The sequence below is a fragment of the Eretmochelys imbricata genome, chromosome 13 (genome assembly GCF_965152235.1).
Source record: "Eretmochelys imbricata isolate rEreImb1 chromosome 13, rEreImb1.hap1, whole genome shotgun sequence".
In the NCBI taxonomy this organism is placed as follows: domain Eukaryota; kingdom Metazoa; phylum Chordata; order Testudines; family Cheloniidae; genus Eretmochelys; species Eretmochelys imbricata.
The window spans coordinates 30836397-31059689 of record NC_135584.1 but is presented as its reverse complement, the minus strand read 5'-3'; the positions used below and the strand labels follow the sequence as shown (position 1 = coordinate 31059689).

The 223293-nt window shown below is 43.1% G+C and overlaps 1 protein-coding gene and 1 pseudogene across 5 annotated transcripts; both read left to right on the top strand.

Moving 5' to 3' along the window:
- The first annotated feature begins 29412 nt into the window (after positions 1-29412).
- PHF20 (PHD finger protein 20) lies at positions 29413-214234 on the top strand. Of its 5 annotated transcripts, XM_077831635.1 has the most exons (19): positions 29413-29526; positions 60032-60146; positions 75305-75476; positions 75920-76004; positions 77914-77993; positions 90627-91014; positions 91585-91692; positions 101538-101717; positions 103001-103177; positions 115142-115417; positions 130481-130669; positions 156093-156182; positions 171020-171184; positions 177759-177934; positions 187582-187681; positions 190820-191015; positions 200738-201137; positions 207471-207654; positions 211410-214234. In XM_077831635.1, the coding sequence occupies exons 2-19, from the start codon at positions 60064-60066 to the stop codon at positions 211550-211552; spliced, it is 3192 nt and encodes a 1063-aa protein (XP_077687761.1). In that variant the 5' UTR covers positions 29413-29526; positions 60032-60063; the 3' UTR covers positions 211553-214234. The 5 variants fall into 5 exon arrangements, with proteins under 5 accessions (XP_077687761.1, XP_077687763.1, XP_077687762.1 ...); XM_077831637.1 differs by lacking the exon at positions 115142-115417; XM_077831636.1 differs by lacking the exon at positions 171020-171184.
- On the top strand, positions 43899-44526 carry LOC144273813 (RNA-binding protein 12-like; annotated as a pseudogene).
- Positions 214235-223293: the final 9059 nt, after the last annotated feature.

The following is a 223293-nucleotide window of genomic DNA, read 5'->3' as shown; positions in this document are numbered from 1 at the left end:
CACCAACAGGGGCAAGGCTCTAAACGTACTGACTTGGCCTCACTAGCATCCCGGTCGGTCCCACTGGCACCTCACAGACAGATTCAGTGGGGAGAGAGGACACCCTGGGTGATGTCAAATGTTGACACTCAAAGATTTTGGAGACAAGCAGAGAAAGCAAGAGCTCCTCACAGAGAAGGAGGATGGAGCCTGAGGTAAGCACCTCACTGTTTGCAAATCATTTGTTTCCAAGGGAGGTGTATGGTGGGTTCTTTAACCTGAAGCCCAGTCTTCCACACCACCACTTAGTAGGTTTCAGAGTAGCAGCCGTGTTAGTCTGTATTTGCAAAAAGAAAAGGAGTACTTGTGGCACCTTAGAGACTAACAAATTTATTTGAGCATAAGCTTTCGTGAGCTACAGCTCACTTCATCGGATGCATTCAGTGGAAAATACAGTGGGGAGATTTTATATACACAGAGAACATGAAACAATGGGTGTTACCATACACACTGTAACCAGAGTGATCACTTAAGGTGAGCTGTTACCAGCAGGGGGACGGGGGGGGGACGGGGCACCTTTCATACTGATAATCAAGGTGGGCCATTTCCAGCAGTTGACAAGAATGTCTGAGGAACAGCGGGGGAGAGGGGGCGGAGAATAAACAAGGGGAAATAGTTTTAATTTGTGTCATGACCCATCAACTCCCAGTCTTTATTCAAGGCTAAGTTAATTGTATCCAGTTTGAAAATTAATTCCAATTCAGCAGTCTCTCCTTGGAGTCTGTTTTTGAAGTTTTTTTGTTGAAGAATTGCAACTTTTAGGTCTGTAATTGAGTGACCAAAGAGATTGAAGTGTTCTCCAACTGGTTTTTGAATGTTATAATTCTTGACGTCTGATTTGTGTCCATTGATTCTTTTACGTAGAGACTGTCCAGTTTGACCAATGTACATGGCAGGGGGGCATTGCTGGCACATGATGACATATATCACATTGGTAGATGTGCAGGTGAACGAGCCTCTGATAGTGTGGCTGATGTGTGAATCTTAGAATCATAGAATATCCGGGTTGGAAGGGGCCTCGGGAGGTCACCTAGTCCAACCCCCTGCTCAAAGCAGGGCCAATCCCCAATTTTTTCCCCAGATCCCTAAATGGTCCCCTCAAGGATTGAACTCACAACCCTGGGTTTAGCAGGCCAATGCTCAAACCACTGAGCTATCCCTATTAGGCCCTAGGATGGTGTCCCCTGAATAGATATATGGACACAGTTGGCAACGGGCTTTGTTGCAAGGACAGGTACCTGGGTTAGTGGTTCTGTTGTGTGGTGTGCAGTTGCTGGTGAGTATTTGCTTCAGGTTGGGGGGCTGTCTGTAAGCAAGGACTGGCCTGTCTCCCAAGATCTGTGAGAGTGATGGGTCGTCCTTCAGGATAGGTTGTAGATCCTTGATGATGCGTTGGAGAGGTTTTAGTAGGTGTCTCCCTCCGTCTGAGGTGTCCAGTATCCTGGACACACTGAGCTCACTGCTGAGTGGATACCAAGTGGGCATGAGCTCTGACAGGCCCTGTTTGTGACATACAAGCACATTCTCTGTTGCTTGTTGTTTCAGCGTGAACCTCCTGCCCCACCTGAGCAGCCTTTGTTTGGATCAACAAACAGGAACAAACCCCAGCGACAGAGCTGAAACCTGAGCCGTTTAAGAAGGCTGATGAGTTGCAGTGTTCGCTGGGAGAGGCTGCCACGCTGTGGTCAACCTAAGCTACTTAAATGCTTTTGACATGCATATGAAATTAAGTTAACCCTAACCCTGACTCTGAATGCTAAATCCTAACACAAAAGTTAAAACACAGTGGAAAATGTGGTATGATTCTTTGAAATTTCCCCCCTAATTACTGAAACTGAAAAATCTTCAATTTTTAATTTTAAAATGTGCGTTTTTCCTTTTGTGGTCTCAGAAATAGTAATATCTAGAAACACTATTTTCACAGAGAAGATGAGAATTTGGAGCATATAGTCTCATGGAAAATGAGGAATCAGATAATGTTCTGATTTTTTTTCATTGAAAAGAATTCTCCAGTGAAACTTACTGCAGTTAAAAACATACATTTTATAAATCAACTTTAAAAATACCACAATGAAATGTTCAGAGAAATAAAAAAAAATTAATCTACAAAAATCTAAGATTATATCTAAAGTTTTGGGTGAGTTTTAGCTGTTTCTACTAGGGCAGTTAACTCACACGATTAGCTCAAAAAATTAATTGCCATTAATCACAGTTTTAATCACACTCAAACAATAGAATACCAATTGAAATTTATTAAATATTTTTGGATGTTTTTCTACATTTTCAAATATATTGATTTCAATTACAACACAGAATACAAAGTGTACAGTGCTCACTTTATATTACTTTTTATTACAAATATTTGCACTGTAAAAATGATAAACAAAAGAAATAGTAGTTTTCAATTCACCTCATACAAGTACTGTAGTGCAAACTCTATATTGTGAAAGTGCAACTTACAAATGTAGATTTTTGTTACATAATTGATCCAAAACTTTAGCACCTACAAAAACAGAACAATATAAAACTTTAGAGCCTACAAGTCCACTCAGTCCTACTTCCTATTCAGCCACTCGCTGAGAGAAACAAATTTGTTTACATTTATAGGAGGTAATGCTGTCTGCTTCTTATTTACAATATCACCTGAAAGTGAGAACAGGCGTTCACATGGCACTTTTGTAGCTGGCATTGCAAGGTATTTACATGCCAGATATGCTAAACATTCGTATGCTCCTTCATGCTTCGGCCAACATTCCAGAGGACATGCTTCCATGCTGATGATGCTCATTAAAAAAATAATGTGTTAATTACTTAGTGACTGAACTCCTTGTGGGAGAATTGTACGTCTCCTGCTCTGTTTTACCCGCATTCTGCCATATATTTCATGTTATAGCAGTCTTGGATGATGACCCAGCACATGTTGTTCGTTTTAAGAAACTTTCACCGCAGATTTGACAAAATGCAAAGAAGGTACCAATGTGAGATTTCTAAAGATAGCTACAGCACTCGACCCAAGGTTTAAGAATCTAAAGTGCCTTCCAAAATCTGACAGTCCCTGCTGTAATTCAGCCAGCTCTAGGGCCTGTCTAAATTACAGCTACATGCCCCTCACCCCCCACCCCCCAACCTGAGCCCCCACCCCTTGTACAATGCCTGCAATATGGCTTGCAAGGGGTTCCACAGAGGGCAGCCTTGTAGCTGTGTCCCTCAATTGTTGCCCTGACATAATCCTCCTCAGCCAGAACTATTTTATGTTTGTAGCTCACTTTTGGACCCTACCATGGAAAAACTTAACCAAGGAAATACAACGGTTTGCCCTCCATCACAAGGATCGGACTGTAACATAGTTGGCACCCGTTGCAGGTTCCTATGATACACAGGGCACATCAGCCAGGCCAGGCTTGGATGTTTATGATTTTTTTTTAGTGTTTGGAGGTTCCTGTTTTTAACCTGCCCACATCTGGACCCACATGCCTTTGTGATTTTTTTTTTTTCAGTGACTCGTTAAAATGTTAACTTTTCCACTTTTGGACACTGAAATGGAAAGGAGGGGTTCACCCAGAAACCACACCTGGTTGCCTTCCATCACACAAAACAGGCCAGCACCCGCCTTACCCCATGGCAGAGGTGCCGACTCCCTGGGTGCTCTGGGGCTGGGGCACCCACCAGGAAAAAATGGTGGGTGCTGAGCACCCACTGGTAGCCCCTTATCATCTCCCCCTCCCCCAGAGCCTCCCACCCTTTCCATCAGCCCATCTGTGGATCAGGCTTTACTTTCAATAGTGCCCAAAGCTGCTGGGACACGAAATGAGTTCCTTGGTCAATGAGGACGTCTGAGGGAAGGCTGCTCAGGAAAATATCTGGATTAGTTCCTGCACAAGTGTGGAAGCTGTGGTGTCCCATGGGAGAATAGCCTTGGGGTACTGGGTGGCATAGGTTCATCCTGGGGCTGGTGGACTGTGTCCTAAGGTGCTTTTTTCTAGGGGTTGATTTTACCAAATCTCACTGTCTCAAAGGGAGTTGTAGTCGGGGTGGGGAATTAAAGCGGCTTGACCCGTACCTTTTGGAGTGACCTTTTGGCAGCCAGAACATTAGAGGCAGAAGTCTGCTACCACATCATCCATCCCCAGCCAGAAACACTGGGGCAATGTTTCTTGGATTTCAACTTTACCATGATATAACATGGGCCTGCTGTAGGAGCTCCCACTGAGCGAGTTTAGGCACCAGGAGCTAGTATTGGAGATCCTTGGTTGAGAATCTCTCTCCACCCAGCACAGCAACCCATTGCACAACTCAAACCAGGGGATACTATGTGCTGTGCAGTCTTTTGTGAACACTCCTCTCACAGCCACCCTGTAGGTAAGACCCTCCCAAATGGTCTGGTCCTCGTGCTGGGCTGCCATGATGTTAAAAGCATCACTTGGGACACTAATCTAGATCATGAGCTTGGTCTGCTGTGCCCCTTCCCTGCAGGTAAGGGGGTCTGGCCTGTTCAGAGGATCCTGCCTCCTCCAAAGGATGGTGCTATTCTTCAAAGGCTGCTTTGATGGCCAGCAGTTCTTTGTTCAGGATGTCATAATTCATTTCAGTGGAAGTGAGGTTTTGTGAGTAAAAAGCGCATGGGTGAAACTGATCTTTGAGAGGAGCAGGTTGGGAAAGGACTGCCCTAGCATGAGGTTTGAAGCTTTCGCCTTCACCATAAATGGTCTGGGTGGATCAAGTTGTGAGCTGTGACACATCTCTGTTTCAAATTATCAAAGGGAGCCTGTGCTTCTGGGGACCATGAAAACTGGACTCCCTTTCGCAGCAAGGGGAGGACTGTTAGAGGACTGGCCACAGCAGAGAATCCTGGGATAAATATTCTATAAAAATAAGCAAAACCCAAGAACCATTGGATTCTTCAGACATCCTTCAGTGCCACCCAATCCATGATGGCTGTCACCTTGCAGGAGTCTGTTGCCAGTCCCATGGGTGAGATAATATATCCAGGAAATTCAAGGATGTCTCAGTACAATGCATATTTCTTTGGCTTGGCATATAGATAACCTGGTGTAGTCTTTCAAGAATGTTATGCATGAGCTGGTTGTGAAGAGCTGCGTCTTCAGAGAAAATTATATTGTCAAGGTATATAATGACAAAGTGGTCTAGCATATCTCAGAATATATTGTTCATAAAGAGTTGAAAACTTGCTGGAGCATTGCATAGGCCAAATAGCATGACTAGACATCCATAGTGGCTGTATTGAGCGTGAAAGGTGGTCTTCCACTTGTCTCCCTCTTGCGCGTGCACCAAGTTATAGGCCCACACAGATCTAACTTCATGAAAATGTCAGACCTGTGTAGCTGGTCTAGGAGCTTGTTGTTAAGGGGGAGTGGTTTCATATGGTCAGCTTGCCTGGGGCCTGATAGTCAATACATACCTACAAAGAGACATCCTTCTTCTTGACAAAACTGATCAGAACACCCCCTGAGCACATAGATGGGTGGATGAAACTCTTCTGAAGTTTCTCCTACAAGTACATGCGAGAACCCAAAGTTCAGGTTCAGAGAGTGCATATACCTAATCAAATGGGACCTCTGCTTCGGATTGGAGAGTGATCTGGCAATCATAAGTCCAAAGTGGGCCAAGATGTCTGCCTTCTCCTTTTCAAAAACATCAGCAAAGTCACAGGATTTGTGGGGGATCTTGGCCATGGCAGGTGCAGCTCCAGGGGACACTGAGGGCACTGGTGGTCTTGCTGCCTGAGGGTTGGGGTCTTCCAGAAGGTAATGTGAACCTCAGGGCATATCAGTCTGGCTCTTGAATGCTGGGAACTAGAGTGTAGAGTACTGTGATGGGGTGTACCAATGCTGCACTGGTGAGGAGAGGGTTAAAGAGCTGCTTGGGCCCAACAGGACACACCCCCTCGCCTCTGTTGGGCATGCTGCTAGGGGGAGAGAGCATTTAAAAGGGAGTGACTAAACTCAGTCTGGGCTGACAGTGGAGGAGAGCAGTTGGGTGCTGCAGCCTGCTGCTGGGAAGTCACCAGGGATCCACACTGCCAGGACCAAGCCTCATAGCCAAGCTGCTGGAAGCCCGTCAATCATGGGAGCTGAAGCTGATGACTCCCCATTGACAGCGGAGGAGACTCAAGAGACAGATCAGCAGGAAACATAGGAGAGACCCCAAGATGCCGCCAGAGGAACTGGAACAATGGTAGGAAGTGACCCAGGGGGTGTGTTCAGGGGTATCAGGCCCTAGGCCCTGTATATGGGCTACTGGCTCGAAGGGCCCTGGATCAGAACCCAATGGAGTAGGGTGGGCCTGGGTTCCCCTAACTCGCCAGTGAGCAACACTACCCTGAGTTGTCACTGCTAGGCAAGGAAGACTTTGGTTTCTCACCAGTGGGCAACACTACCCTGAGCTATTCTTGCTAGGCAAGGTGGCCTCTGGACTCTCACCAGTGAGTGACACTACCCTGAGCCATAACTGCTGGGGAAACTGACATTTGGACACTCATCAATAGGTGATGCTGGCCTGGAGCACACAGCCAACCCCTCCCCCCCACCCTGCATCAGTTCCCCTTCTGCCAACAAATGTGGGGGTCATGAGTGTAAGAAAGGGCATTACTTGGATTAATCTGGGGCTCCCATCATCCTAATTAGAGGGTTTCCTGATTCCCCCAGGGGGTGATAACCATTACTGGCAAGGTCCTGTGGGTTATTGGTCCTGAAGAGAGAGGACCAATCAGTAGTCTTGACTACAACTGGAGAGTCCTTGCATATGGTGGGAACCACATGGACCTTAGCTAAGTTCAAGACAATAAAGTTACCTGAGGCCACCACGTTGATTAGAGCCTCTATGTGAATTTCAGAGCTTCCTGGTAGTTGAATCAATAGAAATATTTGGAGTTACAATAGAAACTGAAATGAGGGTCCTGCTGTGCCGATTGTGGCCTGTGGGTGCTAGGAAATGCAGGAAGGGGTAGAAGACCAGCTCTGCCCAGACCTGCTCCTTAGCACTGGGGACATGGTGTTTCCCAGCCCCAGTTCCACGCAAGTCTTTGCTGGATATGTCAAGGCAAGATGGCTGGGTTCCCCACAACACAAGCACAAGCCTAACGTAAAGTGTCAGTTCTTCTCCAAGTCGGAGAGATGTAAGTGAACCTGGCTGGCTTGCAAGAGCTCTTCTGCCAGGGAAGACCTGTGTGTTTGGTGTGTCATGGGCAGGGTGGCTAGTGACCTTCAGAGAATTCTGGTACTCTCGCGATGAAGCTTCATGAAGCAATCGTTGATTCTAATGTACAAGTCAATCAGAATGTTCCGACTGGGTGGAGGCTCCATCTTGTCCTTTTTAGCCTTGTTTAACGCCGGGGGAAATGGTAGCACTGTCTTGCCTTATTCCACCCAGTGTCAGAAGCCAAACAACAAAATTCAGCCGTATATGTGGCAATGGGCTGGTGTCCCTGCTGTAGGGCCTGAAGGGTTGTCTCAGTGGTTCACATATGGTTGGGGTTGGGACGACGGATTCTTCCTAAACATGCGGGGGCCACGAGGTCCTTTCCCCTACATGGCCCTGCCCCTGCCTGTCCTATTCCCCCTAAGGCCCTGCACCCCAGCCAAGCCAGAAGCTGTAGCAAAGCCAGGGAACCTGGACCCCACATCTGCTTGGGGTCGGGAGGCCGCTGAGAGCAGCCCCCAGCACGTGTCCCCACCTTCCCAGACCCTCTGCCCAGGGCAGGGGGAGGGTCTGTGGCTCCCCACAGCTGCCCACACGTCGCTTACCCCAACCCGGCTCCAGCTTCCTGCCTGGCTGGAGGGGGGCCTCGGGGGCTGAAGAGCCACAACTGGGCAGCTCTGGGAAGCTGCAGACCCTTCATCTGCCCTGGGCGGGGCTGACATGGGCTGGGGGCTGCTCTCAGGCCTTCACACACCCAGGGTAGGTGGAGGGTCTCTGGCTTTCCACAGCTGCCTGGGTGGCTCTTACCTGGGCTGGGCTCCAGCTTTCAGCCTGGCCGGGGTGGCGGGGCCTTGGGGGAAGAGGAGGGGCAGAGAACTGGGCCTATGGTGAAAAGTGGGAGGGCCGTTTGGTTCCCCCTGGTCCGGTGTCCCTGGTTGGGGTCATCAAAGATAATGAACATAGCTTGAATGAATTCCTCTAACACAGGAGCAATCATTGTGGTGGACATGAGCACTGAGCAGTCAGTGAGCTGCTGCTGCTGGCTTAAGAGCTGGCCTGCTGGTCCCTTCAGGCAATCAACTGGTGTGGCCAACCAGGCAGCATGCTGCAGGCCAGCTGTAGTGATGAGGCTGCCTGGAGACTGGGTCTGCTGTAAACCCTGATTGCTGACAATCTTGGAGCTTTGATCAGTGCCTTGCTCAAGGCCATGAGGCTCTAACCCTGGGAGCTTTAATCACCCCAGGTGTTTGATGTCTGAGTGGTTAATCGCTCCCTGGTGGTGAGGGGCTGAGATGAGCTAAGTATGGCAGACTTGGTTAAAAAAAGAAAAAAAAGTTCCTTGCAAGGTGAATTCGAGAGCTGTGAACAGAGGCAGCTAAACAGGAGAGTTTCAGAGGGAGTTGAGAGAGAGAGGGAGTGAGTGAGAGTGGCTTTCCTTCCAGGTTCAATACTATGTATGATATCCAGATGCCCAGCGATAGAACAGTAGTGGTGACCTGCAACAGATGTGCCATGTTCTCTTTCCTGCCTGAAGCCAGAAACATTTCCTGTGCATGAAGTGCAAATTGGTGGCTGTGCTGAAAGAAGATTCTTGGACTGGAGGGGCATGTAGAGATGCTACTGAGAATCACAGAAGCTGAAGAGTTCCTAGACAGCCAGGTTTGGGAAACACCAGTACCCTAGGTTCAAAGAAGAATTAGGAGAAGCAGGCAACTGCCACCAGATGGAAGAGGACAGGGAAGAATTCCACACAGCTAGAAGTTTCAAATCGATACCATGTCCTCAGTGTGGAAACCATGGAAGATACCTCTCCAGAACCAGCAGGTCCAAGAAAATGGAGGGATATACACAGAGGTGAAAGTAAGCCAGTATGCCCTGGTACGGCATACCGGCAAGAGCCGGTGCATCATACTGGGGCAGCCCAGCTTCCCCAGGGGGCAATTTAAAGGGCCTGGGGCTCCCAGCAGTGGCTGAAGCCCCAAGCCCTTTAAATTGTCTCCAGAGCCCTGCTGCTGTAGCCCTGGGGTAGTGGCTGCAGGGCTCCGGCTGCTGTTTAAAGGGCCCGGGACTCCCCTGCTTCTACCACCCCGGCCTTTTAAATAGCCGCCGGAGCCCCACCGCTGCTACTCCAGGGCTCCAGGGGCTATTTAAAGGACCAGGGAGGTAGAAGCAGGGCAGCCGCAGGCCCTTTAAATAGCCCCCAGAGGCCTGGGGTAGAGGGGGCTCCAGGGGCTATTTAAAGGGCCGGGGCTCCAGGTGCCTCTGATGCCCTGGTCCTTTAAATAGCCACTGGAACCCCGCTGTTTCCCCAGGGCTCCAGCAGCTAATGAAAGGACCGGGGCAGTAGAAGCAAGGAAGCCCCGGGCCCTTTAAATAGCCCCCAGAGCCCCAGGCTGCTGCTGCTACCCCAGTTGGGAGGGGGGGAGGACGAAAAGGGGGGGCACTTACCTTACAGGGTGGGCTGGGGCTGGCCCCGCCCCTTCCACCCTAGGCCCTGCCCCTTCCGGGGGCCAGAGCTGGCCCCAGCGTACCGGTAAGTCACTCGACTTACTATCACCCCTGGATATACAGGACACACACATGGATGGAAGCTCAGCCCAACCTGTAAGAAAAAATCAGCAAAGAGTTCTCCTACCATCCAAGGAATTCTTGTTGGAGATTCAATACTCAGAAGAGTTGAAAGAACATTCGGCAAGGGGCAGGCAGACAACAGAACATAAGAATGGTCATACTGGGTGTGACATTCTGTACATCGTGGGAACACCCTACACCCCCATGTTCATCCTTATAATATGATTGTGTGGTATCCAATGCAAAGTTGTCATGTCAGGTGTCTTCGGAATGCTCATGATGCACTGAGCATTGTTGTTATAGTGATGCTATTTTAATTGTTGTTATAGTAATGTTATAGATTGTAATTTCATGTATATAGTTATGAGGCTGAAAATGTGTCTTCATGGCTTAAAATAAGCCCAGGCAAAAACTCTCCAAGAACAGAGGGGCAGTTGACACCTCATCAGGGCATGTATGGGACAAACTCAGCCCAGCCTCACAGGAACAAAGGACGCTGGCCTAGGCAGCAACAAAAGTATCTGTTGGATTCTCAAGTTACTCACCCCCCTTCCTTTGCTCAGTTTGGGACTGCGATGAGGTAATGATCACCTGACTTTGAAGGGGGAAGGGGACAAAGCCAAGAGGGAAGAAGGAACATGATAAAAGGGAGAGACGTTTGCCATGCTCTTCCTCTCTCTTCCACCTACATCTACAGACACCACACCAAGCGACTGAAGCACTGATCAAAGGGGAGAGCCTGGCTGAAAAGCAACCAGCCAGCCTGTGGTGAGACGCATCGAAGTTTGTAACAGCATTGAAAGTGTTAAGATCACCTTAGAATGCGTTTTGCTTTTATTTTATTTTATTTTTGACCAAATCTGACTTGTTATGCTTTGACTTATGATCACTTAAAATTTATCTTTGTAGTTAATAAATCTGTTTATTCTACCTAAAGCAGTGTGTTTGGTTTGAAGCATGTCAGAGACTCCCCTTGGGATAACAAGCCTGGTACATATCAATTTATTTGTTAAATTGACGAACTCATATAAGCTTGCAGCATCTAGCGGGCATAACTGGACATTGCAAGAAGGAGGTTCCTAGTATTGCATCTGGGACTGGAAATATTGGGTAGTGTCATTCGGTTGCACAATCCAAGGAGCAGCTTACATGCTAAAGGCTGTGCATGAATAGCTCAGGAGTGAGGGTTCTCACAGCAGAGCAGGTAAGGCTGACTCCCATAGTCAAGGATTGGAGTGACCTAGCAGATCACCGGTCCAGATAACACCAGGGGAACATCACACTGGGTCAGACCAAAGGTCCATCTATCCCAGTATCCTGTCTCCCAACAGTGGCCAATGCCAGGTGCCCCAGAGGGAATGAACAGAACAGGTAATCATCAAGTGAGCCACCCCCTGTCACCTATTCCCAGCTTCTGGCAAACAGAAGCTAGGGACGCTGTCCCTGCCCATCCTGGCTAATAGCCATTGATGGACCTATCCTCCAGGAACTAGTCTAGTTCTTTTTTAAACCTTGTTATAGTCTTGGCCTTCACAACATCCTCTGACAAAGAGTTCCACAGACTGACTGTGCATTGTGTGAATAAATAATTCCTTTTGTTTGTTTTAAACCTGATGCCTATTAATTTCATTTGGTGACCCCTAGTTTGTGTGTTATGAGAAGAAGTAAATAACACTTCCTTATTTACTTTCTCCACACCAGTCATGATTTTATAGACCTCAATCATATTCCCCCTTAGTTGTCTCTTTTCCAAGCTGAAAAGTCCCAGTCTAATTAATCTCTCCTCATATGGCAGCCATTCCATACCCCTAATAATTTTTGTTGCTTTTTTCTGAACCTTTTCCAATATATCTTTTTTGAGATGGGGCAATCATATCTACATGGAGTATTCAAAATGTGGGCATGCCATGGTTTTATATAGAGGCAATATGATATTTTCTGTCTTATTATCTATCCCTTTCTTAATTATTCCCAACATTCTGTTCCCTTTTTTGACTGCCACTGCACACTGAGTGGATGTTTTCAGAGAACTAGCCACAATGACTCCAAGATCTTTCTTGAGTGGTAACAGCTAATTTAGACCCAGGACAAGTGTACTGGCTTCCCAGAGGCAAGACACAAGATGTTACTCTAAGACTGGATGGGCTTCTGAAAAAGATCCACGGGTGATGTTTCATATTAGCACTAATGGCAGTGCATCACCGCATATCTTGCAGATCGTAGATGAGGTCAGGGAACTTTGAAAGACAGAAGATTCTGGAAGTGAACCATTGGCTAGGTAAAAAAAAAAACCAAGGAGTACTTGTGGCACCTTAGAGACTAACACATTTATTTGGGCATAAGCTTTCGTGGGCTAAAACCCACTTCATCGGATGCATACAATGGAAAATACAGTAGGAAAATATATATACACAGAGAACATGAAAAAATGGGTGTCGCCATACCAACTGTAACGAGACTAAATAGCCCACCTTAATTGATTAGTCTCGTTACAGTTGGTATGGCAACACCCATTTTTTCATGTTCTCTGTGTATATATATCTTCCTCCCTTATTTTCCACCGCATGCATCCGATGAAGTGGGTTTTAGCCCATGGAAGCTTATGCCCAAATAAATATGTTAGTCTCTAAGGTGCCACAAGTATTCCTGGGGTTTTTTTTGCTGATACAGACTAACAGGGCTACCACTCTGAAACCTGTCACCTGGCTAGGTAAGTGGAGTATGGTTGAGTGTTTGGGTTCTCCAACCTTCAATGGAGAAAGAGGGCTGTGTAGTTTGGATGGCCTCCACCTCAGTAGAATAGGGACCAATCTTCTCAGGGACAGGATGGCAAAAGTAGTCAGGAGGGGGTTAAACTAATAACAAACGAGGGAAGATATGAGCACAAAATCAACATGTGGAAAACAAAATCAAGGAACCAAAGGACATGAAGAGAAGAAATTCTTGAATTGCGGCTGCACCAATATTAGGAGCCTGAGTAACGAACAAGAGGAACTGGATTTGCTCATTTATGAGCATAAATATGATCTAGTTGATATTACTGAAAACTAGTTCGATGATTTGCACTATTGGAATGTTAAAATCAATGGTTATAAGCTATTTAGGAAGGATTGAGTGAGCAAAAGGGTAGGGGAGTGGTGGCCCCCCATGTTAAAAATGGCATTACCTATTTCCAAGTCATTGATAATTTTCTTCCAATTTATCTTGAATGCTTATGGATCAAAGTCCTAACAGATAAAGCACAAGATGGGGTATTAGTTGGTGTCTGCTACAGACCTGAAATCACACTGGGGAACAGAATGATTGGTCCTTATATACCTGTCTGCAATGTGTAGGGAAAAAAGCTGTGTGATCATGGGGAACTTCAATCTGAGTGATGTATGCTGGAGGTCTCAGGCTATCAGTACTAAAACATCCTTGGAATATCTTAACGTTAGAGATGACAATTTCCTAATTCAAAAAGTATTGCAGCAAACAAGGGGGAATTCTTTATTACACCTTGTCCTAATAGACAGAGGAACTGCTTGCAGATCTAAAAATCAATTGTAGCTTACGCATAAATGCTTATTACTTGATAACATTTATAAAGTGCAAGCAGAATAAAGTCCAGACCTGTGATATATATACTTGGTGCTTTAATAGGACCAATTTCACAAAGCTGAAAAGAATTACAAGACAAATCAACTGGGGGAAATAATTTGATCAGAAATGTATCATAATAGGGAACCATTTAAGAACACCTTACTAGAAGTTCAAAAAGCCACAATTGAGGAAGAAGGCTGTGACGGTTTAAAAAAAAAAAAGACTTGGTTTAGAAAAGTGAAGGCAGCTATAAAAAAAAAGGAAGAAAAAAAATCTAACACAAATGGAAGAAAGGGGAAGTTGATAGTAATGGATATAAATCAGTGTGACAGTTGGGTTCCAGACACCCCAAGGAGAAAACAGGGGGTCTGAATCCCCAAAGAATAAACAATCAACTGCTTGTATATAATGTTACTGTGTATAAAAATATGTCAGGCAAGGTCTTTTATGAAAGCTTGTAATATTCTAAGCTTGATGGTCATTCTGAGATATTTATACAGACTGTGGTTATGAATTTATGTATTTGTATCGATACAAAAATGTGCTCATCCTTTGTGCTGAAACAATCAGCTGCACCTCACAACAAGGCAGTGGTCAGACAGGAAGGGGTTGCCTCCCCAAACAGTCAAGACTAGCTCCAGCCACCTATATTGCCCAACCCAGGAGAAGACAAGTGATGGGCCATTAAAGTTAACAAGAAAACAATGAAACTGAAGAGAAAATCTCAGTCTTCGAAAACTAAGAACGAAAGGAATTTTTGACAGAATGCTACTGCTCCTCCATTTTTGCCCACTCAATCCTTCCCAAATAGGTTATAACTATTGATTTTAACATTCCAATCACAGGAATCATCTCTTCAAGACCAGGGTGTGGATGATCATGCCTAGTGGTCACAGTACTGGGCGGTCCATCCTCGTGGTCAGAGCCAGCATCAGAGGCCAGGACCAGCTCTGAGTGTCAGAGCTAGAAACCAGGAGTCAGAGTCAGGAACCAGGAGTCAGAGCCAAGGGTCAGCCATGGGTCGTGGGTGGCCTTTGGCCATGGAGTGCTCAGTATTGGGGCCAAAGGTCAGAGATCAATCTGGGGCCAGGCCAGGTCAAAATCTCAAAATCAGAGTCCATTACCAAATAGAGCTTGAGGTGAGAATTGGTGTCAGTCTAGGCCAGAGTCTTTCATCTGGGTCAGCAATAGTCTTACACCAAAGCCAGTAAACCAGAATCAGGGTTGGGAGCTGAGCATAAGTCAAAAGTTGGGAGTCTGGGATCAAGGTGAGTTGCAGTGAGCAGGGTTTAAGGCAGAAGGACACCAAAGGCCTGTATTGCTCAGAGAACTCCCAGAAATGGCATCCTAGTTTATATGAGGAGTGCCAGGTAATCAATCACAAAAGGCTATCCTTTATGCCCCTGTCAAAGTTTGACTCACAATTTATCAGACCACTCTGTTTTATTAGCAAAGCTGCTCTGCTAATACATTTAGAAGTGAGCCCCCCGAGTGGGGCTTGTGTCTCTTAATTTATACAGTTTTTGGAGAACAAGTTACAGAGAAGTTACAGACAAAAGAAGAAAAAAGATTTTAGTCACCACCCTTCGAGATCCCTGAGACCAGTCACGTATCTTCAATTACCTGCCACCCTTAACAATCTCCTTTAACAGCTTCCAGTTAACTTAACTAATTGCCCTTCACACCTTCCATTCTGATGCCTGCTTCTTAGACGTGCTGGCTCTATCTTAATTGCTTCTCCATTCAAAAGCTAACTGTCCCTACAGTGTGCTCCCTCAGATACTTTGTAACATGTTTTGGCCCTCTCATATACAATGTATCCAGCATGTCCCCTTATACAACACTATACTTATACAATGTTATACTTCCAAACCCCTTAGAGAGGGATTTCCTTCAGAGCTTAGCCTTTCATTTGCTCTTGGTGGCAATGAGGAAGCAGCACCTCCCTCACATCCTGGTTCTAGGCCCCTGGGTTCTTACACCAAGGGCCAGGGCCAAGGGCAGGAGCAAGGAGGGGAACAAGGCAGGTACAGGAGCAATCGCAGCTGCGGGTGTAAGTGTTCGGCAGCTGGCAACCTGCTAATGCTGCTGGGCTTAAGAGCACATCTGCGGGCTCCCTTCAACCAACCAGGCAGGTCAGCCAGTCAGGCAGTTTTGCTATAGCCCATTTGGGCTCATTAGTCTGCTTGGAGACTAAACCAGCTGGTCCAGGTGCTCATCCCTGACAATTTCCACCAGGTTTCAGCAACACCAACTAAAACAAATTTATGTTAATACAGGAGCAATTCAGTTCCTCTTGTTTGTTATCCAAGCTCCTAGCACTGGTGTACAAGCAATTCAAGAATTTCTTCTGTTCATGTCCTCTGGTTCCTCTTCCCCCAGAGGCCCTGGCCCTGGCCAAGCAGGCACAGGGCTGGGGAACCTGCCCCCCCCCCCCGCCCAGGGGCCAAAAGCAGTCCACTGCCAGTGTCCCAGGTGGAGGGACCCAGGCTCCCCACAGCTGCTCACACAGCACCGCTCTCACCCCTACCTGGCTCCGTCCAGGGGACAGTGCCTCAGAGCTGCAGCTCAGCCATGGTAAGAGCCGCGCAGGCAGTTGTAGGGAGCTGTGGCAGGGACCCTCCATCTGCCCTGGGTGAGGAGTCCAGGAGGCTGGCTGGGGTCATGGGGGGGAAAGAGGAGGGGAGGGGGTGGGGTTGCCATGGCAAAAAATGGATGGGCCATGGCCCTCTGGCTTCCCTGTTCCGGTGCCACTGCACTAGACAGTCCCCACTCAAGTCCAGCTCCTGGTTTTCAGGGCTGGCGTCCTTGCTTTTCCCCAGGTGTGACAAAAAGTCCATGTTAGTGTAACCCACACGCTTTCTGGGTGTGGTGGTCTGTCCCATCTAGTGGCACCGAGACCACTTAGAGAGAGATTAATGAGTCTTCTGTACAGACTTAGCTAATAGCCATATGGCTTTTAGCTCATATAGTAGAGGCTCATGCATTTAGCTCCAGAGGTCCCGGGTTCGATCACACCCAACGCCGACTGGGGTCTGTTGGTGTGACATTAGCATTGGCCTTACCCGCTCGGTGTCTGAGGGTGAATGTGGGTGGTTGGAGACTGAGGTACCACCGCATCAAGTTGGGATTGGTGTTCTTCATAGTGTTCAGCTATTTTAAGAGGGCATGGGGGCACCGAGGAGATAGTACCTGAGGCATCCACCGCCCATTTGGCAGCGAGGGCGTCTTTCTCAATGACGGAATAGTTCCACTCTCTCTGGAACAGCTTCCTACTGATGTATACGACAGGTGCTCGTCCCTTTCTACCACCTGTGAAAGGATGGCCACGAGTCCCACCTCTGAAGCATCCATCTGGACAATAAATTCCTGGTTGAAGTCAGGGCTGAAGAGTACCAGTTCCCAGCACAGTTGCTCCTTCTGGGTCTGGAAGGTGTTTTCACATTCTGCTGACCAGCATACTCAGTGGGGACTGTCCTTAGGAGCTTGGTCAAGGGGGTAGAAATCGCCTATAACATCTGGCCAGCCCCAGGAACTGTCGCACCTGCTGCTTTGTGGTCAGGGCCTTCCCTATGAGAAGGCATATCTGAGCTTGCCCCAGGGTGTATCCCAGGTATGTGGTTTCTTGCCACCCAATCAGGCATTTCTTCGGGTTCGCTGTCAACCCAGTGACTCACAGTGCCCGAAGGACAGTTGCTTCCTCCCAGCTCCGGCTGTACACCACCATATCATCTAAGTAGCGTGCGACATACATAGTGTGGGGCTGCAGGAGGTGGTCCATTAACCACAAGCAGGTTGCCAGAGCTCCATGTAGGCTGAAGGGCATTTGTGTAAAATGATAGAGCCCAATCAGGATGGCAAATGCCATCTTCTCCCTCGAGCTCAGGTCCAGGTGGATTTGCCAATATCCCTTCATGAGGTCAAGGGTCATAAAGTATTGGGCCTCCCCGAGCCAGTCAAGGAGTTTGTTAATCCGGGGCATTGGGTAGACATTGAACTTAGAGATTGCATTCACCTTTCGGAAGTCATAGAATATCAGGGTTAGAAGGGACCTCAGGAGGTCATCTAGTCCAACCCCCTGCTCAAAGCAGGACCAATCCCCAATTTTTTGCCGCAGATCCCTAAATGGCCCCCTTAAGGATTGAACTCACAACCCTGGCTTTAGCAGGCCAATGCTCAAACCACTGAGCTATCCCTCCCCCTGTCAATGGTGGCCTTCACCTGTCCATAGTCCTGGGCTTCGTAGTCTGGTAGCCCTTGGTAAGCAGTTCACCCTGACTCATAAGATATGGGGCCAGGAGGGTGGCCCACTGTCCAGGTGGCCACTCAGCCGCTGAGGCGACCGCTCAAAGATCATGAGGAAGGCATCTTTGACTGCCGTACTGGTACTGTGGGGATAGAGGTGGTCATAGTCTCTGCCTGGTGGGGCCCGCCAGAACTGGACAGCAGGGCTTCCAGCTGCTGCAGGCACGACTGCTGCTCTTCAGGATGTTGGGCTTCCAACTCCCAGAGGAGCTGCTGCTTATAAGTCCCTAGCTGTTGCACCAGCTGCTGCTGGTGGCTCTTAGCCAAGTACTTGATGAGCTTTGTGGCAAGGCACCTCCTTTGTCTTGTCAGACCAAGCACCTCCCCCTCTGATGGTGGTGGGCGTGGGGTAAATCAGCCCACTCTGGGCAGCGTTTGTCCTACCCCCTTCTGTGCTCCTTTGGCCGTATTTCCTGGGTAGGCCTACGGGGTGATCCTCCACCAAATAAAAGGGGAATAGTCTCATAAACACAAAAACAAAGGGTGATACCTTCCCCTGCCTTCTCCCTGGCGCTGGGTGTCACCCTGTAGTCTGCCCCTGGATGTCTGTCCTTCCCCTAGCAGGCACTCAGGCTTGTCTGCTTCCCGTATGGGGAAGCTTACTTCCCTGCTGCCACTAGCTTTGTAGCGGCTTGTCTCTCTCTCTCTCTCCCTCTCCCTCCTGGTTTTAAAAGGTCTTAGGCAGCCCTTAACTGGATCCAGGTATTCCTAATTGACCTGAGGTAACCCCTTCTCAGCTTATAGGGAAGAGGACCTTTAACATTCTAGGGCTAACATATTTGCCTTTCTACACCCTCTTGTAGCCATCCGGCCTGACTTTGTCACATATCCCCCCTCCCTGCTCAACACCATGGGGTTGGTCTACTTGGGTCAAAAAACAGTGTACCCATGATAGGCCATCAGCATTGCCATGCCTGACCCCTGACCTGTGCTGCACCCTGAAATGGAAGGGTTGTAACGACAGGAACCATCTTGTTACCCTTGCATTTCTTCCTTTGTTCCGATGCATCCATTTCAGGGGGAACATGGTCAGTGACAAGGGTAAACCTCCATCCGAGTAAGTAATATCAGAGGGTTTCCATGGCCCATTTTACAGCAAGGCATTCCTTCTCCACTACAGCATACTTTTGTTCTCTGGGCAGGAGGTTCCTACTAAGGAATGTGATTGGGTGTCCTTCCTCTCTTACCATTTGCGAAAGTACAGTTCCCAACCCAACCTTGGAGGCGACTATTTGCAGCAAGAACTCCTTCTCAAAGTCCAGGGCTACTAGCACCGGGTTACTACAGGGGGAGGTTCTCAGATCTGCAAAAGCTTCTTCAGCTGCGCTGGTCCATTTCCCTATGTCTGGGCCTCTGGCTTTTATCAAATACGTCAATGGGTATGCTCTGGTAGCAAAGTGGGGAATGAATCATCTGTAGTACCCAACTATCCCCAGGAATGCTCAGACCTGTTTCTTCCAGATTGGTCGAGGCCAACATTGTATTGCCTCTAATTTGTTCAGTTGGGCTTGACTACGCCCCTTCTCATGATGTACCCAAAGTACTTGGCTTCTGCTGGCCCTAATGCACATTTGCAGGGATTTGCAGTGAGACCCGCCTTCCTTAGGGTGTCCAATACCGCTTCCACCTTTCCTAGGTGCGTCTCCCAGTCTGGGCTATGTGAGCTGTAGCTCACGAAAGCTTATGCTCAAATAAATTGGTTAGTCTCTAAGGTGCCACAGGTACTCCTTTTCTTATCGTCAAGGTAAGCGGCTGTATAATTGCCATGTGGATATAACAGCTTATCCGTGAGCAGCTGGAAGGTTGCAGGAGCACCATATAGCCCAAAAGGGAGGACAGTGTATTGGTACAATCCCTCCAGTGTCAAAAAGGCAGTCTTCTCTTTGGCCTCCTTGGCCAGAGAGATTTGCCAATAACCTTTGATTAAGTCAAGGGTGGACAAGAATTGTGCTTTTCCAGTTGGTCGATTAGCTCATCTATCTGAGGCATGGGGTAGGCATCAAACTGGGACACCTCGTTTAATTTCGGAAGTCATTGCAGAATCTCCTGCTGCCATCTGGCTTAGGTACCAGGACAATTGGACTGGACCATTGACTATGGGACTCCTCAATGACTCCTAGCTCCAACATTTTCCTAACTTGGGTCTTAATCTCCTCTCTTTTTGCCTCGGGGATCAGATATGGCTTAACATTCACCTTTATTCCAGGATCCGTGATGATCTGATGGTGAACTTCTGTGGTCCTGCCTGGCCTTTCTGAGAACACGTTGTGGTTTCGTTCAATCATACTGATGACTTTGGCTTGTTCAGGGGTTTGGGGGGTGGTCATCCCGCCATGCCTCGAAGGGCTTAAAACAGCCCTAAGAGAGGGCTGTAGCTGGAGGAAAGCTAGGCTGATTGGGGGAAGTAGCCACAGGTGGGGCCACACCCCAATCAGGCCACAGCTGGTCCTATAAGAGGGCTGGTAGCTAGGAGCTAAGAGAGACACTCTCTCTAGCTACATGGAGAGAGGAGGACCTGGCTGCCTGGGAAGCTGAGGAGGGTACCTAGGGCAGAGCAGTGCTGAGGAAGGGCAGAGGGAGCTGGGGAGCTCCAGCCTAGCAGAGCCCCAGGCTGCAGGCCGAGGTAAAGGCCCACAAAGGGGTACTAAGGCTGCAGAAGAGCAGCCCAGACCTAGACAGAGGCAGCTGGTCCGACCACCCCTTGTCGATGATGAGTGGTACAGACTGCAGTCTGCCCCAGGGAGCGGGGGCTAGACAATGACTGACGGTAGCCACAGAGGCACGGGAGGGATAGGGGGTTGGGGGTTCCACTGGGAGGGGAGACCCAGACTGAGGGGGTACTGCCAGGGGGCAGAACCCTAATCTAGAAGGGCACCAGTGTCCGAGAAGGGCATGGGGCCAGTGACAGTCGAGACACCAACTGGCAGAGGGCACTCCTGGCTGAAAAGAGCTAATTCCTTGGACAACTAGCAGGAGGCACTGCAGCTGTGAGACGTTGCCCCACGACAAGGTGTCAATTCAGGGGATATTCTCACCTGCCCCTGCGGTTTGCTTCCTTGGGGTGGTGTCTCTAGAGTGACCAGATTAACCTCTCTGTTTTGCCATGGTTTCAACAGGTTGATATGGTAGATCTGTTCCGGTTTCTGATGATCAGGCTGTCAAACTTTATAGTCAACCTCCCCAATGGCTTCTATCACTTCATATAGCCCCTGCCATCTGGTCAGGAGTTTGTTCTCTGCTGTGGGCACCAGCACCATTATCCGATCTCCCACTTGGAATTTCCGGGCCATCACTTGGGGAGGGCGGGGGAGGGATAGCTTAGTGGTTTGAGCATTGGCCTGCTAAACCCAGGGTTGTGAGTTCTTGAGGGGGCCATTTAGGGATCTGGGGCAAAAATTGGGGATTGGTCCTGCTTTGAGAAGGGGGTTAGACTAGATGATCTCCTGAGTTCCCTTCCAACCCTGATATTCGATGATTCTATGATTGTAATAGATCTGTTGGGCCTCTTGTGCCTTCTCCATGTGTTCCCGCACTATGGGGGTGACTTGGGCTATCCTGTATCAGAGGGGTAGCTGTGTTAGTCTGGATCTGTAAAAGCAGCAAAGAGTCCTGTGGCACTTTATAGACTAACATGATGTATTGGAGCATAAGCTTTCTTGGGTGAATACCCACTTTGTCAGATGCATGTAAATGGACACAAATCAGATATTAGGAATGGCAATATACAAAAACCTGTAGGAGAAGGCTTCAACCTCCCTGGATGCACAATAGCAGATTTAAAGGTAGCCATCCTGCAGCAAGAAAACATCAGGACCAGACTTCAAAGAGAAACTGCTGAGCTTCAGTTCATTTGCAAATTTGACACCATCAGCTCAGGATTAAACAAAGACTGTGACTGGCTCGCCAACTACAAAAGCAGTTTCTCCTCCCTTAGTGTTCACACCTCTACTGCTAGAAGAGGGCCTCATCCTCCCTGATTGAACTAACCTCATTATCCATAGCCTGATTCTTGCTTGCAGATTTATACCTGCCTCTGGAAATTTCTACTACATGCATCCGACAAAGTGGGTATTCACCCACGAAAGCTTATACTCCAATACATCTGTTAGTCTATAAGGTGCCACAGGACTTTTTGGGCTATCCTGTCCTTCATTTGCAGCACATGCCCAATGATGCTTTTTTCCTGGTTAGGCTGTTCTTCCCAGCCTTCCTTGGAAATGTCCAGTATGCCGCGGGAGTGGCAACCGTATAATAGTTCAAAAGGGGAAAACCCAGCTGACGTTTGGGGGACCTCCCTTATAGCAAACATCAGGTAAGGTAGTAAGATATCCCAATTTTTCTCATCCTGACTCACCACTTTCCGTATCATGGTCTTCAGTGTCCTATTAAAGCGTTTGACGAGGCCATCAGTCTGTGGATGGTAGACTGACTTTCTTAGGGCCTGTATGTGGAGCATTGCACACAAGCCTTTCATCAGCTTGGACATGAAGGGGGTCCCTTGCTCTGTCAAGATTTCCTTGGGTTTCCCCACCCTAGAGAAAATTTGGATTAAATTTCCTTAGCTATCGTCTTGGTCATTGTGTTTCGTAAGGGTATGGCTTCTGGGTATCAGGTGGCATAATCCAGTATATCGAGCACACTGTGATGGCCCTGGGGTGACTTCTCCAGTGGACCTATCAGGTACATGGCTATCTTCTCGAATGGGACTTCTATAATTTGCAGAGGCACTAAAAGGGCCCTTAAGTGTGGTCAGGGGCCATGTAATTGGCATTCTGGACAGGAAGTGTAATATTGTCGGACCTCCATATAAACTTCTGGTCAAAAGAACCTCCGACGGATTCGGCTGAGGATTTCATCCACTCCTAAATGTCCTCCGAACAAATGACTGTGAGGTCCAAAACTGCCCTCTGGTGTCTTCGAGCTACCAAGAGCTGCTCTACTTCTCGCTCTTGCATTTGGACTACCCTGTATAGTCCCTTTTTATCATGAAGTATGGCCCTGGGCCTTTGGTTTTCCCCTCCACCGGGACCCCATTCACCTCAACTACCTCTTTCCTAACGTTATCATATAGCGGATCATTGGCCTGATCCTGTCCAAAATTCTCAAAGGAGGGTCCAATATACCCAAACTCAAGGAGACCTATTTCTGTTTCCTTCCTGGGGGGAGCCTCCATGGAATTGGGTCCAGCTTCCGACTCGTCAGTCATTTGCGTTGCCCCCACTGTCAGGTGGACCAGACTTCTTCCCTACAAGCGCAGCCTTTCGGTTCTGGGTCAAGATTCTGGTTCCCAACCTTTTATCTGCCCTCCTTTCTCGCCTAGTCTTCCGGGGCTTCCCACCTGTAGAGTATAGATCCTGGGCAAATTCATGGAAGACTGGGGGAGGGTTAGCTACTGGGGCCATCATATTGATCCCAGGGTCACTACCCTCCTCTGACTCATCAATGAGGAGTAGGCCTCCAAACCCTGGGAAGTCTAGTCCTATGAGGACCATGTATGGGAGCTTCAGGACCACCCCTGCCATCATTCTTGTGGTATTCCCCTGGACCTCAATTTGTACAGGGATGGTCGGATAATGCATAGTGTGCATAGGTTATTCCTGTGCGCTTAGCCCAAGACAGCTGGTCCTGGTCCAATAATTTCCCTGAGAAAAGTGTGACAGCACTCCCAGAGTCCACTAAGGCAATGGTCTCTATGCCATTCATCTTAACTGGCTGCATGTACCTATGGGGGGCCATCACAACTCCCATGAGGTTTATCAAGCCACATGGATCTTCAGGATCCCTTAGATTACATTGCATGGTCTCTTCCACATTAGGACACTGGCTGCTATATGTCCTACTTCCCCACATGCATAACACCTATATCCTGCTTGGGGTATTCCCCTATTCTTTGGGCTATTGGGCCTTACCCCACGACCCTCTCTCCCCAGTTCCCCAAGTCTCTTCGCAGCCTCTGGCCGCTCTTTAGCATCCTTCCTTCCCATCATAGTTCTGCCTGGTGCTTTGGAAGCCAGGGCACTTAGGGCGGGGACTGGCCTCTTGACCTGGCGCATCTCTTCCCTGATAGTCAAAGAAAGTTCTTTGGCCATTAAGCGTCTCTCTACAAGGGCGACTAACCCATTATAGGAGGAGGGGTCATTTTGGCTGACCCATCCCTGTAGGTCAGGCGGTAGTCCCCTCATGAACTTGTCCAACACTATGATTTCCATAATTTTCTCTGGACCGTGGGTCTCAGGGCACAGCCACTTCCACATTAGATGGATCAGGTCGAATAACTGGGACCTCGGTGCTTTGCCGTCCCAGTACTGCCACTCTTGGAATTTCTGGGCCCTTATAGCTATTGTCACCCTGGATCTCCGCAGGACCCCCGCCTTCAACTGGGGGTTATCTGTAGCTGCTTCCACTGCCATGTTGTAATAGGCCTTCTGGGCCTCCCCACACAAAAAGGGGGTGAGGATGCTGACCGACTGGTCTTGGGGCCAAGCCTCACATAGGCTGTTCTCTCGAAGGTAAGGAGGTGTGCCTCGACATCATCTTTCTTTTGTAGGTGACTACTGGCCCGAAGAGACCAGGTCCCATCGTGGCCATGCATCAGAGTGGTCAGGGCCTTCAGCTGGTTCATGACCTCCTGCAGAGTGGCTCGGTCCTGGGCTGCCTGGGTCATCAGCAGTTGATTCGTTTTACTGCTGTAGCCGCACCAATTCCTGTTGTGCAGACATCTGGACCATGGTAGCCTCTTGTAGGGCTGTCATGGCCTATACCAGAGCCCTTATTACATCATCCATTGGGTGTGTGTGTGTGATTTACCTTCCCCTGGGACGGTTCCATCAAAGTCAGATCCTACCTCATGTGTGGCAAGACACCTCCTTCGTCTCAGTGGACCAAGCACTTCCCCCTCTAGTGATGGCAGGCCTGGATTAAATTAGCCCCACCTCCCTCTGGGCAGTGTTCGTCCTATCCCCTTCTGTGATCCTTCGGCCGTATTTCCAGGGTAAGCCTATGGGATGATTCTCTACCAAACAAAAGGGGAATAAGTCCCATAAACACAAAAACAAAGGGTGATATCTTCCCCTGCCTCCTTGCTGGGGCTGGGTGTCACCCTGTAGTCTGCCCCCGGGTGTCTGTCCTTCCCCTAGCAGGCACTCAGGCTAGTCTGCTTCCCCTATGGAGAAGCTTACTTCCCTGCTGCCACTAGCCTGGTAGTGGCTTGTCTCTCTCTCCCTCTCCCTCCTGGTTTTAAAAGGTCTCAGGCAGCCCTTAACTGGATCCAGAGGTTCCTAATTGACCTGAGGTAACTCCTCCTCATCTTATAGGGAAGAGGACCTTTAACATTGTAGGGTTAACGTATCTGCCTTCCCACATCCTCTTGCAGCTGTCTGGCTTGACTTTGTCACAGTTTGTCCAGCTCTATGGTAACAGCAAGGATGTGTGGGGTGTGACTTGCTCTGGACCCCTTATTACAGGGGCCGGGCCAATGCCCGCATTCTTCACCAAGTGTAGTGGGTTAGCAATGGTCCCTCCCCGTCCAGCTCAGTGGGAGGCCACTGTGCCTGACTATGTCTCTGGTGTGAGCCCCTTCTCAGGAATTAGAGCTCCAGCTCTTAGGCAAGGCAGGGCCATGAAACAGTGTGGTTCTCAAATTTTTTTTTCCCAGACCACTTGAAAATTGCTGAGGGTCTTGACGGACGACTCAATGATCTTTCCAAATGATGTTTGTACCGTTAGCTAACTAGTGTAAAGTGCTTTGGATAAAAGCACTATATTAAAAAAAAACATTAATAATAATTAACATTTTTTGTTCTACAAATAAAAGCACACAACTCATATTTTAATATCAGTAGTCTCACCTTTCTAATGCAATGGATGTACCCTTTCTCCCCCAGCACAGCAGCCCCTGAGCTGAGGCTGGGAAGGAGGGCTGTCTCTCCCCAGCAGCTGCAGCCCTGGAGCTGGGGAAAGTCACCTCTTTCTCTCGCCGCCGCAGCCCTGCACATCCCAAATTCCCCCTACCCCTCTTCTCACCACATTGCCCCCTCCCACTAACCCCTTATTCCCTGCAAGGCCACCACCTCACCTTGTATATGTGTTTTCTCCAGGGTCCAGGCATCTAATTAATGGAGCCATGCCTGTGCAGCTTCACTGATTAGGTAGGTGGCCCTTCATACTCTTGTGTGCAGCCACTCAGGCACGCACCATAGAGGGAACTATCCGCGGACCACCTGAATGGAGCTCGCAGACCACTGGTGGTCCACAGACCACAGTTTGAGAACCTTTGCTCTAAGCGCTTCAACCAAAACCAGAGTGTTTTAGGTAAAATATAAAACAGATTTATTAACTACAGAAAGATAGATTTTAAATGATTATAAGTAGCAGGCATAGAGATCAAAGTTGGTTACATAAGAAATAAAAAATAAACTTTCAGTCTGAATTCTACAGACTAAGTAAGGTTTGAATCAGTCTCTCACCCCAATGAATGTTTCAGGCAGTTTACAGTTTTTATTACACAGACTGAATTCCCTTTCAGCATGGGACTAATCTCCCCAGTTCAAAGTCTTTGTCTTCCACAAGTTGAGATGGGAGAGTAGAGAGGCCATCTGGTGATGTCGCTGTCCCTTTTTTAGACTTTCCTCCAGCTGCTAGAAAGATCCTTGCTATGTCACATGAGTTAGGTCACCTCCACAGTATACGTGCCCTCTGAGATGGGCATTGGGAGTCTCTGGGGTGGACCATCAACATATATCTGGGTGGTCCTGATGTAAATCTGTTTCATTAGGTGCTCCTTTGTTGCCACTGAAAGACTGGCTGTGGGCGCCTCTCAACCTCATGACATATTTCAATAACACACACAGCAATAATTCACAACTTCAGATACAATGGTAACATACAATTCAACAGGGTAGTAATGTTCAATAGATCATGACTTCTCAAATGATACCTCACAGGCATACTTTGTACAAAACATATCATAATCATATCAAAGTGGTGAATATGAGGGTTTCAGGGTGCTATTTTGAGGTACAGAATGTCACAGTAGCCCCTCAGAAGTTCCAACTAGTGCCAGGGCTCAGTGATGCAGAATCAAGGACCCTCACCCGACTCCCTGATGGCACCCTGCACCATATCCAAGCAAGGGAGAAGCAAATCTTGAAAGTATCTGGAAGAAGTCCTGCAACGATGCTGGACTCGACTAGATTTATTTTGTTCTCCTTCAGTTCTGTCATTTTTTTAACCAAGGAAGTCCACCTCTTCACTATAATTGAACCCCACACCTACAATCCCAGTCAGCAATTTGACACCTTTGTCTCCCTCCTTAAACCATCTCCCTCCCCTCTCCCACTTCTCTCACTGCTTAGGAATTTGATGACTTTTGCACAAGATCTGACATGAGCTCTCCACAGGAGTGTTGGAACAATTTGTCTAGTGGGGGTACTGAGAGCCATTGAACCAAACTGTAAACCCTATATATACTGGAAACCAGTTCAAGCTGGGGGGTGCAGCAGCACCCCTAGTTCCCTCACCCATGACTCTCCATTCCCTTACCTCTTAACACACTCTCCTCCTCCTTCCCGAACACTGACACCATTTCTCATTTTTTTCTCCTCCTCTAAGCCCTCCATCTACTCCTGTGTGACCCTATCCCAAGCGTACCTCCCCAGCCCCCATTCTCACACCTTTTTCTTCAGCACCTTGGATCCTTCCCTTTGTAATAGAAGCATGCTTCAGTCTTCCTCATCATGGAATAATTCACCTCTGACCACATCTGCCTCTGCAGCTATCACACCATCTCCCTTACACCTTCAGTCTTATTGAACATGCTTCTACAACCACTACCTTGAGTTCCTCTTCTCACACCTTTTCCCTCTCAATCCAGTTTCTGCCCCCTGAACTCCACTGAAATGGATCCCAATATAATCTCAACTGACCTCTTCTTGGCCAAACCCCAGGGTTTCTGCTCCATTCTCATTCTCTTTGACTGCTCAGTGACCAGTGACACCATCGATGACTCCCTACTTTAAAAGTTCCATCTGTTGCCATTTGAGGCATTGTTCTCTGATTGTTCTCTTCTTTCTTCTCTGATCAGATCTTCAGTATCTTGTTTGGTAGGTTCTCCTCCTGCCGCCTTATTTTAGCACTGGACATCCCCAAGGCTCTTTCTTTAGTCCCCTGCCTTCTTTCTCCACACCCTATCTCTAGGTGCTTTCATCTACAACCATGGGTTTTGAATGCCATCTTCATGCTGAAAACTCATAAATCTACCTTTCCACTAAAAAAACCTGTCTTCAACCATCTGATTCTGCATCTTAGCTTATCTTTCTGATGTTTCCTTGTGGATGTCCAGCTTAAACTCAACATGGCCCAAACTGAGCTTCTGATCTTCTCCCACCCAAATGTTCTCTGTCATCATGAGTAACACCACTATTCTCCTAATCACTGAAGCCTGCAATATGAGCATTATATTAAACTTGACCCTTTCTCTTGATGCACACATCTAGGCCATGTCCAGTTCTTGTTGTTTCTTTCTACATAACATTTCTAAAATTCTGCCTTTTCTGTTTGTTCAGCCAACCAAAGCTCTTATTCAGGCCTCATTATCTAATGTCTTGATTATTGTAATCTCTTCCTGGCTGAAGACTATTCAAAAAACTGCTGATGGGATTATGTTCCTTTCTCCATGCGCCGACCATATCATCCCCCTCTTAATGTGTTCCACTGGCTTTGCCTCCTCCACTACTTCAAACTTAAGCACCTTGTCTTTACCTTTAAGGCCTTTCACCATTTAGTGTGGCCCTATCTCACAGATCAACTAACTTATTGAGCCATTGCCCCTTTGCTCTGCTAATTAGAGCCTTAGCAATATTTCTTGCTCATTTTCCCCTCAAGTACCTTTGTCTCTAATGCCGCAACCTTAATACATGGGGGAAACGCCCTGTCAACCTCTATAAAATGAACACCTTTAAATCCTCCTCAAACCTACCTGTGCTGTGATTCCTACACATCATCACCATCTGGCATTAGCTAGACAAGTGGCAAGCTGTGACTTCTGCTTTTCTGCTAAACCTTGTTTGTTGTAGCTGTCTTCGTCCAACCTACCCTCACTTTGTCCATTTGCTGTGCCCTAACACCTAGATTGTGAAATAATAAGTTTATGAGTGGGAATTTATCTACAACAGGAAAAGCCCAAAGGACGGTGGATGGAAGCAGTCTTTTGGGTCAGTGCCTTTATGGTGCAGGTGGGGACGCTGGGGCCTGTGTCTCATGCAGTTAGAAGTCCCAGGGGCTGTGGGGCTTGTGTCTTCAGGGAACGTGGGGTGCTGGTGTGTTGGGCCCATGTGTTTGGGGTACAAGGTAGCTCTTGGGCCGATCTCTTTGGAGTGACAAGCAAGGGAAACAGGACTGTCAGGCTTGTGGCATCAGCAGGTGGGAGTCTTTTGGGCTGCTGATGCTGGTACTGGCTGGGACCACGCCAGCTGCCTCTCTGGCTGCACCAGTACCTCTGGGAGCAGCAGGAACCCCACAGAAGGGCAGGACCGTGCCTGACACGTGCCCGAAAGGGAGGGAAAGGGAAAGGGTGTGAGAGTTCTGCCCCGCCCCTTCCCGCCCGCAACGCAGGCCCCGCCCCTTCACCTGCTCCTCCCCAAGTCCCCGCCCCTTTCTCGGGACCACTCTCTCTACCCCGCCCCATCCCTTTGCCTACTGGCTCCTCCCCCTCCCCTGAGATCCCGCGCCAGCCCCCTCCTCCCTCGCGGCGGCGCGTCAGCCGCGGCGGCCATTTTGTGGCGCTGCTCGGTCGGTGGCGCTGGGCTCGCGCGGGGAGCGGGGCCCGGGCGGCGATTAGCTCCTTTCTAACCCTTTTTCCGTACAGATTCCTCGGTAAGAAATCGGCAGCGTCGGGGCCAGCTCCGCCCCTCAGCCGTCCCCTCCCCGCGCGGCAGGGCCCTGTCTCGGTGGGAGGCCGGGTCCGGCCCGGAACGTGTCCTCCCAGCCGCACAAAGGGGGGAGGGGCAGGGACTGGGCGGGGGAGGCCCCGAGGTCTGGGCGGCTCCTGCCCCTGCCCGGGGCGCGGGCCCCAGCGTGCCCGTGTCTCCGCCCGCGCTCGCAGGGCTCCGTTGTCGCCCGGGGCCCTAGGGGCAGAGCCTGGCCGCTGAGCTGCGCGGCTCGGAGCGGCCCATGCGGGTTGCGCGGCCCCTGCGCGGCGTAGGTGAATATTGGCGGCGCCCGCAGCGCAGGCGCTGGCCGGGCCCGGGCGGGTCTCCGGGGCGCCCCCGGCTTAGCCTGCGGAGACGTCCAGCGCCGCTGGTGCGGCAGCCGCAATCCGCCAGACCTTGTGGCCGCCGCGGGCCCAGGCGGCGCGCTCGGGCGGGCGTGGAGTGCCCTGGCCGCGGAGCCGTGTTTTCTTCTCGCAGACAGCCAGGCGGCTTCCGCCCGTCTGTGCGCTGGGCTGTTGAGCGTGAGCCCCGTCCCGGCGCGGGGCTTTGGCTCCAGGGGCCTCGGAGCGGAGGATGGGAAACAGGAGTGAGCTGGATACTGACTCGCCTTTAGCGTGCCCGCGTCTCGGGGCGCTCGTGGGTGATGGCTCCCTCAGTGCGTGCAAGGAGTGCTGTGCCGTGACCGTGACAACAAATTGACGTGAAGCTTGTATGCCTTTGGGAAGGGGCAGAAATAAAAGCAATGGCACTATTAGGTTGTGATGGTGATGTTTGTACCCTCATAGGCCAGCTGGATACAAGGTGTAAGCACAACACTTCTTATTTGTTAGGTTTCAGAGTAACAGCCGTGTTAGTCTGTATTTGCAAAAAGAAAAGGAGTACTTGTGGCACCTTAGAGACTAACCAGTTATTTGAGCATAAGCTTTCCTGAGCTAAAGCTCACTTCAAATAAATTGGTTAGTTTCTAAGGTGCCACAAGTACTCCTTTTTTTTTTTTTTTTTACTTCTTGGTGAGCTGACTATGCATTTGTGGCAATCGAATTCTGCTTTTCTGTGGTTCACATTGTTTCACTGGTTGGTGTGTGTCAGAGGATCCTGGCATGCCTTAGCTCTAATTCATTCTGTTTTGAATAGACCCACTTCTCAATAATAGCAAATACAGTGAACAGTCTCTTTTAGACTGGGAGTACTTGTGGCACCTTAGAGACTAACCAATTTATTTGAGCATGAGCTTTCGTGAGCTACAGCTCACTTCATCGGATGAAGTGAGCTGTAGCTCACGAAAGCTTATGCTCAGATAAATTGGTTAGTCTCTAAGGTGCCACAAGTATTCCTTTTCTTTTTGCGAATACAGACTAACACGGTTGTTACTCTGAAACCTGTCTTTTAGACTGGTTACCCGAGATTGTTGGTGGATATGGAACAGTTGTGGGTATATTTCAGTGAGGAAGCCTGTAGGCTGTCTCTCTCTATTGTACTTTTCTTAGCATTGTTAGCTTTACATGAAACCTTTTGCTCTGTTCCACTTTGAGGTGAGACATCAAAGTGAGTGTGTGGTCTTGGTGAAACAGGAAGCTGTTCTGGAAAGGTTTATAAAATGCCTATATGTTCTTAAGGAGAAGGCGGCAAAAAAAGACTAATAGGAAATTTATTGTTTATCACAAAAATCAGGAATATGACTTTTTGAAAGATTTTTATAAAAATAAAAAAATAAAAATAAAGAAAATAGGCTTCAACATGAGTCCACAGAAAAATGCATTTAGTTATGTTTAAAGGGAGGAAAGCTCAGACATTTTTGTTGCACAGTATTATTTACTGTTCCTGGAATTGAGTATTACTCCACCTCCTACTTCAGACAAATAGGTAAAGTGCGTCTGTACAGAGTTCTCAGTGCTACAGAACCTGGGTTCAAATCATTGCTTATATCCCCACCAAAAAGAAGTTGGATTACAAACTTACTGGGACATCTGGCTGAAGTGAATCTGTTCAAGGAAGACTAGAAACACAGGTTGTTAGGTCAGAATTGAAGTTTATTGGTAATTCTGTATGGGAAAGCAATATGTTTGTTTTTTCTTCATTTCACTATGGGCAGTTAATTCCCTCACTTTTGAGAACCAGCTTGACCATGGAAAAATAGCTCTATGCCCCCAAATTGGAAGGTGCAGCATTAAATGTTATGCAGACCCTAAAATTTGTGTATAGAAATCACAACACTGATCCAAAGTAAAGGGATACATGAGACTGGGTAGATTCAAACAGGATCTTTGAAAAATCCGTATTCTAGATGGTTTGGGATGATATGTGAAGTTTTTCAGTCTCTGTCACGCCAGAGGTATTACCTCAAATATTTTTATTAGTCTGTTAGTTTCTAGATAATTGTATAGAAGTTCACAACTAGAAAGTTTTTGAGAAATGCTTTGGGTGACATGGGATTCTTTTAGTGAAATGTTGCTTGCGCACAAAAGATCTGTTCTAAATCTGCACTTAAATAGCTGTGTTTTGATGCAAAAGTGGTAAAGTTGTTGCATCTTTGTGTGTGTGTTGTACATAGCTGTTTGAAACTGGCTAGTTTGGAAGCACAGAGCAAAGTCGTCCTGATTTGGGGTTGTCGGGTGTTAAAAGAACTTTCATTTAAAAAAAAAACCCAAGTGTTTCTGTTCTGGAGATGGGTGTATTGGTCAATTTAATCCAAAATCTAATTTTTGGGAGTTCAGTTTACATTCCCTCTACCCTGCCGTCTTTTAAATTCTGTTGTTCATCATGCCCTGTTTCCTGAAGGGCCTTTTGACTGTCTTTATCTTAATCTTAGTCTGATAGTGTATTGTTCTGGATTATAAGCAATTGGTTTTCTTTATAAACCAGTTTGTGGATGAATGTAGACAGTATTTGTTCATAATAGGCACAGCCTGTGTTGAAACGTCATAAGAAATTAACAAACTCTTGTCACATGTTCACTTTTTTTCTTAACAAACCTTCTCCGAGAGAGACCATTTCTCACACTATACAGTACTTCGGGCTAGCAAATAAATAGTTGCTGATGAATAGTTACTTGGAGATCTTTAAGCCTAGATATTGACAAAAGTTCTGTCAAATCTTCCAGTTTTCTTGGTCACTTGTGATTCCTCCAGAATAGAACTTCAATAATCTTGAGTTTAAAGCAATATGACATGGACCTGAATTTTATATGGGATTGTAATTAGATTTGTAGGGCTGTAGCCTTCATTCTAGGAAATATGGGTTCACAAGAGATTGTTCCAGTTTTGTGTGGAAGCAAGCGTGTTGCAAAGTGATGAGTCTCTAGTGTGTGGGTTTATTTTTAACTTCAACTGTTCTTCGTGGCCCTTCTAAGGATGTTGATATATGTAATTTTTGAAGGGATTGCTCAGCAAAAGGTACTGTTTGCACTAAAGGTCATCATAAGAACTGTATACTATAAGCGAAAGGGTAATATTTTACAAGTAGAATTTGAGGAATTGAAACTTCCATTGAGAAAGTAATACCCGGCAAAGTAAAAGCAAATTGGATATGTTAAAGTCTGTGTAACATTAATTCTGCCCGTTAATCTGTATTCTTAGGGCATAATTATGACTTGAAGACTTAGTTGTTGATTGCTCTTGAAGGGATCACATTTTGCACACTTATGGATACTGTATGCTTCAGTGTAGTATATGGTCTCAGAATTGAGCTTTAATACATAGTTCATTGTAGACTGCTGCTGTTTGTATGGCATCCATTTATTTTTACCTCCTTTATTCCTCGTAATCTAAAAGTTTGTTTTGCTTGGTTGCCTGTAGGACTTCCGCTGCCTACTTGCAAAAAAAGATGTTTTTCTTTAAGAGATTTTGATTTGAAGATTTCATTATATCTGTCTACACATCAGTAGTTGTATTGCACACCTGTAAAATCATTTGAATGGTGTTGATAACTGCTCCACAAATAAAGGTTGTTTCAGGATTTTCCTTTTAATGGGAAACATGCAGTTTTCTAGTTCTGTTCTGATCCAAGACATTTTTAGGAACAATAAGTATGAATAATAAGACCAACACATGTCTTATAATACAAATGTGTGGGAACAAAATCAGAAGGACTAAGGCACAAAATGAGTTACACTTAGCAAGGGACATAAAAGGTAATAAGAAGAGGTTCTTTAAATACATTTGGAGCAAGAGGAAGAAGACAAAGTAGATAAAGGAAGGAATGAGAGCTAATAATGGATGACGTCAAGGAAGTTCTGAGGTGTTTAATGCCTATTTTGCTTAAGTTTTCGCTGAAAAGGTTAATAGTGACCAGATACTCAACATAATTAATAACAAGGGGGAAGGAACACAAGGCAAAATAGGGACATAACAGGTTAAAGAATATTTAGAAGTTAGATATATTCAAGTCAGCAGGGCCTGATGAAATTCATCCTAGGGTACTCAAGGAACTAGCTAAAGGAATCTTGGAGCTGTTAGTAATTTTCTTTGCGAACTCCTGAAGGACAGGTGAGGTCCCAGAAGACTAAAGAAGGGCAGATATAGTACCAATCTTTAAAAGGAACAAAGAAGACCTGTGGAATTATAGACAAGTCAGCCTAACTTTGATATCTGGAAAGATACTGGAACAAATTATTAAACAGTCAGTTTGTAAGCACCTGCAGGTTTGTAAGGAATAGCCAGCATGGATTTGTCAAGAAAAAAATCATGGCAAACCAAACTAGTTTCCATCTTTGATGGGTTACTGGCCTAGTGGACAAAGGAGAAAGCTGTAGATATGAGATCTTGATTTTAGTAAGGTATTTAACAGTCCTGCATGATATTCTCATTAGCAAACTAGGGAAATGTGGTCTAGATGAAATTACTATAAGGTGGATGCATAACTGATTGAAAGACTGTATTCAAAGAGTAGTTATCAATGATTTGCTGTCAAACTGGGAGGGCTTATCTAGTGGGGTCCTGCAGTGGTCAGTACTAGGTTTGGTACTATTCAGTATTTACATTAATGACTTGGATAATGGATTAGAGAATATGCTTTAAAAGCTTGTAGGTGACACCAAAGTGGGAAGGGTTGCAAGCACTTTGGAGGGTAGGATCAGAATTCAAAATGTCCTTGACAAATTTGAGAATGTGTAAAATCAACAAGATGAAATTCAATAAAGACAAGTGCAGAGTACTTCACTTAAGAAAATGCAAATACACAGCTACAAAATGGGGAATAACTTGCTAAGTGGTAGCACTGTAGAAAAGGATCTAGGAGTTATAGTGGATCACAAATTGAATATGAGTCAACGACTTGATGCGGTTGTGAAAAAGGCTAATATAATTCTGAAGTATATTAATAGGAGTGTCATATGTTAGACACAGGTGGTAATTGTCCCACTCTACTCGGTGCTGGTGAAGCCTTAGCTGTAGTACTGTGTCCAGTTGTGGGTGTCACATTTTAGGAAAGATATGGACAAATTGGAGGGAGTTTTGAGGAGAGCAAAAAAATTATAAAAGGTTTAGAAAACCTGACCTATGAGGAAAGGTGAAAAAACTGGCCATGTTTAGTCTTGAAAAAAGACTGAGGGGGGACCTGATAAATCTTCAGATATGTTACAGGCTATTACAAAGAGGATGGGGATCAGTTGTTCTCCATGTCTGCTGAAGGTAGGACAAGCAGTAGTAGGCTTAATCTGCAATAAGAGAAACTTAGTTTTTCCTAATATCTAACCTTTCTAACAATAAGGATAGTTAAGCTCTGGAATAGGCTTCCAAGGGAGGCTATGGAGTCCCCATCGTTGGATAAATATCTGTCAGGGATGAACTAGGTTTATTTGGTCCTGCCACAATGTGGGGGGCTGGACTTGATGGCTTTTCAAGGTCCCCTTCCAGCCCTCATTTCTATTATTTTTATCAGATATTTATAATCAATAAAAATTGCATCCGTGTGCAGTTTGTCTTGGTAAATCTAATTCCTATTGGTGGTGGTGGTTTCTGTGCCAATGTTGTCCTAGTGTGTAGTAATTTAGGATACTAAGTGTAAGTGACAGTGGCAGCTAATAGTCCTGCACGTCCTTAACAGCTACAGCTCTGAGTGTAATACGGCTGCTCCTGTGTGCATCCCTGTGTTCACAGGTTTGAAACATTTTGCTGGTGTTTGATGAGTCTGTACATGCACCATATATGCCTTTGCATCCCTCCCCACCTGAGGGCATATAGGGGTGTGCAGCCTCCCTACTACTGCTCTGTTTCTTTACCACTCATGGCAGTGAATTGGAATTCAGCAGCGTCTTTCCCTTCTCCTTGTAGCAAATTTACCTCACAGATTTCCCGCCCCCCCTTTTTAAAACACAAAACAAAACACTATCTCACTTTGTATTCCTTTAGCTAGTTTTTCTGTATATTTAAAAGAAAAAATATCTACCCTGTAGGTAGTTTTTCCTCTGTTGGTCATTTGATTGCTTGGTGAGCACCACAACTTGTTTTCTCACTTTGTGGCTGGTGTTAAAACCTTGGGCTGCAAACCCTGTTGCTCCTGCAATTGCAACACTCAGTTCTTGTTCCGCCAGAGAAGGGAATGTGCCTAATTGATATTCGCTCTGGTGGTCCTTCTGTAATAGGATCCTGTGGGCCAGGGACAGACGTATCAATGGTCAGCAAAGATGGCATCAAATTCCGAGCATCAGACCACTTCCCCTAAGGGGTCTTGCTTCTTTAGTGCTCCCGCAAGCCAGAACTCTACCTATTTGGTCCTGTGTCACTGGGATGGGTGTGGTGGGGTTAGTTCCATTTCTGATCTGCCCATGGTCCCTGAAGCCAAGCACATTAGTATCTGTGGACTCTGAACTGGCTCTCAGTGCCACATTGACCTTGGCACTGAGCTCTTTAGGCAGAACAGAAAGTTGCTCGGAAGGTGACTCAGTGCCAGTCATCTTCCTCTCTTCCAGGGAAGAAGAAAAAGGAGTTATGACTGTCCTTGGGCAGCACATCTCTGGACTGGATATAGAATTGGCTTATGCCATGGAGGCACGGGCTTCCCAGGCACCATTTGCCTCAGTGCCATCATCTCTTGCATTGGAGACATCACCAGGCTTTTACCTGTGTCATCTGTCTAGGTGCTGATACCCCTTATACCAGTACTGACCACATTGTTGCCTTTGGTGCTTAGAAGCTCTGCTCGTGCCACCCGAATGTTCCCTAATCTGGGGAGATCTGCATCACATTTGACTTCATTTATTCTTCCTCTGTGGCATTCTTGGAACCCCTGTACGTACAACCCCACTCAAGGGGTTGCGGTCATTCTTGCTGCCATCCAGAATTGACATTTGAAGCCCACTGTACAGTTCCCCCTTTTAGATAATCTGATGGTCCTCTCGACTCTTCCCAGGTCCTACAACCACACCAGGGGCATCCCCAGAGGATGGCACCGTGGCAATACCAGGCTATTTGTGCTCCACCTACCTTTCCTGAAAGGGTGCCTCACTATTAGGTCTCCTCAGAGATTACTTAGAGCTTCCTCCTGCGTCAGATCTACTAGTGGAGTGGCCAGAGTTTTCATTAGGAAGAGTGGAAGGACCTTAACCCAGATTCAGGGCCATCTTGCCTATCATTTCCTTATGAAACATTACTCCTAACTGGTGTCCTTGAAGTGATTACAGGGCATTCCAAGACTACACAGAATTACTGAACACCAGTTATTGAGCAGTCAGTGGAAGAAAAGATACAAACTACTTGAAATATTGCAGTTAAAGTAGCTAGGTAGGGTAGCTATGCTGATTGATGAGGATGTCCTTGAGCGCTTGCTAGGCTTCATCTGCACCCTTTCCAACATTCTCTGAAGTCAGTATTCCAGTCCTCAGTCCCATATGGACAAGGATCTCTTTGTTCTTTCCACCATCCTTTCCTCTATAAGGTGATGGATAAACCTGGAGACAGTCTGCAAAGGGGTGCCCTTTCACTTTCCTTTTTTTTTTTTCAGCGATACAGGTAACATCTGTTATCACATAAGGATGGGGATTACACTTTTATCATTTTGCGCACACAAGGTTCGGGGTCTCGAGTCAGCTCTTCACATAAATATATTAAAGCACAGGGCAGTCTTGCCTACAAATTTTTCTTTCCTTTACTGAAGTGTCAGTCTTCAGATACAATACATAGAATTTGATCTTCCCTCCCCTCTGTGTCAGAAACCAATCAAATTTTGAAGCTGATGGCATTATTTGATGCTAAACATGACAGCTCTTCACAGATGTAGGAGTGAGCAATAGCTTAGCACAGTGCTTCTCAAGCTATCTGATGTGGGGGACCAGCAATCTTTTTTTTTTCCAATGTGCACGCAGACCAGCAGCCGATGGCTCGCGGACCAGTGCGCCACTTTGAGTAGCACTGGCCTAGCAGATTACTGCATCAGGCAGTACAGAGCTCATCATGTGTGGTCCCTGGAGGATTCTCTGAATTCCTTTTCTGTGGATGAGGTTCTCTTTAGGTAGTCTTATTCTGTTTGGTGGCAAAATTCTGCCTCAGAGGAAGGGGGAAGAAACCTAGGTTCTCTCCCAAATGCCTTTCTTGGTCAGGTCTTGTGTGATTTCCCCACTGGCTCCTCTCATCCTTGGTTATCAGAAAGATGAGACAAATTGCAGCCACAGTGACTTTCACAGCTGCTTCTTCGGTGAGACAGTTCTGGGTCACTACATCTAGCTTGCTGTATGACCTGTCCCACTCATGTTCAGGTCTCAAAATCAGGGGAGGCTCCATCACCCCAGGTCCCTGTATCTGACCAATAGAAGTTGACTGGCTGAGCATAATACTGAGAAAAGGTGCTCTGCAGAAGTACAGAACGTTCTCCTACAAGTAGGAAACCACTTACTAGATCTCTCTCTAGGATGATGTGGAAAGATCTTCTATCTTGGCCAATTAACAAGGGCTTGATTCACTGAATTCTGGACTCTCAAATTTTCAGAAGTGACTAAGTGACTTATGCTCCTGAATATCTGTCACTTTTGAACATGGAACTTGGTGTAAAATTTTCAGAAGTGCCTATCTCCTACCCCTCAAACAAACGCACCTTTATTGTCAGGTCAGTGAGTCTGTCCAGCTGCCATATCTGTCTGTCATCAATTTGTAGAAGCCCAAACAGCGACACTGCAGATGTAATCTTTAATTGGTGATCGCTTTAGCAGATGAGATCTATGAGGCAGTGGGAGTGAAGTATGTGGGGACAAGGACTGAAATAGGGAGTTGCTGTAGGAAGGGAAAAGTAGAATTGCTTTAGGAAGAATTAACAGCTGTTGAACAAGTTCTCTTTACATGAACTGTAACACTAGAAGATTTAAACACCTATTTAGAATCCAGAGTATGTTAGAACAAATTAGATTAAAGGGGTATCAAACTCATTGTGGGGAAAGCCAAATTCCATACTTTTAAAATGGATTAGGGTATAAGTTTAAGACCCTACACTCCTGTTTAGTGCACAGCAGAATTTTAACTAGCAACAATGGGAGGGTTGCACAAAGATCAAGCAAGGGTGGAAGATAGGTATTCTGTAGTAATTAAGCTTTTAGTTAACTCTTCCCAAAGCTCTTCTGAGGTGGTTGGCTCACCAACTGAGAGGCCGTGTGGACAAAACAACTTTTGTTTAGTAAAGGATAAAGTAATTAGTGTAAGATTTCTGATATTTAAAGGCATACAAATAAAAAATAAATGTCTATACATAAGAATGGCCATACTGGGTCAGACTAAAGGTCCATCCAGCCCAATATCCTGTCTGCTGACAGTGGCCAATGCCAGGTGCCCCAGAGTGAACCTAACAGGTAATGATCAAGTGATCTCTCTCCTGCCATCCATCTCCACCCTCTTGACAAACAGAGGCTAGGGACACCCTTCCTTACACGTCCTGGCTAATAGCCATTAATGGACTTAACCTCCATGAATTTATCTAGTTCTCTTTTAAACCCTGTTATAGTCATAGCCTTCACAACCTCCTCAGGCAAGGAGTTCCATGAGTTGACTGTGCATGGTATGCCTTTTAACAAGGATTGCACTAAACAGTTACTAAGCCTCAATATTTACAGTGCTTTAACATTTAAAAGTTGGGAGTTTCTGAAGGTGTTAGCTGTATTATTTGGGGACCAAAAGTTACTCCTTTAGGTAATTGTTCTTCAGAACTTTAAAATACCTTTGTAGCACTGACATGACTTTTCCCCCCCCCCTCCCTGTAGTCATAGGTTAAACATTTGGAATGTTTTCAACTATATAAGCAGGTCTTTTCTAGGTGAGCAGTATAATCATATAAATTCAGCTCTTTTATAACAATTCAGTAGTACTGCTCTTCTTAAATTTCAGAATTATTATAAATACCTAGTTTGACTCTTTTTATAGTCTTCCCATAAAAGATCCATCAGTTAATATTTCTCCCAAATCAAACAAATAATGTTGGTATGCTTAAAACAAAGTATACATATGTTTCAGATGCAGATTTGCTTTTGTAGACATCATGGCAGTTTGAATAATACAGAAGTAGCAGTTAACTTATTCATAGCATGTTCTAATGCTTCTATTTAGAAAAAAAAATTCACCTAGCTCATATTATTCTGGTAAAATTGAACAAGCAAGCTTGACTTTAAGGATTTTTGCTTTGCATTTTTAATTCACATTCACATTGTGGGACTTCTAGAAAGTACTGACATAAAATTAGAGCAAGTATCTTTTAATTTAATCAATCATTTTAATATATCTCTGAAGAGATTTTAAAACAAAATTCCATAAATGGTGATGAGTACACCTTCCTTTTAAATCACTCTTCGCAATTCAAGGAGAGGAGGATTTCTTTTATTTTTGAATTCCTGTTGTTTGATGGATTATACCTCCTGTTGCTTAGTCTTCACTTCCAGATTGGTCCCAGTCCCTGCATTCATAGTTCGCAAGTGTCCTTCCCTCCCCCATCAGGGTAAGAGGCAGGGAGGGGAAGGAAGAGGCTGACTTCCCCACAAATATCCTGTAGTTTAGGGAAGGTGCACTGACCTGGGAGCCAGGGGACCATGAATTCTAGTCTCACCTGGTTTCTGTTCATATTTCTGGAAACTGGAGTCCTTTATTGAGCAGGTGCTCATACTTTGTTCTAGAAGGACTGGCCAGATACACAATCATTTTTCCTCATTACACAAGTAGGTTAACTGAGAGAGTTCACATTGTCTGTGTTAAACAGGCTAGTAAGCGGATTTCAAATACAATAGATCCAAATCTTACTAACTGAGACTCACTGCATCTCAGAATGAATGTGCCGAATCTATGGATTTAGCTATCCTGTCTATAACCACTAGATAACCTCTTCCTTCCAGATCCTGGAATAGATGCCCAGGATTAATGATATCAACATCCTGCTGCTGTTTAGCGAATAATTGTGCAACTCCCAGGCAAAGTATGTGGCATCCTGTTCTAGTGGCTAGTTCACATAGCAGATAACAGTAGATTAATGGTTTTTTAAAGCTGTTAGTGACTATTGTAAAAAGAAAAGGAGTACTTGTGGCACCTTAGAGACTAACCAATTTATTTGAGCATGAGCTTTCGTGAGCTACAGCTCACTTCATCAGATGCATACCGTGGAAACTGCAGCAGACTTTATATATACACAGAGAATATGAAACAATACCTCCTCCTACCCCACTGTCCTGCTGGTAATAGCTTATCTAAAGTAATCGTCAGGTTAGGCCATTTCCAGCACAAATCCAGGTTTTCTCACCCTCCACCCCCCCCCACAAATTCATTCTCCTGCTGGTGATAGCCCATCCAAAGTGACAACTCTTTACACAATGTGCATGATAATGAAGTTAGGCCATTTCCTGCACAAATCCAGGTTCTCTCACTCCCTCACCCCCCTCCAAAAACCACCCCCATACACACACAGACTCACTCTCCTGCTGGTAATAGCTCGTCCAAACTGACCACTCTCCAAGTTTAAATCCAAGTTAAACCAGAACATCTGGGGGGGGGGGGGGTAGGAAAAAACAAGAAGAAATAGGCTACCTTGCATAATGACTTAGCCACTCCCAGTCTCTATTTAAGCCTAAATTAATAGTATCCAATTTGCAAATGAATTCCAATTCAGCAGTTTCTCGCTGGAGTCTGGATTTGAAGTTTTTTTGTTTTAAGATAGCGACCTTCATGTCTGTGATTGCGTGACAGAGAGATTGAAGTGTTCTCCGACTGGTTTATGAATGTTATAATTCTTGACATCTGATTTGTCCATTTATTCTTTTACGTAGAGACTGTCCAGTTTGACCAATGTACATGGCAGAGGGGCATTGCTGGCACATGATGGCATAAATCACATTGGTGGATGTGCAGGTGAACGAGCCTCTGATAGTGTGGCTGATGTTATTAGGCCCTGTGATGGTGTCCCCTGAATAGATATGTGGGCACAATTGGCAACGGGCTTTGTTGCAAGGATAAGTTCCTGGGTTAGTGGTTCTGTTGTGTGGTATGTGGTTGTTGGTGAGTATTTGCTTCAGGTTGCGGGGCTGTCTGTAGGCAAGGACTGGCCTGTCTCCCAAGATTTGTGAGAGTGTTGGGTCATCCTTTAGGATAGGTTGTAGATCCTTAATAATGCGTTGGAGGGGTTTTAGTTGGGGGCTGAAGGTGACGGCTAGTGGCGTTCTGTTATTTTCTTTGTTAGGCCTGTCCTGTAGTAGGTAACTTCTGGGAACTCTTCTGGCTCTATCAATCTGTTTCTTTACTTCCGCAGGTGGGTATTGTAGTTGTAAGAAAGCTTGACAAAGATCTTGTAGGTGTTTGTCTCTGTCTGAGGGGTTGGAGCAAATGCGGTTGTATCGCAGAGCTTGGCTGTTGTGATCATCTAGTCTGACTTCTTGCGTAGGACAGGTGAGAAAATTTCACCAAGTTATTACTGCGTCAAGCCAATACTTCTGTTTGGACAGAGTTCATCTTTTTGAGATGAACTGATGGGGAGTCCATTGTATGCTTGGTAGTTTATTCGGATAGTTAATTATCCTTATTACTGATTTTGAGTTTTTCTTGTTACTGCTTTAGCTCAAGTGGTAGAGGTCTTGATTGTGGATCTGAAGATACAGGGTTCAAACCTCACTGATAACCGTATTCATTTTCTTCAAAAACAAAAACCCACTGGTTTAATAAATTGCATGGTGACAAAACATCCTTCAGTTTGTGGCACAGCGTGCATTAAGAGGTGTGCTTCATGCCGGCAGGGACAAGGTATACAGTTGGCAAAATCTCGCTGCTGGAGCACAGGCACACATCCAGCTGTTGCAGATACCCCTGGGTGTAGTGACAGGTCTCAGAGTAACAGCCGTGTTAGTCTGTATTCGGTTAGTCTCTAAGGTGCCACAAGTACTCCTTTTCTTCCTGGGTGTAGTGCGTTTCAAGAAGATCGCAAGAAGCTGTGGAGTATTTTGGGATGCGAGTGATATTGCAGACTTCCCGTACTGTGATTACCTACCACAATTCCTTCCATGGTGCCTTTCTTGAAGATTATTTCCATCTCTAAGCCTGATGTGACCAAAGTACATAAGTGTGTGCCTATTCATTTCTGACAAGAGTCAGCTTCTCTCCAGTAATACTTCAACACAATTGTTTGTCTTTTCCGTCCAGAAGATGAGATACTCAAGTCTTTGCTAGCACCACATCTCAGATGTCAGTTTTTCTCTTGTCAGCAGCATTAGTTTCCCAGGATTCACATCCATAAGTTGGTATGGAAAAAATTAAGATTTTCACCAGTCAAACGTTCATATGTTTTGAGATGCCACACTTTTGCAAGGGAGGCAATGGCTGAGTGAGCCATCCCTCGTCATCTTCTGATGCAACCTTAACTGTCACTAAATAAAGGTTTGGTTTTGTTAATAAACTGCTCTAGAGTTGCCAAGTGCATTTGGAGGCATAATATTAGATATACTTTAACATAACATTTTCACAAGCACCAATGTGATTTAGGAGCTTAAGTTCAGTTGGCTTTCAACAAGTGTCTAAATCACTCTTGATAATGGAACTAGGGAGCTTGTGTTACTTAGACCCATGTGAAAATTTTACACTTAATTGTCACGAGATCGTTAGGATTGTAAATATTAGGTGGTGTCGGTAAATACATTGTGTCATAAATCGTTGTCTGATATAGACATTGCCTTTTCTTATCTGCAGGTGTGTATTTCAGCACAGCATGGCTGTGGTTATCCATTTGCACAGTCTTCTGATTGTGGTGGGGGACCATGGACATTGACCCCTTCTCTGGATTGACCATTCCTGATGGGGGCTTGCATATTGTAGGGGGTGAATTGGGTGAGGCTTTCTTCATTTTTTGCCACTGAAGAAGGTGCAAGATGTGTTTATGATGGGTGCAGGGGGTACCATTAAAGAGTCAAAAGTAACTCTTGCTGAGCACTGTGGAAAATGCAAAACATGATAGAACTGCCAGTTCAGATATGCCTCCAGCAGGTCTGACCACCACCTAGTTCTGTGTTCAGTGCTAGGGTAAACTTACCTACTGTAGTATCAAATTCTAACAGTCCTTGGTGTAGCAACTACAGCTACTTTTGTACATGAAGGCAACCAAAACATAACCTATGTTCTCTATGGCCAGTATGGGAAATGCATTCTAAATCCCGGTGCTGCCTTTGCTAGCCCAGAATTTAACTCAACTATACTTAGTACAGTATCCTCAGTGAACACAGTACCACCTTCACCAGTGCTTGGTATGCCATCTTAGCCACTAATGCCTTCTATTCCCCATAACCTGTCCCATGGCCTGTACTTTCCCTGCTTCCTGTTCCTCCATTTCCCCTGGTGCCTTCTGTACCATCAGTAATACCAGGAATGTCTCCTGTGAAACCTCCAGCCATAGCACCTTTTACGTACTTGAATAAATGGGTCTGGAATATCAGTGAATATGAACAACCGTTTGAATCCAGTGATTGTGTATCAGTAATCCTATAAATCCTCAGATGAATTCTCAAAAGTAGTGTAAAAAGAAAAGGAGTACTTGTGGCACCTTAGAGACTAACCAGTTTATTTGAGCATAAGCTTTCGTGAGCTACAGCTCACTTCATTGGATGCAAGTAGTGTGAAACCCTTTCCTATTACCCCCTTTTTTTATGTCAGTGTCCATGGAATGCTCCTTTTCTGCAGTGAAATCTGATATGAAAAGATTCTTTTCATGGGCTCTGAGATGATGAGGTACATATGCAGATGCAGTACATAGACTGAAATAATGGAAATGGATCAGATGAAGGGCTTCTTAACACAAATCTTTAGTTTGTGGCAAACTGGGGTCTGACTACTCTGCACTAGCCTGCCTGCAGACTAACTGTACATGTGAACCCTACTCATGCACATTAGCAGCTAGTTCTAAGTACTTATTTGCAGACCAAATTGGAAGTAGTAGTTATCCTCATTCAGGTATTGGTCTTCCAGGGTTAGGAAGTGGTCCTAGTAGTCAGAGTGGAATGTGAAGTGTTGGAGGTGGATCTCAGAACTCTGGGAATGGCCTAGTTAAGTGACCTCCTTGCTTTGATAGTGGTCTTGAGCATTTAAGTGGGCCTCTGGGCTTTTGTGAAGCCAGGGTCAACTGTCATTAAAGTGCAAAGTATGCCATTTACTGTGTCAGCAGATGAAATTCTTGATTTCTTTTATGATTGCAAAATGACCCCGAGCTTGGTCTTTTTAAAATACCATGAAAAAAGCATGCCTGTGGGAATAGCAGTAGTTGCATTTGGGGCTTGTAATGAAGTAATGACAGCTGTTGTAAGTGAAGGGCCTATAGGCTTAAAAGTAAATCTTATTTTAGAGACGCTGTCCACGTAAAGTGTCATGTTGCTATTCATAGTGATGTGATTAATGCATTCAGATTGGTTTTTATTGTATTTCCAGGTTATAATCTGTGAATTTTTTAATTCATAAATGTTTGTTTTGATGACTGAGGCCACTGGTTGGGCTTAGGACAGAGCGATGCTTTTAGTGATAACCAAGAAGTAACCTGGATTGGGCCTTGCAAGTGAAGCAGGTCAAACCTTGGTTTTGCACACTCACTGGCTGGATCTTTGTGCTGCCTTGGGGCCTTTGTGTGAGGAGATAGTACCATGATTGCTCCCAGACTCAGTATGCACAAGGGAGCTGGAGCCATATCAGAGTACCACTTCCACCATCCCACCAGGTGTGTCCATGTTTGTCCTCCACATATGTTCCGCAGGGCCATGCACCAGAATATGGATTCCCCCAGTGGGCAGATTGGGGATGCTGTTCACCACCAAGAGCAGTCCAGAGATCTACTCAGTCTTCTGTTTGCTTAGTGCAGCTGAGGACAGTGACCAGCTTGGGGAATACTCTGTAGGCATTGACAGTGACCAGCAAGAGACATGGGGCTTCCTCCACGCTGAGGATGGGGGCAGTGAGTGGTTGGTGGCATGTTGCAAACGGGGCTTCTGCCTATATCATTGCACTGCATGTTGGGGGGCTGGGTGGGAGTGGCTCTCTTTTATATTAGTATAAAACTTTTCTTGAAATGCCCAAACCTGTTAAAGGGCAAAGAGTCCAGTGGCACCTTGTAGACTAACAGACATATTGGAGCATAAGCTTTCGTGGGTGAATACACACTTCGTCAGATGCGCCAAACCTGGTTGTGCGCCTGATGACTCTCTCATCTGAGGGACTCCAGGGAACACCACTCTTGTTAATTGCAGCCCTGTAAATTGCTGTAAATGTGTGTAGTTGTAATACGCATACATGGTTATTCAGATGTGCGGCTGCTCTGACACAGTAATTCCGAGCAACTGAAATGTAAACATGAAGTTAGGAATTTATAATAAAAGCATTTGAGGTTATTAAACCTTACAGACTCTGCATGCTAAATGTGTGCAGGTCTAAAATTCTAATGCAGGGCATTAAAGAGCTTTGGCTGCCTATAAGCACACTCACCTGAATTTTAAAATAGAGCAGTGTTTAGCTATACCAGATATTCTCATTGTAGATGTCTTTTACTGTTAACCCTCACAGCATAGTATAGCCTTTTGTGCATGGAGGAAAACGTCTGGCAATTGTTTGCTTAGTATTGCGTGACATAATAACAAATCCAGCAGTATTGGGGTAGTCTCTAAAAGGAAGTGATGAAACAACCATAGATAAGTTAATGCTGTATGTGGTATGTACTTATTAGGTTAGGTGGAATGGGAAATAGTACAGAAGGAAGATCATACAGGAACTCCTCACTTAACATTGTAGTTATGTTCCTGAAAAATGCGACTTTAAGTGAAACGATGTTAAGCGAATCCAATTTCCCCATAAGAATTAATGTAAATAAGGGGGATTAGGTTCCAGGGAAATTTTTTTTGCCAGACAAAAGGCATTTATACACATTTTAATCAAGCAGTTTAATACTGCTGTCATTGTCGAGTATGAAGCTTGGTTGAAGTGGAGGAGTCAGAGTGGAAGAGAGTGGATTGTCCGGTTGCTCCTCTTTCTGAACTTTCTGAACTCGAAAAAACACATCTAGAGATTGTTGTTTTGCTTTCCTTTTTTTTCCTTAGTAAATTTCTTTATAGCAAGTCATTAGATGATCAACTCCCCTAATCACTTTGGAGTGGCATTCCCTGTCAGGATCGTCATGACTCAGGGTTTGCAAGCCAGCTTCAATCATTTGGAACGCTTCAGAAAGACGTTTGGCAGTTACATTTCGATGGGTTGGTGGTTCTTCTACTTCTTGGCCCTCTTCTTCAATTGCTCTCGTCACCTGTAGTTGCATCAGATCTTCATTGGTTCGCTCTTCTCCGTGTGATTGCAGAAGTTGTGTAATGTTGGCTTCTTCCACCTCATCAAAACTTGCTGAGGCCGCCCACTCCACTCCTTCCCCCAAGCTCCCACCCGTGACTCACCTCTTCTCCTCCCCCCCACCTCATCCCCTTTTACTGTACTTCGCAGGCTGCTTACTCCCTCCTAGGAGGCAGGAGAGGGAGGGGGAGCCTGCGCGCTGAGTCCTCGTTCTTGCCTCCTAAACACAGCAAGCCAGCTGATTGCCGCAGGCAGGAGGTTGTGGGTGGGAAACACTCGGGGGAGCTCAGGGAGGCTGCCTGCTGTGGAGAAAGCAGGCAGCTAAGCAATGTAAGAGTAGAGCATTGCTCAACTTTAAACGAGCATGTTCCCTAATTGATCATCAAGGTAACAACAAAACAATGTTAACCAGGGTGACTTTAAGCGAGGAGCTCCTGTACTTTGGGCCTATCTATGAAATCTTGATATTTGCATTTGTTACTGTTACAAAGTGTAGGTTATAATCTAAACCAGGGGTCGGCAACCTTTCAGAAGTGGTGTGCTGAGTCTTCATTTATTCTCTCTAATTTAAGGTTTTGTGTGCTAGTAATACATTTTAACGTTTTTAGAAGGTCTCTTTGTATAAGTCTATAATATATAACTAAACTATTGTTGTATGTAAAGTAAATGAGGTTTTTTAAATGTTTCAGAAGCTTAATTTAAAATTAAAATGCAGAGCCCCCCTAGACCAGTGGCCAGGACCCAGGCAGTGTGAGTGCCACTGGAAATCAGCTTGTGTGCTCTCTTTGGCATGCGTGCCATAGGTTGCGTACCCCGATCTAAACCCATGTAAACTACTCTGTGATGTTTCTTGCACATATATCTCTCTTGGGAATGCTTTGTCCTATTTGATGGTGTTGGACTTTTTCTGGTGTGCTACTCTTTTTTTCTCCTGAGTAGAATCATAGGGTTAGAAGGGACTGCAAGGTTCGTCTAGTCTAACCGCCTGCCAAGGTGCAGGATGTGTTGCATCTAAAGACAGATCGCTATCCAGCCTCCTTTTGAAAACTTTCAATGAAAGAGCTTCTACAGCCTCCCTATGAAGTCCGTTGCATTGTCCTACTGTTCTTCTAGTTAGGAGATTTAATCTAACAAAATGGAAGTAAATGTTTTACAAGTTATTGAATTATACCTGAATATAAAAAAAATTAATCTCTTTCTGTAGGAGAGAGTTTAATCTCATTTGTATGTAATTTTTTTCCCCTCTGTCCTCCAACGCTGTAATAGCTACATGAAACTTTATAGACTTAAAGCCCTAATTGCTGAGCCACCTACCCACTATCAAGCCACTTTAAGTTGTCTGAAGTTAGGAACACAAAATCACCACTTTTGAATATGTAGACCCACACAGTAAAATTTCTTCTTTCTCTAGCCCTTTATTCCTAATAGTTGCCTATAGAGCACTGCCAGTCACTATTTACATAGGCAATATGCAGCTCAGCATCTTGATTGCTTTTTCTTCACAAGTTCGGCCAAGTCCTCTTTGAGGAATGATTGGCTAAGATGGCTGTCCGTTATAAACCTCAGTCTACCAGCTCATCCTAATTCCAGGATCAGTTCCAGTGTTCTTAAGAGTGATAGGTGTGGCAAATATCACCTCACAGAATGACAGGTGGCCTGGTTGCCCATTTCCTGCCTTGGACCTAGGAGGGGATAGGACTTTCTACTGCCTCCACCTCACTTCTGGAGCTCTTTAGTGCTATCACCACCATATTCCTATGCGAGTACCTACCTGGAAAGTAGGACAGAGGCAGGTAGCTATTAAGTTATTTGTATTCTGGTAGTGCTAGGGTCTGTTAGACTAGGCAATGTGTAGAATACAGCTCCTGGCTCAAAGAGCTTACAACCTAAAAGATAAAATGGACAAACCTATAGATATAGGTGTTACTAGGAGCTACTTACTTATTGTTATGGGACATTTAATCTGTGGAATTTTTTTTTTATTCTGTGGAATGTATTTTTATTTCTAGTCTTGTGCCTCTCTGGGCCTGGTGCTGTTGTCCTAGGTTAGGGTGGATTTGATTTAAATTATGATTCAAATTACTAGTCAGGAAGTCTTGATTTAATCAGGGATTTCTATGTAAAAGTGCATTCTTGTTGGTTGTTATAACCTTAATATGTATTCTTCACAACTCAGAGAGAGATGTAGGTTTCATTTTTAGACATACACACTATACATTTTTAAAGTTATTTATTTTGAAAACTTTTCAGATTAGTTTGACAGATATATCCGAAAATGAATGATTGGTTATTTCATTTAACTAAGATAATTGAAGCCAATATTTATGAAGTCATTGGGAGGTGAACTATCTCCAGTTCAACAGGTTAATCATTAATATTTGGAGGATTTTCTTGCCATGCTGTATTAGGAGGAGAACATCACCAGACAGACCAGAACATCATCAAAACAAACCAGTTTGTTTGTTTTTAACTAGAACAACAACATTATGTATTCTGGATTTTTTTCTTCAACAGCAACCATATAATATTTTAACAAAACAAGGATATGAATTTTTGAATTTAGTTAAAAATTCACGTTTTTAAAAATCAGGTTTGTTTTTGTTAAAATTGTTTTTAACTGAAATATTTAAATAGTCGATTTAAAATAGTTTTATTGTGATGTCAGCCAGCTCAACATGAGAAACTTAAAATATTGGCTTCTGCAGCTAACTCAGTCATCTTCACCTTCATTTTCCTGTTTGTTCATAATCTGGAAAAGAAAAACAAGCTTTCCTGCTTTTTCAGGTCCCAAATGATTTCTCAATTTGGAATTAATTAGTCCAAAGGAAGAAAATATTCTTTCTATACTGACAGAAGAAGCTACTGCTGTTAAGTGAGATGATCACTTCAACAGTCTCTGAATCCAAGTGCTTAAGTGACTTCCACCAGTTCATTGGTGTGACTTTCTTTAAAACATCAGCAAACATATATTTCTTGAGCGGTTCACCCTTCGCTCTGAAGTTTATTATAGTTGGCATTATGGAGGGGTGATTGCTGGATGTCCGTGTCCTAACCAACTTGTCTTCTTCAGCAGTTAAGGTTTGACCCTGGTACCGAGTATTGAGAATATTTGCAAGAAAATGAGCTGGAGATAGTGCTTGTCCCATTTGTTTTTTTAATGCTTGTAATTGAACTCTGTCATTGCATATTTCTCTTTTTAAGATCTCACTCAGTTCCTTCCTAATTTCAACAGTGTCAGCAATAAAACAGCTATTTCCCTGCATTTTGTTCAAGGCTACGGAAATAGGCTTCAGGGTACTCAGCATGTGTTCAACATTTCTCTTAAGCCCAATGCTGAGAACTTTGGCTGTGACAGTGCCATCTATTTTTTCACGATTTTGTTCACAAACTGTCATTCGATTAGGCCAGTTCTTGATACAGTGCTCAGAACAGTCCACTACTGAGTTCCATCGCACGCCTTGTGGGAGTGTTAGCTTTGTTCCTCCCACTTTTTTCAGAGCAGCTGCTGCAAAGTGGTGGTTACAGAAGTATTTTGCAATTTCAACAGCATTAGCCTTTTATTTCTGGAACACTGAAGTCTTTGACTAGGAGGTGCATCAGATGAGAACTGCAGTCGTATGTTGTTAGCTTGGGACTGTCTGCACTCTCTTCTAAATTTCTTCTCATTTTGGATACATTTGCAGCATAGCATTGTCTGTGACCAAGCTGCGTACAAGACATTTGAATTTTTTTTCAGTTTGTTATAGCTTTTACTGCTGCTACTTGTAAGTATTCTGCTTTGTGTGCATTTCCTGATGTATCAGTAGTTTCTGTAAGGAAGACATTCCCTTCTGTTGTCACACAAGCACATACAAGAGGATCATTGTGGACATTGCTCCACCCATCAAGACTCAGGTTAACAATTTTACCCTCTAGACCTTTTGCACACTGCTCAGTTTCTCTTTCATACACTTGATCCAGCAATTTGCCTGCGACATCTGCTCTGTTGGGTGGACTCTATCCTGATCTTAATGACTGAACCATGTTAATGAAGTGTGGGTTCTCAGTCATACAGAAAGGAGAGTTTGTTGCGTAAACAAACTGGGTAATTTTTTCATCAGTTACCTCTTTTTGTAATCTGCTGGTTCTTATCACAAATTTATCTCTGGTTGTTTCTGGAAGAGGGAGATTTTTTTTTTCTTTCTTTTTGCTACAGGTGGTATACATGATGTGACTGAAACGCTGTCATTGGCCGATAACTCTGAAACTATTCAAAATGATGGTGATCTTGAAGGTGGATAGTCTTCAGAATCCTGTATGTTGAGGATGGATTCTCCTAAACAAAATAAGTCAATGCAGTTATTTAATTATTATTGCCATACTGCTCATTTAATATTAGTCATTGCAGTCACTGACACTCCATGCTGCTTTAAAGTGAAATTGTGAAAGGAAGAACTGCCTATTTCAGCTATTTATTTTTCATCACAACTGCATCTAAAATGATAGTACCATAAAGTAACTATATTTTTGGCTCAAACATGACAATTCAAGAATAGTTCAGAAGGAAGACAGGCAGTCCTTAAGAAAGAAGTATGAAATAAAAAAGTTTACCAACCTGAAGATCCTGTATCTTCAGACACGTTCCTTTCATCATCTTCAACGTAGCTTCCTCCTGAGAAGGGATACTTCTCATGATGTTGTTTCATTTGGGCAACCAGGCCTTGTATTTCTTTGTTGCACTGTTTGCATTTTGCGCATATGCCTGTCTTACCCCCAAGTAGAGGAACTTCATTAAAATATTTCCAAACTGGGTCTCTTCTACGGCCTGCTTCCATTATAGGTTTTCCCTTCTAATGAGAGAATGGTATGGTAGATCTCAAATCAATGAAGGCTACACTCAGAAAGACCTCAAGACTTCTGGAATATGCTGCTCAAGCAGTTTCACTTTTGTTTCTACTGCTTGTCCCACTCGTCTCACATTTATTTCCAGACTCCTCCTTGTCCAGATTTATTCCACACCCAACAATCTTCTATTCATTGAACTTTTTGAGACTTTGCACTTTTAGAGAGAGGTAAGGGATATTGACCCTGTGTATGCAAATTTGCAGTGGGACAATAGAGTTGAGGTCTGTTATTTTTCCCCTTTATATATTTATTTTAAAACATTTTTGCTGTTAACAAACATGTTATCTCTGGAGACACAAATCCGCAGTTTGGGAACTGCAAAACTAAGCATCTCTGATGGTATCTTCTAGACTGATCACTGAGTCCCATTGGGTAGATAGAAAGATTAATCTAAATAATCTATACAGAAGCCCCTGGGACTCCATAAGAATGGGTCCCTAATCCATGAACTATTGGAACTCATTTACAAAATTTTTCTTAAACATTACATAAATATATTGTCTCATACTATAGAATGAGATATCTTTGAGCTATAATGTATCTTAGTTTTAACTATCTTTAGATAGGTTTTTTCCCTCAAAAAGCATTTTATCAAAAAAAAACAAACCTATTTAACAAATTTTTGTTTTTGTTTAAAAAAATCAATCATTTATTTTTATCCACCCTGGTTTTCCTCTAGTGCTTGGCAAAACAATGAAGATCAGGCGTTCGGTATGAAAGCACTATACAGATTCATAGCACAACATTATATATTTGGTTACATTCATAACTATAGGGTACTGGAAACCTTTTCATTTTTAGTGAAAGCTTAAAAATATTCCTGGCATTGAACTTAGACCTCTGGTCTCTCCATAGAAAGCCTCTTATTTGCTGCTGGCATTTGAATTGATCAAGTCTTGATGTAGAATTAAAAACTGAAAATAAAAATACTTGAATCTCAATCACCTCTTTACTTGTTAAATTCCAGGTTCTTTGTTACCTTAGTATGATTGATGACCTCAGACATCTAAAGCAGACAGATGGATTATATCTTTTGTCTGAATGTAGTGGGCTTAGGGGAGAGAAATCTGAGCTTTTAATTGTGGTCTTTGTGAATGAAGCTGGACACATCTGACATATTAGAATCCAAAAGATGAAGTATTAGCGATTATGAAACAAGCTTGAGGCTTCTGAATCAAAAATCATTATGTAGTTTGGATTCCTAATAATGGAAATTAGAGAGAGACCCTATTATCTAGTCCAGCCCTTTGTCAGTGCAGGATTGTTCCTTGCAGTATGTTCTTGATTATTCTTTTTTTGTATACGTCACTAGGTTGCATAGCAAAATTTCCGTTCTGATACATTTTATTTAAGTAGCAGTGGATGAAGAAGAATAAAATATAATAATCTTTTTTAAGTTCCAGTGGAATCATTTCATTGAAAAGGTGCCAAATGTAGAGAGACTGAGGTCTGTTACAATTAATGGCCACCTTGCATTTTTATTGAACAGACTTTTTGAAGATTTAAATTAAGAATCCTTGGACTGATATTTGTCATTGAATGTTAACTTTTCTCAGTCAGATTTTAGGAGATACTTTTATTGTCAGTCTTTAGTAAAATGCTAGTCTTTATTTTTTAGTCCTTTAAAAATTGTATACAGTAAACTTTTATACACTTCATGTATTAAAAACTCCCTCTTCATAGTCTGTCAAGCTTGTCTGGAAGGAGTAGTTGTAAGGCAGACGGCATTGGTTGCCCACACTGAGAGGAAATAAACTATTTAGAGGTCGGAGAGGTTAAAAACACAAGAGTTTAGGACAGCAGTTCGCAGACTTCCTCCATCCAGCACATCTACAGATTTCGTGTGTGTGTAAAACGATTCCATACATCTTTGGGATCATGACAAGAAAAAACTGTGGCTCTTTTTCTTAGTGCATGCTGTCTGCTGGGTGTACTTTCTCTTCCTGTTTGCACTGAGCTCCGCTTTAAGGAATTGCTTATCAGTTGGGTCCTACAATTCAAGGTCCATTTTGGTCAATTTCACGGTCATAGGGTTTTAACAACATAAATTTCATGATTTCAGTTATTTAAATCTGAAATTTCACGGTGTTGTAATTGTAGGGATCCTGACCCAAAAAGGAGTTGTGGTAGGGTCGCAAGGTTATTATGGGGTGTGTGTGTGTTGCGGTACTGCTACCCTCACATCTGTGCTGTTGGCTGTGCTGCCTTTAGAGCTTGACAGCTAGAGAGCAGTGGCTGCTGGCTGGAAACCTGGCTCTGAAGGCAGAGCAGTGCAAAAGTAAGGATGGCATGGTGTGGTATTGCTACTTTTACTTCTGTGCTGCTGCCTGCAGAGCTGGGCCCTCAGTCAGCAGCTGCCACTCTCCTGGGTCTCTTCCAATCTGCCCTGGAGGAAAATTCCTTCACAACCCCAAATATGGTGATCAGCTAACCCCTGAGCAAATGGGCAAGATTCACCAGCCGCATAACCAGGAAAGAATTCTCTGTAGTAACTCAGATCCCACCCCATCTAACATAAAGAGCTTCTGCTACAGAGTTAACTACTGAGGACAGCAAGGGGAGGCGGGAAAAGAAAACACCAATCTTTAGGAGAAAGGGGACCCAGCTCTGCCTTCAAGAAACCACCTTTCTCTGGATGAGTTGGGCCCTTTTTCTACTGCACCTTTGTCTTTTCTCTTTGCTCCTGTTGATCTCAGTGGGCTAGACTGCAGATTGAGCATGAAAGAGCCCCCAAACAGACCACCTCTCTTCTGCACTGTCATCCTTATCTCAGCAAAATTGTTAGGTCCCTAGATCATATATGCATGTCCCTCAGATTTTCTCTGGGCATCACCCCCCCAATCCCCCCCCCCCAAACCAAACCAACCACCACCAATCCAGAAACAAAAACCCCCCACGCTTTGGTGGAACATTTACATTTTACTTTTTTAGTAGTGATTTTTCTGCAAAGTTTTTTTTGGTATCAGGATTTTTATAGGCACTTTCTCTTTGTGCACAGCTCTTTCATAGACTTCTTGAAGGACACTTCATTAATATGAATAACTGTTAGCTGCAGTGTGCACATTTTCAGTCTTTTAATAATTTGACTACATTAGGAAAATACTATTGAATGTGGTATAGTTAATGCATTTATAATAGGAGCAAAAGGTTCACATTTTTGAAGAAAATCATTTCAGCTCATTGTCATCTCCATGTATTTGTGCTGTTCTGGGAATCCTGGTCGTATGATAGTCCTTGTCGTCTGCTTAGATGTGTTGAAATCTTATCTTCTTGCTGAGATTCTGGCATATTTAATGTGTTACTGGTAGCATTGCTACCTACTAGTTTTGAGAGAGAGAATTAAATATATGACCTTGGGTTTTGTGGGATGGAAAGTGTTTAATTTTTCTGCCCCAACATAGTCTAGAACTGGGACAGTGAAAACATTTCTCTATCTATGATGGGGTGAATGCTTTTGAGATCAACCAGTTGCAGACTCAGAAGAGGGAGGAGGGAAAAGAAAACACCAGTGAAGAGAACAAATAGATCCTGTCTGAGCTATTGATAATAGCAAGCCAGTGGCTTCAGATAAGTAACAGAGAATGTTCATCAGAATAGCGAAGTCAGTCCCCCAGCTCTAGCTCAGAACATATCTATTTTAAAAATAAAATAAAATCTATTCTTAAAAGCTTTTGACTTTAGCTTAAGTCAAAAGAGCTTGTAATCAGCACAGTGGCCATCATTCTGCACTGTCTCCTAGCATACTAGTTCCTGCTCCTGGTGTCCTGTTGTGCTAGGAGTAGGCGTATGATGTAGAAGTATGATGCTTCCCATGATTGTGTGTTGGGAAGGGACGGGCACTGCTCAGTGTTAATTAGCCAATTTTAAAGAGTTGTATTAATGGGATTGGAAAGGAGCCCCAATTAGCTTTTTTTGATTAGAAGGAGCAGTGGCCACAATATACCTGTAGTGCAGGACTTCTCAAACTGGGGGGTCAGGACCCCTTAGGGGATCATGAGGTTATTACATGGGGGGGTCACAAGCTGTGAGCCTCCACCCCGAACCCTGCTTTGCCTCCAGCATTTATAATGTTGTTAAATATACAAAAAAGTGTTTTTAATTTATAAGGGGGGGGTCGCACTCAGAGGCTTTCTGTGTGAAAGGGGTCACCGGTACAAAAGTTTGAGAACCACTGCTATAGTGGGATAAAATTAAGGGTTTATAGGGCTCAGACAGGGACAGATGATCTTGTTACATGGCCGTACCATTCGTCAGGAGGTCTTCATATGACCCAGCGTGTTGGGTGACGATGTTGTGGACCTCTTCGTTAGTGACGTGGTTGAAGTCTGAGATGCCCAGGATTTTACGGAAGTATCTCATCTCTACTACCTGTGTTTTCCATTCAAGTTCTGCTATAAGGGTCCATGTCTTGCACTCATACAGAAAAATGGAGGTGACCAGTGTGTGTAGCAGTTTGTCTGGATTCCAGAAAGATGTTCTTGGTCCTCCAAATTGGCTTTAGCTTTGCCACTGTTGCTGTTGTTTGCGCAGTTCTTGACAGAATGTCTGTCTTTGATCCTTAATCAGTGATTGCCCCAAATATATTAGTTGATGTTTTATGGAGAAAGCTGGCTTTCCACTGAGTCTTTGGTATAAGGAGTCGTTGACTAAAAAAGGACAAATGTCACATGGGGTGATAGAGTTGTAAATAGAATAAAACCATATGAACAGAAAATCAATAAAAAACAAAGCAAAAACCTAGGACAAATGCAGGTTGATTAGAGCTTAGATTATCACAAATTTATCTTATTAGGAACTTTGCAAATATAGTTGGAATGTTTCTAATTTTTTAACCCTTTGTTATACTTTTCAGGCTGAAACTAAGTATTCTGCTCTGCATGGACAGAGTTGATATGGTGTCATTGGGAGGGAGTTTCATTTGTTTTCATTGGCAATCACCTTGTACGGGAGTGCCTCCAAAACAGGGAAAAGACACCTTTGCTATGCCATTTGTTCACGAGTACTGGCATTTTGCCAGTATTTTTATTAGCTCCATTATGAAAAAAACTGAATGGAAATAATGAATGGCAAAAACAGCAACTGTAACTATACTGTGGCTCCTTTTAAAAACTGGCACTTCAAAGAACAAATATTGAAAGATTGTGCAGGTTCATTGAATCTATACCACATCCAGAAGAGGGGCCTTTCCTAGTCCTTGGATCTCAATTGTTCTTCTTTCCCTCTTGGTTCCTGATCCTACCCTCACCTGCTGGTTGACTTTCTTGTGCCATCTGGGCCCAGCACCAACTCTTGCCACTTATTTGACTCTTCTGCCCCTCTACTTCCTTAAGATTCTCATTCACTATGGGTCTGACCCAGTGGAAGTCTTTCTGTTGGCTTCACTACGAATTGGATCAAATACTACTTGCTGAGATTTGAGTCTGTCTATTGTTGTCATGCATGTTCCAAAGGATGCAAGCAATGGGCAGTGCATTTGGGAGGCTTTTTACTGTCATGTCTCAACAGACTCTAGTAAAGACAGCCAGGATGGCTGCTTGTACAGGTTTTTTCCTGGCGCTCTCTTCTGAATGAGGAGCCTGGCCACCATAGAAGTACCTGGAACTGAGGAAGAAAGCTAGCCAACACAAGATGACATGCCGGCTCTGTATAGAACACCAGCAAGTGTTTCATGGACCATAGTTTAAGAGCCACTGATCCAGTCCATGCCCTATGGAGGCCCTTGCTTGGGGCTTTCCCTGCAGTATATTTTCTAGTGTTTTCTTCTGGTTTGTTTTAAATGTCACAAACAGGGTGGCTTCCATCACTTCCCTAGGAGACTATTCAACAGTTTAACAGATTTCACAGTTAGGAAGAGTTTCCTAAACTGTTTTATTCCAGGCTACATTTTTTTCTTTTCGTAATTTCATTCTGTTATTTCTAGTTAGGGCTTGCAGTGAGCCACCCCAGAAAAGGGGCAGAGTGGGGAGGCGGGCAGAGAACCACAAGGGTCAATGGGAGGTATGGAGGCACAGCTGCCACCAAAGACAGGGCAATAGGGAGTGTGGTGAGGGAGTTATTAATAGACTTATACTCTTTTGTTCCCACTTTAACTTCTGGTTAAATACTTTTTTATTTTTGTCTAGTTTTAACTAGCTTTGCAGGTCTGGGACCTGATTGGCCTCACTTAATGTTACTTAGGAATAAATCCAGTAAATGGGGGAACATTGGTGTAAAACTGATGCAAGTGAGGAGAATAATTGGTATTTGCATAGTTAAGAACCTATTGGTGTTTCCATCATACATGTTTTTGAGGTTTAAATGGGTTTTGCTATGAAAAGTAACTTTGAGATTAAGTACTTGCTATATGGATTAGAGAAAATGTGGGTGAGGTGATATCTTTTATTGGACCAACTTCTGTTCGTGAGAGGATGGTGGCGTGTCTCACCAACGGAAGTTGGTCCATTAAAGATATTACCTCGCCTGCCTTGTGTCTCTAATATCCTGGGACCAATACAACTATGACAACACTGGATGCTATATGTATTGTCAGATGACAATTTTTCTGATTACTACTTTCCATGTGTTGGAGGACCGTGGTTTCTGTTTTTTGTGTTCTGGTAAAAACAGTCTTTTACTTTTTAAAATACCTTTTCCTCAAACTGTTAATTTGGGACTAGACTTTCAGAAGGGCTCAACTCTCGTTTAGGAACATAGCAGTTGTCGGAGTCGATCACACCACTTGTTCATCTCATCCAGCATCCTGTCTCGGACAGTGGCCAGAACCATATGTTTCAGAGGAAGAATCCCTATAGTAGGCAGTTATGGGATAATCTCCCCCCCCCCCCCCCCCCCCAGAGAAAGCTTCTTTGTAAGCCTCTGTAGTCTGTATCGAATTCTTAGGTTAAAATTCTGAGGTACAGATTTTGGGAAAAGTTGCTGTTGAACAGGACTTTGCAATTAAGTGGACCTTGAAATGAATGAGCTACTAAGGCAAGACTTCCTTAGTGTGTTTTAAGTAGTACTGGAGGCATTCACAACAATTGGCTATTTTTAAAAATAGTTTCCAATAAAATACAGAAGACTAAAAGAATAAATAGATGATAACACAGGAAAGGGAAATAACATACTAGGTGATATCATAGCTCTGAAGTGACAAATATAAATCATAACTGTAATAATTCTTAAATTCAGTCTTTATTGTATCATGATGATGTCATAGTAAAGTACGCTGCAGTGTGCAGAGAAAGGATGAGCTAATTCAGTGTTTTCAGGAAGCTCATTAAAATGGCAGTTTAGTTCTGTACATAATTAACTCTTGAAAAGATTCCTCACTAGTTTTACTGTTTGTTAGATCCTTTGGTCCTTTTTTGTTTTGTTTTTTCGGGTTCTGAAATTTAACATCGCAAGACTCAACACTTGGGCAATAGGGAAAGGCCATGTTTCACTACATTAAGTGTTCCATGTTCTTTCATTCCTTTGTATGTTCTTGAAAACTGTTCCTCTTCTGAAACTGATTTTTGTTTTACACCATATTTTCCATGAACACAGTAAAAGTGCACCATGGATAGATAACTTTTTAGCATTAAACTCCCCCGCCCCCCTCCACTCTAAAAGATATTAGCAGTCCACTGAGAATACCTCAAAAATTTGGTTGTAAAGAATTTAATATTGATTTGAATCTCAGAAAATCACTTTCACTAGATTATTCCTTGTAAATAGGAAACATTGAGCAATGAATTATTTAAGAATACTTTTAACATTTAGATGTTTTGGATTTACAGTGCATAGATTTATTTTTGTATGTGTCTTTATTAGTGATTGATATTCAATTGCATTTTTCAGGGGAATAAAAACAGCGGTGTTGATATTACAAAATGACAAAACATCCACCGAATAGAAGAGGGATCAACTTTGAGGTGGGAGCCCAGTTGGAAGCCCGTGACAGATTAAAAAACTGGTATTTTTTTTAAAACTTAATATTATATTAACTATCACAAAAAGTTTTAGAATGTTACAAAGACTTGGTGATATTACAGTTTTATTCTTATCACAAATGTTCATGGAACCTGTTCACTGGTTTGTGGAAAATTAGTTTATTTGTTTTTAACAGGCTTATCTGTGTACAATATACAAATTATAAAGTGGAGAGTCTTTTTCAGCCCAAAATATCCAACACAGAACCTCACCTTGCTCCCATCCAGCAGTATTTACTCTTCAGATAGATTATAAGACCTGCTGTCTTGTACTGATTTCTAAAGGTGGCCAAATACTGGATTGAAGGGCTGTCTGCCCTTTGGAGATGAACTGTGAGGAAGAATATTTGTTGACTATAAATTCTATGATGGTGCAGAGAGAGAGAGTGAGTATATTTTGGAGTATTTTTAGGCTTTGTAGATAATTCTCAGCATCTTGAATTGTACTTAAGTCAAGCTAGTTTAGAGCCCAGGTGTTCTCTACTGGGCCTGCTCATTAAGCAGGAGGCTGCATTCTGTTTGCACTATCTGAAGGTTCTGAGTGATCTTCAAGAGTAGTTCCAGATACCTGTGGTGCCCTCTGCTAGCGAAATTTGTAGGTGATAAGCATGGAGAGATCCATGTCAGAGAAGAGCCATCTGAAGATAGCATGAAATGCCTTTTACCATCACTGTCATATAGGAATCTAAGAATAGCAATAAGGGGTCAAATATTGCCCCTGAAATTGAAAATCACTGGAACCAGAGATTTACCTTCTGAATGTAAAGATCAGTCAGTATTCACTAGTGACTGTATTTTTTCCTTCTGGCTGCCTGCATCAACTCCATGTTATATGGATTGAGCCTTGCTTTCCTCCAAGAAGCAATCTTGGTTTGGCACAGGCAATTAAGGTTACTGTTTTAATTACAGAGATAGTACTCAGCTCTTTGCCTGTGTCAGCCTACAGATAGTACTGCAACCCAAATGTCTGTCCATCTCCCTCATCAGTCTTGCTTCTTCTGATTTGTCAGCAGGACGAAAACAAATTAGATTTTTCCCCTGAGGCCCCTCTAGGAGGATGAAGTGCTTATTGACACTCTTTACAGCACTTGTCCAAAAACAGGCTGTTGCATCTGAAATGTAACATTGTTAGTTAAAAGATAGAGGAAATTAAAGACATCAGATCTTAAATCCTGCTTGGCTGAGTTTGAGGTATGAAAAAATGTAGGTTGCCATGATAGTTTTACAGCTACAAATATTTAAGAGTATTTACGTCCTATCTTAACATGTTGGCTTTTGCTCAGATTAGGAGGACTGTTTTGATTATGGTTCTGTCCTGAATCTTTGTGCATCTGTGGTTTTTTTCCCTCTCTCTGGTTTTTTCTTCACTAGAGAAATTTGGCATCCTGACACTATGTAATTCCCAAGACTGCCTGTAACACACCTTGTGTATGTGAAGTACTCCCCAGATGTATACTCCATTACAGCTACTATAGGGTTTATATTTTATGTGGTCCTCCACCATGCCAGTCTTCAACATTCCAAAAATAGTCTTGAGAACATAAGAAAGGCATAATAGGCCAAACCAACGGTGCATCTAGCCAAGTAACCTGTCGTCTGACAGTGCCAGTGCCAGATGCTTCCGAGGGAATGAACAGAACAGTACAATTATCACGTGATCCAGTCCCGGCTTCTGGCAGTCAGGTTTAGGGACACTCAGAGAACGGGGTCGCATCCCTGACCATCTTGGCTGATAGCCCCTGATATACCCATCCTCCATGAACTTCTCATTTTTTTTCGAACCCAGTTATACTTCTGACCTTCACAACATCCCCTGGCAATGAAGTCCACAGACTAACTGTGCATTGTGTGAGGAAGTACTTCCTTAGGTTAGTTTTAAACTTGCTGCCTATTAATTTCATTGAGTGAACCCTAGTTATTGTGCTTCGTATGCTTGCTCATGTCGATTCCATTCTAGGTGTTCATGCGCCCACGTGTGCAGATGGAGATTTTTGCCTTAGTGGTATCTTTAGGGTCGATTGTGGTGCCCCTGTTAGTGCTGTGCTCATGTGTCAGTATATCAGGCACCATCAGCCCTATGCCTGATGGGATCCTGAAAATTGCCAAGACCTTCTGGTAAACCCTGTTTTCCATCCCTCCTACCACCAAAAGGGCTGAAAAGTAGTACTTTTGTCCCAGCCAGAGGGTTTGAGTACCTATATACCCAGCCATCTCTGGGATTGCCGGTCATCTCTGTGGTCAACTAGAGGGACAAGCAGGGGCACACCACTTCCAACTCTCAAAAACAAAGAGGCCAAATAATGGGACCTTTTCGTGAGGAAAACTTATTCGACAGCCAGCCTGCAATTCTGGGTGGTGAACCACCAGGCTCTCTTGGGTAGGTACAGTTTTAACTTCCTCTCTAAGTTCAAGGAGCCTCTCCCCCAAGATTTGGCCTAGGAATTCGGCACCCTGGTAGAGGAGGGTACCACGATGGCCAGGTGCTCTCTCCAAATGGTGTGGGATGTGGTGGACTTGGCGGCTAGGGTGGTCGCATCAGTGGTGGTCATGAGGTGCAGCTGCTGGCCTGTCCCAAGAAATGCAGACATCCATTCAGGACCTCCCATTCAAGGGGAATGGACTCTTAGGCTGCATGGGTTGAAGGACGCTCGGTGGGTATTCATACGCCGCAGTCTGCAAGGAAGCAGTTCTGGCCACCCCCACCACCAAGACCATGGCAGACTTGACGGGTCTGCAAGGAGAAGGTATTAGAGACATGAGCTTTAGTAGTCGTCGCCCCTCCTCCTCCTGCTCACCTATGCAGCCTGGCCTGGCAAAGTATCCTGGGGGCTAGAAGTACCTCATTTTGAAGGTGCGCTCGAGAGTGATGCCCCAGTCAACTCCCCGGATCCACCTTGTTCTTTCCTCGACAGTCTTCATCCCCACCGTTTGGCCTGGTTGCGTGTCACCTTGGACCGCTTGGTGCTAGAAATAACATCTTGGGGCTATACCCTGCAATTCTCAGCTGCCGCCCCTTTTTCCAACCCCCATTCTTCCCCATCCCTCTTCAGGGACCCTTCTCACAAGGAACTCCTCGTTCAAGAGGTCAAGAACTTTCTGCACCTGGGGGCAATAGATGAGGTCCCTCGGGACATGAAAGGAAAGGGGTTCTATTCCTGCTCCTTCCTAATCCCGAAAACAAAAGGGGGCCTCAGACCTATTCTGGACCTGCATTGCCTCAACAAGTCTCTCAGGAAGTTGAAGTTTCTCATGGTCTCCCTGGCCTCCATCACTCCCTTCGTGGATCTGGGAGACTGGTATACTGCCCTTGACTTGAAGGATGTGTATTTCCATATTCCAAGGTCACAGACATTTCTTCAGTTTCATAGTGGGCCAATGCCATTTTCAATTCACGGCGCTGCCCTTTGGCCTCTCATCAGCCTCAAGCGTGTTCACAAAATGTATGGCGTCAGTGGCTGCTTACCTGAGACGTTGAGGGGTCCAGGTTTTCCCATATCTTGACGACTGGCTCATCAAGGGCAGGTCTGTGGAATAAGTGCAGAGGAGCCTCGAAATGGTGTGTTCCACCTGCTGTGATCTGGGCCTGTTAATAAACGAGAAAAAATCTACCTTTAGGCCAGTCCAGCGAATAGAGTTCATTGGGATGATTTTCGACCTGGAAGTGTGTTTTTTAGGCCATGTCAGACCTGATCTCCCATGTGAAGAACGACCCACTCACCACGGCTCACACATGCCTGTGGTTCTTGGGCCACATGTACATTTGTGGTCAGTCATGCCCGGCTCCATCTCCGGCTTCTGTAAGCATGGCTGGCGTTGATCTACATCACCAAAAGGAACGACCCTAGGTTAGGTAGTCAGGGTACTGGATCGCATCTGTTCGTCCCTGGGTTGTTGTTGGAGGAAGTTCCTTCGCGGCCCTGTCACTGACCCTGGTCTCTGATGCTTCGGACCTGGGCGGGGGAGCCCATCTGGTTGCAGGATGATCTGGCCCTCCATTTCAATGTCAGGGAGCTCAGAGAAGTGTGTGTGGCCTGCCAGGCTTTCTTGCCCCATCTGAAGGGCAAGGTGGTGCAAGTCCTGACAGACGATACTGCTGCAATGTATTACATCAATAGGCAGGGCAGAGCCAGGTCATCGGTCCTCTGCCAAGAAGCTCTCTGCCTTTGGGGCTTTTGTGTGTGGCACACCATTCATATGGTAGCTGCGCCCCTGCCTGGGACCAGGAACATATTAGCAGATCATCTCAGCAGGACCTTCTCGTTTCACCATGAGTGGTCACTCCATCCAGAGGTGGTTAGTATAATCTTCCAGACGTGGGGGGCCTCTCCGGTTGTTCGTGTCCAGGCAGAACAGGAAGTGCCACGCGTTCTGTTTGATATGGGGGAGGACAGGGACTCTCTGTCAGACGTATTTCTCATCCCACGGTCAGGGGCTTGGATGTATGCCTCTCCACCAGTGCCATTGATTCACAGCGTCCTTGTGAAAATCAAGCAGGACAGCGTGAAGATTATCCTAATAGTCCATGCATGGCCTTGTCAGCACTGGTTCGGCACGCTGCTGAACCTTTCAGTACCTGCCCCGCTGCAACTGCTTCTCCTGGTTGGATCTTCTGTCCCAGAACCAAGGCAGCCTTCCGCACCTGAAGCGTGGCAGCACTACACTTGACAGTATGGCTACTGCATGGCTAAACATAGACAAACGGGAACGCTCAGCCCCGGTTCAGCAGGTCTCGTCGGGTAGCAGGAAACTCCACCAGAGCTGCTTACCTGGCCAATGGAAAAAGTTCACGTGCTGGTCCTCGGAACGGCCTATTCAGTCTTCGCTGCAGGAGATCCTGATTATCTTCTGCACCTCAAACTTCAAGGTTTGTCCCTGTCATCGGTCAGGGTCCACGTGGCTGCTATTTTGGCTCCACTCTCCATTCCAAGACAGGTCTGTCTTCGCTCACGATATGACGACCCGATTTTTGGAAGGTCTGGAGCATCTCTACCCCCATGTCTGGGATCCTGTCCCTTCCTAGGACCTGAACCTTGTGCTGTTGAGACTCATGGGACCCCCCCCTCCCCTTTTGCGCCCCTGGCTTCCTGCTTCTCTCCTGGAAGGTATCTTTCCTGGTTGTGATAACGTCAGCCCGCAGGGTGTCCGAGATCAGGGCACTTACTTCAGAACCAGCCTATACAGTATCTTTCAAGGATAAGGTTCAGCTGCGACCACACCCTGTGTTTCTGCCCAAGGTCGTTTCCCAGTTTCATACTGGCCAGGACATATACTTACCTGTCTTCATTCCAAAGCCTCATACATCAGATGAAGAACACAGGCTGCACGCTCTGGACGTCAGGAGAGCGCTGGCCTTCCACATAGACAGGACAAAGCCGTTCCGTAAGTCGACACAGCTGTTCGTTGTGGTGGCAGACAGAATGAAGGGTCGCCCAGTGTCTGCTCAGAGGACTTTGTCCTGGATCACTGCCTGCATCTGCTACTGCTATGAGCTGGCAAATGTGCCTCCGCCGGCAATCATCAGGGCACATCTACCAGGGCACAGGTGTCATTAGTGGCCTTCCTGGTGCAGGTTCCAATCCAAGAGACCTGTAGAGCCGCCTCCTGGTCTTCTGTGCACACATTCGTGTCTCATTATGCACTTAGCAAGCTCGAGACGATGCTAGTTGTGGCAGAGCAGTGCTGCAAGCTGCACAACTGTGAACTCCGAGCATACCTTCATGGACACTGCTTGTGAGCCACCTAGAAAGGAATCGACGTGAGTAAGCACTTGAAGAGGAAAAAGCGGTTACCCACCTTTTTGTAACTGTTGTTCTTTGAGCTGTGTTGCTCATGTCCATTCCATTACCCACCCTCCTGCCCCTCTGTCTGGAGTTGCCGGCAAGAAGGAACTGAGAGGGCGTAGCACTGGAGGTGCCTGATATAGTGACGCATGAGCGTGGCACTCAAGGGGGCACCACAGCTGACCCTACAGATACTGCTAAGGCAATAATCTCTGACGACCATGCTTGTGGGTGCACACACACCTAGAATGGAATGGACATGAGCACCACATCTCAAACAGTTACAAATAGGTGGATAACTGTTTTTTATGTGAATGGGTAAATATTTCCTTATTCACTTTCTCCACACGATTCATGATTTTATGGACATCTATCGTATCTCCCCTTAGTTGTCTCTTTTCCAAGATAAACAGTCTGTTTCCTCATGTGGAAACTGTACCATACCCCTAATTTTTTTCTCTCTCCCTTTTCTGTACCTTTTCCAGTTCTAATATATCTGTTTTGAGATAGGGCAACCAGAACTGCATGCAGTTTTCAAGATTTGGGCATACCATTGATTTATATTTTCATATTTTTGTTTTATCTGTCCTTTTCCTATTGGTTCCTAATATTCTGTTAGCTTTTTTGACTGCTGTTGCACATTGAGCAGATGTTTGCAGAGAACTATAAGAACGGCCATACTGAGTCAGACCAAAGGTTCATCTAGCTCAGTATCCTGTCTTCTTACAGTGGCCAATGTCATGTGCACCAGAGGGAATGAACAGAACAGGTAATCATCAAGTGATCCATTCCCCTGCCGCCCATTCCCAGCTTCTGGCAAAGACTTTCTGAAAGTCCAAGGACAATATATGGACTGGATCACTCTCGTCCATGTGCTTGTTGACTCCATCAAAGAATTCTAATAGATTGGTGAGGCACAATTTCCCTTTACAAAGGCCACATAGACTCTTCCCCACCGTATTGTGTTAATCTGTGTGTCTGATAATTCTCTTTATTATAGTTTCATCCGGTTTGCCTGGTACTGAAGTTAGGCTTACCAGCCTGTAATTGCCAGGATTTGCCTCTGGAGCCTTTTTTTTTTTTTAAATAGGCATTACATTAGCTACCCTCCACTCATCTGGTACAGAGGCTGGCTTAAGCAATAGGTTACATACCGCAGTTAGTAGTCCTGCAATTTCATATGAGTGCCTAGAGAACCCTTACGTGAATACCATCTGGTCCTAGTGACTTTCTACTGTTTAATTTATAGATTTGTTCCAAAAGCTACTCTATTGACACCTCAATCTGGGATAGTTCCTGAGATTTGTTACCTAAAATGAATGGTTTAGGTATGGGAGTCTCCCTCACATCATGTGCAGGGGAGACCAATGCAAAGAATTCATGTAGCTTCTCTGCAATGGACTTGTATTCCCTGCATGCTCCTTTAGCACCAGTGTCATCCAGTGATCCCACTGACTGGCAAGCTTCCTGCTTCTGATGGACCCAAAAAAAAAAAAAAAATGCTGTTAGGTTTTGTCTTTTGCTGGTTGCTCTTCAAATTATTTTTGTCCTGCCTAATTACACTTGACTTGCCAAAATTTATGCTCCTTTCTGTTTTCTTCAGTAACTGCTGTAACTGCTTCTGTTTGCTGCATGCCTCTTGGCTCAATTTTGCAATTCCACGTGGCATGTTCTCTGCTCAATACAGGTAGCTCTGGAATGTAATTCTGGAAGCTGAGATTCTTTCCCCCCTTTGGAATGAACCTCTGAAATGGAGCATGCAAGGTCTGTCTTCCATCATTTTGGGAGAGCAAAATATTTGTTTTATGTTGTATTTGAGTTTTGCTGTTGGTCTAGCTGGAGCTGCTCTACTCTGCTTCCTGTTCAGCTGACTCCAGGGTTCATCCCATCATGATGTTGTATGTTGAACAAAGTTGCCGTTGCATGGCTGGTGCATTGTGAACTGGACCTTTATGTTCCTCATTCTACTTTAAAAATACTTTCAAAGTGTAATTATTAGATCATATATTCAATAAAAAATATTGGACTTCGGAGGGATTGTGCTCAAGAACGCCGTGGGGCCTAAAGTCTGCATAATTTAAATGAGTGACTGGGGAACACTTTCCTCTTGGCTGCAGGATTGTCCAGGTATCCCTTTTGGGTGATATTCATTCTGGTTAGAGGAGTTCATGAAGCCAGTCCCAGGTCCTCTTTATTCCAGTGGGGAGTAGGTTACCAGTCTATTCCTAACTGATTTTATAGAGGCAGTTATAGAGAGATGCCTCCCTCAATTGCTCATTCCTGGAATTGGACAAAATTAATGATGCACTTGAAAGAATATCTATTTAATAGAGGTCCCATGTGATAATTAGAAAGAAATGTACTAATGCCTCTTGGATTTGTATATTGATTGTTACCCCCACCCTGCACATCAACCCATTCGTCTCCTATTTCTTTAAAAATCCTAGGATGCAATATTAAAAGTCCACATTAAAAGTTAAAATAGTCAGGAAATGTAAGTGCATTTCCAACAGCAATGTTAACATACATCCACCACAAAATATATTAAACGTGTCAACTTTATTGTCAGCTTTTCTGTGCAGATCATACTGTCTTCTACAAGAGTTGCAGATGCTTAGCACCAGTAAAGATTTGGCTTTGAGTTTTTTTTGTATATAATTACTCTTTCCTTCTAAGCTGTGTATTTTTAACAAAATTATCAGCATTCAATTGAAGGATTTACGAGGTTGTTTTTTTTCTATTGCACGTAGATACAGTAACTTTGTTAGTGTTTCACAAGCTTTTGCATTGTACATGTATGATTGACTGTTTTAAGTAGAAGTGTAACTGTTTTTTGTAATTCGTATTCATTTGAGCTATCCTCTAGGACCTTAAGAATCTTAAAATATGAGGTTTGCTGAGAACTGGATGTACTTGTGATTAGATTTGAATAAAATATCTCTAGAGTACATGCTTCGTGTTTATGTTTAGTAGTACCTTGTAGTCAGTTATGGCAGATTCATAATACTGTTAAATTTCTTTAATAAATGAGAATTTGTGTAGACACTTTTCACTTCTGTGCAACTGATTAGAAACTTTTCAACATAGTTCTGATTGGACAAGTACAGGTAAGTTGAACACTTTTTTTTGCATAAAACAAAAATCTGATTCAGAGGCAAAAGTCTTCGTATTAAGCTGTAAGTGTATTTAAAGTAAGAGATGTATTAATGAAACACCCACTTATAGTACTATAGCTATTGAAAGAGTTAATGTACAATTTCACTTAAGTGCTTATATATGCTACTGTATATGTTCATTGTGTAGCGTGTTTTATTGCATTTTTATTTCAATTGACTTTCATGATTCTAGATTGTCCGCTTATATAGAATAGTACACCTTACCGCAGGATGCTGTGTATCCATCTAAAGTTGTAGTGGAAAAATTGTTTGACATTATAATGTAGTATTTGAGAAGTATGTGGTCATGTAATTTAGACTGTTATAATGCTTGTGCACAAGGAGCAGAGTAAAGGTTGTGTTACCTTGAAATTTGTGGTGATTATAGCTTTGCTTGCCTAATCATGCAACCATAATAAAGGTAAGTAGTAAAGGTAGCTCAGTAGACTAAATTTCTTTTTGTTTAAACACCTTAACTTTTGTTGTTTTTAATGTGCAATTCATTTATCTGTGTGTCTGTCTTCAGCCAGCCTTTACTAGGCGGCCCTCTGATCCTGCTGCCTTGTGCAGGAAATACATGAGCTTATGTTTAATGGATGATACTGGTATGCCTGCCTCCTCAAAATGTCTGAGCTTTGTCGCTACGAGTACTAGTGCCAAATGGAAGAGAGTGGTAGAAAGAGCACCAAACAAGGCCACCCCTTTCTCCAAGCAAAGGCAGATGACTTAAGTATGTTGTAGTTATAGACACAGGTTTATTATACATTGTCGCCAACTATTTGATAGAAAATTTTGGTACAGAGTTAATTTTAAGAGCTATTCAACCTTACTGAAACACTTTTGGCATTCTCAGCTAGTAGGAAGGTCTCTTGTGTATATCTGGACACGACCGATGAAGGGATTGATTTTCAAATTCTTGTCAGAGGTCATTCCACCTTTCATGAGTCCTGCTTGATTGAGATGGAGGATGATAGGTAAAATATGATTGTTTCATAATGTATGTTGACTTTGAAGTCTGTCCTTTAAAAGAGTCTTCAGGCAGAGCAAGATAGGACATCTTTATTCTTTTTGGGGGGGGTAGGAGTAATTGTGTATCTCTAGAGTACACACCTTTTATGAATGTCTGTTGTGGTCTACTGCCAAATAGATCATAGTGATTGAGATCTTATAGAATTTAGAGGGAGCCATGCAGGCGGTATGATGGAGCTGTTGGCAGTGTTTTTAGATTGGGTTTCAGTACATCTTTCATGGATGCTCCCTGTAGGTGAGAGATCCTGGAGCACTGGGCCTGGCACATGACCTGAGGCCTGAACCAGAGGCTATGAACCAAAGTTAGGCCATGTATTAAAGTAGATGTTTGCAAGTTCACTGTTCAACATATGACTTTGGTAAAAGTATTGCTAGTGTTGCTAAAACATAGGCATTCCTAAAAAGTAACACTTACTGGGTGTATGTGAGAACACACTCCAAAAGATAGCCCAAGAACATCCTGACCTAACACCAAATAAGAGGATGTTTTGCCCGAGACACCTGGAGCATGATACAAGGGGAGTAACAAGCAGATGTCATGAAATGCATAAGGTGATAGGTAAGTTGTTTGTTCTATAAATGTTGGGGTATCTTGCTGTAACCTTTTGTGTGGCCAATGGGACAGTAGAGACTCCTGCTGTGGACTGAGCTCCTCCTTGCCTCAAGGCACTCGTATTGTGTACCTGTAACCATGGAGCCAGGGTGCTAGGACTGTGTCTTGAGGGAAATAAACCTGGCTGAGTGCCTTCGTTGCCAAACTTGAGTCTGTGGTCTTTCTGGGTAGTACTGTCGAGGTCTGCTGAACCAACTATCTGGGCTGGGGTGGGACAGCGCACGGAGAAAGCGCACTTGCACCTAACTGACCACACTTCCTAATCGAACATCTCTCTCTATTTGAGAAAATTGTAGAAGGTGAATGTCCTAAAGTGTTAGGTAGCATTGTGACTTCCATCTCTTTCTGCAGTGTATAATGGCTTGTAAAAAGTTTCCAATAATTTGAAGATATCTTCTGGTTCTTCTTTGAGTAGATGCAGATGTGTATTCCACTTAAGTGTATGCACGTGCCGGAGCCTTTTCCCTAGCAGTACCCGTAGGGGGTCGGCTCTTGCACCTCATGGCTGTGCCCCCTCCCCGGCTATATGAGGGTGCCACCCTGACCCCCCTCAGTTCCTTATCACCCATGGCGATGAGAGTCAGAGTTCTTTGTGGCTGTAGTCTCTCAAACTCTCATTTGGTCTTAGCCTAGTTTATTGTTGTATATCGTAAGTTACTTAGTGTTCCCTGGTGCTGCCCTTACCAGGGTTCAGACATCCTTGCACAAAAAGGCAAGATCCCCAAGAGTGACTCGCACACATGGTGCTTGCTTTATCTAAGCAAGGCCCACCTTAAGAAATGCTGTTTAATTTTAAAATTGTTTAAAAAGTGGAATCGGGTGGCGCAGGACCTTCACCTCAAGCAGCACCTGCTTGAACAAGCCATGGGGCCTTATCTGGTACAGAGGCCCTCCTTGGGCTGAAGATCGCCCTTGGGCTCGGAGAGCACTGCCAGCTCTTATTCTGTGTGTGTGGGGTGAGGGGGTTGTGGTACCTTATTTCTGCCCTGCTGCTGGCAGCAGAGCTGCCTGAGAGCTGGGCAGATGGAGAGCGGCAGCTGCTGGCTGGGAACCCAGCTCTGAAGGCACAGTCGCTGCCAGCAGCAGCACGGAAGTAAGGATGGCATGGTATGGGATTGTCACCCTTCTGTGTTGTAATTGAAATCAGTGTGTATTTTTTATTACAAATATTTGCACTGTAAAAATGATAAAAGATGGTATTTTTCAGTTCATCACATACAAGTATTGTAGTGAAATCTCTTTGTTGTGAAAGTGCAGCTTACAAATGTAGTGTTTTTTACATAACTGCACTCAAACAAAACAGCGCAAAACTTCAGAGCCTACAAGTCCACTCAATCCTCCTTCAGCCAATGGCTAAGACAAACAAGCTTGTTTACATTTACAGAAGATAATGTTGCCCTCTTTTTTTAATTACAGTATCACCAGAAAGTGAGAACAGGTATGTGCATGGCACTTTTGTAGCCAGCATTGCAAGGTATTTACGTACCACATATGCTAAACCAGTGGTTTTCAAACTTTTTTACTGGTGACACCTTTCACATAGTAAGCCACTGAGCGTTACCTTCCCCCCTTCATAAATTAACAACACTTTTAAATATATTTAACACCATTATAAATGCTGGAGGCAAAGCGGGGTTGGGGTGGAGGTTGACAGCTCACAACCCCCCATGTAATAACCTCGCTACCCCTTGAGGAGTCCCGACCCCCAGTTTGAGAATCCCTGTGCTAAACATTCGTATGCTCCTTCATGCTTCGGCCACCATTCCAGAGGCCGTGCTTCCATGCTGAAGTTGCTCATTTAAAAAAAATAAAAAATGCGTTAATTAAATTTGTGACTGAACTCCTTGGGGGAGAATTTTGTCCCCTGCTCTGTTTTACCTGCCTTCTGCCATATATTTCATGTTATTGTAGTCTTGGAGTATGACCCAGCACATGTTGTTCATTTTAAGAACACTTTCACTGCAGATTTGACAAAACGCAAAGAAGATTTTTTTGAGATTTCTAAAGATAGCTACAGCACTTGACCCAAGGTTTAAGAATCTTCCAAAATCTGAGAGGGATGAGGTGTGGAGCATGCTTTCAGAAGTCTGAAAAAAGCAACTACTCTGATGCAGAACCTGCAGAACCCAAACCACCAAAAAAGAAAATCAGCCTTCTGCAGGTGGCATCTGACTCAGATAATGAAAATTAACATGTGTTGGTTTGCATTGTTTTGGACTGTTACCGAGCAGAACCGGTCATCAAAATGGACATACGTCCTCTAGAATGGTGATTGAAGCAAGAAAGGACATGTGAACCTTTAGCGCATCTGGAACATAACTATCTTGCAACACTGGTCAGTGCCATGAGAACAGTGCCCTGAGAACACCTGTTCTCACATTCAGGTGACATTGTAAACAAGAAGCGGGCAGCATTATCTCCCTCAAATGTAAACAAACTTGTTTGTCTGAACAATTGGCTGAACAATTGGCTGAACAAGAAGTAGGACTGAATGGAGTTGCAGGCTCTAAAATTTTACACTGTTTTATTTTTGATGCAGGTTTTTTGTATATAATTCTACATTTGTAAGTTCAACTTTCATGATAAAGAGATTGCACTACAGTACTTGTATTAGATTGATTGAAAAATACTATTTCTTTTGTTTTTACATTGCAAATACTAGTAATCAAAAATAAATATAAAGTGAGCACTGTACATTTTGTTTGTGTTGTAATATCAATCTATTTGAAAATGTAGAAAAAAAATCCACAAATATTTAAATAATGGTATTTTATTATTGTCAGTGCGATTAATCACAATAAATTTTTTTAATCACGTGATTAATTGCGATTAATTTTTTTAATTGCTTGACAGCACTACTTAAATCCTAATAAACTGCAGTTTTTTAGATGACCATGCTTACTTCCATTACTCCTTGATCAGACAGAATCACTGAGTTCCTGTTTGATTTTATACCTTAAACTAGCTGGAGTAAAAAAGTTAAGTTGCCCATGTTGGGGGTTCTGAAGACCCTGTGTAACGGCTTTGGATGCTCCTGAAACTCTAATATGGTCTTGGAGAGATTTAAAACTGGAGTATCTTTTTAACTATGTCAATGAAATTTAGCCTTCAAAGATGTTGGTGTATAATCTCAGTGAGATTTTGGATGTGTTCTCTTGTTACTGGCATGTGGTCAAATATAGTTATTGGATAGAAAGGGTATTGTGGCAACCAGGGACCAGTTTGAGAAATTATGTATTTTATCCTTGGGTGGGAAAAATAGGAGTAGTGTCTATATCCATGAGGTTCCTGTCTGCACATGTGGCAGGCTGTTAAATGGTAGCTGCAGTGAAAGGTCTCCCTAAAGTTAATGTTTTACTGATAAGTCCTTGATAGGTTCAGTCACTACTAATAATTGTTGGGTGGTCCCACTTGCAGTCCACTATTTCTTCTATTTTCTGAAATAGATCCCTCAATTGATGAGGAGTTGTGTACTGAACCCAGAATGATACTTCACCACTTACGCTATCATTATTGGAGAACAGAGGCATGAGAGATATGGAGGTTGAGCAAAGTTATTGGGTTTAAACAATGCATAAACATTAAGGAGAACATAAAGCAATTTATAATGAAATGACATTGATAATATGCTGGTTATGACATCCATACTGGGCAAAGTAGTGGAACTGCTGATGGCAAACTTTATCAATAAAAATTTATTGTAATTGGAAATAGGTTCTTCTCAAAGTACAATATCAGATTGGTTGGCAAGATTACAGGTTTGAATGGTAAGGGTAACTTGTGTAATATACTTTTTCTGTTAGATAATTGATTTATTACTACATTATATCCTGACTTAAAAAAATGTACAAAATCAATATTCCCATTAAATGATAAATCTCAAAACTTGTTGAGGGTTTGAGTAAGGTGTATCTAGAGGGATGTATCAGAAGGATTAGCTCTTATCCCAGTGTTATTCAATATTGGTCAGTAACCTGAAAGGAAATATAAAATTATTGCTGGTTAACTAGGCAGATGACACAAATTGGTGGGTTGGTAAATGATGATGACAGGTCATATATACTGAGCAATCTGGATCACTAGGCACAATCAGATATGTATTTTAATACAGTTAAATCTTGTGTACTTACGAAGATAGATATTGCCATGCTAGATCAGATGCATGATCCACTTTAGTCCAGTATGCTGTCTCTGAGTACTAGCCCTGTTGATTGAAGAGGCATCCCAAAATTGTGTGTTTGTGTCTTGCTACCTTTGTTGGAAAGACAGTGAGATAAAACATAGAAGTTTATGTGGATAGAAGAGATGTTTTATTTTACTGTTTGTAGAAGCTATACATAAAACAAATAAAACAAAAATAGAGGAACTATGGGAAAAAGCTGTTCCCATATCTTCAGGTCTTGGTACCACTGTAGACTGCTTAAGCATCATTCTTTTCATTTTTGCTAGTGTCAGCAGAACCACTAGATATATGTATGGCCTTATTGTAATAATCCTACTAATTTTTGAGGCATCTCATTTTATTCTTCACCAGAGTTATTTTAGTGAACTCTTTATTTCCATAGGTATCCAGCTCATATTGAAGAAATTGACTATGAAGAAGGAAAAGTGCTTATCCATTTCAAACGCTGGAATCACCGATATGATGAATGGTTTTGTTGGGACAGTCCTTATCTGCGTCCCTTAGAGAAGATACAGCTACGGAAAGAGGGGTTACATGAGGAAGATGGATGTGGTGTAAGTTGAAAACAGTGTATTCAATGAATTCCCATTATTCAGCTAGTTATGTACAAAGTCTTCTATCCAAACCATTAAGGTCCCTGAATACGTGGTCAGATATAATTTGTGATTATTATTATAGCTGAGTGCTGACAATGTCATTGGTGTGGTACAGATGGAGGAAGAAACAGTCCCTGCCTGAAGGAGCTTACAGTCTCAATAGAATGGTGTGAACTTCTCTTTTTTACATATCTAACCCAAAGTAAATTCTTTCTTGTGCACAAGTGCTGCTGCAGTGGCTGCGTGTTGAAGGATATGGGGTGTTCTTTTCATTTTTGCTTTTTTACTTTTAACAAATAAATAGTTCTAGTGTTTTTATGAAGCAGTATATCTTAAATCTTCCTAATTTTGTTTCTCTAATTCAGGAAGTATAAATTGTTAGTTTTATTTTCTCTTTGTAGGGATTTCGTATAAACGATCAGGTATTGGCTTGCTGGTCTGATTGTCGTTTTTATCCCGCCAGAGTCACTTCTGTTAACAAGGATGGTAAGTCACAGCTATTCATTTTGTTGTACTTAATAACTGGGTAACTTCCATTGTGTTCAGAATTTCCTCATGCTTCCAGAGAACATGGCACATCTCTTGAAAGAAAAGTCATTACACTACAGTGTGTTAATTTTATGAAAAAGTTAGTTCTGTTCTATAACTTCTCATTAAATATGGTTGATACGTAAAGTGGGTATGTTGTGCGGTTATTTTTGTTTTGTTTTTTTTTTCCTCCAGTGGCTAGCATGAGCTACCAAATGACCTAACTTGGGGCGGGGGGAGGAGAAGCAATTACGTTTTTTTTTAAAGCTACTTCACATAATTGCTAAAGAAGTGCTGGCAGCAGAGAACAGGCACAACATAATCTTTTTGTCTTAAATGAGAGGATCCAGTTCGATGAAAGAAATTATTTCTCTAAGATTCACATTAATGCTTTCACCCTTAATGTATTTTTTCTATATTTGGAAGACACAGGCTAAATAAATAAAATACAAAGGTCTTTTTAAATATCTGGGACCATCTTATGTATTGCTGAATTCATCTTCCTTGAAATGCAGCGGTCTGAGGTTTATTTTCTTTTTCAGACGTGCACAAAGCATTCTTCTACCAAAACTATCTCTGTATTCTTGATGAGTGTGTCAGGCCCACTATTAAATACATAAAAGTGGGAAAGAGCGTAGACATGTATTTTCTGTTGAAACTTAAATTATTCTACATTTAAATCAGGTATGCTTTACTTTCAGCAGAATGCGTTATTTTCCTCATCATAGAAGTTGGAATTCAAATTTTTTACCTTTACAGTATGCTTTCTGGAAAATATACTGTAGGGAACGCTGCTTGGGAGTTGTAGGCTGGATCAGCTAATAGAATATGGTCCAGTATCAGTTTTAAAGAGTCAAACAATGAAGCTTGTGTCAGTTTCTTTTGGAGATTATTCCACAATTTAATACAGCTCTCTCAAGATTATTTGCTGTGGATATCACTAAGAGATTATAGAGAGTTACAGAATAATTTTCAGCCTAATGATTCTTAATATAGGTCACTAAAATATGAGAGAAATGGGTAGAAATGTGAAACACTTGAGTCTGACACACTGCTATGCAGGAGCAGAGTTTAGATGTATTTGGCATCATAATTTCTCAGCTCTTCTCTTGTTCAGCAGGATGTAAGGCATTTATAAATGTGTTTGCAACTTGGTCATTGCAACAAGGTCACATGGGGGTACATTTTTTTTTTTAATTTTAAATTTTTTTTAATCTATAGGAATATTTTCATAATTTAGGAGAGATGCAAAATAGTACAAAACATCTCAGTTGCAGAAAGCTTAAGCAAAATCAGTCAATCACCAATTGCAAAAACTCCAGGAACACCTACAAAATACACTTAATTATTGCAGAACCTACAGGTTAAACACACAGGGCCAGTTCCTACTTCCTGCACGCCCTGCCTTCATTGGCACTACCAGTGTGAGTACTGTAAACGGGAAGGAATTGCTCATGTTCTTTAATTTGACTTTGATTCCCTTCCGATCGGTTAGTCTCAAAATTAATTCTTTTGTTTTATTTTTTTAGTTGAAAGCATGGAGTCTAAGAAATAATTTCATCAGTCCCCACATGCATGCATTCGTGTGTACTGACAAATTGTTTTACTCATGATTTTTATTAATAAACTCATTCTTACATTAATAGACAAAACTAGAAGAAATAGACTGTATTCTCCCTTCATACATGTATATCCTTAAACTTTAGGTATCTTTAATGAAACATTTTCGTAACCCTAAAAAAGTGAATTTTTACTTAGAACCAGATGTGCATCTCTAGAACTGGAATGCTCAGTGTTTATTCTTTGAATAATTATCAAAATGCAAGTTAAATTACACTCTTAATCAGGATGTGTTCTCAAATTTTAGGTACTTACACTGTGAAATTTTATGATGGAGTAGTTCAGACTGTCAAAAATATTCACGTCAAAGCTTTTTCCAAAGATCAGGTGAGAAATGTTGTGTTTTCTCTAATTTAATTCTAAAAGACTAGCTATTGCTGAAATCTGACAATTCAATTGATTTGTTCATGTTGGTGTCAGTAAAAAATCCATCAAGTGAACACTTATCTGTCACTAAATATGATACCCACTGGGCAAAGAAAACCTAGTAAATGAAAAAAGACAATTTATGGTATGGCTCATGAATATTAAAGTTTGCTGCTGCTTGTTCTCAGAAGAAATAGGTCTTGAAACAAAGATGTTGTATGTATCTCTGGTTAAGGCTCCTTTCTTCGATTCATGGATGATTCAAAATGGACACATTCTAGGTTTATAGGGGGTCATTTCAAACGTAGCACAAGTGTCTTACTTATTTTAAAGAGTAATATATCAGTAGAAACAAAACTGCTAAAATTGCCCAATTTTTTTTTTAAAAAGGGTGGGTGGGTGTGGGCGTGTGTCAAGAATAATTCTTTTCCTATCCCATATAATACTTGCCCAGAATTCACCTAGTTATAGTCTGACTACCCTTCAGTGTCGACTACCCTTCAGGACCCCTCCATGAGGGAGGATTCAGGGCCTCCTACATTAAGTGGTGTAAGCTTTCACTTCATAGATGCATTAGGGAGATACATTTTTTTTTTTTCTCTTCACCCACATTCTTCTTCCATGGAGGATCTCTTCTGTCTGATAAGGCACGTTACTCCCCCTCGCCATTCACAGTGATATCCTTTAGCCAAGGGCAGAAACAAGAATTGGGTCACTTCTAAAGACCTCCCGCCCCCCCCTTTCACCCCCCGTATGATAGCAGAATGAAGCACTTCCTCTTTTCCTCATTGTAATTTGTAAATTTAAAGTAATAGGATGTGTAACTTTTTAGTGCAGGCTTATAGTAAAGGTTCTGTAATACTGTTTTTATCGAGACTCTTAACCAGTAAATGATTTTAAATAAATATTAGAAATTTATCACTACAGGATTGTGATTTAAGTTTGTATCATATCTGTCATGTATTGTCAATACTTTAATCAGCTCTGCCCTAATAATATCCTGTGATAACTTTTTTGTTTTTTAAACGTATACCCATCACACAGTTGTTCCTGACCACATTTATCGTTTTAAGAAGTGCGTGTGTGAGACTAGCTGATCACTGTCAAATAAAATGTCAGACTCCAGCTCTAGGTTGTAAACATAACCCACAGTCATGTCCTTAGGCAAAAGCTGTGCACCAAAACTTGAAGGCCAGTAGGCTGGGCATCTGTCAGACTTGTGGAGGAAGTGAATTCTAGATTTGATGGTTCTTCATTCAGATGTCATGCCAACAGAAATTGTCAGGCGAGAGTCTGTTGGCTAATCTCTTCTGTTGTCAATGCAGGAGGAGATCCTGGAAGAATCTTCATTGCAATGACAAGTGGATTTATTTTATTTAAAATGTGTATCTTATTTCACTGAATGATCTTTTTATGAAATGTTCTGCATAATTTTTTATTTGATTACATACGTCCATTCCTCTGAAGGCATGCATGTGTGTCTCGTGCACTGGTGCTGGAGATTTTTCCCTATCAGTAACCATGGGGGTGGCCTCTGATGCTGGATGATACCATTCTTTTGTAGTTGTAAGGGAGATGCTGTGCTGGACAAATTTTCTGGTTATGTTCTAGTGTATCATAATTAGGGAGAAAGGGTAAAATGTTCAGAAGAACCTGAATGACTTAGCTCAAGTCGCAGTAAAAGGGGAATTAGGTTCCTAAGTCATTTAAGTCCTTCTGCATATGTTAACTAACATCCCCAGTTGGAATTAAGTATGATTCCATTAAATTTACTTAATCCTCCAGTAAAGGAAAAGGCATTTGAATTACAATAACTAAAAGATTGATAAAGAGAAAATCAAGCAAACGTTTTGGATTGCTATTTTTTTCTACGTAGAGGAAAAATCCTGTTGCTAGTCATAGAATCATAGAATATCAGGGTTGGAAGGGACCTCAGGAGGTCATCTAGTCCAACCCCCTGCTCAAAGCAGGACCAATCCCCAATTTTGGCCCAGATCCCGAAATGGCCCCCTCAAGGATTGAACTCACAACCCTGGGTTTAGCAGGCCAATGCTCAAACCACTGAGCTATCCCTCCCCCAAAGTCTTTCAGGATTCAGACTTGGAGTGGCCATAAAGCATTTGTGTATTGGATTCTTCAGATTTTTCAAACTTCCGCTATACAAATACCTCCCACTGCTTTTTTGCTTGAAAAAAAATGATTGCAGAAGGGAACAAAATTGTGTAGATGTATGAAAGGGTTTTTCCTCTTATGACACTGCCTCGGCACATCCCTGTGGTAGGAATCAAATAACCTACAAAGTAAGCCAGGAGACCCTTTTCAGAGTTCACCCCATGTGTGGCAGTGATGGCACCTTTTTATCATCACAGCATGCAAGAATCTAGATATTGATAAACAGTCCAGTCACATTCAAAGCTCTTGAAATCACCTGTTTCCCATTCAGTGTCTCAGGGTTGAGTAATGTAGGGAAGTTGGTCTTGGAGTCCAAAGACCAAAAATACTCTTCTAATATTTTATTCACAGACAAAAGAACTGTGTGAAGATAGACTTAAGGTTAAACATATGTAACGGTAATTTAATACTACAGGGATGTTGTAATTAAGGAAAAACCAAGCATAAAAAACCCATGAAATTCTGTTAACGTTACACTTAAAAGAAATCCAAATATGTTAAGGTAAGAAATGTATAAATGTATAACCCAAACAATCTTAACTGTGCTCTCTAGTAATACCATGTAATAATCATATTATATTATTATTAAAAAGAAAAGGAGTACTTGTGGCACCTTAGAGACTAACCAGTTTATTTGAGCATGAGCTTTCTCAAATAAACTGGTTAGTCTCTAAGGTGCCACAAGTACTCCTTTTCTTTTTGCGAATACAGACTAACACGGCTGTTACTCTGAAACCTATTATTATTAAGGCATTTTAGTTTATGGTTGAACTGATTTTTAAAGGCAGATTTTTTTTGTAGATTTTTATCCTTGTGGCATTGCTACTGGGTAGAATTCATTTATTTGGGTGTATTTCTTATAAGTATAACCTTTACTCTGAATTTCCTGACTTCATAATGCTTGGTTTGGGATGATTACAACATCCTTGTAATATGTAATTTTTTTAACCCTTAAATTAGATACATAATCTCAATATTAACTGAATTTTAATGGAGTATTTTTGGTCTGGCAATTTCCTGAATTTTTAAAATTAGCAGATTTCATACACAAACCGGAAGTAGCAAACCGCAAAAGAATCTGCTATGCAGTGTTTCTGATGTTTTAAAGATATCAACCATAAATTTTTAAATTAAATTTTTTCTTACCATGTAAGAGCAGATTTGTTGGCACACCAAAGCAGCCATAGTTGCTGGCCAGTTAAGCTAGATTTATAGCTGTTTGCATTGCCAGAGCAGGGCACAACAGCCAGAGTTAAGTGGTTAATCTGACTGTTAATTTGTAATTGCCTTGTTGGTTTAGAGGGTTGTATTAGGGTGTCTGTGTGGGCGGGGGGGCAGAACCCTGGGTCCCAATGTCTGTGCTTTAAAGGCTTACTGTGCATTCCTCTGACTGTTCCCCCTGCCCTGTGCCATGCCATGAGGAGCCTTTCAAACACCAATGTCCAAGCTATCAGGAAGCCATGGAATCATTGAAGAGCAATGACAGTTGGGCCTAGTAATCTGCTGCTGAGAATTTTTGATGTGTTTAGTTTTCCTCATGCCAGGGTGATTACAGTCATGAGAATTGTTACATGCAAAGTAGTGGTAGCATAAGGGGTGCTGGTTAGTTTAGTTACTATGATGTCACAGTGTCATTAAAGAGTTAGTTGAGCTGTTACTTTGAGCCTCTCTGTAGCCTATATAATCATAGTCATCAGATACAACAATCAGTAATTTAGCTTAATTCCAACCTAATTTCTGCACATGTAGCTTGTGCACAAGATTACAATAAATGTTGTTGGTAGTCCATCGCTGAGTATGGCGATACTGTCGCAGTTCTCATCTATGGCTACACATATGACTCTGAAGTCAGAGTCTGTTACGCTAAGGGCATGCGAAGGCTGTATTTATATTTGATGATACAGCTCTGTGGCACCTTTCACTTGCAGCCTGAAGATGAATTTGTTAATCGTGCTCAAACCTGTTACATGCTAATGTTGTCAGACCACCAGTGAGTCCTGTTCTGAGCCATTTGCTCAGGTTCTTCGGGATTGATGCCAGCCCACTGGAGACTGCTCTTCAGATTATTTTTGAAGTGCTTATATGGACAACGCTTCTTTCTTTTGCCCTGACTCAGCTCCCCATATAAGATTTCTTTTGGGAGATGGTGGTCTGTTCTGATGACATGTTCCGTCCATCTAAGTTGTGCTTTCAGTAACGTTTCCTCAACACTGGTCTTGTTTGCTCTTTCAGGGACCTTAATATTGGTCACTCTGTCCTTCCAGAGAATGCTCATTATTGAGTGGAGGGAGCACGTGTGAAATTGCTCAAGCTGTTTAATTTGATGTCTATAAAGAGTCCACGTCTCAGATGCATACAGGAGAGACGTTAGAGCCACTGCACTAGAGATAGTCAATTTGTTGGAGAGACAAATGTTGTCTTGGTTAAGGACTTTTGTTCAGAGTCAGCCAAGGACCTGGTTGGCTTTATTAATTCTGGAGGAAATTTCCTCATCAGGGAAACTGTCAGTTGAGATGGTGCTGCCCATATACTTGAACTGATCCACATTTTTCAGCTGTGTGCCTTGGATGGAGATGGCTGGCACTGGGCCGTTGGAATGAGGTGCTGGTTAGAACAAGACCTCTGTCTTCCTGAGACTGATGGTGAGGTCAGAGAGCTGGGATGCTTCAGAAAATCTATCGATGACCTGAAGGTCATGTCTATGCGCCATCAAGGCACAGTCATCTGCAAAAAGTGCTTCGATGAGAAGTCTCTCCAGCATCTTGGTCTCGGCATTGAGGCTTTAAAGATCAAAGAGGGAGCCATTGAGTCGGTAGTGGATTTATATCCCCTGATCCAAATCCCTTGTGGCATGGCTGAGGACACAGGCAAACAACAAGTTGAACAGCACTGGAGCAAGTACGCAGGCTTGCCTTACTTTATTAGAGATTTCAAATGAGTGTGAAAAGTCACCACTGGTGAGCACTTGTACTGTCATGTGGTCATGGAACAGATGATGGTTTGTATGAACCTTCTTGGGCAGCCCAGTTTATGCAGAATAGCCCATGGGACCCCCCTCTATTGATAGTATCAAAAGCTTTGGTTAAATCAATGAAAACTGCATACAGGTCTATGTCCTGCTCTAAACATTTTTCCTGGACTTGCCTTAGGACAAAGATCATGTCCATAGTACTATGAGCTGATCTGAAACCACACTCTGCTTCTGGCAGATTCTCCTCAGATATGTTTGCAATAAATCTGTTCAATAGAATGCAAGCTAGCATTTTCCCTACTGTACAGAGTTGAGCAATGCCTCTGTAGTTTTCACAGTCCGCTTCGCTGCCTTTGTTTTTGAACAGTGTTACAATAATAGCATCTTTTAAGTTTTTGGCATTTTTTCTTCCTCCCAAATGCTACTCAAGATGTCATGGAATGCCTTGGGGCCTGCTACTTTATACAGTTCTGCTAGAATACCATCCTTTCCAGACTCTCCCCTCCCTCCCCCCCAGAGGCCAGCTGCAGGGCCCCCCTCCTTCCCAGGCCAGATGCTCACACCCTCTACCGCCCAGGGATCCAGAGGGAAAAACAGCCTGATGCTGGGTCCCAGGCTTCCACGGAGTTTCCGGCCCACTGTTGCCTCCTTCCTCCAGTGTGTGCTTGGAACTGCAGCTGCTGGGAACCCTCCAGTTCTCTTTCTCTCTTCCCCTACCCACCCCCTTGTCTTTTATTTGTAAGCTGAGCTCTGCCAGGTCCAGCGGCCCTTAGTGGCCACCAACAACTCTGCAGCCCATTTCGAGGAGTGGGGGGGAAGGAAGTTGTGCGTGCGCAACATGAATTTTTGCAAAATTCTGCATTATGCACTGGCGCAGAATTTCCCCAGGGGTAAAAGTGTGTGACCCATACTAGGCCTCCCACAGGTGCTGTTAAAGGGTCAAGATGGATAATCAGCTGAACATGCGCTCCGAATATGATGCTGTGACCAAAAAGCTAATGTGATCCTGGGATTCATAAGTAGGGGGATATTGTGCAGGCATAGAGAGGCTGTACCTTTGTTTGGCCCTGGAATATTGTGTCCAGTTCTGATGCCCACGGTTCAAGAGTGTGTTAATAAATTGGAGAGGATTCAGAGAAGAGTCAAGAGAATGATTAAAAGATTAGAAAACATGCCTTCTGTAGACTCTAAGAGCGCAATCTATTTAATTTAAGAGAAGATCGGGATGACTTGAGTACAGTGTATAAGTACCCACATAGGGAATAAATATTTAATAATGGGTTCTTCAGTCTAGCAGAGAAAGGTATAACATGATCCAGTGGTTGGAAGTTGAGGCTAGATAAATTCAGACTGGAAATAAGGATACGTTTTTAATGGTGAGAGTAATTAAGCATTGGAACAGTTGACGAAGCGTTGTGGTGGGTTCTTCATAAGTCACAATTTTTAAATGAAGATTGGATGTTTTTCTAAAATCTGTTCAGGGAATTGTTTTGGGGAAGTTTTCTGGTCTGTGTTATACAGATTAGACTGATCACATTAATCCTTCTGGCCTTGGAATCTTACTCCTGAGGGAATTCTGTGCCAAAAAATTAAATTCTGTGCACAATATTTTAAAATTCTGCACATTTTATTTGTCAAAATAACACAATATAATCACACTAGTTTCAATTATTTTGGTAATTTATTTCAAAATACTGTCAGCAAGTATGTCTGTAACAGTACTGACAAAAAGGTTCCCCAAGGAGTAGGGAGTTAGAAACCCCTACAACAGCCCAGTTCCTGTTTCTCTATTATGCTTTTGTTGCGTTTCTTGGTCTGGGTTTGTCACATGTGCCAGCTGGGCACATGTTGAGGGAAAACTCCACCCCTCCAGTTTGACACTTGACCCCCTACTCCCCAGAGCCCAGCTGCGGAGCGCCCCCCAGCCTAGACACCTGCGTCCCCTACCTCCCAGAGCCCAGGAATCCAGAGAGAGAGAGAAACCGCCTGATGGTGGGTTCTGATGGATGGTTCAGTTTCCTGCCCACTGCCTCCTTCCTTCATGACGTGCGGGGGACTGAAGCTGCCTGGAAGGCTCCAGCTCCCCCTCCTCCCAGTCATGTCCTGTATTGGAGAGCTGGGCTCTGCTGGATCCAACAGTACCTGGTAGCGGCCAGCAACTTTGTAGCAGCCATTCTGTGGGGGAAAATGAAATTCTGCGCAGAACATTAATTCTTTGCAAATTCTGCATTGTGCAGTGGCACAGAGCTCCCCCAGGAGTAATCTATGAACTGTATGGTTAAATCAGTTTTTATCAAGGGTTACTGGATTTGGTGGCAAGAAAGTCACATTCATCTGTTTCGTGAGACTGCAGACTCATTGTCTGCAAGGTTGGAAAAACAGTTTGACTCTGTTTTTGACCCTTCTCTGTATGTTCCTTTGGCTAGGGAACAGGCTGTGCAGATTCTCACACAGATCATTGGTTATTTGTTGCTGAAAGGGGAAGCTAGGATTCCAGATTTTCTTGTTATGTCATGAAGCAGTGTAGGCAGTGGGCATTCAGAACAAAGTAATTCCTTCAGCTCTATATCTGTAAAGCGTGAAACATGCCTTAGCAGGCTACATAAATAACAGATGTTTGAATCTGAAGGACTTGGTGTGTGGTGGTGAATCCTTTACATTTTTTTTTTTGGCCATCAGTCTGCTTTTGGAACAACTGAAAAGACCATGCAGTATCCAAAGATGGGGTTCCAAGTTCTTATCTTAGACTTAATGGGTTGGATTTTCTCTTATCCTTGATAGGTTTGGGATTACCAATAGTGCAAGTATATTTGCTATAACAGCTATTTCTGCTTACTGTATCCCCGTTTGGGGGGGGGAGGGGGAAGGGTTCAGGTTTTTTAATCTTTGAACAAGATTTCTCAAAGATGTGAATGTTTATCGTCCAACTTATTGATCAGTGAGATCATGAGACTGAAATTTGGTCCCTACTTTGGTAGCCTGTATTTATTGTGGAAAGTTTTTCCTAGTTGCTAAATGACATCAGCAGTTTCAAGGGTTGGAAGATATACATTATACAATTTCATTATGCAGTTTGAAATAGTTTTGACATGTCATCCATATTTGATTTTACAATTCCATTTATTGTTTTCAGTGTTTTTCTGAAGCATTACAGTCTTCCAAGTACAGCTTAGTTACATATCTTAGATATTAAAAGGGATATTGGCAGTTTGTATTCTTTCTGATAGGAAGGTAATAAAGTGAAAACACTCTGTCAGGCCAGTGGCTTTTGAACTGGATCAAATAGCATATTTAGACATGCTGTAGCCTAGCTGGGGTTGCTGTATCAGAAAGACTTGGAGACCATTATACTGGGGGTTGGTGAAGTTTACGTTTTAATGTGCTTGTACTTGCAACTTGTAAATCTGTTACTTGAAGCTCAGTTCATAGAATTGAATACCATGATGTAATCTTTGTGGCAGGTGACCATATCAAGTAGAAAATTAAAACACACTGATAGTACTAGTAGCATTTTTGCAGATGATTTGGTTTAAGTCTGGAATTATCCTTTAAAAAATATTTGAATAGTATTTGAGTTTTGATGTGTGGTAATGAATTATGCTGATAACCTATTGCTCAGTGAGTATCGGAATACAGTAAAACCTGCCTTAGTGACCACCTCTGAAGAGGGGCCACCTGTCATGAGCGACTACTTGCAGAGACCACGGAACATTTTCCCCTATAACAGTGTTTCTCAAACTGGGGTCTGCGGATCCCTGGGCATCCCTGAGGGTACTCAAGGCGGTCCACGGCCCCTGCTGATCAACTCCTCCCCCTCCCTCTATCTCCTGGAGGCTACTAAAGCTAAACCAGTAGATACTAGGTGCTAAAAGTCCAGTGGCACAATGGGGCTAAGGCACTCTCCTTTCCTAACCTGCTCCGTACGCTGCCCCTGCACTGAGTGCCAACTCATATTAAGGTCAGAAGGGACCATTATGATCGTCTGACCTCCTGTACAATGCAGGCCACAAATCTCCTGCAGTCAACCTCTCACCTATGTCAGAGCTATTGAAGTCCTCAAATCATGGTTTAAAGACTTCAAGGTGCAGAGAATCCTCCAGCAAGTGACCTGTGCCCCATCCGACAGAGGAAGGCGAAAAACCTGCAGGGCCTCTTCCAATCTGCCCTGGAGGAAAATTCCTTCCCGACCCCAAATATAGTGATAAGCTGAACCCTGAGCATGTGGGCAAGATTCACCAGCCAGATACCCAGGAAAGAATTCTCTGTAGTAACTCAGATCCCACCCCATCTAACATTCCATCACAGGCCATTGGGCCTATTTACCATGAATAGTTAAAGAACAATTAATTGCCAAAATCATGTTATCCCATCATACCATCTTCTCCATAAATTTATCGAGTTTAATCTTGAAGCCAGATACGTCTTTTGCCCCCACTGCTTCCCTTGGAAGGCTATTCCAGAACTTCACTCCTTTGAATGTTAGAAACCTTCATCTAATTTCAAGTCTAAACTTCCGATGGCCAGTTTATATCCATTTGTTCTTGTGACCACATTGGTACTGAGCTTAAGTAATTCCTCTCCCTCTCCGGTATTTATCCCTATGATATATTTATAGAGAGCAATCATAACTCCACAGATCCCGGGAATTGCGGGGGTGGTGCCTGTGGGCATGTAGCATGTGGAGGCCCCCTGGCGCCCCTGCCTAGGAACTGCTTCCAGAAAGATCTCGCCAGTCGCTTTCGGGAGCCCCCCGAGGTAAGCGCAGCCCAGCCAGAGCCTGCACTCCAAACATGCTGCCCCAGCCCAGAGCCCTCACCCTGCACCCAAAATTCCTCCCAGAGTCTGTACCTCTTCTTGCACCCCAACCCTCTGTCCCAGCCTAGTGAAAGTGAGTGACGGTCAGGAAGAGCAAGCAACAGAGAGAGGGTGGATGGAGGAGTGGGGCCTTGGGAGAAGGGGTGGAGTGGGGCACGGCCTGGGGCTCAGTGGGGTGGCTTGGGGGTCCCTGAAAAATGTAAATCAAAATGGGGGTCCTCGGCTCGCTAAAATTTGAAAACCACTGCCCTATAATTTAACTGTGAAGAGCAACGACCAGTCAGCTGCGACCAGTGATGACATTTTCTTACTCTCATTCATAAAAACAAACCTGTAGGAGAAACTGATCTTCGCTTATTAGTCTGTTTCTTTAAAGTTTCCAGCAAAAGATATTTTTTCTTTTTTACATTACCATTTCTGCAACATACGGCCTCATACTCGACATGAACCAGAAGTTGAACTTGAACAGACAGGAACTTTAAAGGAAGATATGAATGTGTACACTATTGTATGTTACAGTTTAAAGCTAAAAGAATTAGAAGAGAAAAGAGAAGAGGAAGAGAAAAAGAAAAAATGCAAATCCAAAGCGTTTCTTACACTGGAGCAACATGTTAAAGCGGTATCACAGCTAGAAGCTTGTACCAGTTGCCGTGAAATTGCCAAACAGTTTGGAGTTGGAAAAACACAAATCCAAAACCTACTACAATGGAAGGCACAAATTCTCACTGATTGTGTCAAATGCAAATTCTTCAATGAAAATTAAATGTGCTAAAACTGGAAACAAAAGTCAGTTTTCTCACTTACCAGTGGTTTAAATCCACTGTCACTCATCATGTAAATGTCTCTGGTTCAATGTTAAAGGCGCAAGACACGAAATTCGCAGCAGAGTTGGAAAACGGGAGTTTAAAGCCAGCAATGACTGACTTGAATCGTTTAAGAAGAGGCACAGCCTTGCCTTTGGTACAGCATGCAGTAAATGTGGAGACATTAACCAAGAGGTGGCTTCAGATTAGAAGCAAAAGATAGCTGAAGTTATACAGGATTATGAACCCTCTGAAATCTATAATATGGATGAAACTGGACTGTTTTTTAAAGACAGCAGCATTAGCAAAACCCTCCATGTCAAATGTTCAAATGGGAAACATTCAAAAGAAAGAATCACTGTTGAATTATGCATCAACATGAATGGAGATAAAGAAAAGCCTATACTGACTGGTAAATCCCAATGCCCACGGGGCTTTGGCAAGGTGAATATCAAGGAGTTGCCTGTGGAATATGAATTCAGCAAAAAAGCATGGATGAACTCAGAGCTTTTTGAAAAATGGTTACTAAGATTTGACTGCAGACTGCTACTACAGTGACATAAAATTCAGTTTGTGGAAAATGCCCCATGCCGCCTCCCTGTTCAACTCACAAACATTAAACTTTGTTTCTTTCCCCCCAAACACATCTATGTAACAGCCTATGGATGCTGGTGTTATTCAAAACTGAAATTTTGGAACAGGCAAATGCAATTTATTCTTCATCAAATGGAATCTGACGTAACTTCATCGGGTCCAGTGCATTTGAAAAGGGTTTCACTCTTGCGTGAATACACTGGGTTCATTGAGCATGGAGTGAGACTGAGCCAAGCACCATCAAAAAATGCTTTGCTAAATGCGGACTCGCCAAATGCAGATCATCATTTAGAAGATGAACACGAGCTTCCTCTTGCAGTAGTTAACATGTTGCAAAGTCTTTTTGGCGTGCTGATTGAGAGGATGTACCAGTTCGATGAGAACCTTGCAACAACTGATGAGGTCACTAACAGGTCAACGCCTGCTACAAACCTAAAAAATGTCAAACCATAGACTCATAGATATGTGACAACTCTCACAGTGACACAAAAACTGATGATGGAGGGGATAGCAACGGTGTCTCTGAACACCAGGAAGAATAATTTTTATGATTGAAGCCAAGAATATGATTAAAAACATGAAAGCAATTGCTATTCAAAACGGCAATAACCAACTTTTAGAGCTATTCAACGATGCAGAAAAAAATGGTAAACAAGTTCCTATTGCAGAGGCAGACAAGAATAAGTGACATTTTCAAATAAATACAAGCTACTGTAGACTGAAACCAAGACTTTTTGATAACACAGGTAATTGTAAAAATTGTCTCTTGCTTCAGTCTAGAAAATATGCACTTTAATTAGTGTACTGAATTTCCTCTTTTGATTAACATACTGTGCTACTGAATTAATAAACCCACCAAGAGATTTTAAATACAGTACTGTTTTGTATACTGTATCTAATGTTCATTTAATAGGTAATTAAAATTAAACACGAAACGTTGGTAACACTAGTAGCCTTTCTGTACCTTGTAAGAGTGCCCATTTTACAGCAAGCCTTTGAAGAGAGACCACCTCTTACAAACGACTACTTTTGCTAGCCCCCATGAGTGGTCACTCTTGGCAGGCTTTACTGTAGTTCTCTGCCTATAATCTTAAATTTTTAATTTATGGGTTATACTGACATGACACCTGGACCCCTGTTCCTTTGCTTATGTTTTGTTTTTTTAATTATGTTAAATGTACACAAATTTCAAAATGCAAAGAATCATGCATTTTTCACTTCCTGTTTTTTCTATTTTAGAATATTGTGGGTAATGCTAGGCCTAAAGAGAGAGGTAATGAAATCCCTTCATCTCCTGAAAAACGGGAGAAGTTTAAAGAACAGAGGAAAGCAACAGAGAATGCTAAGAAGGACAAGGATGAAAAGGTATTAAAGACAGAAAAAAGATCAAAACAACCTGATAAAGAAGGAAAAATAATAGTCATCTCAGAAAAAGGCAAAGTTTCTGAAAAAAATATACCTAAGAATGGGAAAGAAGACAAAGAGAATATATCAGAACATGATATGGAATATTCAGTAGATACTCAAATTGAGAAGAAATCTGAAAATGACAATGTGAAGAGTCCACCAGAAAACCTAAAGGAAACTAAAAGAAAACGTGGTAGACCACCTATAACACCCCCAACAGGTTAGTACTTAAAAGATTTGTATTTAGGCAGTATTGTATAAAATCTTGTAGGGAATGGGAGATGCTGAGCAGCTCAGTACTGCATTCTTTTCTGATTTGGCGTGTGGGGATCTTTGTACTAAGTAAATGGAAATAAATGGTGCTCTTACAGCACTTATTTTAGCTCATTCATTACAACCTCGGGTCATGACAACCAGCAACATATTTGGTTGTGTTTAAATAACATTGGTAGAGAGGTCTAAAAATTTAGTAATAGAGACATGGTTTTTAAGGAGAGAATTGCAGAACTGATGTGTCGACACTAACATGACAATACGTGATGTTATAAATGGGATTATATGGTAAAATGAATATGTTTACTAAAGAGTCAGTCATGATGTACCAAAATAGCTAATAAGAGGAAAGGAAATAAAGAAAATTGCAGAATTATGGAGAGATACTAATAGCTTTTTTATAAAGCTCTGAAAAAGTGAGTTTGTATTTTTTTAATATAAAAATTTGAGTATTTTAAGTAACTTTTATGTTATATTTAGTCAACTCTCATTCCTGTGGTTTTATGTAAATTTGTAGAGCAAAGTTCTCAAACATTGCAGCCAATAACATTGGAATTAAGAAGGCGGAAAATACCTAAAGGAGGGGAAGTCCCATCAAAACGCACCAGGGTTGAAAAAAACTTGTGTGAGTATTTTTAGTACTTCAACATTTGTAACTTAGGGCATTTTATAACATTGTTCTTTCTATAATATTGTCTTTGCATTTTAATTTTAGATGGTCTAAAGGCTATATGTGTTATATAGGGAATCTGTTGCAATGATTTACGTTGGGTATTAAAATGTAGCAATATTGTAAGTAGTCCCCACAAAAGTCTTGAAAGCAAGATTTCATAGATTTTTAAGGCTAGAAGGGATCATTGTGTCCAATTCTGACTTCCTTAAGTAGTCGAGGCCGTATAATTTCACCCAGTGATTCCTGAGTTAATCCCAATAAATTGTGGTTTAACTATAGGATATCTTTTCTAAAGACCTCCAGTGCTGATTTAAAGATGTCAAGTATGGAGTATCCATCACATCCCTTGCTAGATTGTTCGACTGGGTAATTTATCTTCACTATTAAAAAATATTTTCACCTTATTTCTAACTGTATTTATGTAGGTTCAACATCTAGCCCTTGGATCTTGTTATGCCTTTGAATACTAGATTAATGAGCCTTCTGCTAATACCTCGGTAATAATGTTCCCTCTGGACCTTAACATGCCTTACGAGATTTAAGGAGCTCAATTTCTTTTTAGCTTATTTGTATGATTGTCCATATGCACATTCCACTGATGATGGTACACATTTTCCTCATGTACTCAAGTTTGGAGTCTTTTGGTGAGCAGTATATGATGCACATGTGCTCCAAGAGTCCTCTTGTTCTGCATCAAGGGCATAGAAAGGTGGCGTGTACCAAATGCCACTTAGTTCTACTCACCAGCTCTTAGCTTCGAAGTGAAGCGGCTTGCTGACCCTGTGACTGTCAGCAACTTTTTGCTAGTCTTATGTTTAGTTGTTAGCTATATGTTAGCTTTAGATCAGGGGTGGGGAACCTATAGCTCGTGGGCTGAATCTGACCCGCTGCTTCATTTCATCTGGCCCATGGCAAGTCTCTGCACTGCGGGCTGGAAACCCCGAGGTGTGTGCTGATTCCCCCTCTCCCCCCCCAGGGCTGGAGCCGCAAGCTGGGCTTGCCAGATTGTTAAAATTCCAGTTGGGTCAGCGCAGTTTCTGGAAACAGGCATGTCCCTGCAGCCGCAAGGAGCAGAGGCGATCAGGGAAGCCCTGTGCACTGCCCCAGTGCCAGCTCCAGAGCTCCCATTGGCCAGAAACCATGGCCAGTGGGAGATGCAGGGGCGGTGCCTGCGGACACTGCACAGTCACCCGGCCTCTCCACCTAGGTGCTGGACATTGAGGCCGCTTCTGGCAGCAGCAGGTGCCACTGCCGGGAGCTGCCTAAGGTAAGCACTGCCTGGCCGGAGCCCAAGCCTCCTACCCCAGGTCAGAACCCCCTCCCGCACCCATACCGCAGCCCTGAGCCTCCATCGAACCCAAATTCCCCCAAATCTCCCGCACCCCTGCCCCAGCCCTGAGCCCACTACTGCACTCCAAATCTCTTGGCCCCAGTGCGAAGCCCCCTCCTGCACCCAAACCCCTCATCCCCAGCCCCACTCCAGAGCCTGCACCCCCAGACGGAGCCCTCACCCCCTCCCACATCCCAGCCCAGAGCCCCTTCCTGCAACCTGAACCCCTCATTTCTGGCCCCATCCTGGAGCCTAGGGGAAGCTCTGCGCCTCCCCTGCCTGCGGGGCTGAGTGTCACCCGCAACTGATATTTTTTTCTGTGGGTCAGTGGTCCCTGGTAGAAAAGGTTTCCCCACCCTTGCTTTAGATAATGTGCCCATTGGCACTTTTCTCTAATTTTAGTAGTTTTAAGTAATGTTAGCAGATAAGTATCCAAGTTACAGGGTGGCCTCATGAGGTCTCTTGGCTTTGTTCTGTCTAGCATACAATAAAGCAATGCCTATTTACGATGGTCACATTAAGTACCTTTATTCATAGATTCATAGATATTAAGGTCTGAAGGGACCATTATGATCATCTAGTCTGACGTCCTGCACAATGCAGGCCACAGAATCTTACCCACCCACTCCTGCAAAAAACCTCTCACCTATGTCTGAGCTATTGAAGTCCTCAAATCCTGGTTTAAAGACTTCAAGGAGCAGAGAATCCTCCAGTAAGTGACAGGTTTCAGAGTAACATCCGTGTTAGTCTGTATTCGCAAAAATAAAAGGAGTACTTGTGGCACCTTAGAGACTAACCAATTTATTTGAGCATAAGCTTTCGTGAGCTACAGCTCACTTCATCGGATGCATACTGTGGAAACTGCAGAAGACATTATATACACAGAGACCATGAAACAATACCTCCTCCCACCCCACTCTCCTGCTGGTTATAGCTTATCTAAAGTGATCACTCTCCTTACAATGTGTATGATAATCAAGTTGGGCCATTTCCAGCATAAATCCAAGTTTAGCCAGAACGTCTGGGGGAGGGAGGTAGGAAAAAACAAGGGGAAATAGGCTACCTTGCATAATGACTTAGCCACTCCCAATCTCTATTTAAGTCTAAATTAATAGTATCCAATTTGCAAATGAATTCCAATTCAGCAGTTTCTCGCTGGAGTCTGGATTTGAAGTTTTTTTTGTTGTAAGATAGCAACCTTCATGTCTGTAATTGCGTGACCAGAGAGATTGAAGTGTTCTCCGACTGGTTTATGAATGTTATAATTCTTGACACCTGATTTGTGTCCATTTATTCTTTTACGTAGAGACTGTCCAGTTTGACCAATGTACATGGCAGAGGAGCATTACTGGCACATGATGGCATATATCACATTGGTAGATGTGCAGGTGAACGAGCCTCTGATAGTGTGGCTGATGTTATTAGGCCCTGTGATGGTGTCCCCTGAATAGATATGTAGGCACAGTTGGCAACGGGCTTTGTTGCAAGGATAAGTTCCTGGGTTAGTGGTTCTGTTGTGTGGTATGTGGTTGTTGGTGAGTATTTGCTTCAGGTTGCGGGGCTGTCTGTAGGCAAGGACTGGCCTGTCTCCCAAGATTTGTGAGAGTGTTGGGTCATCCTTCAGGATAGGTTGTAGATCCCTAATAATGCGTTGGAGGGGTTTTAGTTGGGGGCTGAAGGTGACGGCTAGGGCATTCTGTTATTTTCTTTGTTGGGCCTGTCCTGTAGTAAGTGACTTCTGGGAACTCTTCTGGCTCTATCAGTCTGTTTCTTCACTTCCACAGGTGGGTATTGTAGTTGTAAGAATGCTTGATAGAGATCTTGTAGGTGTTTCTCTGTCTGAGGGGTTGGAGCAAATGCGGTTGTATTGCAGAGCTTGGCTGTAGACGATGGATCGTGTGGTGTGGTTTGGGTGAAAGCTGGAGGCATGTAGGTAGGAATAGCGGTCAGTAGGTTTCCGGTATAGGGTGGTGTTTATGTGACCATTGTTTGTTAGCACTGTAGTGTCCAGGAAGTGGATCTCTTGTGTGGACTGGACCAGGCTGAGGTTGATGGTGGGATGGAAATTGTTGAAATCATGGTGGAATTCCTCAAGGGCTTCTTTTCCATGGGTCCAGATGATGAAGATGTCATCAATATAGCGCAAGTAGAGTAGGGGCGTTAGGGGACGAGAGCTGAGGAAGCGTTGTTCTAAGTCAGCCATAAAAATGTTGGCATACTGTGGGGCCATGCGGGTACCCATAACAGTGCCACTGATCTGAAGGTATACATTGTCCCCAAATGTAAAATAGTTATGGGTAAGGACAAAGTCATAAAGTTCAGCCACTAGGTTAGCCATGACGTTATCAGGGATAGTGTTCTTGACGGCTTGTAGTCCATCTTTGTGTGGAATGTTGGTGTAGAGGGCTTCTGCATCCATAGTGGCCAGGATGGTGTTATCAGGAAGATCACCGATGGATTGAAGTTTCCTCAGGAAGTCAGTGGTGTCTCGAAGGTAGCTGGGAGTGCTGGTAGCGTAGGGCCTGAGGAGGGAGTCTACATAGCCAGACAATCCTGCTGTCAGGGTGCCAATGCCTGAGATGATGGGGCGCCCAGGATTTCCAGGTTTATGGATCTTAGGTAGTAGATAGATATCCCAGGTCGGGGTTCCAGGGGTGTGTCTGTGCGGATTTGATCTTGTGCTTTTTCAGGAAGTTTCTTGAGCAAATGCTGTAGTTTCTTTTGGTAACTCTCAGTGGGGTCAGAGAGTATTGGCTTGTAGAAAGTGGTGTTGGAGAGCTGCCGAGCAGCCTCTTGTTCACATTCCGACCTATTCATGATGACAACAGCACCTCCTTTGTCATCCTTTTTGATTATGATGTCAGAGTTGTTTCTGAGGCTGTGGATGGCATTATGTTCTGCACAGCTGAGGTTGTGGGGCAAGTGATGCTGCTTTTCCACAATTTCAGCCCGTGCACGTTGGCGGAAGCACTCTGTGTAGAAGTCCAGGCTGCTGTTTCGACCTTCAGGAGGAGTCCACCTAGAATCCTTCTTTTTGTAATGTTGGTAGGGAGGCCTCTGTGGATTAGTATGTTGTTCAGAGGTATTTTGGAAATATTCCTTGAGTCGGAGACGTCGAAAATAGGATCCTAGGTCACCACAGAACTGTATCGTGTTCGTGGGGGTGGAGGGGCAGAAGGAGAGGCCCCGGGATAGGACAGCTGCTTCTGCTGGGCTGAGAGTATAGTTGGATAGGTTAACAATATTGCTGGGTGGGTTGAGGGAACCATTGCTGTAGCCCCTTGTAGCATGTAGTAGTTTAGAAAGTTTAGTGTGCTTTTTCTTTTGTAGAGAAGCAAAGTGTGCGTTGTAAATGGCTTGTCTAGTTTTAGTAAATTCCAGCCACGAGGAAGTTTGTGTGGAAGGTTGGTTTTTTATGAGTATCCAGCTCTGAGAGCTCATTCTTAATCTTTCCCTGTTTACTGTAGAGGTTGTTGATCAGGTGATTCCGCAGTTTCTTTGAGAGCGTGTGGCACAAACTGTCAGCGTAGTCTGTGTGGTATGTAGATTGTAATGGATTTTTTACCTTCAGTCCTTTTGGTACGATGTCCATCTGTTTGCATTTGGAAAGGAAGATGATGTCTGTCTGTATCTGTACAAGTTTTTTCATGCAGTTGATAGATTTCCACTGCATACGGCTAAATGCAGTGCCTTGCATAATGACGGGTTTCAGAGTAACAGCCGTGTTAGTCTGTATTCTCAAAAAGAAAAGGAGTACTTGTGGCACCTTAGAGACTAACCAATTTATTTGAGCATAAGCTTTCGTGAGCTACAGCTCACTTCATCGGATGCATACTGTGGAAACTGCAGAAGACATTATATACACAGAGACCATGAAACAATACCTCCTCCCACCCCACTCTCCTGCTGGTTATAGCTTATCTAAAGTGATCACTCTCCTTACAATGTGAATGATAATCAAGTTGGGCCATTTCCAGCACAAATCCAGGTTTTCTCACCAGCAAGAGAGTGAGTTTGTGTGTGTGGTTTTTGGAAAAAAGTGGGGGGGGGGGTGAGACAACCTGGATTTGTGCTGGAAATGGCCCACCTTGATTATCAGACACATTGTAAAGAGAGTGGTCACTTTGGATGGGCTATTACCAGCAGGAGAGTGGGGTGGGAGGAGGTATTGTTTCATGGTCTCTGTGTATATAATGTCTTCTGCAGTTTCCACAGTATGCATCCGATGAAGTGAGCTGTAGCTCACGAAAGCGTATGCTCAAATAAATAGGTTAGTCTCTAAGGTGCAACAAGTACTCCTTTTTTCTCCAGGAAGTGATCCGTGCCCCATCCTACAGAGGAAGGCGAAAAACCTTCAGGGTCTCTTCCAATCTGCCCTGGAGGAAAATTCCTTCCTGACCCGAAATATGGCGATCAGGTAAACCTTGAGCATATGGGCAAGATTCACCAGCCAGATACCCAGGAAAGAATTCTCTGTAGTAACTCAGATCCCACCCCATCTAACATCCCATCAGGCCTATTTACCATGAATATTTAAAGATCAATTAATTGCCAAAATCATGTTATTCCTCATACCATTATTGCCTAAGAGAATTGCATATATCTGAGAAATTCTTGTTTTATAAGTCATTTAGTGTCTGGACAGAGAAAAGACAGAGAAATGTACTTGTATGACTAAGTCCCTGAGACCGGCTTCCAATCCTAGCTCTTGAGGTGCCCCTCACCCCTCTGTCAGAGCCAAAGACTAGGTGCCCCTCACCCCTCTGTCAGAGCCAAAGACTGAAAGTGCAGGCTCCTTATCCCTAGGGGGACCCTTTCTTCATCCAAATCCACCAAGAAATTGGCGGGCAAGACTCAGAGTGCGGGTAGCCCTACAGGGAGATCTCCCACTATTCTTACTCCCATCAGCACTATTCCCTCTCAGACTTCACCGTTCCGTGTAGTCCTTGTGTAAGCTCAGTTCCATATTGGTCCATAGGAACTGGTAGTGAGCTGACACTAAGCAAAATCAGAACCTCTGAAACCTCACTTCTCGAGAGACTCAGCACAGATAGCAATCCTTGACATGATTGTGGCATCATCAAAGACCTTTGCGTTGAAAGATGCCAGCCATGGCACCATGGTTAGTGTTTGTAACCCAGTGGCACTTCTGGCCACACCACTGCATCAGCTGGCACTGGAGTTTATGGCAGAGACTTGCTGATTGTGCAGGAGCCAGGGTCACCTCTTTTATCTGCTTTGCTGCCATTTGCTGCACTAAAACAATGTTGATAACTTCTCTCCTGCTACCCTGCTAGCCTTACGCTTTGCTCCATGAGCAATAGCTTTTTCCCATGGATGTGGAGTATTCTCATCAACCTCATGTGAGGCTTCAGGTGATAAGAGAGAATCTGGATGGGACCTAAACTCTTATTATAGGGGATTTGGACATTCCTCCAGGGAAGGATACTGGGAGACTCCACCACAAGGTACCTGGCTTCCCACACCATGGCCGCTGGGAGTGTGCAGACTCTGCAAATCCCCATGGAAGAAGTTCAGGAGCAGACCCACAAATTGGTGTATATACCCTGGTCCTTCACACCAGGAAAAATTGCCATTCTGGTGATTGTACCCAGTGAAAGTATTGTCAGAAACACCCATACACAGTAGCTCCTGCCTTTTGTAAAATGGACAAAAATATCAGGTTCCACCCAAAGGGCCTCAGTTCTCTCATGTACTTCCAATGCCACCTTCGTTGTTGGTATTGAAGGCCAATGAAAAATCCCATCAGTATAAATCAAGACCCAGAGACAAGGATCCAGAGAAACTAGATTTATTGAGTTGAAAAGTGTACTCATTGATGAGCCTTCAGTTGAGGGTTACCATTTACCAAGTCCTGCTGGCTTGCTGTAACTTCAGGAATTATGAAAGAATATAGTCCTTTGTGACAAACTTCTCTCAGACCTGAAAGGGAGAATTTGGGAAGAGTCTCAGAATATGATTTTGTGGCTAAGGTGAGCCTACAAGCAGCTCTGGATTCAGCAGATACTGCTACCATTTCAGTGGCAATGATCATGATGTATGCCTGTCTCCTAATTCCCATGGTCCCCAGAGTGCTCTGCAAGATCAAACAGGATTCAGCTAAGCTGATCCCTGTAGACCCAGGATGTATGTGGCAGCTTTGGTTCCTGGACATTCTGAACCTGTCAGCCTCCTAGCCCAAAACCTTACCTTTGTTTCCCGATCTTGATATCACAAAACAAGGGGGAAATCCTACATGTGGATCGGAGATATCTTTATCTCAGGGCATGGAGGTTGGCTGGTTGTTGACGGTAAAGTATGCCTGCTTCTGTTCAGTCAGGAACATCCTCATGTGGCAGTTTCTTGGGTGCCCAGGATTGTGGGTTCCTTGTCTCCAGTGTGAGGGAGTTCATCCTGTGTTAGCTTTTTGTCAGCTCATGTACACCGCCAGCCTTTCAACTACTCAAACACACTCCTCAAGACTCTGCCAGCTCAGTTTTGCTTCGCAGGTGTACCTCAGTCCCCAAACCCCCTTTGAAGAGTGTTCCTCGTAGCATCCAGACCCTGTCACTAAACCCTCTCAGTGATTACCAGGTAAGCTGTTCCCCAAGAGACAGTGTGTACACAGCTGGAAGGTTACAGCTCAGGATCAGGTCCTTTAATACAGCACTGTAATCTATTTATGGGGTCATCAAATGAAATTAATAGGCAGCAGGTTTAAAACAAACGAAAGGAGGTATTTTTTCACACAACACAACCTGTGGAACTCCTTGTCTCAGGATGTTGTGAAGGTCAAGACTAGAACAGCTTAAAAAAAAACTAGATAAGTTCATTGGCTAGGGGATAATTGGAATGGGCAGTGGGGATGGTGTCTCTAGCATCTGTTTTCCAGAAACTTGGAATGGGCAACGGGATGGATCACTTGATGATTAGTGGTTCTGTTCATTCCCTCTGGGGCACCTAGCATTGGCCGCTGTCAGAAGACAGGATACGGGGCTAGATGGACCTTTGGTCTGACCCAGTATGGCCACTCCTCCTATGTTCTTATGGTGAAAACAAATGTATAAAGTTCAGAGATACACAGATTCAAGTGAGTATAGAGTAAAAATAAAACTGTTATAAATAAAACTAAAGTAAAACCCCATTTCTTGAGACTAAAATGTCACATGCCCAACCCTTGTCTAAAGCAGTTTCTTGCCCTCAGTCTTTCTGCAGAGCTTGCTGGTTTTCAGTGAATCCAGGATTCATTCCTTCACAAGTCATCCCCCTCTGCCAAAGGTGTTCCTCAGTGAACTGAATAATGAAGTGTTGTCCTGGCACCCCCTGTTATAGTTCAGTAGACGTTTGGTTTGGTTTGGTTGGTTTGGTCGTTCGTTCGGTGTGCTGGCGCCATATTGAATTCACACACGCTTGCCAACCTCTGTTTCTGGTTGACTTGACATGCAGATGTAGCTCCCTTTGTTTTTGGCTTGCTGTGCTTAATTTACATTTGACAGAGAGACAACTCTGCCTGCCTGCTTGCCTGACTGGAAGAAACCTGTTTCTTCCTTTGGTTACAGACTTCAAAGTTTAATATTAGTAGGTATACATAATTTCTGTTGTAGTGTTAATACATACCCTTCACAATTATATTAATGATCAGTGTGTCAGCAGCTTTCATTTGATACCTTACATGACCTTTTTTTATAGATAAATACTATGACTACAATGTGGTCAGTGTTATGAGTTTGGCCTGACAGGAGTTGCTGGTAGAACATTGAACATTGGCTCTTAGGCTCATCCCTCATAAATAGCAGGAAGGGACATTATGAGGGAAACTTACCTGGAGAAATGGACCAGGTTTTCTCACTTGTGCCAGTGGAAGTCCATCACCCCTCATCACTGCTTGATATCTTGAATTCTGAATTACTCACAGGAGATAAAACAAAGTAATTTATCCTTGAATTCAGTCAAAGTACACTTGGTGGCGATCTCAGTCCATCATGCACCTACAGACAGCCGTACAACCTTCTCCTAACCACCTGTGATCAAGTTCCTCAAAAGCCTGATTAAAATGTTGTCAATCAAGGACCCTGTCACTCCGTTGGCTCTGAGTCTAGCTTTGAACAGTTACCGAAAGGTTCCCTCTTTCATATGTAAATGAAAACTGTTTCTAGTCACCATCACTTCATTGAGGAGAGTGCTGCAATCTTTATTCTCCAAAAGACTTCAGACTCCCACCTCCATTACATAAAATCACTGCTTAGGAGTCGCCAGCAGTGGATTATGCATATGGACAATCACTCAAAGGAGAATGGGAAGTTACTTACCTGTTTCATAATCAGAACTCCAGTTATTGGGGGTAGAGGCATAAGTGATCTACAGGTGTTAACCACATAGCCAGTAGTACCTCATTGTCGAACTTCAATGTTTTTCATGATTGACAGCCTATTTGCACAATGAAATTAAATTTTATTATGCTTTTTAGCTCAGGAAAAGTTGAAAAACTCTCCAGGCATCAATGAAAGAGACCAAATTAGGAGACGATCATCAAGGCTGTCATCCAATGGTAGTCCTGAGATAATAAATACAGATATTGTTACAACAACTTTTGCTGAAATTGGACCTTTGAAAGATCCAGCGTCTAGTCCAAAGGAACCAGAGGAATGTAAGTACTTTGTTGTAATGATATGCTCTTGGGTCATTATGAAGGAGAGTTGTTTAGTCGTGTTATAACTAATTACTAAGATGAAGTTTAAATGACTTTAACTTGTAAAGAAGATTGATAAAACTGATTTTATGTTTAGCTTTTATGTGCAGTTAATACATTAGAATCCACTTGAACTGGGGACAGATTGCCCAGATAATCCAGAGTAAAAGTTTCTCTAAGGTTTAAGGGATCCCTGTTGGAACTAGTTGAACCATATAGAATATCCATTCATTTATTCACTTCCTAATTAATTACTATTTCAGCCTAGGAGCCCCCCATCATAGACCAGCACCCCATTGTTAGGCACTGAACTAACCACAAATAAAATGACAGTACCTGCCTTATAGTGCTTACATCTGTTTGAATGGATGCTTTTTCTCCCTTTTACAACCTTTCTCCCCCCACACTAGAACAATCTCCAACTACTGTATTTCATTCTCTCCTTTGTAGAACCTCCACCAGGTACTTAAGATATCATGGTGTAGTGAGAACTGTACTGTTTAAATCAGGGCTATCAAGCCATTAAAAAAATTAATCATGATTAATCACACTGTTAAGCAACAAAAGAATACCATTTATTTTAAATATTTTTGGATGTTTACTACATTTTCAAATGTATTAATTTCAGAGTGTACAGAGCTCACTTTTTATTTATTTTTTATTACAAATATTTGCACTGTAAAAAACAAGAAATTGTATTTTTCAATTCACCTCATACAAGTACTGTAGTGCAATCTCTTTATCATGCAAGTTAAATGCGATTGACAGCCCTAGTTTAAATACCTTGATTGAGCCACTCCATTCTCTCCCCGACTTTCTCAGGAAATCCGATCTATTAAACCCAATCGGGCTGTGTGGTCTGTTGGAATCACTGGATTAGATGGGGGGCATGAAATGGCGTTAATGTCACGCTCCCCATCAGTACCTACCCTGGGCCGGGGAAGCTAATTATCCAACCAGTGGACCAAATTCAGTGATGAATACTGGTCATGTGCCACGTTGCGCATATGCTGAAAAGAAGACTGGATGTGATATTCAAACGCTAAGAGGGAAGGGAGTGGAGGTTTTGTTTCACACATTCCTGTTATCCACCTAAAACAGAATATGGTGAGACAAACACATCTGCTTTTGCCTTAAGTCTTCAGCATCTTGTGATGTAGAGCTGTATTTTCCAGTACTTTGGCTATCTGATGTTTTTGTGTATTTTGCTCCCACAAATTCCTTTTTTCTTTTTCTTCTAGTTCAGTTAGAAATTCCTGTTGAGTCTGACCAAAACTCCTGTGAACAAGCACATCAATCTTCTGGAGATGTATCACAGACCACACCGCTTGATGTGAACAGCAGTTTAAAGGAAGAAAAAGTTGATGACCGTGAGCTCTCCTTTAAATCTACTGAAACCCAGGAGCCTTCTGTTACAGGTTCAAATTTAGATTTAACAAATTTAAAATGTGATGCCTTTGTATTTTTGTGTATTTATGATAGAACACTGGCACTAGGCACCTTTTTTCTTTTCAAACATTTCTCTATTACATGATTATTTACAAATTAAAAAAGGGGGGGAGCATTTCTATGAATGCTGTATAAAGGAAAAATACATGCTTTGGGTTTTGATGCTCTGAGTTTTGCTATTATAGGTTAACTTTGGGGTTATTATGAACAATTTTTTGTAAACACAGTGGTAATTTTGCATTTCAAATTATTAGGTTTTAGCTATGTGAAAGGTAGAGTAACTCTACAGTCTCATATATGCAATAACCATACAATCATGATTAATATATTTGTGTTTTGTGGTCCAAAATAAGATTAAACTGATGTTTAAAGTGATATTAATTTCTTTAGTATATTTCCCCCCTTTTTATCATCACTGCAGGAGAGAGTTAAGGTTGTTGGGGTATCCTAACTGTGCATTTCCAAATTGTAACATGTATGGATTTCCTTAAATTAACCTTAACTTTGAATTTTCTGGAGTTATAATTCTTCTTTGTGGGGATGATTAACATCTCTTTAATGTTTCTTTACCCTAAACATCATAATACGTACTTTCGATCTTCACTCCATTTTAACATAGTTGTTGTGTGGGAGTTTTATGTATTTTATAATTAGAATTTTCATACAAAAACAACAAATTAGAAGCCCCAAGAGAGTGTCATGCTGTGAAAATTCCAGTTATTTGAAGATAAGAAGTTTTAAAAATTAACTTTTAAGGCTTGATTAATCAATTCTTGCTAGTGTATGCCATTCTGAACTAGTGCAAAGCAGCCAGAGCATCTTGAGCGGTTATACTGGATTTAAAGCTGCCTGACATTGTTAGAGTACTAGATTATACACACTTGATTTCTTCTACGTCCCTGTGTACACATACCTCACAGTCCCTTTCCCTCCATCTCCCATCTCTGTTAAGTAGATCTGATGCAAAAATAGATTTTTTTTTTTTTAAAAGAAATTTTGGGGATTAAGGGTCATCTTTTGCTGCTGTTCTTCATAACCAAAAGTTTCTTCAGGAATTTCTCTGAAGGAGATTTTGTGCCAAAGCTACTCCTGAAGTTCCCTCTTTCAAAATGACTGCCATTTTCCACTGTTCTCAGTGGGACTGAGATACAACCTACCCTCAGCTAGGATGGGCCCTGTTTCCCATTGTTCCCGGTGGCAATGAAGCCAAACAACCTTCAGGGAAGATGCCCCTAGGAACACTGTTAAGAACTGGTGAATTAGGTGGTGGCCATCTTTACTAAGGGTATCCTGTGGCCTCAGTTCTGTTCAAAACAATGGTTGATCATGACCATTTTGAAAGAGAAGAATTTTTGTGTATCCCCGAAGGAGATTACTAATCTTCAGCCTTTGACAAACTTTGTTATAAAAATAATGGAAGGGAAAAATCCTACCTGTCACATCAGCTCCACTCAATCTTTCCCTCTCTGCCAATGTCTGCTGATAGACAATACGTTAGAATTTGTAAATTCTGAATGATCTTCTTTGACACAGAGCATTCAGTTTCTTAAAGGACTCATTTTTAAATTAATTTTTATAAATTAGTTAATAGATTTACATGTAAATTCTTAGAACATTAATTCTGCAAGTGCTGTGATTTCAGTGGGTACAATATGCTCTATTCATACATAAAGTGGTTGAACTTCAAATGCAAACTCAGCCTTAACTATGGAGCTGCAGTTGATGCCTCCATATAATATGTTTTTGGATTATGACATTCTCATATTTATGGTACTTAATTTATATTCTATAATTTAATAGAACTAGTGACTATTGGAAAAGGGTTAAAGGCATGGTAATGTAATTCATGCAAATCAACTTAGGTTTATGAAAAACACATCCTATCACATTAACTGGATAGCTTTTTTTGATTGCAAGTTTGGTTGATAAAGGTAATGTTGATATTTGACTTGGTAACACCATGGCATTTTGATTAAAAAAACTGGTATTATATAAAATTAACATGGCACACTTTGGGTTAAAAACAGGCTAACGTATCGGTATCAAGATGTAATTATAAATAGGGAATTGTCATTGAGCAGGTGTGTTTGCAGTCCTGTTGGAATTGGTTCTTGGCCTTATGCTATTTAATTTTTTTTTAATCAATGACCTGGGAGAAAATATAAAATGATCACTGATAAAGGATGCAGATGACACACGTGTTGGGGGACTGGTAAAAAATGAACAGGGAAAGTCACTGATACAGAATAATCTGGGTCACTTGGTAAACTGTACTCAAGTAAATCACGTGTTTTAATATGGCAAAATTTAAATGTATATGCCAAGGAACAAATAAAGTAGGCCATACTTACAGGTTGGGGGACTCAATCTTGGGAAGCAGTGACTCTGAAAAAGATTTGGTGATTGTGGTGGATAATCGGCATAAGATTCCAGTGTGATGCTGTGGCCAAATAGAGCGAGTGTGATCCTGGGATGCATAAACAAGGGGATCTTGAGTAGGTGTAGAGAGCTTATTTTGCCTCTGTATTTGGCACAGGTGCAACCACTGCTGGAATATTGTATCCCTTTCTTGTGTCCATAGTTCAAGAAGGATGCTGATAAATTAGAGAGGGTTCAGAGAAGAGCCACGAGAATGATTCAAGGATTAGAAAACATGCCTTATCGCAGTAGATTCAAGGAGCTCAATCTCCTTAGTTTAATAAAGAGACAGTTACAGGGTGACTTGATTAGTCTATAAATATCTACATGGGGAACAAATATTTAACAGTGGACTCTTCAGTCTAGCAGAGAAAGGTAAAACATGATCCAGTGGTTGGAAGTTGAGGCTAGACAAATTCAGACTGGAAATGAGATGTTAATTTTTAACAGTGAGAGTAATTAATCATTGGAACAATTTATCCAGGTTTTGTGGTGGATTATCCATTATTGACCATTTTTAACCTAAGATTGGATGTTTTGGGGGAAGTTCTTTGCCCTGTGTTATACAGCAGGCCAGATTAGATGATCACAATGGTCCCATTTGGCGTTGGGAATCTATAACAGGGAAAGGTTGTAAAACATTTGGATTAACAGTTAACTTTAATAAAAAGCTAGAAAAGGGAAAGCTACCATGATACCTTTATATATTCATTTGGAATGCAAAGTTTTTAAGTAGTTTCAAAAATGTTTGATTCCAAATAATTATAAACTGAAATGCTGAAAGTAGCTGAAAATTGGTTTCTCCTTTAGTTACCTCTCAAGATCTGAATTCAGAGTTCTGTTTCCTTTACAAGAGTTGAAGGCATCACTAACTACAGCAGTATAAAGAATACTTTTTCTTGTAATATCAAATATTACAGTAGAAACAGACAACCCAGAGCAATCTTAACTCGGGTTCTGACACCTTTTAAAATGTATTTATTTGTGATCTGTACATCCACATGTTTTGTAATGATTTGGGATCTCAGACAGTATGTTCTATTAGTTTTAGAAAAAATTCAAGTAATCCTTTGAATTAAAAATTAAAACAATTGCAAATCTTTTCCTCCTTCACTTGCCTCCCAGGTCTTGAGTTCAGGATTCCACATGTTCCCTACAGTAGTCTGGATCCTGACGTCTTTTCCCTCTTAGAACCCTCTTCCTGCTGAGGTGAGAAGGTGTTTGAGCTGGGATTGTATGGGGCTGGAGGAGGAAAAGGACAAAACAGGAGCTTTAGTTGAATGTCTGTTGGAATTCCAAGAGGGAGTTTCTCAGGTTTCTAGTGCAGAGCTCTGTGAAGCATACCTGTGGCTGCTGTCAGATGGAAGCTCTGCTTACTACAGGGCACAGCAGAAGAGTATAATGCTGGTGTGCAATCAAATATTCATGAATTCAAGGAACACTAATCCCCCTCACTTGCCCTTTTTTTACATTCACAAACCTGTTTGGTCCCTTGCCTAGGAGAAGGGAAATCTGCAGGTAGCTCATGACCCTGGAGTGTGTGTAGTTTTGTTTTTGCCCATGTAGAGATGAGCTTTGACTGTGCATACATCTCTGAGAATTCTGTAGAAAACTGGCAGTGCCTTAATCGTTTCAAGAGTCGTAAGATAACTTGATTGACTTTGATTGCCAGACTGCAAATGGGAGAGCTTGCTCAGGCCATGGCTGTTCTAAAGAAACATAGAAGTTGATTTAGGGTATGAGACTGAATGAACTATTGAAACTCTAAAGGCACAATAAATACGGTATATAATGGTGCATGGTGTACTTGTCCCTACCTCAAAAATTCTGGTCTTTTCTTTGCGGTTTCTTTTCCTCTGACTCTGGTTCGGGGTCATTAAACGTAGGCTGCTGGAAATCAGAGGTGATTTTCTGGATTTGATATTTCATTTTCCACTTCTTCTAGTAAAATATACATAATATAAAAATGTCTATTTATATATGGACATACACAAGATATGCTGAATGTAACTACATTGAGTTTGTTTTGCTGACATTTCATTGGAAAGATTTTAAGAATAGGAATCATTCACTTATTTTTTCAAAGAGTAAGTGCTGTCAGAAAGTAAAAGTAAAACATTAATTTGATAGCATATTCAGTTATCATAGAAATGTAGGGCTGGAAGGGATCTCAAGTGGTAATGAAATCCAGCCCCCTGTGCTGAAGCAGGACTAATTAAACCTAGCCCATCCCTGACAGTTCACGAAAGCTTATGCTCAAATAAATTTGTTAGTCGCTAAGGTGCTACAAGTACTCCTTTTCCTTTTGCGAATACAGACTAACACGGCTGCTATTCTGAAACCTATCCAACCCATTGTTAACCATGGAAGCCTTTAAGTGGTTATACTTATCAGAGAGCCAGTCTCTGTTGATTTGACCAAAATAGATTTTCTGTGATTAAAAGTGTTAGTATTATTGATTACTATCAGTGAATGCAGCCATATCTGTAGCGTAACTGTCATGCATCCCATCACAGACTTGACTGCATGATCTTCTCAGGAGAAATTATCAATATATTCACTTTAAATGAGAAGCACATCAGCAGTAGGCAGTCATGGGAGATATCACTGAGATCCATCTTTTTCCCATCTATCCTGGGTGCCAGGGTGCACATCCATCCCCCGCAGACCATTGACCCCAAACTGTTATCTGATGAACAAAAAAAGTTCTATCATTCCATAAACATACAGGTAGCCTACGTTGGGATGCAGTAAAACTACGATTGTGACATTGGGGAGTGGCCAACTTACTTTGGTGTGTCTGCACTTGACTCTCCATGTCCCTTTTTATTTCCTTAGAAACTGACAACTTGGTAAACCAGTCTCAGAATAACTTTGTTCTTCTGCAGATTTAAGGCAGGCCTATTCTAGAAAGTTTTGGTAACGTAACTATGTTGGTGAGGGGTGTGATTTTTGCCAGCATTGCTGTGCTGCTAAAAGCTCTAGTTACTTGTTATAAAAGTGCTTATACCGATGTAGCTGATGCCAGTCAGGGATCTGAAATATGCTATATCAGTGTAAGCACTTGTATCAATATAAAACTGTTTCTTCACTAGGAACATTTGCTGCTTTAACCATATTGATATAATTAAACTGTCAGAACTATCTAGTGGAGACTAGTCCTTAGGAATCAGCTCCTTTTGCTTGTAAAACTTGCACTCCAGGTAGTAACCAGGTTCCACTCTAACTCTCCTCTTCATCCCTCATTTGTCTTTAAAAAGGTTAATGAAAACTCTTGGTTTTAAATATGCATTGTTCTAGCTGTATGCCTGGTTTATCTTGTGCTGACTCTGTGTCTGTGTATTCTTGTCTCTCAATGAGGGGTTGTATCTGTGGAGATGAAAGCAAAAAAAGGTGCTTTGTGTGGTTTTAAAGCTGAATTGATTCATTCCATGAATGAATTATCCAAATATCTTAAATGACCAAACAGGAAAGTTGCTTCAGCTATTTGTTTTTGAGAGTTCAGCTTGGATACCTTGTTGAGCAACCATATCCGCAGACTGCCTTTACTGTTGTGTGCATGCTCTTAAATTGGCAATGTAAGATCCTGGAAATCGGAGATGGAAATGACCTACCATCTCAGGAAAATGGAGCATTCTTCTCTAATATTTTCATCTGTTGTTTGTACAGCTTAGTTCTAATGTCACAAGGAATAGAATTTCCATCTCTTCCTTTTGGGAGAATATTCCAAAGTCAAGTAAAATGACTAGCCTTCATTTTTAATCCTTGGCTGTGTGTGGTATTGGTGCTGCATGTTTAGCTGTGAGATTGTTGTGTAATTTGCATGCAGCGCGCACACAATCTGTATGTGTGGGAACATTAACAATAACTTTTTAAACATAAAACTGCTTAAAAATTGGTGTCTTCTCTGTTACCTGCTGAGAGTTGAGTTCAGGGTTCGGTTTGTGCAGCCACATCCATCTCAAAACATGACACACTGCACTGTTTAGCATTGCTAACCAATTCAAAATGTGCATCTATTATACTTTTCATTGCTTGTTAGGCTTTTAATGTATACCTTCATGTATAGTATGTTTAACATGGGCAAAATATTGCTTTATGGAACTTAAATTTTAAATTTCCTGAAGTTTTGATATAATTTTCAACAATAGTGTTGCATGTGACTGATATACATACATTTTATAAAAAATATATATATTAAAATTAGTTAAAATTTTAAAGGATAACGGTCATATTCTGCTACTGTATTTGAATTGTTAAAAAATGATGAGGAAAAAAGATTACTGGTACAGTAGATTTCCATCTTGTGGATCTCCTGCTTCTGTGGGGTGACTGGTTGATGGGAATTAACTCAGTCAAGAGGCATTCCAACTAATAGGATGTGAGCCAGAGTGCTCATCAGCTGTTCTGACAGCTAGTACGAGTTTTCTCTTCTGTCTGCGAACAGGCTCAAAATCACTCCACAGATACTCTTGGTGCTAGGCTCTTCATGGGCATGCTTGATATTCAGAGGTTGGTTTCTGATTTTAAAAATGCCTCCTATGCTTTCCGTGATTCTGCTGAGAAGTTCCTAGTATTGTTTTCTAAGATTATGCTTGAAGTGTGTTAGTTTGGACATGCATCAAAGATTCAGTCTACATAGGACTTGTGACCTTTTTAGTCACAAACTTTTTAGTCATTTTGGCCTTGGTGTTCAGGTAAGGAGAAGCAGTCTAGTCCCTTCAAATGCAGAAAATGTTTGCCTCCAGTTGACAGGACTGTTGCATATCCTGCAGCAGCATGGGTCATGATTCCTCCCAAGGTACCATAAAAGTTATCAACTCAAGCCAGTGAATATGGGCAAGCGTCATGCCACCTGGCTGCTCTAGAAAAGAGTAGAGTCAAAGTTTTTGCCTCAGCCAGCGGCTCTGCACTGGAGACTGGCATTTTGACAAGTCATTAGATATAGGTTCAAGAGAACCATTTCAGTATCTTCAACGTTCCACTTTATCACACTGAATAAAGTTGAAGGGCTGAATCCACCTCTTGATCTGAAGGAGGAGGCTTTAAATTGTCTCATCTCCCCAGCTCTGAAGCATGTGCTGAAGTTTGCACTGGTTGTGCACTCTGTGCTTGCATGTCCAATCTTTCAGTGTGTTCTTTGTATTCCAGTTCCTCTATCCTTTTAACGCTGGCACAGGTGAAGCAAATGTTTGGGCTATGTGGCTCTGTTTAACCTCATAACTTCAGGTGTAATTGGTGTCTCATGTGCCGTTTGCAATGGGTCAAGTAATCTTGTACGCTGAAAGGCTGCTAATTGAGGACTTTGACTTTTTACTCTAGACAGCAACATTTTTAGTGCAGTGGGTTCTGGAAACATTCAAGGTGCTAGAAAGAGGTACAATACGTAAGTAATGCGATCAGAGTAGTTTTTCAAATCCTGGTTTCGCAGGCTTAATTTTTAATAAGGCCTTGTCTATGCTACACAGTTTTGTCAGTAAAAGGCAGGTTTTGCCAACGAAACAGTGGAGGTGTACACGCTACAAAGCTACTTTTGGTGGCAAAATAAAACCACCTTTCCGAGAGGCTTACAGCTTTTTGCAACAAAGCTAAAATGACAAAGCATCAGTGTAGATGCCACCATTCGTTATGTTGACATAACTGGTCTCCCCCCGTATTCCACAATGCCCATCATGACTGCTCTGCTCACTATTTTGAACTTGGCTTCCCTGCAGGCATGCACCCCTGCCCTTTCAAAGCCCTGGGAAGCTTTGACATTGCACAGTGTGAAGAGCTCTGTGAGCTGTACCTGCCCTCATGAGACATTTTCAAAGCCTTCCCAAAGCATCCTGCAGCCAGTTGTGCAGTGGGATAGCTACCCACAGTGCACTGCTTTGTGTCAATGGAAGAGCTGGTAGTGTGGATTTGGTCTGCGGACATAGTGTGGACATGCAACAGCGGTTTAATTGGCATAACTTTTGTTGACAAAACTCTAGTGTAGACATGGTCTTAGTTTCGAAAATGGGGAAGTTCCAGAGGAGTAGAAGAAAGCCGTGTTTTAAAAGAATAAACAGAAAACAGAATAACCCATGTAACTGAAGATTTTGTCCTCTGAAGATACATGAAGCAGTAGATTGAGTGGTCAGTGGGTAGGTGAGAGGTAGAGTTCAGAAGAGTTCCTATTTGTATGAAAAGCAATTTAAGGATAAGCAGTTACTGACTCTCAGAAAGTCTGCATGCTTTAGCTTGTGCCCTCTATTGGTTATTACCCAACAGCTTAGCTGAAAATTCTAAATCCAGATAGGATCCCTCACAAGCCAGAGGTTTAAGATATATATGATTTATGGATTGGTGATCTGTGGCAGAAGGCCAGAATTATGGTAAGTCATTTTCTCTTTCAGCATTCTAGGTTATAAGGACCCCAAAATAAATGGTGGGATACACAGAGGGCTCACACTGATCGACATCAATATTCACTGGAAATTGCTTGTTTGCAATATTGACTTCATTTCCCCCCGTCCCGTTCCCCCAGAAAAAGTGCTCCAGAAAGATGGAACCTCTGAAAGTTCATTGCTAGTATGTCCTCAGTAAAAAGTACCTTACTGTCCCCAAATTGGATAATTCCTGTTAATATCTAGTGCATGTGACCAAGAATCACAGTAATCAAGGTCCAGTTTTTCCTGGGCTGTTGTGGGAGAGGAGGAGCTTCCCCCTTCCACCTCTGCACACTTTTTCCTTTCCTACCGTCAATCTTGGGAGAGATTGTACTTCCTTGGGGTACAATTTTTTTCCCAAAGTCTCCCTGGGTAGAACAGTTGCACACCAACTTTATATTAATTCCCATGAGCAGAGAATTCCAGGTGGGCATTATTGTATGAAGGGGGGAAAAATGTCTGTATGTGGTGATAATCTGAACTTTGTAGTTCGAAATTCAGGCATGTCTGTGTATTTCGTATTGTTGCCATAGAGTTTGAATAGATTCCTTTGTGCCCATTGCAGTAAGTTCTCCCTTCCTTTCTCTCTCCTTCTTCCAGCCCATCCTCAATTCCTCTGTTGCCTCCTCTTCTCCAAACTTCAGTTTATCAGATCAGTTAGAAGCTATTCTCTGTACCTTTGCAACCTGTGGAAGAAAGATGCACCAAGCTTGGATACAGGACTCTCAACAGGGTCTAATCATGACAATTGTACAATAGTTTCCCATGTCATCTTTAGAATATTTCTTTTATTGAAGCCTGAGATCCTCTTGGTCCTCTTTGCTGCAATTGAGCAATATTTTCCCATCTTCATGTTACTTGTAAATTGAATCAGATTTCCTTCCACTTCCGTTATATGTTTCGTTCTTTATGAATGCAATATTTTAGGTTTTGATGTTGGCAAATTTTGCTAACCCACTTGCATGGCCCTGTTTAGGTTTGTTGAAATTAACAAAATAATTTGAAATCCCTCATTGTCAGGAAGTTCTTACTGATACCAGGCCTAAATTTTTTGCCTTTCTTAATTTTTTCTTCCCCCTTCTCCTTTATTTCCCCCGTGCACAACCCTAAAAAAAGTCTTTGTTCTCGTTGTTCGCTCACAGTAAATAACTGTAGATTGTTAAATCTCTCCATTTTTCTCTTCGGCAGCCTGCTGTGTGTGTATGAAGCTGTCCTACTTTCCCCAGGAGTCAGTCTGTCTTGCACTATTGAGTACTTCTGTTGCTTTTCTCTCTTTGAACTCTTCCAGGTTTGTCAGTTTCTTTCAGACAGTGTAGTACCCAAAACTGAATGCATTTCAGATGCAGTAGCTCCAGAACAATTTACTTTCCTGCTCCATGTTGCCTCTGTGTATTTAGCCCTAAATTGCATTGGCCATTTTTGTTATCTCGTATTACAGATATTTATCCAGATTGCTATTCACTCTTGTGCTTAGCTCATCTTGGCAGTACTGCTTCCCAGCTTCCTCCCTCCCAGTGACTGGCTATCCAGTTATTTTCTCCCACTCTTTTCTGACCATGTTTATCTTCTTTCATGGTCCCTTTGTATTAATTCTGTGTCCTTGTTGGTGTTTACAATTCCTCCCAATTTAGTGTGATTTTTTTCATTAAGAGACTGTTTACTTCCATTTCCAGTTCATTGAACTTGCTAGCTCTGAGTCCTTCTACTAGATACATTTCCCTCCCCCAACTTGAGATACCATGATTTAATATTATTCTTTTGTGGAGTTTTTTGTGGAGAGTATTTGTTTTATCCAAATGATTTACTAAAATCTAAATACACAACATGAACTGCAGTGCCTTTATTCACTAACTTTGCACTTCTGTTTAAAAAACAAAACAAAACCCCACAACATTGTCCATGGAAAAAATTTATTCTCTATAAACTCATGTTGTGTCATATTATTCCATTAGCTTCTAGATATTTAGTGATTTATCTTACTAATGATGTAAATTAGATTTATGTTATGGTTATTGCCGGGATCATTCTTTTCTTTTAAATTGTGCTATGTTGGGATTTCTCCAATTTCCTGGCACTCTTCCCATTTGGACACTTTTTTTAGGTATAGTTGTCAGCACCACAGAAAGTTCAGATTGTGTTTTTGTTAATCAAAATGTGTTTCTTTTAAGAATATAGTAATTCCCATCAAAAACATAAGTGAAAATGTTTGGAACCTTAGAAGAGATGGGAATAAATCTATTTAGTTCATCTTCTGGCCAATGTAGCAATGTTCTGTAGACTATATTCTCTAATCCTTATTCCAGGCCAGTTTGAAGATTTGAACAAAGTTTTTTCCAGCAGCTCTATTGAGAAACTAATATGTAGTCTAATAAATCTCTGAAGAAGAAATGTTTCTTGGAATTCATCCTAAGTTTGCCTTTCCTTAATGTCATGCCTTCGTATTTACTGTGTGCAATTTTAAAAAATTCTTTTGTTAATAAATCTGATTTACTTGAAGGACAGCTCTGACTTTTCTCTAGTAGCAGCACTCCACAGCTCTTAACTTTAACAGATATTTATAGTTGGATCTGACATCAGGAAATTCTGATGCCCAATCAGTTACGTTAGGAAGTAAAAAATGTTTCTCTTGACCAGTGCTGTAATATAAGATATTAATGTTTAAAAAAACTTGATAGAATGTGCCATTACTGTTTTAAGTGGAAAATGTAGCATTCATGCTGCTTCCATAGAGGGCAGCATCACTGGTACTACTGTTGTACTGCAGGCTTCAGTGATACGTACCATTGGCCCAAGTAAGCTCAGTTAAGCAAAGTCTCTCTAATATATTGTGTTCCCTATTACAATAGCAGTTGGTTAATGAACATTTTTATGGAGATTTCAGTAGTAGTTCATCAAAGGACAATAAGGAAAACAGTCTCAGGTTAGTCCCTATCTAGGCTGTTGATCTCAAAAGCAGGTAATAGCAACAATACTTTTTGTTCATAGCTAATATAGTATTTTATGTTTAAATACATGTTACTTTCTTAATTTTTTTAAGTTTAGAGAATCATTTGATAAATATAGCAAAAGCATGGGGGAATCTTATTTGTTTTGTCCTTACAGTAACAAAAACTTTTAAGAGAACAGATGATTTTATTGCTTCAAAAGCTGCGACTGTTGACCAAGATCACAAGTTTAGATGCAAGCTCTTGGACTGTTCAAAATCATTCCGCAAAGCGAAGTTGCTACATTATCATATGAAATATTTTCATGGAGTGGAGAAAGCACCAGAACCACAGCAGAGTCCAGTACAAAGAAATATTCAAACAAGAGGTTTTTTGGCTTCTGAAAAAGCCAAACGAAGTTTAAACAGAAGGCGGACTACGTCTGGTTCATTGTGTAAGTATGTTGGCTATATCTTCATTTCTAAGGAGCATTCTAGTATCTAGAATGGAAAGGAAAATTAGTGGAAAACATTTCAATTACATGATAGATATTAGGCAAAGAAGGGTCATAGAATATCAGGGTCCTTTGGGTTCATCTTCTTTTTCTTCTTTTAAATATCTACCTGAATTGAGAGACGTTATTTAGAAACATAAATACAAATGGTATAATGTAACAATATCATTTAGAGGTTAGAGAAGATGATGCCCTCCTCCAGAAAGTGGCCAAGTTACTTCATGAACTGATTTATCCTAGCAGCTTCTTTTCCTCCCCTTCAGCAATTTATTCCACTATTAAACCTTTGTGTGTTTAACTAAAAAAGAAAAAATACACCTGAAATACTGGAATCCTTTCATTTTATTTTTGCTTGGCAATGTCCTTCTTCCCCAAACAATACTCTCAGAAGAGGAAAGGACAAGAGAAGTTCTTTCATCAACCAATCTAAATATCTAACTCATTTCTTTCTCAATCTTTCACTCTCCTCATTCAGAAGAAGGGATAAAAGTAACTAAAAGTCCAGTCTCACTTGTGATTTCTGTGGTAATTACGGTTGCTTGCTTTTAAGCTGCTGGTGGAACTCTGACAAGAATCCTGTTCTGCATGACTACAGGTGTAGGAGTTGAGTTCTTGTGAAATAATTTTGTATAATTTACTTGAGTAGAAGAGGGGAAAAATCAGAAGGACATGGGAAAATGCAGGATTCTCATTAGGTGACACCCACCTGTACCCTTCAAAATGGAATCTTATTGGTTGTGTTCTGCTTTATATTTTTGTTTGCTGTGCTCAACACTGTGCTCACTAGAATTATGCATGATATTTCAGATAAACTCTGGGCTAGGTTTGTTGTTTTTTTTTGTATTGTAGTTCCATTTAAATAGGAGTTTTTATGGATTTTCTTCTGCTCTTAGCCCATATTTGTAAAATATTTTTTTTCGAAATATATCTTCTTGTGCCACATTATAGTGCATAGGGATAAAAACAAGACTACAGTGTTTACCTAAATTCTCAATTTCTGGGCTTTTCTTAGTTTAAAATCTCAAGCGTTAATGTTGCATTAACATTTTGTAAAATTAATTATTTTATACAATTAAATAATGTAACTTGCAAAATTTTTGTGTTTAATTAAAACGTAGCAGCTAGTTATTTTAAACCAGAATTAAATCAAGATGCATATAGCTTTAAACACACCCCCATCATGATCTTTAGTTTATCTTAATGTATATCCTTGCAAAGACAATGGTTCCTCATTTGAGAGGCTGCCTTTCCTGTTCATATACCACTTACATATCTGAAAGTAGTTTTTAGCATCCTACAAAACTAAAAATCCTACATTCCAAGTAGTTTTACAGTTTGCGCAAAAAAAAAGCAAAATTAAAAAAATTGGACTAAGTGTAGGCAGAATTTTTCTTAAATGAGTTAGAGGGGAATGCTTTTAATGGTAACTACCCTTTATAGTTTTACTATACATAACATTTAAAACAAGCTAAATAAGTAGTGGTGGAAAAAATACTGTGGAGAACTGCGAATGCTTAAGAGAATGATTGAGATGGGCTTCTTCTGCTTCCTGTCTCGTCTGTGTCTGTGATGGTTCCTACTTTATAGGATCTGATTCTGAGCTGCATTTCTAGTTCTTTTAATAATTTGATCTATAGAAATTCTAGTCTTTTTGTAATATCCTTTGGTTCCTCCTTGGTCATCTGAGCCTCTGAGAACTTGATGTCGTCTTGTGTTATTCTTGAGGGAGAGTAAAGGCCATGTCTTGTGTATGCAAATGCCTGAGGAATGAAGACTTCAGTGCTACCACATAGTTTGATCTGACTTAGAATTTATACCTCTGAGTAAAGGACCAATTTATTTTAACACAAGCTATTTTAAATCCTTCCCATGAAAGCTGTCTTGATACCAGAAGTAATATAAAAATGAAGTGTTGTTTTAAAGTAGGATACGTTCTGAGGTTTACTCATCTTGCGTTTCAGCTTCTCGTACTGCCATATTTTATGCTTCACATTACAAATTTTCATACTCCTCTTTCATTTCCTGTCTTAATTTGTCTGCTACTAAAGACTTTTTTCATGTTGAATATTATACAGTTTTGGAAAAAATCATTTGGACCAATTGTATTTTTAGCGATTATATTTTGAAGTTTCTGTATTGCAGTGCAGGAACTCATAGCCTTATGAGGGCTTCTGATAGTGCTTTATTGAATTAAGCTGGCAAAACAGACCATTTTTCATTCAGAGGTTTTGAATCTTTATTCAGTTCTGCTCACATGCTTTTCAGGCACAAAAGCCTGTTTAAAAAACAAAACAAAACAAAACTTCTTTAATTCCTCTATATTGGGAGAAGCAGGCCACAAAAAGACCATTTAGGGGAGCTCAATCTCTGCATGCTAGGGAGCAATACAGAGGCAGTTTTTGTGGGGTGTCTGTGGCCTGTGAGTTTACTCTATATAGATTCATGTCATCCTTGCATAGTATCTATGCTGGTGCAGCTGTGTCAGTGATCTGGCACTAGCTTCAGGTTGAAGTGGAGGGAAATTTCTTTCTGATTCTCCACTCTCTCAACTTTGCGGAGATGAAAGAAAATGTAGGCATAATATTGATTACTGTTTCTGTGGGGGACATTCTCTGGTGGAGAACCCTCTGTTAAGGATGAGTTCAAATAATAACCATGGCAGATATCTCTTTGGCAGCATGAAGCCAGGGGGATAGAAGGGAGGTACTGAAGCCCAAAAGTCCAAGGGGGTGTGGAGGTAAAACTGAAGTATATTCTTTCAACTTAGCCCTCTCCTGTGTATTTTACTGTACGTGGTGGAACGAGCCCTTGGTTTTTAAACATTGCACTGCTTGGGCTTAAAAAGGTCTCTACAGACTGTGATGCTAAGAAGCTTAGGATACCAGAATAACAAAAGAATCTGGAGGAGGAATGTTGTATCAGATCCTCAGATGAAGGTACTAATTATATAATACTGACTAATTTTTACATACAAAAAATTGTTAAAAGAAGACAGAATAAGAGGACCAGAAAAATACCACCATGCTAAATAACACAGTAAAAGAAGCAGTGAGAGGCAAAAAGTCATCCTTTAAAAAGCGGAAATTAAATCCTATTGAGGAAAATAGAAACAAGCGTAAACTCTGGCAAGTGAAGTATAAAAATATAATTAGGAAGGCCAAAAAAGAATTTGAAGGACAGCTAGTCAAAGACTCAAAAAGTAATAGCAATTTATTTTTAAAAGTACATCAGAAGCTGGAAGCCTGCTAAACAACCGGTGGGGCCACTGGATGATTGACATGCTAAAGGAGCACTCAAGGGGGATAAGGCCATTGTGGAGAAACTAAATGAATTCTCTGCATCAGTCTTCACTGCAGAGGATGTGAGGGAGATTCCCACACCTAAGCTAGTCTTTTTAGGTGACAAATCTGAGGAACTGTCCCAGATTGAGGTGTCAGTAGAGGAGGTATTTGAACAAATTGATAAGTTAAACAGTAATAAGTCACCAGGACCAGATGGTGTTCACCCAAGAGTTCTAAGGGAACTCAAATGTGAAATTGCAGAACTACTAACTGTGGCATGTAATCTGTCATTTTAAATCAGGTTCTGTACCAGATAACTGAAAGATAGCTAATGTGACACCAATTTTAAAAAAAGGCTCCAAAAGTGATCCTGGCATTTACAGGCTGGTAAGCCTAACTTCAGTACCAGACAAGTTGGTTGAAACTATAGTAAAGAATAGAATGATTAGGCGCATAGATGAACATTATTGGTTGGGGAAGAGTCAACATGGCTTTTGTAAGGAGAAATCATGCCTCACCAATCTATTAAAATTCTTTGAGGGGTCAACAGATATGTGGATAAGGGTGATCCAGTGGATATAGTGCACTTAAATTTTCAGAAAGCCTTTGACAAGGTCCCTCTTCAAAAGCTCTTAAGCCAAGTAAGCTGCCATGGGATCAGAGGGAAGGTCCTCTCATGGATCAGTAACTGGTTAAAAAGGCAGGAAACAAAGGATAGGAATAAATGGTCACTTTTCAGAATGGAGAGGTTAAATAGTGGTGTCCCCAAAAGGTCTGTACTGGGACCAGTACTGTTCAACATATTAATAAATGATCTGGGGAAAAGGGTAAATGGTGAGGTGGAAAAATTTGCAGATGATGCAAACTACTCAAGATATTTAAGTCCAAAGCAGACTGCGAAGAGTTACAAAAGGGTCTCTCAAAACAAGGTGACTGGGCAATATAAAGTAGCAGATGAAATTCATAGAATCATAGAATATCAGGGTTGGAAGGGACCTCAGGAGGTCATCTAGTTCAACCCCCTGCTCAAAGCAGGACCAATCCCCAACTAAATCATCCCAGCCAGGGCTTTGTCAAGCCTGACCTTAAAAATATCTAAGGAAGGAGATTCCACCACCTCCCTAGGTAACGCATTCCAGTGTTTCACCACCCTCCTAGTGAAAAAGTTTTTCCTAATATCCAACTTAAACCTCCCCCACTGCAACTTGAGACCATTACTCCTTGTTCTGTCATCTGCTACCACTGAGAACAGTCTAGAGCCATCCTCTTTGGAACCCCCTTTCAGGTAGTTGAAAGCAGCTATCAAATCCCCCCTCATCCTTCTCTTCTGTAGACTAAATAATCCCAGTTCCCTCAGCCTCTCCTCATAAGTTATGTGTTCCAGTCCCCTCATCATTTTTGTTGCCCTCTGCTGGACTCTTTCCTGCTCCATGATTTTTCCAGGGACTGAGGTGAGGCTGTCTGGTCTGCCGTTCCGGAATTCTCCTCCTTCCCTTTTTTAAAGATGGGCACTACATTAGCCTTTTTCCACTCGTCCAGGACTTCCCTGGATCGCCATGAGTTTTCAAAGATAATGGCCAATGGCTCTGCAATCACATCCGCCAACTTCTTTAGCAGTCTCGGATGCAACGCATCCAGCCCTGTGGACTTGTGTTCATCCAGCTTTTCTAAATAGTCCCGAACCACTTCTTTCTCTACAGAGGGCTGGTCACCACCTCCCCATACTGTGCTGCCCAGTGCAGTAGTCTGGGAGCTGACCTTGTTCGTGAAGACCGAGGCAAAGGAAAAACATTGAATAGATTAGCTTTTTCCACACCCTCTGTCACTAGGTTGCCTCCCTCATTAAGTAAGGGGCCCACGCTTTCCTTGACTTTCTTCTTATTGCTAACATACCTGAAGAAACCCTTCTTGTTACTCTTAACATCTCTTGCTAGCTGCAACTTCAGGTGTGATTTGGCCTTCCTCATTTCACTCCTGCATGCCCGAGCAATATTTTTATACTCATCCCTGGTCATTTGTCCAATCTTCCACTTTTTGTAAGCTGCTTTTTTGTGTTTAAGATCAGCAAGGATTTCACTGTTAAGCCAAGCTGGTCGCCTGCCATATTTACTATTCTTTCTACACATGGGGATAGTTTGTCCCTGTAACCTCAATAAGGATTCTTTAAAATTCAGTGTTGTCAAATGCAAAGTAATGCACATTGGAAAACATCCCCACTATACACATAAAATGATGGGGTCTAAATTAGCTGTTACCACTCAAGAAAGAGATCTTGGAATCACTGGGGATGGTTCTCTGAAAACATCCACTCAGTGTGCAGCGGCAGTCAAAAAAGATAACAATGTTGGGAATCATTACAAAAGGGATAGATCATAAGACAGAAAATATCATATTGCTGCTATATAAATCTATAGTATGCCCACATCTTGAATACTGCATACAGATATGGTCACCCCATCTCAAAAAAGATATATTGGAGTTAGAAAGGTACAGAAAAAGGCAACAAAAATTATTAGGGATACAGAATAGCTTCCATATGAGGAGAGATTAATAAGATTAGGACTTTCATCTTAGAAAAGAGATCACAAAGGGGATATGATAGACATCTACACAATCTGATGTGGAGAAAGTAGATAAGGAAGTATGTTATACTTGTTCACATAGCACTGGGCCTGATAGTGGATGCATATTTACCATCTTCCCAAAAGACACACTTTTGCAAGGTTATAGATACAGCCTTTACAAGGATTAGTCACTCACATTTTGGACTTGTTGATAATCTCTCCCATCTGTCGAAAGCTAGTTGAAAACTTTCTACTATGGTTAATGCTGCTAGAGAGGGAGATCTGCTTTTCACACCCTTATACTAAAATAATGATAGGCATGGATGCCTACAATCTGGGGGTTGGGACAACATATCTGGGAAATTTTCACTGTCTGTTATCTTTGGAGACCTCAGGAAAAGAGACTCGATGTAAACTAGCTAGAACTGAGGCTCATTAGGCTGGTTCTCACATTTCTTCTTTCACACATCAGAGGGCAGACAATGGAAATGTTCGGATAGTGTGTTTGCAATGTATTATCTGAACAAATAAGGGGAATTCGGTTACCTCTGTGTAACTGATAATCCATCTGTGGAAATGATGCATTATTAATAATGTAGGTAGGTGAGGTAATTTTTATTAAACCAACTTCTGTTGATAGAGACTTATACAGAGCTCTACTTCGGATCTGGGAAATGTATTTAGAGTACATTTCTAATATCGATGTCTCTCCAATATCCTGTGACCAACAGGGCTACAACAACATTGCATACAACTTGAGATGAGACTCAGCAATCCTTCTGATATTTGACTTTCTTTGCTACAAATCAGAAAGTGTTCAAGGTTCGGCTCAAAAATAGGATACAGAGGGAAAGAACTCCTTCATGCCTTTTCTTCATTTTCCTTCTTTCCAGAGTACTAACAAATATTCAGTAAGACAGAGAAGTGGTGATTCTAGTGGCACCAACCTGGTTGTGGGAGACCTGATTCTCAGACCTTCTAGCCCTGACAAAGATTGTCCAATCAGTCTTCCTTGAGTCAAGTCTTGTCACAGTAGAACACCAGGGTGGACCATCAAGGATGTCAGTCCCTGCACCTTTTACCATGGCTGCTAGGTTTCTAGAGCAGAGGGTTTTGTGCTTTTCTGTGGAGATCAAGGCAGGTCTGAGATAACTTTTGTGCTGCCAGATGGAACCAGTTTGAAATGCATGCTCAAGCCAGAGTCCTTGACTCAGGTTTTTTTTTGTGGTTCCTGCTGTCTTGGACTTCCTTTCTCATGTTTCTGATGTCTTCACAGATATCTCTGGCTACAGAATGTTCATTTACTGTTTGTTTAGCTACTATTTCTGTTGTCCATGTGAAGAGTCATGGAGTTTGTTCATCTCCTAGTGTAACAATTTTTAAAGACTTTAAACTTCTACCTCCTTCTCAGTGGCCTAATGATCCTTTAGAGTTGAGTTTATTATTAACCAAGCATATAGATGGTCCGTTTGTGCCATAGCGATTTTAGATCTCTGTGAAAGGTTATTCTTCTTGGCTGCCAACTTGTCCAGGAGGGTCTTGGTGTTGCAGGCTCTGCTGTCCAGCCTACTTGACACCACAGTCCAAAATTACCAGGTGGTACTTAGTCTGTCAGTATTTCTCCTGGTCTCTTTCCCAAAGCCCCAAAATAATACTAGGAGAAGAGCTGGTTATCTGTTAAACATGACTAAGTCATTCAGAAAATTAAGCAGACTATTTGTGGCATTTATAATTAAAACAAAAAACAGCTAGACAGCTAAAGGATGGCTAGTGGATAAGACTATGCATCATGTCATGTTATGAATTAGAGAGCTTTGAGATACTTAGGTATTATAAATGCAAACTCACCTAGGCGCACAGCAGCTTCAGTGGCATATATCTGCAATAAGAACATTGTAACAACTGCTATACTGGGTCTGACCACTAGCCTAGTATCCTGTCTTCGACAGTGGCCAATAGCAGAATTTCTGGGAGAGTGAACAGAGCAGGGCAATTTTCCTCTCCTGGCTTCTGGCAATGAGAAGTTTAGGGTCACTCCAAGCATGGGGTTGCATCCTTGACTGTCTTGGCTAAAGTTCATGGAGGATATCTTGTTCTCTTTTGAATACAGTACCTCTAGCCGTCACATCCCTGGCAATGAAATCCACAGGTTAATTGTGTTTAGTGTGGAAAAAATACTTCTTGTTTCTCTTAAATCTGCTGCCTATTAATTTCATCACATGACCCTTGGTTTTGCATTGTGGGAAAGAGTAAATAAAACTTCTCAAGCGGTGTCCCTATGGGCTCCCCACTTCAGGTGTACTCACACCTCTTATGCCTTTAATCTGAGATTTTTGGTAGTAGTGTCTGTTCAATCTGTGCATATGGCTTCCTCGTGCCCTGCTTCAAGGCTATATAAGGCTGCGTGGGTGAACTGCCTGCAGTTCCCTCTCAACTGCCTTGGCCTGAGACAAGCATTAGTGTGCCTTACTATTTTAAGTTGACAATTTAGTCTAGTTACCTTTCTTCATTCTATTATTTATTTTATTTGCTGTATTTTATTTAGGTGTTTAGGGGAAGCCTTGCTCAATCCCTTTCTTCCTTAAGGGAGGTGGGAACTTTGCCCTTCTAGCTACTGTTACCTTGGAATATGCCAGGCTCTCTGGGCTTTCGGGAGGTTCTTGGGAGACTTTCCTGGTCAGTGATGGGTATTCCCGTTTATCTGTAGCTTGGGGTAATCTTATCCTGTATATCTATTTGCTGTGCTTTTAAAGGCAGGGCAAGGAAAAATTGGGTTTTAAAACTGAGATGTTTAATGATGGAGCATTCCCTCCAGCCACCCTCAGTTCCCAGACAGGAGATCTCTTCCCCCACTCTCGCCCCCCAACATAGGTCTTTCTGTGAACATGTCATTCTTGGCACATTCACCTGAGTCTACCTGAGGTAAATTCACAGAGGAGATGCATAGAAAGAGGAGCCATTCTCTGCAGAAGAAGTCTACCTCAAAAAAACCTGTGACCTTGCAAAGCAAGACTGCTGTGGCGTCATCTTATCCCGCTTTGGGTACGGCTGAGGCTCCAGATGCTCTTAGTATTAATCCTGTGTCCATGGCTCCGGACTCATCTGAGAAAAAGGGAAACAAGCATGACTCAGTACCAAGACCTTCTGTACTGCAGAAACAGGACATTGCATAAATGAAGCATTCTCACCTCCTGACAGAAGGGTACCCACAACTCCTTTGGTAACATCTTCATCAGAGTTGACCACAAAGACTGCTTCAGTACAGGGAAGACACCACGTTTCATATAGGGTCTTGATCCCCCCCCCCCCACAAGGCGGCATCATCAGTACCAACTACTTGGGCCAGAAGGGACTTGCTGGAATAACATTTACCCTTGGTACTAACTACAGAACAGGGCCCCATTCTTCAAATCCACCCTGTACTGCAGGAGTTCAGATTCCTTAAGGACTTACTTGTTTTGGAGGAACCAGAGTCAGCCTTATTAGTGGGTACTGAAAGGTTATTGGTAACAAAACATGCACAGTCTCCAAGTTAGGGCCTTTCCCCAGTACTGCTTGACCCTCAACCACTTTCAGAGTGCTGAAGCTGCCCTTGCTGAGGAGGAGGAATTCTCTTATTTGAATGTCTCAGTCCAAGATTCCCCTACTCTTCAGACAAGGGTTTTCCCTTCTGATGCTTTTGAAAAGAGGGGTGGAGTGGGGAAGGGGAGTTGCATCAAAGATGGGCCTGTGTTCACCCTATCTGGTTCAAGCCCTTTGGACACCCCCAATCCCTAGTGACCATATGGGGATCCTTGAGCTGCATATTGACAGCAGTTTTTCCATGCCCCTAATGTTTCTTGTGGGGAATAGTTGGAGTAGAGGAGTGTCTCCCCTCTCCTCTACCTCAAGTGCAAGAATCATTTGAGGAGCCAGGGCAGATAAAGAGGCTACTCTGCAAACAAATATTTCTTTGTCTTCCCCAGATGAAGTGGTAATGTTTGCCTAACCAACTATGGCTGATGACTTCAGACACTTCCACAAGTTAATTAAGCATAATGCAGATTCCCTGCAGCTCCCTCTGAAGAGCTCAGTTAGTTTCAGCATAAGCTCCTGGATATCCTTCAATGGACTCCCTTTCCCTGAGCCGCCCTGCCTATTAATGAGGCCCTGTTGGATCCTGCCAAACCCATGTGGCAGACCTCTGCAATGATACTGCCAACATGTAAACAGGCCGATGAGAAATATTGCTTCCCAGCAAATGACTCTGAACTTTTGCAGATCCATCCAGCACCAAACTCCCTGGTTGACTTTAGGATTATAAGTTATCAAGCTGTCATGTTGAAGTACAATCACTCAAATTATGCCAATTTCAACACCTGGATTCAGTATCTGCCGGTTGATCAGTGTGAGCTGTTTCAAACTGTTATCAATGATGCTAGAACTTTGCTACAAGCCTCCTTGGATGCAGTCCCCACTGCAGCTTGATCTGTCTCTACGGCGGCAGGCATGCGGAGGGCATCCTGGCTGTCTGAATTCCCAAAGGAGGTCCAAAACATGGTTGAGGACCTTTCCTTTGAATGGCCTCAAGCTCTTCACTGAATCCACTGATGAATCCCCGCATACCCTTAAGAATCCCAGAGCCATGTTGAGATCTTTTGGGATTTATATGCTTACAAACAAACAAATTTAGTAGTTCCCAAACGGCTCAAAGATCCCACCCTGCTTCATTCCCAGAATTCAAGAATTTACGCATCACCCAGGAAGAAGTCAAGGTTCTAGAGGAAAAGACTGCCTACTCCCTGTGCATCCGCTGCTGAGCCTTCATCATCATCATCATCTAAGCATCAGTTTTGATAGGCTGGTCAAGGACCCGGTACAACCTCACAAAATCAAACTGTGTCCACACCGTTCTACCCACCATGCACCTGTTGGAGACAGTCTCTTCCACTTTCTGTCCATGTGGGAGAGGATCGTATCAGACAATTGAGTGCTGGAGGATATAAGATTGGAGTACGCTATCCATTTTACCTCCCTCCCTTATGCCACTGCTCCCCCCCACCCTTTTCTGTTCCTCCTCAGGGACCCCTCTCATGAATAACTCTTAAAGCAAGAAGTCAATTCCCTTCTGTGAATAAGTGCTATAGAACCAGTTCCAGTTCAGCATGGAGGGAGGGAAGATCAGAGAGTGGAGGCTGATGGGAATCTGGGAGGCAGTGACCATGAGTTGGTTGAGTTCAGGATCCTGACACAGGGAAGAAAGGTAAGCAGCAGATTACGTACCCTGGACTTCAGGAAAGCGGACTTCAGGAAAGCAGACTTCGACTCCCTCAGGGAACGGATGGCTAGGATCCCCTGCGGGACTAACATGAAGGGGAAAGGAGTCCAGGAGAGCTGGCTGTATTTCAAGGAATCCCTGTTGAGGTTACAGGGACAAACCATCCCGATAAGTCGAAAGAATAGTAAATATGGCAGGCGACCAGCTTGGCTTAACGGTGAAATCCTAGTGGATCTTAAACATAAAAAAGAAGCTCACAAGAAGTGGAAGGTTGGACATATGACCAGGGATGAGTATAAAAATATTGCTCGGGCATGTAGGAATGAAATCAGGAGGGCCAAATCGCACCTGGAGCTGCAGCTAGCGAGAGATGTCAAGAGTAACAAGAAGGGTTTCTTCAGGTATGTTGGCAACAAGAAGAAAACCAAGGAAAGTGTGGGCCCCTTACTGAATGAGGGAGGCAACCTAGTGACAGAGGATGTGGAAAAAGCTAATGTACTCAATGCTTTTTTTGCCTCTGTCTTCACTAACAAGGTCAGCTCCCAGACTGCTGGGCTGGGCATCACAACATGGGGAGTAGATGGCCAGCCCTCTGTGGAGAAAGAGGTGGTTAGGGACTATTTAGAAAAGCTGGACGTACACAAGTCCATGGGGCCGGACGAGTTGCATCCGAGAGTGCTAAAGGAATTGGCGGCTGTGATTTCAGAGCCATTGGCCATTATCTTTGAAAACTTGTGGCGAACGGGGGAAGTCCCAGATGACTGGAAAAAGGCTAATGTAGTGCCAATCTTTAAAAAAGGGAAGGAGGAGGATCCTGGGAACTACAGGCCAGTCAGCCTCACCTCAGTCCCCGGAAAAATCATGGAGCAGGTCCTCAAAGAATCAATCCTGAAGCACTTAGAGGAGAGGAAAGTGATCAGGAACAGTCAGCATGGATTCACCAAGGGAAGGTCATGCCTGACTAATCTAATCGCCTTCTATGATGAGATTACTGGTTCTGTGGATGAAGGGAAAGGAGTGGATGTATTGTTTCTTGACTTTAGCAAAGCTTTTGACACGGTCTCCCACAGTATTCTTGTCAGCAAGTTAAAGTAGTATGGGCTGGATGAATGCACTACTAGGTGGGTAGAAAGTTGGCTAGATTGTCGGGCTCAACGGGTAGTGATCAATGGCTCCATGTCTAGTTGGCAGCCGGTGTCAAGTGGAGTGCCCCAGTGGTCAGTCCTGGGGCCGGTTTTGTTCAATATCTTCATAAATGATCTGGAGGATGGTGTGGATTGCACTCTCAGCAAATTTGCAGATGATACTAAACTGGGAGGAGTGGTAGATACGCTGGAGGGCAGGGATAGGATACAGAGGGACCTAGACAAATTGGAGGAGTGGGCCAAAAGAAATCTGATGGGGTTCAATAAGGATAAGTGCAGGGTCCTGCACTTAGGACGGAAGAACCCAATGCACAGCTACAGACTAGGGACCGAATGGCTAGGCAGCAGTTCTGCGGAAAAGGACCTAGGGGTGACAGTGGACGAGAAGCTGGATATGAGTCAGCAGTGTGCCCTTGTTGCCAAGAAGGCCAATGGCATTTTGGGCTGTATAAGTAGGGGCATAGCGAGCAGATCGAGGGACGTGATCGTCCCCCTGTATTCGACATTGGTGAGGCCTCATCTGGAGTACTGTGTCCAGTTTTGGGCCCCACACCACAAGAAGGATATGGATAAACTGGAGAGAGTCCAGCGAAGGGCAACAAAAATGATTAGGGGTCTGGAACACATGACTTATGAGGAGAGGCTGAGGGAACTGGGATTGTTTAGTCTGCAGAAGAGAAGAATGAGGGGGGATTTGATAGCTGCTTTCAATTACCTGAGAGGTGGTTCCAGAGAGCATGGTTCTAGACTATTCTCAGTGGTAGAAGAGGACAGGAGAAGGGGTAATGGTCTCAAGTTGCAGTGGGGGAGGTTTAGGTTGGATATTAGGAAAAACTTTTTCACTAGGAGGGTGGTGAAACACTGGAATGCGTTACCTATGGAGGTGGTAGAATCTCCTTCCTTAGAAGTTTTTAAGGTCAGGCTTGACAAAGCCCTAGCTGGGATGATTTAATTGGGGATTGGTCCTGCTTTGAGCAGGGGGTTGGACTAGATGACCTCCTGAGGTCCCTTCCAACCCTGATATTCTATGATTCTATGATTTTAGATCTAAGACTCCTAAACAGTTTTGTGAAATCACAAAAATTCAGGATGGTATCTCTCTCAGCTGTAATTCTGTCATTAGAACCGAGGAGAGGGTTGGTTTTCGGCCCTTGCACTTCAGGATTTTTTTTCTTTTTGTATTGCAGTTCACCCATCTCACAGTTGTTTCCTGTTTTTTCAGCTGCGCCATTGTAAGGTGTTTAGTGTAGACATAGCCTAAGTCTTTTAGGAAATAACCATGACGGTTCATGACTATTGCGGATACGTCTGACAGTTTGGCGATTTCCACCCAGAGGCTCTCCAGGTGGATTTCTGATTGTATTGTATTATGTTATGATAGAATGAGGTTGTGTCTGTGGATTCATGCTGGCCCATTCCACGACAGCTCTTTCTATAACAGTGACATTACTCAAGAATTCTTCCTATTCTGGATGTTTGTAAGGCTGACACTTGGACCTCCATACATACCTTTTCCAAGCATTACTCTGTGGTCCAGACTGCTAGATCAGATGCTGTGTTGGAAATGTAGTATTGTCTTCAGTCTTGGACTTGACTCCAAAGCCCCCCCTGCTCCAGCTCAGGGTGCTGGTCAGTAGTCACCGGAAGTGGAACACCCATAGACGCAGTACTCTGAGAAAGAGAGGTTACTCACCTTGTGCAGTAACTGACATTCTTCAAAATGTGTGTCCCTATGAGTGCTCCTTTGCTTGCATGCTTCCTCTGCTTCAGGGTTTTCTCTGTGCCCTTGCAGCAGAGAGGGAACTGAGGGTAGTTTGCCCATGTAACCCTTTTTAGCCTCAGAGCGGGGCACAAGGAAGTATAGGGTGCATGAATGGGCCAAAGGGGTTTAAGCAACCTGAAGTGGAGCCACTCATCTCAAAGAACTCCAGTTACTGCCCAAGGTGAGTAAGCTCTTCTTCTAAATTCACTTTTTTCACAGAGTTCATGACTTTATAGACCCCATCATATCCCCCATCAGTCATCTTTTTTCTGACCTGAACAACCCTAATCTTTTTAGTCTCCCCTCGTATGGAAGCCATTCCGTACCTTTCATAATCTTTGTTGCTCTTTGTTGAACCTTTTCCAGTTCCACTATGCCCTTTTTGAGATGTATCCTTTGAAATTTGTAGGGCTACTATATGCAGCTTTGGTTCGCAGCTTTGGTTCACATCTTTGTGAATCAGTATTCTCTTTGATGCTTTATTGAGGGCAGAGGGTGGTTTTTGGAGAGCAGTGCTTCAGATACTATTAAACTAAAAGAACCCCTCAGCCTTGTCATTGTTAGGTTGCTACAGTGGCACTTTGTGGAAGAAGTGTTACAAGAATTCTTATTGATAAAGAGTTTATCTGAATCAGTTGCCTCCATAGAGCCGTATTCACCTCCCTTCTCCTTTCTGCTTCAAAGTCTGGATACTTCTGGAGGTAGAATTTCTGATGAAAGACTGGTGGGCAAAGTATTTATACCCTCTGTATATGGAAAGCTGTGATTGATTTTTTTTTTTTTTATGCACACCCTCCAGCAGCTGTTAACTGCTGCTTATAAGCAGATCCGTGGTCACACAGCTAGGCATATAAATCCTACAGTGTAGCTCGAGGGAGGCAATACATTCAGACAACCAGAATTATTGCTGGCAAGTACCTCTTTTTCATGGTTCTAGGTGGAGTTTTGAAACAAAAATATTAACGCATGCAACTCATTTTTATTCTCTTTATAGATGCTCCTCTTCACATAGCCCTAAGGACTACACCACATAGAGATGAGAAAATAGAAAAGAGAAGAACTTCAGCTCCTTCCTCAGTAAATTCATTAAAGGCTCACCGGTCTTCCCTTAGAGAGCAAAGCAAAGAGAACCATATAGACAGATCACATGAGAAACATCAAGAAAGGGAAAGAACTGAAAATGGTATGGCTTCTTAACTGGTCTAACATGGGATTATGTTGGGGAACTTCAGTGCAGTATAAGAAATTGTTATAAATGTTGGTACATGATTCTTTGGCCTACCTTTGTCCCCTCTCAGATACTTTTGTAATCTTGAAGAGAACATTAAGCAGTATTTTTCAGTGTTTTAGTTGTTTCAAATATTCTTAAATAGGAGCTCTTTGTCACAAAGCAGTTTCCTCTGGTGAATTCTGCCTGAAAATCCTAATTTGCTCATGAAACTCCATTCCTTTCCCAAAAAAAAAATCATTTGTGGTATCCCAAATTGTCAGTCACTTCAAGATCTAATAGGCAGTTAAGATAAGCTGTGAGAGAACACTTAACCTCAAACACCGATGTATTTGTTAATTAGCACATGTGTCAGGAATACATGTGAATGATAAATTATGGTTTGTCAGATTTAATGGATAAAGGTTATAGTTCCCCAACATATAGTCTGTATATCCCTCAATGTGAAACTTCCTCTTTCACTGTGTAGCTGTGTGAAAATGTTAAGACAAACACCTTATCACGTATGGGTGAACACTTAAGCAATCACACTTTCTGACCCATATGTGCTAATAAAGTTTGCAGATGATACAAAGCTGGGAGGTATTGCTAATTTAGAGAAGGACAGGGATACCCTACAGGAGGATCTGGATGACCTTGTAAACTGGAGTAATAGGAATAGGATGAAATTTAATAGTGAGAAGTGTAAGGTCATGCATTTAGGGATTAATAACAAGAATTTTAGTTATAAGCTAGGGACGCATCAACTAGAAGTAACGGAGGAGGAAAAGGACCTTGGAGTATTGGTTGATCATAGGATGACTATGAGCTGCCAATGTGATATGGCTGTGAAAAAAGCTAATGTCGTCTTGGGATGCATCAGGAGAGGTATTTCCAGTAGGGATAAGGAGGTTTTAGTACCGTTATATAAGGCACTGGTGAGACCTCACCTGGAGTACTGTGTGCAGTTCTGGTCTCCCATGTTTAAGAAGGATGAATTCAAACTGGAACAGGTACAGAGAAGGGCTACTAGGATGATCCGAGGAATGGAAAACTTGTCTTATGAAAGGAGACTCAGGGAGCTTGGCTTGTTTAGCCTAACTAAAAGAAGGCTGAGGGGAGATATGATTGCTCTCTATAAATATATCAGAGGGATAAATACCAGAGAGGGAGAGGAATTATTTAAACTCAGTACCAATGTGGACACAAGAACAAATGGATATAAACTGGCCACTAGGAAATTTAGATTAGAAATTAGACGAAGGTTTCTAACCATCAGAGGAGTGAAGTTTTGGAATAGCCTTCCGAGGGAAGTAGTGGGGGCAAAAGATCTATCTTGCTTTAAGATTAAACTCGATAAGTTTATGGAGGAGATGGTATGATGGGATAACATGGTTTTGGTAATTAAATATTCATGGTAAATAGGCCCAATGGCCTGTGATGGGTTTTAGATGGGGTAAGGTCCAAGTTACCTGGGAAAGAATTTTCTGTAGTATCTGGCTGATGAATCTTGCCCATATGCTCAGGGTTTAGCTGATCGCCATATTTGGGGTCGGGAAGGAATTTTCCTCCAGGGCAGATTGGAAGAGGCCCTGGAGGTTTTTCGCCTTCCTCTGTAGCATGGGGCACGGGTCACTTGCTGGAGGATTCTCTGCTCCTTGAGGTCTTTAAACTACAATTTGAGGACTTCAATAGCACAGATATAGGTGTGAGGTTTTTTTTTTTGTAAGAGTGGTGGGTGAAATTCTGTGGCCTGCGTTGTGCAGGAGGTCAGACTAGATGATCATAATGGTCCCTTCTGACCTAAATATCTATGAATCTATGAATCTATGAATCATCCTCAAAGGGAACCTGCATAACACATTAAAAAGACAAGCCTTGAAGCTTAAACTCCTAACTATGTTTCTCCTATCGACATAGCTGCCACATCTCTATGAGGGAGAAGGTCTCCCATCAACTTAGTAGCATCTTCCCTAAAACACTACAGCAGTGCGCTTGCACTGATGCTGCTGCACCACTGTAGCACTGTGTGTGAAGATGAGCCCCTAGACGTGAAGAAGAGCTCTGCATGGCTTGAAAGCTTGTCCCTCTGACCATCAGAAATTGGTCCAATAAAAGATATTACCTCACCCTCCTGTGGTCTAAATTAGCTGTTACCACTCAAAAGAGAGTCCTTGGAGTCATTGTGGAGAGTTCTCTGAAAATATTCATTCATTGTGCAGCAGCAGTCAAAAAAGCTAACAATGTTAGGAACTATTAGGAAAAGGATAGATGATAGAGACAGAAAATATCATTATGCCACTATGGAAATCCATGGTACCTTGAATACTGCATTCAGATCTGGTCGCCCTATCTCAAAAAGAGATATATTAGAATTGGAAAAGGTACAGAGAAGGGCAACAAAATGATTAGGGGTATGGGACAGCTTCCGTATGAGGGGAGATTAAAAAGACTGGGGCTGGTCATCTTAGAAAAGAGATGACAAAGAGGGATATAATAAAGGTCTAAAAAGTCATGAGCGGAGAAAGTGAATAGGGTAGTGCCAGTTACCTTTTCACACAACAAAACTAGTAGTCACCCAATGAAATTAATAGGCAACAGGTTTAAAACAAACTAAAGCAAGTACTTCATGCCATGTACAGTCAACCTGTGGAACTCATTGAAGGTCAAAAGCATAATTGGATTCAAAAAAAGAGAAATTCCTGAAGGATAGGTCCATCAATGGCCATTAGCCAGGATGGTCAGGGACACAGCCCCATGGTCTGGGTGTCCCTAAACCTCCAACTGCCAAAAGTATCTGGCTCTGGCCACTGTCAGACAGGATACTGGATGAGATGGACCGCTGATCTGACCCAGTATGATAATGATATGTAAAAAATATAAAGGAAATGATGAATTCTGCTTTTTTTTTTTTTTAAATCAGAGAAGTCCAGATAGTCAAGTCTGGTCCTCCTTGGCCTAATTTGGAGGTATCAGAATTGTGGATTGTGAACTTTCTCAGATCGTAGTTGGTGGAATGGGGATGTTGAATCATTTCTCCCAATTGTTTCTCAGGTATTTGAGGTAGATAGGTTTAAAAGATTTTAAAAAACATGTATAAAAAAATTGTATCCCTTCTCAGTGAAATTTTACTTGCATGTTGTCTGTCATAATCCCATTAGTTCTCCAGCTGTCCATAGTCTTCCAGAATAAAAAAAAATTAACAAATCCTGAATTTCTTCTCTATAAAAAAGAAAAAAAATTCAGATCTCCTTTATATCTTGTAAGGAAGCAAAAAACAATGTCAGCTAATTTTTGTATTTGCAGGGCATTTTAAAGTGAATATTGCTGACCTCATCTTAAATATTTTACTGTGTCCCTACGATTTATGACTTTTTAAAGAAATAATATTCTCACTCGTAAATATCTTTTTGGTGACGGGACTGTCCTATTTCATGTATGCACAGTGCCCATCACAATGGGGCCCCCTCTCCACACTAGTGCCCAGAGCCCCCTTGTAATATAAATTCACTGACAACAAATACTCAACCACACAAAACACACAGATATAAAAAAATTACAGTCAGTCTTGTTTTCCCCACCACAACCTTTACACTGCCTGTTTTTGTTCACAGTGGCCTAAAGGAGGGATCCTTCAGGGGCAGCATGTTTGGAGGTCAACTGTGGTGTTGAAGAACAGTGACAGGGAAACTAAAATGTTAAATGTTTAAAAGATTCTGCTTCTTATTCTAAAGAATCCCTCAGGACGATCATATTACATCTCACTTAGTCTTAAGTCAGGTCTACACTACAGACTTACATAGGTATAAGTACGTCACTCATGGGTGTGAAAAATCTGCACCCTCTGAGCAATGTAGTTATATTGACCTAATCCTCTGGTGTAGACAGTGCTATGTCGACAGGAGCACTTTCACCTCGTGCAGGTGAATTAACTATGTCGATGGGAGGAAGCTCTCCCGCCAACATAGTAGTGTCTTCACAAAAGGGCTACAGCAGTGCAGCTGCAGCGCTGTAAGTGAAGAGAAACCTGTATTATCCAGGGTGCTGTCTAGTGACCCTTTGTACTTTCTGGGTAGATGATGTTGCATTGAACACAGCAAGGATCCATGGGAGTGTATGAATAGGAGAACATATCTGGTAGGTGAGAGGGATGGGCACAAAGAAAACGGCAGATTTTCCGTGAGAGTTGTAAGATTGTTATATTCCCAATGCCGATTGCCAACTCCACAGGGGCAGAGTTAAGGTTGGGGAGATTGAGATTCTTCCCCCCCCGGCCCCGTTCCATGGCATGGCAGAATCAAAGAAGCAGAAGATAAGGTTTCAAGTTTGTGAAATTTGCCTCTACTGCTTGGGAGAAGCTCACATCGCATGCAGGTGCAGTATTTGCCACACCTGAAACCTATGGGTTTCAGAACCCAAAGCAGTGGTAACATCACTGTTTCTCTCCAGGTGATGTCAGGAACAAATCAATAGGGACACAGCTCCTGTGTCTGATGAAATGATTGATACAAACCAGAAAGCTTTTACCTAAAACTACCTTTTTAAATTAGGTCTTAAGCATACATACATATAAAATACTATACCCCAAATTTGTGAGGGCCAAGGTCCTACAGTGTCAAGCAAGTAAAAAATTCTCTACATTGGTGAACTCAAACACACAACGTTTGCACGGAAGTTCCTCAGATCCCCCATTGATGATACTCACAATGGATACCTCGCTGCTAGGTTGGGGGCACACCTACACAACCAAATGATCCTTGGTCGCTATGAAAATCAACATTACACGTGAACTTATTGGAGCTGCGGGCAGTCCGCAGTGCATGTTCATGCTTCCTGCATCTCCTGTCCGGGAGTGTGTGAGCTGCTTGCACACACTAGCATGACCAGGGACAGCTGCCAGTGAGACTGGTGCCTGCCCCAGTGGGCAGGGCTGGATGCGAGCTGGAGGAGCTCCCCAGCCTGGGTGCTGGCTCCCGCAAGTGGTAGCATAACATGTCACTGCTTTTTCCACTATGGTTCCTGGCCCTGGCCTTGCTGGTCTCGCTTGTTGTCACTAAAGTTCTGCAACTCCATGGATATCCACATTTGCAGATACCAATTTTGTATCCACGCCAGGGCTCTGTCCATGGTTCAGAGACAATGAAATGACTTGTTCAGAGGAGGTAAGAGATATTAACAACAGAAGGTCTACTACAAGGCTTTTCTACCTTCACAAATGGAAGAAATTCCATACATGTTGCCAGAATAGGCAAACAGTAACTACCTCTCCTTTACCAATGGCATTGGATTACATACTGGAACTCAAGAAATCGGGTGTCTCAATAAGCTCCATCAGAATACACCTTGCAGCAATCATGGCATTTCCACCACAAAGTGGACAAGTTCTCGATCTTCACTCACTACCACTGAAAGTTTTCTCAAGAGTCTTTGTAACCTCTACCTGGAAATACGTGCCTGCATGCCATCATGGGACCTCAGTCTGGTGCTACGATGTCTTACGGGGCTCCCTTTTGAACCATTAGCGACATGCTCACTTCTCCTTCTTGATGAAGGTAGCCTTCCTCATTGCTGTCACATCCGCTTAACAAGTGGGATAACTGGGGGCCCTCATGGCACATCTCCCATACACGGTAATTTTCAAAAAATAGTTATCCTATGACCACTTCCCACTTTTCTACCTTAATAGTTTCATTGTCCATTTGTATCAACCCATCCATGGGAACAAACAAGAAGCAACACTTTATATCCTAGATGTCCATAGGGTGCTAGCTTTTTACATTGAAAAAGACAATCTTTCTGAAAGTCTCCAAGTTATTACTTCCATCAGGAAATATCTAAGGGAGGCACCATATTCAAACAAAGGCTGTCAAAATGGATCTCTGGCTGCATTAACTTTTGCTATAACCATCACCGGATACAACCCCCATCAGGGACCTGCACTCACTCCATCATAGCGCATGCTACATCGATAGCCTTCCTCAACAATGTGCCTGTTCTGGACATCTGCAACGCAGCAACCTGGGTGTCAGCCCCTACGTTCACACAACACTGCCATAGAGCAACACTCTGCATCAGACACTCTACTTGGCCTTGCAGTTGTGGCAGATGACAAAACACTAACTCCGAAGCTCCCCCCTTCAACAGAAGGGCACTGCTCTGCAGTCACCTAAAGTGGAGCATTCACAAGGACACTCCTTGAAGAGGAGGTTACTCACTCTGTGCAGTAACTGAAGTTCTTTGAGATGGCTGTCCCTATGAGTGCTCCACTACCCTCCCTCCTCCCCTCTACGTCCACATTTTTTTCATGCTAAAGACTGTGGTAGAGAAGGAACGGAGGAAGCGGTTGGCCACACAGCACTATGTAACCGCTAGAATCGGCACAAGATGGGAACAGCGCATGTGGTAAGTCAAAAACATGGAAACCTGGGAGAAGGCTAGGAATCTGGGGAGAGCATGGGTCATCATAGCAGGGATAGGGTAGAGGAAAGAGAACATGGGGGGGGAATCAAATCGGTATTGTAGAGGTCTGAATACTAATCTGAGAAGTATGGGGAATAAGCAGGAAGAATTTGAAATACTAGTTAAACTATGACATAGTTGGCATCACAGAAACTTTGTTGGATAATACACGACTAGAAAATTGGTATAGAAGTGTGCAGCTTGTTCAGGAAGGACAGGCAGAGAACAAGGGAGAAGGTGTTGCCTTATATATTAAATATATATGCACTGGGACTGAGTTTGAGAGATGGAAATAGTAGACAGACTTGTTGAAAGTCTCTGGATAAGGATAAAAGGGGTAAAAAAACCAAGGGTGATGTCATTGTACAGGTCTACTACAGACTGCCTAACCAGGAAGAAGAGGTGGCTGAGGCTTTTTTAAAACAACTAAAAATCATCCAAAGCACAGGACATAGTGATAATGATGGACTTCAGCTACCCAGACATCTGTTGGGGGGAAAAAGCAAGGGGCAGATTTTCAACAAATTCTTGGAATGTATTGGAGACAATTTTTTATTTCAGAAAGTAGAGAAAGCTACCAGGGGAGAGGCTGTTCTAGATTTCATTTTGATGAAATAGGTGTTTCATTTTGACAACTGGTTAAGAATTTGAAAGTGGAAGGCAGCTTAGGTGAAAGTGATCATGAAATGACAGAGTTCATGATTTTAGGGTGTGGTAGGAGGGAAAACAGCACAATAAAGATAATAGATTTCAAGATGGCAGATTTTAGCAAACTTAGGGAGTTGGTAGGTAAGATCCTATGGGAAGCAAGTGTAAGGGGAAAAACAGTTCAAGAGAGTTGGCAGTTTTTCAGAGAGACTTTATTAAGGGCACAAGAGCAAACTCTTCCAGTGCGTAGGAAAGATAGGAAGTATGGCAAGAGAAAACCCTGGCTTAACCATTAGATCTACCTAGAAGATAATAAGGTCATACGTAACAGTCAGCATGGATTTGTCAAGAACAAATCATGTCATAGAATCATAGAATATCAGGGTTGGAAGGGACCTCAGGAGGTCATCTAGTCCAACCCCCTGCTCAAAGCAGGACCAGTACCCAATTTTTGCCCCAGATCCCTAAGTGGCCCACTCAAGGATTGAACTCACGTCAAACCAACCTAATAGCTTCTTCTGATACTGCCTCGCATGACCTTCTCATAAACAATCTAGGGAAATACAACCTAGATGGTGCTACTATAAGGTCGATGCATAACCTGTTGAAAAACTGTTCCCAGATAGTAATCATCAGTGATGCACAGTCAAGCTGGAAGGGCATATCAAGTGCATGGATCAGTTCTGAGTCCAGTTCTGTTCAATATCTTCATCAGTGATTTAGATAATGGCATAGAGAGTACATTTCTAAAGTTTGTGGATGATACCAAGCTAAGAGGAGTTGCAAGGGATTTATAGAATAGGATTAAAATTCAAAATGATTTGGACAAACTGGAGAAATGGTCTTAAGTCAATAGGATGAGATTCAATAACGACAAATGCAGAGTACTCCATTTAGGAAGGAACAATCAGTTGCACACACACAAAATGGGAAATGACTGCCTAGGAAGGAATACTGCGGAAAGGGATCTGGGGGTCATAGTGGATCACAAGCTAAATATGAGTCAACAGTGTAACTCTGTTGCAAAAAAAGCAAACATCATTCTGGGATGTATTCGCAGGAGTATTGTAAGGAAGACATGAGAAGTAATTGGTCTGCTCTACTCTGCACTGATTAGGCCTCAACTGGAGTATTGTGTCCAGCTCTGGGTGCCATGTTTCAGGAAAGATGTGGGCAAATTGGAGAAAGTCCGGAGAAGAGCAACAAAAATGGTTAAAGATCTAAAAAACATGACCTATAAGGGAAGATTGAAAAAATTGGGTTTGTTTAGTCTGGAGAGGAGAAGACTGAGAGGGGACATTACAGCTTTCAAGTACATAAAAGATTGTTAGAAGGAGGAGGGGAAAAAATAGTTCTTCTTAACCACTAAGGATAGGACAAGAAGCAGTGGGCTTAAATAGCAGCAAGGGAGGTTTAGGTTGGACATTAGGAAAAACTTCCTAACTGTCAGGGTAGTTAAGCATTGGAATAAATTGCCTAGGGTCTGATTAGATGTCAGACCAGGGCCCAGGTGGAGGTAGAGGTAAGGTTAATGTTGTCAACCTTGCAAAAGCTAGGCATATTGATAAACATGCAGAAGTTGACACTTTCCCCTGTCCAAAGGATAGAAATCATAGGGGCCATTCTTCCAGAAGCCCAGTTCCAGGTCCTGGGCTCAATCATAGAAAGCATCAGAAACCAGGCTATCACCACAGCAAGAAACTGCCTGAAACTTTGGGGCACATGGCATCATGCACTTACATGGTGAAACATGTGAGATTGCAACTCAGACCCTTTCAATCCTGGGTAGCATCAGTGTACTGAAGAGCCAGGATTGCTTGGACATGGTTGTCACACTTAACCATTCAGTGGTCACTACCCTCCTTCGGTGGCTGGATCCAGAGACAGTGTATGCAGGTGTCCCATTCTTGAAACTTCAGCCGTCCATGTCTCTAGTCACCGATGCTTATGCGCTTGCCTGGGGGGCTCCTTTGGGGGTCCTCAGAACCCAGGGCCTCTGGTCCCAGGCAGAGCTCTCACTACACATCAGCGTGAGAGAACTCAGAGCAGCGTGCCTTGCCTGCCAGACATTCCAATTCCATCTAAAAGGCAAATGCATATTGATGCTTACAGACAACACGACAGCAATGTTCTGTATAAACAGGCAGGGTGGAGTGCGCTCCTGTCACCTATGCAAGGAAGCTGTCCACCTTTGTGAATTCTGCATATCCCACTCAGTCCATCTTGAAGCCTCCTGTCTCCTGGGGGCACAGAATGAGGTAGTGGATTGCCTCAACAGATCCTTCTCCAGTCACGAATGGTCCATCTGCCCAGACTTTTAACTCCCCAAATAGGACCTGTTTTGCATCAAGACACAACAAAGTGCCTACAGTTTTGCTCCTTCCTGAGTCACATCCTGGTCTCACTGACTTGTATTTTCCCTCTCGTGGAAACGCCATCTCTTCTGTGAGCCCTCCTCTTCTCCCCCCCACCCCCATACACAAGGTCCTGCTGAAGGTCAGAGAGGAAGGAACGAACCTGATCCTGATGGCCTGGCCTGGCCTCGTGAGCACTGGTTTACCACCATTCTGAACCTCTCAGTGGAAGCGTCATCTCCCAAGACCACGGACGCTTACATCACCTGATCCCTTTGTGATGTTATATGATTAAAATGATTAAAATAACCATGTAGATCATTGTTGCTACCACTGATATATATAATTGCAACAAATCTTGTACAAAGTATGTTATGTAAGTTGTCAATGGAAAGGTTATGATTTGCTGATGTAATTATCTTATTTATATGCATATATCATGTTTGTATCTGAAATTATAAATATTGGCTGTATACCAGTATATTTCAAATTTGTTTGCTCCTGGGTAACATCCACATGGCATTTAGCAAGCACATTGTTTAGCCAGCACATTGTATTCAAGTTGAATGGCCCATCAAAGAACACTTAACTCACAATGGACCATGAAAGAAGCCTATTCACACCTGATGAACCTTCCTGAGGACATTCTAGATAGTGTGTGGGTAATGGCTAACCTGACTCATCAAAGCATGCAAGGGCATGTGCCTAAACCAGGTGACACTAAACTCCATCTTGTGTGCCTGCACTTTTCCACACACTATACTAAGGGTTTTGTTTGGGACAATGAGGTTTTCCCTCCACATGGCAGAAACTGTAAAAGGCTCCATTTTGCCTCTTTCCTGCTCTGGACTATGGACTTATACTAATGGGAGCATTCTAACCAAGAGACCACTGAGGACCTTACAATAAATTGGGAGCAATCAGAGATGTAACCACTTAGCAGTTTATGCCATCATTGCTTTAAACCTGATTAACAGAAAAGCTTCAAAAACAGACTCCAAAGAGAAACTGCTAAGCTTGAATTAATATGCAAACTAGATACCATTAACTTGGATTTGAATAGAGACTGGGAGTGGCTGGGTCATTACACATATTGAATCTATTTCCCCATGTTAAGTGTCCTCACACCTTCTTGTCAACTGTCTAAATAGGCCATCTTGATTATCACTACAAAAGTTTTTTCTCCTGCTGATAATAGCTCATCTTAATTAATTAGCCTCTTACCGTTGGTATGGCTACTTCCACCTCTTCATGTTCGTTCTCTCTCTCTCTCTCTCTGTGTATGTGTGTGTTCCATTCTATGCATCCGATGAAGTGGGCTGTAGCCCATGAAAGCTTATGCTCAAATAAATTTGTTAGTCTAAGGTGCCATAAGTACTCCTGTTCTTTTTGCGGATACAGACTAACACGGCTGCTACTCTGAAACCTTTACAATTATTGTATGTATATGATTCCTTTAACCAATTTTAACTCACCTGTTTCTTTTTATAAATAAATCTTTAGATATTAGATACCAAAGAATTGGATGTAAGCATGTATTTGGGTAAGATCTGAAATATTCATTAACTTGGTTGGTAATGTGTCCAGTCCTTTGGGATTGGTAGAACTTTTCATTTGATGAACAAGATTTTCAGTAATCCCCATCATATTTGACTTGGCTCTCTGGGGAGGAAGCTGAAGGCTGGGTTGCTTTATGGAAACTGTTTTGGCTAAAGCTGTGTAACCAGTAAAGTATTTTAGAAGCTGATTTGTTACTAGCTTGGTGGATCTCAGTATTGTCTGCCCCATTCTTTGCAGTTTGACCTAATTGAACAACCTCAGCATTGCCCCCGGGACCCCGGTCACACCCTTCATCTCACAGCCTGGAAACTCTGTGGCTGAACCTCCTTGGAGCTAGCATGCTCCAGTACAGTTCAGGAAGATTTTAGTGAGCAGAAAGCTGTCCACTAGGACTATGTACCTGGCAAAGTGGAAAAGGTCCTTGATCTGGTCACAACAGTTAGGGGTCTCACCCACACGATCATCAGTATCATGTATCCTGGACTAATTGCTACCCCTGAAGCAAAAAGGGTTGTTGGTGTCTTCGATCAGAATCCACCTGGCTGTGATTTCAGCTTGTCACCCACGGGTGAATTGCTGAATCATCTTTGCAAGCCTGATCTGTAGCCTTTTTCTTAAGGGGCTGGACAGAACGTACCCACAGGTGAGACAACCTATCCCACCGAAGGGCCTTAACCTGGTGCTATCAAGGCTCATGGGTCCTCCATTCAAGCCTTTGGCTATGTGTTCTATACTTGTCTTTGATAGCCATTACCTTGGCCAGTAGGGTCTCAGAGATTAGGCCCTTACTTCAGAACCTCCATACACAGTTTTCGTCAAGGACTATGTCCAATTGTGCCCTCACCCAGCCTTTCTTCCACAGGTAGTGTCACAATTCCATAATAACCAGGACGCATTTCTCCCGGTGTTCTACCCAAAGCCGCCTGACAACAACCAGGAACAGAGACTCCATTCGCTAGATGTCTGACGGGCGCTTGCCTTCTACATAGAAAGGACTAAATCACTTCAGAAAACTACTCAGCTTTTCATGGTGGTGGCAGACAGGCTCGTCTTTCAGTTTCAGCCCAGAGAATTTCATCATGGATCACTTACTGTATCTGCATGTGCTACGACATAGTGAAAGTCCCTGCTCCTGACAGCACATTCCACAAGGTCACAAGCGTCTTCAGTGGCATTTGTGGCACAGGTTCCCATCTAGGATATCTGTAGAGCAACAATGTGGTTTTCAGTCCACACTTTTGCAACTAACTAGAGACAATGCTGCGTTCAGCAGGGTAGTGCTTCAGTCTGCTGGTCAGTGAACTCCAAATCTTTCTCCTATACCTGCTTTGGGAGTCACTTATGTTGGAATGCACATGAGGAAGCAGTCGAGGAAAAAACAGTTACTAACCTTCTATAGCTACTGTTCTTTGAAATGTGTTGCTCATGTCCATCCAAACCCCTGCCCCCTGCCACCACCCCTCTGTTGGAGTTAGCTGGCAAGAATGAACTGAGGGGGTGGCAGGGCTCTATATACCGGTGCTATGAGGGCATGACTCCAGGGGGCACGATGGATACCACTGAGGGGAAAAACTTTGTGGCTGTGATGCACACACACCTATATTGGAATGGTCATGAGTAACACATCTCGAAGAGCAACAGTTATGGAATGTTAGTAACTCTTTTTGTCCTGCCATGAGTGCAGGGGACTGGACTAGATGACCTCTCGAGGTCTCTTCTAGTCCTGCGATTCTGTGTGCAACCCAACCAGGCACTGCTACTAAAAATCTTTTGATTACAAGCGCAGTGCTGCATATGAACCTAAAGTGGAGCACTCACAGGGACAATCATCTTGAAGAACCTCAGTTACTCACCCTGTGCAGTAACTTTCTCTTCAGAGCACCCAAACATAGTTACCCAAAGTCTGAGATGGTTTTGAGTGATCATCAGATGGGCTTTCGGGGACCCTCCTTCCGTCCAGCTGATGATGAGTTCGGGAGTCAGCTCTTTGCCCAAAGAAAAGTTCCTTCAGGACTGCTTCCAGGTGCTTACTTTTTCTTAACCTTTTATAGCTAACTCTCACAAAACACACAACTCCTAGTTGCTGGATTCGGCAGAACCAAATTGCTGCAGTTGCAGTGGGTTACCATAGTAACCCCGATTTCGTCTGCAATTCTCCTAGCTTTAACAAATTACTCATCTCTTATCAACAAACCATTTTTAGTATTTCTTGCCATAATAAACTTGTATGTCTGGGGCACCCAAATCTGATGTCTCTGTCCACTTACTTTCTTCCATTCTTATGGTCTGTTAACTCCTTTCAGCTCCTCCCATTCTGATAAGCAAAGCTGCAACTGCAGCAATCTCGCCTTGCCTATGTGAGCCATGCAATTATTCCTAGTTATGTCATGTTCTGCTTTTAATCAGTGGTGGCTAAATACAACCAAAATGTCTGCGGTTTAGTTTGGTCAAATTCTGGTATTACATCACCGCTAGAGAGATTATTTCTCTGCCATGGGATATGCCCCCAGTATGGGACCTCTTACCATCTGCTCCAATAACCTATACCCTTGTACCACCTCCGGTACCACCATTTGAACTGGAGTCCACCTTCTCCTCCTCCGATGAATCAAGTGGCAGAGGAACTGACCGTGTCTTATCACCCCTACATGCCTTCATGGAGACATCCAGGGCAGCATCCACCGCTTTCACCACCTCAGAACCATTGGTACCCCATGCTGCGGGAACCACTACAACCTCCTTCACATGCAGCCTGTTGGTTATACTGGGCAGGCACCATGGTCCCAAAACCCCTTCTCGGAACCATCTTGGTCCATGAGAGACTGTTCGCCTGCCTTCTCCCTATGGGATCCTTCTAACAGGTACTCAAATCAGCTGTTGGAGGAGCCCTTTAGTCCGGTCCCAGCAGTCCGTCTTCTACTCTGGATGAAGTGGTGACCGCAGCATCCCCTTTTCCTCTGGATGACTTCAAGCAATTTCAAGAACTGTTATGGAAAGTCATGGGGAAACTCCAAATTCCCCTGGAAGAAATCTAGGACACCCAGCATAAGCTGCTTGATGTTCTCCACACCCTAGGAACAGCCAGAATTGCCCAGCTAATTAATAACGCTTTTCTGGAGCCTGACACAAAAGCCTGGCACTCCTCTGCCAAAGGGTCTGAAAAATGTTATGTTCCTGTCAAGGGGGTCTGAGATAATTTCACCCTTCTTCCCTCATAGTCCACATCAACATTGAGAAGTTGATCCTAGACCCCATGGAGTCTCTGGACTTCATAGGAGCGATCATCAGTTCAGTCACAGCATGAGCCTACTTACCAAAAGTCAGGTTCTAGGCAATGAGTGACAACATAACTAACATTGTGAGCAATCCTTATATCCCAGCCAGGACTTGCCTGTCTTTCCTGGGCCTGTGGCTTCATGTATGAGAGTGACCCCTGTTGCAAGATTCCACTTTCGCTGTGTGATGTCTTTTGCTGTCTTCAGATGTGGTGCCTCTTGTCCGCATTTTATCTTCTGGGGACACAGAATGTACTCACGGACTTGCTCAGCAGACATTTTGCAATCGACCACAAGTGGAAACTTCACAATTCTGTAGTATGTGGTATCTTCACCTGATGGGGGACTCCAACCAGAGACCTATTCGCTTCACAAATGAACAGCAAATGCAACACATACTGCTCCAGGGAAGGCCTCAGTTACTGCTCTCAGGGCGATGCTCTCAGGGCGTAGCTGACGAAATCAGCTACGTCATCTTGCCTTGAATACTGCACAAGATCCAGCAAGACAGAGCAATGGTCGTTCTGATCGTCTTCTGCTGGCCCAGACAATTCTGGTTTCCTAATCTCTTCTGCATGCCATCCCATCCACTGATTCTCATCCCCATCTTCCCCAATCTTCTGACCACGTACAATGGCGAGATCAGACAGCCCAGTCCACGTGTGCTCCACCTCAGAGTGTGGTACTTGGATGGGCTTCTGCTTTAGAACAGACATGCTCTTCAGCCATGCAAGACATCCTCTCCAGCAGCCGGAAGAACTCCACTAGGCAGTGTTATCAAGCTAAGTTCAAACGTTTCTTATCTTGGGTGCAACAAAAAGGAGTTTTACTTGAATCAGCAGGGATCCCCCTCATTCTGGACTACGTTCTATTCTTAGTCATTGGGTCTTTCCCTCAACTCCTTGAGAGTCCACCTGGTGGCTATTAGCGTATTGGTGTATCCAGTGGAGAGTTGAATCATCTTTACACATCCGCTAACCCCTAGGTTTTGGAAAGGCCTCATCAGAACCTTCTCACTTGTCCAAACGATCGCATCCCAGTGGGACCTAATCTAGTTCTCTGTATGCTAATGAAACCACCCTTTGAACCATTAGCATCGTGCTCCATGTCCCTCCTTTCCGTTGCTATCACTTCCACAGGAAGGGTCAGGGAACTCAGAGCTACGATGGCAGACCCATGTTTCACGCTCTTCCACAAGGATAGTCTCCTTACGTCTACACCCCAAATTTATACCAAAGATTGTGTTTGTTTCATATCAGTCAATCCATTCTCTTACCTGTTTTCTTCCAAAAACCACACTCCTCTGCAGAGGAACATTGACTCCATTCCCTAGGTGTCTGACGAGTTCTGGCCTTCTACCTATAGAGAATGAAACCTATCAGGAAGTCCCCTAGTCTATTTGTTGCAATAGCAGAAAGACTTGAGGGGCAGGCCATCTCCACCCAGAGAATCTCTAAATGGATTTTGGGTTGCATTCAACTCTGCTACTAAACTTTAGGCCTCCCCCCCCGACCCCCCACTCCATGAGAGCTCAGGCTTCGACCTCCCTTCAGGATGTGCCACTTATGGGCATATGTAGAGTAGCTATGTGGAATTCTGTGCACACCTTTTGTGCAGCACACTATGCCTTACAGAGGACTTGGTAGTGGATAACTCCTTTGGCATGGCAGTTCTCCACATCCTCTTCTGACTTAGGTACTGCTTGTTAATCACCCTTAGTGGAATCGCTCAAAGAGGGGGTTACTTACCTATAACTGGAGGTTCTTTGAGATATGTGGTCCCTATTTGTATTCCACTTCCTGCCCTCCTTCCCCTCTTCTCCGGATCTGTGTGGTTCGTGGTGGAAAAGGAACTGGAGAAGCAGTTGTTCTGTCCTACCCTTTATCACCTCAGACGGAAGTATGAGGCGAGCCAAGGTGCATGTGCGGCCCAATGGACGCTACTTTCAAATTCTGCGGCTCTGGACACATGGTACGCATGTGTAACTCTTAGTGGAATACAGATAGGGACCACACATTTCCAAGAACCTCCAGTTACAGGCAAGTAACCGCATCTTAATTAAGAGAATGTCTTTTCAGAGGAAAAGAAGGTTAGTTACTGAAAAAACTCAAATGCATGAGATCGCTGGCTTGTTCTCTGTGCTTGACTTCCTCTATAAGAATGAGGCCCTCCACTTTCACTTTCCAATTCCAGAGGCAGTTCTTCCCCTGGACTTTTGTTTTATTTTACATTAAGCCAAATATGTCTTCAATACCTGCAGCCTCCCCGAGTCACTATAAGAGGACAGATTTCTTAAAATGAGTCAGTGTATGTTAAAGATTCCTTGTATGTTACAGATATGTGAAATTCCTTTTGGATCTCATGGGCCTTATGGCAGCCACTACATTTGTGCATCTGAGAATGAGATCTATGCAGCACTGGTTATCAGAGACCAAACTGGGACAGCCTTCGGATGTTGATCATGATGCCTAAGAGTACTATAACTTCTCTAAAATGGTTGTCAGTCAGGGCGAATGTTCTTGGGGTGTAGAGTTCAGTCCTCTGGATCCATCCCTGACAGTAACTTCAGATACATCAAACAAGGGTTGGGGGCTGTATCTGAATCATTTGACAATTCTAGGGCACTGATTTTTTCTCAGGAGGGAGCCCTGTACATCAGTGTGTTAGGGCTGTTCGTTTGGCCTTCAGGTTGTTTCTCTCCCACCTTCAGGGGATGGTCATGCAAATGATAGACAATAGATCAGCGTTGTATTACATCATCAAGCAGAGGAGTGCTCACTCTGTTCTTCTATACACAGAGGCTGTAGGTTTATGGGATTAGTGTATTCACTGTGAAATTTATTTTTTAGCCCCACACTTGGCAGGAGAAAGTGTAGTTGTGAATCATCTCAGCAGACAGAGTTCCCAAGTTCAGTTAGTTCAGACCATATTCTCCATCTAGCGGGAGCTGACCAGATGTGGATCTGTTCACAGCAAGGATCAACAAAGTGTCATCTCTTCTGATCCAGAGCGGGCAGAGACAGTCAATCCCTGTCTGATGCCTTTCTTCTACACTGTGGGAGTGGCTTCATGTTCGCTTTGTGTGCCCCCTTCTATTGATCCAGACGGTTGTAAGACATTTCAGGACAGGGCCAGGATGATACTCGTCGTCCCAGCTTGACCACATTAGCGGTGGTTTATTGATCATCTTCAGCTGTCTTTAATGCATCTTCCTCTGTCCCCAGATCTCCTGTACCAGCAGGAGAGCAGGATCTTTCATCCAGACCCACAGTCTCTTCACCTGATGGTGTGAGTGGTTGTACTTTCACTCTGTGCTTGACCAGTGTTCTTTGTGCAGCATATGCTAGTTAATTCTCAAAACAGTCTACTAGAACCATTTAAAGTTGACCAGATTTCAGGCGTGGGTGAGGGAAAGCTCTGATTTCCCCTGTATTTGCTTTCATTCCTTGTGTTCTGGAATACTTAGCTTCTGATTCTTTAAGTACATTATCTAACTCTTCATTAAAAGTGCATTTGGCAGCCATCTGCATATCATACTCTAGTTGATAGCAGGTCACTGGTTGGTGGTTGTTTGGTTAAAAGATTTGACGGGTTTGTCAAACGTATTCCCTATTAGCAGTCCTGTCCCTTTTTGGAATTTCAGCTTGGTGTTGCCATGCTGGTAAAATAGTCCTCTGAACCCTTGGCTAAATGTTGATTCTTCAGTTTATCTATCAAAACGTCTTTCATTATTGCCATCACATTGACCAGGAGAGTAAGTGAGTTGAATGCCCTTATGGCTGATCCACCTTTCACTTCTTTTTCATCAGGACAAGGTAGTTCTCAGACCTGATCCCAGATTCTTACCTAAGTACTGTCTGATTTTTACATCTATCAGACCATTAATTTGTTAGCTCCCCCCCTCCCCCAAGCCTCACTCTAATAAGTGAGGATCTATCCCAGGGGTGGCCAACCTGAGGGTGAGAAGGAGCCAAAATTCACCAGGGTACATTGCCAAAGAGCCACAGTAATACATCAGGAGCCCCCCATCAGCTCCCGCTCCCAGCGCCTCCTGCCCACTGGTAGCCCTGCCGATCAGCACCTCCCCTTCCCTCTCCACACCTCGCATTCAGCTGTTTCGTGGCGTGCAGGAGGCTGGGGGGTAGGGGGAGGAGTAAGGGCTCGGCAGGCTCAGGGAGGGGGCGGGGTGGGGACAGGACCTGTGGTAGAACCAGGGGTTGAGCAGTGAGCACCTCCTGGCACCTTGGAAAGTTGGTGCCTGTAGCTCCAACCCCGGAGCCTAGACAAGGAGCCGCATATTAACTTCTGAAGAGCTGCATGTGGCTCCGGAGCCACAGATTGGCCACCCCTGGTCTGTCCTATAGAATTCATGTGTCAGAAGGGCCCTCACCTTTTAGCTGGGCAGAACTCAAAGCTTTTGGAAATTTGTCTAGATTGTTTGCGTCTTATGCTGAGAACCACATGGCATGTATAGTGTCTTCCCGGACCATTTCTCTGTGGATTAAACGGTATATTACTGAATGCGATGCACTGGTAAAAGTTCCTGCACCTGCTGTGATTTGACCACATTCCACGAGCTGTGACTACTTACTTTGCTTGCCTGTGGCAGATCCCAGTTGCTGAAATTTGCAAAAGCTGCAACCTGGACTTCAGTGCATGCTTTCACTAAGCCTGATGCTCTATACTTGGCATCTAGGGTGGAGGCTGGATTTGGCAAAGCACTGTTTTCAACTAGAACTCAGCTCCCACCTCCTGGTTGGTTGTCAGAACTGTTTATCAGTCTACCCCCATACATGGGAATGTGCACTCAAAGAAGAAATAAAGGTTACCTACTTGTAACTGGCGTTCTTTGAGATGTTTCTGCATATTCACACTTCCCACCCAGCTTCTCCTCTCAGAGTCCTTGTTTGTTCTCAGAGTAACAGCCGTGTTAGTCTGTATTCGCAAAAAGAAAAGGAGTACTTGTGGCACCTTAGAGACTAACCAATTTATTTGAGCATTAGCTTTTGTGAGCTACAGCTCACTTCATCAGAAGCATACTGTAGAAAGTGTAGAAGATCTTTTTATATACACACAAAGCATGAAAAAATACCTCCCCCCACCCCACTCTCCTGCTGGTAATAGCTTATCTAAAGTGACCACTCTCCTTACAATGTGTATGATAATCAAGGTGGGCCATTTCCAGCACAAATCCAGGGTTTAACAAGAACAGCTGAGGGGGGGGGGAGGGGAGGTAGGAAAAAAACAAGGGGAAATAGGTTACCTTGCATAATGACTTAGCCACTCCCAGTCTCTATTCAAGCCTAAGTTAATTGTATCAAATTTGCAAATGAATTCCAATTCAACAGTTTCTCGCTGGAGTCTGGATTTGAAGTTTTTTTTGTTGTAATATCACAACTTTCATATCTGTAATCGTGTGACGAAGAGATTGAAGTGTTCTCCGACTGGTTTATGAATGTTATAATTCTTGACATCTGATTTGTGTCCGTTTATTCTTTTACGTAGACTGTCCAGTTTGACCAATGTACATGGCAGAGGGGCATTGCTGGCACATGATGGCATATATCACATTGGTGGATGTGCAGGTGAACAAGCCTCTGATAGTGTGGCTGATGTGATTAGGCCCTGTGATGGTGTCCCCTGAATAGATATGTGGGCACAGTTGGCAACGGGCTTTGTTGCAAGGATAGGTTCCTGGGTTAGTGGTTCTGTTGTGTGGTATGTGGTTGCTGGTGAGTATTTGCTTCAGGTTGGGGGGCTGTCTGTAGGCAAGGACTGGCCTGTTTCCCAAGATTTGTGAGAGTGTTGGGTCATCCTTCAGGATAGGTTGTAGATCCTTAATAATGCGTTGGAGGGGTTTTAGTTGGGGGCTGAAGGTGGACAGCTAGTGGCGTTCTGTTATTTTCTTTGTTAGGCCTGTCCTATAGTAGGAGACTTCTGGGAACTCTTCTGGCTCTATCAATCTGTTTCTTCACTTCCACAGGTGGGTATTGTAGTTGCAAGAATGCTTGATAGAGATCTTGTAGGTGTTTGTCTCTGTCTGAGGGGTTGGAGCAAATGCGGTTGTATTGCAGAGCTTGGCTGTAGACGATGGATCGTGTGGTGTGGTTTGGGTGAAAGCTGGAGGCATGTAGGTAGGAATAGCGGTCAGTAGGTTTCCGGTATAGGGTGGTGTTTATGTGACCATTGTTTGTTAGCACTGTAGTGTCCAGGAAGTGGATCTCTTGTGTGGACTGGACCAGGCTGAGGTTGATGGTGGGATGGAAATTGTTGAAATCATGGTGGAATTCCTCAAGGGCTTCTTTTCCATGGGTCCAGATGATGATGTCATCAATATAGCGCAAGTAGAGTAGGGGCGTTAGGGGACGAGAGCTGAGGAAGCGTTGTTCTAAATCAGCCATAAAAATGTTGGCATACTGTGGGGCCATGCGGGTACCATAGCAGTGCCATTGATCTGAAGGTATACATTGTCCCCAAATGTAAAATAGTTATGGGTAAGGACAAAGTCACAAAGTTCAGCCACCAGGTTAGCCGTGACATTATCGGGGATAGTGTTCTTGATGGCTTATAGTCCATCTTTGTGTGGAATGTTGGTGTAGAGGGCTTCTACATCCATAGTGGCCAGGATGGTGTTATCAGGAAGATCACCGATGGATTGTAGTTTCCTCAGGAAGTCAGTGGTGTCTCGAAGGTAGCTGGGAGTGCTGGTAGCGTAGGGCCTGAGGAGGGAGTCTACATAGCCAGACAATCCTGCTGTCAGGGTGCCAATGCCTGAGATGATGGGGCGCCCAGGATTTCCAGGTTTATGGATCTTGGGTAGTAGATAGAATATCCCAGGTCGGGGTTCCAGGGGAGTGTGTGTGCGGATTTGATCTTGTGCTTTTTCAGGAAGTTTCTTGAGCAAATGCTGTAGTTTCTTTTGGTAACTCTCAGTGGGATCAGAGAGTAATGGCTTGTAGAAAGTGGTGTTGGAGAGCTGCCGAGCAGCCTCTTGTTCATATTCCGACCTATTCATGATGACAGCAGCACCTCCTTTGTCATCCTTTTTGATTATGATGTCAGAGTTGTTTCTGAGGCTGTGGATGGCATTGTGTTCCGCGTGGCTGAGGTTATGGGGCAAGTGATGCTGCTTTTCCACAATTTCAGCCCGTGCACGTCGGCGGAAGCACTCTATGTAGAAGTCCAGTCTGCTGTCTCGACCTTCAGGAGGAGTCCACCTAGAATCCTTCTTTTTGTAATGTTGGTAGGGAGGTGTCTGTGGATTAGTATGTTGTTCAGAGGTATTTTGGAAATATTCCTTGAGTTGGAGACGTCGAAAATAGGATTCTAGGTCACCACAGAACTGTATCGTGTTCGTGGGGGTGGAGGGGCAGAAGGAACCATAGTATGCATCCGATGAAGTGAGCTGTAGCTCACAAAAGCTTATGCTCAAATAAATTGGTTAGTCTCTAAGGTGCCACAAGTACTCCTTTTCTTGTTTGTTCTGTGTCTCGGGCTTTGCAGTGGAAGGAACTGAGGTGATGAGGGCACTCCGCCCGCTTCATAATCTTGCTGTCAGTGTCTGCTGACCCTGGGGGAAGGGGAGTGCGAGAGTGCTCTGAAACTGCTAGAAAGAAGTTTTTACCATAAGGCACCACAAGGCGGCGCAGAATCCATAAGTGTGAATCTGCAGAGCCATTTCAAAGTTTTACAAGTTTTAAGTCTCAGGTCACAAGTTAATATTCATTTTTTGTTGTGGGCAAAAAAATGTTTTAAAATTTGGTATTTTATATTAGCCTTTTGGGGGGGGGGGATTTCAGGAACCTCTTGACCAAATAAACCCAAATATTCATATTGACTCTATCCCCTATCTCAATTGGTATAGCAGTTTTTATTTTAGTTTGAGTATTCATATGCGCTTTAGAGACTTTTGAAAATTAACTCTAAACAAAAAGTTCTGCTAACCTGAACTATGGTGCTCCCATGATAACACTTTTTTCGCTGGCTTAGACAGATTGCATCTGGTTCCAAAAAATGATTCCTGATTTCACTGTAATCACACGATATGACTCAATCTAAATATAAGTGCTTTTAAAAAAAAAAAGTCTTTGTGCTTTCCTCTAAGTAATTTCTAGGTGCTGGGAGTAGCTCCATAAGTTAAAATTGCACCAAATTTGGCTTAGTCAGGTATTTAAAACCTCTGTCGTTTTGCCCAATTGTCTTCTTTAGAAACCTCAGAATGGAAAAACGGACATGTCTGAGGTTTTTGAAGATATTGCAAGCACTGGTGAGGGTGCCTGGACTAAGATATAAACATTAAAAAAACACTGTTATGAAACTTAGGTTAGGGTTCTCTCTCCTTTATTTTTTTTCCAGGTTTCTGTTGCTAAATACCCACAGTCCCTGCAAACCACAAACTTTACATACACACTAGTCACCTGTGTCTGCCAATGCAAGTTGAAAATCTTTACATTTTACATTGAACATTTAAAAAGTTGTTCCCCCTAATTTGTCATGACAGTAAGCAGTTTCACCAAGAATAAATGGCAGAGCTCACTATCTGACCAGGGAGGAAGAATTGGCAGCTGGAGCACCTGGGTGATAGTGGCTGTCTGATGGAGGAAAGGAAATGGGGTGGGAATGCACCATTTGTTGGGAGGGGGGGGAAAGAGGTGGGCATGAGTGTGTGTGTAGGTATATATGAGGTTGGGGTTGCCATCCATGTCTCCCTTAACACACTCCTGTTTTCCCTGCATTAAGGCTTCCTGGCTGAGGTAAATGTATTTTCTGTCCATATACTGGTAGTCCCAGTCTGAGGAACTTCTTGTGGCTTGTCAGATTGACACTTGCCAACCAGTGAGCTATAGATGGCTAGCTGGCTGGGGCAGCTGCTGGAAGAGGAGACCTTGTAGCTGACAGAAGTTCAGTATGTCTCCCCCTCTTACACCTTTCCAAAATAGCGGGGGACACTGAAGAGGCCGGGAGAGGGGAAGACAGTGTTAAAGCTGTGTAGGGACAGAGCTAAGAGTCCCATTCCTGTGGCAGCTGCCAAATCACTGTTGCTAAACTGAGAGTTTCAATTTGATGAACCAGACTGATTATAGATGTGCATTTGCTGTGGAGTGTTTTTTAAATTAGGTGTGATATGTGCTGCATATGGTGGATGGGTTACTAGAGATCTATGTGTAGGATGTGTTTGGATCTATTGGCATCACTATTTATTTCCTGCACTTTGTGGTTTTGCATTATTGATGAAATCATTTGAGGAATATAAACTGTTAGTCTCTGAGGTGCCACTAGCATTCCTTTTTCTTTTTGCAAATACAGACTAACACGGCTGCTACTCTGAAACCTGTCTTCTAATAGTGTTTTGTGTGTAGAAAGGCATTTATGATGTGACACACTCCATGATCTTTGGCCTTAATCATTTTGATTACTAATAATCAGAAACTGAAATAATCTTTTTAAAAATTTGGTTGTGAATGGTATATACCAAAGGGTTACTCAGATTATATAGTTCTCCTTTCCTTTATACTATGGTTGCACCTAGAGCGGTCAACCAGGTCAGGGCCCCATTGTTCTAGACACTATTCAAGCATACATAAAATGATGGTTCCTTTCCCGGAGATCTTACTATCTAAAATATGACATAACAGATGGTTTAGACCAAAACGGAGACAGGCTGACAGCAGAGATATGGGTTCATAGAATCATACAATATCAGGGTTGGAAGGGACCTCAGGAGGTCATCTAGTCCAACCCCCTGCTCAAAGCAGGACCTAATCCCCAACTAAATAATCCCAGCCAGGGCTTTGTCAAGCCTGACCTTAAAAACCTCTAAGGAAGGAGATTCCACCACCTCCCTAGGTAACGCATTCCAGTGTTTCACCACCCTCCTAGTGAAAAAGTTTTTCCTAATATCCAACCTAAACCTCCCCCACTGCAACTTGAGACCATTACATGTTCTGTCATCTGGTACTGCTGAAAACACTCTAGATCCATCCTCTTTGGAACCCCCTTTCAGGTAGTTGAAAGCAGCTATCAAATCCCCCCTCATTCTTCTCTTCTGCAGACTAAATAATCCCAGTTCCCTCAGCCTCTACTCATAAGTCATGTGCTCCAGCCCCCTAATCATTTTTGTTGCCCTCCGCTGGACTCTTTTCCACTTTTCCACATCCTTCTTGTAGTGTGGGGCCCAAAACTGGATCCCACTCCAAATGAGGCCTCACCAATGCCGAATAGAGGGGAATGATCACGTCCCTCAATCTACTCCTACTTATACAGCTCAAAATGCCGTTAGCCTTCTTGGCAACAAGGGCACACTGTTGACTCATATCCAGCTTCTCGTCCACTGTAACCCCTACGTCCTTTTCTGCAGGACTGCTGCCTAGCCTCTCAGTCCCTAGTCCTTAGCAGTGCATGGGAGTCTTCCTTCCTAAGTGCAGGACTCCGCACTTATCCTTGTTGAACCTCATCAGATTTCTTTTGGGCCCAATCCTCTAATTTGTCAAGGTCCCTCTGTGTCCTATCCCTTCCCTCCTGCGTATCTGCCACTCTTCCCAGTTTAGTGTCATCTGCAGACTTGCTGAGGGTGCAATCCATGCCATCCTCCAGATAATTAATAAAAGATACTGAACAAAACCAGCCCCAGAATTAGTAAACAATAGAATGTGCGCATTTCTTTGTCAGCAGTAAAGTAAATTCCTTGCTGTGCCATGTATGACCTTGAGAAAATGGCTTAATCTTTGTGTTTCTCATGTATAAAATGGAAGTAATACCTTCTTTTTTTCTACCCTTTGTCTTGTCTAAGCTCTTCTGGGCAGGGACTTTCTTTTACTATATATGTACAGCACAACTGCAATCTTGGTTGGCATTATGTGCTACTATAATACAAATAAATACTGTAATTTGTATTGATTTGGCACACTTAACTTTAGTGCTGTTGAAAACTACTCGAGCACATAGTGATAGGAAATTGCAACAACCAGCAGAAGACTGTTTATCTTTTCTGTCCATAGTTGCATAAAGTAACATAGACCTAAGTTAAAATGTGTATGACGCAGAATGGGAGACTGATTGTGAGCTGTCCTTTCTAAAATAAACTGCAATTTTATCCAATTTCAGCTGTTAATGACAAAGAGAAGAATAAAGAGAAGAAATCCAAAGACGCTGTAAGGTCAAAGTCGAAGAAGAAGAAAAAGAAATTTAAGTCTGGTAAAATACACTTTTTTTTTTCCCTGTAGAAAGTGGCCTTAGTTTTTTGGTTTGACTCTCTCTTGACCCCAGTTCAAAGTTTTCCATGACCAGTGACAGTATATAGGAGAGATTGTACTGTTTTGTCTTTAATCACCACCAGTTCTGATGTAATAATCCATTAAAGGTGAAGTGTGAATAGCATGGCATTTTCTTGCTGATTGAAGGGCACAGCCATTGAGGTAGATGGCTGATAAAAACCAATGAATCAGTAAATAAATGGATGTGCCCAAGGACAACTTCTCCAAAACATCCCTCTCCCCAAAAAGTGTACAAATCAGTGCTCCTTGAAGTAGTGATGTGACAATATTTTTTTCTTTTCTGTCACTGTTCTCAGTAGGAGCTGCTGAATGCTGACCACTTTTAAAAATCTGGCCACTTTGTTTAGTTGCTTTACTGGGAGCTGCGCTCTTCTGAAAATGTAGCCTTAGTTGAGGATTTTGAAAATCTGACCCCAACTTATCATTGTCCTTCATAGCTATTGTTCTTCTTTGACTTGTGTGTCAGTGTGGGTCCCACTGTGTGTGTGCATGCTCTCGTGTGCTCAAGATTGGATTCTTTTGAATAGCATTGTCCTTCGGGTCTGCGCCTGTGCCACCTCTGTGCTTCCATGTGAGACTCTGCATAAAGGGCAGAGGAGTCTTCATTGTCCCTCAGTTCCCTCTGAACTGTCAATGACAGTAAGACAGAACCCAGAGTGTTTCTGACGCAGTACTTCTACAGAGCTTCAAATTTGATCCCTTTTTGACTAGATTCGTGAAGAAAATTTATGTTCACCCCTCTTCTTTGCTTTTTTTCTTTTATTTGGGCTTTCAAAAAAAAAGAGAGAGAGAAGAGACCACCCTTGAACAGCAGGGTAAAGCATTTTGCACCAACATGGTGGGCTCTAAACAGTCAGGGTTCAAACCCTACTCATCCTGTGATGGTCTCATCCCTCTTACTGATGGACACATCTATATTCTAAGCTCAATAACTCTGTCCAGGATTGTCCTCCCCATCAGTGAGGGCATACTGGAGCCAGCTAAGGGACTCTGGCAAACCTGGGCCACTCTTCCATTTCTAAAAGACATCAGGTGACCCCAAAGGGCTCTGAATGTTTTTATGCTCACCCAAACATAGGCTATTTGGGGGGGGATGTCCACAGTTCAGGACAAATTTAGTCCTTAAAAGGTACTCCCAAATACAAAGATCCAAAGAAGTTGGTCCTGTTTTTATGTAAAGCATACTTCTCAGCACTACTTCAACTCCAGAGGCAAAGTGCCATGATTTCTTTGAAAAATAACTGCCTCACCTGGGAGAAGGTCATTTGCTTTTGTAATCCAGTTACTGAGAAGTTAAAAAGAGTGGAGGTTGGAAACAAAGAAAAGTCTATAATTTCTTTTCTGTTTATTTCGGGAAGGGGAGTAAAACTGCAGAAAAGGCAAGATGAGCAAATAAATGTATGCAAAGCACACTAGGAAGCAGAAGTGTTGTGTGCAGAACGCTGCTTATTCACTGCAGAAAAAAATACGGATGGGTTGAAAGTCCTCCTCATGGCATATGACAATTAACGTGTGCCTGAAGACTCGGAGAATCTGCCTGATACCACCACTAGCATGATCACAAAGGAGCTGGAGTTGGCCATGATAGAGCTCTGCAAGCTGGAACTAACAGAAGAAGAGTGTGTGAGTGCCAGCAGAGGGTGGCAGAAATTGAAGCCAAGAAAAGAAAGAGATTGCATGCACTGAACATACTGGCCTTACAAAAGCCCATGGGTAATACTCCCCCAGGGGCCTCCAGCAGGGACAAGCTTTGCCCTGTATACACAGAGAGATTAAAAAGTATCTCTCCATTTTTGAAAGGATATGTGCATTGCAAAAGATTCCAGAGGAATAAAGAGTACCCACACTGATCTCCAAGTCGTCTGATAAAGTACTGCGAGTGTTTAATGAGGTGGACATGGAGGAGGCATTGAAATATGTTGAATTTTAAAAAGCTTTGTTGCAAAGGTTTCAGATCATCCCTGAGGTGTATCGTTTAAGGTTGTTTAGGAACCTCTAAAAGCATGACAAGAGAAGTCAGAGCAGCAGTTTGGGATAAAACCCCTCCCACTGTATAGGAAGCAGCTGATACTGCTGACTGTCACGTACAAGCCAGACACTTCAGTGAGCACAGATACAAGAGGGAACGGCAGAAGCCCAGTTGAAAGTGGGTGCTCCATTTTATCTCTAGGAAAAGGGGGGGCGGTGGCGAGTGAAAGCACGCCCCACCCCAGAACCCATCCCCTCCTGATAATCGTAATTACAGGCCTCTAACACAGGAGAATAGCCCAAGAAAGTGTTACTCATGTGGTTCCACTGAGCACATGAAAAGAGATTGCCTAAGCAAGGGGAATCCAAATAAAAACCCTGTTCAGCCCTGGTTAATGCATCTACCTTGGACTTAAGACCCCAGGAGGTGGTTTAGGTGATCCTAGTGAATTTTGTAAGATCTGACCTGTTGGAGGTTGGCAAAACATTTATCAAAGATGCACGGGAACAGCAAGGTATGCCAAAGTTGGAGGGACACTGGTGCCCAGATTTCTTTGGTCGGAAGATAAATGGCTATGGATTCTGAGATGCACCCAAGGCAAAATTTAAAACTCCTTGCATTGGGAAAATTTTAAATGAACTCCAGTAGAGCTGGACTGGTAACACTTAAATGTTGGTATACTGGAAAGCATTCCAGCAGATGTACTAATTTGTAATGATACCATGCCTGTGTGTAAAGCTATTAATATTATAACTCCTAGTAAGAAAGAGCATAACACCAAGGCCTATCTGCCCTAGAAAATTAGGTTGGTTTAACTATGTCAGTCAGGGGCGTGGAACTATGCTCTGAGCGGCATAGTTAAGCCAAGCTGAGTAGCCTTGTAGACTGTACATCAACCTAGCTATCTCCTCTCGTAGGTAGATTACCTACGCTGATGAAGGAATCCCTCCCATTGGCATAGGTTGTGTCTACTCTACACCCAAGTGCTACAGCTGTGGAGCTGTGGCACTTTAAGGGTAGACAACCCTGTCCCCAAACGTGGACCCTGTAGAGGGAGGTGAGATCACTGCACCTTTAGCAGCTGGTAATAACAGCATGTCTTCAGAGCAGGGAGTTGAGAAATCATAGAAGCACAGAAGTGTAGGACTGGAAGGGACCTCAATAGGTCATCTAGAATAAAAATTTATGGAAGCCAGCGACCTCTCCCTGACTTTCCTTAAATATAACCTGGGATGGGGGGCAAACAGAGCGCTGCCAGGACTTGCAGCTGCTCCTGGGGTGGGGGCTAACTGCTTCTGCTCCAGTCCCAGGGGGCTGACACAACCCCAGCTGCTGCTCCAGCAGGTGGGATGCTGGTTAGCTGTTCTGGCAGGACGCCCCCTGTCCACTCTTCTGCCAGCGCAAGACTAGGCAGTAATGCCCCTTCCAGCATCCATGGCAGATGATTTCAAGACCTTGCAAAGAGAGTGGCAGATACATTGCAGATCCCTCATGAGGAGGTGAAGGACACCCACCATAAGTTGTTGGACATACTGCATAGGTCCTCCTCAAGGATCGCCCTCCCAATTAATGCACTTTTGGATCCAGCTAAAGTTATATGGAAACACCAGCCTTGGTCACAGCAACATGCAAACGGCCAATAAAAAGTACTATGTACCCCACAGAGATACAGAATTCCTTTTTTCTGCATCTAGTTCCATTGTGGTAGATGCGGTGAATGCCCATGGCCGCCAACATCACACAAAATCCACTGTTTATGACAGGGATGGGAAAATACTTGACTTGTCTGGAAGGAAAGACTACTCTTTAGCAACTTTTCAAATCAGAATTGCAAATTACCAGGCCTTAACTTCGAAACTCGACCACGTGAACTATGCCAAGCTTAATGCTTTTATTGACCATGTGCCGGAATCACAATGAGAAGACTTTTTCAGGCCATCGTACATGAGGGTAAGTAAGTGTCTAGAACAGCACTGCTGACTGCACTAGATGCTACAGACACAGCAGTCTGCTCAGTATTAACAGTGGTGGTGATGCGATGGGCACTGTGCCCTATTCTTTCAGGGCGCCAAAGGAGATATAGATGGTTGTAGAGGACCTCCTTTTCAAAGGCACATATTTCATGCCAGACTACACATGAGGTATCTACAGGCATGGTTCAGATCTATTTACAGACCAAAGAAAGACAGGTTAGACAAACCTCTCTCGAGTTCCTCCAGGGTCAAACACTCTCTGGATTCTTGGAAAGACCCAACAAATGTCTGTATGGGGGGTCCTGTTCACACAACCTCCCTCTCATCTCCTTCTCCACCCCCCCCCCCCCAGACATTGCTTCTAACTACAGACTCGTCCCTCATTGGCTGCAGAGCACAGCTCAACAACTTTAAGACTCATGTCAAGTGGTCACCCATGGAGATGACTCTCTACATCAACCTCCTTGAACTCAGAGTGGTCAGAAATACTCACACACAAAGTACGACAGACAACATAGTTCATCCTCCCTGTGCATGGAAGTGCTAAAGCTATGGAACTGCAAACAACAAGGATGCTGGAGACTTGAGACTCCAACTGAGGGAACTGGCCCAGATTTCAAAGGTGAAATCTGTATACAATGGACTGCAGTATCCAGTGGGGTGAGAAAAACTACTTTATCTAGATGTTGCCCAGTCTGATAGGGTTGAGAGTTTAGACTGCATGCTTATATTTTATTTCTTTTGGTAACTAGCTCTGACTTTTTGCCTATCACTTAAAATCCACCCTTTATAGTCAATAAATTTGTTTTACTGTTTAACTTTACAAGTGAGTTTGTATTAAGTGTGAGGTAAATCTGCTCAGGGTACAAAGGCTAGTGTATATCCTCTTTCATCTTGAGCAGTGCAAGACTGTATATTCCTGTGGTACAGTGCTGGGAGCTGGGGGGATTTGGCTCCGGTGCCTTTCTCTGTGTGATTCATGACTGGCTCTGGGGGCATTCATGCAATCTAGCTGAGTGTGGGGTCTCCTCAAGTGGTTGTGCTGAGTGATAACAGCACCTGGAGGGGTTGCTGCTGATCACTAGCAAGGCATTGTGAGAGACTGCCCAGGCAGGAGAGAGTTAAGGGGGCACAGCAGTCCCACGATTCCAGGCTGCACCCTGGGTGGATCCCATCACAACCCCCTTCACAGTATTCTTTAAAAACCAGGCCACATCCAAAGTTCATCCCCAAGGTGACCTTGTCTTTTCACATAAACCAACTGATTCATCTTCCAACTTTTTATGCTACACCTCACCATAACAGGAAGGCTATACTGCATATGCTAGATGTTAGGAGAGCCTTAGCCTTTTATCTGGATGGAATGAAGGCCTTTAGGAAACTTCCTAAGCATTTCCTCTATATTGTGGAAAGGTCAAAAGGGGCAGAAATATCAGCCCAAAAACATTCCTAATGGGTCTTGAACTGTATTAACCAATGCTATCATGTTCACAGTGTATTATCTCCATCTGGAATCCACACACACTCAAAGTAGTCCGTTTCCACCTCTGTTGCCTACCTCAAGAATGTCCCTATCTTGGAAAGACTTGGGCATCTGCTCGTGCCTTTGAAGAACACTATGCTATTATTGGAGAGACTGCTTACAGCGCTATCTTGGGCTCCACAATGTTGTCATCCATAACGGCCTCCACTCCGAAGCCCCAACTTCCCATTGGGGATATTGCTTTGTAGTCTCTTACAGTGGAGGACCCCCTAGAGAGACTACTCAAAAAGAGGGAGTTACCTTGTTCAGTAACTATGGTTCTTTGAGATGTGGGTCCCTGTGGGTGGTCCACAACCTATATTCCTCCCATCTACTTCAGAGTTCTCAATAGAGGCTTCGTGGTAGAGAAGGAACTGAGGGTGGTTCACCCATGCAATGCTAATTAGCTTTGAGACACAATACAAGGGAGGGCGAGAGCATGTGCAGTCTGAATGGACACTGCTACCAAATATCTCCTATCAGAAGCTCAGGGACACAGACACACTTATAGTGGAGCGCTCAATGGGGGGGGAACATCTTGAAGAACCATCATTATTGCACAAGGTGAGTAACTTACTTTTCACCCTCTTCCTTGTAACAACCTTTTATGTACTTGAAAACTATTATTCTTTTCCTCTCTCTTTTCTTGTGCAGACTAAACAAACACCATTTTTTCAATTGTTCCTCATAAATCATGTGTTTTAGACCTTTAATAATTTTTGTTGCTCTTCTCTAGTCATTCTCTAGTTTATCCACATCTTTCCTGAAATGTAGTGCCCAGAACTGGACACACTACTCCAGTTGAGGCCTTATCAGCATGGAGTAGAATGGAAGAATTACTACTTCTCTTGTTTACAACACTCCTGCTAAATCAGCTTCCTTGTCTAAGACAGCTTTTAGTATAAACCAGAGGTGGGCACACTACGGCCCGCAGGCCACATCTGGCCCGCGGGACCATCCTGCCCGGCCCCGGAACTTCTGGCCCGGGAGGCTGTCCTCCCTCCCACGCCGCCACGCAGCGAAATGCTCTGGGCTGCAAAGCTCGGCCTGACCCGGTGCTCTGTGCTGCGCGGCTGCCTGTCCTGGTGCAGCCATGCTGCCAGCCGCTGGTGCTCCAGGCAACCCAGTAAGGGTTTTGGTTTTTTTTTTTGTTTTTTTTTTTGGGGGGGGGGGGAGATAGAGGGCAGGGAAGTTCACAGGGTGGTCAGGGGCATGGATGGGGTCAGGGCGGTCAGAGGGTGGGGAACGGGGATTGAATGGGGGCAGGGATTCCTAGGGAGCAGTCAGGAAGGATAGGAGGGGTTGGATGGGGGGCAGTTAGGGGCAAGAGGTCCGGGGGCGGGGAGGGAGAAGGGATGGTTGGATGGGGTAGGGGTCCCTGGGGGGTAGTTGGGGTGAGAAGCAGGGGGGTTGAATGGGGGCGGGGTCCGGGCCGTGCCTGGCTGTTCGGGGAGGCACAGCTTCCCCTAACCAACCCTCCATACAATTTCAGAAACCCAGTGCGGCCCTTAGGCCAGAAAGTTTGCCCACCCCGGTATAAACACAAGTACAGCAAAGTTTGCCAAGAACAAGGTGTTGACCCTTCTCTAGAAGGTAATAGGGAAGCTATCTGCTGTAATGTCCCATTAGGGAAATAGGGGTAAGTTCTTTATGCAAGAGGGTAAAATATACAAGGAAGCCCAGCTGAGTAAGAACAACAAGCCCGACAGGCACCTTGTAGTGCCCAAAAAATATCGTGCAGAGCTATTTGTTGGTCACTTGAAGAGGGAAAGGACTTTAGAGATGCTTAAGAAAATCTTCAATTTCCCCATGTTCAGGATGAAGTAAAGGAATATTGTAGGACATGTGACTTATGTCCGAAGCAGAAGAAATCTGTTGGTCTCTGTAGGTCTCTGTTCTTTTATCTGAGACTAAAGAAGCATTCCACAGGTTTGCCATGGAATCCAAGGACCATTTCCCAAGCCATTCAAATATGGAAAAAGATACGTAGTAGTAGTGGTGGTTGATTTTCCACCAGATATCCAGAGGCAGTCACCCTGGCAAATGTGGAAGCTGCAACGGTTGCAGATACACTGTTTCACTATATTAAGCAGAGTAGGTTTTCTAAAAGAAATTACCATCTAGAGGGTCAAATTTTATGTGCCCAATATTTAGTAAAATAGTTAATCTGCTTTTATCACCCAGAAACAAAGGTTCAAAGGGAACTTTTAAGTCCATGCTAAGAATGCATGTGTACAGAAAAGCGGGAGATTGGGATGTCTTATTGCCCTATTATTTGCTTGTAGGGAAGTATCTCAAAAGTCCATGGTGTCTTCCCTGTCTGACCTCCTTTATAGAAGAAAGGTCTGAGGTCCTCTCAGTCTTATTAGAGATTCTTGGGAGGAGGACTCTGAACCAGACGGGAGCCCATAACTTGAATATGTAACCAAATTTAGAGCGGATATAAAATCCATGATGAATTTAGTTCAGCAAAGTCTTCTGAAGAGTCACGCTGCATAGAAAGAGTGGAACAACAGAAATACCTGTGAAAGATAATTTGATGTGGGACACTTCCTATTAATGTTACTCCCAGTAAAGAAGCGCAAGATGCTCCGTGGCCCTGAGGATGTTCACAAAGGTTCTCTTAATGGTAGCAGCTTGTCTCCACTGGCGGGGAATATCAGTATTTCCATGTTTAATGACTGGCTTCTCAGAGGCCAGTCAGCTCAAGAAGCCCACTCAACAATGTCCAGGGTATAACTATTCCAATTTCTGGGCATTCATATCGACCACAAAAAGTCCAGGCTGACCCCAGTACAGAGAATAGAATCATAGAATATCAGGGTTGGAAGGGACCTCAGGAGGTCATCTAGTCCAACCCCCTGCTCAAAGCAGGACCAATCCCCGATGAAATCATCCCAGCCAGGGCTTTGTCAAGCCTGACCTTAAAAACTTCTAAGGAAGGAGATTCTACCACCTCCCTAGGTAACGCATTCCAGTGTTTCACCACCCTCCTAGTGAAAAAGTTTTTCCTAATATCCAACCTAAACCTCCCCCACTGCAACTTGAGACCATTATTCCTTGTCCTGTCCTCTTCCACCACTGAAAATAGTCTAGAACCATCCTCTCTGGAACCACCTCTCAGGTAGTTGAAAGCAGCTATCAAATCCCCCCTCATTCTTCTCTTCTGCAGACTAAACAATCCCAGTTCCCTCAGCCTCTCCTCATAAGTCATGTGTTCCAGACCCCTAATCATTTTTGTTGCCCTTCGCTGGACTCTTTCCAATTTATCCACATCCTTCTTGTAGTGTGGGGCCCAAAACTGGACACAGTACTCCAGATGAGGCCTCACCAATGTTGAATAGAGGGGGACGATCACGTCCCTCAATCTGCTCGCTATGCCCCTACTTCTACATCCCAAAATGCCATTGGCCTTCTTGGCAACAAGGGCACACTGCTGACTCATATCCAGCTTCTCGTCCACTGTCACCCCTAGGTCCTTTTCCGCAGAACTGCTGCCTAGCCATTCGGTCCCTAGTCTGTAGCTGTGCATTGGGTTCTTCCGTCCTAAGTGCAGGACCCTGCACTTATCCTTATTGAACCTCATCAGATTTCTTTTGGCCCAATCCTCCAATTTGTCTAGGTCCCTCTGTATCCTATCCCTGCTCTCCAGCGTATCTGCCACTCCTCCCAGTTTAGTATCATCCACAAATTTGCTGAGAGTGCAATCCACACATTCCTCCAGATCATTTATGAATAGACCTCACAGGAACTACACTAGACTCAAGTGCAAGAACGTACCCACTCTAGGAGAGATTATCCACCCTGTCCAACCTAATATCAACATTACAGTTCAGTCCGCAAACTACTGTAACAACTTACCTTCAGATCTTGGGCCACATGTCAGCCTCCACTTATGTGACTCCCGCACACAAGGATGCACCTCAGATGCCTTCAGCCATGGCTAAGAGCAGCGTATACCCCAAATACACAGCTTCTGTAGATGAATCTTAGTGTCTCGGAAGGAGTTGACTCTCTTACATGATAGGAAAGTGTGCCTGAGCTGGAACCCCATTTTTGCATCCAGAACCTTCAAATACACTTACAACAGATGTGCCTCTGTTATGATGAGGAGCCCACCTACGGGAGGAGACAGCACAGGGCAAATGGTCCGCACAGGCATCAATGCTCCATATCAATATCCTGGAACAAAGAGCAGTACAATATGCTTGCCAACACTTCCTTCATATCCTAGGGCATCTCTCAGAGTAATGTTGGACAACAGGACAGCGATGTATTATGTCAACCGACAGGGCGGAGCAAGATCCCCAGTCCTTATGTGCAGTCGGTAAGGATAGACATATCAGCAGACGATCTACCAGGCCTCCAGAACACAATTGCACACTCCCTGAGCAGACACTTCTGACAAGATCATGACTGGGACCTCAAAGACTGTCTTCTGCAGCATCTTCCAGACCCTGGGTCAACCAGGAGTAACTCCAGTACATCACCCTAACCAACATGAAATATCTGTTCTGCTCCAAAGAGGGTCACAGACACAACTTTGTCAAGGTTGCCCTGGTAATGCTATGGTCCCATACCCTTTACGCTTATCCACCTATACTGCTAATCCTTCTTATGCTGCGCCAGGAATGAACAAGAGCTATCCACCTAGCACCTGCTTCGCCAAGACAGGTGTGGTATTCAAATCTTATCCACCTCTTGAAGGTAATATTTCTCAGGCTTCCTGTCATGAAGCACTTCTTGACACCACTCGGGGGCTGTCATCCATGCAAACCCCTTCTTTCTGAATCTGAGAGCATGGCTCCTCAATGGCCCTCAAGCATGGAGCTAACCTTTTCAGATAAAGTTCAGTCAGTTCTCTTATCTAGTAGAAAGTCCAGCACTCAAAAGACTGACCTCTAAAAGTAGAAATGCATCCTATCCTGGTGCTCCCTCCCATCTTTTCAAGCATTGGACGTTGAACTTGAACTACTTATTAGAACTAAAAACATGGATTGTCTCAATAAGCTTTATCAGAGTACTTCTGGCTGTCATCAAAGTCTCCACTCACCTATCTTGGGGCTTCTCAGTCTTTGCCCACCCTATCAGTCAGATTCCTCAAGGAATTACCCCACTTGGTTCCTCCAGTTTGACATCCAGCTCCCCAATAGGACCTCAATCTGGCTCTAAATGCCCTAAAGAAACCCCCCTTCCAACCAGTGGCTACTTGCTCTTCCTCAAGACTTTGTTCCTAATTGCCATCACCTCAGCAAGATGAATGGGGGATCTGGGAGCTCTCATGGCTGACCCACCATACACCACCTTTTATAAGGACAAAGTCATGCTATCCAAAGGTTTCACTGAAATATAACATTAACTAGGAGATACACCTTCTAGTCTTCTACGTAAAACCTCGTGCATGCCAAGAGGAATCAAACCTTAATTTACTGGATGTCAGAAAGGTCCTTGTCTACATAGACAGGACTAAAACCTTCGGGCCTTTCCCAGGCTTTTTATATCATTTGCAGAAAAGCTGAAGTGCTAATCGATTTCCGTACAAAGGCTGCTTAAATGGATTTTGGGTTGCATGTGGACCAGCTAGAAAAACGTTGGGATGCAGCCTCCTCACAGAAAAACGGCACATTCCACTCGAGCTCAGTCCACGTCTGTAGCGCTACTGAAGGATATTCCCATAGCAGAAATCTACAGGACTGCTTCATGGATCTTCTATACATGCCTTTGCCAAGCATTGTGCCATCTTACCTACTTCCAGACGTGACACCTCTTCTATGCCTTCGTTTGAAGCATGACGTGCTACTCTGCACAGGTGTGGGCCTGTGGACAGTATTTTTCAGTTTCCAATTGAGAGCTCCTGAGCATGTGCACATCCTGTGGTGGAGCACCCATATGGACAAGACATCTTGAACACAAAAAGGCCATGCTGGTCAGACCAAAGGTCCATCTAGCCCAGTATCCTGTTTTCTGACAGTAGCCAATGCCAGGTGCCCCAGAGGGAATGAACAGAATAGATCATCATCAAGTGATCCATCCCCTGTCGCCCATTCCCAATTTCTGGCAAACAGGCTAGGGACACCATCCCTATCCATCCTGAAGAACTCAAGTTATTGTAAGGTGAGTAACATATTCTTGTTATGGTCCTCCAAAAAGGAGGGTTCTATAAGATTGTGTTGGCTATAGAAAATGGTGTCTCAGTACTTGATCCTTATTTTATGTTCAGGACTGATGACGTGCTGGCAGTTGCTAAATTCCTGAGCACTTTACATCTTACCAGAGGATACTGGCAAATCCTATAGACAATGAGGCACAGGAAAAACCTGCCTTCATAATTGATTTGGGTTTTTATGAATTCAAAGTGTTACTGTTTGGACTAATCACTTCAGAAGACGCAGTTCAGAGACGCTTGTTAACCAGGTGTTACATAGGCTACAAGATTTTGCATGTGCTTATATTGATGTTATCACCATTTTTAGCAGCACTTGGCAAGACCGCAAAAATCATGTGGGGTGTAATGTTGTGAAGACTCAAAGATGCAGCTTTGACTGTGAAGGTGTCAAAATGAAAAAAAGAAATAGCTGATGGCCATTATCTAGTCATTGGGTGGGGCAAAGCCAAATTTGTCCTGACCCTCTCAAACTGGAATTTATTATAAAATGGCATGTACTCTGAATTAAGAATTTATGGCTGACCCTCCTTACATGATATTTCAGAGGGACATGGTAGTGCTGAAACTTATCACCCCACGTTCATCTCAGGGTGGTTGGTCTGGAATTCCACTTGAATTGGTCCACCTGTCTGTTTTCCAAAAAACCCCACTTCATCAGGAGAGATGAAGGGGCATACATTGGACATTTCCAAAGGCCAGTCCAGCTCATCACAAAGAATATCTAAATGGAGAAGTGTGTCTCACTGTGATACCAATTAGCTGATGTACCTCTCCCACTAAACATCTGTGTTCACTCTTTCAGAAATGAGCCAATTTCTGAAATATAGAAGGCAGTGATATGGAGGAACCCACAAACTTTTGTCAAGCATTATCCATTGGATGTAGCTGCCAGGGCAGATGCTAAATTCAGGAGAGCAGTACTGCAGTCCTTGTGGGACTGGTGCAGCTTATACTCACTATCCCACCATCCAGAAAGGATATGCCTTGCCAGTCACATATAATGGAATCCACAGTGACACATACTCGAAGAAGAAAGATTATTTACTCAGCAGTAACTTTGGTTCTTCAAGATGATGATGATGTCAGTGTGGATCCCGGGACCTTCCCTTTCAGAATACTCTGTTAGTAGGGCTTCATGTTGTGAGGGAACTAAGGGGGAGTGGCATATTTTTCGCCTGTTCGTCCATCACACAGGAGCATGAGGAGGAACAGGGTGCATGCACCGCCCCAGTGAGCACTGCTTTTCAAAAGAATCTGATTGTGCATGCCTGAGGCACATGTGCAATGGTGGGATCCATGCTGTTTACAACATATTCAAGAACCAGTTACTGTAGGGTAAGTAACCAGTCTTTTCAGGCTGTCTTCAGTCTCAGGCAGATGTCACTGCATTAGTTTATATCCAGTTGACATTTTGAATGTTTTCTTCACAACCATAAGGGCTAGTAACTTTTTATTAATAAAAAGCTTTGATTCTGAAGCTCAAACATATCCACTTGGGAGAAGTACTGGCTTGCTGAACCACCCTAAACTGACCCCTGATATTATGTTTATTCTGGATATATTCTCTCATATGCAGCTTTCTTTCTCTCCTTCATTCATGACTGTCTTAATTAAATAGCGCATAGACTTTCTTTAAACAGCACAAACTGTATGGAAGCAATCAAAGATAACAGTGATCTCTAATCACAAAACCATCTTATCACAAATATTCGGAATAAATTTTTGCAGGAACACAGTCAACCAACAAAATCACACTTGCCTTAATGTGTTTTTACCTTCCTTTGTTCCCAGTAATCTCAAATTCTTGGGGGGGCAGTGTTTTTTTGTTTTTGTTTTGTTTCATTTCTTCTTCAACATTCCCACAAAGAAGTCTACTGTAGGACTCACAGCCTAGTCATGCAGTCGCAGATCATCTTTTTGAGCAATAGCTGTCAGTTGGAATGTGTGCGCAGTCTCCCCAACATTCCGTGGATTGAGTGTATAAACCCATCACTACTCTGTTCCTGTCTGTCCAGCCACAGAACTTCTCCTTCTCTCTATTGCTTTCGTTTTCATATAATACATAGTGTGTATATATACTATAGCATATAGCATGGTCTGGTGGTTAGAGCAGGTCTTGTCTATTTAGACCTGTAAGCTCTTGCAGGGTCAGGGATTGTCTCTATGGGTACATCTGCACTGCAGTAAAAGACCCGCAGCACAGCCATGGCTGGCTTGGGTCAGTTGACTTGAGCTCATGGGGCTCGGGTTGTGGGGTTATAAAATTGCAGTGTGAATTTGCGGCTGAAGCCTGGACTCTGAGACCCTCCCCGTTCATGGGATCTCATAGCCTGAGCTTTATCCTGAGCCCAAACAAACGTCTGTCCTGAAATTTTATAGCCCTGCAGCCTGAGCCCTGCACACCTGAGTTAGCTAACCCAGACTTGCTGCCGTGGGTTTTTTATCACAGTGTACATGTACCTAATGTGTCTGTACAATGCCTAGCACAGTGGTGGTCTTATCTCAGTTGGGACCTCTAGGCATACCATAACACAAGTAAAAATTAAGTGGTTTAGATAGCTGAACGTAGTATTGATTTAACTTTTGTAGCCTTGGGCTATTTTCTGTCAGTTATTTGCTGGGTTTTGGGTTTCCTCAGGTCTTGTTTGCCTTTACAGACCCGCAATGACCCTTCTTCTCCTCTGCTTTGGAGCCCAGCTTAAAAAAGAGGTTTCTGGAGGCAGAGAGGAACTGAAGGATTGTTATAAAGGGTGTGTGTAAGATGTTAATTATTAAAACCAGAAAAGGATCAAAAAGTCTGTGTAGTTGTAGTATCTGAAACTAGTTTTCACTCATTTTTTAAATAACTACGTGTAAAGTGTCCAGTGTCCCTTTAATCTTTAGTTGGCATCAGAGCCCATGCAACAACATCTTTAAGTAGTCTCCCCTCCTGTACATCAGGCAGAGTCCAAAGGCTACCTCTCCACCCCCCTTTTGCCTGCCCTCCACCCTGGAAGTCACCATTGTTCCACTCCAGGAGGACAGGACAGTAATGCTGTTAGTATTTCTAAATGCCCAACTTATAGATCCCAACGTTAGTGTGTTTTGTTTTTTTTTCCCCAGTACTAACATATTTATAATTTTACAGAATACCCTGGCAGTGAAGAAAACATTGACATTTCCCAGGAGCTTTCCCCCCCAAAATCACTCATCACCACAAGATATAATTCTTCAAATAGATCTTATCCCCACCTAAGTACACCGTTAAATGTCTCTGATTCTGGGCACCATAGAGACAGAGTGAAAGTAAATGGTAAGATGGATATCATTTGTGGCTTGATAGCTTCGTGTGTAAGTAGTAGTAAATGTGAGTAAAAGGGAAATGTGTAGTGTGTCATGGCAGATGGATTTAAGCAGCATTAGTGGTGCAAATTCATTTATACAGTTCAGGTGTGTTTTGTTTACACATCCCTGCCATCCTGAAGAAGCTAAACCCAATTTACTTGCCTAGGTTACACGCTGCTGCTTGGCTTTTTTTCAGTTTCACTCCATAATGGTTCTTTTAAAGTACAGTAGACGCTTGTTTGCAGCAACCCCTTCTAAGAGCAGTCGCCGCTTATGAGCAGCATTTCCCCTGGGAACACTTTTCCTATTGTGAATGGTTGACGCTACTCTTAGCAGCAGCAGCCACTTAGCAGCAACATAGCAAAATATGTTGCTACTATTGAGTGTATACTCAACTGTCTCTCAATCTCTCCTGGTCACCTTTTGTTTTTTTTCATAACACAGTATGTGGTTTACAGCAGAAGTAGCCTTTGGTAAATACATTCTATTAAGTTTCTATTTATACGTAGTTCATAAAGCTAATAAATGATTGATAGATGTTTATAAATATGTGGTATACAGAGTCGTATGTGCTATAAGTACATCAGTAGAAGGTGTTCATAGATGTTTGTAAATCATGGTGGTTCTTCAAGTACTTGTCCCTATGCGTATTCCTCAACTGGTACACACATGCATTTCATGTGCCTGAGACTGGAGATTTCTAGAAAATAGTGTCCGCTATATCTCATAAGGGGAGCAAAATTTTAAATTAATAATATAGTCATTTGCTAAGTTTCTTAGAACATGTACCAGCAGGTGATTGCAAAGTTTTCCTTTTTAATTTAAATGTTTGTGTCCTCGTGTTTGATATCTGAAGATTAATCCCGTGATATTAAAGGGAGCTATTAGTGTGTGTTGATGTCTTTCACAAAGTGTCATGAGGCCTAGTTAGTAATAGAATTGACTGAATTGAGTTCTTTTGATGAATTAAAATGTTGTCTTAATGTGTCGAGTGCAGCATTAATGCCTTACTCAGCTTTCCATGTGTTCTTGGTCTAGAATCAAATGCCCAGTTCCACCAACTAAAATATTCACTGCCAGTTGTTCCTCTATGAAAGTACTGCCTTCACTTTGATTCAGGGCTTGCCTATGCTTGACATGCTGCAGCAGCGCTTCAGTGGAGGCGTACCTACACTGATGGGAGAGTTCTCCTGTGGGTGTAAGTAATCCCTCTCCCTGGGGGAGGTGGTAGCTAGGTTGAGGGAAGAATTCTTCTGTCAGGCTAGAACTGTCTACACCAAGGATTAGGTTGGCTTAACTGTGTTGCTCAGGTGTGTGTAACTCTGGCTACATTAGAGATCTTACAACAGCACAGCTGCTCCACTATAATCTCTCTGTGTAGCCACTCTAAACAAATGGGGGAGAGAGCTGTCCCTTCGACTTAATTGATCCACTCCCAGTGAGCAGCGGTAGCTGTGTCAGTGTGAGAAGCTCTCCTGCTGACATAGCACCATCCACACCAGCGCTAGTTGCATAAGTTAGGTTGCTTGGGAGTGGCTAATTCACACCCCTGAGCAACATAACGTACGCCGACTTAAGCTGTAGTATAGCCATAGCCTTCATTCCTTATTCTAAATATAACTGTCTACCTAGACAAGCACTAGACAAAGTACAGAATACTAACCATCAAACAAAAAATGGAGTTGAAGCATTTTCTTCTCTCTAGCCTCAAAAACAGCCACAAAGTTTTGGCTTTCACAAGTTCTTAGGAAGAGCTGGAAGTAAAAAAGATAAATATATAAAGAGTGATGAATCTGGGGGTGGGTTGAGAATAACTCCAGATACACCACTCTACATATGTGTGTCTGACAAAAATCAGTTAGGAGGATAACTCAAAGTAATTAGCAAGGTAATAGCTTGCTGATATATCAGGAAATAACAGAGCAGCAGTGGCCACTTTATTAAGGTTGTGTAACAGTTTACTCATAAAATCTCATTTCGATAACTCGTATCTTTCCAGAACTTTGAAGTTTCAGGCTGAAGGCCAGATTTGGTTTCTGCTCAAAAGCAACTCTTCGTTTTTGGAAATTTTGAGCAAAAACATTTCAATCATTTTTGAATATGAGGAGAGGTAGTAAAATAAACATCCCCAATATTTGAAATCAGTGGTAGCCATGTCCCTAAATTCCTTTAAAAACCTTGTTTTAGGTTCCTTGCTTAGCTTCCTAACTCCTGATGAGTGCGGAAGGGAACCCCTCATCTGCCGTACTCCCAAGGGGGGGGGGGGGGGTGTGATACATGGCATTCTGTTGCTGTCTTGGGTACTGCTCACGTGCTTAAAATTGAGCACTTGCTGAAGTCCTTTGCTAGACTGGGGACAAAGTGCACAATATTATGTAGGTCTGAGTCCTTGCCAGAGAGTTCCATATCGTAGAATTTATACAAGCTATTTACAATTTTTTGCCAGCCAGCACAATTCAGAAGTCCTGAAGAGTGAAGCTCCTTCAGTTTTCCATCTTTTTTTCCCATTAAAAAAAAAAAATACCCCACCTAGCCCCCCCCGCCCTCCCCCCAAAAAAGTCCAGGAAATTCATGTTGTAAACATAAAAGATGTGTGATTAATTACTTTAAAAAAAAAGGGGGGGGGGAGGTGAATTATAAAGATTGCATGCACAATTCTGACTCTGCCCTTTTGTGTTCGTCTTCAGTTGCCTGATGACCTACTGTTTCTCAAACAATATGATGCATCATACTTTTTTTGCAACTGTAGATGCACAAATATAGCAGCTTATGATAATACATGCTCTTCATATGTGCCAGACAGTCCATAAAAGTCATACTTACACAACCTACAATTTATTTAGAAAAACACATGAAGGAATAGTGACAATTTGGTGACATGTATAGGCTTCCTAAATTGGCAGTTATCTTTTATAGTTAACTGCCTCAGTCCCAAGTTGTATCTAAAAGTCTGCGCTGATGGTTGAATAGAAAAATGTATACTACACAAAAGTTACTCGAATACTTAAATGAGAGAAGAAACAAATCAATGTCAATTAAAGATGTTGGACCATTCTGACAAACATTTTAGTGTAAGTAAAATAGTAGGGGTGTCAAATGATTAAAGAAATTAATTGCAATTAATCAAGTGATTAATTGTGCTGTTAATAATGCAATACCATTTATTTAAATATTTTTGGATTTTTCTACCTTTTCAAATATATTGATTTCAATTTCAACACAATACTAAGTGTACACTGCTCACTTTATATTTTTATTACAAATATTTGCACTGTAAAAAACAAAAGAAATAGTATTTTCAGTACAAGTACTGTAGTGCAATCTCTTTGTTGTGAAAGTGCAATTTACAAATGTAGATTGTTTTGTTTTTTGTTACATATCTGCATTCAAACAAAACAATATGCCTACAAGTACACTCAGTCTTACTACTTGTTCAGGCAATCACTAAGACAAACAAGTTTGTTTACATTTACAGGAGATAATGCTGCCTTCTTCTTATACAAGTACTGTAGTGCAATCTCTTTATCGTGACAGTTGAACGTATAAATGTACAATTATGTACCAAAAAAAACTCCATTAAAAAATAAAACAATGTAAAACTTCACAGCCTACAAGTCAAATCAGTCCTACTTCTTGTTCAGCCAATCGCTCAGACAAACAAGTTTGCTTACATTTGCAGAAGATAATGCTGCCCGTTTCTTGTTTACAATGTCACCAGAAAGTGAGAACAGGTGTTTGTATGGCACTGTTGTAGCTGATGTTGCAAGATATTTATGTGCCAGATACGCTAAAGATTCATGTGTCCCTTCATGCTTCAACCACCATTCCAGAGGACATGAGTCCATGCTGATGACGGGTTCTGCTCATTAACGATCCAAAGCCTTGCGGACGGACGCATGCTCATTTTCATCATCTGAGTCAGATGCCACCAGCGGAAGGTTGATTTTCTTTTTTGGTGGTTCAGGCTCTGTAGTTTCCGCATCGGAGTGTTGCTCTTTTAAGACTTCTGAAAGCATGCTCCACATGTCTTCCCTCTCCGATTTTGGAAGGCACTTCAGATTCTTAAACCTTGGGTCAAGTGCTGCAGCTATCTTTAGAAATATCACATTGGTACCTTCTTTGCATTTAGTCAAATCTGAAATGAAAGTGTTCTTAAAACAAACAACATGTGCTGGCTCATCATCTGAGCCTGCTATAACATGAAATATGTGATAGAACGCGAGTAGAACAGAGCAGGAGACATACAGTTCTCCCCCAAGGAGTTCAGTCACAAATTTAATTAACACATTTAGCATCATCAGAATGGAAGCATGTCCTCTGGAATGGTGGCCAAAGCATGAAGGGGCATATGAAAGGCATATCTGGTACGCATATACCCTGCAATGCCTGCTACAAAAATGCCATGCAAACGCCTGTTCTCACTTTCAGGTGACATTGTAAATAAGAAGGCATCATTATCTCCTGTAAATGTAAACAAACTTGTTTGTATTAGTGATTGTATGAACAAGAAGTAGGACTGAGTGGACTTGTAGGCACATTGTTTTGTTTGAATGCAGATATGTAACAAAAAAAATCTACATATGTACGTTTCACTGTCTCAACAAAGAGATTGCACTACAGTACTTGTATGAGGTGAATTGAAAAATACTGTTTAATTTTTTTACATATAAAGTGAACACTGTACACTTTGTATTCTGTGTTGTAATTGAAATCAATATATTTTAAAATATAGAAAAACATCCAAAAATATTTAATAAATTTCAGTTTGTATTCTGTTTAACAGTGCGATTAAAACTGCGATTTGATTAATTTTTTTTTAGTTATTCGCATGACCTAACTGATTGATTGACAGCCCTATAAAATAAATGAAGAAATTACAACATGTCATATATCTGGGGCTGTACAGTATTGGTTTCATTGTATTTGTTTAAATAGTATGTTTTAATGTAATTATAAACTATATGCAAAAGAGGGCAGAGTTAAGTTTGCTTGGGCAGCCTTAACCCTAGCATTTTTTTAATTCATTATAAACTTAAAACAAATCAACATTGTTTCTGATATTGAATATGTATGAAGAGCTCGGTTTGTTCCCAACTTAACATAAGAATGGCCATACTGGGTCAGAGCAAAGGTCCATCCAGCCCAGTATCCTGTCTACCGACAGTGGCCAATGCCAGGTGCCCCAGAGGGAGTGAACCTAACAGATAACGATCAAGTGATTCCCCCTCCTGCCATCCATCTCCACCTTCTGACAAACTTGTATCGATGCACAAGAAAGAGCGAGTTCAAAGCTTTCCTTCCACTCCTTGATTCCCTGTGTGGGGACTGGGACTAGGTCTGCACTACAGACCTATATCTGTATAACTATGTAACTCAGGGATGTGAAAAATCTATCCCTCTGAGCAACGTAGTTATACCATACCTTAACTATGTTGACAGGAGAAGCTTTCCTATCAGTGTAGGAGTATCTTCACTAAAGCGATACAGCAGCGCAACTGCGTGGTAGGGATGCATGCTGTACCCCGTCACTGTGCAGTACAGTGACCATTCTTGGGAGATGTCTTTTGGGCAGGTAGTGGCTCCCAGTGGTGCAATGTTCTACAGCACTGTCTCCTTCTACAGGGTGTGGCTTTGAAATGTGTAACTGATCTCCTATTATCAAAGCAGTTACAACTCTGTAAATATTGAGTTATTGATAAAGAGCTTATTAAATTTTTAGGTGTTGCCACAGGAACTTCAGTGGATTTTAAAACAACATGTGACAGGGAAAAAAAATCTTTGGCCTCAAAGAAGATAAATTTTTGTTCCTCTAGATACTCCTACATCTAGCTGGGAATAGCATCACAAAATCCGTCCCAGTTTCAATAAATTCAGACCTTGAAGACACAAACTTTTGTTAGTTGTCTGGATGGAATTGGCCATCTCAGAGATGTGAACTCCTCATTCCAGAAACAAATATACTTTTCTTCCAGATTGTGGTTCTCACTTCTGCTTTTTCTACAGAAGTAGGAACAGGTCTCACTTAGTGGGAAAGGAATCTTGTGACTTTGTTTTTGTTTTGAGACACTTTCAGATGTATTTTGGGAACTAAAAAGAATTCTGAAGGTTTTGATAAGGCAAAAGGTATTTTGGAGTAGCTATTAATTAGCAGATATGATTTTGCTAACTAATAATATACAAATTCAACACGTTCTAAGCCTACTACTCATAGAATATCAGGGTTGGAGGGGACCTCAGGAGGTCATCTAGTCTAACCCCCTGCTCAAAGCAGGGGCAATCCCCCAATTTTTGCCCCAGGTCCCTAAATGGCCCCCTCGAGGATTGAACTCACAACCCTTGGTTTAGCAGGCTAATACTCAAACCACTGAGCTATCCCTCACCCCTGCATACTGTACTGTTACTTTAAACACAGATGCTTTGACATATTTTATATTGCCTGCAGTGCGTATCCCCAGATATACAGTAATTTAGAATGGCCACCCCATTTGGCTTTTTCCTGTAATCACTCTGACAGATTTATTCAATTTAACTTTTTGACACAGAGGAAGATACCTTGAGTGAGTCATCTACAGATAGTTTGCTTTGGAGTGATGATGACTGCAGTCAGGACATTGACGTAACCACTAACCCCGATGAGGAATTCGATGAAGAAGACAGTGACTTTGGGATTGTTCGGTGCATTTGTGAAGTGGAAGAAGAAAATGACTTTATGATTCAGGTATATGATTGTAGACTGTGGATGTGCAGTGAAGTAAATGTAAATACAGGAAAGGATGTCATCTGAAGCCCAGCGGTGGAAGAATCTACGTAGGAATATGTGAGAGTGGATCCCTTACAAAATGTATCATTGCTCTGCCCTGACATCTCAAAAAAGAAAAAGAAAAAAAGATTAGTTTAGCAGGGGCAAGCAACTGTTCTATGGTAGCAGGTGAACAAATTATATTTTGGTAGCTCACCTCAGAAATTCATGTTCCATGTAAGTTCATTAGGACCATCACCATTAATGTTGCCTTTTTGAAAGTTTGAGTAAAATCTCCAGTTACTTTTGAATTAAGGGTGAATGGGAGGGGGGAAACATTGTTCCTACTTCTTTACAAAAACACTTTAAAAAAAAAAACAAAAACAGAGCTACAGCAAAAATGGTTGAAGTTTTTAACTTGTCATGGACATAGTTCTCTTTGAAGATAGTGTCTTTGCTAGGTTAATATATTAAAATTAAAATGTTGAAACTGGTTTGAAACCTTCCTCAAGCTTCTGAGCATGCTCAGAAGCTATTTATCTGCTCATTTTAAAAGCCCTGCCTCATCACAATATACATTCACCATACTTGGCCCAGTCAAAAGGATGAACAAGTACAGTGAGTTAGTGCTTGACTCAGTTTACATGAGGGATATTATTAAATGCCTTAGTAAAATCCTCTAAAAATATTTTTTAACATTGGGGCAGGAAAAAATCTGATGGTGGTCTATTTTAAAAAATTAAACCTGCTCTTTTGGGTGCAGGTGGGTCCTGAAATTCTTGATGCATTATGTAATAATCTGCACATTCTAAGTTTTCACTTTTTTGAAGATCCATCCATTCAATCTGGATATACTACTCTCCTTTCAACCTAGTTTGTAAAAATACCTGTTTCCAGCCCCACAATAGCAGCAGCAAATGTGGAACTTTCCCTTTCTCTATAAATATCCGCACAAGATTCCACACTTGGGGCTTCAGGGAGCTCCCCTAGCTCTTAAGTGCTTTGATTCTCTGAGGCATATGTATGTTGTTAGGAGAGCTCTACTTACTGAATGTGCACCAACTACAGACCATTGGAGCCAGTTCCATACTAACTTCAATCAGCAAAAAAGCACCTGGCAGCCAATGTTTTGATTTTAACTGTTGTTGCTCCAGCTCTGTTCACCACTGCTCTTTTGGCAAGTTGCCTGGTATCTTTTGATCATTTCTCTGAATTTTGGCCAGTGGTGAAAATAATTGAATCAGTTCTGTGGAGTGGTTTGGGTTGCTGATACTTTGTGCCTGGAGTACCAGTTGTTAATGGGCTCTTGGCTCCCTTTTTGGGAAATGGTCAGTTTTAGGAATGTTTTTGAAGCTCCCTGGCTCACTTTTGAATCCCCAAACCCCTTTAGTTAGTTTGGCTTGGTTGCAAGACTTCAAGTCAAGTCTGTACTACCTTTTGGCTCATAAATGCACCCAATATAGTCTTTTATCTCATATTATATTTTTTAGTGCTTTGTTGATTGGTCATTATCTCTGACTGCTACTTTGTAATTCTGTTGCGTGCAAAAAGGAGGATGTAAAGAAGCTGAACAATTTGAGAAAGTGTTAGTGGCTGGAATATCTCAATGGTAGGCATGGCTGGTGTGCTCTGCATCTGGGAGAGGAACTTGGCGTCAATGTGACTAGATATATGGGTTGTATATGCTTTGAAAGGATCATCTGGAATCAGTCCTGGCGGCTGCCATCAGATGCCCATAATTCTGGCCTGTTGCCGTTTCTGTTGACACAGACCTAGCAGATCTGCTTTACTAGGTGTATCAAAGCAATCTGAACCATCCATTTTGAAGCAGAGGTCTCCAAAGTAGTGATGATTTGATACCCTTGGTGCATTCGTGTGCCAAGTCAGTGGCTGAGCTCCAACTCATCTAATGAAAAATGCAGTTCAGGAAGCTCTGAGAGAGAGCTAGCTCTCCTTTGGTGCATCACCTTTGACTCCAAGCTTCCCAACTCAAAGGCTCCAGATAGCCCAATCCAAGTAGGGAGCAGCATTTGGAGAAACTTGATGGCAGCAGTGCATGTTGGTGGAAATACTCAAGTGTTTCAGGTTAGTCATATAGTGTCATAATGGCACCATATTCAGCACCTAAATCTGTCAGAGCCCTTGGTGGTATGGGACCACCGTTTAGTCCAGCATCAATATATGTGCCCTAGAAGTAGGATTCATCTGTGCAAGGCAAGCTGGTCTAACACTCTGAAATAACCTTGTATGAAATATCTTGGTTCAGCTGACATTACTTGCAAAGCAGTGACAAATCTTGCATTACCCTCATCAATGCAAGAGGTTGAGTGGGGATAAGTATTTGCTGGGGAGAATTCTTCAGAGGCAGGATACATATCTGCAGCAGAGGAACAGAAAGACAGTTACTGTGCTCCGGAGGATCCAGTATCCCTCTGTTGCCTCAGATGTATAAAGCAGCTGGCTAAAACAGTTGGGTTTGAATCAGTTTCTGTCCTCAACAATCAAGCTTGACTGGTAACTTGACTGGAAGCCCTTTCTTTGCCCTTGCATTTTATTTCAGACCCAATTGCCTGAGGAAGTATGGAAGACACTGCAGACTTTTCTCCCCAAGTTCAAAGTGGCAGAAAAGAAATACACCTCACCCTGTTATGCCATCAGCTGTTTCTCTGGGATAGGTCTTGCATGGGGTGTGGATTAGGAGTCCTTAAATAGCTGGAATAGGCCATTTTATGTCATAGGACATGAGGATTAGTGAGCAGGGTTTAAAAGTAGCTGAGTCTCATTAACCTTGCAGGAAACCAGTCTGGGACATAGGAGGAAAAAGAAGAAATCAGATGCTGTCTGTTGGAAGCTTTGAGGGGAACTGGCTGCCTGCCTTTTAAATATCCCTAGGTTGTGAATTTCTCGCGTCTTTACAATTAGAGACTGTTCTTAATCCTGAGGCAAAGGGATTTTAAATCTTTTGCTTACCTTAACCTCCAGAGCAGGGAGGATCAGAGGTTGCTTTTGGTTGTTCCTGACTCAAGGGGTTGGGGACTTTTGTTTTCCTTGAGCCTAAAGAGCATTGAGAGTGGATATAAATTGAGACTTGACAAAAACTAGTGGTTTTATTTATCTTTTTGGTTGCCTGGATTCTTTGAGGATGAGTGACCCTTTGGCCAAAATCTTTCACACCACTAATGTGCACAAGCTTGGGGAGTCATGCTAATTGACTTAGCACTACCTGTATGCGTATCTCTTCAGACTTGATGGGAGTTGCCATATCTCCTACCAGTGATATCAGACATCTTGACCCAGAAAGGCTTTTGCATGCTGCATCCTCACATCTTGAATGAGAGGATGCTGACTGACCTAACTTGTACTGTGGAAATGGGGAAAATCCTATTACAGTCTAGGAAACTACTTGTTAAATATTTTTCTCAGAAGCAGAAGAGGTTTCACCATGAATAGCAGATTCTCTACAATCTACTTTCATATTATTCAACTTAGACTTCTTACTGTAGTTAACATTTTTCAGTCTCTCCTTGTATTCAGCGGAAGTGTATTTGTCTGCCATCTCATCATATTACCCTCTTGTTGATTATAAATTACCATTATTTTTTAATCTGTGCTGTAAAATTAGGCACCACTAGAGGGTACTTGTGCAGTCCCAGTAAGGGTTTCTTTCTAAAACGTTTCTAAAGCTCAGCAGTGCCAAGGCTGCGTCTCCCATAAACTGGAATATATATAGACATAATGTACTTTAAAAATTATAGCTCCTGAGTTACCTTTCTGCTTTTACAAATGTAATATGAAATTGAATAATGCAATCAGTACAGTAGCATGTATTTTTATTTTAATATTGTCTTTTATGTTACCATATTTTCAGTCTTTGATTTGCAGCAGATTTTTATATTGATAACATGTTTTCCATGGTAGTAGTTATTGGGATGGGGGACTGGTGTTGTAGCAGCTGCATAGGCACAGTTAGTACTTGAGAACATGCAGGAAGTTATTGGGAGTGATATACACATAATTAGCTTTGGGGTTGTCCTAAAATGATCAGCAGTGAAATAGTAATGTTTACGATTATCAGGCGTAGATGTCAGACTTAATGCCCTATAGAGCTGAATTGGGAAAGTTCACATCTCTCTATGCTATTGTTTCAGGCTATCTGCAGACTCAGGAAAATATAATTTCTTCAGTTAAACTGCTCTCCTATTTCATAGATGTGAGGGCTAGAAGTATAACTTGATTAGAAATTAAAATTTAGATGCTGGAGTACAATTTTCTGGCAAGGGGTGGATTTTTATGGTAAATTCTATTATTGCAAAACACAAGGGACCACCCAGATATGGTGGTAGCTCGGTGTCTGTCTTCGTTTTGGATGTCTCTATTACAGGGTCTTCTGGAAGGTTTTTTGGGGGGGGAGGAGGGGCCAAGAGCTTTTAGGGTTGAACTAATTTTGTTGGTTCACAAAAATAGTGATGGTGGATTGCTCTGGTTGGCTGTCGTGAGGAGGGGGCTGTCTGTCCAGGAGAGTGAAGCTGTCTATACTTCAGAGACGTGCCCAAAGGCATGGGTGAAGGGGTCTCGTGCATGGCTGGCTTTGTTATGGGAATTGCTGTAATTTGAAGAAGTCCATGGTGGTTGTGATATCTAGGTGGCGTTGGGTTATTTTCTTAGCTGCATTGCCTACATTGTAATTAAAATTGACTAGGACATCAAATCTTAGTTTGGTAACGCTTAGTTATTTAAGTAATTGCCTAGACTCTCTATGCTTGTCTTGTCTGGGGAATTGTATAACAGAAGAATACATATGGATTTGTTTCACTGAATGCATCCGATGAAGTGAGCTGTAGCTCACGAAAGCTTATGCTCAAATAAATTTGTTAGTCTCTTAGGTGCCACAAGTACTCCTTTTCTTTATATGGATTTGTATTTCTCCATCTGTGTATTCACATACTGAGACTTCTCCTATTTGAGTCGGCCAGCTTTAGAAAGTTTCTGTTTTAGAAGGGTGCATCCTTGGATGCTGTTTATGTATGTTTTTCATTATCCTATTGAGGTATGAGGGGTGGGGGAAGAGGGGAGAGACTTCTTCTTTATTGGGTACCAGCCTCTTTTTGACACTGCTTCTTGGAGCGTTCTAATTATTTTTGTTTGAGTCATCCCCCAAGCCACTCTTGAAAGAGTGAAAATCCTGTGCAGTTGGTAATCTTAAAGAAGAAAAAACTACTTACTTGTAAATCTGCATTGTTGAAGATATTCCCTCCCCCCCAGAAGATTCGCACTCAGACCTCTACCTTACCTCGCAATTTGGAAGCTCAGATTTGAGGTGTCTCCTCTATCTGCCCTCAGAGCAGTTATTTGGAGATTTGCCCATTCCTGGAGGAATTGCTGACTTCTGTTTTTTTTAAATGTGAGCACTCTAAATGCCAGTTAGAATGGGACAAAATGCTGCCTTTTCTTACTGCTCTGAAAGAAACTGGCTAGAATTTTCTGGGACCGCTGAGGTGCTTGTTGGAGCATACACATTCCAGGGAGCCCTTGTGTCAACGCACAGGTGTCTTGAGGCATCAAAAACATAAGAGCTAGAGCAGTTTATGCATGACTGTCACTGGGGCTGCAAGACCTGTGAGATCTTATCTACAAAAAGGCAGAATTACAAGTGAGTAATATTCTCTTCCCCACTCTGGTCATCTCTAAAAAGTTCAGTGCCATTAGCCATGGGAAATATCTTTATTTTTCTTTATGAAAAGATTACATACAAAAATTGTATGCAATTCTAATATTGGCACAGTTCGAATAACAAAGGGTCTGGTGCAGCTCCCTTAAAAGCTGACAATAAACCTCCCACTGATTTCAGTTGGAGCAGGATTGGGCCCAGTAACAGGAAGTGCAGAATGTTAAAGTTTCAACTATACCATGTACAGTTTAATATATAGTATAAAATTTTTAACCATTTGTGTCTGAAAACAATAGTTACAGAAAGGTACGTACATGTTTTTTGCATTGAAATAATATGCTTGTATAGCAAGAATTACTAAGTTAATAGTACTAGAACTGAAACAAAACCTTATTTAAATATGGACCTGTGTCAAATTGTCACCTAGGCTTCATCCTGGTCTCTGCTTAACTCTGGAGGGGCCATAGGGTTTTGCTATTAGAGCTATATAGGCAGCAATTCAGTTTTTACATTGATCACCCTTTTATTGGAGGGGAATGAGACTTTCTCCTGGGGCCGACATCCCCAAGGTAAGGTCTGGACAACAATTTGTCCCAAATAGAACAAGACTGCATAATCTCTTCTGGGTTTAGTTCCTGATTTTTTTTTTATTATTATTATTATTATTATTATTTTGTGGGGGTTGTGCGTCTTTCTTTTAGTTTAATTTTTTGTTTTGTTTTAATTCTGGAAGATATGGAGCTGCTCCACATACCAGCTTGGGGAAATTCACGCCTCACCTTCTTTGTATATATAATTAATTTGTTTGGTTTGGTTTTTTTAGCCCTTTTGTTCTCTCCCCCCCCCCCGTCCACCTTTTCTCCTCCTTCAAAATCTCTAGCTCCTCATTTTAGCTCACTTTCCATTACTAATCTATACTTTGGCTCAGTCTGCTTCCTCTCACCTGTTACAGTGGGTCTGTAGCCAGGAAGCAAAAGTGGGAAGCACTAGACAGACAGTTAAAAAAGGGTGATGAGCATCGTGTCCTTCCATGGAATGCTCTGAAGTGTCTGGGGCAACTTTCCGCATTTTAGAAGACATTTCAAAACATTCACTTTAGTTAAAACAGCTGTCTTGAATTCTGTAGTTGGGTATTTTGCCTGTGTGGTAAATTATGCTTTGCATATTTCTCATTTATCTCTGTTGCACACATGTATTTTCAAAATGTCAGGAGGTCAACATCTAAAACCAAAACAGGTTTTCCCTTGCCCCTTATACAGTGATAATGGGCTTATGAGAGTCTCCCCAGTCTTCCTCATTCGACAGTCCCATGCTTTGATATCTCCTGATTCAGTATAGTAACTCAAACTGAATGTCTGTGTGTATTTTTGTTTCATTTCTATAAACTTGCTGTAAAACTTTGAAACAAAAGTAACAGACTTCTTTCCTTTTTATTTGTCCTGATCTTTCTAGTTTTCCTTGACTTTTCCTTCCTTTTGTACTCACTAATCTTTCTTTCTGCTTTTTCAGTGTCCGCTTTACATCCAGTTAAAGATGTATAAACTAAAAACCACTTCTATCTGAACATGTTTTGTGTGTGATTGCTACCAGTAATCCTTGAGATTACTAGAATTGAAAAATTGGAGGAAAATACTGTTCTGTCAGCTCGTTTGTTGCCCAGTGTAGTATTGCCTTGGCACTATTTTTAAATCATGCTTTTAAGCAGAGTGGGTTTCAGTTTGACAACACCCTTTTACTTTTCTGCCCTTTCCCCTCTGGATCCAGTCTACACTAGCACATTCCCTAAAATCTCTCACTGGTGCAGCTCCGCTGTTGTGCAGCCATGGGGAATTTTACAAAAGTGCTAGTTTAGACAGGGCCTGGAGCTCTCCTCTTTGTTCTTGACACATCCTTGGCTGGCTTCCTTTTTCCTCTGCTTGCTTTCCCTCCTCCCATTAACCCTCCTTTCCCTGGGGTTTTCCTCTGGCCCCTCCCTTGGCAGGATTTCTCTGCCTCCTCTTCCCTTCCCTTATTGGGGAGACCTGTTTTGGAAGGGGTACCTGCCTTTTCTTTTTTTGGATGGAGAGTCTTTTCTCGACTGATCTTGCTGTTGCCCATTTTACCACCATTGTCTTAGTGGTGAGAAGAGGGGCTACTTCCACCCCATCCTTCTTGACTGGCCTGTCTCCTTCCTATTTTTTGCACCACTCTTCCCCTCCAGTTCGTAGGGTGACGGAATGCCTCCTCTTTTCCTCTCCCCATTTTTTGGGAGAGGCTCTCCTTAATCACAGCCTCCTCGGAGACTTGGTACATGGATCTTGCAGTCTATTTGTGGGGCAGGGGGTGAGAGTCTCTCTTCTTCCACATGTCCCTCTCCGCCTTTCGTGTAGTGCTCTCCTCCCCCACCCCCTTTCCATGGTCTTCTCTGTCTCTGCCCCAAGGTCACTGGATCTAACCATGAACCTGGGTGTTCAGAATCTGTTGGTGCTTTCTAATGTACTTTGCAGTGATGTGTTCTCCCCATAGATGGAAGATATGTCCCAAAGGATATGTCTAGACTAGAGTTTACTGCAGGAGTTAACTACAGGCATTTGTGTAGTGTCTAAGTTTACATTTATAAAAGGATAACTTCAGTTAATTGGGAATCAGTTCTCTCAAAACAGGGCCCAAACTCTAGTCTAAACAATCTCTGTGGCCCTAGGGACAATAAACATGTTTCTCAGTTGAGTTAGCCAATTCATGCCCCTGTAGGTACAGTTTAATACTTTTAAGGTTGTTTGAGCTGGCCATTTTGTAACTATTAGGTTGAGCTAATTCAATTGAAAAACACCTTTGTTCCTGTCAGTACAGCCTGTGCAGAGAGCCACGCAGGGAATGAGGGAGAGTCAGGAAGGTTTTTTTCCTCTCAGGCCTCTCTGTAACAGGTTTATGTAAAAGAAGATAGAGCCATAACACAGTCCTGTAAATAATGTTCCCTTGTGCAGTTTTGTCCCACTTCCACCATCTTTTTCATTATCAAACTTAGAAACGCCTTAGAGGAGAGACTTGGTTATCTTATTTATCTGTAAGGTTCTTTGTATCCTGTTTTAGACTGTGTAAATGGGACTAGTGGTAACTTCTAGGAGCTGTTTGGAAATTGCAGTTGGGTACTTTTCATGGTTTAAAAAAAAAAAAAAGAGAAACACAAAATGCAGCTACAACCTTATCTACACTAGAAAGTTGTACCTCTTTAATACTGACATAGTTTAATACTGGTTAACTTTCAAGTTTAGACCAGGATTGTGTGTCTCTGCCTTCAGGGTATCTTCACGTTCGATGATATACCTGGATTGTGATGCTCTGAATAAGGATTGAATAAAGGTGACTCAGCTATCCTCTCACTTCTGGAGTTTTTTAGGTACATTGATAGGGGAAGCTTGAACTTGTACTGTGGCTACCCTTGCTCTGTGTGGATGAGGTAATATCTTTTATTGGATCAGCTTCTGTTGGTGAGAGGGAGAAGCTTTCGAGCTACACAGAGCTCTTCGGGTCTGGGAAAGCTTGTCTCTTTCATCAAAATAAGCTGGTCCAATGAAAGATATTATCTCACCCATCTTGTCTCTCTAACATCCTGGGACAGATACGGCTGCAACGACGCTTGCTCTGTGTGCTCATCTACTAGAGGATTTTGGTCTCAAGGGGTATCAGTTTGCTACTTTTTATGATCTCTGATTTCACTCGAAAATGGTTGTGATTTTTATGAAAAATGAGTGGGGAAGGTGGAACTACAATGAAATTTTCAATCTTTTAATTTAATTGCTGTTCTTAAAATAAGGAGGGATCCGGATGTTGTTTTCTAGGCCTATATTTCTCTTAAGTTTATTGGCTTTTTCGTTACACAGACACTACATACATACATACTCACACATATTAATCTTACTAATTAAGGTATTCGTATTGAGGTTTCATTTGTTGATGTGCAATTCTTGACTTCAAACAGTGTGAAGAGTGTCTGTGCTGGCAGCATGGAGTCTGTATGGGTTTACTGGAAGATAATGTACCTGAGAAATATACCTGCTATATTTGCCAAGATCCTCCAGGTACAAAGATTTCTAAGGTTACAGACCCTTCTAATACATGTAGTAATTTTATTAGCTTTTTATATCTATTAAAAAGTATATATGTATAGTTTTTGTTCTTATACCACTAATTTCTGCCCTGTTAGTTTGTCTGTCCTTTTTAGATTATTGGGTTTTTTTAAAAAAGTGAATTTAATTTGCTTTCATTTGTTATTGTTTAGTCAACATTGTTCAGATGCATTACGTGAAACCATAACAGAAGTTGGAATTAAATGTGTATAATTGTAAAGATACTCCGCATAGACCGTATATTTTGCTGGTAACACAGATTTAAGTTGGGGTGTACTATTTGACTGGAAAATACAGATCAAGTTGTCTAATTTTTCAGTCTGTTTTATTTTTGAGCTCTCCTGAGAGTTTTAAATTTGTTTGAGACTAATGGTAAATTGTTGACTAAGTGCTAGGAAGCTTTAGATAATGCTATAGTTTGAACTTAGTTAGCCAAAGCAATTAATTGATGTAATATTGAACTAAGTAATGTTAAAGATGGTAAATAGACTAAAAATGGAATAATTTAATATTGCATCACTTTGGATATGTAATATTTATGACAGTGGTATTTTCCCACACAGGCCTCTCAGCATGTAGCAATGTGATGGAACCTGTGCCTGACTGTTGTTACAAACCACCACTTTTATTTTAAATATGCCTGTTTTGATGGCTGTGGCAGGCTCATCAACAGCAATCCTGTAGACTCCTTTAAGGTGGTGCCAGACCTACCTCATGAAATTAGCCAGCAGGAGGCGGTTTCCTAACAGTCATCACTATCTCTCCTCTCCCCTCCCTTCATCTCTGAAATGCACTTGTGATCCACTTTTTGTGTCAACATAGATACCGTAAGAAGCCATCAAAATTAATTCCTCTGTGTCATGCACAATCTAAATTTATTCAGATTACATCACCACATATCTTTTTTTTATCCATTCTGGAAATAATATAAAATACATATTCTAGTTCATACAGGAATTAATTCATAGAAATCCTATGACCTCTGTTATGATCACAGTGGTCCCTTCTGGACTTACACTCTATGATTTAGTAATTCCTTCAATTAATCACTCTTAACAAGTTTGCTGAATTTTTTTTGGAGACGATTAAGAAGTCTGGGGCTTGTCTCACCAGTTCTCTTAATTGTCAGAACTTGGGGCAACTGGCAAACTGTCTTCTCCACTGTACCCAATATCTTCAAGGGTTTGTGTGTTATACTCTGATCTGTGCCCACTCTGGCTACTTAGAAAGCTGTTTGCTACCATTGTGTTGCTGTTGTTGAAGGGATATTATCAATACATCACTTAGTAAGTGGTGGATGCCAGTTGGTTATGGCAGTTCACCCCTCTTTAAGTCACAGGAGTGCTTGCTAGTACTCTCCCTGTCTGACCTTTCTTTTTAGGAGACAGTAAACCAGAAGGGTAATGGCCTTTTGGCTCCAGGTCCACCTCTAAATCAGTGACATCCTGGATAGGTTTAAGTCCAGATTCAGTCTATCTTAGGGAGTTGAGACTGCCACTCAGGGTCCTAAATGATCTGTAGATTTTCGATTAGGATGAGTTGACATTGTATTTGGCAGCTTTCCTACCATTGACCACATGTTGTTGCTTTATTTACTAAGGGATGTTGCTGGTGTGCCTGGAACTCCTTTGCAGTGGTTCTAGTCATACCTACAAGACCTCACATTGTTGCCAGCCAAGCCTAGTGATTTGTTATGAGTGTGCTCTCTCCCCTTTCCCATCCCTGCTCATGGAGATGGCATGTTTGGAAATAATGAGCTTAGTTGACATTAATCTTGACATTATTTTCAACCACACCCTAGCCATGGAAATTCATACTGTGCATGGAATGAAAATATTTTGCCTTTATTTATCCCGTAATGACCATTGAACAGCAACACAAGGCTTTGTGACAGAGGTTCCGTGATTACAGTTCCCTTAGTAGGGCTCTGAACAGGGGATCCTCCCTGCTGGTGCGGAATGCAGCAGCATAGGCAATGACCACACTGAGCAATGATGTTCGTAACATGCATCCACTCTGCATTCTTATGTACGTCCTGCCCGTAAAATTGTGCATTGATTTTAAGTTTGCCCTGTTAGCTGTCAAAACCCCATAATGGATATTGACCTAGCTATATTTTAAAACTCTTCTGGGAGCCTCTTTCAGATAGGTCTGTGTTGTAACTGTTTTGGGCCTTATATGAGCAGGTGACTTGTTCTTTGCTCTGATGTTCCCCAGGCTGTGGAACAAGCTCTTCTGGGGCAGCTGCAGAAGCCCAACTTCTGCTCTTCCAAAACAAGCACACTTCTATTGAATAGTCTACTTTTCAGAGAGACCCTCTGTTTTAATCAGTTAGCGCCCAGCCAGAATGCATTTCCAGGCCCATCCCACGATTTTTATTGATGCTCCTTGGCTTGGCTTCTTAATTTGTTTTTACTATTGTGTTTATCCCATCTATTTTATAATGTGATAACGCAGATGCATTTCAGCTGTTTCTGTGACACCCCAACCTCCTCAGCAAAGGGTATTCATATATTTGCAGGAGGCTTTGGTCAAAATTGTAAATTTCAATGACTGCATCTTGGTACATGCATTCTACTTATAAAACGTAACCGACTAGGCATCAAAGAAACTACTGGTGATGGGAAGTTCACAGCCCTGTCGTGTATTTGTTTGTCTGTCCACAGACTCTTTAAAATCATTTGCACTGAATTATATAATGTCTTTATGCCTGAAGATTTAGTTACTGGAATGTGCAGTACTGTGTTGATAAGAATACATCAAAAAGATGAAGATGTCCATCAGTTGCAACTGTCTGGCGTGGAAGTCCTCACTGAATACTGCTGCTTTACACTTGGGTAGAATTCCCTGGCTTGGAGCAAGGTGTCATATGTACTTCCCACTTCATATGTTCCTTCTGTCTTTGGGGTAGTGGAGTGTCCCATGTCAAATAGACTTTTACTAGTGCTATTGTTAAGAAGAGTTACTATTAATAAGCTGGTGCAAGATTTATATTAGTCGATATCAAGCTAATGACAACTATTACCAGTAATGTTCACATACCAAAGTTATCTTAATGATTATTTTATTCCACTCATTACTGTTGCTTAGGTCAGAGATCCAGCTTAAAATACTGGTATGAGAAGGAGTGGTTAAGTAATGGTCACATGCATGGCTTAGCATTTCTGGAAGAAAATTATTCCCACCAGAATGCCAAGAAGATTGTAGCCACTCACCAGCTTCTTGGGGATGTGCAGAAAGTGATAGAAGTACTGCATGGACTGCAGCTGAAGATGAGCATTCTACAGTAAGCAGTGTTTTGAAGTCTTAATTGGCATGTACTAGATGTGAAACAGATTTCAAAAAGTAGAAAAATAACTGATGATGCAGATTTATTTTGATTTCATATACTGTTCCATGGGTATATAGGAATGGAGTTTGGTTTGTTGAGTTGTGATTTGCCAAAAAAAAGCTGCTTGCTCCTTGGTGCAGTGAAACTAATTTATAAAATATAAAAAATAAAATATTGGTGTGGGGTGTAGATATACTGAAACAGAAGCCTGGAGAAGGAGAGAGCAAGCAAAGTATAGAAGAAAACTCTTATAGAATATTTAAACAGAATACAGAAAAAAGCAGAATATGGATGACAGGTATACATCTATCTTTTCCATCTCAATGCTACTAAACCATAATTTTGCTACTGGGAACATTTTTTTTAGCCCATCTCTTATTTCTCTATTATATATAGTGGAATGAGAACATTAATATCTCAGCAGCCTTTCAGTGGCTTGCCCACCACTTTATAATCTATTTGAACTTTATTTTGTGGTTACCAACGCAACCAGAAAAATTACAAAACGTTCCATTATACATGCATATATGTATTAGTAGATATGGACAGTCAATAACCAACTTTTTCTGCATTTTTATGAGTTGAGCAACATTTTTCCAGTTTTCTTAATGTTCTGGGGATGAAAAAAATTAATTATCCTAACGTCAAATCCATCAGTTTCAGAATGTGATTTCTTAAATGTTTCTCCATTCACTGATCAGTCGGTCACATAGCAGCAGCCATTTGGAAAGCAAAGCTCTTGGTGTCTTGGGCCTCTTTTAGAACTTCTTCTCCTTTCACCTCAGTCTGTTGTGTCTGCAATGTGATAATTGCAATACCTGTAAGCATTTGAATAGTGGATTGCAAAAAAAAGATACAGGGTCATACATCATGGAAATACTATGTATCCGTTCATCATGGGATTTCTTAATCACCTCTGTGGAATACTTTTCTACTTAGTAGGAAGGAGGTGAAACTTAAATATCTCAGGATCTTTAGGACCTTTCTTCCCAGTGTTGTACAACAAGGGGACATGAGAGTTTTAGATCTTTAGGATTCTTCAGCTATTGAACACAATATCTGTTTTGTGGCATTAAGGTATGGAACAATACACGAGTGTTTTGCTTATGGAATTTTTTTCCTTTTGGCTTCCACCTTATCTTGACCGGGCTGTAAGGTATTGTACTGCATTAACTCGGTTTCTCATAAAATGCGTCATTAAAGAATCTTCAAGAGATTTCTAGATTTGAAGAAAGAGTAACTTGATGTTCTTCTTTGAGTGATGTCTCTGTGGGTGCTCCACTCCAGGTGATGGTGTGCCCCGCACCTCTAGTCAGAGAATTTTGACAGCAGTGCCTTATTGGGCAGCACATGTGCTATCCCCATCTCACGCCTATAGCAGCCGTTCTAGCACAGTGTGACCAGCCACCCCTCGGTTCCTTCTGAACCGCCCTTGGTCCGAGTCGGAGCTTCAGCAGTGCCTCTACAAGACTTACCTTAGATTTAGATTCAGGATTAGCTGCATAGTGTAGTAGATTGGTTAGTTAGAACTCGTTCCTATCCCTTTTCTTTTGTGCTGCTTGGGGGAGAGAGAGACGTGCTTCCACTGCTACAACCTTAGGACCCGCATGAGGAAAGTGAGGGACCTTAAACTCAAACTTATCTTTATGATGAAATCTCTCCTCCTGGAATCGCAAAGTCCTCCCAGTCACCTACTTCGGCTTCTGACAGACCTCCCTCACTGACTCTGCACAGGAGGGACCTGTCTCCTTAAAAAAAAAAAAAAAAAAAAAAGGCCCTAGAATTTCTATTTTCACACCCTCAGCCAAACTCATTGGTGGTAGAGGCAGTCAACAAGTGGGGCAGGCAACACCATTCAAGGTCCAGCCCATATGATAGAGGGGAAAAGACTGGATCTTTTTTGGTCATAAGGCCTATTCGTCAGCGAGATTACAGTTCAGCATAGTAAAGTGTGAGGCCTTGATGGTGAAATACAACCATACACATTACTCCAAACTGTAAGAATGTATTGATTTTATCCTGGAAGAATAAAAGGTGCAATTTAGGTCAGTCATCTCAGAAGATCACCTCCTGGCTTGAACAGCTGTACAGGCTTCCTTAGAATCAGCAGACACATGGCAAGATCCATTGCAACCGCCTAGTCATGCTACAGGACTCTTGGCTCCATCTCTCTGGATTCCCAAGGGGGGAGATGCAATCTACTGTAGAGGATCTTCCCTTTGAAGGTCCATAAATATTTGCCACTGAGACTGAGTCCCTCCATACATTGAAAGACTCTAGAGCAACTCTTTGGTCTTTAGGCATCTACACACCTGCACAAAAACGATAACAAGGCAGATATTACTTATCGCAATGCTCAAGGCCAGTGCCCTACACACAGACGATAACCCAGCGGCAGAGGCAAAGACCCACAAGGCATAAGCCACTTCCATCTCAGTCTACCACCTCCCAACAACCTGAATTGAAACATCAAATTTGAGGGTTTGGTCAAGGGCCCGAGAGACCTCCCCCAATTCCAGTTGCTGAAACCACTTTCTACCAAACATCCATTTACAGACATTTATTACCATTCTGCCCAGCAGTTATTTACAATTATTACTTTGGACAAATGGGTACTGGAAATTATCACCACCGGTTGTTCCATCCAGTTCACCTCCACCCTCCCTCCCTGACCCCCTTCAGGGACCCCTCTCACGAATACCTTCTACGACGGGAAGTAGGTCAGCTCCTGCAGTTGGGTGTGGTAGCGCTGGTACTGGGTAACCAAGGGAAGGGATTTTGTTCCCGTTATTTTTTAAACCCAGAAAAAGACATGGGGTTGGAGGCCCATTCGCGACCTGAGAAACATAAATTTGTCAAAATAAAACTGTTCAGAATGGTTACTTTAGCAACAATAATTCCAGCACTGGAACAAGGGGACTGGTCTTCAGCCCTCGACCTGCAAGATGCATACTTTCATGTCGCCATACAGCCATCGCACAGGCAGTTTCTCCAATTTGTTTTGGGACAAGATCACTGTTAGTACAGAGTTCTGCCCTTTGGCCTCTCCATGGCTCCCTGAGTTTTTTCCAAAGTTCTAGCAGTGGCGGTAGTCCACCTACGCAAGCAGAGACTCATGATATACCCAAATGTAGATGATTGTCTAATCAAGGCCCCAACTCGGGAAGAAACTGTTGAAGCCACACAAGACAGTATCACTCTTTACAAAATTCGGTCTCCAAATAAACATTCAAAAGTCAATGTTGACACCTGTGCAAGAACTAGAATTCATTGAGGCTCACAGATTCCCCCTACAATGATAGTCACAACATAAATTCCCTCTAACCCGCATGGCCGCCCAGCAGCCTATTAAGTGCCGCGCAGGCGCTCAGGGCTGCGGCGGGGAGAGATGCCTCTCCCCCAGCCCCGGACCTGCCGCGGCCAGGGGAGAGGCACCTCTCCCCACTAGCCCAGGTACTGCTGTGGGGGGAGTCCTCTCTCCCTGCTGTAGCCCCAGGGCAGCCTGCATCCCAAACCCCTCATCCCTAGCTTCACCCCAGAGCCGGCACCCCTGGCTGGAGTCCACACACACCCCGCACCCTAATCCTCTGCCCCAGCCTTGAGCCCTCTCCCACACTCTGAACCCCTCGGCCCCAGCCCCCGTCACATGAATTTTGTCTCGCATCACGTCCATATTGATGCACATAACAAAATTCATTCCACACGTGCCTGGGAAAAATTAGAGGGAACACTGATCACAATGGACACTTCCCTACTGGGCTGGGCTTCCCATTTAAGCAACTTAACAGTACAGAGCAGGTGGTCTCCTCCAGAACCAACACTGCACATAAACATTCTGGAACTGCGAGCAGTTTGCAACACATGCACATTTTCTTCCTATGATCAAAAACAAAATCATACAAATCCTGATGGATGTCGCTTGAATGTTCTATATAAAAAAACCAGGGAGGAGCAAGGTCACACTCCTTCTACACTGAGGCCTTAAGACTGGGGAACTGGTGCATCCAAAGTCAGAACAGCAAATGTCTAACATTTTGCTTCAGAGCAGGCGTAGGGCCAGGATCCAGGGGTAATGCCTTCCCCCTCAGATGGGACGCGCCTCTTCTTTACGCTTTCTCTCCTACCCCGGTGTTGTCCAGGATCATACAAAAAATCAAGACTGATCAATCCAGAGTCATCTTGATAGCCCCCACATGGTCCAGGCAAGCTTGGTTTACCATACCTGCAGCAGATGTTGGCATGTCCACCGCACGTTCTCCCACTTCTTCCATGTTTCCTGTCACAAGATGCAGGCCAGATCTTGCACCCAAACCTGGAGATACTCCACCTGAGAGCATGGCTCCTCCACAGTACCAAGGCAACGAGATGACCTGTTCAGAAGAGGTGATGGATATCTTGCTAAACAGCAGACGGTTGATTACACGTTCAGCCTACCTCCACAAATGGAAGAATGTTCACACATTGCTAGAACAAACACATCAGAGCCACCACTTCCACTCCATCACTAGTCCTCTACTATATGCTTCAACTAAAATAATTAGGTCTTTCATTGAGCTCACTCAGAGTACACCTTGCAGCTATCACAACCTTCCACCATAAAATGGTTAGGTTCTCAGTCTTCGCCCATCCAGTTACAAAACCATTCCTACAAGGTGTCCGGAACCTCTATCCTGAACTCGGAGTCCCAATGCCTCCATGGGATCTTAATTTAGTACTTCATTCTCTTACCGGACATCTGTTAGAGCCCTTGGCTACATGTACACTATCATACCTTTCAATGAAAGTAGCCTTTCTTGTTGCCATCACATCTGTAAGACCCGTAGGAGAACTTGGGGCCCTCTTGGTATACCCCCCTCCACATACACCATCTATTTCAAGAACAAAGTAACTCTAAGACCACATCCTAAATGTCTATGTAAAGTACCCTTCTCATTCGACCTCAGCCAACCCATCCAAGATTCCTGCATTCTTTCCTGAATCTCATAAGAACAGGCAAGATGTGGCACGCCATACTCTGGTTCAGGGGTCCTCAAACTTTATTGCACCATGACCCCCTTCTGACAACAATAATTACTACACGACCCCAGAAAGGGGGACAGAGGACTGAGGCCACTCAAACCCTGCCACCCTAGGTGGGGGTCCAAAGTCTGGGCAGTAGGGCTCAGGCGTTGGCCCTGGGCACCAGCAAGTCTAACGCCAGCCCTGGCGACCCCATTAAAATGGGTTAGTGACCCACTTTGGGGTCCCAACCCACAGTTTGAGAACCGCTGCTCTAGATGTCAGAAGGGCACTAGCCTTTTATCTCAAATGGACTAAATCATTCAGGAAGGCACCAAAACTATTTCTCTCAACTACAGAGAGATCTAAAGGAGGGGATCTATCTAAGCAAAGACTCTCCAAATGAATTTCAGAATGCTTCCACCATCTCTGCTTCCACCAACACTAAGTACAACCCCCACCAGGGGCTAGAACACATTCCAGCAGGTAGCTCTCTACATCAGTAGCCTTGCTTAATAATGTACCTGTTACAGACCTATGTAAAGCAGCCACTTGGGCATCAGCCCATACATTAATTCAGCACTACACAATAAGGAGAGATTCAACATCTGATACTTTACTAGGACTCATGGTCCTATCATCAATCATAGACCCAACTTCGAAGCCCCTCCTATCCACCGACAGGCACTGCTCTACAGTCACCTGAAGTGGAGCACCCACAGGTACATCACTTGAAGAAGAAGAAGAAGAGACAATTACTCACCTTATGTAGTAACTGAGATTCTTTGAAATGTGTCCCACTGTGGATGCTCCAGTACCCACCCTCCTCCCCAATACTTCAGAGTTCTCGCAAGATCTTCTGTGGTAGAGAAGGAACCGAGGGGGGGTGGTCGCACAGCGTTAGTTAACTGCCACTATAGGCGCAAGAGGGAGACAGTGCATGTGTGGCCTAACCAGGCACTGCTGTCAAAATTCTCCGACTTGAAGTTCAGGGGCACACAATCACCTGAGCATCTTGAAGAATCTCAGTAACTGCACAAGGTGAGTAAGTGTCTCATACTGATGTACAGTTGAGAAAAACCTCTTTATATCCTTTTGGAAAATATTTGGAGAGTGTTCTTCAGCACTCCTGAAGGAAAAAGGTGAAAAGATCAGTATTGGCATTGACAGAATCAGTGTAGTGAGAGCCAGCTTTCACAGGCTGTTAGTAAACAGTGCCTGGGGTCAGTGTTAGTTTGTTCCTTGGCCAGCGCGTGGGATCAGTGTTCCTTGGGTGCTTCACTTTCAGATGTTCCTCCTGTCTGCAATAGGCCAATCTATCCTAGACTGACTTGTGTTGCTTCTCTTGTGAAGCTAACCAACACATTGGTGACCATGACAAACCCTTAGTGTAATACTGATAGAAATACAAGCCATAACAGTAATTGCACTAATGGGACTGTATTGCTACATGCAATATCAAACCAAAAAGGCTAAATTACAACACCAGGTTAAGAAGGTGTAGTTGTGTTTCTAGAACTGGATTGGAAAAGACTTATCTGTGTAAGCCTCCTAAATTGGTGAATAAACCTGTACTTGAAGGCACTTCTAGAGAGGTGGACACTGTCACATGTTGAAATCCTTATTTTTATTGGGGAATTCTAGCCCTTTACTGACCAGATTTGCCCTTTTAAGAAGATGTGTTTTATTAAAGCAGCACTTGTCAGTTTTGGAGTAACTGCCATTCCATGGTCTGTTCAAGGAGTATCTCTTTAGGTCTCAGGCCTCCAACTGTCAATTCTCACTGAGCCAGGAGCTGCCTCCCTCTCCCTCAGAGCAGTGTTTTAGGCTTTTAGCTCCCCCGCAATTCACTGTGATTATCCCAGCAGGTCTGACTTATGGCTTACTTAGCACCTGCAGTTTCACCTTCTTCAGGGACAATGATAGTGGTTCATCAGTGACCACGCAGTCCTCACCAGGTAAACTACTTTTATTTAAGACAAAAGCACTACAGAAAACATCATAAAACAATAACATTTAAATACGTGCTTAAACTTATAGAGGTCCCCCATCTTGTCTGTGGAAACCCTGGCAGGTTCCAGTCGTTCAGACTCTTTAGCAGGTAACCACCACTTGCTGTCGGTTGGCTCAAAATCAGGCCCCTGAATCAATTTAAATGCAGCCATTATATCCCAAAAGACTTTGTTCCCAGGACTCCTGAAACAGCTAAAACCAGTCACTGTCCCTTTGCCAAGGGGGCAGTACTTCAAAGTCTGGGTGTCTCCATAATCAGCATTGGGATTCTGCATAAATCACTGCTTAGTGATCTCAGATCCCCCAAGCAATCCACACAGTGAGCCAGGAGCACACAAATACATATAACATGTATTGGTACAAAGGTCTCTGGGCCCATATTGTCTGGACCACCTCAGACCATCTCTCTGAAGTTCTCATGCTTTCAAGGTTTGGCTTAACGTCCAGATAGCATTGAATGCATCCGATGAAGTGAGCTGTAGCTCACGAAAGCTTATGCTCAAATTGCTTAGTCTCTAAGGTGCCACAAGTCCTCCTTTTCTTTTTGCGAATACAGACTAACACGGCTGCTACTCTGAAACCATTTATAAAGTTGAAACATTAGTCTCCGAAGATGCTGCATATGTTAGCAATATCTGTCACAGGTACCAACAATAGTCTCCTACAACATGTAGAAAGGAAACTTTAGCCACTCTAGCATGGATTTGATTGGAGTGTTTCAGTTGTGCAATTGTGATATGTTGCCTATAAGATGAATATAGCAGACAGCTCAGTTGCAAACATCTTTAGCCCAGTATTATCCATTTATCATGTCTTCAGAGAGCTGTTTGAATGTTTTTTTGTCTCTGGCTCTTTATTCTGTGAAGACAAGTCTTGATAGACTGTTCAGTGGCATGGGGATTTCAATTTCAATTACTTTGGATTTCAAATTAGATGAATACTTCTCCAGGATCTGCTCCAATATTCTTTCAGGAGTTAGCCCAGGCTGTCATTTCTTCTCATTTGGGCCTGGTTCTAGTCTGTGTGGGAATAATTTGTGCAGACATTCCGAAGATACTAAATACTTTGCTTTCCTTTTTGTTGCTGTTGACCCCTAATGGATAAGTGAAGGACCTCAATGAAAATTACAGAAACCTAGTATTCATATTTATCTAAAATTCTTGGTTCTTCCTTACACTATTTATAAATATACCCAGTCCCCCTGCTGCTGAAATAAATTCTTGCAGGGTTATTCTGTACTGTTCAACCTGATAGAAGTTGAAGTAAACTAAAAACTTTCTAGAAAGGGAAAGGTATGGGGTTCTGGTGTACACAAAGATAGGCTTGGCTAGGTGTGAGGCTGCTCAAACAGTTTACTTAAGTAATGGAATAATTTTCAAAGGAAGGGTCATTGAGGAACCAGTACAGACATGTATTATTAGATTTATGGATTTAGTTTGAAGGACAATTCTGTACAGGTTGCTAGGAATGAATTAAAATGACCCAGAAGGACCTTTCCAGTGCTGTGATCTGAAAGTTCATTTCACTTAAGAAGCTTGCATTTGAAGTGCCTTGCTTCCTGTTCCTTTATTACAGCTTGTTTATTAACAGTAAATTAGTTTCATATAAATGACATGTATATAAGAACAAAAAGCAAATATCAACTATTTTTCCAGTTTTTATTAAGTAATGGATTATTGCTTTCCGTGGTAAAATCAGAACATTTTTTTAGAATAATAGAGAAGAGAATACTTAATTGTCAAACAAATCACAATGCACAAGTAATTCCTGGCATACTCATCAGAGAAATATATTTCCTGCTGGGAAAATTTCTTGATCTCAGAGTTTGTTTGAATTCATTTTCACAAGTTTTTCTTCAGCTATTAATACATGAGAGAATTATTGTTAAAGCCAAATACTGGGCGTGTTTGCCGTCTTTATATGTGTGAGAGGCTGGGGGTGGGAGTGTTGGGATTTTTTTGTTTTGATTTATGGGCTTGTAATCTGTTATTGGCCATACTTTCTAGAGGTTCATTCCTACTACTCTAATGAAATTTGTATTTATGTTTGTAGGCATAGAGGACTGTTTCAGATCTGTATACACATAAACTAATCACCTGTTTTAGAGCAAACAGTTTCTCAGTTCTAATGTTTTTAAATATTTTTCTTACAATCAAAATAAAAACATGAAAACAAATTTCTGCTTTCGTAAAGAAAATTCATAGATGATTCAGGGGATGTACCAATAACTGAAAATATTTTCTCTGAATTTAGTTAACACATTTTTATAATTGAAATTTAACAAAAGTATTTGCATCGCAAAAAATGGTGATATGAACATGCCAAATTTGAAGTAGTTCCAAATTGCACTATGCCTGCTATACCTAAACATTGTGGGATAGAGGATAACTAATGCCATGGTATTAAGCAGAAAGCATTATTAAAAAGAGTGACTCTAATGAAAAAAGATTCTTTTGAAAGATACTGAACAGAGATCACTGGAAAGTGAAATCTCACCCCAGAATATTTAGGGAAGCTTACTTGTGAGGAAGTTCATCAGTTCTGATGTGTTTAAATAGAATGTTCTCATTTCACTTCTTTGTAAAATAAGGTAATAAAGAAACTCTGTCATTTTAAAAAGTTTTTAAATTTAAAAAGTGATTTTTACTTGTTTTATCTGTAAACAGAAATAAAGAACATCCAGACTTAAAACTTTGGTGTCATCCTTGGAAGCATTTTACAGTGGATGAAAAAATTCATACGAAACACATCATTCATATTGAAGAAAACTGCTGCAAAGAAGAGACCGTAAGTTACAGAACTTTCAATGGGACAGCTGAGAAACCTTCAACCATTCCTTCTATGGAGGAATCCTATATTACCAGTGAACACTGTTACCAGAAACCTCGGGCCTACTACCCTGCTATAGAGCAGAGACTAGTTGTGGAAACCAGAGGTTCAGCCATGGACGATGGAGTGAACAGAATAAGGGAGAATGGAGATGATGCCCTGTCAGAGAGATTTGGATGGAATCTGGACAGAGAATTATACAAGTTGGAGAATGAGTCCAAGCATAATTACTCTAAGGTATGTTATATTGGTATAGCCCTGTTTCTCTAGGGCATTTGTTTTTACCAGGCTAATCCAATATGCTTTCTAAAAATCCTTGACTGCTTTGAGTATTATCTGTGTTGATCCCCACTGCTGATGCATGTTTACTTCATGCTCCAGGGTCTAGAATTTTCTGGTCAGCAGTGTCCATTGGGGTTGCACGTGCTCTCCCCCCAATCTGAGGGCATGTTGCAAAGTGTTGTTCCACCCACCCTTCTTACCACATGTGGCTTCAGGGGAATAATCACTTCTCTCGATCTGCTGGCGACGCTCCTACTAATGCAGCTCAATATGCCATTAGCCTTCTTGGCAACAAGGGCATGCTATTGACTCATATCCAGCTTCTCGTCCACTGTAATCCACCAATCCTTTTCTGCAGAACTGCCACTTAGCCAGTCAGTCTCCAGCCTGTAGCAGTGCATGGGATTCTTCCATCCTACGTGCCGGACTCTGCACTTTTGCTTGTTGAACCTCATCAGATTTCTTTTGGCCCAATCCTACAATTTGTCCAGGTCACTCTCGACCCTATCCCTACCCTCCAGCATATCTACCTCTCCCCCCAGTTTAATGTCATCCGCGAACTTGCTGAGGGTACAATCCATCCCATCATCCAGATCATTAATGAAGATGTTGAAGAAAACCCGGCCCCAGGACCGCTCTCTGGGGCACTCCGCTTGATACCGGCTGCCAACTGGACATTGAGCCATTGATTACTACCCTTTGAGCCCGATGATCTAGCCAGCTTTCTATCCACCTTATAGTCCATTCATCCAATCCATACTACTTTAACTTGCTGGCAAGAATACGGTGGGAGACCATATCATTCTCCAGTTGAACATTTGGCTGTGCTACCTTAATCTGTTTATGCAAGAACTCTTCTGCCTCTCTGATGCCACTCAGGGTCAGTAGTTGCCTTTGAAGATCATAAAACTTTTCCTTTTATACAGCCATCAACTTGTACTTCCTGCATAAGAAGTCTGTCTGTCCCAATAACTAGTCCTTTGCTGGTGGTCAGTATTGGTAATGTACCGGGGAAAAAATATTCCTTCTCTCTCTGCTGCAAACTCTGTCAGAAACTCTGTTAGCCTGCTCAGGTGGTTTTTGTTTTTTTTCAAATTCCATTATTTTTGTTGGTCAGTACTACGCCCTTGCTATTAGGGAGGGATTAACCACTCAGACTTCAAACACCTGGCCTGATCAAAGGTCACATAGCCCCAGTCACATGGTCATTAGAGACACAAGGAAACCAACCGCTCACTGGGCCTTTTCAGAGGCCCAAAAGTTCAACTATATGACCCTCACAGAGACCATCAAACCAAATATGCAACTCACCAAGTCATCGGGACCTACAGATACATCCCAGAAACTTTCCTGTTAGCATTGCCTGTTCACCTGCTCATGTGTTCGCTTTAAGTGCGTTATGCCTAGCCTTTCTGGATGGCATCATGAAAGCATCTGAGGCAAAAAGTGTGTTAGCTACCACAAAGGAAACCTATAAAACTGCCACCTAGTCATCCAGCAACATGTTTGTAAAATGCTAGTCTTGAACTTCATTCTGTGGAGAAGCATCATTTAGCAGGAAGGTGCTCCCAAGATGTGTCCCCAAAATAAGTAAATATTTCTGATTTGAGGGAAAGGAGCGTATTCTTCTCCTATTTAGCACTCTCTTCCTTCTAATACCTCCTTCATTGAGTAGTGTCCCTATGGGTGCTCCACTTCAGGTGCAAACGTGCCTCTTGAGCTCTTGATCGGAGATTTTCCAGTAGCAATGACCGTTCAGCCCCCACATGCATCTAGTACTTCCTTATGCCACGTGCCAAGGCTATATAGGGATGTGCGGGCAAACTACCATCAGTTCCTTCTCAACTGCCTTGGCCTGAGGCAGAGCCTTAGCATGTCGGGCCTCAGGTGTCTTGTGTTTACAGTTTCCTGTAGTAGTTTGTTTAGGATTAGTTAGTTGTTAGTGATAGCTATATAGTTAGAGATAAGTGGTGATTGGATTGTCTTGTTCCTCTCTCCCCCCTCGGGAGTCTTTTATTCTCCTGGCAGGGCGTGCCTGGATCACCCGGTTATAAACACTGCCTCTCCTGCAGAGAGGCTATATTTGTTAGCAACAGCCACTCTTGTGTCTTGGTTGCTTGAGGGAGTCCCATGTCTCCCAGAAGTGCAGCTTCTACCTGACCCTCAAATCCAGGGCAAGGAATAACAGAGAGATTAAACTGAGACTGTTGACTGCTCCTCAACCTTAGGGCTTTTGGAGGCTTCAGGGCAGGTTTCCAAAAAGAGGAGTGTGGACTTTCATCTTAAGGAGCCAGCTCTTAAAGGGCCCCGATTCCCGTTGTGAGATCTACGATCTCGGAAGCCTTGACCCTCAGCGTCTGTGCAGGCTTTCCTTTCTGTCTGCCAGCTCCATTAGTAACTATGACAACAGCTGCATCATTGTTGGGATGGAGAGCTCACCTCAATGCCCTCACAACTCAAGGCAGATGGACAAATCAGGAAACCTGTCTCCACACCAATCTGCTGGAACTCAAGGTGGTCAGAAATGCCTGCTTTCATTTCCTGCCACTCATTGGGGCAAATCAGAGTCATGATGGACAACCTATGCCCTTCATGTTCTGTATCAACAAGCCGTGAGGGACAAGATCCCCCTCTCTGTGCGCCAAAGCTATGAAACTATGCAACTGGTGTATAATCCATCAGCTCCAAGTTTCAGTTATCTCCCATATATTCAGAACTATAGCTGATATTCTCAGCAGACTGTTATCCCGGCACTACAAATGAGAGCTAGACTCTCATATACTCCACACTTTATTCCAAAGGTGGAGACTACCAGAAGTGGATCTCTTCACCACCTTCAGGAACAAGAAGTGTTCTCCATTCTGCTCAAGAAGAGGTCTGGGCCGCCAGTCTTTGGGAGATGCCTTTCTTCTATCTTGGCAGCGGAATCTGCTTTTTACATTTTCTAAAACACCACTGCTTTTAAGGGTGATGAACAAGATCAGACAGAACAAAGACAGAGTTATCCTTATAATATTGATCTGGCTGAGACAAGCTTGGTACCCTGACCTGCTTCACCTATGCATCCAACTGTTCATATTTCTGACCATTCCTCATTTCCTATCCCAGGCTGTGGGTCATGTGCTTCATCCTAGCCTAGGGTTCTCCGCCTCCGGGTGTGGTTCCTTGATGGTTTGTGGGGTTAGAATCTTCCTGCTCTGCAGAAGTGCAACAGGTGTTACTGAACATCAGGAGTCAACCCATATTACTTACCTGCAGAAGTGCAAAAGATTCTTCCTTTGCTGTTGTCACCACATTTTTGTGTCTGAATCTGTGCCGCTCTGTCACCTTGGATAACTGTTAGATCTAAAGAAATCGGGGTTATCAGTTCAGTTAAGGTCCATTTGTCTGTAATATCAGCCTTTCATCCTCCAGTAGCAGGATTCTCCATATTTGCTGACCCTGTGTTGTCTAGGTTAGTAGTTCACAAACTTTTTCAGTCATATCTCCCCACCCCTACCACATTTATCATTCACAGAATTTGTTGTGCCTCACCCTCCATTACTTGTAATCGCAAACTGTTTCAGTTTTTTTCCAAGGGCTCTACCCTGAGATCCTGCTATCGTAATAGCTGGAGCGGGATAAAAATTCAACAGATAATGCAGGAGTATGTATTGTGGGGTGGGATGGGAGCGGGATTTAAAAAATAGTTTTCCTGCAGCACAAGCAACGTGAATGCTCTGGCCAGCACCTGCTGCTCTCCAGCCGCCCAGCTCTAAAGGCAGCACCAACAACCGTGCAGAAGTAAGGGCGGCAGTGCCCTCTCTTCTGCACTGCTGTTGGCGGTGGTGCTGACTTCAGAGCTGGCAGCTGGAGAGCAGCAGCTGCTGGCTGGGGTATTCGTGTTTGCTGTGTGGGAGAACTATTTTTTTATCCCATTTCCGTCCTGCCCCGCAGTACCCACTCTATTTTTATCCTGCTCCCGCTATTATGGTAGCAGATCCTGTGGGACCCACAGGATCCCAGTTTCTTTGTGCCCCCCAGAGAACCTCTGGTGTGCGTCCCAATTTGTGCACCACTGGTCTAGGTTTATAATGGGTTTAGGGAATCTCTACCCCTCTCCAACTGGGACTTTAACATGGTAATTTAATTACTTCATGAGAGTCTGATTTGATACAATGGCAACCAGTTCTCTGCTCTCCTTATCTGTGAAGATTTCCTTTTTAGTGGCTATCTCATCAGCATGTAGGATTGGAGAGATTGAAGCTTTGATAGCGGATCTCCCCCTCCCTCCAGTATTCTGAAAGGACAAAGTCTCTGTGCCCAAACCTTAAATTCTTACTTAAGATACTATCAGTGTTTCATCTTAACCAGTCCATTCGTCCGCCAGTTTTTTCCAAAACCTCGCAAGTTTCTGCAGGAGACATACTATCATACCTCGGTTATTCGAAGAGCATTGGCTTTCTACTTATATAGAATCAAACACTTACAATAGTTACCTAGGCTGTTCATCTCCATCACAGATCGATCCCATGGGTCCTCAATCTCTGTTCAGAGGCTATCAATGTGGATCTCTGGGTGTATTATCACTTATGAGGCAACTAGCATTCATCCCTCCTCCAAAGGGTGATAGCACACTCTACCAGAATATAAGCAACAGCCCCAGCAGTATCCAAGAATGTGCAAGTATCTGAAATATGCACGACCGCTACATGGGCTTCACTACGTACGTTTTCTAATCATTATGCCTTGATCCACGCCTTCAGATCCAATGTGGCGGTTTGTAAATGCAATATACTTCCTTCAGTTCTGGACTCAGTCCCAAACCTCACACCTCCCCATGGGGATACTGCTTGGGAGTCACCTGAAGTGGAGCACTCTAAGGGACGCTACTCAGAGAAGAAGAGGTTACTCACCTTGTGCAGTCATTGCAGTTCTTCGACGTGTCCCCCTATGGATGTTCAACTACCCGCCCTCCTTCCCTCCTGCTTCAGATTAGTCTATATGGAATATTTGGATGGATAAGAAACTGAGGACCATTGACCGCGCATCTCTGGATAGCCTCGGTGTGTGGCACAAGGAGGTAGAGGATGAATCAGTTGAATGGACACTGCTAATGGAAAATCTCCAATCAAGGGCTCAAGAGATTCATGTGCATCTGAAGCAGAGCACCCAGAGGGGGACACATCTCAAAGAACTGCAGTTACAGCACAAAGTGAGTAACCACTTTTTACTGCTTGCCATAGTCCAGACATCTCGGACTGGGGAAGTGGTCAGGATCCAGAATGGAAAGCTTCTTACCAGATGATTTCCTTGCTGGGACTGAGCTGCTTTATGTCAGATAAGTCCTTTCGGTATCTTAACAATTGGCTTTCTCCGAGGACCATATGCATATTAAACACAAGCTAATTAGGTGTTTCTATTCAATTACATTTAATCTGCTAATAAAGATTTAGTGTTTCCATACAGTTTTTGAAAATGGTAGTCTGGGGGCGAGAGGAAAAGGAAGGGGTGTTGCTAACCCTGGAACTTTGTGAATTAGTCTAAACTTCCTCCATTACTAGCCAGAACGGTAGTGCAGCCCAAATATTTTTGACTGGGGAAGAGGGCAGTCCCAGACAGGAAATCAAGAAACAAATCTTCTGTTTAAACAATCTCTGTTTCTTCAGCGTCAGACTCACATTCTTTTGCTTTTGAGTATTTTGTTTTTCGTTTTAAATGTTGGTATTTTTGTGCCTCATCCAAGAGTGTGAAGCTGAGGCAGCATCTTCGTTGCTGGTAAAGAGTTTTTTTAAATTCTTATTAGTAGACAACTGGAGTATAGAGACTTTTTAATATTCATGTTTCATATTAGTGAACTATCTCTGCATTTTGATGGGCTAGCAACAGCTGTCAGACAATAAGGATTCTCAGACTAGTTATTGAGAAATAATTCTGCAAATCATAAGCACAGCAAAAAAAAAAAAAATATGAATGTAGGGAACTGGATAACTGGGGGGAAACTCTACCATTAGTTTCAGGAACTCTAAAGATCCGCAAAAAGAAAAGGAGGACTTGTGGCACCTTAGAGACTAACAAATTTATTTGAGCATAAGCTTTCGTGAGCTACAGCTCACTTCATCGGATGCTTATGCTCAAATAAATGTTAGTTTCTAAGGTGCCACAAGTCCTCCTTTTCTTTTTGCGGATACAGACTAACATGGCTGCTACTCTGAACCTGTCATTTTCTAAAGATCCATGCAGCCTGATTGGCTGGCTGACATATTTCCATTTCACTATGATAAATACTAATTTATGTACCTTTGTCAGGTAAGAGAATGTGTGTCTAAGAAAATCCCTTCAGAGGAAGCTATTGAAATGAAACTGCTGGAAAAAGAAAAGGAAGGAGTTGTGAACTCACAGCTGCAGTGGCAACTTAACCTTCTAGCCCATGTTGAATCTCTACAAGATGAAGTCACACACAGGATGGATTTCATTGAGAAGGAACTGGATGGTAAATTAAATGTATTTTCTTTCACAGATTAAACAGAATGTATATTTTTGTACCATTCAGATTATGTTGTTTCTATCCAAAATGCATTGTCTTGAGATCCGTGTCCTATTTCTGCAGATCTACAAAGATATCAGCATCATTATTATCACACTAGCCAGCTGTAATAATTGAAAGTTGTGTTTTTAGGAGTAAATTTGGTTTTGATATAGTCACTATATAATATATGTATATAGTTATAGTTAGTCTTTTGATATAGTTCAATAGTCTTTTTAATCTCTCCTTAAACAGAAACTGTTCCTTACCCCTAATCATTTTTGTTGCCTTTCTCTGGACCTTTTCCAATTCTAATATATCTTTTTTGAGATAGGGTGACCAGATCTGCACTCAGTATTGAAGGTTTGGATTTACATAGTGGCATTATGATGATTTCTGTCTCCTTATCTATCCTTTTCCTAATGGTTGCTAACATTGTTTGCTTTTTTGATTGCCACTGCACATCGAGTGGATGTTATCAGAGAACTTTCCACACTGATTCCAAGATCTTTTTCCTGAGTGGTCCCCTTCCTTTCCTTTCCTTTCCTTTCCTTTCCTTTCCTTTCCCTCCCTTTCTATTTCTTTACTTTGTATTTTCATCTTTTTTATTCTCACTTTAGTTTTGGGGAAAATATTCGTTACAATAGAAATGTTTAATAGGGCGAGGAGCTGGTTGTGGATCCATTAAGGCTTGCACATGTGTATAAAATTGTATAATCCTATACAGACATACGTCTTTTAAACATTTAATCAGTCTGAGTTTTAATGCAAAATGGCTTTTATACATAAAAATATTGTGATTTTGAAGTCTGATACCTTGGGTTCTACAAGGATTAAAAGCAAGTGCACCATGTCCCACCAGAAAGCTGGGAATCTTCCCTATCAAGTTACATAAAGCCCTCATTTCTAGCTCAGTACAGGGGTAAGGTGTCACTTTTACCACTAGTCCTGGATTGCCTCCCCACACCCAGCCAACTGTGGTTTAGAATCATAGAAGATTAGGGGTGGAAGAGACCTCAGGAGGTCATCTAGTCCAAACCCCTGCTCAAAGCAGGACCAACCCCAACTAAATCATCCCAGCTATGACTTTGTCAAGCCAGCCCTTAAAAATCTCTAAGGATGGAGATTCCACCACCTTCCTAGGTAACCCATTCCAGTGTTTCACCCACTGCAGCTTGAGACCATTGCTCCTTGTTCTGTCATCTGCCACCACTGAGAACAGCCTTTTTGTTGCCCTCTGTTGGACTCTCTCCAATTTGTCCACATCCTTTCTGTAGCTGGGGGCCCAAAACTGGACGCAGTACTCCAGATGTGGTCTCACCAGTGAAGGAAGAAGTGGTTCGGGACTACTTAGAAAAACTGGACGTGCACAAGTCCATGGAGCCGGATGCGTTGCATCTGAGAGTGCTAAAGGAATTGGCGGATGTGATTGCAGAGCCGTTGGCCATTATCTTTGAAAACTCATGGCGATCGGGGGAGGTCCCAGATGACTGGAAAAAGGCTAATGTAGTGCCCATCTTTAAAAAAGGGAAGGAGGAGGATCCTGGGAACTACAGGCCAGTCAGCCTCACCTCAGTCCCTGGAAAAATTATGGAGCATGTCCTCAAGGAATCAATTCTGAAGTGCTTAAACGAGAAAAAAGTGATCAGGAACAGTCAGCCTGGATTCACTAAGAGCAAGTCATGCCTGACTAATCTAATTGCCTTCTATGATGAGATAACTGGTTCTGTGGATGAAGGGAAAGCAGTGGACGTGTTATTCCTCAACTTTAGCAAAGCTTTTGACACTGTCTCCCACAGTATTCTTGTCAGCAAGTTAAAGTAGTATGGGCTGGATGGATGCACTACAAAGTGGGTAGAAAGTTGGCTAGATTGTTGGGCTCAACGGGTAGTGATCAATGGTTCCATGTCTAGTTGGCAGCCGGTATCTAGCGGAGTGCCTCAAGGGTCGGTCCTGGGGCCGGTTTTGTTCAATATCTTCATTAATGATCTGGAGGATGGTGTGGATTGCACCCTCACAAGTTTGCAGATGACACTAAACTGGGAGGAGTGGTAGATACGCTGGAGGGTAGGGATAGGATACAGAGGGACCTAGACAAATTGGAGGAGTAGGCCAAAAGAAATCTGATGAGGTTCAACAAGGACAAGTGCAGAGTCCTGCACTTAGAACGGAAGAATCCAATGAACCGCTACAGACTAGGGACCGAATGGCTAGGCAGCAGTTCTGCAGAGAAGGACCTAGGGGTGACGGTGGACGAGAAGCTGGATATGAGTCAACAGGGTGCCCTTGTTGCCAAGAAGGCCAGTGGCATTTTGGGGTGTATAAGTAGGGGCATTGCCAGCAGATCGAGGGACGTGATCGTTCCCCTCTATTCAACACTGGTGAGGCCTCATCTGGAGTACTGTGTCCGGTTTTGGGCCCCACACTACAAGAAGGATGTGGAGAAATTGGAGAAAGTCCAGCGAAGGGCAACAAAAATGATTAGGGGTCTGGAACACATGACTTATGAGGAGAGGCTGAGGGAACTGGGATTGTTTAGTCTACGGAAGAGAAGAATGAGGGGGGATTTGATACGTGCTTTTAACTACCTGAAAGGTGGATCCAAAGTGGGTGGATCTAGACTATTCTCAGTGATAGCAGATGACAGGACAAGGGGTAATGGTCTCAAGTTGCAGTGGGGGAGGTTTAGGTTGGATATTAAGAAAAACTTTTTCACTAGGAGGGTGGTGAAACACTGGAATGCGTTACCTAGGGAGGTGGTGCAATCCCCTTCCTTTAGAAATTTTTAAGGTCAGGCTTGACAAAGCCCTGGCTGGGATGATTTAGTTGGGATTGATCCTGCTCTGGGCAGGGGGTTGGACTAGATGGCCTCCAGAGGTCCCTTCCAACTCTGTTATTCTATGAAATACAGGGGAGTAATCACTTCCTGCGATCTGCTGGCAATGCTCCTACTAATTCAGCCCAATATGCTGTTAGCCTTCTTGGCAACAAAGGCACACTGTTGACTCATATCCAGCTTCTCGTCCTCTAATCCCCAGGTCCTTTTCTGTTGAACTTCCGCTTAGCCAGTCAGTCCCCAGCCTGTAGCAGTGCATGGGATTCTTCCATCCTAAATGCAGGACTCTGCACTTGTCCTTGTTGAACCTCATCAGATTTCTTTTGGCCCAATCCTACAATTTGTCTAGATCACTCTGGACCCTATCCCTACCCTCCAGCATATCTACCTCTCCCCCCCAGCTTAGTGTCGTCTGTGAACTTGCTGAGCGTACAATTCAGATCATTAATGAAGATGTTGAAGAAAACCAGCCCCAGGACCGCTTCCTGAGGCAGTCCACTTGATACCAGCTGCCAACTGGACATTGAGCCATTGATTACTCTCCATTGAGCCCAATGATCTAGCCAACTTTCTGTCCACTTTATAGTCCATTTATCCAATCCATACTTCTTTAACTTGCCTTGCAGAGATGTTTTTTGCCTTGCAGATATGAACACATTGATGTAAGCACATGGTAGCTCTGTAAATTACCAAATGCTATTTGGGAAGTTTTTGTTTTCTCTGATTTCTAAAATATTGTATATGTTAAAAGTACTGTAGTTTGTCTTTCAAAATATAGTTATTTCAAGAACTCTTCTTAGTTTTATTGCTTTGGAAATATATATGTATATATTTGCCAGCTAATAAGAATAGTGAATAGTATTAACTTTTTCTGTTTCTTTTGCAGTTTTAGAGAGTTGGTTGGATTACACAGGAGAGCTGGAACCACCAGAACCACTAGCTAGACTTCCACAACTCAAACATTGTATAAAACAGCTTATTACGGACCTAGGCAAGGTGCAACAAATTGCTCTTTGCTGCTCAACATGAGACTAGAGAGCTCTTGAAATTGCTGTTGAATATGAACGCGGAGTGTTTGACACAAACAGCTCTATATATTTAAATGAAATTAGCATGCTGATTGCATGTGATGCAGACTGACTTCAGGGATTGTGGAGAAGTATGACTGTTCTGAAAGCAGTAACAAGGTTATCCTTATCTTTTGATCTTTTGGGATTTACTAGGCAATTTTAACAATATGGAAGGGGATTTTACTCTTGTATTCAAGGGTAGGAGCAGGCTGACAAAATATACTCTTAGATTTTCATTCCTTACAACAAGGTGTTGAATGAAATAAACTTTTTGCATAATTAAAACTGACTTAAAATTGTGCCACTGAAGATAAGAGTTCTAAGAGCCAAAAATGTTTAGTTGACGAAGGTTGTAAATTATGTTCTACAGAGTTTATTTAAGTGACTTGTATACCAGGTCGGGTCATGCTTTATTCCTACTGGTTTATGCACAGCACAGTATTTAATCAATAGGCAATGTTATAACAATTTTCAAGCATAGCAAATATGAATGTCCATCTTTAATTGTAAACTCTTACATGGAGGTTTTCAAGTAATACTGGCCTAAAACCCCACTTCTGTTGATTTAAATAGAGGTAGCAGGTGGTCACAGTTGCGTTGCACTTAGTTTCATAGTAAATGATTGTTTTCCATATTTATCATGTCACTATCACATGACTCTACGGTACTGGGGAAATCCATTTACATTGTGCTTCTTGTGCATTCTTGAACTTTTAAATTTGGCCGTATTGTGCCTCCTTGAACTAGTGCTACTGGTTCACCTTTGTGACAGTACACAGTGCTATGTCTAAAAGATGGGAGATGTACCAGAAGTTCCAAACTTAAGGTGTGTAGTTTTCTGCCCATTTGTTAATTTCCATTCCTGTTATATTTTGAAATGTAGACTTTTTTCAATACTCTAAACATGCACATTGTAAAGACTTATTATGAATGTGTGGTTTTGGGAATCAGTTTATTTTATGTTTGTTTAAATGAAGCCTCAAAAGCTATGCATGAGGTACTGTCCTCACAGTGAGGTCTTATGTTAAATAGTATATGTTCTCAATCTCTTTTTATACTTAGTTTTAATTTTCTAGTTTGTATTATTTTGTGAGATCAAGATGAAAATGCTGCTTAAGTTGAAGATACATTATATAGTACCTTTTGAAATGTTAGTGTATTGTATTTGGTATGTTACAAGCCTTTTATGTGCGGCTCATATCTCCATAAATAATGGTTGTGATTTTTTTTAATTCCCAAATATTGATGAGTGTAACTTCACCGTGGAAAAGGGTAAATTGTTTTTGCATTGAGAGGGTGTCCTGAAAAAGCAGGATTTTTCTGTTATCTTGATCTTTCTTATAGTTCTATTCGTGATGGTACCACCAAAGGGTTAAAATTAAAGCACAGTTGTAATCAAAAGACCCAGAAGTGTACAAATTGTTAATTATGGATATATGAATCTGTAAAGTTTATATGCTGCAAAGAATAATGATTTACTATGTAAACTTGAAATATCCACTATCATTATAGGAATAACAATATCTACAATGAATATTTTGATCAGTTTAGTTCCTTCAGAAAATGGAATAACTAGGCTACTCAAGGTAGTAGTTAAGGCTTTTATGCCAAGACTCATTTCAGGGAATAATTTATGTCTCATCATTTTATGGCACTAGTTGGTATATAATGAATTTGACATATGTACAGCAGGAGAATAAACTTATTTTGCTGTAACACAGTTGGAATAAAGCTTACATGATCTTAAATGTCACTTTGCTTTCTAAAGGTAAAAACAAATGGTTAAATGATGTCATTCCTCTTAATGACATCTGAATTATGAGTAACGCTGTGCAGTTCTATATCAGACAGCAGTAACCAAATGATAAGGCGGCTATCCAAACAAGGGTTTTAAACAACAGCTGTGAAGTTTTTATCAGATTACTGTTTTACCAGTAAATTATTCCCTGTTTGAAATCTGTATAATGAGCATTCAGACTGGAAAATAATTAAATACAAGTACATTCACAAATCAACTTCGTTACAGTTTAAAGCAATGGAGTAGTTAATCCCCAGGTTTGAGTTTTCTCTCCAGAAATGGAAATTTTCACTTTGCAAGTAACTGGTTTTGGAGTGTTCATATTAAGTTTGCTTTGCCAGTTTATTTTTGCTCATGGCAAAGAAAATTCCACTTGGTAAATAGCAATACTGAAGGTTTTGTTTTCCGTTAGCAGAATGATTATTCAATAGGGAACCCCTTGCTGATGAAACAGATCTGGATGACTGAAAATATTTATTTGAAATAGGTTAGTGCTTTTCACGTTCAGGAAAGGTTCTGTATTGTACTCTGCCTGAATTGTTTTGTCCCTATTTTTATAAGTTTCCACATTTGTAGCTCTCCTTATAGTTGACCAACACTATTTTGGTCTGGCAAATCACTTTTTGTTGTTTCTTTAAATCACTGGTAAGTGAATGCAACATGGAGCCTTGATAAAATGAGCAAACATTGCACTGTGGATACATAAGTATATATGTCTTTGTTTATGCACTATTAGAACTGAGGGCGTTGTATATAGAATTTTGCTTTGGAGCAATATTTGCAAAACTTGAAAACTTCTGTATCTTGGTGTTTGGAATAAATAAATAGGTTTTTGTTGGTTAAGTCTTAGTAAAGTCTATTTCTGTTTCAGTGTAACGATTATTCAAACTAGTTATACATTAAAAAGGTCATTTTCGGACTTTAGAGAGATGACGTAGGTGAATTAATATTTTGGACCAATTATTGGACCAATAATATTATTGGACCAATTTCTGTTAGTGAGAGAGACAAGCTCTGAAGCTTACATAGAGCTCTTCTAAGTTAGATACTGTAGTTTAGCAGGAGTAATACTGACCCAACACTCACTAGATTGATCAGTTCCTCAAAAATGTCATGTATAAGAATTCCCAATAAATAAACTGACCTTTTCTCTGCAGTGTAGTGCTTAAAGTGGAATATTTTATAATATATTTTTTAATTTAAAACGCCACTGAAATTAACAAGATACATGTATAGGCTTAAAAAAACCCTGTATAATATTAAACCAAATATTTATAAAGCAGTTCCTTCATCACTTACCAATCAAAGCCTGACTGCAAGAATTGAAGTTTCCCCTGCATGAGTTCATAGCATCACAAATATTTCTGTCATTGTAAAGAATGCAGCAGGAGAGAAACAGAACACTGGACTTGAGCCTCAACTGATCAGGGTGGATTGATTTAAAACAAAGTGATTTAAATTGCCAGTTTTAATCATGATTTAAATCACTATGTAGGAAACCTTGGTTTAAATAACCAATTTTAATCTTGTTTTCCGTTTGTACTTTTTTTTACCTAAAAAGAGGTCAATTCTTATTGGCTAGTAACCATTAAAACAGAGGTGAGCAAACTACAGCCTCCGGGCACGTCCGACCCGTGGGATGGTCCTGCCTGGCCCTTGACCTCCCAGCCAGGGAGGCTAGCCCCCAGCCCCTCCCCCACAGCCTCAGCTCGCTGTGCTGCCTGCGCTCTGGGCAGTGGGGCTGTGAGCTCCTGCCAGGCAGCACAGCTGCAAGAGTCGCTGGGTGTAGTTTATTAAATTGCTCCCTGTAGGAATGTACTACTTATGGCTGCCAGTCCTGGTGCTATGAGCGGCATGGTAAGGGGGCAGGGACTGGGGAGGTTGGATAAAGGGCAGGGGAGCCTGGGGGGCAGTCAGGGAGCAGGGAGTGGTTGGATAGGCATGGGAGTCCTGGGGGGTCTGTCAGGGGGCAGGGGTGTGGATAGGGGGCAGGGCAGTCAGGGGATAGGGAGCGGGGGGTGGGGTGGTTAGGGGCAGCGGGTCGGGGGGGGCAGTCAGGGAGCAGGGGGTGTTGGATGAGGCAGGGGTTTTTGAGGGGGCAGATAAGGGGTGTGGGCCAGGCTGTTTGGGGAGGCACAGCCTTCCCTATCCTGCCCTCCATACAGTTTCAGAATCTCGATGTAGCCCTCAAGCCAAAAAGTTTGCCCACCCTGCATTAAAACCTGTTGATTTGCAGCTATAAATACAGCCTTTACAGTACTGGGCTTATTTATTCTGCAGAAGAGAAGAGTGAGGGGGGTTTTGATAGCAGCCTTGAACTACCTGAAAGGAGGTTCCAAAGAGGATGGAGCTAGGCTGTTCTCAGTGGTGGCAGATGACCAAACAAGGAGCAATGGTCTCAAGTTGTAGTGGGGGAGGTCTAGATTGGATATTAGGAAACACTATTTCACTAGGAGGGTGGTGAAGCACTGGAATGGGTTACCTAGGGAGGTGGTGGAATCTCCATCCTTAGAGGTTTTTAAGGCTCAGCTTGACAAAGCCCTGGCTGGGATGGTTTAGTTGGGGTTGGTCCTGCTTTGAGCAGGGGGTTGGGCTAGTTGACCTCCTGAGGTCTCTTCCAACCCTAATCTTCTGTGATTCTAAATTTGGTACAATTTTGCTAAACCAGAGGTTATACTGTGTCTATATATGTTTTATTTAAGCAGCTATATATAGCTTAATACATATTTATTTCGAGTCTTAATCTTAACATTTTTATGGTTAGAAAATGGTAAATGATGCATTTTTCATTTACCAGATGAATAAATTTTTTTACTCGTGATTTGTTTCAAGCTGCATTTGGATGGAAATTGCTGCTGTTGTGCTTTTTTAATTAAATTCCATTTTTTTATTAGTGTTCTAAACCTACCTCTTAAATGTGTGGGATACTTTTTTTTTTAAGTTTATCAAACATGTTTTGCATTTAAAACTGACTGGTTTAACAAACAAAAGAAGCATTATTTGTGCTTAGTGAATTGAGCTGATTATCTCTGTTCATGCCCTTCAAGATTTTAGAATTGGTAGTTCTCATCTTCTTGCACCTACTTTTTATTCCTAGATTAGAAGAGGAAAACAAGCTTATCTGCTTTTGCAATTCCCAGTTAGTTTCTTAACTTCAAATGAATTAGGCATTGAACTGAACTAGCTGAATAAATTGAAATGAAGGAAATATTCTCTCTGCACCCAAAGAGGCTAGTGTTGTCAAAAGCTGGTGTAGCATTTCAGCAAACTCTGATTCCAGCTGCTTAGCCAGTGATTTCACCAGTTCAGTGTAGTCTGACTTTCTTTAAAACTTCAGCAAATATGTAATATTTGGATACATGTAAAACATGCAGTATTTAATATTTTCATTTAATTTACATGTTTTAGTAGATTATAGTAGGTTTAGGCCTTAACATAGGTTGTCATAATTTCAAATTTAAGTTTAAATAGGCTTTTTTTTAAAAAAAAAGTATTTAATTTACATTTTAAAATCTAATTTCAATAGGTTTTTATCCATCCCAAGAAGTCTTTCAGTTCAGTTATCAAGGGGTGGTAGGTTGGCATTGTTGTTAGCCTTCATACAGAGGTATGGAGAGTGAGATGCAGTTGCCCTCGTTCTCCCTTGGCCTGGGAATGCTCCAGGGAAGAGAGAAACACCTTCCTGGCCCTACTGTTAACAACCCAATCATTGTGTCTGGAAGTGAGCAAGTGTGCATGTGAGCGTCCCGTCCTACCCAAAGCAGGTGTCCCCTTCCCCACCCCCACTCCCAAAAGTAGGGCTTGGGGAAGAGTGTACAGAAGAGCTTCCCCTAAAGCAACACATGAAATGAAGTGAAGCTGACTCTACACACAGTGCTGCCATATGTACCAAACCATTTTCTGCCTCTGTAACAGAATTTTTTGGCACGCTTGTAATGAGCAAGTACATCATTTTCAGATGGAAATATAGTTTTATGGTTAACTGGGTCTAAATGAGATAAAGGAGTTAGTTGCTAAGTGTTAAATAAGTTTGGAAAGGCTGCACTGGGTGAGGAGACAGTTTATAGAATAAGATTCCAGGATTGTCACACGCTGTCACTCTGAAACCTAGAATGTCTGAGTCAATGTGAAGCCATGGGGTTGGTCTACGATGCACGGTGATCGGTGCATTGGTGGTCGATTTTAGAGGGTCTAGTGAAGACTCCACCAGCTTGAGAAGGGTAAGGGGAGTTGATGGGAGAGAGTCAAATTGCGTAGCTTAGATTGACTTTTCCCTGTAGACAAGGCCGTGGAAATGGCTATATGGGCCAGTGAGAGCTCATTTCATTTAGAATGTTACCAGATTCAATCATCACTGGATTTTGTAGTCCGTTACTGTCCAATTTTTAAGTTCTCGTCCATTTTCACTTTATGAATTATAGTTGTCTGACAGCATGGGCTACTGGAGGACATGTTATGCCAAGAGTTCCAGACCATTGTGATATAAGAGTTAACTCACCCAATTACCACCCTCACTCAGCAGCTAATTTGCATGCAGCAGTTCATTGGTTGTATGAGGGAAACTGCACAGATGGTGGATTACTTGGTGCATCTGCCACAATTCTTCAAAACCACAACAACACAACCAGCACACATAATTACCCCAAAGGTGCACAGCCCTTCACTGCAGCACACCCCCCTCATTTGCTACCCACACAAAACACCTGTCTCCCAGTACACACACCAACCCCAAACTAGGGTGACCAGATGTCCCATTTTTAAGCCCTCCTGCAGGTGTCCCAACTTTTTCTTAAAAACAGAGAAATTGTTCCAAATTTTCTCTTTTCCCCCATCACTACTGGTGGATCCTCCTGCTGGTCAGATCCCCACTTGCCAGCCGCCCACCAGCAGTGAGTGTGGGGGGGGCCAGTGGCTGACAATGGGGGTGGGTGTACAAGGCTGGTGATGGGGCGAAGTTGCAGCAGGCATAGCCAGCGGTTCCCTCTGCTGATCCGTCAGCAGAGCCCCCCGCTGCGTGCTGGCTCTCGGACAGCAGGGCCCTACCCCCTCGTCCCATTTCCAGCTGGCACTGGCTGCAAGTTGTGGCTGGTGAGTGTGGGCAGGCGCCAGGCAGCAGCCGGTTACATTTTGCTTCTGCTGCCCACCCACTGGCCCTTTATTTGCTCCCCCTTTCGCTGTCTTCTCCCTGCTTTCCCCTTTGTGCCCAACCTCCCCACTGCCTCCGCCGGGCTGGCGCCCTGGGAAAGCCCAAGACCCTCTGGCCAGGAGGAGCCGAGCCCTGCATGTGCAAAAGTCCCAAACAGTGCTGGCACAGGGAATCCTCTCTGCCCCTCAGCTAAGCTCTGGTGTGGTGGCGGGGAAGCGATTTCCAGCCTGTTCACATCCCAAACTTGCAGACTCCACAGCAGCCGGCCCGGGGGCAGGGACTTAGCTCCCTCTTTACCTCTTCTCTCCTCCTCCCCGCCCCACCCCGCCCGGGTCCTGCCCCCAGGGAGCATGGGGCTGCTATGTCCCATAGGCACTCTCCCCTGCAGTCAGGTTCCGTGGGCCCTGGTGCACAATGCAGCCTCAGAGCTTAACCCCTTCCTACCCGGGTGCTGCAGCCAGGGGACAGGAGGCAGCTGGTTTGTCAGTGGCCAGCAGCAGCCTGGAGGTGTTAGCTGCCTTTGGACACTGCGGTCAGGAAGGGACAAGCTGCTTCCAGCCATGGGGGGCGGGGAAGAGGACCTCTGCAAAGACACAGGCCAGGTCATCCCTCCCCTCTCCCCACCCCCTTTCCTTCCCTCCCGCACAGTGCCAAAAGGCTGCTGCTGGCTGCATTCCGGTGTGAACCTTGGCAGAAATCTGGGGGGAGGGGAAGACGCGGTACCAGGAGAGGCAGGCCCGGGGAACCAGAATACACAACCCCAAACACACAGCCCCTGACTGCAGCACATTCCCATCATTTGCCACTCATAGAAGTCAATGCACACGTTGGCCCACCCTTATACTGACCAAGAAACCATAGTTTCAGGTCATCACTAGTGTTTTGATAAGTTTTATTGCACTTGATGCTGCACACAAAATTTTCTCCTCTTTGATCAGCACTTTGCTCTCCATTTTTATGTGGCATACTTCTCCGAGCAGTTGTGGGAAAGCAGAATTCCCACAACAGGAAAGCCCTCCTGGGCCACTATGATTTTAACATGCGGTAAGCCATGGCCAAGTTCAAGGTCTCTCTTCCTGAGCCTTGTTGTAAAGAGTTCTGGCCTATTATGGAAGAGGGCACGACTGTTGCCAGGTTGTCGCAGTCACCGAGCAACGCTCTGGAACTACTCCATACAAAGCCAGTCAGGACTCTGGGGCAGCCTGCCTCCTCTCTCTCAGCATACTGTTGCCAGGGCAAGAAGTTTACACAGCTTCGACCTTCCTGAGTGTGACCTCGGAGCATTCAGCATCCCCTTCCTCACTGTGTGCTTCCCATAGCGAGTCTGCCCGGACAGGGCTCCTGGGGAAGCCAGAGGATCCTACCCAACTCCACAGTCAGACGTGACTCTCAGCCATCATGTAGAACAGAAGGGTTTATTAGTTGACAGGAACACAGCGTAGAACAGAGCTTGCTATCACAGAAATCAGTGACTTTCAGCCAAGTCCATCTTGGGGAGTACTGGGCCAGGTGGCCTGGACTCCCCCTCTTCCAGCCCCCCCCACCCCCGGCAGGCTTCCAGTGACCTGACCTTAGACACCCCCGTTGCCGCTCCTCCTTGTCTTTGTCTCGCTTCCCAGGCAAAGAATCACCTGGTCACATCTCCCTCCTGGGTCTCAGGTTACGAAGGACACCCCTCACCTGCTGTAGAGTCTCAGCCAAAGTCACATACCCCTATTCCCACCACTGAGGTATTGGTGCAGCACACAGGGAACTGAGGCATACACAGTATTCATGCAAAACAGCAAGACTCATACAACCTAACAAGGGAAAATCCCCGCTTCGTCGCACAGGGTGATACTCCAAGTGCCGTCGGCTGTGGCGGACACCCCCGCCCAAACCACGGCCTCAGCCATCGCCATGTGCTGGGCATCCTGGCTGCTCCTCTGGCTTGTCCATGGAGGCTCAGCAGTTGATGCAAGACCTTCCCTTCAATGGGCAAGCCCTGTTTGCAGAACAGATGGACAATAAGCTCCGCGGCCTAAAGGACTCCTGCATGACCCTTAAGATGCTGGGCCTGTATGTTCCCAGCCCTGCCTGCAAGCGGTTTAAGCCACAGCAGCATCAGGGCCAGGGGAACCACCCTTGCCAGGAGCCTCCCCGTAAGAAATCCAGAGGCTTTCTAGCCAACAGCCTTCGCAGACCTCTCAGTCGAGCTCGACCCGCAATAAGCAGGTGCCAAGCACTCATTTTAAGGGTACGCCTGAGGGTGACCTACCGGACTGTTCCCAGGATCCTCCCTCCCTTATTTTGCCAGCCGTTTTTCTTCTTTCCTCCCTTTGTGGGCTTCTGTAACATCAGACCAATGAGTCCTCAGTCCAGTGGCGCAGGGTTAAACCCTTCAGCTACTTTCTACCCCTCCTTCCCACTCTCCCTCCCTGTCTCTCTTCAGGGAACCTTCTCAAGAGAGTCTCCTCGCACAGGAGGTAGAGAGGTTACTGCAGCTAGGTTCGGTGGAGGTCGTTCCTCTGGAGTACAGGAACAAGGGGTTCTGTTCCTGCTACTTTTTAATCCCAAAGGCAAAGGGTGGTGTGCGGCCTATCCTGGACCTGTGAGACCTGAACAGTTTCCAAGTGAAGCTGAAGTTCTGTGTGGTCTCCCTGGCCTCCATCATCCCCTCCCCGGATCTGGGTGAATGGTATGCCGCCCTCAATCTGAAAGATGTGTACTTTCATATTGCCATCTTTAAGAGACACAGATGCTTCCTCCAGTTTACAGTAGGTCCCAACCACTGTCAGTTTGCACTCCTCCTATTTGGCCTAGCGACAGCACCATGGGTATTTACCAAGTGCATATCAGTGGTGGCTGCTTACCTCAGACATCAGGGTATCCAGTTTTACCCGTACCTCAACGACTGGCTAGTCAGGGGCAGCTCCAGGACCCAGGTCCAAAGGCATGCTGCGATGTTGTTAGCCACCTGCCATTGCCTCGGCCTGTTGGTAAACGACAAAATAAATCCACGTTAGTTCCAGTACAGAGGATAGAGTTCTTCAGAGCGGTGCTTGACTCAATCTGTGCCAGGGCTTTCCTGCACCTACTAGGTCACATGGTAACGTGTACATATGTGGTGCATCACAGCAAGCTCCAGATGCGACCCCTGTAGCAATGGCTGGCAACTGTCTACTCCCAGTCCAGGGACCACATGGAAAAAGTCTTTACCATCCCCGCGACTGTACTTATCTCGCTGTGATGGTGGACCAACACTGAGAAAGTTCTGGAAGGAGTCCCCTTCGACAGCACTCCTCACTCAGTTGAGTTGGTTTCAGACGCCTCGGCTGGGGGGCACAGCTCGGCACCCTCCAGACCCAAGGTATGTGGTCCCCAGAGGAAACGACGCTACACATAAACATCTAAGAGCTCAGGGCAATGCACAGAGCATGTGCGGTCTTCCTACCTCACCAGTCAGGCAAAGTGGTCAGAGTCTTGATGGACAGCACAGCCTCCATGCCCTACATCAACAGACAAGGGGGAGTGCAATCCTCTGCCAAGAGGCACTCCATCTTGGGGACTTTTGCATCGACCATGGAATCGACCTAGAAGCGTGTCACCTTCCAGGTGCCAAGAACATGCTATCGGATCACCTAAGCAGGGACTTCTTTCACCGTGAGTGGGTGCTTCACCCGGAGGTAGCTGGCATGATCTTCCAGAAGTGGGGAACTCCCCAAGTGGATCTGTTCGCAACCAGACGGAACAGGAGATGCCACAGGTTTTGCTCCCGACAGGGTCTGGGCAAGGGTTCCCTCTCCAACGGCTTCCTCCTGCCGTGGACAGGAAGCATGATGTACACATTCCCTCCGATTCCGCTCATCAGCAAGGTCATAGTGAACATTAAGAGAGACAAGTCTCAGGTTACCATGATTGCCCCAGCGTGGTCTTGCCAGCACTGGTTTGGGACGCTTTCGAGCCTGTCAGCAATTCCTTCATGGCCCTTGCCGAACCGACTGGACCTGCTGTCACACGATCACAGTAGACTCTTGCACCCCAACCTCGCGTCCTTCCATCTCACGGTGTGAATGTTGCCTGGCTGAACCCGGATGAATGGGCCTGTTCGGAAGAGGTCCAGAAGGTCCTCCTAGAGAGTAGAAACCCCTTGACTAGACAGACTTACCTGTCAAAATGGACGAGGTTCTCCCGCTGGGCAGCCAAACAGGGCATCTCCCTTTCGTGTTCTTTGGTGCAGTCAATCTTAGACTATCTGCTTCATTTGAGGAACCAGGGCCTGGCACACCCCTCTATCAGGGTACACGTGGTGGCCATTTCCGCCTTTCTTCCACCCATCCGGGGCAGACAGTGTTCTCCCATGACATGGCGGTCAGGTTCCTCAGAGGTTTCGAGAGACTTTTTCTGCAAGTCCGGTCCCCGGCCCCTCAGTGGGATCTCAACTTGGTTCTGTCCAGGCTCACGGGCCCGCCCTTTGAGCCTTTGGCCTCTTGCTCCCTGTCTCACCTATTGTGGAAGGCAGCTTTCCTGGTGGCGGTGATGTTGGCGGGGCAAGGCTGCGAGCCCTGACCTCAGAACCGCCGTACACGGTATTCTATAAGGACAAGGTCCAGCTCCAGCCCCACCTGGCCTTCCTTCCCAAAGTGGTGTCTACTTTCCACATGAGCCAGGACATCTTCCTTCCAGTCTTCTGCCCTAAGCCCCATGAGACGAGTGAAGAGAGGCGCCTTCATGCTTTAGACATGGGAAGGGCTCTGGCTTTCTACCTAGATGGGAC

Coding starts and splice junctions, on each gene's coding strand:
- PHF20 (XM_077831635.1), top strand. CDS start 60,064: ATGACAAAACATCCACCGAATAGAAGAGGGATCAACTTTGAGGTGGGA. Junction 91,015..91,584: donor ACCTATAACACCCCCAACAG/GTTAGTACTTAA, acceptor GTAAATTTGTAG/AGCAAAGTTCTCAAACATTG. Junction 207,655..211,409: donor CATTGAGAAGGAACTGGATG/GTAAATTAAATG, acceptor TTTCTTTTGCAG/TTTTAGAGAGTTGGTTGGAT.